Source organism: Peromyscus leucopus, chromosome 2, assembly GCF_004664715.2.
Source record: "Peromyscus leucopus breed LL Stock chromosome 2, UCI_PerLeu_2.1, whole genome shotgun sequence".
Taxonomy (NCBI): Eukaryota; Metazoa; Chordata; class Mammalia; order Rodentia; family Cricetidae; genus Peromyscus; species Peromyscus leucopus.
The window spans coordinates 89,963,699-90,252,056 of NC_051064.1; the positions used below are offsets into that span (position 1 = coordinate 89,963,699).

General features: G+C 43.0%; 1 protein-coding gene and 1 pseudogene across 1 annotated transcript; one reads left to right on the forward strand and one right to left on the reverse strand.

Moving 5' to 3' along the window:
* Window positions 1-14,125: 14,125 nt before the first annotated feature.
* Frem1 (FRAS1 related extracellular matrix 1) lies at window positions 14,126-164,882 on the reverse strand. Its single transcript, XM_028873292.2, is given in 40 exon segments — window positions 14,126-16,438; window positions 16,441-16,518; window positions 19,683-19,768; window positions 27,592-27,707; window positions 28,120-28,248; window positions 28,447-28,611; window positions 28,869-28,916; window positions 29,528-29,751; window positions 31,572-31,721; window positions 37,822-37,894; window positions 40,307-40,436; window positions 49,649-49,793; window positions 50,693-50,894; window positions 55,920-56,331; window positions 66,742-67,006; window positions 72,606-72,801; window positions 76,396-76,537; window positions 80,368-80,512; window positions 83,099-83,124; window positions 83,126-83,304; window positions 86,702-86,898; window positions 88,742-88,927; window positions 90,116-90,310; window positions 95,585-95,837; window positions 98,557-98,650; window positions 101,020-101,228; window positions 104,433-104,600; window positions 105,856-105,946; window positions 107,507-107,703; window positions 112,379-112,521; window positions 113,144-113,488; window positions 116,510-116,641; window positions 118,879-118,987; window positions 120,301-120,624; window positions 127,137-127,333; window positions 128,901-129,202; window positions 131,741-131,835; window positions 135,830-136,331; window positions 137,454-137,599; window positions 164,125-164,882. Coding segments are annotated over 38 exon segments (6,516 nt in total). The 5' UTR covers window positions 136,073-136,331; window positions 137,454-137,599; window positions 164,125-164,882; the 3' UTR covers window positions 14,126-16,313.
* Window positions 164,883-246,796: 81,914 nt separating this feature from the next.
* Window positions 246,797-247,186, forward strand: LOC114695831 (annotated as a pseudogene).
* The last annotated feature ends 41,172 nt before the right edge of the window (window positions 247,187-288,358 follow it).

Genomic DNA, 288,358 nt, shown 5'->3' on the forward strand with positions numbered 1-288,358 from the left:
GGTAGGTGGCAAATGTGAGATTAGCCCAGGATACAAGAAACATATAGCACCCCAGCTGGGAAACAACACATTTGCTTATCTCCCATGGCCCTTTAATTTAGCCACCACAGGCCTTTCATTTGCTGGCAGAGGTAATCCGGAATGTACTCTCTTTTTGTTTAGTATGCGGCTTTCTCTCCACAAGTCCCCCACTGAGATGTCTTTCCAGGCATTTGTGTTCATGATAGTCATGGCTGAGTTCTACAAGGCAGAGCCTCCCATAAGCTATTTATAAACTATGTGTAAATGGATTATCATTTTACTAGACTTCTAAAAGATGTATATTTTACTTGTTCCAGACACCCCTGGTACTTTTCCTGGTATTCACTGAAGGCCTGTTGATCCATACCACAAGAACATTCACCATTTATTTTAAATAGTCTTTTTAAAAACTTGCATGACACTTGAATTTCTTAGCTCTCCTCAGCCGTCCAATGCGCTGAGCATTCCAGAGCAGCCATTAGATCTTCTGGTAATAAATATGGTGCAAAAGCCAACTAGGATACATTTCCTGGTTCCTTTTTAACTTCATTGTTCTGTGACTTAAATTCCACCGGTCAGTCAGTCATGCAGTGTCTAGCATGACCCAAACTAAGCACTAATCCAGGGATTCTACCTGGGGTCTCATCTTACCTGGTTCTGGAATTACTGGCTATTGGATACAGTTGGAACACTTTCTGTTGAACAGACATCTGTAGAAGTCTTACTTTGTGGATGAAAAGTCAGGATCGATTCTAGAAAATGACTAAAATGATTAGAATCTGGCTCCTGCCTTAAGCGGTTTAGGTATTCAGGGGGCACCGGTTCTCTAATTTTATTACCTATGGGGATGTCAGTCACTCATTTTTAATTTTCTTTTGGTCTTAACTTCCCCTCTTCTGGGCCTAAATTTTGGTACTTATAAATGCCAATTACAAATCACTCTCGGAGAATTTCCTTTTGCTCTTCTGTCCCTTCCTGCTGCTGAAGCATGCAAATATCCTGACTGACACGAAGCCTCCTGTGGGAGAAGCATGGAATGAAAGGCCAACTCCAGACCATCTCTTACAGCTAAGGACAGGGAGGCTCATCTTTCTCAGAGCTGTATATTCTCATCAGTTCTAAAGTTCTGGATGTGACATGCTACCACTTAACCTTAAACATATAAATGACTATTTTTGCTGCTTTCAGAGGGAACGGGTGACCTCTGTTGGTCTTCAGTTGGCATAGGCATCTCCTCTGTCCATTTGGATGAGTCAACTGCAGGCAGCTCTGGAGACTTCTAAACACAGCAGGAAGCTGTCATGGAGAAAGTCTTACAAACTCCTAGTGCACTCCGAACCAGCTGTTACAAGAAAAGAAGCCTGAGCCACGTTGGGTACACCCGAGAAGCTAAATCCATTTCATGGGCCCAGGTAATTGAGGGAGCCACAGCAGCCAGGCTCAGAAATCACTCACTTCATCTGGCCACAGATGCTCTGATTCTGCTTTTAATTTGATCTTGTGTTCAGGGAAGTCACGTGTCTTTTGCAGCCCTAGAGCCCTTTCTGAAGATACCTGTGTGAACTGTTTCCTGTACCAGTGGCATTTCTACGGCACATCAGGGAAAGGTAGCCGTGAAAGTCAACCTCTCCAACAACAACAACAAAAAAGTGTTAAGGGCCTCACAACTGCCTATGAGAGAATTCTGTTCCCACAGCGTCTCCGAAGGATGCTGGAAAGGCATGGAGTATTCTCTCGGGTTAAGCAGAGGCCAATTCTTCCCTGAAAGTCCTTTTCTCAAATCAACAAAGGGTGAGAGGCCACTGTTGATACAGAGATAGGTGTGTGAGCTCAAGAGGACAATTGAGAGATAGAAAAGGAAATTCAGTGTGACGGCTTTGTTCGAGAACTCTGTTAGGGTACATGTCATCCCCTCATTTCTACTTTTCCTCAAAACACAGGATAGCATAGAATCATAGGAACATCAGTTTTTTTAAATGCAAATTAAAGCAGAATCTGTTTTAATATTTAATTTAATTTTTGTTACATTGTGTGTGTGTGTGTGTGTGTGTGTGTGTGTGTGCGTGTGTGTGTACATAGCTTCAACATATATAGAAGTCTATTTTTTCCTAACATATTGGTCCTGGCATGAAACTCTGGTCATGAGGCTTATCTGCAAGTGCCTTTACCCACTGAGCCATTTTGCCAGCCCCTTTTCCTTATTTTTCGAACAAGGAGAAAGGTAGAGTAAATGGTTTCTCGTTAAACCATTTTCTCAGTAATTTACTTTAGTAAGTTACTTAAAATATAGAACTATTTCTAATATTATTCCCTGGCCCATTTATGGAAAGCACATATTCAGAAGCACCCCCTTCCCCAATTCTGTTCTATTCCCTGGACTCATTCATTCATTCATTTATTCATTCATTCATTCATTTATTCATTCATCCATTCATACAATGTATATGTGAGTACCAACACTGTAGAATTGTAGGGACTAATGATAAGGATGTCCTTGTCCATGACTAGAGATGATTTAATTTGTAGTGTTATTTAATTTAATAAAAGTGCTATTTAATCAAAATGTAAGAAAACTTTATATAATCAGACTCTATCAACTATTCCCAAATGTCAAAACACATTGGATTGTACACTGCTTTTCTTCATTTTATTCAATAAGTATTCACTGAGCACAAGAAAATATAGTAGACGTTATACAACAGCTTTCCTTTCTTTTTGAGTAGGTCAGAAGTAACCAGATTCAATAATACAAAAAGGTTCCACAATAAATTGCGAGCCTTTCCCTGATCCCTTCTCCCTCCCAGACTGCTGTCCTTGCCACCATCACCTGCTACCTGAGCTTGTTTGCTTTGGGGCACTGTAGGTCTCTCAACTTCACCAAGGACAACACTGCCTCTTGGTTTGGTCATTCTGGGTGACTTCTGTGTCCACAGGGATGGCTTGTGACCATGTCATACTAATAACACATCATTGGTATCAGATGGATGCCCACTCAGCCCTGTCTGAAATGGGATAACCTCCACTTCCATCGGCCTCCTCACCCACGATATTCTGACCTGACCCCTGTTGGACCCAAGAGCCACAGCCCTCTGAACTGTGACTTGATGTTTCATACTCACATCGTGTTTGTGGCTTCAGTTCTTACACTTCCTTGTTTCTACATCATGGTCCTTCTTTATCACCCTACTACCACAATTCTAATCTAGTAATGGTTATGTGAACATTTATTTAATATTTGTCTCTACTCTAGATTTTAAATTCTAAAAACGATCAGCTAGATGGTTCTTGTCACCATCTTAGGATGTAAGTCAGTTCTTTTCACAGTGTAAATGCTCAAAGGTACTAGTTTAATGAATGGATGAGGTCATTGATCAATGTGCATCTGTGAATCTTCTGGTCTTCACTTACTGTACTATTCAGCTTGAATTCCATGGTTCACAACTTTGGATTTCTTTCTCTGTTCCCTGCCCTTTACACATTCCAACCCTGGAGACATGAAGCTATTCACCTGGGCCCATGGCTACAATACAGCCACACTGCTGCCAGAGACAACAGCAAGATGGACAAATCGGCTCTGTACAAAGTCCTTCTCCCAACCCTGCCCAGCACTCTGTTATTACTCTAGGCCTCTCTTTATTTTCCTTATGAACTAGAACTCCAGTTATCTCAGCCTTTGATTGCTCTGTCCTGTCCTCTTTTTCAGCAACTGACCTTACCTCTTCTTATACAGAGAAAGACGGAAGTCACCAGATAAGAGTTTCTCACATGTGACCTCAAACCCTGCCAGCTCAATGTCTCCTTGCCCGTCCCCCAGAATCACATCCTCTCCACACTTCACTGAATAGCCCCACAGCAAGCTCTCCTGGTCACCTCCCTTAGCATTTTCATAATGTCGGACAGGCCCAGACTTCCAAAATGTCTCCTGAAGCCCTAAAAAGCTTCCATGTCCTGCCCTCCAGTGTTCTCATCTGCATTCACAGCTCAGTAATGGGATTGCTTGTTCAAACCTAACCTCTAATTTCTTATCTGCTTTCACACTTACCAGATGAACTCCAGCCTCCACTTCTTTAAAACGCCCTCCCTCCTTCGAGGACCATCTCCGCCTTCCTGAACTCTTAGCAACATCGAATTCATTTTTCATGGAGTCAGTCCTCAGTAGACTAAGGACAGAAATGAGCATCAGAAAGAGGGTGAAAAGCCATGAGAATCTCAAATCTTTGAATTACAAGAGCAGCCTGTTGCCAGTATTGAGAAAAGTGTTTTCCCTTTTTTATTAATTTTTTTCTTTATTAAGAAATTTTTTTATTCATTTTACATACCAACCACAGATCTCCCTCTCTTCCCTCCCTCTCTTCCCTCCTCCCCCACCCCAGCCTTCCCCGGTCAACCCACTGCCCATTCCCTCATCTGACAAGATAAGGTCTCCCATGGAGAGTCAGCAGAGCCTGGTACATTCAGTTGAGACAGGTCCAAGCCCCTACCCCTGCATCATGGCTATGCAAGGTGTCCCACCATAGATAATGGGCTCCAAAAAGCCCGCTCATGCACCAGGGATGGATCCTGATCCTACTGCCAGGGGGACCCTTAAGCAGATCAAGCTACACAACTCACTTATGCAGAGGACCTAGTCCAGTGCCATGGAAGCTCCACAGCTGTTGGTCCAAAGTTTATGAGTTCCCACTAGCTTGGTTTGGTTGTCTCTGTAGGTTTCCCCATCATGATCTTGATGACCCCTTGCTCATAGAATCCCTCTTCTCTCTCTTCGACTGGTCTCTTGGAGCTCGGCCTGGTGCTTGGCTGTGGATCTCTGCATCTGCTTCCATCAGTTACTGGATGAAGACTTTATGATGATAGGGTATTCACCAATCTGATGACTGGGGTAGGCCAGCTCAGGCACCCTCTCCACTATTGCTAGTAGTCTAAGCTGGGGTCATCCTTGGGGACTCCTGAGAACTTCCCTAGCACCAGGTTTCTCCCTATCTCCATGATGTCTCCCCTCTATCAAGGTATCTCATTGCTCTCCCACTCTGTCTCTGTTCCAGCTTGACCATCCTATTCCCTGATGTTCTCATCCACCATCCCCTATCCTCTATTGCCCCCTTCACCCCCAGTTTACTCATGGAGATCTCATCTATTTCCCCTTCCCAGATCGATCCATTTGTCCCTCTTAGGGTCTTCCTTGTTTGCTAGCTTCTCTGGAGCTGTGGGTTTTAGTCTGGTTATCTTCTGCTTTACATCTAGTATCCACTTATGAGTGAGTGTACATAGTATGTTTTTCCTTCTGAGTCTGGGTTACCTCATTCAGGATGATATTTTCTAGTTCCATCCATTTGCCTGCATATTCCATAATGCCATTGTTTTTTGCTGCTAAGTAGTACTCCATTATGTACATGTACCACATTTTCTTTATCCATTCTTCAGTTGAAGGGCATCTAGGTTGTTTCCAGGTTCTGACTATTACAAATAATGCTGCTATGAACATAGTTGAGCAAGTGTCCTTGTGGTATGGTTGAGCATTCATTGTGTATATGCCCAAGAGTAGTATCATTGGATCTTGAGGTAGATTGATTCCCAAATTTCTGAGAAACCACAATGCTGATTTCCAAAGTGGCTGTACAAGTTTGCACTCCCACCAACAGTGGAGGAGTGTTCTCCTTGCTTCACATCCTCTCTAACATAAGCTGTCCTCAGTGTTTTTGATCTTAGCCATTCTGACAGGTGTAAGATGGTATCTCAGAGTCATTTTGATTTTGCATTTCCCTGATGACTAAGGATATTGAGCAATTCTTTAAATATCAAGAAAGGTGTTTTCTACATAGTCTAGGTAGATCTCCAACTCTGAGTGCTGGTACTAGAGTCACGTGCCCTGACTTGGGGTTAGCTCCTTCTTTATTCAGTCATTTAATGACAGATAGAGCTAGGCTTAACTAAGATCCATGTGTAGCTTCTTAAGCACAGAGAGATGACTATTCAGGGTAAGGACTACCATGTCTAGGGTTTGCAGGGTTCAAAACTCCAAGCACAGGCATTCTCTTGAACACATTTTCTGTTTCATTTCTTTTCCTGGCCTGGAGCTCTACAGTGAGCTTCGTGAATGTTTGTTTCAGCCTCCCAAACCTAATAGCAATGTGGATGGAAACTTCTGGCGAGAATCTGGCTGTACTGTGCTTTCTGAGAGGGGTCTCTGTCCTAGAGGACTTATCCTTAACTCTCCATGTTTAGACTCTATTTTAAAATCAAATTCCCACTAAATCTGGAAGGATTCAGAATAAACCATTCTTTATTTCCCAGGCTGGCTGCATCTCAGAGTGGGTATCTGAACTTTGTCATACTGCCGCTACAGCGCATAGATACCTCTCAGGAGAAGGATTTTGACACTCCTAAGAAAGGTAACTCGGGCAGGAGGAGGATGTTCCTGCCAGGTAACAGAGGCAGCTTGTCAGTTGTTATGCTCCAGTTGGAAGATGGAGGTGGTGTATCACCAACAGAGAGTGCAGGGGCATCTGTCTCAAAACTGTTCCCCTCCTGGCCGCCTTGCCAGTTTCTGCTTATACAATGCAGGCAGCTTGGGGGAGCCATATTGTCCCTCTAAGCTCATAACACATGGACAAATGATTAAAAACACATGGAAAACAGTTCTGCAGCTAAGCTGCAATTCAGATGGGACGGAAAATCAACTTGCAAAGCTTTCAGCTGACTCAGGGCCAAGTGTGGGACAGAATGCAGGAGGAGTTGCCAAAAGAAAGGAAAGTTGTGTGTATGTGGGGGGGTGGGGTGCAAATCATGGATCAGAAACCTAAAACAATGACGCCTTGTATTGACAGCCCTTCTCCAAGGCTTTCCAAGAGCAGGCACTAGAATCAACTCTTTGAAAATATTAAAACCTTCATTTCATGAAAGGTTTTGGACAGATTTATATTTTCTACCCTCTATAAATAAAAGTTGGCTTTACTATCTTGGCAACACCTATGCAGAAACATAATCTTAAGTATCTGTAACATAAATATTAAAGTATTACACATAATATTACCTCTAGGTGTGGGAATTAGGTAACAAGATGGCTGGAGACAAACTGGAAAAAAACAACAAAACCCAGTGATAATAAAATGGAAAAGTAGAGCAAACCTTCTGGCCAAGGTTTCCTTTAGGCTGCTTGCCTGAGTCTGGGCTCAGGTTGACCATAAACTCAGAAGGGCTGAGACACATTTACACAAAGTTCGGCTTAACTTAATGCAAAACCCTAAGAGGGCTTATTGTACCTGGTCACTAAAATGACCTGGATTCTACTGGGTAGGAAAGCAGTGAGCAAAGGTATTTACTGGGAGACTTTCCCTGCTGCCCTTCCTGTTTATTAGCTTCCACCCTGAGTCCTTCCTCACTCCCATACAGGCCCAACCACCATTCCTTCCATATGTAGTCCCGTTGAGATGATTATTGATTTGATGCATGATCTGTAAATACATCCTTTTCAGTACATGCAACAAATGTACGCTTAAATGCTGAATGCCAAAGGAAATGTCAATAATGTGGCTCCAGGAGCCATGCTCAGGAAACAGCTAATACCCAAGTTCAGCCCATTAGCACAGCAAACACCTGCCGTCAGGTGGGACATCATCCCTTCATTTAGTTCTTATTAGAATGGGATTTGTGCATTACAGTTCTTGTCTAAAAGAAAGGCATCATGGGGCTTTCAAAGAGGGCTTTCATAGTCATCTGGATGTCTCCTAAAAACAGTTCCACACTGAACACAAATGCCTTAACACATGGGAAAGTTATCACTTGTAATACAGAACCTTAAAACCCCAGTTCTCACCCCCTACTTCCTCCTCCTGGTTGCAGTTAGTCACTGGTGTGATTCTGAGAATAATTATGCTAAGTGAAAGAGAAGGGCAAAAATAGTAGAGTGCATATGTAGTCCATTTATAGAAAATTCTAGAAGTTATAAGCCAATCTATAGTGACAGAAAGTCAATCAGGTATTACCTTGGGATGAGGAAAACAATCTGGAAAAATCAAGAAATTGAAAAGGGACATGAGGAAGCCGGGCAGTGGTGGTGCATGCCTTTAATCCCAGCACTCAGGAGGCAGAACCAGGGGCATCTCTGTGAGTTCGAGACCAGCCTGGTCTACAGAGTGAGATCCAGGAAAGGCACCAAAACTACACAGAGAAAAAAAAGAAAAGGGACATGAGGAAAGTTTTGAGAGAGGTGGATGTATTTACTGTCTTAATTATAAGAAATGACATGAACACATTATGCCAAATGACACATGTTAAATGTATAGTTCATTATCTGTCAATTATAAACAGTGTCAATAAAGTTTCTTAAAGAAAAAGAGACCTGTGAGTGGTGGTGACACATACCTGAAATTCTAGCACTTGAGAGGCAGAAGCAGGAGGATTGAGAATTTGAGGTCATCCTTGGGTACACAAGGAGTTCTAGACCAGTCAGGGCTACATAGACCTTTTCTTAAAACACACACACACACACACACACACACACACACACACACACACACACACGAGTTCCTCATGAATGTAGACAAAAGTGTTTGGAAAAAACTCTTACCAACTCAAACCCAACAACATGCAAATGGCTAACCCATCTCAACCAAGGAAACAGCTGAGAGAATAAAAGAAGAAACCAAGGATTAGGAGAAAACTTTCTTATGCAGAGTAAAACTCAAGAACAAGAATTTTTGATAGGGCCAAGATTTGAAGAGATATTTCACTAAAGAAGATCTATGGATGGCAAACACACACATGAAAATATGACCATTAGTCACCAGGAAACATCAATTCAATCCACGGTGTGGTAGAACCACAGGCTTAGTAGTCACAGCTCATCCCCCTGCCCCACATAAGTGCTGCAGAGCATGTGGAGGGGCTGAAATAGTTGGGCTCTTCTGGTGGGAATGGAAAATAGAGTTACCACTTTGGAAAACAATTTTGTGGTTTCTTAGAAGCCGAAACACACTGCATGATCCACCATCGTACCTCTAGGTATTTACTTAAGGGAAAAGACAGCAAACTATCCATTCAGAGACTAACATGTGAATGTCATAGCAGTTTTATTTGTAACAGCCGCCACTCTGAAGAGCCTACACATCCTCTATTGTGTGAGCAAGTGAACAAGCTGTGTGGGTATCTCTACAAAAGAACAAAGCAGATGAGCTGTTGACGTAACAAAGATCAGACAGTTTCAAACTAGCCACTCAAATTCTTCAAGTTGTTCGTGCTTTTTATTGAGCTTTGATAGTTTGTGTTTTCAGAGAATTCGCCCATTTTGTTTAGATTGCTGGATTTATTCTACTAAACTATTCGTGATATTCCCCACTAGTGTAAGAATGGCTAGGGACTTTGGTGCTGCCACCCGCCTCTTTCCTGGTCTTGGTAATCAGTGTCTTTCCTTCCTGGTCAGTCTGGCTAGAACTTCCATACATTTTTTTTTTTTTCCAAAGCATCATTTTGGCTTCCTCAATATCATCTATTATTCTTCATTCCTTTTCTCATAGTGCTGGGATAGAACCCAAGGTCTTTCCCATGCTAGAGAATCCCTCAATAATAGAGCCTTTGGAGTTTTGAATCATGTTTTTATTATACAGCACAGGATTAGTGATAAACTTGGAATCCTCCTGCCTCTGCCTGTATACCACTGCTCTTGACATTCCTCGGTGTTCTAGTTTGACGTTTGTTAATTCCTTACTTTGGCCTTCTCCTTGTCCATTTTTCTTCTTTCTAGACAGGGTCTACTATGTAGTGTTGTTGGTTTTTTGTTTCTGCTCTTTTGGGGGCTTGCCATGCAGCTCCCAAATAAATCATATATGGAGGCTTATTCTCACTTATGAATGCCCGGCCTTAGCTTGGCTTGTTTCTTGCCAGCTTTCCTTAACTTAAATTATCCTGTCTACCTTTTGCCTCTGGGCTTTGCCCATTCTCTTACTTCTGTAAATCTTACTATTATTCTGTGGCTTGCTGTGTAGCTGAGTGGCTGGCCCCTGATACGTACCACTCCTTCTCCGGCTCATTCCTCCTTTCCTCTCAGATTTCTCTTTCTATATATTCTCTTTGCCTGCCAGCCTCGCCTGTCCTTTCTCCTGCCTCACTATTGGCTGTTCAGTTCTTCATTAGACCATCAGGTGTTTTAGACAGGCACAGTAACACACCTCCACAGAGTTAAACAAATGCAACATGAACAAAAGTAACACACCTTAATATTCTACAACAATGTTGTCCTTGCTGACCTGGGACTTGCTATGTAGATTAGTTGGCCTTGAAGTCACAGAGATTTGACTGCCTCTGACTCCCTAGCCCTGAGATGAAAGCATGTGCTGTCATACTTGGTCTGTTTCTTCTTACGAAGGTAGAAGGGGGGTTATTAAGTGAAGATCTATATACTTTTTAATATAAGATCTTACTATTATCAAGTTTTCTCTGAGCACTGCCTTAACAGTACCCCACAAATGTTTATATATTTTCACTTTTATCCATATCAAAATACTTTAAAATCTCTTTTATTTTATCCATAACATACACATTAGAGAAGTGTATAATGTAGTGAGTAACCATGTTGAAAATCTTCCAGAAACAGTTTTTGTTATTGATTCCTAATTTAATTCCATTATATCCAGGGAAGATATTTCTAGGCTTAAAAAACATACAGACACTTCATTTTTATACCCTAAAACATTGTCTGCCCTGGTAAATGTTTCACAAGCACTTAAAGACAGATTCTGATACTTCTGGATGGTTCTAGAAATCTCAGTTATGTTAATGTAGTTAGCGATATCCACGTTTCTGCATCCTCATTGATTTCCTCACTACTCATCCCATTGATTTTCAAGAAAGGAGCATTGACGAGTCTCACTGTGAGTATAGATTTATCCATTTCTCTCCTACCAGCTTTGACTTTACCTATTTTTAAACTTCGTTACCAAGTGCGTGTTTGTTTCAGATCACAACGTTCCCTTACGGATCGATCCCTTAGCATTATGAACCAATCTTCCTTCGGTATCCTTGGCAATATTCTTTGCTTTAAAATTTATGCTGTCTGACGTTAGCAAAGCCACTCCAACTTTGACCAGGTCTAAGGTGGCTTATCTTTTTCAGCTCTTCCACTTTCCATGGACTGAGTATTTACATTAAAAGCATGTTTCCTAAAGGCAGCATGTAGTTGGATCTGAACACGGTTTTGCTATACAGCATGTTGAGCCAGACTGCCTTTGGGAGGCAAAGACACAGGTGTAGAGAGGAAGGAAGGCGTATCACTTGACTCTCCTTGGAAAGTGTTACAGGTTACCCCGAGGCCACTAATGGAAGTGTTGGTTGATCTTTGTTCCTTTCTGTCTTAAGATAAACTGAGTTTTACTACCTAGCAGAGTTTAGGGCCTATAAAAACTGTTCAAAATGAACAGTTATGTGTAAGGTATGAGGATAGTATATTCATTTCCTGCACGATCCTACTCTAAAGGCTTGTAAAATTAATTTCACAAAAATCTTGGTGTTCTGGACATTACAGACATCCAGACACACTCTGCTGTTAGTAGCAGTTCTTTGCCACGGTTGATGGGGAGGAAAGAGGAGATCAGTAAGGCAACCTTGCCAATTTAAAACAATGTTGAATTTAGCATTCCTAGCCCACGGACCAATGGGACAAACAAGCGAACCAAATCTAGGTGAGCATCAGGCAATACAATGGAAGGTGTAGCTGAGTCAGTAAGATAAACACAGCAAATCCAGCATTCCATTTCCAGCTCCTGAAAATGAATTTTATGTGGAGACTTTCCATAGCACTTCAGTTTGGAATTCATTCTTAAGGTATTCTCTGTGGGGCTGGGGCTGTAGGTCAGTGACAGAGTGCTTACCTAATGTGTGCTGGTTTTAATTTCCAGCACCTCGAACAAATTATAAAATAAAGTACTCACTTCAATAGTTTGTAGTGTACTCCTGCATTGTGTAATCATCACCACTACCTAACCCCAGAGTATTTCCATCCCCTCAGAAGGAAATTTTATACCTATTGCTAGTCAGTTTCAACCCCTCAATTCCTCTACTCTCTGGCCCACTTTGGGTTTATAGATTTGCCTATTTTGGGCATTTCATATAAATAGGATCATACAATATATGATTTAGGGTGTGTCTTTCATAAATTTTATAAGACTTACTATTCAAAGACATTGTACTAGAATATAATAAAACCACCTGAATATTACTATTGGAAGAGAGTCTGCCTGCCATTTGTGTGTGTGTGTGTGTGTGTGTGTGTGTGTGTGTGAGAGAGAGAGAGAGAGAGAGAGAGAGAGAGAGAGAGAGAGAGAGAGAGAGGGAATGAGCATGCACACAGAGACCAGTATATGTATGGGAGAAGTGTGCATGTACATAGAGGCCAGTTTGTGTGTGTGTGTGTGTGTGTGTGTGTGTGTGAGAGAGAGAGAGAGAGAGAGAGAGAGAGAGAGAGAGAGAGAGAGAGAGAATGAGCATGCACATAGAGACCAGTGTGTGTGTGTGTGTGTGTGTGTGTACACATAGAGGCTAGAGTTGACCTCCTCCGATGTTGTTGCTTAGGAGCTGTTCACCTTATTTTGAGACAGTGCCTCTCACTGGGACCTGGTTGTACCCATTAGACTAGCCTGGCCAGAGAGCCTTAGGGACATTTCAGTCTCCACCGCCCAGCACTGGGATTGCAAGCACAAACCCCCACTCTGGCGTGTTACGTGGGTGCTGGTTAAGAACATGGTCCTCGGGCTTGTACAGCAAGCACATTACTCATTTACCTCCATCGCCATCCTGCTGCCTGTCATCTCTAAGATACCAGTCCTGATGCTGATTTCACATCGCGGCTTCAGAGGATCTCAGTGTCCTCCTCTGTAAAATGTGAGCAGCAGATAAGATGATATCAAAGATCTCTCTTTAATTTCTGTTGCTCCAGGAATCTATTTTAGAGACACAAACTGCCTATTGTTTAGGGGGGAGTTAGAAAATGAATTAACCGTATTTAAAACTCTTTGTTCCCGTCTCCTTAGTGGAGACATGAATTCGGAAGGACTGGTTTGTCTTAATGATACTTGGCCTTGATTATAAGCTTAGGAAGTGATTATTATTAGGATCACGTCTTAATCTGGAAAAAATGCAACAGAAATCACCCTGAACCGTTTGCCCCGAGTGTGCTTCTCCCCCCCCCCCCCCCCCCCGGTCTGAAAAGAGATGATGTAATTACCAAGCTCCACTGCAACTTTCTCTCTGGTCAAAAGCTCTCCAGGGAAACTGGGCAGTGATGGCACACACCTTTAATTCCAGCACTCAGGAGGCAGAGGCAGGTGGAACTCTGAGTTCAAGGCCAGCCTGGTCTACGAAGTGAGTTTCAGGACAGCCAGAGCTATACAGAAGAAACCCAGGCTTTAAAACTTTCAAAAATTTTTATATATGCTCTGTGCTTTTCTTTCTTTTCTTTTCTTCTTCTTTTTTTTTTTTTTTTTTTTTTTTTTGGTTTTTTGAGACAGGGTTTCTCTCTGTTGTTTTGGTGCCTGTCCTGGATCTCACTCTGTAGACCAGGCTAGCCTCAAACTCACAGAGATTTGAGCTCTGCCTCCCAAGTGCTGGGATTAAAGGCATGCGCCACCATCACCTGACTACTTCCTACCATCTTATTGATGTTTAAGACCATGTGAGGTATAGAGCTGATGATATCTATTCAATATCACTGAATAAATACTATATGGGTACACAGAAGCTAATAACTAACAGCCAGTCTAACCAATAAAAAAGAACAGGCATGTTGAGATTTCTCACCCATCCCTTCCCAAAGGGGGTAGACTCATTAAGACACAAACTGATTGTGGCACATGCCTGGCATCCTAGCACCTGGGAGGCTGAAGCAGAAGGGTCATGACATCAAGGCTAGCCTGGGCTACATAGTGAGAGACTGTCTTGAAAAAGCAAATAAAGTGATAGAAATAAAACAATACCTGTGAGGCTCCATTGAAAACGTAAAATATAGAAAACTAAAGGTACAACATCAGAGAAGGAGATGTTTATTTTATTAATTTTGACACAACACTAGATACAGTATGCTACCTCATTACAGAAATTAGTCAGCACCAGTTGATGGTTTAAATTACACAGAACCATAGTGTTTATTAAAATGCATACATATTTGGGTTGTTTTAAAAATAGAAATACAAATAAATGTTACCCAGTTTGCTTTTACCACTGCAGGGAAGGAGAGGAAATGATTAACTGTAGCTTTTAAGATTTCTCTTTAGTAAATATACAGTATGTGTTCTTTAAAGACCAAACTTTAGAAAATTTTAAAAAGTTATATACCATTGAGCTGCACTTATGTCCGTGCATGTGGGAAGTTCCTGGGTGAGCATTCAAGTTAGAGGGAAAAGGCTGGGGACAGTCAGATTGCACCTCCTTATGTCCTTCCTGGCTGCTCTCATCTCCAGACATTCCAACTCAACCCTGACGGTCATGTCATGGCCAGAATCTAAAATTGTCTGACTTGTATGTTCTTTCAATCATTTAGACCTGATTTATCAATTTGATAAAGCTTTCATGATCAGGAAAATTTCAAAATGGTCTATTTCTAATTGATTTTTTTTTTAAAACAACAGACCATACACAGTTTTAGAATGAATTTCTCACCCTCTGAACTGTGGGATCCATCCTCTTCCCTTCACCCAGGGTCCCACCTTTGCATAATACAAAAGCTAGTGAATCACAAGGAACTTGGCTGGAGCCAGAGCAGAGGAAGGGTTTGCCTATTTTGGTTAAATGCTAAAGGATCCTTATGTTCCACATATCTTTGCATTTTACTGTCTACAGAGGACTCCAGCCCTCTGAGGTAAGAGCGCCCAACTCTGCAATTACATCTGGATTTCAGTAAGAGACAGAATGTCTGAGTCTTGTCCTAACCTCTTTAGGTAAAATTTTCTATGAACTGAAACTTTGATAAATGAGCAGAAACGAAGCGAGCCTGTCATGTTTTATATCCAGAAACTGGAAAGACTTTCTTAAGCCATTTTTAGTTTCTATAACACTCGAGATATTATTATTCTATTTAAAAAGTCTGCCCTAAAGCTCTAGTCTACATGAACACCTCATTTAATTCTAAAGTTACACTGGTGCTCATATGACAAGTTATATTTGGCACAGCCATATTTTTCAGTGATCATGAAAAGAGAAATTTTAATAAACATTTCAAAAAGGACATTCTGACTTCCTATAATTAACCCGGGGTTCCAGAAGGGATTGTTGAGAGAGGCACAGCATGCTTCATTGCTACAAAAACATTTCACTCAACTGAGTTCATAAATTAATAAGGTACTTTCTATTAGAGAATCTAGTTAGCAGAGTATCTCTGCAAATATTACAGATTTAAAGGCTGGAAGTCACATCAAAACCCTTTCCAAGACTGTGGACTTTCAAAGGTTCTGTTTCCAGTATTGTTTTCCATTGTTCATCAGTACAGTTCATGGGGATGCTTCTGAGACAGTGGTATTTTTCTTCTGTATGTCAACCAGTATGCATATTTGCTCCTTATTCCCAAGGTCCTTTAAAAATATTAGTCAGCATAGTAAATGGAGAAGGAGATATTGCTACTTCAAAATTCACATGACCTTGGAAGGCAAGAAAACCCAATATTTAGCCAAGGAATGGCATAATGCCATGATTACATTGGAACAGAACATGGTTCATGAGTTGTATGGTTTGATCTCTTCAGTAGAGGCAGAACCCTGCCTCTACCTCACTAGATCTGTGCAGTTGAGCATTCTCCTGAAAGACTCTCCTATTCAAAAGAGAGCCCCTTTGTGTACCCACAGCCTCTAATTTTAAGTTTCACACTAAAGAGTGTAAGGATACAAACCAACCCTTGGCATTCAACCTTGGTTTAATGGATCTGAAGGGCTAGTTTCACTCAGATTCTGTGGTAGGAGCACCTGCAATACTGCTCTTTCTAGATGGACTCATTTGAGGTCTAGGAACAAAAATACCTAAGGTCCATGGAAACATATACTGCATCAGAGTTGGCATAGGAAAGAGTATGAATCATCTAGAAGAAACAAATATCACAGCCTATAATACTGCAGGTGTTTATTTAGAAAAATATTGAGATACGGAAATTGTATCTCATCTTGAAAGACGCATTCATGCATCCACTTTCCTAGGACTGTTGATCTAGCTTCCATGTTTACTTGATAGACTCACAAAGACATGCCCAGCCAGCCACAACAATACATTTCTACTGAGCAATATACGTAGGTCTTGGAAATAGATAGGTGAGAAGTCTCAGGTTATATTCGGAGTTTCCTTGAGCACACAAAATTGTGAGTCTTGCCTTTACTACAGTTCTTAGACTGCCATTGTCCTCTTTTGTGAACCAAAACACAGTTCTTCCCAGGCTTTGGGTGCTGAGGGTCCCTCTCCTCCAGTTGGTGAAAGCAACAGGTTCACCTCCAATCCACTCCCAGAGGCCAGTGTGTGCTTGATTCTTCAAGCCTAATGTGAGTCAAGAGAACATACCAAGTATTTTTATTACATTTAAACTTAGGTACCATGGCTATCCTTTTCCATTTTTTTCTACTCATTCTTTCAGTGCTGGTATTGAGTTTATTTCTTTATACATGCTAGGCAAGTGCTCTACTACTGAGCTAGGTCACCTTCTCTGTTATTCTTCACTTTTTGAGTATGGTCTCGTTAAGTTCCCCAGTTAGTCTTGAATATGTGGTCTTCCTACCTCAGACTTCCAAATAGTTGTAATTACGGTAGTGTACCAACAACTTGCCTTAGTCTATGGTACTAAGCATAGATATAAAGAACCATGAGTCCCAGTTCTAGATCAAAGAATAGGATTTGGGGATACAACATGACGTGCTTAGGAGTATCAGACTTTGGAGCCAAGCAGAGTCTGTTCTCTTTGGGTAGGTTACTCACCCTTTCTGAGTTTTAGTTTTCCCATCTAAAGAATGGGCATAGAAATAGGATCTGTAGTTTGTTGAAAGTTAAAGACGCTAGCCCATGTAAAACTCTTACCCTAAACAAAGAGCTACGGCAATCAAAGAATGCTGAGAGGGGAAGACGCGGCCTGGCCAGGGAAGAGGCCCCAGTTGGCTAGCTGACACCAACTGGTCAAACCTGAGTTTATGTGCATACAAGTTAATGTTGTATGGACTGAGCCGGTTGCGTTTATATATTTGAGAACATATAACTGTGTAATTATATAATTATTATAATAATGTATATAATTAAAGAAATAGAGGCCATGAATTTGAGAAAGAGTAAGTGCGGGGTAGGGAAGTGTTGTGCTGTGGTTTGAGAATCTTCCTAATGCTGCACCCCTTTAATATAATTCCCCATGTTGTGGTGACCCCCCATCATAAAATTATGTCATTCCTACTTCATAACTGTAATTTTGCTACTGTTATGAGTTGCAATGTAAATATCTGTTTTCTGATGGTCTTAGATGACCCCTGTGAAAGGATTATTCAATTCCTCAAGGGTTACGACCCACAGGCTGGGAATCACAGTGTTAGAAGGAAGAAAGGAAAAGGGGAAATCATGTAATTAGATTTTAATTTAAGATTTTAAAAAAATCTTTCAACATATCTGGTGTCTACTTAATGGCAGCCGTTATTACTTTTAGAATTTATGTTTATTTTTATTTTATGTGTATGAGTATTCTACCTACATGCAGGTCTGAGCATTATGTGTGTGCGGTACCAGAAGAGGGCATAAAGTCCTCTGGAAACGCAGTTACAGATGGCTGTGAGCTGCCATGTGGGTGCTGGGAACCAAGCCCAGCAACTCTGCAAGAGCAGCCAGTGTCCTTAACTTGTTGAGCCCTCCCTCCAGCCCCAGAAGCCCCTGGCACCTACCCGCAAAGCTCCTACTACAGGGAAACAGATATTTTGCTGCCCATTATTCCTCCTTCCTATTCTTTAAAAGCCTTTTTTGTCTTTGAATGAAAATGGCCCATAGGCTCACAGGGACGGGCACTATTGGGAGGTGTGGCCTTGTTGGAGTAGGTGTGGCATTGCTGGAGGAAGTGTGTCACTAGGGCCAGGCTTTGAGGTCTCAGATGCTCAAGCCATGCCCAGTGTGGCACTCTCTCTTCTTGCTGCCTGTGGATCCAGACATAGGACTCTCTGATCCTTCTCCAGTACCATGTCTGCCTGCACGCTGCCATGTCCCACCATGATGATAATGGACTAAACCTCTAAAACTGTAAGCCAGCCTCAATGAAATGTTTCCCTTTATAAGAATTGCCATGGTCATGATGTCTCTTCATAGCAGTATAACCCTAAGTAAGACAACCTTCATTTTCATCCAGAAGATGTTTCAATCTGCAATAATTCCAATAAAAATCAGTTTTCCTTGCCTTGCCTCTCTACTCCCACCTGTAATTTCTAAAAATTAGATTCTAATATTATAAGTATCTGTAATATTTGCTTAAAGAAGCACTTTCCCTAATTCTCATAATAGAAATTTTAAAAAGAAAGGGTGCGAGAAAGGAACTCTCTAATCGTAGCATAGTCTGAAATCTTGCCACTCAGACTTGACCTTGACAACAGTTCTAGCCACCAGCTGCCTTCCTCCACTGACACTTCAGTCAGGAACACCCTATTCTGCACTGGATTACCTCCTTGGATTATTCATCAGAGAACATGTGCCTTTGTAAACACAAAGCCTTAGAATCGTTACAGATTCACAGGAAAGTTAAGTTCCAGAATTGTTACAGATTTACAGTAAAGTTATGTTCCAGACTAAATCAACACTCTTAGACCATGTCTGAATTTAAAGGCCCAGTGAAGCTAACAGAAAAAGCTGAGAACCAAAGACTATCTTTATAATTATTACCCCAAATACAATGCCTCTCAAAGGAGCAGCAGGAACACGGACTCTGATGTGCCCTGAGAATTCTGCTTCTGAAGTAACTTGTAAAGATTTGTTATAACTGTCAAGATTAGAGAAAATATTAAAAATCTGAAAAATCAAGGAATAACATTCCAAGTACATAGAACTGTTGATTAGCGGTAAATCATTTCCAACTTTAGCATGTAACTTTATTTGTATATACATATTCTACCTGCACATAAATTTCTTGTTTATTCTAAATTATCCCATGTTTCATATATAATATATAGTTTATATAATACCTAATTGTTGAGTCAATTAATATACACACATAAGAAATTGTTACAGCCTTACAAGCTAATGTAAGAACAATAAATATTAACTACACCTTCACATAGTTATGTTGTAATCTAGCGTACTCTATTTATAGATATTTCTAAATTTTTAAACTTTAGAAATGCCATTGTATTGAATTTTTATATCTCTCAGTCTAACTACATCCCTCATTATGTCTTTGAAATGGATGTCCAAGAATGAAAGTCATCTTCCAAAAAGCCAAAAAGTCTAAAGTGGTCTTTCTTTTTTCTCTCTTGATACTAGGTATTGAACCCAGAGTCCTGCACATGCTCACAATATGCTCTGTCACTGGACCATACTCCTGGTCTTAAGATGGTTTTAGCTGACTGACCAGCTCACCCTTGCATGTCATCATAAGTTACAATCACTTGGCCAATGGATGGGTGTGGCAGGCATCAGTTCCTTTGCTGATTGTGTGCTTGCTCCCTGCTCAGCAGAATGCAGACACTTACCTATCCAGAAGGGCTTTCTTCCACTGATTTCCCATAGCCACTGCATGTGCCTCCTGGAGAGTACGGTCACAAGGTTGCCCTGGTGCCTGCACATACACAAATGAGAATGAGAGTCTCAGCACCAGGGAGTCTACATTGCTGCCCATATGATGTGCATGATAGAAATAAAAAAGAACATTAGTAAATGTGTAGAAAATGCTTTTCATTATCTCAGTACTCTGCTTTGATTAGTCTATGGAATGGGAGATGGGCAGCAGCAACGGAAGTGGTATCATACTACATAGCTCGATTTATATCACAGCTCATGTAATTAGAATATCTTTTTGGAAATTAGCAACTGTCTACTTGTAAAGATTAATTAGATTAATTACTTAACACGAAAATATTATAAAGATTATCATCATCCTCCTTCTTGGAGACAGGATCTCATGTAACCCAGGCTAGCCCCAAACTTCACACACAGTCAAAGATACCCTTGAACTTCTGATCCTCTTACAGGAATTTTTTTATAGCTAGTATAAATTTGACAATCACCCACTTAATTTGATCAATAAAGTACCCCAATTTTCTTCCCAGATTAAAATGATTTGAAGTCTAAATTTTGAGCTTGGTGTGTTTATTCAAATAACCCAATAGACACGACCCTTTCCATATCTCAGTGAAAGAGACTAGATCCATTATCAAACCTCCTCCGTTTTACAGACAGTTAGAGAAGCCCTTCCTGCTAGCACACACCATTTTCCCTCAAAATAGATTTCTCTATGAATTACATTGAAGCTAGCTAGCTGAGTTATTCCTATAAGCAGCAGTCCATTATCTGAATTTTCCAATGGGGCTTATTTAAAGCTCTTTAATAACACTCCCATAAAAGCCAGTAAGTTATGTTCTTCTTGAAAAGAGAAGAAATGGGTTCAAGGAAGAAACAATACATAATGAATGCACATAACATATCATTACAACACATTGTGACCTATAGATATACAGTTATTCCAACCAATAAAAATAAAGTAGGAATTAAAAATATTAAAAACTGGTGGGATTGCTCAGTGGGTAATGCAATGCCTGATGACTTCAGGCTTGGGACCCACATCATGGAAGGAGGGACCCGACTCCTGAGTTGTCCTCTGACTTCCATATGGGCACCAAAGCACTCATGCACCACATGCCCATAAATGAAGGAAAATGAAATGTAATCTAAAAAATTGTAAGCCAAATGACAAGAAAATAAAACCACACCGATTTTCTTGCCTGATCAACATTTGTTGACATGAAAACAAGTGGAACATAAAATAGCAATACATACAAAGTTAAATAACTGTGGAACTAAACTTCATTCATTTTGCCTATGTCTTTCCAAAAGTCAGTAACTACAATTTGTTTCTTAATGACTTTTCCTTCCACAATCACAGGATTTGCTGTTCTGTATTTCAATGGTGTCTTATAGGCCTCCTGAGATCTGTAAGACTGCGGGAGAGCTTCAAGCTGCTGGATTGGAGCTTTACGACTTGGTTTTGAACCCATTATTTACTGCTGGCTCCTGTCGGACAGTTACAGGCACTACAATGAGACACCTCCTCATATCCAGTGTGGCCATTCTTTGTGCTCTGGGCTCAGGACACACAATGTTCATCTGGTGCTAAATGGGCTTGGGCTATCCCATCACTGTGGAGTGCTGAGCTGAGAATCAGGGAGGCAGGATCCATTTCCTGTTTGGCGCCTCTGTCCCTTCCCCCATAATTTTCTTTCCAATTGCCACCAACCTCACAACCATTACCAGGATGGATATAGGTTTATTCCTGGATACTTAGCATCTCCCCTGCTTGAAAATTTTTGAAACTATCTTTAAAACAGACCTTGTAGAATGCATTTTAGCTGCTTAAATACAGTTCCAGTTTTCTGCTTAACTTTCCAAAAAACAAGAAGTTCCCCTACCAAAACAAACAAAAGATAGGCAGAAAAATAGCTATATCTCATCAATGCAAAATATTAAAGCAATGATTCACAAAACAAATGTTTTGGCACATATGTAGTGACTTTAAGCAAAAAATTTTTTTCCTGTTCATTTTGTTCAAAAACTTATAAAATATGATAAATAATATCTGTATAGACTTGTGTGTTTATAGATATAAAATTGAAATATGTAGGTAATATATATATAAGTAAAATCCTTTGGAAACTCTAAAACATGAAAGATTCAAAGTCCAGGAGTAGAAACAGAGGCTTTACTTTTTCTGGCTATGAAAACAAACATCTACTTATTCAAAAGATTTTGCAAAAGTACTGATATTTCAGGGCAACTCTTTAAGGACAGGCCAGCAGGGGTTCCAGACGCTCCTGTGGGATGGGGGAAATGGCATCATAGATAATGATCTATAATAATAGAATTACCAAATGTACAATGACTGCCTAAGGAAATGAGCAGATGAGATTACAATATGTAAATTCAAGAAATGCCTAATCTAGCAGTCTGGCTCCTTTGGGTTAGAAAAAATAATAAAACACCAATGGAAAGGCAAAGAGATGGGAGATAAAGATTGAGTTGAGTTAGTAATCTGATTAGGGACAAGGGATAACATACAATTTACTGTTCTCATTGAAACACAGGCATTTTAAATGACCCTCTGGAAATTAAAAAAAGGAAAAAAAAAAAAAAAAGCCAGACATATACCGGGAAGAGGCCAAGGAAACAGCCCAGTGTAAGGTAACAGTCCCTCAAGCCCAATCAAAACACATTCTGTATGTGTACTAATCCTAACGGTGGATTCTAAAGCCATTTTCTAAAATATCTACTGATAAAGTAAAGCTGCAAGTTACAAAATGTAAATGTGTGACTTTAACTTCAAAAAACGGGATTGACAAGCACTAGAGAAACGCCCGTTGTCAAGCCAACCAGACTGTGAACAAGGTAAAGGTGATCCAGAGAGAACCGGGTCAAGGAAGCAGGAGGCCCAGGGCATGACTAAAGCTGATGGCAGAGGGCGACTGGGGTGCAGAGACAACTCTTGCTGGAGAGGGGGCCTCACTACCCCCCAATGCTCCTCCTGAAATCATATGGTTTGTTTAAAGCTCCCAGTGGCGTTTTTAAAAGTGACTGAAGCCAGTATGTACATCTCTGATCATTCTCCTTGTCCTTCTGAAATCAAATGCATTCTGAAGTACCATGCAAATGCAATCAAATAAACTATTTAATATTTCAACTAAAATTGGAAGTGTAGAAGCTTTTAGTGACATCTGAAATGTCACATTACCTTACATGCCCTAGAATACCATCGAAGATGGTATTTGATGAGCTGTTTAGTTTCCTAGTCAACAAGGTGAATAGATAATGGGCAATTTGAGTTTATTTTATTGATAATAGGTTGTTTTCTTAAACTATGTTCCTAAAGCTATTCCCCAAGACTAAAGTGTACTAAATAACTTGGAAATAATTTGAACAACAGTGGTTCTGAAGCTCCTTTTGAAATCATGTTTGAGCTGAGAGTGCGAGTTTGAATCACCAGGGGAGATGGACATTTTTCAGGACAAAAATCTTCCATTTACAGTATTCCCAAATGTCAATCATGTTCTGCTACATATAATCAACAGATATTACTGGAAACTCATATTTATGGGCAGAGAAATTCTTAATTTGACTTATAGTAAGATATGAACTCAGTAAGTGCTAAATCTAGGAACTCGAATTCAGAAATATCTACATTCTTAATAGAGCTTTATGAGAAAGAGATGTGGGAAAGGAACAATCTGAAGTCTGTGACATTACCAATATAAAATGCATCTTGCCATGTAAGATAGCTATACTGAGCTATGGTGTCTATTCCCTAATGAATAAGGAATTATTTAGGTGTTGGTCTGTGAGACCAATACTAAAGAACAATATTTTAAGGTGTGTTCTAATCAAGACTCACTTTATTCCAGTACAAAAAGTTAAAACATGAATCTATAAATTCAAAACCTAATTACACTTTTGGTTTTCCTCAAAAGGGTCAGTTGGATTCAATTTTAAATTTTTACTTCTTTGCTGTGAGAGATATAAGACTTTAAAATATATGATTTTGAAGACTTGTGTTAGATATGCCTAACATAAAGTTAAAATAGACACACTTGTCAGTGCATATGTGGTGAGAAATCCCCTACACTTTGGAGAGCTTTCAGGGAGTGTAATGGAAAAGTACTTTCTCCTTACTTGCTTAGATGACAATGAGCAATTGATTTTGCTTCCTTAAACCTGTTTTAAAATCTGTAAATTGTGGGTATTGATACTGGCTTCCCTTGCAGAAGTGATGGACTTGAGATAAGTTACACATGTGACAGAATTCCGTAAATGACAAAATATGAAAGTAAGGTGTCATTGACAAGGCAGCACAGAGAACTAGGTCAGGCTAGTCTAGGTCAGGGTGATGGTGGTTAACACTAAATTGCAGATGAAGTCTGAGGTTAAGTGCATGAGGAAGCCGGCAGGCTTTTAAGTTAATTTCAGCCTTGTGTTTATGATGAGCATGAGTAAACCAGACAGTATTAACAGAACTATGATGGAACTCTCTGTAACTTGTAGGCTATTAACCATTAAAAGCCAGCTGTAATAAAATGTATCGATACAATCAAATATTTTAAAGGTATTGGGAGACCGAGTCAGTGTTACTAACAGGAAGTCCTACTCTAAATGTGTAGTATCTTATAAAAAGGATTTGTAACACTAAGAAATTAGAAGATCATGATTTCAGAATCAAGAATAGATATTTGAATAAAAAAAAAACCCACCAGCCTACCTTATACCAACATCTCTGTATGGATGAAAATACAATTCCCAGTGCATGTTACCTTATTTTCTCATCATAAGAACAATCCATGAGAGTCTGGGGTGTAGCTCAGTAGTAGAACATGTAACCAGAATTTATCAAGCCCTGGGTTTCTTCTCCAACACACACACATGCACACGCACACGCAGAGAGAGAGAGAGAGAGAGAGAGAGAGAGAGAGAGAGAGAGAGAGAGAGAGAGAGAGAGAGAGAGAGAGGTGAGTGAATAAGTAAATAAATAAGTAAATATTCAAAAAGAAAAGTAAGAAGTAACCGTGCATGTTTGGGAGACAGCACGATCTGAGTTTGGATTCCCAGGGTCCGCATGCACACTGGGCATGGTAGAGTGTGCCTCCAACCTCAGTGCCGGAAAGACAGAGAGACAGGTGGATCCTTGGCATCTCTGGGCCAGCAACGCTGAGTGAATCAGAGACCTCTGGGTTCAGTGACAGATCCTATCTACAAAAACTAAGACAATGACTGAGGAAGAAACCTGACGTTGAGTCTCGCCTCCAGAGGCATGCGCAAACAGCACCTCACTACCCCCAACCAATAGAGAAATTAATTTTTAGAAGTAATCCCCAAAGTTGACTGAGGACTGGCTTACCGAGGACTCGCTGCGTCCTCTGGGAGTCACGGGAAGTGAGTGATGTCACAGGTCAGCCTCTAACCATTGAGAGCCAGCCACAGTTAAATGAACCAATAAAGTGGCTTCAAGTGTGAACCTGGGAAATTCCATTCTGCTTGTCTACATTTTACCAAGAAATCCCCACACTATGATCTTGACAACCTCGACAGCAGGGTACATCCGCCACCCTCCCTTTGGTCAGTAAGATCCATGACCCTGTCCATTTGGTAGCATCTTTCTCCTGGTTAGCTGGACAGCTTCCAGGTTAACATCCCAGATCTCTCAAGAAGAGCAAGACAAGGATCGCTGCCCCACTCTGCCATCCCCTAGAAGAACTTCAAACAGACGCAGGATATCTGGGTTGTTTTAGTAAAAGGATACCTTATCTATTCTTCAGCATGCAGCATTGTGGCAACACAGAGAGTTAACTAATTTTTAAGAATTGTAAACACCTGGATTTATATCACATTACCAACTTACCAACAACTCCCCCGCACCACCACCAAAGGCCCTGATTACCTGTGCCATGACTCTATTTACAGTTAAGATATAAAATATACCAGTAACAAAAAATACAGTTGACTCTCTCAGGTTTTAAACACTTTATTAGCTTTAAAAATAATCTAGAAGGAAATCTGGGTGTGATAGCACACCCTGTAATCTCAATATTCAGGAAGCTGAGGCAGGAGAGTTGAGCCCATGATTTAGAGGCCAGCCTGGGCAACACAGAACTTTGTCTCAAGAAAAACAAAACAAAGCAAAAACCAAGCAGGTAAGTATACAAATAAGCAGAGATCTTTATTTATAATTTGATGGATTTTGACAAAATCCACATAATAACTATGCAGACGAACACACAGAACCTTTCCATCCCTTGTACTAGAAAAGTTCTTGGTGTTGTTCCTGATCCTCACAATCTGTGAGAACCCTTTATTATTGAAGCCTCATATATTAGATTCTCCTACACATATACATGGATTCATGGAATGTATATTCAGTTGTGTAAGGCTATATATACATTCTGTATGTTATTTATCCATAATGTGCCCACATTATTGGAGGTTTCAGAGGTTCAGTCATAATATATTACCTCAGTGATGGAGAAAACAGCCAGTACTTTCATAAATCAGTAATAAAATTGACCCAAATTATTATCACTATGAATAAACTTATAAATTTTTTTTGTATTTTCTAGCCTATATTTTAATCTCTTGGTGAAGTAGCTAGGTACAGAATTACTAAGTCACAGGGCACATAACTTTATTTAAAAACTGTCAGACAAGCCCACAAAGTGGATACTCCATTGTGTGGTTCCTTGTATAACAACCCATGAGAATTATCTTTGCTTTATATCCTCATCAACACTGGCCTGGTCAATTTATGATTTTTTTACATAATTTAATGACTGTAAAATGTTTTCATCTTTCCTTACCTAGTCTCTAATGATGCTGAGAATCTTTTACATTACTTAGGAACCTACTGTTTATTTTTTTCGTGTGAGGTCTCTAAGTCATTTATAAAACTTTGTTTTAGTTATATGTATGATATGTGTGCATTGATTCGCACACACTGCTACATGTGTGTGAATGGCAGAGGACCACTTTGTGGAGTTGGTTCTTTTTCCACCTTTCCATGTTACTAGTCACCTCATCTTCATTTGCTATTATCTCAGTGGTATTTTTGTTACTAATTTGTAGGAGCTTTGTCCCCTCTTTAAGAGCTCTACCAGATGTGTGGTTTAAGAACAGCTTTTCCTGAATATGGTTTACCCTTTCATTTTCCTAATGGTGTCTTTAGATGAGCATACCCTTTTAAATTTAATAAAGTATAAGATATGATCAATATTAACTAGAAATTACTGTAGTCTCAATTTCAACAAGAATGCATATTAGTGTAATTACATCGTTTGGATAATATCCAGGTTATCAAATAAAAAGGTTGGTCAAGGATTGCTACGTACACATTTTAAAAATCCCTCTGGATGAGATGAATTTCGCTGTCACTTTCTGACCACAAGTCATCTTTCATTGGATGTTACCCAATGAGCCTTTGTCCTACTTGCCTGGCTTTATGGGCATCAATGCCTCCCACACTGCCAGAGTCTGGATGTCAAGGCCTTTCATTAGCAGGTATTTTAAAAATCAGTGGGCATAGAAGTCTACCATCTGAAGGGTGGGAGGGAGAGAGAAAAATACCAGAGCCTCCAGTGCTGCTGACTCAGGGAAGTCCTTTGACCTTTTCTTTAAAAGATGGAGATAAAAGGAAAAAGAAAAGATCTTGGCACTAGTGAAGCCATAACAGAAAAGATCTTAGCAGACATGAAGTACTAAAGTCAGCCACAAATCCATTCTGAACTAAGAACTCCCCTCAGCCTTCTCCGACAAAGCTGGACAGACATTAGACAATACTCAGTCAATGACTGATGCAGTCACAGCTCCATGTGAAGATAAGGAAAGCATCAGGCAGATGTGACATAGGTTCCTTACTGTTCTCTGCAAGCCTGGGTCGCTGAGGTCCAGGTGCCTTTCCGCTGTGTGACCAGGGTGTGACAGTAGCCTGAGTGCAGATGCCATCCAGCTGGGCAGGATTTGTCCTCCAGCCCCTGTAAAACAGTTCTCGGTGTTCATATCTGAGTGGACTTGGTAATCCGGAGTCTACCTCACAGTAGCAACCTGTGAGTCTCCACACTTCAACCAGGCAGAGGCAACCCTCACTACAGCTTCCCGTCCCGAGAGACAGTGGACTTCTTGCAGAGAGCACCCCCACAGTCAGAAGCCGTTCAACTTTATACCACTGACATTCTGATAATTAATCAAAATTGACTGATGTAATACCATATTTTGGATCTTAAAAAGCCACTTGGTAGCATTTTTTTTTTCTCATGGCTTTCCAGGTGTAGTAAAAACAGACATAGCATGAGTTAAGAATTACATGTCCAATTACTTGTCTTCAGATAAGCTCATCACAGGGCATATTGCCACCAAAGATACTCCGCTACTCTGCCAGTGTCCCACCTTGGTTTGGGGGCTCCAGGCTTTCCAGGCAATCCCATCACATAGATACAATCTGTGGATGCTTTCTTCCAAATGAAACAGTCCCTTCAATTCCACAGAACAGTTCTTTGGAAACAAGGGCAGCTGACCCTGTAGTGAAGAGCAGTTGTTTAGAATAGATTTAATGGAAGTTGAAAATACACTTTCCTCTCTTGGATTTTCCTCTTCTGGGCAGCATCTGCGTTGAGTAAACTACCCCTGAACGTGGTCCATTTTGTGAATTAAGTGTTCATGGCCCAGGGAACAGTTTGCTGCAAGGCAAACAGGAAGGAAGAACGAATTCCGTACCTGTCTGGGGAAGTGTGAGTCAGTTGTGGATTCCACCTTATCAGCCGGAGGTAGTTCTGCCTCCTTGATTGTCTTTTGTGGCCTACTAATGACGGACATTCTGGCCTTCTGTTGGTGAGCTGAGGCACTGTCACTGTCTAGTTTCAAGGAGACTATGCCGTGATACTTGAGGAAACCAACAAACAAAAACAAGGAGAGAAAAAAAACAATCAAGACAGCAAACAAAAATTTCTGTTCTGATAATGAGCATATAACAGATTGTATCAACAAAAGAGAAGAAAAGGATTTTTCTTGATGACCCAATCTTCTAAAACAAATTTTGGAAAAACAAAAAACTTCAGATAAGTAGACCAAGAGAAAAGATATAATTGCACTACGTATTTTCATCCATGAACATGCATTCAGCAATTCTCTATGCTTACATTGTAGATGGTGTCTGTTCCATTTCTACAAACGGAAGATGGATGAACCTGAAATCAACAAAGCATAGTATGTACACAAAGCTGACTTAAAAAACTATTAGCCGGGTATTCTGGGAAGGCCCTGTAATCATTGAAAATTTAAAAGAACATTTCCTGAGATTTTTTTTTTTCATGTCAAGCTCAATAGAATTTTTTTAAACCATCATGTCTAACCAGAGCTTATAGTTGTGTTGATTTCAGCATCCACTATACTGGCTGGGCATCTATAGCACAGAAAGATTCAAAAGAACATACATACACATACACACACACACACACACACACACACACACACACACACACATAGGAGAGTGTGCCTTGTTAGGGTCGCTTCCACACCCAAGGATGTCAGTCACTTAAATGTGTTTTTATTCTACGATTGCTGATTACCCTATCTGCCTTGGTCTAAAAGGACCAAAGCAGGATTCATATGGCTGAATGAATGTACCTACCACTTCAGTTGGCACAGTTAGCGGAGTGGGTCAGCACAATGATATTTGCACACAAAAAGGCACTGAGTGACTCTGCAAAGAACTCACTACGAGAATCCAGTTTCTGCAGTGTCTCAGACACTTCTCGCTACGCACCCACACATCTTCCCAGAACGCCCCCATCCTTACTGATTGGCCATTCCCACGGGTCCTCATCTTCCTTTGAGAGAGGTCTGTGTGATCAAAGCCCCCAAGGGCATCTCCTTTGGTGGAAGATGGAGGAGGCCCTCTTTCCAGATGAGGAGAACCGGCAGTGGTGAGTGAGGATGACCCTGGGGGCGGCAGACGCCAAATGCCCTTCCCCCATGTGCTGTGCTTGCTTCGGTTGAAGGAATTTGAAGGATGGCACCGTCCTGGAGGCATGCAAGATGGCAGGCGATCAGTACACTACACAAACACATAAGTGATGGCATTGACACTGTTCCTGGAACAGCTTGTCATTAAACCTAGACGGATGAATCTCCCACCAGATGTTGCCTTTTGCCCGCTTGCCAGAAACTCCTTCTCTCTTCATCAGTTTCCACCTGGGAAAGCAGTATCCTTCTGCACATGGATGGGGTGATTATAAAGTCATGAAATCCATCCCACAAATCATAGATGAAAATCATCGTCATGGTTTTCTAATCATTCCAGACACTTAGGAAACCAGCTCACTTCCCTCCTTCTGCGATCCTCCTCAACACCGAGGGTTTATTCACTGATCAAGCGCCACCCCATACACCCTTTGAAAGTATTCAGTTTTCCTCCAGTCTTTTAGAGGTAGAAACTGGAATTGTTTAAAGATGTCATATGATCTTACAGCAGCTCCAAAAATTTGCAATCAACTATAATGGAACAAAACCCTAGCAAATCATAAGGGAGGCTTCGACTGGAAACCTGGGCAATCAGTATTTCTGGGAAGGTACCAAAAAAAAAAAAAAAAAAAAAAAAAAGAACCAAACAAACAAAGGAAAAAGAAACTAAGCTAGTGAAATGAATCAGCAGCTGAAGATGCTTGCCACCAAGCCTGACTACTAGAATTTGATCCTGGGAACCCAAATAATAAGAGAGAACAGATTCCCACAGGTTGTCCTCTGACCTCCCCTCAACACCATAAATAAAAAGTCATTAAAAATTAAAGTACAATAACAAACCTCAACCAAAAAGAAAACAAAAAACAACCTACAGACAGATGCTGTCCGGATATTTATCTTAGTTTTTAACTATACTGAGATTCGGGCCCGGAGCCTTTTACTAGCTAAACAAGCACTCTGCCACTGAGCTACATTCCCAGCCCGGGACATTTTTGTATTTAATGTGAGCAGACGTTTCTGCTGGGAAAAAGATAAATAAATAAATAAATAAAAGCACACGTGGTAAGGAGGAAGGTGGGATGAAAGAGGTCATGGAAATGTGGGTCTGCAAAGCAAGGGAGACAGCGCCCATTTTTATTACAGGGTGAGTGAGGAGGCAATAGATTACAAGTGAGAAAAAAACGCAGATCAGAGGGCATGAGAAGCGTGAAAATCAAGGCTTAAAATGGAATGTCACGCCGGACATAGCAAATGCCACATAGATAAGGAACCAGAAGCAGAAGGACTTTCGCAGGACAAAACCTCTGAGTGCCAAGGGCTTTGCTTTTTATTTTATTTGCCCGTTGCTCTCTAGCATACCCTTCCCAGGATGGCTTGGCTCGGCATCACCAAGCCATTCATTAGTATTCTCCAGCTTCCCCCAAATCCCCAGCCAGCTGCATCCTCGCGTCTATTTTTCTCCAATTCCTTCCCTTCTTAGAATTTCCCTGGTCACACTACCGTGGGGGGCTCCAGGGTTAGGCACTGAGAGCGCTCTTTAACAGAAGAAGATAATTACAGCCCTGCAAACTCTGGGGGAAAATAATTGTTGATAGGTTCTCACCAACATTGTTTCCCCCTTGGTGAGAACAACAAACGCTTAGAAAAAAGCACCCGGGCCACTGACTTGTTGCTTTCCTGCAGCCACGGCTCTTAGCAGGAGGAAAACCACATGAAGCACAAACCAGAATAAAGAAACCAGAGTCATGATGGAGGCGGCTTTCTTGACAAGAAATCACGCATTTTGATTTGAAGGTGTTATCAAGCATGTTGGCTGCTGCTAGCCGGCAGCCATGGCGCCAGGACCGCTCCTGATTTCAAGACGAGGATCAAAAGAATACCTCCTTTTGAGTCCAAAATTTTCACTGCAGCTTTTGTCTTTGTGCCAAGAACCGCATTCACAGGGGACTTCAGAATTACTTCAAAGACCTCATCATCTTCCTCTAATCCGTCATAGGTAATTGCTATATTCCACATCTTAGTTGACATTCCTACAAGAAGTAAACATTTTAATTACTCTTTAATTGCTATTTCAATCACCTAGGTGTCAGAGAAATATATTAATTAACATGTCTCCAGCTAGACTGCAGTAGTCCGAGGGAGCTATTGTACTGCCACCAACTCGCTGAGGCCCCGCTGTTCACCCAAATAATATAAAAAGACCGCATTTGTTCCTGGACAATGATGATCGGCCTCAATGCAAACACTGTAACAAAAAGTAAGCTGCATTATACAGGGCGAGAAAAAAAAAAAAGGTTAGTAGACAAAATCCCAGACATTCATTTTTATTTTTCTCCCAACCCATCGCCTCCATTCTTAAGAATAAATAGTTACTACAATCTGAAAAATCTTAATAGTTGCAAAACTCTTAAGATGTTGCAGCAGGCAGAAGTGATTATGGGATGGTACTCGAGGCACCTCTCAGGATCCTTGAGGTGGTTCATTTCTACCAACAGCTGCTTGCATCTGCTGCTCTCCCTCCCCAGGTCTTCTAGCCCACGGCTGCTTTTCCTGAGGATGCAATGCTCAGCAGTTGGCTACCCTCCTAGAGAGAATGTATGGGCAGAGGGTTATAGACAGAGCCTGCTCTAGCCTCTTTTTCTCCTCTCTGCCTCTATCATGGAGTATAAACAAGTTTATTCCATATAATCTTCTGAACTTAATGTAAGTTTTTATTCACTAAGATATCCCAGCCAATCTGTCCCATCGGGCTGGAAGGCAAGCCAAACTCAGACATGAAAGTATTCAGGCTGGAAGACACTTCTGAAATGGCCCAATCCTCAGCAGTTTCTCTGATGGGAACTGTAGGACAGCTTCCTGGGTTTGTTTAGAAGGGAAGGTGAGGGCAGAGATGAGCAAGCTATAGGGGACAAAAGGCAGTAGACTGCAGTTTGGCCTCTAGAGCAAAGCTTGCAGAGTCCGTCCTGCCTCCCCTGCCTCTGGGTGCCTCTAAAGAAAGCTCTGTAAGGCGGTCAAAGACTGTTTCCCAGCCTCCACTTCTGAAAATTGACTCTTCTGCTTGCAGACTGACATGTCTCTAACTCTGCCATCCACATGGCAACCACCTTCTTGAAGGTATGTCTCACAAACATTTTTCAACTGAATCAGCGTCTCATTAAGCATTCAATGAAAAGCTGCAATTGTTCACTTCTCCTGTATTTGGCTGTTTTTAGAGGGGAAATTGGGGCATCTGCAATAATTTTGGTAAATAGAATAAACTGATGGCCGATGTATGAAGCTTCCAGCATCAACGTGTTCTCAGATTAATTCATTTTATGGTCTTTGCAAAATCAGAAGTTGAACTATGTAATATAAAATACTAATTAATTCCCACCCCATGGATGAGTTAGTCTGTCCACCAAAATGTATGTTTTGTCCATAAGTTCTTACCTTTGCATTAGAAGATATGGGGAACACCACCAGTGCCCCATAAGCCAAACTCTGACCTAAAGGAGTTTGAAACTTCTTGGAGACAAGACAAATGCAGTTGTCTTAGGGTATCTAGGAGAATCGGTCCTGGGACTCCCATTGAATGAAAATACCTGCAGCAGATGCTTGAGGCCCTTGTAATAAAGAGACTACGCTATCCTATATAAACTTTAGGCTATCTCTAGATTGTTTATAATACCAGTATAATGAACACTGTGACTATTGTATTGTCCCAGGGGTAATGACAAGGAAATCAAAGGTTTGGCAGTCAGGACAGACAGAATGGTTTTTTTGATTAGTTTTTGATTTGTGCTTGGTTTGATAGATGGACTCTGAATACTTCTCTAGTCCTTCTACAGATAGACCGGAAAGTCAAATAACTATTAAAAGCTATGTGTGATTAGATGACAGGACATACAAAATGGAGTCTGTAGTGGATGCCTGTAGGACCCAAATACCCGGATTAGAGAAAGAAGCAATTTAGCAAAATTGAGGTTTGGGTCAGGGGAGTAGAAAGTAGATCAGCTGGATGGAAAAGTTACATCTGGGGAAAGGAGGCTACAGGCTGCAGGTAGATTCTGTAGCCACACTACAGAGAACCTGGGACCCAGGTGGCCAGATTTGGGCTTTAGACAATGGTTAATGAGAGAGGACGGACATTCTGAACGTGAACACCTTAGCAAACTGAATTTGAGTGTCTGTGTGAAGGCTGGGTACCTGAAGACTCGAGGGCTTTAGAAGCAGCTGTGGAAATGATACAAACATGAAAAGAGGTGGACAATGAAAACAGTTTGTGAACATTAAGATTATTAATATTCGGAGAATCGCTCTGACTACCAAGCCTCATAATGGTAAGTACAATTTGAATAAAAATCCAATACATAGAAACGTATTTCCAAGTCTCTGGCAGTTGCCCTCCTGTTTGAAGATTTATTTTAGAAAAATGATAGTATCACTTCCAAAGAAATCAACCAACCAACCAACTAACAAACAAAAACCCCAAAGGGCCTTAAAAGTTTTTTGCTGGATCTTATGGAACAGAACCGAAGAGTTGAAAGAGCTGCCTTCTGAGTTTCTTTTAAGGGCTTCTGATTTGGTGGAGTACATTTCAACCTCGTTTCCAGCCTCCCAGGTGTGGGAGTCACCATCTCAGGTTAAGGAGATTATGAGCAGCAGTCTCCTCGCCGTCTAGTCCCTGCTTCCTCCACTGTGTAGGTGCAGAGCTCCCTTAACCTCCTGAGATACACCTGAGCTTTGGAGGCTGGAACCGCCCCTACCCTGTTTCCTGAAAACAAAGGTACCAGGGTAGAGAAGAGGTGTCCTTTCATACAAAAGCCCCACTTTATGGAGTAAGTGAATCCCTGGATATTTTCCTACAAAGCAGATTTCTCTGTTGAGAGACAGTTTCTCAATATTTTTTTAGTAAATGCCACATTAGAGAGCTGTTCCTTTGGAAAACATGTTGACTTTTCAGAATGATGGAGATTTGATTAAGAAGGCATCACATTTTTCAGAGGCACACACTTTAAAGGAAAGCACTCGCTTTCTTAAGAGTATTTGCAGAGGCACGTACACACTTGAGGTTAGTCACAGCGGCTGAACACATTCTCAGGATTCCTGTCTGCAAAGTTTGGTGAACTGCTACAAGACAAGCCTTCACCCCAACCCGAGCCAGAGTGCTCCAACTCTCCAGAGTTTTCCAACACAGTAAGCCATGTACGAGATGGCCCGTTCTGTTTCTCTAGTGTCGGGAAAGCTGGTATTTCCAGAGAAATAAATAGATTGCTCTCAGCAAATAGGAAAGGATGGAGCTGGGGGCAGCTAAAAGAGGCACGGATTTGCAATATGAAAGTATATAAACATTTACAGGACCTGTGGATGTGAGGAATTTTTTAATTCTCTAAAGTAAGGCTTCATGATATGAAATTATTTCTGGCTTAATAAATTCCAAAATCATGAGCAGCCAAGCATGTGGCTTTTAAAACTCGTATAAAATATGCTTATACTATTTTTCAATGTATGAATAATCCCTAAAATTCCAAGACCATTTGGAGCCCCACCCCCACCCCCCAAGAAGTCATTAGTGGCTGACAAAACAGCATGTGAACTCTCCTAGACACATGGGCATTTATCTTATGCAGTGGACTCTCCAAGAGATACATTTCTGAGTCTCCCCTAGTGTGATACATTCTCGCTCTTCTCAACCCAAACAGAGTGCCTGGTGGGCTGCTGAAAACCTAACTTGCAACAAACGGCTACGGATAATACAAAGGACGTACAGCAAACATGACTGACTTTCAAACAAGTCCTTTAAAACGTGAGGACAATTGAACTCCAGGATCTTGGCCAAGTGCTTGGCTGTGGGTCTCTGCATCTGTTTCCATCAGTTACTGGATGTAGGGTCTATGATGACACTTAGGGTAGACACCAATCTGCGTGCAGGGGAAGGCTAGCTCAAGCACCCTCTCTACCATTGCTATGAGTCTTAGCTGGGGATAGACAATCTTGTGAGTTCCTGGGGGTTACCCTAGCTGCAGATTTCTCCCTATCCCCTTAATGGTACACTCTGTCAAGATGTCTCTTTCATTGCTCTCCCTCCCTGTCTCTCCCCCATGTTCCCACCTCCCATCCCCTCCCATCCCTCTCTCTCTGCTCTCTCAGTTTACCCAGGAGATCTTAACCCTTTCCCCTTCCCAGGGCGATCCATGGTTGTAAGAGCAAGGGGGGCGGGGCAGAAACATGATGGGGAAAATCACAGAAATAGCTGACCCAAGCTAATGGGAGCTTCATGGACTCTTGACTGACAGCTGGGGAGCCTGCATGGGAGCAAACTAGGCCCTCTGAATGTGGGTGACAGTTGTGTGGCTTGATGTGTTTGTTGGTCCCCTGGCAATGGGATCAGGACTTATCCTGGGTACACGAACTGGCCTTTTAGACCCCATTCTCTGTGGTGAGATGTCTTACTCAGCCTTGATGCAGGGGGGAGGGGCTAGGTCCGTCCCCAACATGGTATGACAGCCTGTGTTGACTACTCAAGGGAGGCCTTACCCTCTATGAGGAGGGGATGGGGGTGAGATGGGGGTAGGTGGGGGGCAGCGGGAGAAGAGGAGGGAGAGGGAACAGGGGTTGGTATGTAAAAGGAAAGAAAAAAATTAATAAAATATTATATAAAAAAATGAGGACAAAAAAACGTTAACCCTTTCAAGGTAGAGCTGAGGGCAAAAGCCTGAGGATAAACATCAAATTCAGAGCAATAATGTGGTCAGCCTAGAAAAACAACTCATCCACGTTAGAAAGCTAAATAACCTGAGAAGAAGGCTGACAACAGTATCTGAGTGGTAAATGGGGTAATGGCGCGTGTAGTGGGTTAGCATGAGGTCATTGTGGAGCAGGGTATCTCCTTAACCTAAGCTCACTTGTGTCTCATGACGAGGGAGAATTCATTTATCCCCAGGGCGAGCATCATGTGAAGGTGAAGACAAGGACCAGCAAACCACAAACAGCACAGAAAAAAGACAAGGGTAGACTTTCCCTCACAGATTCCCATGTTGGTCTCGGACTGAAACAGCCTCTGCAAGGCCGCAGCTATGGTTGAAACTACCCGGTTGGTGCCACTTTGCTATGGACCAACAACACCATCTTCGTGTTGTGAACAGCACAAAGACACTCCTCTCCTAATCTAAGATCACCAGTTTGGGGATGACGACATTCAGTCCTTTTAGTGTCAAGTGAGCTTGTTCTTGGTGGAGAGTCATCTCACAGTGCTGAACACCTCTTCAGCAAAGTGCAAAGTCACAAGCCTTGCTCCTTGTCTAGTGCTCTCCCATCTGTTCATAGATGAGAGATCCAGGTCTACTACAGACCTCGGGGAGTGAGGGAGAGCCATGAACGAGGCAGAGTTAAGCCCATCCGCGGGGGAGAGCCTGGAAGGGCAGGGTCCAGCCTTCTGACTTTGAGGCAGATTTCCCCAGGGAAGCAGAACTTTTGTATTAGTGTCTCAGCCTTCCTCTTCCTCTTCCTCCTGCTTCTGCCCACTAGAATGCTGCCTCCCCTAGGAAGTCTTCCAGCCTTTTCTTTATCCAGAACCACATCTTACACTTTGGGTTCCAAAGTACTGTGAGCAAATATTTTTATGTCTGTGTGTTGCATACAACAGAACATCTTCAGGAGAAGAAACCACACTTTCATATTTTACATTTTGTACCTAGAAAACTTTCCACAGATTTAAATCAAAGTAAGTACTATTCAATTAAATAATAATTTGCCCTGAAAGTACCTTGAATCAACTTATTTCAAAAGAGCTCATTTAGATCATTAGGAAACTATATAATCATAACATTTGAATTTTTTTTACTGAAATATGTGGTTATTAAACTACCATTTTATTTTAATAATATTTAAATTACCTTATTTTTCTGAATTGTTTTGGATACTTCCTTTGATTTTTTTTATGTTTATTATTTGCTATGATCTTTTTTCTGTTTAAATAAATATTCACTTGTAATAAGAAAACATATAGGGGCAGAAGTTCAGGCCAAACTCGTCTGTTGGGAATAGGGTGGTACGGCTCCCTGATGATCCTCTGCTCAGCTGAAATTGCATAACATCCTGCCTTCCCACCGTCTTGAGACTGCTTATAGAACATGCAAACACAAAACATACCTGGGTCAAACTGGATCAGTTTGGATGGCGTGACTGTAAAATCTTTCCCAACTACAGCTGACACTTGGTTGACCTTAGTGGAAAAAAAAAAAAATGTCATTTTAAAAAAATAAAAGCAAATATTCTACACTAGAGAAACATTTACTCTCCTGCCATAGCAGACTGAATTCATGGTCTCAAGTCTGTTTTTAATGTTAGGTAAGATTTTAAAAATCATAATAAACCATTTTGGGTCCAGGCTTTGTGGTATTTTTTTTTTTAAGTTAACTGGTTGCTTCTCCTTTTAAAAGTATCCAGTTATTGGAAAAAGTAGACTGAAGATTAAAACCTTATTGCTCTCTTTGTTATGAGTGCTGTTTTATTCCATTACCTCTCTGGGTTTTAAAATGGAGAAGGACCGGGGTTGAGTGGGGAGGGGAGGGGAAGCCCTGAGAGTCTGTGGTGCGCCCTTAGCTAGCTTTGAGGGCTCCTGCAAGCTCCCTGGCACTGAGAGCCCTTAGGCCAGATTAACCAAACAAGTCCTGAGCATTGTTTTCCTGCTGGGATGAAACCGTCACTCTGTGCCAACATGAACGAGGGCTTTGTGGGACCGACAGAAGACCCGGTAAGCAACTGTGTGAAGGCACTCCAGACCCAGGACCCACAGCCTTAGAGGCCTTGTCAGGAAAGCTGTAAAAATGGAAAACTTCCCTGGTCTAAAGCAACTACTGACAGACAGCTCCACTGGGTCCCTGATCCAGGACTAAAAATCTAAAGAGGCAAATTTAGGTTTCTGAAGTCATGGTCTTAGACCGGCAAGGGAAGCCGACATGTGTCTGTTAAAAAAATATCTGTGGTGAGTTCGGAAAAGGCCATTGAATGAATGAGACCTTGGGTGAACATCATAGGCAGTCGTCAATTTTGTACATTTTTAAGATGTTGCAGATGGTCAAGGCGGTGAAAGGAATGGGGTACACAATTTGAAGCTCTAAAATGCCCATTCCTATGGTCTCAGACAATGGCTCTATTTCCAACCAAGATGCTTATAGGTTAATCGTCTGTCTAGAAACATCTTGCTGAAGAAGGGATTACCTCCTAGGCTTCCATTTGCTCTTTGTCTGCAATGCCAAGGCTCCCCCCTAACCAGCTTTTGCTGGGAAAAGGCAGCCCATTGTACACCTGCATCCGCCATATGCTGGAAGTTACATTTGTCGGCATGGTTCTCACACATGCAATTACCTAGTGTTTACCACCACTGAGTTTACAGAATCCTAGGTCGGAAAAGCATGTCTGAGGCAAGGTATTTGGAAAGACGGGTCGGGTGAAGGGGACAGTTCAAAAAGGGCAAACAGCACAGGACAAAGTATGTCTTCTCAGTCAAGGAACTCATAAGAGCTTAGGCAAAATGGCAGGTTATACTCTCTATGGAGCTGTACTCCAAAAAGCCTCAGAATCTGTACCAAATGAAGACCTGCACACTTAGGTATCAGGTTCATAGAACTTATGTAGACTAAGGTCCCAGGTAGGCTCTTTTTACATGTTGGGGTGAGTGGTCGCACAGATCTGAATGCTTTGCTCAAGTATGCAACACTCTGTGAAGGACTAGAGGATGGATTGCTGAAAAGCTACACCAGGCTAACTCTCTTCTTCCCCATAGCTCTTCCCTGGGGTTATGGGAAATGCCAACTCTTCCATTTTGATGATAAAACCCCAGCAGGTCCAGGAGACAGAGACCTCTATCCACTAGAAAGGTAAACAGTGAGTCTGGATGTGGCCAGGTTTAGGTCCACAGGGTTTTAACTCTTTGTAACTGCAGCTAACAGAGATGCCATTGGTCCCGGGGGCTCCTCGCAGCAGACTGAGGAGTCTCTCTTGTTCTCCATTGAAGCACAGAAACTGCCAACCGTTCTGAAAAGCTGTTCTCAAACTCCTTCAGCTCTACAAGCCACAGGTTGAACTCCAACCTACGGAAAGGATGATAAATCTGGCCAGAAATGACAAAGTGGAGACTCCTTACACTTGGGGTGACTGTCCCAAAGTATCCTACTTTTGCATGGCATGGATACATCTCAAGACGGTTCATGTCTCTTGTTTCACCTCGTCCATGGAGGAATGGACAGTGATCCTATTCCATTCACAGGGGACAGCTGGTGACTGACGCTTGCTTTGGTCAATTCATAGGAATGATCGGTCTACACCTTTTACAGTGGAGTTTAATACAGATCCACTAAGCTGGATACAGCTCTCTGTGAAATCAGACTTGGAAAGCTAAAGAGTATGTAGAAATAGACAGATTTCAAAACCAAAAGCAGATCTTAAAAACTGTCTAGGAGTCCACTGAAGGGTCGGGAACAAAGATGCTATGTTCTTGGGACTCTCTGGCATATAGTGATCCCCCTGCAGTTGGAAGTTCCCTTGGCCAGGCTGAGTTTTTCTAAGAAAATCATCAGAAGCACTAACCAACACATCAAATTCTATCTTGACAATTTCATTTTAGAGTTGTTACCTCTATGCCCACAAAGGCTGAGTCCATGGAATATCCCCTTCTGGTAACTTCCAAGGGCAATAAGCCCACATTCTCACAGACCTCATATTCAGTCTGGAACCATTCAATATAAGACCACTTCAGCTCCAAGCTGTGCATGAAAAAACAAAGGAAAAAGGTGATCATAAGGGACCTATAAGACCATCCCTCAGTTTGGTCAGCTAGAGGGAGACTGAGCACCAAGTTCCATCAAGGCAGCAAAGGAGTTTGGTTAACTCATGTCAATGACAGAAATCGCTCACACTTATTTGGAGTGTTTGTTCATGACTAACTTCTGCATTATTTGATCCTTATAATGAACTTGTGAGGGAACAGAGAAAGTGCTAGGAATTCTATTTTATCAATGAAATAAGTAAGATTAAAAGAGTTCCAAAAGTCCAAGGTTGTTAGTGGGTAGGTAGAGGCTCAAATTTGAGTGTGAAGGCAAAGGAACCTGCAGGCATGCAGTTCAAGAGTCCGTTCATTTTAGGAAGATCTCTGAACTTGGGGTTATTTTCATGAAAAGTTAGCCTCAGGATGTGCTTAGGACTTAAAGTGTCTGCATGCTTTGTACCTAACACCGACTCCTCTTTCTGTGCGTGTGAAAGAGATAGGACAGTGTGCAGCTTGGGTGGAACCCCAGTCATCCCTCAGGGTCCACCACAGAGTGGGTCAGGGACCCATGGCTGACGCTGACATGTGTAGACATGCAAGTCACACACAGTCTGCACATATCCCTCTTTATACCTTACTTCATCTCTAGATGACTTTCAATACATTGGAAGTACAGTGAAAATAGCTGATTTACTATATTGTTTAGAGATTAATCACAAGAAAGGGGGTTATGTGTGTTCAGTATGACATAATTCTTTAATAAATCATTTTGAATTATGGTCAGTTATATCTGCAAAACCCCTGGGACACAGGGGGCCAACAATATACAGCCGAATGTGATTCATAAATACTTCTGATATATCACAAATAAATCTGACACCCATAGAAATTGTCATTCTTAATGGTTGTCATCTACAGAACTTAAAAAGAAAAAACAGACTAAAATCAGGAAGTTTCAACAACTAGTTTATCCTCCTTGCAGGGGTCACAGGTCACTATCACATCATACAAAGTTCACCAACAAAATAAATGCAGTGGCACTGGTTCTTACTTAAGGATGACAGGCTAGAGGTGGGGTGACCTGCAGCATAGACTTACTACAGGGTCTCATAATAAGACACAAATGTTGTACACATAATGTGTTGATTCAATAGTTACGAAACATTGTTGTTACTGCATCCTGGATTTCATTAAAAGGACTTGAAAAAAGCATCATTATATTTAAAAAAAATTGGTTCACTCGCTGGTATTTGATGCAACAGAATTTAAGTCTAGCATGAAATAGATCAAGAAATAAAAAAAAAAAACTATGCTTAAAGAGTAATAAAATTATAGTCAACAAGGACAATTCAAATGTCAGTAGAAATGACATGTTACAAAGAATTCCTAAAGGACCCAGGTAAACAAGGAAGCAAAAAAGTGACTCAGGGAGAAGGTAGAGGAATAAATGGGAAACTGATACATGTGGGTGACTTGAGCTAGGGCTCCTAAGAGTCAAGCAAGTTCCAAAGCTGAGTTCTGCAGATCCACCCATTGCTGATGCTAATCACTGTAAGCAGGAATCAATGCCACTGTACAGACCTATGACCTCAAGGCCAACACTAAGTGCAATTTGATTGCTGATTTAGATCAAGAAGGAAACAAGTGAGTGGACTGTTCACTCCAGAGCACAGAGGGTCTCGGTGTGGGGGAGGGTGTGTATGTGTTTTCTGGATGCACCTTCTTAATTAACTCGATGCCTGTAGGTTCAGGCGGTCACCAAACAATGTTCTATTTCTATTTTTCTTAAAGCTATTCACCATAAATAATAAATAATCTATTGAAAAGTCATGAAACTTAATTCAGGCTATAGATTTTTCCAGAAAAAAATTTTTTTAAAGGAAAGTCTCCTATACCCTGAGGATATGTGCAATATGTGCTGAATGTGATTTTTTTTGTTAGTTTGTTCTTTTACAGTAATGTATTTGCAAAGCTGCTTCTAGTCTTAAAGTCTATGCAAATACATGAAAAAAAAGAAAAGAAAAGAAAAGATGTAGCCAACCACTGTGGACTTTCCCTACAAGAACCCACATGACTATAGGTTTGATATTAGGTAGACACTCAGATGTAGGAGCCTATAAGAACAATCCAGAAGTTCTGTGTATGTAAGCATCGTGCAGATGAGGTTGGACTGATGTTTTCTAATGGAGGCAGAAATGAAGGTTAGCAATGTACCATGTGAGAAACACATCTGGGACTTCTCAAGCCGATTGGCAGGAGCCCCGAGGTCAGCCTTCTGTACCTCACACTGTGGACATTAGAGTCAGATCTTTTTCTTTCTTTCTTTTTTTTTAACTAAAATTTTTTTCTTTACTAGTTTTTCCTTTTCTTTTACAAGAGAATAGTCATTGTATTATTATACTACATGTCAACATGTCAACTCTATAATTAAAAACTTCAAGTGTCAAATATACAAGTAATGGCATTTTATCCAATAATTCACAATTTTTTTTAACAGTTTCTGCTATTTTGGAACAAACGTTAAAATTTCCACAATTTGAGTATCATTAAATAAGAATTGAAACACTTGGCATCTCAAAAAAATGGCAGAACTTGCAATTAACTCTGACCTCAGTGATCTGTCTCCCCTTCGTTATTTTATTCTTTAAATATAGATTTTGCTACTATGGCCTATTTTCAAGAGTTGTTCTTGTTTTAAAAAATAACCAAGTTGTGAAAAGTCTCTGTGTTGTACAATTTTGTTAAATGGTATAGTCTAGGAAAGTAGAACATCTAGTCAACTTAGAATACACATCTATTTCTGTCATAAAAGGTGACTTTAAATCTACATTAAAATGAGTGGAATTTAAACCAGTTTTACAAGGACTCTGCTTTTATAAGGTCTTTTTCTTTGTTTGTTTTCTGTTCTTTGAGTTTTTTGTTTGTTTGTTTGTTTTTGTTTGTTTTTCAAGACAAGGTTTCCAGGATTTCTCTGTATAACAGCCCTGGAATTCTCTCTGTAGACTAGGCTGGCCCTGAACTTACACAGATCCTCCTGCCTCTGCCTCCCGGGTGCTGGGATAAAAGGCGTGTGCCACCACCCCTGGTGAGTCAGGTCTTTTATGCTGTAGATGACAGCCTAGACTCTGAAAGGCCTAGCAGCACCTTTGATCTTTCCACAGCGATATTGTTCCATACTTTACCATGTTTTTACCATGCTCACAGCCATCAAAACTATTTCTAGACTTTGCAGATGTCCCCTGGGAGGAAAGACACCTTCAGCCGAGAGCTACCACTCTGAAGACACTCAGCACAGCAGAGGAGCTGATTCTAAATGAAAGCTAAATGTTGGTCTTCAACAACCACTTTTGGAAACAGAAGACACTGAAACTGGATCACATGCCTTGAGGCTGCTGGTGCCTCCGCCACTCGGTGACTCAAAGCAGTCAGACACAAGAAAAAGTATCTGGACACCTCATTTAACATCCCAGATTCTTTGCCAAAGTCTAATTTTCTTCAGTTGCCTTTATCCTGACTTATGTTTTCATGCATACACACTGTCTAGTTTATTTGATACTAAGCGCGCTCCCTGGGAGCAGCCTTTGCTTCCTTATCTATGACAACTCACTTGCAGGGTGTGGAAGACACAAAGTGTCACAGAGTCGTCGACAAGTATCTGTTCATTGTACTGTTGCCTGAGCTGAGAGACCGCCAGAAATGTCCTTTCCCAGCATCCTCGGCGTCTTTCATACACCTCGAAAATAATTCTGGGCCAGAACATTCTCACGTGTTCTTTCTAACCCCGACTCACTCTGTACTCTATGACCATGGTTCTGACCCTGTTAGAGAGAAGATGGCAGCAACAGGCATGTTCGGTGGCAAAGCGCGGTTCCTTAAACGGGCCCGTGTGGTATTCGCGGAGGCATATTGTAGTTCTCAACCCTGGGCAGATCTGGAGCCAGTGCTGGCTGTCACACGTGGCAGAGGGTGGTCCAGGCATTTGGTGGGTGGAACCCAGGGATGCTGCTTAGCAGCTGTGCACAGGACACTGGCCTATGACAAAGAATTACATTTCCCTACACATCAACGGTGCCAACGCTGAGAGAGCCTGCTTTACAGTTTCTTAAAACATGGTGCTTTTGGGTATTTTATTTTGTATCTATTTGGTTCGTGTATATGAAGGAATGCAAAGTGAAAGGCACGGGGTTAGAACATGAGTTTGGGATCTGGGCCATCAATCTGGGTTAATAAGAAGGCTTCAGCCTCTCCTTGCCTTCGGTTTCCTCACTTCGCAAAGCACACTAAAGACAAGTCGTACTTCAAAGGACTTAAATGAACACCCAGGAGTGCTCGTTAAGTATGGCGAGCTTCTCCGTAAAAAGGTTTCATAGGAGCTAAAATTATGATTAAGTCATTATTCCTATAACTAGATCTTCACTTATAATCAGGTGGCATATGACTTCAGAAAATTATGCTAAAAAGTATTTTTTTCCAAGCATTCTATCTCAGGTTTGTCAATTCAGAGATGATGCTATTAAGCCTGATAACCTTGTCCTCTGAACACCTGTGTTTCCCAGTTTCCTTTTCTCGTGTTAGTGGGGAGTGGTTAGCCGAGAGGCAGCGCGGGGAGAGTGGAGGAACCAGCACTTCGGAGTCCACCCTGCAACCGCTCATTAGTGTGGGAATGCGGTCAGTTCCTCTGCCTCTCTAGGCTTCGGTTTTCATTATCTTAAAATGAGAAGAATTACAGTCACGTCAAATCATTAAAATTGAAACGAGTTAATGTGCACAAAGCACCTGTACACAGTGGGTGCTTAATAAGTGCCATTTTCTCTCCCTTCCTCTGTGCTTTCCTTAGCTCTAGACGGGGATAAACATGTTAACTCGGGGCTGTAGACAACGTGCAGGTTTTAGTGAGCGAACGGGCCGCAACCTCCCCCTTCCGAGGTGTTTCATAAATGCTGTTTAAATGTTTTAAACTTCGCCTGATAGAAATTCCTTTCCTTTTACATTTCTTTTGACTTTTCTCTTTTGAGGCCAAGACTCAAACAGAACAGCTGGGTGCAGTTGCCAAAGAGGACAAGACCCAGTGTTAGGAGGAACCACTGAATGAGACAGTCCACAGGGACCAACGTTTCTTTTGAAGTTAATGCTTTTTCTTTTCCTTTTGCTTTTTTTTGTTTTGTTTTGGTGGTGGGGGGCAGGGAGGGCATGCATAATAAAGAGGTCCACATGGAACTTGTACTAAGAAAATTACATTGGGGTAAGTTGGCTTCATTTTCCGGTCTACAAAGATGTTTTCAATGAGCGCCGTGGGCCCTGTGTACCTGGCTTAGGTTCTGTGGTTCATCTGGACAGCCAACTTGAGCCAGAGAAGAGAGCAAGTTTGTGAGTGAGTCACGCCAAGGCCAGAGCCAATAAGAGATGAGCTTTCTGAGACCCAGAGGTCAGGGTTCACGTTCAGCTGCCACTCTTGCGCTGGCTTGGAGAGAATTACTTCAATGTTTTGAGTCTAATTTCCTTATTATCTTTGGAGGATTGTGTTTTAAGCACCTAACACATTGCCTAGACTTTAGGCACTTAGCCAAATCTAAATCTTGAGACAAACATCCATGGATGTTAAGCTTCTGTTTATGACAGTGTCTTCCATGCGTTCCATGACAAATTGTGGCCTGCACTAACATGGATGGGGGAGGGGAGCGAGTCAAGGTGGCTCTGTAGCCTGTTAAGGTGAGATATGCCGCACAACGGGCCCTCTCTCATAGACTCTCAATAACATGATCAGCTTGATGGCTTTTGACGTGATATTATTGAACACACTCACCAACTAGCCAGCTGCTGGTAACTTGATTAATCTCACCCAGACCACATTTTCCTATGTGTGATGAACTAGAACTTCTATTGATCCTTCAGGACTAGTAATGCATAGAAAGTTCAATAGCAAAACACAGAAAAGCTTATTGGAAATAAGTATATGGACTGTTGGCTTCGTGAATCACCCTAAAATCAATATCCAATTAGAGATGGACTTTAACCCACCAAATACTTCAGGATATTTCTTCAAACAGTCAATGGAATTAACATAAATGCTCAGGGGAATTAACACTAGCAGTAAAAACTGCAAGATGCACTTGCTAAGAACTTAAATACAAGGTTTTTCGTATGTTGGACCTCATTTGTTTAACTAAAGTAATTGTAGTACTTCCCCATTGTAAAGACCAGAAAGCTGTTGTAAACAATTGTAGTGGGTAGCCATTCCAGCTTTAATATCGAAGTTCCAACCCCCATTGAGGCTTCGGCAATTGTCACGCCTATAAGGCTGGGCCAAGGGAGGCGCCTGGAGACCCGAGATCTGGATGGGCCAGCCCTCTCTGTTCCTGAACCCTAGATGGTGGAGGTTGACCAAGCAGAGCTCCGGAGAACACTGTTGGACTGCGATACACCTTCCTCAGGTCCCACAATCTACCTATCCCTTCATTTGTAAGTTACCCACTAAATAAATCTTCCTTTTAACCACATGGAGTGGCCTTAATAAATTTACCAATAAACAATCACTAAATGGTGAGTCCCAAATGCAGACCTGTTCCACTCATGTCCAAAGGATAACTATCTATACTATAGTGCCCAGGGCATTAGATAGGGAGGCCACACTAATGTTGGCAGTTATTCACATTTTCACAAAAACCCAGGTAAACCTTAAGGTCTTGGATGGGTAAGTATTCCTTCTTCCTTGCAGCTTAGATGGGCAATGCCTACCGGGAAAGAAGAGCTTACCCAGGATTAAGGAAGGGCAAGGGGGATGGAGCAGGGTGGTGGGCTACCTGGGCTAGTGAGCCACCTGGGTTAGTGAGGATTGAACCCCAGCTCCCATACTAAGTCTCTTCCGGCTCTGCATCTGTTTCCTTGTCTGCAAATTCTAGATTATGATGGGACCCAACTATAGATGGTTTCAGTGATTAACTGAATAACATCAGACAGAACCCAAAGTAACAAAATTCCAAATGCCTACGGTTCATATTGTTAAGCAGGCTCTTGCTGGTTACTTTGTGAAGACACGTCACTATTTAGAATTATTTTCTTCTTTTTAAAAAAGTCTGTGTGTGTGCTTGTATGTGTGTATGTGCAGGCACAAGAATGCCACTGCCCTTGTGTAGAGGTCAGAAGACAACTCTTGAGAGTTGGATCCAAGGAATAAACTCAGGGGACCAGGACTAAACAATGACCTCTAAGTTGGGTTGCCTCTCTTGGTTTGTGATCAGAAAATGTGTGCTTAGTTTTAGGGGGAAAAAACACACCTACTTGGGCGTAACTATCCCACTCAAAAATGCTGAGATAAATGCTGAGCAATTTCTACGTCCCCGCCCACTCAAAAGAAAATAACATAAAGCCTGTTGGAACCAAATCTGAGTTATTTTTGTATTAGCTGTCTGCAGGCATTTTTTTTTTTCTTCACGGGTTCTAGCCATTTTGAGGCGATAGGAACATCTCCAGCATGAGCCTGTGAGAAGTGATCTCTGTGGAAGCAGGCATGCCAATCTAAAACAGCCTCCACAGAAGTGATAACTCCACTATCTACGTGATGTAAATTCTGCTGTGGCTTTCTTAAGTAACTGTCATGGTTACCTAGAAACATAAAGCATTTTCACTAAGCGACGTCCTTGCCAACAATAAGGCAGCAAAAGGGTATGTGTGCAAGAAAACCTAGTGTCACTGCTGGGGGCACAGGTTGTCACCCACATCATGCTGGCATGTGGAGGACCAAAGGTTTGTACAAGCTCAGGGACAAGTCTGATCAATACTATGTGTTTCAGTAGAACAACTTTTAAAAAGACTACAAAGCTGAGTGAAGTCAATTCGTTAATATTTTTAGAGCCTAAGTTTTAATTTTTTTTCTTGAAAATAAAGATATGTGTTTGAAAAAAGCAAGCCATTGCTAGCCAATCTTTAGACTGTGACCCCGCCCCACCCCCAGCCCCCAGGAATTGGTCCCCTTAGGCAGAGACAGTTTAATGGGTGGGGAACATTTGTTTTAGTTTATAATCTCGGGGTTTTAAGTGCAGGTGCCTAGTCTTCCGTGCTCCTAACTCCGGGTGCTGTGAGCCTGGCATGTGGCAACCACAGGACCAAAGTTTGTTGGGTTAGTTTATAGACACGGGTGAAGGAGTGCACTTAACAGGCAATGGGGCAGGGTCGGAACAGGTTTCAGCTACAGGATGCCAGTTTTTGCTATCAACGACTATAGCACCCTCTGCTGGCGAATGGTGAAACTACACCACAGGTTGGGGGAAGAAAAACAGTGGTACTGAGAGCATTTCCTCATCATGTTTCTCTTCCCGTCCACATTTCATCATAGAGGGAGCATCGTAGGGATGTGCTCATTTGTGCTATTTTTTTAAATATGCCTCGGATATGGCGAATGCAAAATTTAGAAGGAATGAGTCACTTTTCGCTGAGGTGTCTGGGAAAGGCAGTAAATAAAGAAAAACTAATGCAGCACAAGAAATGGACGGATGGGCCTTCACTATGACCATCTGCCAGCCAGTAAATTATTAAAGGTCTATACCCAAGAAGCATCTGGAAAGGAGGCGCAGACACTGAAATCATTCTGCTCTGTTAATCTCGTTAATATTGCGAATTTGTTCTCGTGATGCTGAGTCGTCTACATCACATATATTTATGTTTCTAAACATCACTCTGTATCCTCTCATATCTACTTCTGCTTACGTTATCCTCATCTTGCCTATAAGGCTAGCTAACAGGCAGAGGCATCAGCGTATTTTCTCTCTTTTTTCGCAGGAGAGAATATATTTGGCTGCTCCTTCTATTTCATGCCTCCCCCACCCACCCCGCAGTTCAGAAGCCAGTGGTGACTAACACGGTCCTAGAGTGACCTCTGGCTGCAGCATCCACACACCAGTTTTGAGCTCAGTCCTGAAAGCCCTCCAATAGCAACTTGCCAGTGTGTGAAAGGGGGTGCACTTAGAGGCATAATGTAAAAAGACACCTTTCTTTTAACCTTTTAGTGTCTTTGTCATCTGGAAAGCTACTGGCTTTTCCATCATCTAGAAATAATACAACAGAAATCCTTTCTCCAAAATAAGTTGTGTGAGCATATGAAAGAGTCCATCGATGTACCCTGTTAGGTCTGGTTTGGAAAAGATTATTTTACTTTCTTAATGGGGTACATTCTAAACATGACATGCAGAACAACCAGTGAATAATTGAAGTCACCTTTGAGGAGTGGCAGTGTTCCCTGCGGGGTCCATGATCTGAAATTCCAGGATATCGGAATTCACTTGCAAAGATGGGTTTATGACGTAAAGAATGGTCTTCCTGCTTAAGTCCTTCTGGCTAAATTGCTCATGGATAAATTCACCTAAAGCAAGAAATAAATGAATCTCACAGGTAATTGAATCAAACGTCACTTAAGAATTGATGGAACTACACAGCTGTTTGGTTTGGAAACACAGCTTTAAGGAACAGAGCAGGCCTGGAGATGTGGCTCACTTGGTAGAGTGCTTGCCTAGCATGCATGGAGCCCACCTAAAATCCCACATGATGACACACGTATAGGGAGAGTGATCAGAAGTTCAAGGTCATCCTCAGCTACATAACAAGATTGAGGCCAGCCTGGGCTGCCTGAGACCTTATTTCAAAACAAAACAGCAAAAGTCTGTTTGAAAAGGAAATTAACATTATTGCAACTATGTTAAAATTTAAATGCAATGGACTCAAATTCATCTTTAAATTTGCTTTGCTTCAGAGATACTTGCCTTAAAGAGAAAGGAAATAGGAAATGAATAAAACCCATCACCTCTGTGCTACCCCATTTAATAAGATGTTGTGATCATTGCCTTCCTGAAGTAGAAATAATATATAATCTACCAAACCATTAGAAAAAATAGACTTTTTAAAGAAGCTGATATCATTTAGAATTCATAGTAGAAGAAAGAAATTAGTCTCCAATATCAATCTGACCCTATCCCTGTTCTGAATATAAAACAACCTTGCAAAACAAACAAACAAAAATAAACAACATCAAAATGGTGAAGCTGAGCATCTGTGGGTCAGGATTTGTTTCTCCTTATGAAGATGAATGTAGAAAACCCAGCTTCAAAACCCCTCAGCAACAATATTGATTTAGAAAACTGAGTCTATCAGCAAGTCCTGGGGAGCACTCACCAAATGGGCCTGCCCTTAATTGAGTTATCCTCTCTCCCTGCCAGCAACTGGTAGTTTAAAATGAGAAATTACAGGGAATAAGATGGAGGGTACCTGTGGTTGTATTCTCCAGATGTCCATGCAATGGGCCTCGTAAAATCTTAAAGATGATCTGGTCATCCTCTGTGTCGGGGTCCGATGCCTTCAGCACATGGGAAGTGATGTAAATCCCGTAACAGCCATTTTTCAAGAACCCCACTTGAGAAGGGGAGTGCAAGCGTGTGATCCGGGGTGCCGCTTTGTCCAACTGGTCCACCTGAGTCATCAGGGTGACATTGCTCAAGGACCTTCTCTCCCTGTGCTCCTCTGTGCTCCCATAGTTCAACAATGGCTAACTCCTCAACTTACAGATTACTTAGAGTCCTCATCTGTTGCTTTCTGCTAACACCTGGCCTGTTCACCCTGTCCTAACAAATACAGAGACTAGGGCAGAGCCTGAGTTTGCACTGTAAACCTTCACCCAGCTTTAGGATTTGTCCGGTGTCTGACTCTCCTTACATATTAGCCTTATGAAGGGAAATACTGTATCTTCCCACCCCAATGCCCATTCTTGTACCTGGCAGCATGCTGGAACCATAACAGAAGCACATGGAATGTGCTAGAACTGACCCTAGAATTACATAGCAAATTTAATGTTAGCACCACAGAAAGATTTGCTGTGTTTAATGAACTATGTAAAAGAATCATAACTATTTGAAAATGCCATAGACCTTTTCCACATGCTTTTTTTGTTTGCTTGCTTTGTGGTTGTTTTTTTTCTTTCTTTCTTTCTTTCTTTTTTTTTTTTTTTTTTTTTTTTTTTTTTTTTTTTTTTTTGTTACTTCAGGACAGGATTTCTGTGTAGCCTTGGATGTCTTGGAACCTGCTCGTTTTTCTCTTTCTTTATTTCTTTCTTATTTTTTTTTGTTTTTTGCTTTGTTTTGCACATGCCTTTGCCCAAATGGCAAAAGTGTTGAATAGAAAAATGGAAACCGTTTATAACAAAAATCACAAAAGTGATTTTTTTAGACTGTGGGTTGTTTTACTGAAGCTGAAGACCACATGACTCAACAGGTGGACTAGATTTTTGAGGGTGGTAGAGGGACAGGTAACGTGTGGCAGAGATGCAACCCCCGGGACAAGCTGGGTAGCCAGATTAGCTGAATCATCAAGCTCCATGTTCAAGAAGAGAGACCCTGCCTTCATAAAATATAGTGATCAAGGAAGATACCCAAAGTCAGCCTCTAGCCACCAGAGGAACATGCATGTACACAGGAGCACACAAACATGATTCCACATTTATAAACATGCATGCACACACACCACACACATATGCATGCAAAAAAGGTATATTGATGTTTTCTGGATTAGTTCTAATTGATTGTAAAATATTTTAATTGATTTGGATCTGAAAATTGTATGCTGGAACTTTCAGCACTTTGGGGCTTGGCAGGAGGTGAAGTGTGAATGTCCTGATGATCACCCAGGGAGAGAAGAAGCTTTACAGCCATGGTGTTGTGGAAGAGGAAAAAAATGAAAATATACTAAGCCATATTAGGATCCTCCAGAACACGAGACAACTGACTATACGGCTGTTATTTTAATTTTTGATGTTATATTTTTCTTATAAACCCAAGTGTTACAAAAGTAGTAAGTGTCTGTTGTGGTCAATGTTTTTAAAAATGCATCACTTTATAAACTCTAGTCACTTTGGTCCCTGTTGTGTCTCTGGCCACACCTGTGTGCTCAGATATATTAAACATTCTGCTTCTACAAAAGCAGGTCTTTGACTTGGTATACCAGGAAGCTCTGTCTATCTCATGATAACTGGAGTTGAATTTAGTGATAATTCTCCCAGACATGCCAGTCCCATAGAAGCAACGGCAGGTCCTCTCATCTCCACACAACCTTGTCCCCTTCACAGGAGGACTACAGATTTCAGCAATCTTGGGAGTGTGTGGTTTCCCACAGGTCTTATGTGCCTGCTGGTGCCAGTCAAGTACATCCTTCATTTATTCATTTTTATTTTTCTACATCTAGTAGCTTCGCCCTCTCAGTTACTCCTATAACCACACAGAAACTGTTGATCCATGCTTGGGTCGTGTACATGGGTCAGTGTATATACGTGGCAGTCGATTAATACTGTATTGTCTTGACAAAAACAGCTCTTGGAAGCAGGACGCTGAGAGCATCTTTTCTCCTACATTGCTGGCAGGGCCAGTTGCTTCAGAAAAGCTGCTTGACCCATCTGCTCTAAGGGACCAGGGGGTCAAGGAAATCTTGGGACAAAAATCTCAGGCTTTCCCTGTAAGTTTGACACAATGTTTGCTTGTTGGCTTGTTTGTTTGTTTTTCAATGGATATATTGCATTTGTGATGAAAACAAAACTTTACCACACCCAGCAGACAGCTTCTACAGCTTCAGAGAAGGAACAGACTCTCAGAATAGCTTTGTTCTTAGAGGAAAGCTGTGTTTCAGTTCTAGCACATTCTCTGAAGTACAGAGTGCTGTGGGATAATGCTCTTGTACACTGTAAAGATTTGTCACTCGAATTGGTTTAATAAAACACTGACTGGCCTATAGCCAGGCAGGAAATATAGGCGGAGTAACCAGATTAGAAGAATTCTGGGAAGAGGAAGAGCAGAGAAAGGAGTCACCAGCCAGACACAGAGGAAGCAAGATGAGAACACTGCACTGAGAAAAGGTACCAAGCCATGTGGTTAAGCATAGATAAGAATTATGGATTACTTTAAGTATAAGAGCTAGTTAGTAAGAAGCCTGAGCTACCAGATGAGCATTTATAAGTAATATTAAGCCTCTCGGAGTCAATTGTTTAAGAAGCGGCTACTGGGTATTTGGGAACAGGTAGGTGGAAGAGAAACTGTCCACAGACTACAACAGGGAGCAGCTGGGTCTACATGTAGAATTTGTAGCTCTTAGAAACTTTCAGAAATGAATCAAGGAAAGTATTTTTCAGTAGACACTGCAGTGACTGTGCATCAGTGACATCAACAGCATCTCCCCAGTATTACGTTTTCTCAGCCTTCATAGTGCCAAAGACTTATCTACACCCAGAGACCCTAAAGCCAAATGTTCTAGGCCACAGGCCCAGATGGTCTAGAGAAGAGCGCTTCAGTCAATGTTTAGCTCCACAGTCTTGGTAATGTAGATTGGGTGAGCCTTACCCCGTCCATTGCCAGCCTAAAGAGAAGACTGGGGTCTCCCTAAAGAAATGAGAGCTTTGTCTCACCACTCCTTTGAGATTCACCACTATATCATCACCTTAGCTGCAAGTATTAGTCTACTGGCTTGCTCGAACAACGTATCTTGAGCCTAATAATATGAAGCAATTCCTAAATCAGTTTTCACACACATACTTTCTCTCACATTCTATCAATCTGTATTATCTATCTACACATATATATATGGATCCTGTACACAACAAAGGCTAAAGAGCAAGGAGAAAATATGATTATCTCACTAGTCAGAGAATATCCTGAAGTAGAATATCCCATCTTTGTTGCTGTTGGTTGAAGTCTGTGGAACACGGTGAACTCCATCCAAGAAGAGTAGATTTAAGAGTTCTGAGAGCCAGAACATACTTGATGTGTTTTGACTAAGAGACGAAAAACACTCTGCCCTCCAAGAATCACTGAGAGTCAACAAACGTGGCAGTATGGAGAAGGACACAGAATTTGGAATCAAACAGACTTGATGTCTTTGATCAAATTATTTAACTTATGATATTCAGTTTCTTCACGTATAAAATGTAGACAATAAAGCTTACCGCATAAAATGTTTATGAGAACCAAATGAGATTTATGCAAAGTAGGTCTGATCTTTAGATAACAATTTTCAAAAGTTCTTGGCTGTAAAGCATGTTGGAGTTAGAGGATGGGAAGCTGTACTATAAAAAAGACATCTAGACATGACACATGGCCAGGGCACTCACGAACACAGGGCAGCTGGCTATCTGCACAAGACTGAGACCGTATACATTTCATCATGGGTGGGGGAGGGAGCACAAGGCACCACCACCGCTCCCTGAGGGCCCATGGGCAGCTAATGGTTGCTGGAGGGAGAGAGAGAGAGAAGAGAGAGAGAGAGAGAAGAGAGAGAGAGAGAGAGAGAGAGAGAGAGAGAGCGAGCACGTGCACATCATTTTCTTCAGTGGTGTAGCTGTTAGTAAGTTCCGCATGCTCCCATGAACAACCTCCTACCCATGCTCATGCAAGCAACACTAATTAAACTCAGTGGGTCACACACACAAAGGAGATATGAAAGTGGGGGGCAGGCGCTTGCTGGGAAATGGTTTCAGTGGGGCGGAGGAGGGTGACAAAGAGGGCCAATGTGGAATGCAAATAATTAAGATGCATTATACAGGTGCATGAAACTGTCTAGGAATTAAAAGTGGAAAAAATGTTCATATCTGCTGCTGCTGTTATCGTTATCATCTGTTCCTGGGTGATACTGATGCAGCCGTCTAAGCTTCCGCCCTTACATGTTTATCTGAAAATCCTTAACATGCCAGTAGATGATATGCCCGGCTAAGCAGAATCCTTAATGGCGCAGCTGTAATTACAAATGTCTAGTATGTACCTTAGGTATGTTTCAGGCAGTGTATGAGTGCCTTGGATACCTAATCCTGTTTCATTGCCACCCCAGTTCTGCAGGCATACTTTTCAAAGATTAGGAAGTGTGGTAGTCCGAATGAGAACGGCCCCATAGGCTCATGTATTTGAATGCTGACTCCCTAGTTGGTAGTCTGTTTAGGAAGGATTAGGAGGTATGGCTTTGTTGAGGGGGTGGACTTGTAGGTTTCAAAAGTCCACGCCAGGCCCAGTCTCACTCTCTCTGCCTTGAGCTTGTGGATCAGGTTATAAGTTCTCGGCTACTGCTCTAATGCCATGCCTGCCTGCTGCCATGTTCCATATCATGATGGCCATGGACTAAGCAAGCCCCTAACCAAATGCTTTTCTCTATAAGCTGCCTCGATCATGGTGCCCCTTCACAGCAACAGAACAATAACTAAGACAGGAGGAGCCGAAGAGTTCATTTTAGGTTTCCCAGATAATAAGTGGCCACACGGAAATTCAAGCTTACGTCTGCCCGACTCTAAGGCCCGTGTTTTTGTTCCTGAACTTGTACCAGTTCTGAAGGCCAGCCCCTTGCACAGCCACACTGGTGGCCTGGCATGCTGCAGCCTGGGTCTTAATGCCAGAGGGATGGAAGTAAGGAAATACCGCCTCTGAAATGGCTCTCTCCTCATCTCTAGCACAAACCATGTGCCCGCCATACTTGCCTGGATAGTGAAGAGAACAGGCTCTTTCTGAACTTTCCCATTCACAACAAAGCCTTGGTTCTTCCTGTCTGTGGCCAGGAAAGTAAAGCAGTCCGCCCGGGAGCCGCCTCCGGAGTGCTGATAGGCCACACCCCTGCTGTCCACATCTTGCTGGGTAAAATTATGGTGAAGCACTTTTCCCCTCAGGTAGAGGTACCCATGGCGTGGGAGCTGGGCCAGAAGGAAGGTTAGGTTCTCTGGAGGTGTGTCAGGGTCGGTCAGCTGAAGGTGATCAGCGGACAGGAAGCCCTCCGCCCCTTCGGCCAGCTTCAGCCCTTTGTTCCTGGTCACCACAGGCAAAGCTCTGTCCACAGTCTCCAGTGTGATCTCAAACGCCCCACGCTGGGTCTGCAGTCCGTTGCTAATGGTAAATCTGGCAAAGAGAGGCAAGGCAGCCTTCAGCATGGGCTCTTGTCACCATCGACTGGAATGAAATGATAACATACACACCTTTACTAAAGGACACGCTGTATTGAGACTCATGGACGAAACAAGGACGGACTTGCAGAAGAATGCCCTTCCGCCATTGAACCAGTTGCTGGGTAATATACAAGTTGACCATTCTAAAGTCAAGAGCATTTTCCCAACTCCATTGACATCCCTCCTGTATGAAGCAGGCAAGCTGGTGCTGTCTTTTGACCGAAAAGGGATTTCCTGCCCACCTGGACTGATTGTGTGAGAAGCTAGTATGTACTCATATATTTTTAATTTTGCAATACTATTTTTTTCATGGAATGTGGAAAACTTAACTTTAAAGACTGATCGTTGGGACCCCAGTATAATGAGATACTGAATAGAATAACTCATTCTAATTTATATTATTTTCATGTTTTTTCTAGTACCAGGTATTTAACCTAAGGATTTACCTGTACTAGTCTGGTGATCTACCACTGTCCTGTATTCCCAAACATCTTTTTTACTTCTGTAAAAAAAAAAAAAAAAAAAAAAAATGTCTGTCTCTCTCTCTGTCTCTCTCTCTGTCTCTGTCTCTCTGTCTCTCTCTCTGTGCGTGTATGTATGCATGCATACCACAGTACACACGTGGAGTCAGCAGACAATCTCCATGTCAGTGTCAGCTCACGCCTTCCACTTTTTTTGAAACAAGGTCAGTTGTTTGTAGCTTGTATGCCTGGCTAGCAGCCCCATCCCCTAAACTTCTAGGGATTCCTCTGTCTCTCTCTCCTGTCTGACCACAGGAATGCTGGGATTGCAGATGTGTACTACTGGATCTGGCACTACATAGGTTCTGGGTATCTTGACTCAGAGGCTCCAGCTTGCACTTTACTCACTGACCACGCCGAACCTTTTTGGTTTTTAACTTTTTGTGACATGGACTCACTAATGTGCCCCAACTGGCCTTGAACTCATTGTGTAGCTTAGTTGAGCCATGAACTTTGAATCGTCTTGCCTTAGTCTTCTGAGCAGCAGGCATGACAGGCCTGCACCACCAGGGCCTGGCTAATGGTAACTGTAAAAACAGATCACAATATTCAGCAGTATTATATTCTGTCGGCACCAGTAAGTTTGCCGCCTTAATTTTAAATGCCCTTTTTTGTCCTGTCCCAGTTAAGTTGTTTGTGTGAAAAAATGTGCAGTTGGGTTCCGGAGGGTGCTGGGGATCAGTTCCCCTGTGGTTTTTCCTGTTTGGAAAACAGTGTCTGGCTTGCCTCCGGATACAGAGTAACCATTCCTTGACCCCTGCTGTTAGAGGGGTATATAAGCCCATGTTGGCACGAATAAAGAGAGCTGCTTCCCTGACGAACTGAAACTGGGTGTCTAGAGTGCTGTTTAACCTCGGCGTCCCTCGCCAGATTGCGTGCTCCAGCTGCGCGGGCCGCAGCAATATTCTAGCTGAGTCTCCTTTCTGGGCCTTCTTATCATGCTTTTGTAAAATCCCACCCAACACCACGGGATTATGGAGACTCTAACCTCCTAGAATCGACATATGCTTCTCTGCACCTGCTTCATTTGAGGTATGGAGGGTTGATGATAAACCAGGATCCGTTCCCTGCTGGAAAGAGCAGTTCAGACACATGGCGGAGGGCACAGAGAGGGACCAGGAGTTAGCGTCGGAACCCAGACCACTTGACTCTTACAGAGTTTTCAGTCAATAGCTCAACAACCCCCCCAACACACACACACAAATTGAGCTGTAGTCCCTAAGTACCAATGGCCAAATTTGAAAAGAAAGTTAAAATGACATGTGTTCTCTTACAATGACCGCTCTTACAATCGTGGGTATATGTTTTTTGCTTTACATCAATCACTAAGGCTATTCTGTTCTCTGCAGTCAGTCACACAGCAACAACAGATTCTGATATTTCAACATACTGTTTCTATTTTAAAGAAATGTAAGACTATCATGAACTGTACTAGTTAGCTTTAACTGTCAACTTGACATAGCCTAAAATCACCCGAGAAGGGAGTCCTCTCTGTTGAGGGGCTGTCCAGATCAGGTTGGCCTGTGAGCATGTTTGTGGGGGGTTGGCTCCACTGTAAATCGATGTAGGAGGGTCTAGCCCACTGTGGGCGGCATCATTCCGTGAGCAGGTGATCCCTAGGCTGTATAATAAAGCCAGTGAAACATGAGCCTGGGAAAGCAAGCCAGAAAAGGAAGCAGCAACCACATAAGGTCTCTGTTTCATGTTCCTGATCGACTTCCTGCCCTGACCTCCCTCAATTATGAGTCCAAGCCAAATAAGTCCTTTCCTCTTCTAAAGTGTGTTTGGTCATAGTGTTTGAAGGGAAAGGAGGTTATGAATTTATGTAAATAAAATACAACTTTAAAACTCCAAAAAGTTAGAAATGTACTATCTTCAAATGAGATTGACAAATTCACCACAGACCAAAGGAATGAATGTACTGAGAGTTATTCAGAGTTGCTTCTTAGCAGTTTCTCTCTATTAATGGTTTCTAGAATATATATGCAGGATGCATACTCTACTGAGGTAAAAACATATGGAGTATTATCATACCGATGTAAACATTTCTAATAGCATATTTTACTGGAACACAACATTAAATCACAAAGATCTCTTTGTTTTAATTAGAGAAAGCATGGCATTTAATTTGCAAGTCTGGTATATTTGACTAGGAAATTCTTTTTCCTCAGTGAACTGGCTCTTAGGCTTCAGGACTTGAGGGTAGATGCTTTATATTTGACCAGAAAGAAACCTGGAACCAGGTTGTGAAACCAGCCTTCCTGGGGCAGAGGACTCAGGAGAAAGCATACTTAGCAAAGTCAAGGGAGACAGGTTTGACTGAGTACAGATTTTGCTGTGAAGGTTACGCTCAAAGGTTTTGTTTGTTAGATTAAAATTGCTCACATACGATGTTTTGATCAAATCTACCCCTCCCCTCCAATTTTTCCACTCTTCCTCCACTACTTTTCTCTCCCAACTTCATGTGCTATTTTTTTTTTTTAAACTGAGTTCACTTAATGCTTCCTGTATGCTCGTGGATGTGGGACAATCTACTGGAGAATGGGTAGTGTCTTAGAGTTGACATCCCTGATAAAAAGTGACTGTCTATCCTTCAGCAGTCATCCACTCCTCATGGCTCCTTGGCTAGGGAAGGGACTTCTTGAGCCCCTCCCCCGCATGCTGGCATTACGGCTGGCTTGGTCTCGTGCCTGCCATCTCAGCTGCTGTGAGTGGCGTGTGCAATGGCCCTGCCATGCCCACCAAAGACTGTGCTGCCACGGTCCTCCACTACCTCGGGCTCTCACCATCCTTCTTCCCCATTCTGTGACAATGAAGCCTGAGCCATAGGGTGAGGGGGATGATGCAATGTCCTGTTTGGAACTGAGCACTCCACGGTCTTCTTTCCCACACATTGACCAGTTGTGGGTCTGAATTAATCACCGTCTACTGGGGGAAGAGTCGGGGGAGCTCTCTGATGAGGACTGAAAGATACAGTAGTTGTCCATTCCACCATTTCTCAAGCAAAAAGGCTCTCTTTTCCATAACAGATTGCATATAAAATGTGCTTTCTGAGGGAGTTTAAATCAGCTTTCAATAATAAGATGAGAACTTAGGTGGTGGTTTATGACTATGTCCATTTAGCAGCCATGAGTTCAGCTCCATTAATTGTACTGAGCATGAGTTTCATCTTGTGGAGCAGGATTGAAATCCAACCAGCAAACAAGTGGTTACTCCCATAACATTTGTGCCACTGTTGTACCTGCCAGGCTAGATGTTATTATAGCTCCCAGGGGCAGGGAAGGATAAAGACTCTGAGTTCTCTAATTAGCTGGTTGCAAAGACTGCCTACAAGGAAAATATGATGTGACACATAGAATAAGCAATCTATGTCCCTAACGTTAAAATAGCTAAATGAAATGAAGTAAATGTTTCATGCTCCTACCATCTAAGCTTATAAAGAGTGTGATTTTCCTTGGAGAATCAGTGTGAATGGTTTGAAGAAAGGCACTGAGTTACGCTGAGAATTATACATCAAAGAAATCAGCAGGGGCTGGAGAGATGGCTCAGTGGTTAAGAGCACTGACTGTTCTTCTATAGGTCCTGAGTTCAATCCCAGCAACCACATGGTGGCTCAGAACCATCTGTAATGAGATCTGGTGCCCTCTTCTGGCCTGCAAGTATATATGCAGACAGAATACTGCATACATAATAAATTAAATAGAAAAAAAGAAATCAGCAATCACATTTTCTTGGTAAATATAAACCTTTAGTTTATAAAAGTGCTACACAAATTAGACATTTTCCTTGGTTGAAAATGAAGTATTATTGAATAATTTTGGTGAACAAACAAGGGCACTTAGAAAAACATCTGTGCATTCTTTGGACTTATGCTGACAGCTTCAGAGGTCAAGGAAGATGCCCTCTGAGGTGGAAGCACTGAGCTCTGCCTCTCTGGCAAGGAGTCTCACAGGACCAACTTCATTCTCTTCTCTGTCAGGGCAGCCCATGCTCCCCTCTTCCCGTTCTAGCCAACAGCCCAAAGTGACAGGAGACAGGAGCAAGGCAGCCCCTCTGGGCCCCCAAGGCCTCTTTTCCCGCTTTACTCCTCTGAAATAAACTTCACACGTTTCATTCTGCCCACCCCTTTCTGAAATGAAATGACTCTCTGTTCCCTACCACATCCCAGCATCAAATGTGCTTTCTGGGGAGTTTCAATTAATCACCAATAACTTAGCACCAATATAGCCCAAAGGCATATAGTTTTATAATTTTCTTAAATTTTATTTCACGTATATATGTGTGTGTGTGTCCCCTGTGAGTATGTGCACTTGTGTATGTGGGTGCATGTGCATGTGTGCGCACATGTGTGTAGAGGCCAGAGGTTGACATCAGGCATCTTTTTCAATCATGCTCTACCCCCTTCTTTTTTTTTTTTTAAAATAAGGCCTTTTACTGAACCTGGAGCTCATGAATTTGGCAACACTGGGCGAACAGTGAGCTCCAGGGATCTGCCTTTCTCTACTCCTCAGCTCTGGGATTACAGATGTCCACCATCGTACTGGGCTTTTATTCAGGTCCTCATGCCTAATAACAAGCATTTGTACCAACTGAGCCATATCCTCAGCCTCAAGATGCGCATTCTTAACATTAGCATTACTTGTAGAGTTGAAGAGTTTGTGCCCCATTAAAGGCTGTTAAATATAAGCTAAAGAGGAAGAAGACAGCAAAAAGAAAAGGTGAAGCAAATTGGGGGCGGCAACACGATTCAGTGTGAGCCACAGTCAGTAACTCGCTCCTCCAAGGTGGCCATTTTTAATATCTGACTGGAGACTGGGTTCTGAAAAATGTCCTTTGAAGACAGGTTTTCAAAGTTCGGTGTCAAGGCCAAACATGACCTCTGTGAGGGCCCTGGAACTGTCTCCTGAGCCATGCCGTCCTTCTCACACACCTCCCCTCCTGATGCTGGGGAATCTGACCCCCTGGGGAATAGGCAATGTGCCATCTGACAGATGGGAATGAGGGTGAGCAGGTCAGGGACCACGGAAGAGTAAGAAATACATTTACTGAGGCCAGTGCTCCCAGCTGGGACGCCGAAGCAGCTGTCTGCATTGACCTAAAGCTAATAAGTCAGGGGTGAAAAAAGATGCAATTTCTAAACACGACTGAATCAGATACATCATTCCAGTTTTGTGAGTAATGATGGAAGCCGCTCACTGGCAAAGAAGCATCACCCGTCACCGGGTTAGAGAAAGAGGAAGCGGTTCTGCTTGGACGCCCATCAAAGTAAACCCAGCACAGCAGCGAAACAAGGTCAACACAGCCTCCTCCTGCAAAAGGCGAGCACAGAGGCTCGCCCAGGCCTCCCTTCAAAACCCTGCAAACACGTTCTGGATGTCAGTAGTGTCCATTCTGAGGTGAGGAGGCTGGCCGTATGGCGGCATTAGCTCCTTCTGCAGGTCCATTTTGTTTGATTTCCCTCGTTACCCACCTCCCAGGGAAAAGATGCCGCCAGGATGACCAGCATCCTCATGAAATTTGGGGAATGACTTCAGATTTGTCTGGGGGGGTGGTGGGGGGTGGTGTCTGCCTGGTCTGATTTTACCATTACCACAATACTGTCGAGCGTTATGCATTTCCTGGCAATAGAGTTGGCTGAAGAATCTGCCATCTGTCATGGCATTTAAAAGATAAAAATGGAATCATAAATAGCGCCAGCTCCTCAGGAAAAAAAAAAAAAAGTCCAGCCGGCATGTCAAAATGGAGGACATTAACATGTTCTTTCAGGACCCAGCCGCCAGCAGCTGAAGTCAGCTTGCTAATCGCTCCATGTCATCTGTCCTAGCGTGGGCTGCCAAATCTCTCTTCCAGGCCAGCAGCACCAAACAATGCAGGGGAAATTTATGATTCACAAAATATTTTTGCAGAAGGTAAAATCCAACCATTAAAGCCCATTTAATTAATGCTGCCACATCTTACATTAAAAAAGAGAAAGGGGGAAAATTCTCTACCATAGAATTCATCGCTTTTACCCAGCCAAATTCCTTGCCAAATTTAACGGCAGGCAACATAAATTTAGGTGATTAGATTGGTTGCATATATTTAATTTTTAAAAAGCACCATGATCGCACTTTCATTAAAACAGACGCTCGGCTTTGGTTTCAAGCCACCTGACAAACAACACAGCTGCCCGTGATTGGGTGAGTGAAATGACAAGATTAAAATGTGGATCCTGGGCAGATGCGAGGCTCTTCCATTAGAAATATGTAAAACTGCTGGCCTCACATCAGAAGGACACATTGAGAGGCTCCCTTTGCACAAACAGAGTCTCCACACATTTTTGATACAAGAAAGGTAGAGCGCAAAGAATACTTCATTTGAAATAAGCTCTCAGCCCCCAAGTGGGCTGTGAGGCACAATTGTTACGTCAATTGGGCGACTTCCTTTGCCTCTTTGGAATGTTAGGATTCTGTGCACAACCTAGTAACAAGTGTATCCTTCTCGAGATGGTGGTTGGAGGCCTACAGGAAAGACATACAGAAAGCGTCTGATGCCCTGCCCCAGGGGATGTGGGTGTTCAGACAAGAGGAGTATGCCCACAGGTAAATGAAGGCGCTGGAATACAGGAATGTTTTCTGCCCTGTGTGTCGGTAGCCCTGTTTTTCAATCCTGAGACACTCAAAGGCCATCTTGGTGAAGCCCACATGCCTATCCTACCTTCACTCTTGGAATTTGCTGTTTTGAAATGCTTTTTATTTATTTATTTTTGCTTACCCTATTTTTCTATTTAAGTAAATGTATTTAGAAGGAAAACGTTTAACTCTAAAGCCAGAAATATTTACATATTAAAAATGTCAATTCCATAAATGCTACAAAAATATATATACAAGAAATCAATTTCATAAATCCTGGGTAGATGTTCCTCAAGGGCACAGAGACTGGGGATAATATTCTTTGTTAAAGAAAGGAAACTAAATATGAAGAACTCTTAGGGGACAGCCACACAAACCCAGGACCTCCCCAGGAACTACTCTGAAGGGTGAGTGAGCCAGCGGGGTCCAGACTCTCACTCTCCAGTCCTGTGTTTCCATGACGTGTCTTCCTCCATCAGCCAACACAGTTTCAGATCTTTGTATCACTAAAGACCCAGCCACTGGCTCTAGGAAATCAGGCCACACATTTCTGCCCAAGAAAACCTTCAAAGACACCCAGGGTGCAAAACCAAGTAGAAAACAGAATGTCAAGAAACAAAACAACGTGAAGTCTAATTAGCTCCTTGAGGTGAAGACCCCGGAGCCCTGTGCGACCAGTCCCTAGTTCTCTTTGTCTCCAGGAGGGCCTGGCAGGGCTTCTGGAAATTCTCACAGAGGTTCAGAACACACTCAGAGCAACGGGCAGACGGCTCGGGGATGCTGGTCCTGAGGTATCAGATTCTTCAAGAGCCTCTTAAAGATAGATTCCAGCTAGGACTGGAGTTACCCAAACTGGTGCAAGGCCCAAGACTTTGAATTTTGCTCCCAGGTAACTCAGCGATGAGCTAAAGAAAGTAGATACTCCTAGGAGAACTAGCTTTAAAACGCCAGCTAAGGTGACTTTGGCTGGTAGGAGTCGAGCATTGCATTGGCTCACTGGTCCTCAAGTGAGGGACTTGGGTTTGGGTTTTCCCGTCTTAGCATCTCACCTTCACTTCCCTACATCTGTGTGCATTCGCTCACTGATCCCTCCGGCAGCCGTTAATGTCCGAAGCTGACAGTCCTGTGGGCATTGACTGGAGGAGCGGGAATGGAGAAGAGCAAGGGGCCCCGGAAATGCACATAAAGCCAAGGGTCCTGGTTCCGATGGGCATGCATTAGACCAAGGAGCACCCACGTCCCTTAGCAAACAGAGGCAATAGCAAGCACCACTTCTGTCTGAACCTCCCTTATTCCTCCATGATCATGCTCACTACTGCAAAGACGGGAGGTGAGACGGTGGCCATGGAAAGACTAGGGTAAAAATGGCAACGCCAGTATAACACCAATGACAGATAGTGCCAACGCATCCTATGTGCCCGATGTCGTATGCACCTCACAGGCCTAATTCATCTGAACCTCCCGATGACGAGGCTTGGCAAGTACAATGAGCACTATCCAGGCCCATAGACGGAGCAACAATACAAGTCACCGTGTAACCTGATGAAGTCCATGCAGCTGTGAGTCACACAGGCACTAGTGACCCCAAGCCTCTATTTTCACAATGGCAACCTACCACTTAAACACAAGTGCCAGCTAGAAGAAGAAGTCTCCCTTCTGATGGTTTCATTAACACCCAACACTGCACAAGCGCAGACTCAGGGAAGATATTGCTCAATTAAATAATCATCTTCCTGATTTAGGACCTCTATAAAGAGACCCGGGGCAGGAGGGATGGATCTGCGAGTAAAGGGCTTGATTCGAAAGCGTGAGGACTTAAATTTGAGCCCTAGAACCCACATAAAAGAAGCTGGGTGTACTGGTGGGCGCTGGTTATCCGGTGCTGGAGGCAGAGACAGGAAGCTTCCCGGGCTCACTGGCCAGCTAGCCTGGCCTGCAGGGTAAGATCAAGGCTGATAAGAGACCTTGTCTCAAAAACAAGATGGAGAGCATTTGAAGAATGACACCCCGTGGAGAGAGTGTGAAAAGAGGGAATATTAGTTCATAGCTGTTGGTATTTTTGTTGTTGTTTCACGCTGGACTTAATCTAGGCCATCCCTCAGAAATCACTTTTAAAGCCCAAATGACAAGCAGCAGCATCCTCACCGATGTTTAGACTGCTCACCGCAGCGGGAATCAGACAGGTAAAGTATGACAGAGAAGAGAGGGATTTGAATGTGGGTGCTGTTCTAGGCCACGGGAGTTTATGGGAGTTTATAACCCACCGGATAATACAAGAGTCTGCTCTGCTCATGTTACTTTACAGTGCACTCTGGAAGGTTAAATAGACGTGGTAAACATCTTCCTGGGGATCGGAAGTCCTGTTTATACCGCAGACAAGTTAATGCTCTCTAACTGGTTGAAAGCAAGGGGTTGATGGTATACCCACTAGCTAACCCAAGACTGCCTGGTCCTTACGCCTGGGCTGGGCTTCCAATTTTATCAAGGACCACAAGTCCAGCCAGCTTTCCTGTCACTAGACAGAGCCCTCCAAATTTCTCCCGTTTTGTGAGACTAGAAACACATTTCCACATTCTAAATGAAGGCAGATTTGCAGTAGTATTGTATCTCTGCCTTTGCACCCCAGATCATTATTCATCCCAATGATTTATTTGAAGCTGAATCCTTGAGCAGGTGCACAGTCCCCAATTATAACACGGTTTCTATGGGGAAATATGATCCACTTTGTGACAACGTGATTTATGATATAGTTACAGGAACATGTTGTGTCAAAAGGCAGAGGCTGCTCATGCCAAATTTATTATGCTAATATGTGCCTTTTTCTCTGATAGAAAAATGCACGCAGAAAAGGGAAATTACATTTCTATGTCTTTCTGGCATGGGGGTCTTCTCAGTTCTTTGTGTTCCTTTCAGAGAAGAGCTTGCACACAGATCTGCAGATCACACTTAGCTTTTAACCACGGCCCTGGTTATTTGCATCTATCATTTTTAATGGCGTGTTTTTACCTTTCCTACAGTCAGGAAACAGAAGGAAACACAGCTATAGGAGAGCTGGAAAAGGAGCTAATGTTCCTTCCTTTAAAGGGTCACACGGTTTCATGTATCCTTAAGCGATGTAAGATGTTAGAGAAACCTATAGTAAAATGGCCAGTGCTAATTTACTACCCTCACACATTTTCTCTTCCTAAGCATTCACTGAAGGATGGGTTCAGAAAAATGTCATGGGCTCACCTGAAGCTGTCACTGGGGATGGCTGCCTTGCTCTTGTGTACATAGCAGACTGTCTGTCCTGCTATGTCCATTTGGCTAAAGCTGGTAATGGGGACTCCGGGATAGTGGACGTACTCCACCTGGCCGTACTGTGGTGGGGAAGTGATGAGGTAGAGTAGTTCCTCAGGCTTGTCTGCTCCATCCACAGCCAGGAGAGTGGCAGTCGTCAGGAAACCTCTGTCACCTTTGGCCACCACGAGCGGTTTTGCATAAATGACAATATCACCTGTGTGGCAAGGAGATTCTGGTTAAGATTTGTATTTAAAAATACTCGATGCCCCCCTATTGCTGAAGATACCACACACTTCAGACTCAGGAGGAACTGAGGGAGGATCTGATCTGGATCCAGCTCCTCCAGCCTCCTCCCTGAGGACTGGCTCCCCAAATGTTAAAGGGACTACACAAGCTGCTGGGGAGAAAAGTAATCATTGGTGTTGCTCAGCGATAAAATCGTTCATTTCTCATCAAAGATGCTTCTTTTTGCCAGAAATGCAACCATTACAGAAATCCAAAACTGGTCAAAATGCAGAGAATAACTGCCTTTGGGGCACCCCACCCCAACCCCAATATATTTATATCACACCGCAAGGCTCAGGGAACATAATGGAAGAGGGGCCAGTAACACTGTAAGTTGGAGGAGCAGAATCTACTGAGATAGTGTCTTCTATATACAAGAGAGAAGCTGTACCCATGAAATCTTAGCACTATGGTTATCTAAACAAGACCTGCAAAACGACAATACCAGCTAACATGCCAATGTGTATGGAGAAAATATCACAAGGCTCAACCCTTGGAAGGAGAACTACAGACAATTAATGGCTGTCGGAAGTGGGAGAACCAGTCAGCTCCAGGAATGAGCCCTTGATAAGCTTATCCAGTCCCAAGTGGTCAGACCTAAACACACATACACATGAGCACCATTAAATGGACTGACTCAGCAGGTTGAGCGTGGACGTGTGTAGCAATAGCAATTACAGAAGAGGCCAATCATGTGAGAGGGAGCGGGAGGTGCAGGGCAGAAATGAAGGAGCTGGAGAGGAATGAAAGGGCAGATTATGCTGCAAATAGAGTGCTTATGTATGACGTTCTCAAAACTTCTTTAAAAATGTGATTCCTGTGATGATTAACCCTCATTGTTAACCTGTTTGGATTTAGGATCTTCATGGAAACACAACTCTGGGTACACCCATTAGAGTGTCCCTGGAAATTTTAACTGCTAAGAACTCACCTCCAACATATGCAGTATCATTAATGGGGTGAGGCCGGAATGAACAAAAAGAGAAATCAAGCCAATTGCCAACATTCAGTCTTCTATTTCCTGACTGTGGATGCAAAATGGGTAGCTAGCTGCCTCCAGTTCCTGCTACCAGGCCTTCCCCACCATAACGCACTGTCCCTTTAGTGTTATGAGCCAAGATAAGCCCCTTTCCCCGGTTGCTTCTTAGGATTTGATTACAGCAGCGGGGACTGTAACTAATATGGTGTCCAAAGCAAATAGAAAACACAAAGGCCAAACTGCACTCAAGTCAAAGCTAACCTGCTGTGGGAAGGCCTTTCAAACTAACAAGGACAGAACAGGTCAGGAGGACTGAGCCAACGCATCACAGAAGAAGCAAAGGGCACACTTTATAATAATACACCTATATTTTATAATGTTTAAGAAAATACATAGGTGAGTGCATGGCTGAGCGAGACAGGATGAGCACACGCTGATGACATTGCACAAACCAGGGGCTACACACCACTTCATTTACCGGAGATCCCTTAAAAATGATCCTATCTAAAATATGAAGCTTTGGGTTGGAGATGTAGCTTGCCTGGCATGCACAAGGACCAAGGCTCTATTCTTAACACCACTAAATAAGTAAACAATACAGATGAGCAGGGCTGCTTCCTGTCAGACACAGTAGTGGGGTGCTTCTGTGCTCTCAGCTATACTGAGGGGAGGAGCTTTCTGAAACCCACAGACCGCAGATAAGAAATTGGGGTGTGGAGGTGCTACTTACTGCTAGAGGCTATGTGTTAATAAAAGACAGAGCCAGAGTGGCTCTAAGTCACCAGCTAGAAGGACAACTCATAACCACTGCACCATGCCGGTCCCTTCTCAATAGTCAGCACTGAATGGGCGACTATGCAACAGGAAAGATAAAATATGTGAAAGAGATTAAAAACACACAAGCCTCTGGGTACCATGGCACACGCCTTTAATCTCAGCACTACAGAAGCAGAAGAGACAGGCGGATCTCTGAGTTTGAGGCCAGTCTGGTCTACAGAGTGAGTTGCAGGATGGACAGGGCTACACTGAGAAACCCTGTCTCAAAAAAAACCAACAAAACAAAACCACAAAACCCAGTTAGCTATTTCTCTCTGCCACCTGCTTGTGAATGAGATGTAAGCACTCAGCTACTTCTCTAGAGCTTACTTGCCTGCTGCCAGGCTCCCCATGATGATGGTTATGAGCTAACTGTGGTGATATTTTATTGGTGCTCTAGTAAATAAAGTTTATCTGGAGATCAGAGGAAAAAGCCAGCCACTGTATTAAGCAGAGAAGTCAGCCAGGGGTAGCACACACCTTTAATCCTAGCATCCGGGAGGCAGAGATCCATCCAGATCTCTGTGAGTTCAAGGCTACACTGGGAACAGAGCCAGGCATGGTGGCACATGCTTTTAATCCCAGCACTAACCATAGAGGTCTGGAGGTCTGTACAGAGAGACAGGAAGTGATGTAGCTGGGCGGAGAAAGGAAGTGAGATGGCAGAGCAGAGAAGGCATATGGGTGTGTGTACACAGGAAATGACTCTCTTGGCTGAGGAGTTCCTACTGGTAAGAACGTGGCTGGCTTCTTTCTGTTCTGTAATCTCTCGGTTTTCACCCCAAAACCTGGCTCCAGGTGTTTTATTAATAAGACTGTTTAGCAATTCGTCTTACAACGAACCCTCTGAAACCGAATGTCCCGAAGTAACTGACACCAACCTCTTGAGAAAACAAAAGTGAAAACAAAACATCAAGAAGTATATTTATTTCTGTTTATTTATTCAGTGTGTGTGTGTGTGTGTGTGAGAGAGAGAGAGAGAGAGAGAGAGAGAGACAGAGAGAGAGAGACAGAGAGACAGAGAGACAGAGAGAGAGAGACAGAGATAGAGATGACCCTTTGTATGGCACACTTGCTGTGTGGAGCAGGAAGCCATCTTCTGTGTGTGTGTGTGTGTGTGTGTGTGTGTGTGTGTGTGTGTGTGTGTGCTAGTCCCTGCAGAGCCCAGGGGAGGACATTAGGTCCTCTGGAACTTGAGTTACAGATCGCTATGAGCCATCATGTAGGTATTGGGAACGAAACCCAGGTCCTCTGCAAAAGCAGTAAACGCTCTGAACCATCGAGCCATCTGTCCAACCAAAATCCGGAAATATCTGTGGTTGTCATTAATTGAAGATCCTATCGGCTTCTACGGCAGAGGCCAGCTATGCCATTAAATATACCACAGTTCACAAGGAAATTCCCCACAACAGACATTATTCAAAATGTCAGGAAAATGGCAAGATTACAGAATTCTGTTTCAGATGGCAAAACCGGTATTTGGGGCATACTGAGCCTTTATCTCCAACTGAAAAGCAAGAATCGAAGACCATTCTGAATTCAAATGAAAATCTAAGTTGCAGATGCTCTGAGGCAATGGTGATAAACACACTAATGGCAGCAAGAGAAACAAACAAATGATTGCAGAGGAAGTCAAAATGTCACAGAGCACTTTCCCCAGGGGCAGAGACACCTCTGGGAGGAGGAAGAGCATCCAGCTCTTCAGTACCGGGAAGGCGGAGTACGAGTATAATTAAACTACAGACCTATGCACCCCAAACATCGCCTAAAGGCATCCTCTCTGCCACTGTGGACATCAGAACACACCATATCACAAGCGGAAGGGTGAAGATTTTTATAGGCCCAAGATAGAACAACTAAGCATATGTTCTGTATAAAGGAGATGGTATGAGCAGCTACTCAATATGGCTCTACTTAGGATAAGTTACTCTTGGACTGGAGAGATGGCTCAACAGTTAAGAGCACTGGCTCTTCTTTGCAGAGGACCTGGGTTCAGTCCCCAGTACCCACATAGCAGTTCACAACCATGTGAAACTCCAATTCCAGGGTATCTGCCACCCTCTTCTGGTCTCCACGGGCACCAGGCACACGTGTGATACACAGACATACGTGCAGACAAAGCTCATACACTTGCAATAAAAAATAAGAATAAAAAATATAAATAGATCCCTTAAAAAGTTATACTTGTGAAGTCATGAGACATATAATAAGCAACTAAGAAGTGTCATATGAAGTAACACAAATAAAAACAACAGGAAAACAACATACAGTGGTGTACAGTGATAAAACACCATACAAAGAAGCAAGAGAAACTCTGAGCTTCATAAATGTTAGTGGATAAATACACCTGTCTACTTACTACAGGTTTTCATAACTGCTTTTGAAAATAATTGCTCATCAGCTATGGTGGAGTGTGTGGAGTCATGCTGAAGTTTCCATTGCCCAGCTGCCCTGAGCACAGCCTGTTATTACTGAGCTTCAGCCACTGGAAGGCACATGAGAAAGGTGAGCTGCCTTCAAGCAGAGTTGATGAGACCCTGGTCCACAAGCTCTTCATCAGCCTCTCCCTTCCTAAGCGACTGCGGCTTCAGAGACAAGGAGGTGACTGGACAGCGGATGCTCCAGGTGCCTGTAGAACGGCTTCCCCTGCGCTCTGAAGCTACGTCAGTAAGAAGACAGCCTGCGCTGACCCCCGCCTGTTCCAAAATGTGCCTGAACACCGTACGTACACGATTGTCCTAGTTAGGTCTCTGTTGCGGTGATAGGACACTGGCCAAACCACGTCGAGTGGGGAAAGGGTTTCAGCTTGCAGGTCACAGTCCGTCACCATCGAGGGAACCCAAGGTAGGAACGGGAAGCAGGAAATGAAGCAGAGCCCGTGGAGGGACACTGGTTACTGGCTTGTCCCCATGGCTTGCTCAGCCTGCTTTCTTCTACAACCCAGGACCACCTGGCCAGGGGTGGTGCCATCCACAGTGGGCTGGGCCCTCCCACATCAATCATCAAGAAAATGCCCCGGACTGACCTACAGCCCAATCTGAGGGAGGTAGTTTCACAGTGGAGGCTCTCCCTCTTCCTGGATGTTATCAAAACCTGACCAGTGATATTTTTACAGAGAGAAGAATGAATGTATTCAGAATCATCTGGCTTATCTATCTGACTGTCCATAGTCACAAAAAACATTTTATAACTGGAAAACACGTAAATAAAATGTAAATATGTCCCAAAAGAAATATTAACTCATATGATGAAAATTTAATTCAGGACAATTGTAATTATGCTGCACACATAAAATAGGTTTTTTTAATTGCACTTAAATCACTGTATATAATTCTGAGCATCCTAGCAACCAAGACAAAACAAGAAAGCATTCAGTCAATAAAGGATCAAAGACTGTTTGATATGAAAATGTTGAGACCCTGGGATTGTGAACAAGATACGATTTTCAACCTCCCAGTGTAAGCTGCAGTTGTAAATTATAGCGCAGTGGCAGTTGCGTATCAGGAGCTTACATTCTCCTTTGTTAAACATTTTTCCTTTATGTCTTTGTTTTAGTTTGTTTTGTGTATGTTGCTATTTCACCTGAGTGTGTGTCTGTGCACCAGGTACATGCCTGACGCCTGTGGAAATCAGGAGAGTCTCTCGGCCTGTAGCACACACGTGTGTGTACTTATACCAGCTCATTTCTACTCACAGTCCTGGTCCCAGGAAGCATGGGTAAACACACTCTTACCTTTCCCAGTGTCTTCAATGATGATGTGACAGTCAAACGCGGGTGATCTGTTGTCCCCGTCCCAGAGGTAGAAGGTAAAACTGTCTCCATCCTGGGACTCCATCCTGGCGGTGTGTGTGTATCTCAGCAAGTTCAGGTCCACATGCTCCTGGGTGCACTGCATGCCAGCCGAGAGAGGGACCCAGTCTCTTCCTATCTGAAAAGTGCCGCAGTCAGCCGGGCACCCTGGCTTCCCCAGCTCTGTTAGAGGCTACTTCCCCCAGGCCCTGAAAACCTCTGACAGGAACTCTTGGGGGAAATTCTACACTTGTTTCTGCCATGGAACCTGATATTTTTTTCTTTTCAAAGAAATAAATTAAAATAATTCAAGACCTTGGATGAAAAACAGCTTTAAGCAGTGGACTTTTGACAAAGTCATTCAACAGCATTGGTGTTTCTGAGGTATTTATCATCAGTAATCATGGCTGATTAAATATCCCAATTAAAGAGAACAGGTGGGCAATCAGTTACTGGAATGGGCTGCTTAGAAATTAAATGTGTTTCTTTTGGAACTTCCTCTTTTTATTTATTTTAGTTTTTTTTTTTATTTGTGTACAACTAATAAAACCTCTTTTTTGTTTTGTTTTTGTTTTCAAAGTGGCTTATTTGTTTCCAAGCTCATAGGGAAACAAAAACAAAATAAAATAAAACAAAACAAAAAACAGAATGCACTGGCATTTTCACCCAGCCCAATGTCTAGACTTACTAAAACGTAAAGAAAGTTGTCAGATTCCCATCACACCCCCTACACACACACTCATACACACTTACACACACTCTCACACACACACTCACACACACACGGTCTCACAGCCACACACACTCTCACATACGCACACACTAACACACTCACACACTCGCTCATTCACATATAGTCACACATGGTCTCACAGTCACACTCTCTCTCTCTCTCTCTCTCTCTCTCTCTCTCTCACACACACACACACACACACACACACACACACACACAGAGTCAGTAGAAAGTATAAACTCTCAGTGCCTCCACAGTTTCCATCAGGATCTTCAAAGCCCAACTCAAGTCAACCTAGTTAGGCGTGTGTTTTGCATAGTTTGGGGCAGAAATTGTGACTATTGTCTTTGTTATTGTGAAAAAGAGGCTTTTATGGTAGCAGACAGGCTAACAACTGGGAAAGTATGAGGGAATAAAATATTAAGCCTATATTGTATTAATAATCCCACTTTAATTCTCCTAAGTTTGAGGCATAGCTTTTCCTAGGAATGGCTCACAAAAGTCATTCAGTATAACTGGAGGAAAATGTCATTTTCAGTGATTCACAACATAAATCACACTGCAGTTTACCTGTCTGGTTGACAGACTAAACCCCATTTAAGTCATTTGTGATTCCTTTCTTGTTGGCCATCCACCCCCAGTTCCCAGCGAGTCTTGGGCTCTCCTCCCACGACATCATCACTTTTCTTGAGCTGTTCTACTTGGTGGGATTTCTTCTTCTTTAATATTTTTGCCCACGTGACATTTGCAGCCCTATGTCTTCCTGAAGTCCCCTGGGGAAAGTTGCTTTTATCACAGTAGTTAAGCTAGGGTCCTTCTTTTATGGGTCTATTTGCAAACAGAGACTTTCAAATAGATTCTTTTTAAACCAGGCAGCATAGGATCCTATTTAACTTCTCCTCTTGGTAATATTGTCCTAGAAAATAAATACAGGGGAAGGCATCATTTGCTCACTTGTTTCTAATTCTTCATTTGCATTCCAAAATATGAATTTGACTTGACAGAATCATCTGATGCCAGAAAAAGGAAAAAAAAAAAAAAGAAGAAGAAACTAAAACATAACAACACCACCAACGAAGGGGAGGTAACAAGAAGACAAGAGGCCCTGAGAGTCCAGGAGGCCTGGCGGCCCAGTCCCCAGCCTCAGTCAGCCAGCCTCAGTGAGCCCGGGGGAGGTGTGAGAAAATGGTGTGCAGCCTGCTGGGACCCTGGACCCATCTGGATCTTCTTCTCATATCCGAAGCAACTCAGGCCCCAAGCCACCCAAACGTGTGCGCTCTCACTGTGTTTCTGCTTCATTACGCTTTGAAATGAAATAAGGACACAGCTGTACCTCAATTTAAATCAGTGATTGCTCTTCTCTCTGACTCTCTATGGTACCCGCACTCTGTGACAATCAAGCTGTTCCCCACAGAATGACTCCTCGGCTGCTGCTTTTCTATTCTAAACAGAGCCTGCCTTAGATTAAGACTCAAGCATTCAGGCAATCACACCGAGGCTGGCTAAGGGTTGCTGCTGGTCTCTCGCCACCATTCAAATACACATTTTGACCCATGAGTCAGCTGACCTTCTCAAGTGGCTGATCTATGATTCGAGTTGGACTAATCATTAAGCATCATGTCTGCAATCTGAATGGACTGCAAATTTGCTATTACAGGACTAAAAGGAACCAAGAGGGCGTGAGTAAACTGCTGGAAGAGTTAGCACCAGAACCGGAGTGGCTTAACCCTTCGTGTGCCTTCGTGTTTCCATGCTTCTCACTTTCTGTTGAAACAGACCCAGGCATGTTGACGGACCGCCATGCAGTTTGCCGGATTCCAATACTGCAGTTCCTAAGATATGACGGCCATCAGGGAGCGGGGTGGGAGAACCCGCACATGAACTACTTACTCCCTAGTGTAGATTTTGATTTAATCCTCTCACACATTCGAGTGAGGCCAGGGAGAGAGGCTCCAAAATAAAGACACTAATAAAGACAGATTTTAAATGTGGCCACGTTCCTGAGATTGGCATGGCAGAGAAAATGAGAGACGCAGAGAAAGCGGCACGGGGGTGGGGTGGGGTGGGGTAGCACATTAGGAAGGAAGGAAGGAGCAGAAAAGGGAGGGAAGGAGTGTTGGAGGGAGGAAAACGGGGAGGGGCGGTGACAGATTTCAAAGGTTTCTGATTATTGAGGAATGCTAAAAAAAGAAAAAAGCTAAGTTACGTGGATCAACATGAAAAAAGTCTGGTGGGGAGGTAGGTGCCTCAGAATATGCTGGATTCTCCTTAGAAGCCAGCTTGTTCCACCCAGCCAAGTCCTTCCTTTCAAATCTAGGGACAATTCTCAGGAGAAGGAAGCCATGAGGAGCCTTAGTGAGTATTGGTTGAATGTATTACAAGTTGGTAAAGAAAATTCAGAAGGGTATGAGTTCATCCTGGCAAAGGAAATGTTTTACTTTTGAGTGAAAAATATGCCTATTTGAGAATAACTTCAGTTGTATGAATGTATGTGTTGATAAAATTTACACCTAAAGGGCCAGTCTAAGGCTAGACAGATGGTTCAGTGGTTAGGAGCCCATCTACTCTGGCAGAGGATCAGGGTTTGGTTCCCAGCACCCACATCAGAGAGCTCACAACCATCTATAAATTCAGCTCCAGAAAACCTGACCTTCATGGGCACCTGCACACATGTGATGCTTATAAATTCACACAGGCACACATACATCTAAAAAATAATGAATTAGGGGTTAGCAAGGTGTCTCAGAGGTTAAGAGCACTGGTTACTCTTCAGAAGTTTTGAAGTTAAGAGCACTGGCTGCTCTTCAGAGGCTTTGCACTCAATTCCCAGCAGCCACATGGTGGCTCAAAACCATCTATAATAAGATCTGGTGCCCTCTTCTGGCCTTCAGGAGTACATGCAGGAGGAACACTACATAATAAACAAATCTTTTAAAAACGCAAAAGCACTGAAAATGATAATTATAAGTAATTCAACAATTGTGTTCAAGGGCCACTTACCTTAAGCTGAAGTTGCCCATTTTGGGGAAGTCTTTCAAATAAATAGTGGATCGTCTCCCTGGGTGAGTCTTTATCTATGGCTGACAGAACAGCACTAGATAGAACACGAGTTTCGCCTACGGCCATTGAGATTTCAGCCTTCCTGTAGAAAGGAAAATGCCTGTGTTGATATGAAAATGGAAGGCACAAGTTCAGCAGGGACACTTATATTGGTTTTCACAGGTCCCACCTTCAAGAATTAAGAAATAATAATTAACATCCAAAGCACTGGAAACTGTGAGTCATATACCAAAGTCTGCAAAGAGGGTGTGAGCCAGCAGCCATGACTAGGGTGCTAGAGGAGATGCTTACAGGAGAAGAACTTTACAATTTTTCCAAGTTATATGTAGTTTATATAATGATTTTGCTTCCAGCCTTTCATATAATGCTTGCAATGTCTCCATGAAGAAAGTAGGTCAGATACTATAGTTCTAACTAGACGGACAGAACCCTACTGAAAGCGACTCATATAGTGTCCTAACGCTCTTCCTGAACGCCCTCCTGACGCTGATACTCTTTGGTTATCTGTGGTCCTCTAATGTCCCCTTCCTCCTCCTGGAAAGGCCCTGGCATGTGATCTTTACAGGTTCTTCCTCCTGAAGAAGTGGAACTACCAGGCCGGCTCCTGGCATCTGGACAGCAAACTGGAAGCACAAGCAGATGGAGTGGCGGGTGGCTGCAGCTTCCATGAAGAATGGCACCCAAGCGAGGAAGGGATTTCTAGTGTCCACCAGTGTCTCAGCTCTCCACTGTGGTCATAGTGAGATCACATGTGACTACTGGCTGCCTCCACAGCTTTGGTTCTGGGACACAAGGGAGTGCTTGAAGTCCTTGGTCTTGGGACCAAGGACAGCAAGTCTCACTGAGTGATGTCAGCAGCCACCAGGTCTTCTGCAGAGAAGGCAACATCTGATACTTCGTTCCAGCCGCTCTTATTCAAAAAGGGATCCCTGCTAGCCCAGTACTGGCAACTTCCTGGATCAGAGCAGGAGACTTCAGCCACCTCTCCAATGGAGAGTGTGAACCGAGGATCCTAGAAGGCTGATGAGCCTGCTGACTGGTGCTTGTGGAGATTAGCAGTGCTTTTTTTAAGATGAAACAGCCGCGTGTCACCACAGGAAGATGAGGGTGGCAGGAAAAGGGTGTCAGCATTCCGTGTCAGGGGTGACAAGTATCACAGTCTGGGGAAAGGACTGTGTTAGAGATAATTTCTCTAGAGAGGATTCTGGAAGGAGAAAGATGGGAGCTACTGAGAATGGAAAGGGAAAGGCGCCAAGGTGTGTTGTTACTGCTGACCGCGGTTTAGACTCAATCCTAATAGACTCTTTTAAGTTTAACTTTTGTTTTTTGAAGAAAGGGGACCCAACTAAGTTGTTCAGGATGTCTCTAACCATTAGATTCAAGACATGCTCTTGCCTCAGCCTCCCAAGTGGCAGATGCACACCACAGTGCCCAGCCAGAATCTTCTGAGGAACCATACAGAGCATGACCCAGATTAAGCTTCTGGAGGACAGGAAGGTGGAACACTTGTCTTATCTAGTATTTCCCATGGTTATCAACTCTCTGCTCCCACAGTTGCCAACCATCTGATCCCATGGATCTGTGTGAGATGATGCAGCTTCCTAAGGAGGAAAGGGAGCCTCTGAAGTGGAACACTGACCTGAGTTGGGACTCAGGGACAGAAGCACCTACCACAACATCTGAAGGAACCATCAAGGAAATGGGGGCAAGAGCTGGCGAAGACCAAACTACTCTTGGCAGAAATGAACAGGGCGGGCATCAGATTGTCTTTGTGTTTCTGGAATAGTGGCAACTGCTTGTAATGATGACTGTGCCCAGCCTTTCAAGCACTTTTACACATCGCCCTTGTAACAATCCTATGAAAAGATGCTCGCTAGCATCATCCCGGTCCACTGAGAGGGCAAGGGAGAGCCGGAGAGAAGTGAAGTGGCATGTTGAAGGTCACACCTCTGCTAAGTGGCTGTCTGAGTCACCCAGACTCAAGATTTCTTAACCACTGGGCTACAGAAGAAAAGGTGGAGATGAAATACAGGAGGAGACAGAGAATGAAAAGGTTCTGGGAGGAAGTAAGAGTTCTACCAAACAACACAGATGGAAGGAAAAAGGGGAACCTCTGCTTCCCTCCTGGGGAGAAAAGGAACGAGGAAGAGAAAGGGAAGGTTAAGTGATCAATGTCTGACGTGACAAACAGGCCAGCCAAGCAGATCTGATCAATGCACTTCATGAACGTGTAATGAAATGTTGCACGGTGACCCACGAATGTGTTCAATAATTACGATATTTTGGTTTTTTTACAAAGGAGGGATTTTGAAGCAGGGTTGAGATTTGGGGATTTTGCAGCTGTCTCTGTCGCTGGGGTTTAGCAGTAAGGCTGTGACTTTGCAATGGGCAGACTCCTTTACTTCTCTGGTCTTGGTCAGTGGGTGGCTGAGGAATTAATAAAATCAAGTATATGAAGGATTTAGTAAGTGTCTGCCACCTAATAAGTACTTAATAAACATCAGCTTTCATCGTGCTCCCTTCTTCGAGTGATGATGACAAAGAGGTTTGTAACAATATAAAATCTCCCATCCCCACGGTCACAGGTCTTCTCACATAGTCAAGGCCAGATTCAAACTCACTGTGTCACCCAGGCTAGCCTTGAATTCATCCTGCTTCCTCCTGGGTTCCAGGATTACAGCATCTTTCACATTTATACATGAATGCCAAACCAATCTGAATCGTCAATTCCAGGACTGAAAACCAATCTGAATTGCCAGTTCTAGCACTGAAATAAGGAAACAGACATTTCCTATATATTCTTAGTTGAACTGGTGTCTGAGAAGCAGCCTTCCCAAACACTATCATCACCATCTTCCATAACACTTTCTACGGAGTGTTTGGCACGCAGAAGGACTGGTGAAGACCCGAGAGGGTGAGACAGGGCCTTGTCTACTCTCTTTTCCCTACAGAGTCCAGGAGATTTTGGGGGTTTAAAGGTTTCCAGGAAGGTATTCCTAGCCTGATGAAACTCACATAGTCTACTTAGTGCTTAATGGCTACACCATTAAATAATGGGGAGTCTCAGGAGAGACCTCAAGAGACATCCGCATGTCTACAGCTAGCCCTAAAGGCCTGCTGGGCCTCCTGAAGATCTCTGCAGGCTGTGAACTGTGACCCTTGACATCAGCAGAGGAAATTGCTGGCACTAGAGAAACGCAACCCTATGCAAGGGAGTTGCCAACAAGCTTTACAGCTCAGAACACTAGCATTCTAAGCAGCAGCATTTTGATACGAGATAGTGGGGTGTTGATCCACATGAGATGTACTACAGGTTGACCGAAAAGTACCCAGATGATGCATTTTCCTTGATCACTCTTAGTTAAAAGTTTGATGAAATCTATTAAGAGGACACTGTTGGACTGTGTTAACATCGTCACCCTTCAGTTGAGTTATGGACTGCACTTGGTGGGTGGGTGTGTACACATGTGTGTGCGAGCATGCATGCGTGCACACATGCATTGGAGTACGATATGTTCAGATATTTTTATTTTTACAATTAATTTGAACTTGTAGAAGCTCAAATCATTTAAGGACTAACTGTTCGGGTCACATTTCCTAGCATTTACACTGGAAATTCTCGATGTCTGAGTAGTAGGGCAGTTATGGAAGGATGGCCACAATGGAGGCCTTGCTTCTCCCCGGGTACCTAGTGCCCTGGAACTCTGTGGAAATCTTTTTTTTTTTTTTTTCAAGACAGGGTTTCTCTGTGTAGTTTTGCACCTCTCCTGGAACTCACTTTGTAGACCAGGCTGGCCTTGAACTCACAGAGATCCGCCTGCCTCTGCCTCCCGAGTGCTGGGATTAAAGGCGTGTGCCACCACCGCCCGGCTCCCTGTGGAAATCTGAAGTGATTCCCGTCAGGCAGCTTACTTGCTCAGCGTTGGTTTCTCATCATTCACTGGGGTGATATTTACTGAAACGGTTTTAAGTATTTTATGTTTCCCATCGGACAACTGGATCACAAAGTTATCAGCAAGGCTCTCCGAGTCGTCATGGACGTAGGCCAGTTTCATTCCTGGAAGAGAAAAAGGAGAGTCCTCCTTCCGGTTGAGCCCTACGAATGTCGCCGATACTCCTCTTTAACATCAGGCTTTGGGGTTCACACAACTCACTCGTCAGTGCTTTACACGACACCAACTCTGTTTTGTGGAGTCATGCAGAGCCCATTACATCCCCTTTTTTAAAATAAGGAAACCCCAGAAACCACAGAAGAACAAAGGTGTTGTAATATTTAAACAAATCTGAGAAAACGAATTACATGTGGAACATTAAAGTGTGATCTATCCAGTCACCCAAGAGAATCCTAAGTAGTTCAAAACTTCACTATAAAAACTGCCTTTAGCCATGCTTCTTTTAACCCTACCCAGTGGTCTTTGGATATATAATTGAAAACTTCAATTTATCACCTTCAAAACATACTATAAAGTTCTAGAAATACTAAGAGATAGATGTATGTGAAATGTTTGCTGACATATGACCATTAATGCCAAGAAATGAAAAATGTTTAAAATAGGACACACCTATGAATCATTGCAGCATAGGACGTCCATACAGTAAAACACTGTCATTGCCAAAGTATTCCAGGTAGTATTTAGAATGTAAATAACGTGATCATGAGTTGCCTAATATGGCAGGGATTTGGTCAATTCTGTATGTTTAGGGGTGGGGTGTTTGTGAGAATATATTCAAATTGTTTGGTTTTATTTTTAATATAGCCATAAATGAACCAAAAATAAGATGTAAGTAAAATCTAACTTTTGAAAATTTGTTATCAAAATATGTATTCATGTGAACAATTTTATTTTTTTGTTTGAATTGACTATGCTATTTAAACTTACCCAATGTGTACATGACACTTATTTAATCTGATAACATTAACCAATGCTATCACTTTTTAAAAAACTCTCCTGGGCCTTCAAATGACTCAGTAAAGGTTCTTATCTTCACACCTGAGTTTGAATCCCAGCATCCACATGGTGGAAAGAGTAAACCGAATCCCACAAGTTGTTCTCTGACCACCACATGTCAGCACGGCATACAGAAACCCCACAATTCCCCCCAAATGCACAAAATAAATAAATAAATGGAAAGAAAATTAAGCTGTCTTTTTTCCCCTTTAGATAAACTCTCCTTACGTAGCTAAGGGTGGCCTTGAAAGCCTTGTGCTCCCCCCGCCTCAGGCTCTTTAGGTGCTGGAATTACAGGCACGCATCATCTAACCCAGCTCAGAAAACAGGAATGAATGAATGAATGAATGAATGATCAGCAGAAATCAGACTTGTCTGAGAGTAGATTTTAAGCTATGATTCCCTTTCTTTCTGTTTGTGACAATATTACCTGCAGCACATGGGGACTGATTTGGTCCTATCAGCCTTGAAGTTCCAGGATTTATTTCTTTATAATTCACAAAAACTGAGACTATGAATTAATTGGCTTTTCAGATTCAAACATGAAATGACATCTGCAACTACTACAGAATAATCTTTGGAAGAAAGAGACTACATTCTAACTAGAGAAATAAATATTTGAAAGACAGTAGGGGGGGGAGCCAAAAAGCACTAGGACAAGTCTGGAGACTAGGTAGGCTTCCTGTGAAAGGAGAGAGCTGCATTCCGACGGCGCCATTTTGGCCAACCCAAGGTGAGGGAAGACCTTCCAGGTTGGGGAAACGAAATACATAGTGAAGGAAGGACTCTGGGAGTAGGCGCTAATTCTAGAACTGCATACTTGCTCAAATTTTGGAAAGTATTTTTATACATGGAAAATGGGATAAGGTCGTTTAAAAAGTAATTAAAAAACAATTCAGGCTGCTTCAGTGTGTCATTTCCCTAAAGAACACATTATCTCCACAGAGACTAATGAGTAGTTATTATATGTGGATCTATATTTGTTTCAACTGTGGAAATTTTGGCAGACAAGCCTCTTGAAATTTAGCCCCATGATCTTAATCGTTTGAAAAGGAAATTTTAAATTATGATTAAAATTCTGTGTTAAAGCATCGATAATCACAAAGATAATTGTTAATGGTATTTTAAAAGTCAAAGAAAACATCACACTACATCTTCAACTGTCTACAGTGTCTGGCTGAGGCTGTATGCCCCTCTTTCATCAAGAACCCATAACTCAGTCTGAAAAGATTAGCAAGTAAAGCAATACTCTGTCTCTCCCCCATTTCTATGATTTGTTGTTACCTTAGTGGAGTAAAACGGTTTTCAAATGTATGTTTTAATAACAAAAGTTTGTAAGCATGAAACACAACGTGACATTTTGATATATGTTCAACTTGTGGCATGCTTACATCACACTAATGTGCTTTACCTCACCTTGTTATTGTGTGCATGTGTGTACTATTAGTAATGTCCAGCTACGCTACGTATTACTAACTCTAGTCACCACAGTGCACAGATGGCTGAAACTTTGTCTTGTTGTGCTGAAATTTTGTACCTTTTGATCAACAGCTCATTTCCTCCCTCTCCTGCCAGCCTCTGGTATCCAGCGATCTAATTTCTGTTTCTACTATTATAACTTCAGAGTCTACACATGGGTGGGCTAAGTCATTACATCAGCAGCAGCAGGTGCGTAGAAGTGGAATATAGCCTACCAGTCTTGAGAACGTCCATGGAGAAGATTGTAAACTTCATGTTTCAGCTGCTTGATCTGAGGAGACTCTTTGCTGATCGCCACATTGATGAGGAGGCCATGCTGGGGCTTGTGAGTGATGCTGAAGAGCAGGAGGTCCTTGGGAACATCCCTGTCAGCAGCAGTGATGACGGAAGAATCCAGCTCTACCATCTGACCCTCACACACCTGAGCAGGAGCAAGCCAGCAGAGACAGCGGTATGAAATAGAACCTTTTTCCCTATGTCTTTTCAAAAGCTGCTAAAAAATAAATCCACCCCACTTATATGAAGATGTCCTATTTCAAATTTTCCATGACATTTTCAGATCCTGGGTTCTAGAAAAAGAAATTTCCAGTTAACAGGAATGTAAAAAGAAATCTATTCATCTTCCTCAGATCTTTTCAAAAGATTCAAAGTCCTCTTTAGTTCCATGCACAACAAAGGGTGCATGACAGAAACATCTCTGTGGGGCTGATGAGTTGACTTGGTAGGTGAAGGTCTTGGCGACAGGAGTTCACTTCCTGAAACTCACATGAAAGTGGAGAGGAATACGTGCACCAAGCTGCCCTCCAGCCTAAACCCTGGGCTATGGTATGCATGCCCCTCATCATTCACATCTATATTTGAGCACAAACAAATACAATCAAAAAACTGTAGTAAAATTAAGACGATTTATGCTGCTAATGATTCAAAGGTTGGTGCTGGGGGAAGCAAGCAGAAAGTATGCTTACTCTCTGGTAGTCAGGAAAGTTCAGTGTAAAAGTGAATCTGGAGTCTTTACTTCAGACACTAATTGGTTATTTAACTCACAAGCCCTTGTTTCTACAACTTTTAGGTTTCTGTCTGCTTTGGAAGTAGCAAATATCTACTGCATACACCAGAGCAAATTTGGTGTTTCTTTTGTTAATTTTTTTATTTTTTAAATTTCATACTTTTATGCAATGCATTTTGATCATATTCATCCATCACTACCCCTTCCTACTCCTCTTAGTGCCCCCATCTCCTCCCCAACTTCATGTCCTTTTTTATTGTCCAATATTTGGAGTTTTACATTTTTATTATCATAGTAGATATTTTTATTTCAAGTGCTGGGGAGGCGGCTCAGCAGGTACAAGTTCTTACTGTGAAACTTCAAGGAGCTGAGTTCAACTCCCAATAAGAAGCTGGGTGTGGCTGTGAGAGCTCCGACAGCCTCAGTGCGAGGGAGGGCTGAGAAAGCAAGCTCTCTGGGTCTTGCTGGCTACTAGCCTAGCTCCAGGTTCAGTGGGAGACCTTGTCTCAAGGGAATAAGGAAGAGAATGATAGAGCAGGATACCTGACATCCTCCTCCTACATACATAAACACACACACACACACACACACACACACACACACACACACACACACACTCACACCACAGTGAAGTGCTTATTGCCTCAAGAAAGCTTTAGTTATATAGAACTTGGCCATTTTGCCTTTTTTTCTTTTCCTTTCTCAGAGAGAAGATAAGACAAGGAAATTTTTGTTTTCTGTTCTGAAATACAGCAAGATTTAAGTAATAAAAGCACACAAATTCTACACCTGCTTCCTGGGGATCTGCAAGGCCACTTGCTACATTATGGAGGTAGTAGAGGTATTCTCAAGAATCAAAGGCAGGAGGGACTGAGAAGACCTGTCTACCAATAGTGTAGTAAAGGAAGGAGTACCAAGAGCCATTGAACACCAAGAAACAAGAACTATGAAAGGGTAGAGGCCAGCAGGCTATCTTCACAGCCGAGGGGATCACTTCATGAGAGCCTCTGCTTGCTTCCCAGCTCCCCGCACTGGCCCTGGAGGGGCTGTTCCTGCAGGTGCACTGTGGTATTGGGATAAGAACAATGCTGCTCTTACCTGACCTTTTTAATTAAAGACCAAAAAAGCATCTTGGATTAATTCCTAATGAGAGACCTATTGAATCACCTTAGCCAGTGTCTCACTTTCCCCACCCTGAAGAACTTGAGTAAAGCAGTGTAAAAACATGCTGTAATTCTCCATAGAATTATAGAGTTTAACTATGAAGCCTTTTCCCCTTGACTGTGTGATAATGTATATCATTTACAAAATGGTAAATTCATTCACAAGATTACCAGGGAATTTCCTAAAACAAAACCCAAAAAACTACAAGATTCTTTTTTTGGAAATTGAATTGTATCTTGACATTATGAAAATAAATAGTCTAAATGAATATACATAAAAAGCAGATATTTACCACTAAACAGGTTTACAAAGGGTTATAATAAACTAAAACATTTTGATGGTAGTCCAACTATCTGTACAATAAGGAAATTTTCCAACAGGAAAGCCCAATGTGTTATACGAAGAAGAAGAAAAAATCTTGAAGCTTAAAAGTTGTCTCTGCCAATGCTCAAGGGTCTGTGTCTGATTTGCATGTATGAGGAAGCATGGGAGAAAGACATGATTACTTCCACAAAGGAATAAGGGACAACTTCCCAGAGGCCTAATTATTCCAGAAGCTCTTGCTCCAGGCAGATAAAGACAGTAGAAATAGGTACAGAAGTGATCATTTATTGGTTTTTTTTTCCTTCACATAATCACTGAAGGGCTCTCCAGAGTAAACCTTGAGCCAAAAGAAGAGGGCAAGCAGGAGTTGGCTCTTAAATCTCATGCTGAGGTGACGCTCATGTGCTGTTAAGATTCAGTAGAAAATTAAAATCAAATAAAGACTTTCACATTTAGAATGTGATTATTTTTAGCAAAAAGAATGAGGAGAAATAATGGCTTTGGTCAACATTAGAAAAAAATGACACATTAAATAGTACTGAAAACACTTGTTCACTAAGGACCTACTATGCTTGGCCAACTCAAACATCATAACAGTCTCTCAAAGAAAATTACATGTGTATTTTTGAAGATGGGGAAACAGAAGCTTGAAGAGAAATAACCTGTCCAAGATGCAAAAATTATTCGACGCGATACACAAGTTCCTTTGAGGGCAAGCCTGTGTGTGTGTTCATTCAACTTGCTAGTGCATGTGTATGAATTAAATAATCATACATAGACATGCAGGACATTTAAAAGGAATTACATATTGATAAGAAAAGATTTCACATAAATACTTAAGTTTTGCTTTAAAAAGTAAAGCATAGAGTAGTGGGTATGATTCTCTTATTTGTAAGTAAAAACATACAGAAAAATTATAGTATACAGACATAATTCTGGCATGTCCATAAATCTCTTGGGTTACTTGGTTAACCTGTTTATGCCTCATTTCTTCAGTAATGAAATGGCAATAAAAAACACCATCACCCTAAAAGCCTATTGTGAGGATTAACTATGAATACCCAGAAAGGACTTGAAACCTAAAGCCCAGTAGGTACTCTATTACACACACACACACACACACACACACACCCCTTTACCGTTACCATTAGTACTAGGTTAATAATTCACAGTGATTAATTATATGGCATAAGATTCTGCTTTCCTCACTGTTCACCAAATTAACATATCAGGTGCACCTGGATCAACATAAAGGGGTTGTCTAGGGAAAAAAACATCAGAAATAGGTTAAAAAAAAAAAAGAACATTCTGGTATGCTTCTTACAGTGATATTCTGTACCACAAAGTCGGGAGCTTCATCATTTGTGGGGTTGATGTTAACATGAAATGTCGTCTCTAAGGAGCGTCGCTTCCCATCTGTGGCATACACCGTGAACTGGTCGGCAGTTGGTTCCACCCTCAGGTGCCTGGACTGCACGTAGTTAATGTGCAAAGCCTTCATGTCTCTCCACTGGAACGAAGCTAGCATACCCCAAGACAGAACAGGGAAATGATAAACAGCACTACCCAGGAATCTTCAGTCTCCAACAGCTGCTTCTCTGGAAAGCAGATACGCAATCATAGTGGGGACTGGTGTGGTCCCACCAGCCATCAGCAGAAAGGCGGGTACCACAGATCTGAAAGAAGGATGCAAATCTGCCTGAAGAACGAAATTGTGATGACCACTAATCAGGATGCGGGAGTGCTGTGGGACGGTCTGTATGTCAAATAAATAAATAAAACACTGGTTGGCCAGTGGCCAGGCAGGAAGTAGGTGGGACAAGGAGAGAGGAGAATTCTGGGAAGTGGAAGGCTGACGCGGAGAGACACTGCAGCTGCCGCCATGACCAGCAGCATGTGAAGATGCCAGTAAGCCACCAGCCACGTGGCAAGGTATAGATTTATGGAAATGGATTAATTTAAGCTATAAGAACAGTTAGCAAGAAGCCTGCCACGGCCATACAGTTTGTAAGCAATATAAGTCTCTGTGTTTACTTGGTTGGGTCTGAGCAGCTGTGGGACTGGCGGGTGACAAAGATTTGTCCTGACTGTGGGCAAGGCAGGAAAACTCAAGCTACACGGGAGACTTCATGGTCACTCTCCAGACACCTGAATTGAAAGTCACAGAGGACTGCCCTTGGCTAAACTGTCCTTCTGACATGTGGCTCTTCCCATACTGGGTTGAGAAGGTGCCACTTCGTTGACACAAAGGCAAAATGAGTGGAGATCCATGTCTATGTAACAGACATCAAGAAACTCACTGCGCTGAGGAGAATTAGTTGACTTGATGTTCAGCTAGCCTTAAATCAGAAGAGGAAAATTGCCATAGGGTATGAATTAAATCAAAAGAAAAGCTGCATGACCTTTAACTTGATTAATCTTAAATCTCATCTCACTCACATTTAAAATAAGAAATTTCTTTAAAGGAGCTTGAAAAATAACTTACTTAAAAAGTATTATCAAGCCGGGCGGTGGTGGCGCACGCCTTTAGTCCCAGCACTCGGGAGGCAGAGCCAGGCGGATCTCTGTGAGTTCGAGGCCAGCCTGGGCTACCAAGTGAGTTCCAGGAAAGGCGCAAAGCTACACAGAGAAACCCTGTCTCGAAAAACAAAAAAAAAACAAACAAACAAAAAAAAAAAAAAAAAAAAGTATTATCATCAGAAGATTTGAGTTTTGCTTTTTGTTTATGTTTTGTTTTATTAAGTGCTATTCTGGCTGCTGAGAAACATTAGCTTTCCAAATTAAGCTGGGCAGTGAAAACACACGCCTTTAATCCCAGCATTTGGGAAGCAGAGGCAGGAGGATCTCCAAGTTCGAGGCTAGCCTGATCTACAAAGTGATTTCTAGGACAGCAAATTCCAAGAGCATGCATACATATGCTTAATTTTTTCTGTGAGACAGGATATATACATAATGTCTATTTTAGAGATGACTTTCTGGAAAACAAGTAAGGTTAAATGTGTAAAATGGTCTCTGTGATAAATGCTACTCAGAGACACTCAGTCTCAGAAAACACAAACACAAACACAACAACAAAAGTTTGATGTAACCTACTTGAACATTTCAAGTTTTCTCTTTCAGTACCACTGATAGCATATTTCTCAGTATTTTCCAGGATTATCTATTAAAAATGCTAAAAGACTGTGAGAATGAGACCCTGTGGTTCCCACCAGATTCATTCTGTCACAGGACTGTGTTGCCAGGAGGGCCTTGGAAAAGGTAAGTACTTCAGCTTTTGAATCCATGCCCATTTCCTAAGCTTAGTCCAGCTAGTCACATCCATGAACCCTAGCAAGACACTGTGGGCCAGGAGACGAGGACTTACCTATGCTTATGCCCATGTTACTTTTCTCAAAACCTGCAGAAGGGAGTGTGTTTTCAAGATAGCCGAACTGGGGAGGAGAAACCAAAACAAATTCTAAGTCATCCGGTGCGGTGTCTGGGTCAGTGGCAGTCAAATGATGAGTGGTAAGGGCTGCCTGGAAGCCTTCATCCACCACGAACGTCCTACCTGGGTACCAAGAACAATAGTCACAGGCCAGTGAAATGGCTTAGTGGTAAAGGCGCCAGCTGCCGGGCCTGATGACCGGAGTTCAATCCCCAGAACACACACTCACAAAGCAAGTAAATGAACATGTAATAAAATGTAAAAACACACACTTCTGTCAGTCTGAACTCCTCCATCACAAGAGTGAGAACCAAAGGCAGTCATTGCAATTCCAGCTAGAGCGGCCTCCCACGGGCAAACACGCTTCCGTGGGAGACTCTCATTTTCTTGGGCATAAATTCTCCTTGCAGTAAAAAATTCAGGGGTAACGAGTGGGATTTAATTTGACTTATGGAATTGTATACTTCTTTCTCGTACAAGCCAGCCAGATGATAATGGAAAGGCGGCGGCGGCGGCGGCGATGCTGAACGCTCTGCTACAGCCCTCCAGTCATTCTCAAGGAACCTGATTTCCCTTGTGTCTCGATAGAAGTGACAAATGAAAATAAGAATTGCCAAACTGTTTTAATGATAAGCCACTAAATGGAGTTTATGTACTCCTCAAGATCAGTCGTTACCACTGTTTGTCAGAGTGCTAATTGCCGGAGAGCGATTATGAATTGCTCATAACGAACATTTTTTCATGCCTTGGTGCTTAATTATTCTGCTGGGATAATGCTTCCTTTCCAGAACATTGCTTGGGAGATAGTTAGCAAATTACAAGCGCGTTCATACATATGCTTATTTTTTCTGTGAGACAGGACATATACATAATGCCTACGAAGAGATGACTTTCTGGAAAACACGTAAGGTTAAATGTATATAAATGGTCTCTGTGGTAAACGCATTCTGTTCTAATAGAAATTTATTATGGATAAAATAAATTATTCTCTCTCCAGCTGGCAATGCTATTTTCCCATGTGAAATAAACCAGTATATTTGAGGATCTCAACATCCTTGTTGTAACATGTAACACAAAGATACAAATGCTGTTGTATTCTCTCTATATATGGAAATACATAAATTTTTAAGCAAGTAAATTCTTTTGCCCTGTGATTGTTTTTATTACTGATTTTGGATTTATTATATATTTCTGTTGAGATGATTCCTGGGTGACAATTGCATTTGGTGGTGTTCTAATCTAAGAGAATTATTTCACTGAGCCTTAGGTATGGCACTAAGACAATTATACTCATAGGAACAACATGGTCACCTATTATAATTGAAGGTGGCTGGTTGTCAACTGGATGCACTGTGATGTTGAGCTCATACATGGGAAAGGACTCATGACGAGGAACAGATGGATCAGGTCCATTGTAGCAACAGCCATTCACCGAAGGGCCGGCTTCATCATCCGAAACCACCAATATAACGGTGTCAAAACAAGGCGCTGGGCCAACCTCACCACCTGGAAAACAGGACACCAAGATTAGCTACACTCACACCTTTTCTGCCTGCATTGAGTGGAAGGAAAAGGAATTATGGGGATAAAATATGAAACGCAATTTTATCACTATAAAATTAAATATAGTCAGGAAAATAATACAAAAATATTTGTCCATCTGTTGCCTCTTGTGAAATCCCTGCCAGCCACAGACCACCACATGAAGGAGTAAAGCAGGCAGTTCCTAAATGAGCAAGGGGCAGGCACAGAGCTTGACCAGGGATCCTTTCATCTTCCCTCCCAACCCTTGGATGTTAGCAACAAGCTCAGGGAGAGGCAGAAGGTACCCTTGACCCCTTGATAATTATCTCTCCAAGTGCGTTGACCACCGGAAATGAACAAGCACCAACCACACAACAGTCATGAGACACAGAGGACACTGGGTAAGGGTAAAGAAAGGTAATCCACGTTCTGGTCCTTTCTTTCTTTCTTTCTTTCTTTCTTTCTTTCTTTCTTTCTTTTTTTTTTTTTTTTTTTTTTTTTTTTTTTTGGTTTTTCAAGACAGGGTTTTTCTGTGTAGCTTTGCGTCTTTCCTGGAACTCACTTTTACTACACACTATCCAATCATTCATCAGCCAACAGGACAATCTATACTAGCCAATCATTCATCAGCCAACAGGATAATCTATACTAGCCAATCATTCATCAGCCAACAGGACAATCTATACTAGCCAATCACTCATCAGCCAACAGGACAATCTATACAAGCCAATCATTCATCAGCCAACAGGACAATCTGTGCTCTCCAGGCAACAGAAAAGCCCTGAATGTGGGTTCTTGGCAATTCTTAAAGAGCCCAAAAGAAAAACAATGCTGGGAGCTCTGAAGAAAAGGGAAGGGGAAGCAGGAGGTGGGGGGAACAGAAGGGGAGGGGAAGGGAAAGGGGAGGAGAAGGGGGAGAGAAAGAACAAGATCAGTGACATCATCTCTTCTCACCAGATACACTGGCAAAAAAAAAAAAAAAAGGAAAATTCAGAAATTCAGAGATGGAATCACTTGAGCAAGAAAATGATTAAAGGCTCAAAAACTAGAAAATCCAAGTTGAAGTTTAGAGAGTTCAATAGAAACCGTTTGTTTGGTAGCTGCTGAGAGAGGAAGGGCCAGTTTTCTTTAAAAGTATGACCTCTGGTCGAAGAGGGTCCAGGGCAGGTGCCACACCCGGAGTATTTGGACAGCACAAATGGGATTTGGTGGGTTTAGATGGGTAGATAGATATAGGTAGATGGCATGGGCAAAACTGAAGAACACTGTGTAAAGTGAAACAAGCCAGATGTGGAAAGCAGTTTTTGTTGGGCAAAAAACGGAATTGTGGACAGTAGCCAGAGGAGAAGGGAAAGAAAAACAGAGACTTTTACAGCCAGAGAAGTGTGCTGGGGCAGGAGTGGGGAGAAGAAGGATCCTTTGTGGAAGAGGATGAAGGGATATGATAAATGCATGACTATAATACAATTACATCATTTTCCCTTCCCTTCCCTTGATCCAAACCTTCCTATATACCCTTCCTTGCTCTATTTCAAATTCATAACTTCTTTTCTCATGAATTATGTGTGTGTTCCTAAATACACACATACAATCTGCTCAGTCTGTATAATATTACTTGTATGTATATTTTTTTCAGAGCTGTCTATTTGATACTATATAACCAATTGGTGTGCTCGTCCCTGGGAAAGACCATTTTTCCCACTCAGAATTCCTTAGCTGTCTGTAGTACTTTGTCTAGAGTTCAGGCCTCATGAGCTTTCTCCTTTCCAAGTTAGCATGTCTATGGGCATTATCCTTGTTCACGTCCAGTTTAGGTAGCCATGCCGATGAGACTTCATAGGCGTAGCCTCTCTAACATTTCACAGCACACTCACTGATTTTCCGGCTGCTATAATGTTCCAGCTCCCTCTTCCACAATAATCCCCGAACCTTAGGGGCCAGGGTTGTGTTGTAGAGGTATGGGTTAGGACTGGGCTCTTCAACTCGGCATTTTGACTGGTTGTAGTTTTCTGTAATTGCCTCCATCTCTTACAAAGAGAAGTCTCCTCAATGAGAAGCGAGGACTGCACTTAGCTGTGGTTATAGGACAAATGTTTAGATTGTTGTTAGGGGTTGTGCTGTTTTAGTGAAGTTGTGGGTGTAAGCTCTCCTCTATGACCCATGACTTCACGAGTCATAGGTAGTGGGCTGGGTCTCCAGTACCAGGCATGGTTTTTCTCTTGTTGAGCAAGTCTTAAGTCTGATTAGAGAGCTGTTGGTTCCCACCAAAGCACGCATGCCGCTGCTACACCCTAAGGGTTATCACGTCACGTTGGTCATTGTTCTAGTTCACAGGACTCACAGCTGTTGATTACCTCCCTCCTTTGGAGGTGTGTATGGCACCTTCATGGCCTCTGAGAGGAGGCTTTCAGTTCAGCTCCAGTTCACGGGCCTCCGGGTCCTGTGTCTGAAGTACATGGTGTCTTCAGCAATGGGGACTTAACTTCTACCTCCAAGGGTGAACAATTCCCCATAAACATGCCTGGGGGGCCAACCCAGTATAGATAATTCCTCACAGAGACTCTTTTCCCAGGTGATTCTCAGTTGTGTCAAGTTGATAATTAAAACTAATAAGTACAGGTGATAAAATAAATCAGAAGACTAAAGCAAGGGTTGGAACAGATAAGCCACTGAGACACTGGGTCTTTAACGTCAGGATTCTTAATGTCAATCCAAACAGTGCTAAATGGATGCCCGTGGAGTAAATGAATGAACATTCTCAGGAAATATAACATTCAAAACATCCTTTGAGTCTATTATTCCTGCTAACGGAAAACAACTAAAACATGTATGTGAAATCATTTCCCCTAGGGTTCTTCTAAGCCTTAGTAATTAACAGTTCCTTACATGGCCATCACACTAGAAGAGATTTAGATGTTTGTAAATCTGCCTTTTAGGATTTGGAAGGCAGTGTAAGAGAACATGACTCATCTTACCGCAAGTTACCTGAGCTTCATGAGCCTGCTAAAGATGTTGGAATTATTCAATAAACAACCACTGGTCTTTGAGTCCCTTTCCTGTAAGACTATTGGTGACCTACAAAGTGGAGGGGGAATACATAAGCCTGAGGCCAGCCTGGGTCACACAGCAAATTTGTCTATGTTTTACCATGTCCTTAAAATCTGAGGCTGACCTCAGAAGTAATGGACTAATATCAATGGTGGAAGAAATTATAAGACTTCAGGCTGTGGCATGACTTTTACTAGCTGATTTTACCCAGGTTAACAATGAGAGTTAGGAGCAAAAATTAGAGGAGGAAGATGTGAAATGTATAGTTTGCCAAGGAAAAGAACATGCTGTACGCTGTGAACAAAGTTAAGTGTGGGTAAGTGGCTGTGGTTGTTAAAAAGTAGCAGCATACTTTTTGATGAGGAAGCCAGGAAGTGTGCTAGAGGACATCACATTTCAGGAAGCAATAAGACCTCATGGATGGAATGATCCAGAGCATAAAATGGCAAGCTCATTTGAAAGACTTTTCTTTAAAAAGAGAGAAGCATGGGAGTGCCATGCTTGAGTGGACTGTCAAGGAAGATGCTTTCTGAAACTGCTGTACAGACATTCAGGTTGCTGCCATCATGGTCCAGGACCATTAGGTTACTTAAGATGGTAGCAACACTTGGCTTTGTCTATATGGTGCTGGTTTTACAGGCACACACAATTCAAGAGTTAGGAGATCGTGGAGGCATACACCCAGATTTTAAAGGAAAGCATGTGAGGCATCTCCCAATATGTGGCAGTATTTGGGGGTCATTGGAGGCTTATGAGATGGGAGCTTGCTAGAGAAGTAGATACTAAAGTTGGGCTCTTGAAGGTGATAGCCTAGCCCCTAACTCCAGTCTTGTTCTTTGCTTCTTGGGCTGTCACCATGTGAAGGGACTCGCCTCATGCCTCTGCCATCAACTGAGATTCTCTGTCATGCCTTCATGGCTGGAAATGGCTGAAAACTCTCAGAAATAAATGCACAAAGTGTCTTCCTTCCCATTGATGGTTTCTGCCACAGTGACACAAAAGTCATGCGGTGTCCCATTCGCCTAGCCTTCTCATGTCCTCTTCCTTCCTCCAGTCCTCCAGGAATGGGTGTGTTAACAGGAAACTGTGATTAACTTCAGCAAGAGGAAATACATGATGCTGTTTCCGGGCAAATGCTACTAAGCTAGACCTAAGTCAATGACTTAGGATTTCTGTTGTGATGAAACACTGTGACCCAAAGCAACCCGAGGAAGAAAGGATTTATTTCTATCAAGCTCTCATACAACAGTCCATCATTAAAGTGAGGACAGGAACTCAAACAGGGCAGGAACCTGAAGGCAGGAGCTGATGCAGAGGCCATGGAGGGGAGCTGCTTACTGGCTTGCTCCCCATAGCTTGCTCAGCCCACCTTCTTAGAGAACCCAGGACCACCAGCCCAAAAGTGGCACCACCCACATCAATCACTAATTAAGAAAATGCCTTATAGACTTATCTTATGGAGGCATTTTCTTAATTGAGAATCCCTCTTCCCAAATGACTCTGCTTATGTCAAATTGACAAAAAAACTTGGCAGGAAAGAAGACATGCAAAGAAGAACAGTATGAAGTGCCAGCATGTCATGGCCATCCTTCCATGTGAGAGGGTTTTCTCTGCACACTTAGATAACAGTCCTTTAGCACAGTGTGGCTCATACTCCACTGTGGCCCATGGGCTCCATGCTGTGCCTTGCAAATATCAGATGCTGAGTTACTGTTTTCTCTAGTCGAACACTTCACACAGCAGGAAAAAATGCCAACTGAGAAACAATATATTGAGGTAACAACAATGGAAACCCAGTCCTTATAAACCTGCACTTTTGTTCTGACTGTCACATGCTATGAGCAGGTCATGCAAAGTGCAAGATATCATCTTGCTTTTCAGAAACTTAGAAAGGATACTAGTTACTTCTAGGAAGCTAACTGGTGGCCAGGAGACTTTTAAAAGTAATGGTGCCATTGTTTTAGGTGACCTGACTTGGTATTTGCATCATGGTTTATAAATCTGTAAGTAAAATGACCAAATTCTTCAAGTTGATTGAAAAAGGACTTGCAGACCTCTGTTCATGATGACCGTGTTTACAAACTGGGGTGCAGCCTGCATTATCTTTAGTGGAAGGAAATATTAATATTATAATGGGATGGGAGCCCATGACAAGGGGTGGAGATGAGACTCTTCGGAATGCCTTCACTACACAAGGCTGACACCTACCTGTGTGTTTGTATGTCACAGCTCCTGAGATGACATCTCCCTGAGAGAACCTGTCCACATGGTTTCCAGCCTTTCTCACCACCCCATGCTGCGGCTCTCGGGTAATCAGAAACAGCAGTTTCAAGTCATCACTGTCTGCATCAGTAGCAAAAATGTATTCAGGGGTGATGGTCACCTCTCCACCCTCTGAGCAATGCATCATGGGGATCAGGTCAGCCTTCAGAACAGGTGGCTCATCATTCACAGGGAATACCTAAGCAGGATAAAAAGAGCACATTTTTTAAGAAAAAGACAAAGTGACAAATGTCCCAGCTGGTAAACTACCGCTCACAGTCATGGTGACAGGCATTTTTCATCTTCTGGACACATGGAACAATAGCCATGAAATTTGGCCAAAGCAGTCTGAGTTTTTTGACTTTCTCAATTGGTTGAAGGATGCTCCACATGAATGAGAGTCTGTGGCTCTAGCTGGGAACTCAGAGCACTCATTGTTCTCAGAAGACAAAGAGAAAACACAATAGAAAGCATCCCTCACTTTAACACACAGCCTCTTTCATTAAATACACACATTGCACAGGGATTCTGGGCCCAGGAGTCCGATGCATGTACATCCACAGCATCAAAGTTAGTCTTATTTCAAATTATTTGGTGATTCAAAGCTTCCTGCCACCTTTGACGTCTGGCCACCCACAACGTTTCCATGGGTCCACAAGGAAACCATAGCAGCGTGTTATCAAATGGCCTGCATGATGGGGTATGGATTGTTTGTGTGTTTGGTTGGTTGGTTGGTTGTCTGGTTGGTTGATTTAATTTTGTGACTGTTTGTTTGGTTGTTTGGTTTGGTAAAGTCTGGCCTGCTGTGAGCCTGTGTACCCTTTCAGCCCTACACATACTTCAGCCAAAGTGATCTTAGTAAACATCAATTTCAAGTTGCTGGTCTGCAGGGACCTCCAGTGTCTCCTCTGCTCCCCCCATGATTCTCCTAGGAGTCTCTGGTGTAACGTTCCATGGGTGCCTTCACCACCCCACTCCATCTTCACCCACGCACACCCTCCTTCCCAACTCTCATGGCCGCTGACTCAACCCCGAGCCTGCCCCATATGTACGTACATTCTGTCTCACTCTCTCGGTACAACTAATTTCTGCCTCAGATCCCATGTATGTTTTTCAGGGAAGGTTTCCTGATCACTCAGGGTAATTGAGAAGCTTCTATTACTTACACTCCTGTTCATAAAACACATACACATTTTAATCAACTATCTTTGTGATTATCCAGTTAGTGGCTATCATCATCTGTGATCTGTAACTTCAAGAACAGGAACCTCCTTTATCTTGCTCAGAATTGTTCTACAAGCATCTGTCCAAGACCCCCAACACACATTACAGAAGGCACTTACTAAACGCTCGTTGAATGAATAAATGAATGGATTTCCTAGTTACTGTGCATTCAAGGGCTAATGGCTATAAGACAAATACACAGAGAACTATGCCGACACTTTCCTATCCTTGTTGGAATGAGTATATCCTTATAGGAATGATACAAAGATGAGTGCATAGATACTATAGCTTACTTATCAAAGGTGTAAAAATATAATTGTCTGCTTTCTTCTTTGCTACGAAGAAAAATAATTATCTTTGTTCCTATCTTCTGTGTGAATCCATTAAAGACATATCTTCTTGCTTGACTCTAAGAAATTTTACCAATTTGTTCACATGGATGATAACTGTGAATAGTCATTGTGAGGGGAAAAAACCATAAACAACATTGCCCCAAAACTGTTTTGTCTGACTTTCAAAAATTATCCCCTTTAACTTAAAAAGTAGCAATAAATGGTTTCTTTCACCAAGATGCGGTGCTTATTGCCAGACATAATAAGATGGTCATATATAACAAGTGGGAGTGGAGTCCTTAAAAAAAAAAAAAAAGTAACTCAGAGAATCTTCCTTTGTGTATAGACATTTGCCATAAAGAAAACATCCCCTCTTAAAGCCGAAATGGTCTCCCGCTTTTCACAGAGCCATCATCACAGACCTTTGTGAAGACTGAGGAGGAAAATGAGAGGCAGGCTCTGCATAGAACCTGGCACCTCAAGCAATTAGCCAGGGGGACGTATGGCCATATAATGAGGAAGAGTGCCTCACATTACACCATCGCAGTGATAGCTCTGAACCAGCTGTAGATTCTTCAGGAGCCCAAGTGTATTAACTAAAAAGAGATGATTCCTTCCTTGTCTGTTTTTTTTTTTTTTTAAAAAAAAAAAAAAAAAAACAATCTATAGATATCAACACTCTTTATCAGTGACCAGCTATAAAATATCTTACAAATACATATCAATTTTATATCACTAAAATCTAGCCCCTATTCAAACAGGAAGAGATAGAAGCTAGCACAATGAGAATACTTGGTAGCTCTTCAGGGAATGTGATAATTTTCTCTATCAACAACTATAAAAATGCTTGCAAATCACCCACAAGATGCCCATGGCCTTGGTTACCCACATAACAGGGAAACACCAAAGTTTTCAGAAGTCCTTTGAACATGCCTCAACTTTGTGAGCAGACTTTGTCAAAGGAAAGGGGAGATGACTTCAAACCAAACCCATGCCAGGCTTGTGGTATAGACATTCCAAATGGAGCCCCACATGCATGGCTTCTTCCATAAGCAAAGAGAAGTCCAGTGGTTCTGGACAGTCTTCCCAGCTGCTAAGTAAGCCTGTGTGCCCTTCAAAAATATTAGACATATTTTATATGCAAAATGAACTACTTTTAAAATTAAGTATCAGGATTTAAGCTTAGAATAATTCTAATATAACCTTTGTCTCTACTAACTGACTCCAGACACACACACACACAGGTGCTCTGGCAACCTTCTGCTTTGGAGTCTGTGTATTTTAAGTTGTTTGGGAACCTGAGAAGTTCCCAGAATAGAGACTTTACATTCAATTGATTCAGAGAGGAAACTCTCTACCTACCTCAATGTGTAGAACAAATTCTGCTGAATTTGTGCCATCTGTGACCTCCAAGAATATCTCATCTTGAAAAACCTCAGATCCGTCATGGTGATACCTGCAGGGAGAGTATGGAAGCTAATCTTTTAGAAACACATGGGTGTAGCCTAAGCTGCATGACGTAAGTACTCCTCCATCACCTTGGCCATAACTTCACTAAATAAAAAGTTATTTAAATAAGTAAATAAAGAAGAAGCAGTATAACTATAAATGCAAAGGTATGTAAGCACTCAATATCCCTAAATGTAAACTTGTTCTACCTGGGAAAACATTGTTGCATGCATTGGTAATTTTTCTCCCAAATCAAAAGAACAAAACAAAACCCAGCCTTTTGGAAGCTGGGGAGACAGCTTACAGTTAAAGCCCCATTCTGTTCTGTTCTTCCATAAGACCTGAGGTCACCTCCCAGCACCCATCTCAGGCAGCTCACAACCACCTAATAACTACAGCTCCAGGTTCTCTGATGTCTCTGGACTCCAAAGGCACCTGAATTCACATGAACATATCCACATATATGCATGTATATGTGCATATGTTCATAAAAATACACACACACATGTAATTAAAAATAATCTTGAGACTATATTTCAGAAAGCAGTCTTCGCATGGCCTCCGTGACAATGGGAAGTACTTGGCCTGGTACCTGTGTAACAGTGGAGCATGCTGGCTGGAGCCAGAGTGACGCTAAGATGAAGAAGAACACTCCGAGGACTCCAGGATCCCCATGCCTCCCAACATTCCTCCTGTGCTCTAACGCTGCTCCTCTCTGAGGCCTTCATCTAAGAATTAGGTATCGCCTCCCTCCACCATATTTCAAGTTCCATTTACATGTTCCTCATCTCTACCAGAAAAGACTCTCCCATCTCCCCAGGTTTAAAAATATCCTTCTTTGTTCTAACCTTGGCCCTGTATTCCTCCTAATTCTCAGCCAATTTTTTTTTTAAAGAAATTGTATAATTCTAGGCTTTTCACATACTTTCTAGCCCACTACAGTGACACTCAGTTAATTCTAAGTAGCTCTTGAATTAAATTGAGCCTTTTTTTAAAAAAAAATCACACCGGTGGTTTGTTCATACTAACAAATGGAATTATAACCTAGGAATCAAAAACAAAAGTGTCAATAAAATAGGACAGTATATTGAACCTATATGATTTTGTTATATGGATGAAAAGGACTATATTTTATTCAAGATGGGCCACCAGTAGGGTGATAATGGATTTAATCCTTATCTCTCATACACATTAACTGCTGTGCTCTGTTTCTCCATGCCTCTTACTGTTTTCACCAAAAATAATTATGAATAACAATGGGCTGATCCATTTCACAATGCTGCTGCCCCCCAAACAGCTAAGTGTGTCTGAGGACGCATGCATGTGAAGCGGGACAGAGGAGCCAAGCAGACTGGTAAAACCGGACTCCTGAAAATCCTCACAAGTGCGTCAGCATCGCTGTGCTTAGTTCTGCCTGAGAGCAGAATGATGTGCCTTGTCAGTCTTGATGACTCAGGTTAAATAACTGAAAAATACTTCACTGCAACTCTCCAGACAGGCAACTAGACATAGAATGCTAGCAAACGTTTCTACTTTTCTCTGTCCGCCATTTATCTCAGCACTGTCTAAACAAAAGCCTTTCCTTAACATGTAGATAGATAGGAGCTAAGATTTCAAATCCAAACTAGAAACAAAACAGAAAAAATATTTTTTCTTTTCTTTTTCTTTCTTTTTTCTTTCTTTCTCTCTTTCTCTGTCTCTCTTTCTCTCTTTCTTTCTTTTCTTTCTTTTTTCTTTTTTTTTTTTTAAGACAGGGTTTCTCTGTGTTAACAGCCTTGGCTATCCTAGAACTCTTTCTTAGACAATGCTGGCCTCGAACTCACAGAGATCTGCCAGCCTGTGCCTCCCTAGTGCTGGGATTAAAGGTGTACACCACCACCCCATTCCTCCCTCTGTTCTTACCAGGTTGGTCTTAAACTCCTAATCCTCCTGACTCAGCATTCAGAGTAGTGGGATTAAAGAGTAGGCTACCATATCTGGCTAATCAATAGTGTTCTACCCCTGCGTTTCCAAGGTTATGAAATTGCCTTTTCTTAGAGCCAACTTCAATTAGCTGCACAGATTATTTTAGTCTCTACTGAGTTTGTGTTATGTGCAGTTGTAGCAAAATTAATATTCATGGCCATTAATTTTTCTTGCACGAATATTCATAAGCTCATTCCCTCTGCTATAGTAAGCCAGAGAGAAAGAAAACATTTGAAAGAAATTTCTTTTTTACTTCTTTAATTTTCAATTGATCCTTAATAATATGAAGTGGCGTATTGTTTGAAAAGAATTACACAGGGTCCTTTTCCTTTGCTGGGCTTCACAACTGATCCAGATAGAGAGCCACTGCACAGGATGGGGAAAACACACACACACACAAAATCTTCTAACCTAACTTTTAAGGTATTGAGGTCTCTCCATGAAAATGTGCCTCTTGGGTTTAGAGGAAATCCATCCAGCTCTACCCTGCCATGGAGGGGCATCTCCTGAAGAGAGAGGCTGATGCTGTCCAGTGGGGTGTCCACGTCAGAAACCAAAATGGAGTCTGGACTGATGGTGCACTGACCACCCTCGACCACTCTCAGGGTGTTGGTGAATACCTAGAAAGAAGGAAGGAGACACTCAAAGCCTTGTTCCATCAGGTGTTACTGAATACGAGAGTTCAACAGGTCCCTAGAAAGCTTCTGGAACCATCCTCACATGTCAATTAACTTTTTAAGAATGTTTATAAGGAGGTAAGTCATAGCTAAATGATGTGGATACAAAATATTTTATTTGCATAGTTCCAGTTCCAAGCTCTGATACATTCAAAGACACAAAGACAGATCTCTGATTTGGAAGTACCTATGCTTCACGTGTCCCAGAGTCTCTGTAGCACAGCCAGCAAAGGAGAGCCTGCTGCAGCGCTGAACTGAGAGGAAAATCTCTCACCACCGACCACACAGCCTCAGACAAACCCCCATGAAGCAAAGGCTCCACCTCTTTTCTTAAACCCTAACACAGTGGTTCTCAACATGTGGGTCGCGACCCCTGTGGGGTTAAAATAACCTTTTCACGGGGGTCATATAGCAGACCTCCTGCATATCAGATATTTACATTATGATTCATAACAGTAGCAAAATTGCAGTTAGGAAGTAGCAGTGAAAATAATTTTATGGTTGGTGGTCACCATAATATGAAGAACTCTGTATTAAAGGGTCACAGCATTAGGAAGTTGAGAACCAATGCCCCCAAAATCCTTTAAGACTTGGAAGGTTGATGGAAACTCCGTTGTGTGTTTTGCAGACAGAGTGAGCGCAGGCAAGCTGAAGACAAGAGGGTTACAATTCCATGGGAAATAGATTTATTCAAACATTAGACTTAAATATTTAAAAGCCACAAGGGCAATTTCAATACAAAAAAAACCCAGTCTTTACCTGACTAACAATTCAATTATAGGCACAAAGCAAGTTAGAGCAGCTTGGTCTATTTTATGACCACACTACGAGTGGGCAGGATGTGTTCTGTGATTAAACAAGTCTAGAAGACTGTCATCTACAATGTAGTCACTACATTTGTAAGGAATGTGCATGTGCTCCAGGCTCTGAGACTACAGTAGAAAACCCAGCTGAGTTTATTTAGCACATCAGCTTCCAAAATGAATACTACTTTGTAGAAGAAAAAGGTAGCAAATACAGTTCGGACTTGTGGGCTCTGAGGGTTCTTCCCAGAAAGCCCGTGGCAAGCACACCACCAATACAAGGACACTTCTCACACAAAGAATCTTCTTTCTCAGCAAGATGAGGCCACAGCCTCCACCCCAGTGTGCATCATCTCTGCTCATCAACGGGGCACAGTGTGAGGGAAGTCATTCCACAGCCATCAGAGGCACTCATGCATATCTCCAGGGCAGCACCCTGGGTCATGGAAATAGGACTCTGACTAGGATGTGGCTGCCTTCGTTCCTTAGTAAACTACCACCAGCAGAGAAAAACGCAAGAAGAATCGACTTCTCTCTATACCAGCCACCCCGACAGTGCCTCCTAAATGCTTCCGTCTGACTTGTCACACCTCCATCTTCACTAAAGCAGAAGAAAGAAACGGAACCCTTTCCCTGGGGGCATATGCACCAGGGGCCATGCACACCAGCCCCATTTTCTTGGTGGGTCAAGCTAGTCTCCCAAATAGGAAACAGTGCATAAAACACACTTTGCTACGTAAGATGATTTTCAAAACTATTTCTTTGAGAGCAAGTTCAAACATGAAAATCCTGCGGGTTCATGAGTAGTGCTTAAGAGGCTCCAGGTTTGCCTGGTGTCACTTGGCCCTAATGACTGTCACCCAACTCAGTTTCGTATCATGAAGGCACCATCAATTTCTAATAGTCTCAGTTCTTGGAAATACTATTTCATTTGCCCCTGGTGCATAAACAAAAGAGAGAAATCAACATCCACCGTAGCCCCAAGTCTTCCTCACTATTCCATCTTCTTTCAAATGAAGACGACTCTTCCATCTGCCTCGTAATTACCTGCACAGATCAGCCTTCTCCAAGCTTAGACCTTTTCTCATAAAAGAAGATTTTTCAACAGGTTTTGTAGGGGATGCTTTGGTTCGGGATCTCAATCTCATATATGGACAAGGGTGGTCTAAGTGAAATCTAATCAACTTCATTCAATAGTTGTTCTGACTTATTTTCACAATAAGCATTAGGCCAGGTCTTCAGCAGGGAAGGGGTCCCAGATGGAGTTGGTGCAGATGCCTTCTAGTTAAAGAGTTCTCAACACTTCTTCAACCACGGATTGCAAGCTCGCCAGCTTGAGAGGTTGGGCCCCTGACATACGTGAGTGTAGTGTGTCGGTGGGGACTCTGAAAATGGACAGCGCATCCTGCCCTGCAGCCATGGTGCCTGTGGGCTCAGTGCTGTTAGAGCTCTTTATTTTCAAGAGAAACCCCAAGTCAGTCTTGTTAAGAAATCTTCAGGCCCTTAAAGGTTTGCAACTGAACAACTTAAATATTATTTAGAACCATCGGGCCATTTCTGCATGTGACTGAGTGCCTTCCCTGAGGCCTTCCAGTAAGAAATCTGTGCTGGCCTGAGGCAGGTGTAAGCTGTGATGAATCAGCTGGAAAGAAAACATCAGGGCTGGCCATATTCAGGTAGGTAGATGCCTGGGCAAGTCACCCTTTACCTTGGGAATGAAGCTGGGAAGGTCTAGAGCCTTCTGGTCTATAACAAATGGGGGATAATATTCCTTTGTCTTTCCACTTTTAAGGAGAAAAAAAATGATCCCAATAATAATCACACTAATCAAGTATAGTAGTGGGGGGGGCAGAAAAAACTCAAAACAAAACAGCCTCAGAGAGAAGACATGGCAGGTAGCAATGCCTTTGTAGTTTGGTTTTAAAGAAAAACTCAGGCCCCTTAAGACTTCCATAAACACTGAGCGGTGGCACCGAGGAGAACAAAAGGGTCCATCCTAATTCATTTTGGAAAATTAAAAAGCTTCTTTGGATCACACAGCAGCATAGCTGGCCTGTGGTGAGAGCAAATAGGTTCTTCCGGTTGCTAAGAGACCCATCATTTAATCTCCTTCCCCTGATCAACAAGGGGGGCTCAGCAGAATGAAAGAGATGTTGATAAGGCTTTGAAAACAATGCCAAATTCAACACTGAAAAATTCTCACCTTTCAGATAGGAAGTCCCATGGGTAGGGTCTCCCACCCACACCCACCCCTGCTTTTTTTCTAGACTGCAGCTGGGAAATGAAACCATTACTCTTTCCCTTCTCTCGCTCCTTTCCGGCCTCCATGTCAAACACGACATACCTCAGGAACCTGATTGTCCACTGGGAGAATGGTTATGTTGAAGCAGATTCCATGCACAGTGCCTCCATGCTGGTTACTGACAGACACCGTGAACTGCACGTGTCGAAGACTGGGACCTATATCTTGCATGGGTGGCATGTAGGCCACTTTCATATGGTTCACAGCATGCTGTAAAGTAAATTGAGATGGACATATGTGTTGGTTTGCAGAGACTGGAATGCTTTAGCAACTTTAAGTCTAAGACCACTGCAGCATTAATTGATAGGGAGCACAGTAAGTATTTCCATGGATGGAAAGATTCCCAAGGTTCTCCTTGGTAAACCACATTGCCTAAACATAAGAGGAAAACTGATGAAGTCAGGCAGTATGTCAAATGATGGGGTCCAACCAATTCTGCAAAAGGCAGACTCAGATTTCCCTCAGTCCCTCCCTGAAGTCACTGTACTAACGCAAGCTGGGTAAGCCTGCAAGGCCTCTGTTTCCTTATTAGTCAAGTTATTAAAACAGTAGCACTTAGCACATTACAACTTCTAACTATTAAGAAATCAGACATAATTAGCCCCAAACCACAGATGTCTGATGCCTGAGCTCTCATAAACCACACCCCCACACACACCACGAGGTCTTCAGAGGAGAGTTCACAAGAGTAAGCAGAGGGATACAGAAGGTTTTGGGAGAGTGCTAAGTATTATTGGATGAACTGCAAGCCCATAAAATGACATACTAAAGTTCATTGAAACTGTAGAATGTGCATTTATTTAGAAATAGGACCACTGCAGATGTATGTAGTAGAAATACTTGAGTAGCATAAGTCCTCAATCCAATAGAACTGGTCTCCTTGTAACAGGAAGAGACAGATGGGGGCAGGCATGACTGACAGAAGTCAAAGCTTGCATCTGCAAGCCAGGGAACATCAAAGGCTGTTAACCAAGCACTCGCTGCTAACATGCAGGGAGGAAGGGTTGTCTACAGGGTTCAGAAGATCGTAACCTGCCAATGCCATGTTTTCAACACCTCTAGCTTCAGGAAGTACAGAAAAAAAAAACGCCTTTTGTTTTGAACTACAAATGTGTGGTAGTTTGCTATGGTAATCGTGAGAAACTAAAATAGAAGAATGAGTGATCCATATTTGGTGGAATAAAAACATAGGCATGGGGCCTGAAATCAGTGTCCTGCTATGGGCAAAATGATGCCAAAGGCTGTGTGGCTTTATAACAAGGTTTGAAATTGAATCAGGTTTGATGAAGGCTTTTCAAGCAGAGTCACACGCTTACCAGAAGCAAACACACAAGCACAAGGATAAAGACATAAGGCCCTGTAACAGAAGTGACTGGCTAGCCTCTCAGACACAACACTGGGCATACCACACCTCAGGAGATGCATTAGACATTGTGTTAGCCAACGTTTTGACAAATTCTCATACCTGGGTAAATGATCTCAGCCCCAGGGCTGTAGGATTTTTGATCAGCTTTGGTATGCTGTCCACCATAAATAACTTCCCAGCATCCAAGTGTCTAGGAGAAATATAGACCACATCAGCTTATTTTCCAGCTAAGAAAAATTAAATCAAATCACTCACAATTGTGATCACAGAATAGTGATCTGTGTTATCTGAAGGGCCAGGCCATATCAAGCTCCCACGACCAGGACCAGAGATAGTTAATAATCCAAATGACCCCTGTGCTATCTATATGACCAGAACCAGGCCAGCTCCTTCCCTAGGCCCTTAAGTTAATACAGGCAGCCTATCTCCAGAACTCATCTTCTTGGAAGAGACGACATGTTGAGTTCCAATGTAATTATGCCGTTTAGTGCACCAGGGATTGCATTACACCAGGAAACTTTCCCCCAAGTTGTACTGTGCTAAAATACACTGGCAATAAACCACTTGGCATCAGACTCTCCAGAAGTTTGATCTGGGCTATGTCAGGCTGAACTGACTTTTCATTCTCACCTCTTCATGGCTTGTCTTCCCGCCTGCCTTGACACTTGCAGGGACCTCCGCACCACAATCAGCTTTTTTAAAACGCATCATTGTGGGCGAAAGCAGATGCCCCATCTTTTAGTCTCTTTATGTTGGGGGCTTGTAGCCTTCGGTCCAGCATCATCTAAGCCACCCTCATCATGACTGAAGAGAGTTTTTTGTTGTGTCATGGTGAAAAGGAACCATTTGTCTCATCCCAAGTGTTTTCTCGCTGCCATTTATATGATACTAGCCGAAGGGATATTTATGCTACTGTCTTGAATTGAGATTATAAAATATGAATACCAAGTGGTCTTCCATATCTAAAAATAATATTTTGCAGACTTCAATAAACATCATTAAAAAAAAATTAAGGATTTGCTTTAGAAAAATGGGATGTCGCCGGGCAGTGGTGGCGCACGCCTTTAATCCCAGCACTCGGAGCAGAGCCAGCGGATCTCTGTGAGTTCGAGCCAGCCTGGCTACCAAGTGAGTTCCAGGAAAGCGCAAAGCTACACAGAGAAACCCTGTCTCGAAAAAAAAAAAAAAAAAAAAAAAAAAAAAAAAAAAAAAAGGGATGTCAAATGTTTTGTTTAAGCCTCACTATGCTGAAAACTACAAGCTGCATGTAAGTCACTAGTTGTCACTCAATGAAGGTAAGGACAAATTCGTGACAAGAGTGAAAGCTGAACTGGATGTAAGTTCAAGTCTGACCAATGAAGCAACTGAACCACACTGCCACCCACTGCCACCCACTGCCCCCCACTGCTACCCACTGCCACCCACTGCCACCTACTGCCACCCACTGCCACCTACTGCCACCCACTGCCACCCACTGCCACCTACTGCCACCCACTGCCACCACTGCCACCCCCCCCACTGCCACCCACTGCCACCTACTGCCCCCCCCCCCACTGCCACCACTGCCACCCACTGCCACCCACTGCCACCCACTGCCACCTACTGCCACCTACTGCCACCCACTGCCACCTACTGCCACCCACTGCCACCCACTGCCACCCACTGCCACCCACTGCCACACACTGCCACACACTGCCACACATCAACACTCTTGGAACCAGTGGGACATACGGTAGCTTTGCAAAGACACCTGTGGCTGAAGGAGAAACACGGAGGACGTGTTATTGTGTAGACGAGCTCCCCGTTGTGTGTTTCTGTATCTAGGAAATGTAGGTGCTTTTTAGTGATGTAGGCCACCTCTGTTTCCTTGACAACCAAATGCCGGGAAATGCCAGGAGCTTCTTTTGGAAGCTGGTCATCTACTGGAGAGATATGGATCGTCACCATCTGGAATGAAAGCACACTGCTCTATTAAATTGAAATATAAGAAAACACCCAAGAGAATGGCCCAGGATGATCTATAAATAGTTAAGACCACTTCTTCAAACTGCCATTGACAATATACTTCTGTTAAATGATTTAGAAACTACTAAGGATTGACTTATCTGATTTATGTTTTAAAAAGATAGTCATCATGCCAGATGTGGTGACACACGCCTTTAATCCCAATACTCCAGAGGCAGAAGCAAAGGATCTCTGTGAGTTCAAGGCTAGTATGGTCTACATAGCAAGTTCCAGGACAGCCAGGAATATATAGAGAGAGTATCTCAATTATACATATATTATGTATATAGAGAGAGCATTCAATTATATATATATATATTTATTATTATACTTATTATATATATATATATATATATATATATATATATATATTCATTACAATTCTAGCTAATCCATTGGGAATGTTAGGAAATGGGCATATTGAACACCAAGCACAATCCTGATATTTTTTTCTATCTCCTTTCCAGTAATAACCTATGGGTCATTGCTCCCTCCCTCCATCAATAATTCTAGACACCTTGCTGTCACTCCTGGTTTCTCCTTTCCCACCCCCAGCCAACCCATTGCCAAGTTTCTACTTGCAAATTTCCTGTTTCACTCTTGTAATTTCTTCCTTATGTGGTTGCAACAGCCCAAGCTCCACTTGCTAGTCTACACTTTTTATTAGCTTGAACTAACTTTTAAAAACACAAGTCAAATTAGTTAGTTCATTTCCCTCCAACCTTAAAACAACCATCCAGGAAGTATCATTATTCAAGCTCCTTAGCATGACATTCAAGACCTCTCACAGTTCACACATACTGCACTTCTCAACTTGATGCTTTATTGCCTTTCAACATAAACCCAACACTCTAGTGCCACATGGTGGACCACCTTCCCCTCCCTCAGATCCACATCATATTGTTCCGTTCCTTCAATCTAATGCTTTGGTCTTGCTGCCTCTAGGAATCCGATCATTTTCACTCTTGCAAGATCTTCTAGATTCATCTCCAGTTTCTCAGTTGGAACTGCTTCTGAACTTGGCTTCTCCCTTGCCGTTCCACCGAGTGGTTGTGTTCCCCTCCAAGACTCGTCTTGGAACTTCACCAGCCGCGCAATGGTTTTGAGATGATTAGATCAGGAGAGTTATGCCCCCAGGAGTGGATTGGGTCCCTAGATATGCACGTGAGGGGAGAGCTTGTCCTTTCATCATGTAAGAGTTTGTCCTCTTAGGAGTACAGGGCAACAAGGTGCCATGTTGAAAACAAAGAATTACCTTCACCAGACAAAGAGCCTTCTGCTACCTTGATCCTGGATTTTCCAGTTTTCCGACAGTAAGAAATGTTTCTGTTGTCTATAAATTATTCAGTTATTTTATTAGAGTGATTAAAAACTAAAGCCTGTTATCAAAATAAGAATACAAAGATAATCATAATTCTAGTCCCCTAAATCTATGTCATGATTTTTTCTCCACTTACAATATTTTTCTAATCTACAAAGTTCAGAAATTCTCTATGGGCTTTGACAGCAATAGTGTGGATCAGCGAGTCTCTCCTTAATTGAAAAACTGGATTTAATAAGGAAACAATAGTTATTGTGCCTTCAAAGAGACCATTTTCCATGCTAATTTATTCTCCAATGTGTTCTTTATGAAAGAAGAATGGAAGAGCATGCTTTTTATCCCCTGTAGTAATTCTTGGTGGGCGCATTTTTCAACATGCTTTATGATCGCCTAAGTTGATGTGTCTTTACATATTTATGCATGCTCAAACAATTAGTGTGTGTGTCTGTGGGCAAGAGAAATTCCATTTCAGCAAACTCCACAGAGAAATAAAAGCATTCTCATTGTGCTGGAATCTGTTTATAACAAAGATATTATTAAGAACCCATTTCCAGGCAGAGTAGGAACCCATTTTCAAACCAGTCACCAGCCTCTGGACTCAAGCTTCCCTCACGTCCTCCAGTGTCCCTGTGGCCGCAAGCACACACAGACAGATTTACAATGAATCAGAATAACCAGTAAAGATCAGCATGTAAACTGACTGCGTCACAGTCTGACCCTCGGATACAGGCTCTGCAATTACACTTTGCCAGGTGGCATCTGACTTTCTTGTGGCCTGAATTATTGATCCTTCATGTGCCCTGAGCTCTGATTCTAGCCTGCTCTTGATTTTCCTTCATTTGAGAATACCCAGTGTTATTTCTCAGTGCCAAGAATTACTTCCATTTTTAGAGCTGCCCACTCTATTAACTACAGTAGTTTTATATAAGTTTTTAGGAAAATACATTAAATGTTTGTTGAACAAGATGGCTTTTAAATGCTGAAGACAGAGACAAGTAGAGGTGCTGGGTAAAGAGATGGGGTGAACACACAACCTGGGCTAGGGAAAGAGTCATCATTTGCAATATTCAATATAAATGCAAATGTGATGTAAATAGTGAGGTCCATATGGCTTAGGGAAAAATGACAAGTAAAATACTATGTGAGGAACAGAGGCAACTTATAAATATTATCTATCATCAGATTGTTGAATCATTGGATGGGACACCTACAGATATACGGAGGGGGCCAGCTGTGTTTAAGAGCCCCCCCCCCAAAAAAAAAAAAACTACATGCTGCATAAAGACAGGGCAATTTTGTAGCCTTCTCGCTCTGCCTTTCTTCCCTAGTCCATGAATATAAGAGCACAGAATCAGGAAAACATGTTATTGTGTCACTGGTTAAGAGCACTTACTGCTCTTGTAGAGGACTTAGTCTCCATTCCCAACATCTGCATGGCAGCTCACAACTGTCTATATCTCCAAGTCTAGGAGATCTAATACCCTCTTCTGGTCTCCCAAATCACCCAAACATACATGTACCTATTTGTGTATGTATTATACACAAATAAATAAAAACAAATAATAAAATAACACATCTATTATATGGAATAAATTTATAACCAGATATTTAGAATTTAGACTGATTTACTTGCTCAGATTTAGATAACTGTTTCAAGAGTTTTCATTAACTTGGTCTATATTATATATTTCTCTTCTTGTGTATAAAGAACATGATCTTAAAATGCTTAACAAGAAAAAAAGAAAGACGCCCTGAAATCTCAATGCACAAAAAGACATAGAGCCTTCTAAACATCCTATGATATTCTAGCAACAGCTTGAGCAGATGCACAGAACACTTAGAAATATATTCTGCTGACAGTTACCGTTCTGAGTTATTCAATCTAGCACAATCTCCTACAGAGGCTCAGCCCAGAAACGATGGGTCAACTACATCTATGAAACAAGGGGTGATTACTTTCCAAGGAGTTCACTTGCAAGTAAAAAAACAGATGAATTCAGAGTTCTCCTTACACTTCCCCACCCATCCTGTCCTAAAGACATCACTGAGTTCTTCCGGTTTCAGATCTCCTCCTTCAGTATGTCCATGTCAGCAAACAGATGCACAACTTGGTCTTTAGCCCACTGGCTGTTATCAGTGGCTGTAGCATTCTAAGAGTCCATGAGAGTAACAGGACACACTTTAAGCATTCTTTCTTGAGTAGGCTTGAGATTTTCTTGCATCCGCATATATGTTACCTTGGAAGGTAGCAGGTATAAAATGACCAGCAACAATATCTTACAGAGTCCATAATCACTTAATTTCAATTGCTCCTTTTGAAATTTAACCCCCACTCTCCACACTTTTACAATTGTCCATATGCTACACCAATACCATATTTTATGATTTCTATGTGATAATATTTGCTTCATCTTATTTCTGCTTACTGTAGACTCAAATTACATCCTCTAGCACTAGTCAGATCTGAGATCTTAAAAACAACAAATAAAATCTTTTTTCTTTTTTTTCTTTTCTTTTTCTTTTTTTTTTAAGTATTCACCAGGTGTCTGAAAGTTCAGTGTTTTCCCCATAATAATTCTGTTAGGAAGTTTCTATCACTTTCTTGAAAAACAAGTAAAGAGGAATGGGGTTGATTAGCTATTGTTGGGAACAGGAGGAAAACTCAGGAAGTTTAAATTAAAGATCATTTAAATACTATCTTTAAAAAAATGTTTTCTTGGGAGTTGAGAAATGAGCAAATTTATGAAGTTGTCTATGTATGTACTATGGCTAAGTAACCTTAGAAACAGTTACCATGTAGAAACTTGCAAAGTGCTTCAGAAAAGTGTGGGCACAGTACTAGGAGAGGGAAGCATACTTATTTTTGCCCAATCCATTGCTTCTCAGACTTTGTGTACCCTAATAAACTTGCCTGAGGATCAGAGGACAGAGCCAGCCACTAGATTAGACATAGAGGTCAGGCAGTGGTGGCACACACCTTTAATCCCTGCACTTTAGATCTCATGCCTTTGCTTGGGAAGCACACACACCTTTAATCCCAGGAAGTAATGCGGCAGGGCAGAGAAAGGTATATAAGGAATGAGGAAACAGGAACTCACTCTCTTTAGGCTGAGGATTTCATAGCTGATCTTTCAGCTTTCACCCTGATATCTGGCTCCAGGTTTTTTACTAAAAGACCATCTAAGATTCAAACATCTTGAACAACAAAACCCATTTTCATGTATTTTTTAATAACATCTCTTAGAGCAAACCTTGGTATTTAAAACTTTGGGAAGATGTTCTGAAATGGTCTCTCACCTGTGGCACTGAGAGATTTGGAGGGTCACAACTGTCCAATAGGACAAATTCAAAAGAGTCTTCAAAGATTTCTCCACCGAAGTGACGATAGTAAATGATTCCATTGAACAGGTCTCTCTGAAGGAAGCCAGGGACCGCATACCCTAAAGGCCCACAAAATACCACACAATTTTAGGCATTGGGGCCCAGTGAAACTGAACTCACCTCTAAACATCTTCTCTGCTAGTGTGTTGTACATAGCCAAAGATTTGCATTAAATATTTTTAACAAAATGCACAGCAATGGACTAAAATTGCCCTGCCTCAATGTGGAGATTAACAATGAAAAAAATATTTCCAAAGAATAGCTTTTATTTTAAATACGATAAAAATACTACATATTTGATCCACACTGTCAAATCCCTGACACCAAAATGTAAGCAAATATATTAATGAAATTATTTGAATAGCCATATAGAATGAACCAAATATCTCCCATCATACTTATTTATTCTACTGCCTTTCTTGGCTGACTTAACTTTTAATGTTAAGTGATGATGTTTAATGATAAAGTGATGATTATCTTGAGCTTCGTGCCAGAACTTTCTACTACCTTAGGTAGTAGGTTGACTTAATATGCGTCAAGTTTCTACTGTAGAAGATGGGAAAACAATAATACTTTGCTTCATAAATCTGGTATCTAATCTTACACAAATTTGACCACAATACAAAGTTCTTTAAGAAAGAATCAATTCCATTTCAACTGTCTTACCTGCCTAGAACTTACCTATCAGTCCTGGCCCTGGCTTCTTCATGATCTCCCCAGCCTGTGGGGACTTGGTGACATTAAAGAAGATGTAGTCATCACTGGAGTCCATGTCTGAAGCTCTCAGCATGGACCCTTGGATCAAGACGGTTTGGCCCTCTTCTAGCTCAATAACAACATTGGTTATGAGGAAGGGGGGGCTATCATCTTTAGGCAAGATGTTGATGGGGAACTTGTGCTGGCTGCTGTGCTGGCCATCGAATATCCTGAGAGCCACAAAGTCTTTAGTAGAGTCACTGTCGTCATGATGATAGCGAACAACTCCAGCCTGCAGGTCAGCCACGGTGAAGAGAAATCCTTTCCCCTCTGATGAAGAGAGCAGATACGGTACTGAGTAGGCGGTGGCTAAGCAAGGAACTACAAGACAGTGGGCTATGGGAAGCAGTGGCAATATAGATGCCCCCAAACTCACCGTGGGGTTGTGCCCTATAAACCATCGTAAACTGGAAATGTTCTAAGTCAAACACATAAAGAAGAGTCCCTATGACATCCGCAAAAAAATGTAAAAACAAAACAAAACAAAATATAAGTCAAGGACAGTCTGTAGACTGGGCAGTTTAGTGAGCAATAGGATGCCGCATCTGATATTGAACACTGGCTCTCCCACTTACTACCTGTGTGAACTTGCGACTAGTGTTTGAGACTCTGTGAAACAGGGAAAATAATAATATTAGAGTTATTTTAGGAGTCAACTAAGAGATACCAGACATTTATGGACTTAAAACAAAAATGCAGAGGAAGAATGATCACTCTATCATCTGACTGTCATCTATCTATCTATCTATCTATCTATCTATCTATCTATCTATCTATCATCTACTTCTCTCTCTCTCTCTCTCTCTCTCTCTCTCTCTCTCTCTCTCTCTCTCTCTTTCTCTCTCTCTCTCTCATGTTCTTCTCCCCACCCCACCCCTGGCTTTGTGGGCTTTTTGACCTTAGACTCATACCTCTCTGGCAGTCACCCACCTTGTTTTCTAGGGCTTTGACCTTGGACTGAACGAGAATTATCTCATCACTACCCTAGTTCTCAAGCCTTGGCCTAAGACTGAAAGACTGGATTGGCTTTTCTGAACATAAACAGTAGTTCTTTCCACAAACACATCATGAGCTTTCTCTGTCTCCATAGATGCACACACATACAAAAACAAATCCACATAATAAATCTCCCCTTATATATTTGTATGCCTCCTATTGGTTTCATTTCTCTGGCAAATCCTGCCAACCATAACTAGATACAAATAAAAATGGATGCAGATATGCCATGGCAACATCAGAGAAGTCAGACAGCAGCAAGCCTCTGATAAATATTGGCTAACCCTCAGGTCATTGTCACGATCTAGGGAAGCAGCATCAGCACCAAATGGGAAGCTATTAGAAATGCAATTCCTCAGGCTCTGCCCTGAGCCTACTTAATCAGAAACGCTGGAGATGGGACTCAACACCTATGTTTTACTAAGCCCCACCCCGAGGGTGGGTACATGCTAAAGTTTGAGAACCAGAGCTGGAGCCTGGTTCAAGCAGAGATATAGATTCACACGTTAGTCACCTCCTGGTTTTCAAAATTGCAGCTTGTCTATTTGTAAACTAGGAACAATAATAGCCTCTTACTTCGTAGAGGCAGGAAAATGAGAGACAGCACATAGAATGGTTGGCCCAGTACTGGCACAGAGAGAAGGGTTGATAGATGTTAGTACGACTTTCAACCCCTCTCTGATTCCAGAACACCACCGTACCATGGGTCACCACCTCAATTTCCACTTCTGCAGTATTAATAAACCCAGTTTTGTTTCCTGCGTAGACTATTACAACGGAAATGGAAGTCGTTGCACTAGGCTTCTGGAAAACTTGTCAAGGACTGCAAACTTAGATGATGTGACTTCTCTTTGGTCCCTTCTGTCTTTTCCTGGCTCGAAGACACACAGAAAATAACACTGTTCATGAAAGTGCTGCAGTAGCATGACTTTTGACCGACCCCTGGTCCTGACGGGCACACTCAGGTTTCAACTGTCTCCCACTGTCCTGGAAGTAGACAGAATTTACTGTAATCTGTTAGCTTTTCAATTCTGAATTCCCCAGTTACAAACGATGACAAATGAAAGTTCTCTCTTTTCTTTATCATTCAGCAAAGTAAGAGGATAATTGGACTAAATCCTCTTAGTATGTTATAAGGAACAGACTTTGACCATGACATGAACAGTGCTTTTATAAGGGTTATAACCTTCTTATCTATCATCCTTATCATTACAAATTCATGTCTTTTAAACTTTTAAATTGTGGCAACTAATAACAATATAATAACATCATTATTACTGAAGCATTTTTAAAAGTTTTTCTCCCTGTTTTACAATATATTTCTCTGAAATATTTTGTCCTCCAACTGGGAACACCCACAGAGCAAACCTGAAGTTTGAGTAACAAGCCAAGCATAAGACTTAGTTCATAAGGGATGTGAGCATCCTACAGAGTTGAGTTTCAATATCTCCACATCATCTAACTGGAGTGATTTCAGTTTGGAGAACATCCAAGGAGTGATACACATACCCTGTTAACTATGATTCGAGTGCATGCCTGCATGCATGCATGTGCGTGTGTGTGTGTGTGTGTGTATGTCGTGTTGTGTGTGTGTGTGTGTGTGTGTGTGTTGTGTGTGTGCTGTTGTGTGTGTGCGTGTGTGTCGTGTGTGTGTGTGTGTGTGTGTGTGTGTGTGTGTGTGTTCATGTGGATGAGCATCTACATGTATATGGGGGGAATGATTGCACATGCCAGAGATCAACCTCAACTCTCATTCCTCAGGGGCCCTACGCCTTTTTTTTTTTAAGTTTTTTTTTTTTTTAATGTAACATATATGTGTGTTTTACTTGCATATATGTCTATGTACCACATGCATGCCTGGTGCCTGTGGAAACCCAAAGAGGGGGTCAGAAGCCCCTGGAGCTGAAGTTAAAGATGGCTGTGAGCTGCCTGGTGGATGCTGAGAATTGAACTCAGATCTTCCGGCAGAGCAGCCAGTGCTCTTACCCACTGAGCCATCTCTCCAGCTCCTTCCACTTTGTTCTCTGAGAAGAACCTGTCACCGAGCTCTGGAGCTCATGGATCTGGTTGGGCTGGTTGACGAGGAAACCCCAGTGATGGGATTAAAAGCATGCACCCCCACACAGGTCTTTCATGCAGTGCTGAGGATTGAAGTTGGGAGCTCACACTTGAGAGCAAGAAGCATGTTACCAACTGAATTCTCTCTCTCTCTCCCTAGCCCCATGATGTGGTCTGCATTGGAAGAGAATAGTCCCCAGATTGGATTTTGGGTTGGAGAGGCGGTAAATCATTCACCTCTTACTGTAAGACGTCCATGCTGCAGGCCACCAATGGTGACCAACTGCACAGCACCAATGTCGTCATTGTCAACGATCTGAAACTGTTCCCAGGTGATGACCCGAGACTGCCCTTCCAGGAGATTCAGACCTACAAGGGAAAATACAGAAACATGTCCTACAACATACCTGTCTAAGGTTAATGTGTTTTCACTCCTAAATCTGTCTCAGAGTTGTATCTTCAAATGCTTTTCATGAAACTTGAATATGGCTTGTGTTTTTAGTAAACTTGGCTCTAATTGCAATCTGACAGCTGATTCCTTAAGAACCATGATGATACCAGAAACTAAATGCTGAAGGAAAGAGCAGAAGTTAGGCTCACAGAGGTCCCTAGTTTAAATGAGTGCACAGAGTTGTCAGAGATTATACCTATATGGTTTAGTGGACAAGAGTTAAAAGGGGTTTTACATATGACTTATGAGAACATACATATCCCATGGGGTAGGGAATGCATAGTACTTCAATATCCTTATCTAGAGCTACTGTACCTGACAATGTTTAAGTGCCTGGCACTTTGCAAAATAAAATGCACATTAATTTCAACAATAACTAGAGGTGGATTTATGCAGCTAAAGGAATGCCATAAAACCTTTGCTTAGACTCAGTATGGCATAGGAAGTCTGGAGAGTCTCCATCACTGGTAATGGAGAAACACAGACTCTGAATGAAGCCCTGCATTACCATCAGACAAGACACCCTGATCTCTCGGTAGACCTGGGAGTTGACAGCTCACTCTATGCTCACCCACCTCTAACTCTTCTCAGATACACTGGCTAGGTCTGTTTCAAGGAGACACCAGAACAACAGAATAATCCATATGTCTTTCTGAAAAGTTGTGGCCAGCTCAGCCATATCACCTGCTAGAGCTTGGACTGTGAGCAGCTTTGCTTCCCCACAAGCTCCTGCCATGATGTGCTACCTCATCCCAGCCCCAAAGCAACGGGCCCAACTAACCCTGGACTGGATTTCTAAACCTGTGCTAGCCTGTCCTCCTTGTAAGTTGGTTGTCAGGATCGGGTCGATACAGGATCTGCCTCAAAGTCTGTTTCCGGGGGAAATTGGGCTCAGGCAGCTATGACTGTAAGAACAACAGAAAGGAAGAAGTGAGAAGAGGAAGAAGGGAGGAAGAGGGAGAGGGGAACTAAAGAGGGAGGGAAAAAGCCAGGAAGAGAGGGAGGATGGGGATAAGTAAAGACAAGCAAATGTAAATAAGCCCCATGGCTGCTGAAAAGCCTCCCGGTTCTTGGGGCAGTACTGGGGATCCGATATAGGGTTTCTGAAGTAATGTGTGCACACACAGCACATGTGTGGCATCGTGGGATACATCAGAGGAGCATCCAAGAAGACTAAAAGTCAACTGACACATCAAAATGCTAACAGCGACAATATCCATATTATATATAGTGGGGAAATGATGTTATTCTTCTACTTAATATATTCTCTTAACTTTTCAATTGTAGCAGATACCAAGTTCATAATAAGCAAAAATTCATTTTAAAAAGGATTACAATGTCTGCAGCAGCCAGACCCAGACCTGGAGCTCCCTTCACGCATTTGAGCATCATGCATCATACATACAGATGATTCCATCACCTCACTAAAACACAGTAACCTACACAAAAATAGCTTTGCTATTCAACTTTGGCTGACCAGTTTTTTCATTTCTCTCATTATCCCTGGAATAGCCAGAATTATTAGCCTAAGCTTAGAACTGGAATCAGACATGGATATATTCCTCTTAACATGACCTACAGCGCCGCTTGAAAGCATGTTTTGAATGTCATTGATGGTATTAGTGAGAAAAAAAGCCATTTGCATTCCACATTTGCATCTGATCTAAATATATAAATCATATTCCCAGTCTACTTGGAATTGAGTGGCAGTGTAAAGCCCTCTTTTTTTTTTTTTTTTTTTTTTTTTTTAAGCTGCTTAAGCTCTTATTTACTTATTTTGGTTTCCATGCAACCCACAGAAAACAGAGTGAGTTCCAGGCTCCACCTTGCTCCGCTGCCCTGCAAACTCTGAGTCAGAGACCTCTTCTCTCTCAGTCCTACTCTCAGTCAGTGTCACAGGCAGCCACTTTCTGACTCCATTCGGCTGAGATGAGGACACTTTTATGGTGTCTCTCCCAGAGATGGAAGGTAGCCAAAGGACCCAAGGATGCTGGATTTCAGTTTCTCACCAGCTACTAGGAAGAAGCAGAAGCGAGATAACTGTCTGCTGGTTTGGGTCTGTCTGGGTTTCCATTACCTCATGGATGAAATGGAATAAAAGTATTTTTCTTGACCCATCCACTTCCTTGTATCTCCCTCGGGACTACACCCACACCTGTATTCCAGGACACCCGGGGCGCGTTTGTGTCTGCTGTTCTGATGGAGATGTGCACAGTGATGGGGGCACTCCTCTCAAAGAAGAAGTCGTACACCTCCAGCTCCACCTGGAAACAAATGAGTCAACAGTAGCCATACACAGACAAATTCAGGCTATAGTCCCATTAGTTCTGGATGGACGGACGGACGGGGACACACACACACACACACACACACACACACACACACACACACACATGGCAAAAATGGGTCCAGATTTGGTGTTGCTGTTCTCTCTTGCTTTAAATTTAATTCTATTTTTAAAATTAACTTTATAACAAATTGAGAAAAAAAATCATATCCTATAAATCACCCCTTTTAATACACATAAATTTACCAAGTTGCACAATCATCTCCTGAGTAACCTGCTTTTCCATTACACCAAAGGTCCTCATGTCCATTACAGTCCCCCCTCCACACCACTCAGCCTACCCAAGCACCACTCAGCCTACCCAAGGGCCAGTATCTGTTTTATGTCTCTACATAGTTGCCCTTTCTAGAAACTTCACTTAATCACACTGTTTCCATTGTGGAGCTACTATGAACAATTTCACTAAAACATTGAAAGAAAACAGAGTTACTTTAATATAGGAAGTAACTTATTTTGTTAGGTCACCCATTTCATTCCTACATACTATTTTTTGGGGTTCTGGTTTTTAATTCTTTAATTGACCATGATTGTACATATTTGGAGGTATACACAAAGACATGCATATCTACACACTGTGCCCTAATCAGATCAGGGTACCTGACATATCTATATTATCAACTCTTGCATGTATCATTTCCCAGTGTAGGGAACATACAAATCCTCTCTACTATTTTGAAACACACACTCTAGTGCTATTATTTATTATTTTATGTACTTAAGAATACAGTCTATATAGAATATGTATATTCAGGGGTAGAAGCCTGGGTATGCACAGAGACCAGAGGAGGAGAGTTTGTGTCCTACTTACTCTCTTTGTGGTCAAAGGGAACCTTGGAACAGGGTGTCTTACTGAGCCTGGAGCTAGGCTAACAGCCAGCAATCTCCCGTCTCCACCCTTTCCATGGCCCTCAGGACTCTAATGCCATTGTGGACTTCAGATTTCTCTGGACAACTGAGAGCTATGTCCACACGCAGTCTACCTGGATTTCACACCACCGACATGGGTTGGAACTAAAGCTGCTGCTCACCAAGACAAAAGACCTTCTTTCTTCAGCCTGTCAGACCACTGTCTCTTCAGGCAGCCCTGAACTGCACAGCACTGTGACTTGCAGAATCAGGTCTCCTCTGAGAAGCTGAGGATCCAGCAGACCCAAGGGCTAATGGAAGGCGTCTTTCCAATACTTATTTGAAATCCACCAGGCTGGACGCTTCCTCTCCCTTCCTTCTCACCTTGTAATGTCTCCTCTCCGGATAGCTGCTGTTTGGTGGCTGGTAGGCAACTTGCATGTGACTTAGATCCTTCCAGGTGAATGAAGAGATGGGTCTGGTGTGATCCAGCAGGTGGGTCACATAGCCCTGGAGCGGGGCTTTGGTGATGTTGAACACCAACAAGGGTTTGGGGGTCTCATCTTCCTCACAGTCCAGAACTGAGGTTGTCAGGGGGGTCAGGATGAATTGGTCCACCTCCAGGACAAACATGGCCATGAATGCAGCCCTCGGGGCCTGGTTAGGAATGCCGACTCTAATAGAGACGGGCAACCACACGCGCTCTGACTTTTGAAGGAGAGAAAAAAATAAAAAGGAGGGAAAGACATGAATGAAGTTGTAATGTGCATTGTTAATGTCACTCTATATAATGAAGCTGCAGCCCAGAGGATAGCTCAGCTGTGACCACCAGCTACATCTTGGCATCATCCGCTGACCATCAGAAACTACGTCCAGATGTTCATTGAATTATTGCAAGGAGGAAACCAGAAAACTGGCAATCTAGAGCTTCCTGATGACACCAGTGTGCAAAAAAGATTTGGAATGGGGCGCCTATTTGGTATCAGAAAGAACTATGTGTGTGATCTGTGTGTGTGTGTGTGTGTGTGTGTGTGTGTGTGTGTGTGTGTGCTCGTGCACATGCGCATGTGTGTGTATCACATTCATGCAGGAGCCCATGGAGGACAGAAGAGGGCATTGGATCCCCTGGAACTGGAGGTACAGGTGGTTGTGAGCCACAATGTGGGTGCAAGAACAGTGGGAGTTCTTCACTGCCGAGCTGTCTGGCCAGCCCTGTGCTTGGAGCTTTAGTACTTGTTATTTGTATGATGTTAGACTAGTTCCACAGTTCCCAAATCCCATGCTCCTCTCACCTATAAATGGAATATAAATGGAAACTCTAGACTCCCATGTATTAAATGAAACCATGAAAGTAAAGCACCAGGCTGTGCCTGGCACAGCCACCAGTGACCTCCACAGGCCACGTGGTTTCAAAGGTGGCAGAGGAAGGCAGGGGGTGGGGGAGAAGGGTTTTCGTCTTCATCCCTGTGCGCTTGTACAGCTCAAGGGGGTTGTCCAATTGCCTAACAGAACAAGGGAACTGCAAGGGACCACTGAAGCTGGAAATGTACCCTCCCCAAATGAGAGAGCCACACTCAGAAAAGGGCACCGTGACATGGAGGTCTCAATGAGGGGTATGGGAAGGAAGAAGCCTGGGAGCAGTAGACCTTTGCTGTCATGGGTCTGATGTGACCCACTGTTGCGAGAAGCAGGCTCGGTGATAGAAATCACAATTGTCCCATTACACTGGAGTTCTGAAGACTGGGCCTGGAGTAGGGCGAGAATGTTCAGGCAAGTTTTCTTCACTTGCTCTTAGCTGAAAGACTGACAGATGATATCCTGCATCAGTCTCAACTGAAGTCCACAAATTAAAAAAAAAAAAAATAGAGATAGAGAGAGATACATCGGATCTCAAAAGTAAGAAAGACTCTATATTCAAAATGTATGTGAGTCTGTTGGCTCCAGACTCTGGAACACTCTTTTTTTTTTTTTTTTTTTTTTTTTTTTTTGGTTTTTCGAGACAGGGTTTCTCTGTGTAGCTTTGCGCCTTTCCTGGGACTCGCTTTGTAGCCCAGGCTGGCCTCGAACTCACAGAGATCCACCTGACTCTGCCTCCCGAGTGCTGGGACTAAAGGCGTGCGCCACTACCGCCCGGCTCTGGAACACTCTTGACTACTCTAGGAAACAATAATATCAAGAAAGATAGAGAAGACTTATCTGGGGAGAGGGGTGCTGAGCTGACTTTCCAGCCAAGCTCCCCAACCCATGAAGGCCGAGGCTGGGGTAATGCCATGTCCTTTGCCTCAGGCATCAGGAGAGGATGTTCCTTGTAGAGCCTTACACTGTCCAGGCGCAGCAGGCAGAGGGCTCCTTCAAGGACCACCCCTGAGGAAGCTAACTTGCCAGAAATGGAATAATGGTGGCCCATCCTCATTTAATACTTGCGAGTCCAGATTTTCCATTTCTAAGTGGGGAGACCCAGAGACTTAAGAGTTAGAGATCTTGTTTAGATTCAACCTGTCCTTGTGTATGTCAGCAACTGACATGTGAATGTTCCCATGCCACATGGGGCAGAGGACTGGCTCTGGGGTCATTCTGGATCCTGACCTATGGAGACCATCCTTCAGAAGACAAAAGTCCAGCATCATGAACCTGGAGAGATAAGTCATACTCTACTGACTGCAGTAAGCATTGCAGGTGGTGGCTGAGGCTAGGGAGGAGTGAACCCTCCCTTCTGGGACAGAGGGAGAGGCTCTGAGATGGAGCTTTCCAGAGAAATCGGGAAATTACACGGAGACAACAAAGCAACCTGAAACATCTGACCAGCTCAGAGAGTGTGAAATCATTTTCAACTGGTTCCCAGGCAGGTGAGACCTCCCTCCCCTGTACCCTCCCTCTCAATCCCCAGCCTAAGCACCAGCAGAAGGTTCAGAAATTGGCCAGCAACATCTGGAAGAAGAGACACTCGAAAGAGAAGCAGAGGGGCCAGCCCCCTTTTCCCCACAGCAGAGCGACAAAAGGAGCGTTATCCTAAAGTACCTCAGGGACCGTATCTGCCCATGACATGTCACTGGAAAACAACAGTGAATAGAAATCTTGGTCTTAAAGAACTAGGACTCAACAGTGAGACCATTAAGTGTAGAGCTAAAATCTAAATACGCGCATTCTTCTTTTTTTCCCTCCGAGACAGGATTTCTCTGTGTAGCCCTGGCAGTCCTGGAACTCACTCTACAGTCCAGGCTAGTCTCAAACTCACAGAGATCCGCCTGTCTCTGCCTCCCGAGTGCTGAGACTAAAGACAGTGCCACCACATCCTGGGGCTCTAAATTCTTCCTTTGAAATGTGAAAAAAAGAAAAAGAAAGGACACAACTGTCAATAGTACGAACTTACTTAAAAGACAGATTGTGTAAGAAATAATGAGACACAATGGCCTTACATCCGAAATGAAATTTCCAGTGGTATTAATGGAGCCTGGGAACCGCCACAAGGAAAGATTAGAACAATCTTCAAGCATAGGTAGGAGTCAAAAGAGCCCTCTGCAATTCCTGATTTTAAATAAGATTAATATAAGTTAAAGAATATTTGTTTGCTTTCTTATTGTGCTGGGAATCAAACCCAGACCTTGTGCATGCTAGAAAAGCACCCTAACACTAAGTGACTATTCCCAGCCTTTAGAATACTTCTTAAATTTAAACAAAATATAAAGTGAAAGGAAGGACTTTCAAATGTGCAAAATTCGGTCAAATGAAATATACCACACTCTGTAAGACAAGTGTGCAGGGTGTGTGTGTGTGTGTGTGTGTGTGTGTGTGTGTGTGTGTGTGTGTTATACTGAGAATCAAATCCAAGACTTTGCACATGCTAGGAGATATTTTCTTTTTACTGACAAGAATACATAAATAAGTTGGCAGAAAAAGCCACATGTATCCCTTATTACTATAATATAGTTTATATTTCCTTAATCAAGAAGAAAAATTTAAAAAGTCAAGAAAATGCCCAGTCATGTGGACCTCCCATAAAAGACACTTGGGATTCATAGAAAGATTGAAAGTAAAAGTGTAACCCAGATTTATGAAGTAAAAAATGACCAGAGTGGCCGCATTCATTTCAAATAGATAGAATCAAGGCAAGAAGCATTAAAGAGGACAATGTGTCCCGCTGAAACAGATAGACCACCCGAGACAAAAACTGCCCACAAGCAACATTATATTTAGTATTGTTCTGACCACACGGGTGGAGAAGAGAGCAGAAGTAAAAGGAATAATTACAAGAAAAAAGGCCCAAATTATCATCATTAGTAAAGATATAATTACAGTCTTTTGAAGCCAGAGAATCGAAAATTTCTTAAAATAATTGAATTTAGGAAAGAAGCCAGATAAAGGAAAATTATACCAAAAAGTTGCATTCCTATTTACCATCAATAACCAATGAAAAGACACCATGAGAGGAAAAGATCCTGTTCCCGGTAATTTCACAAGAACTTCTCGGGACTGGACTTCAGAAATATGCTCGATCCACACAGAGGAAAGTCTCCTTTCCACAGACATGTACAAAGACGTTTGTCCAGCGGGAAGAGATGCTCTGTATGAGAAAACTCGGGTTGGCAAAGTTCTCACAGGCCAACTCCTCCTCAAAGAATTTCCAGTTTTAATCTAATGTTGATTTAAAACAAACAACTTAGAGGCTTTGAAAGTAACCTACTTAATAATTTATCTGGAACCAGAAATCAGGCAAGAATAGCTAAGGAAAGTCTAAAGATGAGCAAGTGCCAGGGCCTTCACGTCATGGATCAGATCACACAGCTGTGGCACTTAGGGGTGACATGGTACCATCAAAGAAAGAAGAGGGGGAATGGAATAAGAACTTAGCCTATGGGTCATTTCTACAACAGAAGGATTGTCTACTATCCCTGGGAAACAAGTACGTACTTCTAACAAACAGCTCTGCAGACTTGGCTACCTGGAGAAAAACAATTCCTTGCACTTCACTGTGCAATCAAACTTACCTTAGGTGTTATGAAGACAATTGTGAAGGGAACGGCCCTGAAAATCATAGAAGAAACTGGGCTGCAGGTGTCCCTCAGTGGGTAGGGCACTTGCCTAGCACTCATGAGAGCCTCCATGCAGTCCCCAGGACTGATAGTAATTAATTATTTAATTAACTAATTAATTAATGTAGAAGAGTAAAATTAAGTGTGAGTGGGCATTTAGTCTCTTGGCAAGAATGATCAGTATAGCCACAAAAGTAACCGAAGGACAAGATTCAAAGCTGTGCAGATAAATTGATGTCATGAATCAAAATGAGCTCCATGGTCTTCACAGTGTCTGGTTATCAATAACATCAGTTTTATTTCCTTCTTATTTTCCCATGTGTTTAATGTTTTTCTCAGTGTGCACACGGCCCTCACATTTATTTAGAAATGAACCTATTTCGTGACTTGTCAAAATGAAAAAAACTAAGAAGCTCATTTAGAAGGACAACCTCACCATGAAAATGACCCAAAAATACAAATAAAGCCTTTGACACAATGAGGGAACAATTATGAAAAAATCAATCAAAAAGAAAAATATCTAACATTTTTAATGGAGGGAAGAAGTCGTTGATAATGAAGGGAGTTTTGTAACAAAACAGACAATATGTGCTAGTGCAGTGGAATCCAGTTTTGATTCCACCAGCCATAAGACAACCATACATAAACAGCAAGGCCACCACTATGAACAGGAGGCTGCGCTACACTAGTACTTCAAACCTGGCTGGTCACAAGTTATTTCTGTTGGTGGCTGTTTAGCAATAGTATACACAAGCTCTGTAGCAAGCATTTTACAAGAATGGTCTCACTGAGCGTCTTCAGTTACTAAGAGTTAGGCTGTAGCATCCTCACTTAAGATGAAGAAAATGAAACATAAAGTCCCAAGCCAGATGGCTAGTTAAATATGTATATCTGAACCCAGGCGACTTGGGCACCAGCATTCATAACTACTAGCTACAGACAGGGAAACCTATTCTTTGAAAAGCTCCCTGGCTGATCTGGGTGATCAATTGGGCAAGATGCCCTCTAAGTTTTACTCTCAGATCTGAACTATAAAATTCTGCAGTCTTGTTTCATCATTTTCTAATCATTTATGGAATCACCAATTTCTTGGGTACTGATATTCACCACTAGACTGGGTTTATTTGGAGAAACGCTTGTGGAAGGCAGAGAGTAATGCTGGAGGTCTTTCCCAAAGTCGCCCTGGATCATCTCATAGTGGCATAAACCTGGGCCTCATCTGCAGGGGCACTGTTTCCCCCATTTCCAAAACAAACCGTAGAATATGTGAACGATGGAGTGGCATACTAAATATTTCATAAAGTTTCATCCATGTTGAATCATCATTTCAGTGTGAAAAAAAATTGAAAGGAGGAGGGCCAGGAAAATGAAGACTTAGAAAGCTGGAGGAGCCTTTGGAGACCTCTCCCCTCAGTGACCCAGGCCCCCGTCCTAAGGTGTGATCATGCACAAGTGATACACTCCACTGCAGATGTGAAATGGGACTAGGCCGTCTTGCCTCTCAGTGCCTTGTGGGCTTATAGAGAAGATGCCTTGATGTCAAGGAGGAAAACAGGAACACTGGAGAAAAGGCTTTACAAAGGGTCAACCCATAAACAACGTAGAAGAGGAGCTAGGGTAGGTGTGAGGCCAAGTCCGCTCTTACCATACACGGGGTTTCAAGTTCAATCTTCAGTGCGTGTGTGTGCTTGCATTCACACATGTACATCCTATACACACACACACACACACATATATGTATATACACATATATACATATATATGTGTATATACATATATATACACACATATATCAATATATATATATATACACACACATACACATATATATATATACAGATATGTATATATATACACACATATATCTATATATAGATATATATATAAGTACACACACACACACACACACACACACATTGGCTGTAGGTGGAAGATAGCTAACATGTGAACAGCCCAGTCCCTTCCTCATGGTGTAGAGCTACAGAAGAGACAAAGATGGAAACATCATGCTAATTTTACGTGCCTAAGCTGCTGGTTGAAGTGCCCAGGTACAACCCCCAAGCCTGAAGTCATGCCCTCAGTAACACAGGAACTCTTCTGCACAGACACCAGCATGGGCACCCCCATGGAACTAACTGCTTTCTTACAATGAACCAGCTAAGGACACCAACACATAACTCCAGACTCTACCTTGTACGTGGCTTTACTCCTTCGGTCCGTGAGATCCAGCTGGATGGCAATGTAATCAACGTTGGGCGAAGGGGGTTGTGTGTGTTGGTAGTGAAGCCCCATCAGCAGGAACTCCTCACAGCTCACTTTCAGACTTCCCACTTTCTCCAGGCCCAGGGCACAGCTTCCACCTGGACACTTCAGTCCTGCCCCCAGCTCTAGAATGCATAGCACTGAATTGAGACAGCCGCTTGAACACAATGACAGTACAAACCCAAAACCATTTTCCTGCCTTGGATATAACCTCACTCACTGGCCCAGGACACTTATACATGGACCTCCCACTTATTCACTGACTAAATTGTCATTGTTCTGAAAGGTCATAAATTCCTTTACTAGAAAAATAAAAATAGTTGACCAGTTGTCTCATCTGGCTTTGCCCACCAAAAGATTAGGCTCAGTAAAAAAAAATAATTAAAGAAGGGTTTTGTGGTATTTGAATATCTCTGACAAATATGCCAGTAGCTCACTGTGGAATTCACAGCCCAGTCACTGTCACATTACATTTTACATTACACACACTTCATGTGGGCGTCTCCCCACAGAAATCCCACCTCCCCAGCCCTGGTTGGTCTTTTTAACAAACCCTTCCTTAACCCTTCTCGACCCCTTGAACCAGCCTGTTTTTGAACCCATGGCTATCTCTAAAGGACTCTGTCTCTCCCAGCTGTATTTTCACTCTTGTTCAGGGACTGGTATTTCCATAACATAAGAAGCAGATACTCTACTTCTTAGTCCAGTGATTGTGATAACAAAACGACATGCCTGATGCTCAACTTCAGCTGTAAGCTTCTGCCCAAAATCCCAGGTAACACTGCTTATCTCTAGGTCTTCACATGGTTGCCAGAATACCACTATGCAGATAGAAAGCGTTCAAAATGTACTGACTGTCTGACTAACACAAGGAGCACTGTAAAATATAGTAACCGAATGAATTCCACAGGGGGAATTCAGTCAACATCCTGGATTTCAGTCCTGGATGCTACCTACAGTCTTCACTAGAACGCAACCTCGTAATGCTCGGTAAAGAACAACCTCCTCTCACCACTGCTGTGTTAATATGCTGTAATCATAGCTGGAAACTCACAAGCACTGTAATGGGCCAGACCTGTGCTAAGTACACTGTGTCCTTACTCCATCTTTATACAGCCTTGTGGAATGGCTCTTCTCTTTTCCCATCTAACGGAGGCTTAAACCCATTGATAAGTAAATTAATAACAAAAAAAACAAACAGCAAACCCAGGTATTTCTGATTCTGACTCCAAATTCACAGCCTTAACTCACCTACATTTTTCTTCTGTTTTTTGAATGTGTTTTTAGTTACACTTTAATTTTATTTATTTTGTGGAACTCAGTTTTCTCCCTCTGCCATGTAGGCCTGATGATCAAATTTAGGCCAGCAGCTTGAAGGTCCCACTGGTGTGCACGTGCGTGTGTGTGTGTGTGCGTGTGTGTGTGTGTGTGTTGTGTCCAAAAGAACAAGGTCAGAGGACAATTTGGAAGAGTAGGTTCTCTCCTTACCCCATGTGGTTTACAGGCATTGACCTCAGATCAGGCTTGGTGACAAGTACCTTTATCCACTGAGCCATCTCCCTAACCCTAACTTACATTTTCAACAAGCTAAAAACTATATTTGTTAAGCAGAACTCTTCATCATAGTGAAAGATGAGCATTTACAGACAGTTTGGTCAGTTTGGGTAACCTTAACTATTAAGAGGTACATACGGGTCTCAGGGAAAAAGCTGTGGGGCTGATCTCCACGAGGTCCCTCTGGCTTACGATTCAGCACAACCAGCTTGCCATGGGCTGGCAGCTGAGTGACCACTGGGTCCAGTCTGATGGTGCAGTCCAGGTTGGCTGTCCTATCATAATCAAACTGGAGCAGGTTCTTATCAATGGCTTGGGATAAGCCATAGAATTCAGTCACTTCCAGCATATTCCTGCTTAGACGGATGATGTTACAGTCTGGCTCCACAAGATGGACTCGAAAGAGAAAGGTTTCCATGAAGGTGTCAGTTTCAGTAAATCTGGAGAGAGAACAGGGTCAAGGGCACAGATTATTCTGAGACTTGTACAGTCATCTTAAACATTGCCCTTCATGAGCAGGGTATGGTGATGTATGCCTCTAATCCCAGCTGAGGCATTTCCTCCCAGAGTATCAGCTTGCACTCCAGGAGGCAAGACCAGGGGTGCCAATAGCATGCCCAAGATCCTTTCAGGCAATCCAGGCTTTTAAATAAAATTCGCTGATCAGTTTTATTACCAGTTTGAGGACAGCCTGGGATAAAGACTGCATTTGAGGCTAGCCTGGGCAATTTAGTGAGCCCCTAATTCAAAGAGAATCAAGGCCAAAGCAAAATAACAACAAAAATTGTCCTTCACAAAATGTGTACTTCGGTGGAGTTTGGTTCCATCTCTTCCTTGACTTTTGGCCCCCTGTTTCCATGGCTTTGTCTCTACCTTTGGGCCAATGCTTTTTCCTGCCACTTTCCTCCTGAACCATCTCTCTTCCAAATCCTGCTCTCAAACTCACCATCCATCCTAATATCTAATGACTGCCGAGACCCCAGAGTCCTAGTTCTAGCACGCGCATTATCTAAGAGCTTAAGGGCTGTAGAGTTTATGGATTTTGAGTTTCGATTTAGGAGTGAAGAAGTGTTGAGTATCAAGAACTTTTGTCCTTCAGAAACGCCACTGAACGGATGGTTCTTTACTTCTAATTTGGATGTTCAGCTCAGCACTTGCCAGGTAAACTAAATGAGTAATGGCTACTGCCACAGTGATTCTGTTCTGGGGCATCTGGAGAGGCAACTGGGGATGGATTGTCATGCTGTCAAAGTGAGAGAGGTGTTGCTGGAGGGCTTCTCTCCAGGCTCCACCAAGCCCCGCAGTCCCACAATCCACGTATAAAATAATCACTCAGATGCTTATATTATTTATAAACTGTATGGCCATGGCAGGCTTCTTGCTAACTGTTCTTTTATCTTAAATTAACCCATTTCTATAAATCTATACCTTGCCATGTGGCTGGTGGCTTACCGGCGTCTTTACATGCTGCTTCTCCTGGCGGTGGCTGCAGTGTCTCTCCCCCCTTCTTCCTGTTTCCCCAATTCTCTCTCTCCTTGTCCCGCCTATACTTCCTGCCTGGTCATTGGCCATCAGTGTTTTATTTATATAGAGTGATATCCACAGCAGAGAGGCAGAAAATGATGAGTGCTCCCTGACAATGCAACTCTGACCTGATGCATTTGTAATGTGGCCAGGTGTTTTAATACGGCCTTCACGCCAACTGCATAGGACCCTGCAATAGGCAATGTCCATCCCCTTTCACCAAAGAGGAAACAAAGGCAGAGAGAAGTCAAAAAGCTTGACAAAGAGGCTGACGAGGAGATTAAGGGGGAGTAAACTGCTCCCTGGCCCCTTGTCTCTACCCCTTCTGAAAGCTCTACTTCAAATGTCCTCAAGACCAAGTGCATGGCAGCTCCTCTAACCCTCATTGCATGAGCCCTTTCTCAATCTTCCTACATGCTACAAAGTCAAAGGGTCTGAAGCACCAGCTCCCTAGCCTTTCCTGGCAAGTTGTTTGAAGTTGATTTGGTGTTGAGTCTAAAGTCTAGAAAGACCAAACACCCCTTCGTACTGATGTTGTAGCTTCCTAGGGAATCCTTGGTGTCATTTTGTTTGTGACTTTCTTTTGGTGGTTGCAACTCTAGTAGCCCCCTGATTGCCCCTCCTCCAGCTTCTGGCAACCACCAATCTGCTTTTTATTTCTATGGACTCACCTCTTAAGATATTTCTTGTAAATGGAACCGTATAATACTTGTTCTTTTGTGGCTGGCTGCTTTCACTTAGCATAATGTTTTTAGGGTTAATTCATGTTGTACAAATCAGGACTTCATTAGTTTGTGTGGCTAATATTCTATTGTGTGGTTATACCCTTCGTCAGTTCAATTTGTTCTGCATTTTTAGCTATTATGAATAAGGCTTCACTGATAACACTTCACATAAGCTTTTGTAAGCATGGGTTTTCTCTTGTGTATATAGGTTGGAGGTGTTTTACAGGATTATATGGTCGATCTATGTTTAATTTCACAATTGATTTTAAACACACTTGTATTATTTAATGTTTAGAAATGGAAGATACTGAACCTTCTATAACTAAGCAGCTGGCCATCAAACAGAAGAGTCTCATTCAATTTTGTAACACACGTCTGTCATATTCTCATAAGGAACTTGTACTTATCATTTTCACCACAGTAATAGGTTGGACTACCAGAGTTAAGTCATGGGACGGAGTAACGGAAATCTCTGCAAAGACTGGAGGAAACAGAAAGAAGTCAGTAGTCTGTAGAAAGGCCCTGAGGAGAAAAGACAAATGAATTGAAGATTGCCTGCAATTGCTGCCTCACTTCTCAGATCTCCAGTGTCTGCCGATTACTGTCTTACTGGATTCTAATGACTCCTCTCGGTAACATACAGTCATAGAAAATGCCCAAGAAGGACACAGCATGGCTGTCTGGCAAAAAATAAAATAAAATAATAAGAACACTTTCTATGGCACTTACCTGTAAAGTCTAAGCCTCACGGAGTCTTCATCGAGAATTGGGCATCCGTTGTGAACATACTGTACTTCGTTCGGAAGGAAATGGCAATCGAAGACCTAGTTCACATGAAGAAGGAAATTGTCTGAGAAAACCAGGACAAAGCTTTATTTCTCCAGCCCTGTAGCCCTGCCGGAAGAGCTGGTTGTGGGGACACACACTTGCAATCACAGCACTTGGGAAGCTGGCACAGGAAGATCATCACAAGTTCAAAGTCAGCTTGGGCTACATAGTGAGTTCAAGGCCAGTATCAACGTCAAACAGACAAACAAAACAGAGCTCCTGAAAGGGAATAAGAGGTCATTTATTCCGGAGCCATTTTGAGTGACCGTGGCCTGAGAGTGCAGGCTTGGGTTATCCTAAATCCCACGTTCTAACATGGCAGCAGTTTCATAGCTTCACACAACAAAAAACTCATCAAATCAGGACAAGTTTAAAATGCAGTGGGGGTGCATCAGAGAGGTGAGTACAGCAAGATGGGGAAGTTTTTGTTTCGTTTTGCCCCAGATGTTACCTGATGACAGCTTAGAAGTTAATAGATTTCAAAAGGTTTTTATCTACTAGACACAGGATGTTAGTTCTTACATGGAACTGGGCAAGAAATGGCTATTTAGTCTCTGGGCCGGCAACATTCCAACCTCTCCACATCACTGAAGCCTTAATCAGTCAACCAGCCTTTGCAGACTCAGCTTCTTTGCAAGATTCCTGTTCACACCAGCCTGGGCCACCTAGTGAGACTGTCTCCAAAAAAAAAGAGGAGGAGGAGGAGAAGGAGAAAGAGGAGAAGAAGGAGGAGGGGGGAGGGGAGAAGAGGAGGGAGCACCTTTGTTTGATTAATGGTGGGGTGCAGGCATCTTTTGACCAGCAGCCCCTTCTTCCCTACCCTACGGCCACACATCCTCTTACTTAGAGTTGTGCCTTGTTTTGTTGGTGTCTAAATTATGATAATCCAAACAGGTCAAACAAACAAACTAATGGATGTCACATCTCCAAATAACTACATGTCTATAAACTATAATGTTTTGTAAATATCTGCTTTTCATTAAAGGAATTATTTCTCCCCTTCAGAAGCTCATGGCAACTGAATTCGAGAGGTCTTTCTTTCTATGTGTCTGGGTAACCCATTTACCACAAACATGCTGTTCTGTGCGGCTTTTCTTTCTTTCTTTCTTTTTCATATAAAGTCTTTATGTTCAAAGATGGAGACCCTGGCTGTGTGTACGGCTGTGTTGCTGAGAGCCAAACAAGACCTACAGTTCTCACACTCTTGCGAATGACAGCTTTGATAGTTATGGGGATAAAAACAACTGGCTGATAAGAATCCAAAATAATTTACGCTCCTTCAATGAAGTCATAATTAACCACACCACCTCACTCAGAATCAGTAGAGAGATGACTATTCTACATTAGGACCCTGGTTTTTGTTCTTTTTTGTTTTTTAAGACTTCTGCCCAAGTCACAATCCTGCCCTGTCCTGACAGAGATGGCAAAGTTCTGAGAAACATCTTTGTGCTTACCCATACATCACTGTGAGGCGTTCTGAGAACCTTTTACAGCTTCAAACGTTTCCAGACAACATAACCCACCCCGGGAAGACATTCTCACTAGTAAGAATGAGTTTCTAGTCCTCTTCTGAATTGACAACCAGGAAGATAAAGGGAAGCCCTTCCCATATCATTGACAAATAGCCACGGTAATAAAGAGACAATCTGCTTTGTTAAAAGAAACATCTGTTCCGTGTTTCCTAATATGTTTTCCTTTTATAAAAGGCGACAACCATGATTGACCATAAATTTACTAACTAAAACAAAGGAGAGCTAAATCCTTTTCTAATTACTGTCTAGCTTTGTTTTTTTCCACTTCAACTGCTTTTCAATTACAATTTATAATTAAATTGTCACACATTCCTGACTCATTACTCACTTTAATGACAGTGAAGTGGTTCAAACTAGAGATGTTTTCTTAATGCTGTGTTTCAGATTCAAAAACAGCAAGCTCAGCACTAGACCAAGGTGATTTTTCCACCCAGTGAACGTTTTCCTCTGGTCCAGGTGCGGAGTGCTGGGGTAGGCGGGGAAGTCTTGCCCTGGAATCTGAGAGCACACTGCCATTGATCTGTCTAAACTGGCTATCCAGGAGGAAATGGAGACAGACGGCGCTCACACAAACCCATGCAAGTGGCTTTGCAAATATGCAATGGGAATGAACCTGTTGGTTCTAAGACAAACTTCAGTAATGAAATGAAAACACTAATTGAACAGATGTTAAACAAAGCAGTTCTGTGCAAATCCCACAAAACTGTTCATTACGCAGCAGGGTGTTGTTAATACAATAGTCTTGCTAGGAATGGGTTCACATAAGCCTAGCTCGAAGCTTACTGTTAAGCTCTATTAAGGAATAATGTTTGTTTAGCTCTCTCTCTCTCTCTCTCTCTGTGTGTGTGTGTGTGTGTGTGTGTGTGTTACATGTATACTTACACACTTAGCCATGCTTAATTCAAAAATTCAAAAATAATAAATAAATCCCTGGGCATGGCTGAACCACTTTGGATTTAAAGCAAACATAAAATTTCCTCAAACCAGACTTTACCTGGGAATCTTACCTTTGCTGAAATTATCAGAACTTAAAATTAGAAAAAAAAAGATGGAGAGAAACAATGCTTCTACACACATATCTATGGCACATGGTAAACTGGTAATGAAGCTTGGGGTTTTAATGGGCTACCATGAAATAGATTTTAGAATGTGCAGATCACATGTCCACTTGAGATGCTGCAAAGCCTTCTGCTATGTCATATTTACTTCTAGAAACACACACACACACACACACACACACACACACACACACACACACACATACACACACACCTCCAGTACCAGACTGGACTCTTTTCCAAATGACCAGCAGACACTAGATGACAGGGCACTTGGAGGTGTTCCCGAATAGTCAAGAATTTCCTAATCTAGTTGGGTATTTTGTTGTGTCTGATGCACATTATCTTCCTGATAACTGGATCTTTGCCTTAAAATCAGAGAAAGTTTGCCAGAGATGACTGGAAGGTCTTACTTACTCTGTGAGACTCATATTTGCATGATGGAAATGTCATCATGATTTACCTATGTCATTGTGGGGTCTGAGTATGACTTAAAAATGTCTCAAAATTAACAGGATCAAACTAAGAAATCAGTCTAGGAAACTCGTTGTCCTCTCCAAAGATGCTTCACTTGCAATGAGTGAGAGAATTGAGAGCCAGAATAACCCTGTAAGGGTGGTCACAGCATACCCTCCAAGTGACCGCTCACTACTGTCTGTCTCTCTTTCTCTTTCTCTCTCAATCTCCTTCTTTCTCAATATCTTTCTCTCAACATCTCTCTTTCCCTGCTTCTTTCTCCCCTCTCTCTCCCTCTGCCCTAAAATAAGAGACCAAGAAACCGGTAATTTTCTTACATTCTCTTTTTTCCCACTGGATTAATAGCTACTCTCTAGGGTCAAGCACCTGTATGACCCGGAATTTCTCTGCAATGAGAAGAGACACCGGGAAGGTTTATTGGTCACAGTGCATTGCTAAGGAAAAGATGGACACACATCTGTATGAGTTTAACCCTTACTTCCTGCAATATGCTAGATTCAGATAAAACCACGTCAGGGGCAGGCTTATCATATGGATCCGGTTGAGAATATTCAAAACTAGGGCTGGTGAGATAATGCAGAGGGTAAAGGCATTTGCCACCAAGCCCGATGACCTGCTCAATCCCCATGGTTCAAGGAGAGAACTCCTGAACATTCTTCTTTAGCTTCCACAAGCATGCTGTGGCATGCCCGTGTCCACACACACATAAATAAATAATTACAATTTTCAAAGTTGTCAAAAATATGCTCCACCTCTTTGAGAAAAGCAATAGGATCCCATGCCTATGCCTTTCAATGCCTTGTTTCAAAGACTATACAATGCTCATAATGATGGCTTGAGAGACTCTTTACCTATGCCTTCCAACTTACACACACACACACACACACACACACACACACACACACACATGGCATGTGACCTACCTGTGGAGTGAGTTTCCCAACCCTCTGGGTTATCGGCTCATTCATCACCACCTCCACTCGACAGGCATCCTTCTCTTTGGGGATGGCAAACTTCAGATGATCTTCAGACAGGAAGGCAGAACTGCCCTTCATCACCCTCAGGCCCCGGTTGATGCTGATGAAGGTGGAATTGGCCAGGTCCAGAAGCAGTGGGAAGAGCAAGAACAGCAGGGCCTTGGGCCCAATACAACCCGGAGAGTTCATGATGCCCTGGCCGGGTCTGTCTGCAGGCACAATCTGCTCAACAAAGCAGGACTCCTGTACTTCCTCCCAGAGTGTCAGCTCGCAGTCCACGGGGTGAGACCAGGGGTGCCGATAGCATGCCCCAAGATCTTACCATGCCCCTTCCATTCAGACTCAGACAAGGAGGCCTTTGAGGCGATCTGGGCTTTTTAATAAAACTCGCTGATCACTCCTGACAACGCTGGCAAGATTAATGTGCCTCCCAAGTGCTTTCCTAATCCTGCAAACAGGAGAAGAGGTTTGGAGGAAACGGAGAGAGACCAAAGGTTTGTGTAGCTATTTAAAGAACCGTTCCCAACAAAGGGATCTTTCAGCTGGCCTATAATTTCAGCTAAATTAAAAGCAAATAAACTAACTTGACCTTCAGGCCCACCCGAAAGACAAGGAAGCCATTTCATTACTCCGCTTGTAGCTGTTGTTTCCGGATGCAGAGGACCTCATGGGATGTCAACTGTGTGGTCCAGCAGGATCCCCTGCCTGGTCGCTGGAGCGCAGCAGCAGGCCCTGGAACTCAGTGCAAGCGGAGTGCTCTTTCTTCCCGTCCCCTATTTGTTAAGTGAGGGCCACTCTGATTTGTGTCAGAAACCTGATAGCGCGATCTGTACATTGTTTGAGAACATGGGTAATTCAAAATCAATGGAACCCAGCTAAGAAGTATGCCCAACAATGGTCCAGTGAACTGAGATGGGCAATGAGGTCACCTAAGAGACTCTTCAGTGGAAACTGGTGAAGATGATTCTTTTTTTTTTCTAAACAAGCATTCAAGCTCTTGCTTATACACAGTGGGACTTTGAAGAGAGAGTGCCTTGGCTCAAAGTACACAGCGAATGGCATGTTTGGGCACGCACTGACATCATCATCTACAGGGCCAATTCTGTCATAACACACTTGATTTGCTCAGATGGACTTGTGTTCCTCTCCAAAATACCATGATTATATTTTCTGTTCTTTAAGAACTGAAAAGACTTTAAAATAAATGTATTCTAGCATGTCCCTAAATCCACTTAGAGGACTCGAGGCAGTTTGCTATGTCTGTGGAGAAGCTTAGTGGTAGAGTGCTTGCCTTAGAAACTTACACCTTCCTAATTTCAACCTTTCCCTACAGAGGAACTGTAGAATAAATAAGTGAAAACGAGGTGAGTGTCAGCGAGTGTTCACAAGAACCCTGCGGCACTCCTTTCCCCCACACGGCTCCCTGTCCTGCCTGCTCGGCACACCCTCTCATGCCCTCCAAGGCCACCAGCACCCAGCAGCTCTCGAAGCACAGCAGTTAGTAGCAGCGAAGACTTTGATGAGCACCACAAGAAAGTCCAAAGAAAGATGGCCAAGAAGTTAAGCTCACCTCTCGTGACAGCCAAAAGCTCATCGTAAAAATGCAGACCACTTTGACAAGTAGTCTCCTTATCATCTGTGAGAGAAGTCTGAAGAAACTACAGCCAATGGCAGGAGAAGTCAGCCCGTTGACGATTTTGCAGATGGTGCACAGTTCTGCATAAGGAACGGAAGGGGTGGTCATACGCAGCAGGGAAGTTAGGAAAAGCGTGGGGGTTGGTGGGAAGCGTGGGCAACAACGTCTCCTGTGTGCAGGGCTGTGGAAAAGAGGAATGAAAGCCCCATCATCATCTTGGGACAGGACTCACTAAGACAGTGAGCGCCAGCTGGGCCCAAGGAACATTTCTTCAAACCACAGCTTTTTTCTTTGCTTTTTTAAAATCACGGTGTTTCTCATTACCTTTACCACAAACAGTTTAAATGAAATGGTTTCAAAGCATTGGTTTCATTAGATCATGCCTTTGATTGATAAAGAAATGTGTTTGTGCTGCTTTTACAAATGCCTTGTAGGGTCCACCTCTAGTACATTAAAGGGAAATTTGTCCCATGTCATTGTTTGAAACCTTTCACAGATGGCATTGGCCTGTGTCACCTGAGGGGGTGTAAGCTTTACAGATCGGCCTGTTTTTTAATGATGTCAGTCCTAAAATAAAGCTGTTCACAGACTCCCACTGACCATGCTGTCCACACTCAAGCTATATTGGCTTATTTGTGTAAAAATGCAAATTTGGTTGTGGAATTTTTCACAACAAAGTCAAATCATCTTACCATTTCCATTTGTCGTCCAAGATCACACAGAGAAGCAAGCCCTTCAGGAGGAGGAGTGAGGACAGAGGAGAAAAGAACTTTCTGAGGTTTGGGCTAGCTGACTCAACAGGCGAAGGCCGCCGCAAGGGGCCCCTCCCCCGGCACCCCTGCTCAGCCCCTTCCATTGCTTCTCTCTACCCCACTCTGCTTTTTTAAACCACCCTCATTTAGTTGCATATATGTGAGCATATATGTGGGTGTGTAGTCAGAGGACGCCCTATGGGACTTGGTCTGTCCTTCCACCGTGGAGTTCCCTGGGTCAAACTCGGGTTCTGAGGCTGGCCTTTGCTCTCTGAGCCATCTCACCAGGCCCCAACGTTAGTTGGGCACTAGGGTCCGTTCTTTGGGCCTGTTTGTGTCTTTCCTCAATTGCCAGGTCTAGTTCTTGGAATTGAATACCATTTGCATCTAATGAGCCCCACCCCCAAGCCCTTACTTCAGAGTCATTTGTGTTTTTCCACTTGTCATGTCCTGTCCTGTCTGGGCCCCACCCCATCCACCCACTCCACCCACCCACCCCCTCCCCTAAGTGTGCATCAAGCATCTCCTTCCCTAAGTAGCCAAATGAAGTTCTGGTTGCCTTCTTTCTGGCTAAGTTAATGGCAACTCCAACTTTTTGGCTGCTTCCTTTTTTGTCTGCTAATATCCAGGCAAAAGACCATTGGTTCCTGTTTGTTTTTCAGGCTAGATGGGTCCCAGGGCAAATACGATGATTCTAGCCTTCTAGTATCTGAAAGGCCTTTCCCCTGAGTGCCAAAAACCAAAAAAAAGCCTGTGACATTTTCAGTGATAGGATTGGATGAAGTTGATGGGTGATTGATTACATGACCTGGTACTGCATTTTAGGACACAGAAGACTGTCTTAACCGCAGCATCAGGCTCTCCTGCCACAGGGGAATAAATTCTGCTGATGATCAGAATGAGCATCAAAGTGGATTCATCCTAAGTCAGTCTCCTCACTCTATTGGCGCCCATTGAGCTGAACCCATAGTACAGAAGTCAGCAAAGCCATGAGTGGATCCCGGACTAACAGAAACTGTGAAGTTAGACCCTGAAGTTGACTCAAGCGGCAAAGGTTGTTCATAGAAAATGAATGGTCTTTCTTTCAAATGAACCCACAATCCAAGCACTGCTTCCCACTTCTGTTGTATCAGCCTGACCCAGTGCCCAACTCTGCTAAGCACAGCAACAGCCTCGTGATTGAGCCTCTCTTTGAAGCATTTCTCAGGACCATGGCTGAGATTCCTTAAAAAAAAAAAAAAAAAAAAAGTTGTTTATGTCATGTCACTTCTCTGCTCAAAATGCCCCACAGTTTCTCATCTTGAGCAGAACACTTGAGGATGATGGCCTGCACGGGCAGAACACTGTCTATTCCTCAGCCATGCTAGCCTCTTTGCAATTCCTCGACAAATCAGATGAGCCTCTCTCCTTTGTCCCCCATGAAGGCTTCCCTGATTGCTGGTTACTCTGTGGTGACCTCCACACCAACCCACACCCACCCCACTCGCCCCGTCTCCCTCACCACTTCCAAGCTTTCTGTCAAACATTAAAACTGCAATGTGGCTACACTCAATTGTCCCATAAGAAGAGCATCCTACATGTTTCTCCGATTTGTCTTTAACCTTAGAACTCATGACCATCTAAGCAGGCCACTCACTTGTTTATGTTAGCCCTTGCCATTTCCAGAGTCAGGAATTTTTTAATTACTTATGGATTTTTTTCCCCAGTTCCTAGACAAGGTCTGATACAGCCATAACTGTTTCTTAAGTGAGTGAATAAGTTGGAGAAATAATTCCTTATATTTATTCATACAGACTAGAGTTTAACTGGTAATGTTGCTGTCAACTTTTGCTGATGGTGGTGGAACAAGTCAGGCCCCAGAAGCAGGTAGAGTTCTGTGATTTCAAGGACAGCCTGGTCTACAAAGTGAGACATCGTTTCAAAGAAGAGGAAAGAACTGCCATCATGAAAAACACTGCCAATCAATCAAAATGTCAAGAATGCTTGCTATTTGTTTTGTCAGCCTGCCACAGACTAGAATCAGGAGACTCTCAGTTGAGAAGATGCCTCCATCACATTGGCCTCTAAGCAAGTCTGCCTGGCATTTTTTTGATTAATGATTGATGTGGAGGGCCCAGCTCACTGTGGACAGTGCCATCCCTGGGCAGGTGGTCCTGCATTGTATAAGAAAACAGACTGAGCAAGCCAGAGGGAGCAAGACAGTATGCAGCATTACTCTATGGCCTGTGCAGCAGTTCCTGCCTACAGGTTCCTGCCTTGCGTTCCTGCCCTGACTGCCCTGGATGATGAACTGCAGACTATAAGATGAAATAAACCCTTTCCTCCTCAAGTTGCTTCTGGTTAGGATGTTTTATCAGGGATAGAAACCCTAACTAACTAAGATACCAAATAAACTCAGCTACTGAAAGTTATCAGTAAAGGATAAACATATCAACTTGGGGTCAACTACACACACTCAACACTGGGGTTTCTAACTCTGGAAAATGCCATTTTCCAAGGCTTTGGATAAGTAGCTATGCAGCCAACCAGCCTTTCCCAGTCAGCACCTTATGCAAACACACGAAGAACTGTAAATCTTTCTGTCCTGTGATCCCTAAGCAAATTGGGACTCTCTCCCACAGAGACCAAAGCAGCCTTCAACTAGAGTGACGAAACTCCAGACAAAGCAAATGCCCAGCATCAAGGAAATGGCTGAACAGAATCAACCTGCTTATACCATGGTCTGTGATGTGTCCATACACTGAAATTGAGGGTGCACTACTCAGTTTGAAATCATTTCCATAAAATGCCATGAATTAGATGAAATGGAGATGAGAATGTATGTTTTGTTCCATTTGGTAAAACAATAAAAGCTGTATCTCCATATATTCATACACGTATACAGAAAGAAAGCTTTCTTAGGGGCTTTCTATTGCTGCGATAAACACCATGACCAAAAACAGCTTGTGGGCGAAGGGTTTATTTGGCTTATATGTCTCAATCAGTCTCTATCATCATGTCGCTATAATCAGAGGAAGCCAAGGCAGGAACTGACACAGAGGAGTGCTGCTCACTGGCTTGCTCCCCCAGACTTGCCCAGTTTGCTTTCATACACCACCCAGGACCACTTGCCCAGGGGTGGTACTGCCCTCACTGGGCTCAGCCTCCCACATCAAGTGACAGTCAGGAAAATGAAGGCACAGACTTGCCTAGAGGTCAAGTCTTATGGAGGCAACTTCTCTTTTGAAGTTCCCCCAGCACTGGGGTGTTGCCAATTTGTGCTTGATGGCTTTACATTTTGGTTAGTAATGTGTTAATAAGAAAGGAACATGGACCAAAATAAGCCAAAGTTTTATTTCATGCCCACAACTTTAAAAAGCCAAATAAACTCCTCTCTGATATAGTTTAAGATGCCAGAGCAAATACCTCTTCCATTCTCTTATGATAACTTACTACCATGTGTCCACTCTCTCCCTGAGATGAGAATGTCTGTTTGTGGCCTGGGAAGTTAAATGTCTGCCAGCAACTCCAGCAGTGACTACAGGCCCGGAAGGAGGGTCAGCCCTGAAGCTGGGTTGGCAAAGCTCTTAGACCTCATCAGAGAAGTGTGTGTGTGTGTGTGTGTGTGTGTGTGTGTGTGTGTGTGTGTGTGTGTGTGTGTGTGTGTTGGACAGTGGTTAATGCAGAAACTCATAACTCATCAAAGTGCAGAGAACTAGTGACTGGAGGTCTCAGCCACAAATGAGACACCTAGAGCACATTCCTCCCCAGCGCTCAGGGACCTTCAGGGAAGCTGGGGTAGAAAGACTGTAAGAGGCAGAAGATGAGAAGGATTGGAGCAAAACACTGTCTCTGGACATGACAGGACCACGGTACTCAGGAGCTCACAGCAGCTGTGGTTGCCAGCATAAGACCTGCACAAGATCAAGCCAGTCAGCAGTCTAGCAAGAAATGGAATGGGGCTCACGAGCCCCGACTACTAATTAAGATGATACTAGTTGATGGCTTTTAGAGGAGGGATGATCAGTTTTCTCCAAGGGTGTGGCTCCTAGTAGGTCAACCACACTCCAGTGGATGGCCCCATATCCAGAAGTATATGGGCAGCACAAACTAAAGTCAATGGGTAGGACTGAAAAAAAAAAAAAGAAAAGAAAAGAAAGACACTGGGGCTGGATGGATGTTTCAGTGGTTAAGAGCATTGGCTGCTTTTACAGAGGACCAGAGTTCAATTCTCAGCACCTACTTGTAGTTCACAACTGTCTATGACTCTGCTTCCAGGAGATCTGATTCCCTCTGCTGGCTTTCATAGTGCATAGACATACATGCAGGCAAAAAATAAAAATAAAAAAGCCATATTATAAAAAACTAAAACAAGACATGAAGTTGGGGATAGGGAAGTTGGGGGAGGAGGTTGGAGGTAAATATGATCAAAATACATTGTATGAAATTCTCAAAATTGATAAAAATCTTTTTTTAAGTCCCTTTACTTCACAGTATCCATCCTTATCTCCTTTTATAGAAATAGAAACTTCAACTAAGTACATAGTCACATAGAATACAGTCTCTCTTGCAGTCACATAGAACATAGTCTGTCTTGCAGTTAGATATGGCTATGTGACCAGATTCCAGCCAATGGGATAAAAGAAGTGTCACAAGATATCCTGAGACACTTTCTTTAAGAAGTCCCATCCTTGCTTGCTGTTGTTTGCTGTGATAAAAAACCATGTCCAACAGTAGCGGGGAGTGGGGGGCGTGGGGGGTGTATTTTAACTTGCAGTTTTCAGCCCACCATCAAGAGAACTCAGGACAGGAACCTCCTAGGGGCAGGAGCTGGAGCAGAATCCAGGAGGAATGCTGATTAATGGCTTACTCACCTAGCTTGTTCAAATACCTTTTTTCTTTCTTTTTTTTTTTTTTTTTTTTCTTTTTTAATTTTTTTCCCCAAGACAGGGTTTCTCTGTGTGACCCTGGCTGTCCTGGAACTCTCTCTGTAGACCAGGCTGGCCTTGAACTCAGGGATCCACCTGCTTCTGCCTCTTGAGTGCTTAGGATTAAAGGCATATGCCACAAATGCCCAGCCTCAAATACCTTTCTTATGCTGCCCAGGCTCCCCTACCCAGGATTGGTACTGCTCACAGTGTTCTGGGCCCTCCTACATTAATAAGAAAATGCTCCACAGACATGCCCACAGGCCAGTCTGATGGAGACGATTCCTTATTTGAGATTTCCTTTTCCCAGGCAACTCTGAGTTGTGTCAAATTGACAGCTGAAGCTAACTATGACAGTCCCTTGTCATTTTTCTTCCTGCCTCCATCTGACCTGTTAGCCAACTTGGGAAGATTTTCAAGTACATCATGCCCCAGGATGACAGAACAGTGAGTGAGGAGAAGGCCCTGCGGCATCTCCAAAGCAGTCAACACGCTACAACATCTTCACAGAATTTTATAAGACAAGGTCAGTGGCTCATTCTCCAATTATATCATAGTAGGTCCTTAAATGGGAAATAAGATCTAGTCCAAGTCCTAATATACCATAGTTGGTGCTTAAATGGGGAATGTGGTCGAGTACAAGTCCTAATGTACCATAGTAGGACCTCAAATGGAGAATATGGTTCAGTGCAAGCCCTGATGTCCACCTACCAGGAATAGACAAGAAAAGAAAGAGAAAAAGAGAAAACTCATCTCATTCCTGAAGCTTCCTTGCCAATGTTGTGCAAGGCTCAGATCACAGCTCTGAAGGTCTGGATTCCAAACCTGACCCTGCTGGTATCAGCTTCCTCTTTTGAAATGGGATCATCCACTCTGTTTCCCCATGAGACCAAATGACAGTTGGTATGGAAGAACTTCTGTCATGAGCTCACATGAATGTAAGTTATCAACGGTCCGAGTTTACTTTCTACTGTTATGATAAACACCACGGCATGGCCAAAAGCAACTTGGAAAGGACAGGGTTTTTCACAATACAGTTTACCTCCATCATGAATGAAAGCTAGGAGGCCAGGAATCTGGAGCATGTCTATTTGGAGCTTTTGTGTCTTGTTTACATTTCAGTTAACTTCTGTATGAAAAACAGTCTCTGTTGTTTTTGTTTTTTTTCCACTTCAAGACATGGATATAGCAGGAATCTTAAAAGTTCTTATTAATAAAATCAAACCCGAGGTCAGTTATTGGGGTCCATGCTGGTAGATCAGAGAGACAGAACAAGCCACAGCTATCTCACCTCGCCGGATCCTCAGCTGGTCTTGTCTCCTCAGACTGGAGGCCTCTGAGTCCTCATCCAGAATGGGTCTCAGCTGAATTACTGCTCAAAAGCCTGAATGAATGCTTAACCAGCCAAAATGTTCTAGTTTCTGGTCCTCACACCTTATATATCTTTTTGCTACCACCACTCCCTGGGATTAAAGGCTGGCTTTCTGGGATTAAAGGTGTGTGTCACCATGCTTGGCTATTTCCAATGTGGCCTTGAACTCACAGAGATCCAGAGGGATTTCTATCTCTGGAATGTGAGGATTAAAGGTGTGAGTGCCACCATTTTCTAGCCTTTGTATCTAGTGGCTATCTGTTCTCTGACCCCAGATAAATTTATTAGAGTACACAATATTTTGGGGAACACAATACCGCCACACATGGCAAAATGGAGAAGGGAAAAGACAGGAACAGGACAAAAAGAAAAACAGAAAAACAGCTAAGACGCTCAAACAGTAAGATTTCATGGGCGATGAGGGAGGATCTTTTATCTTGCCAGGTAAGATGATGGTGATTGTCCTGTCTCTGGTGCAGTGATAGGGTCTGAATGCAGCCAATACTGCTTACCAACACTGGAATGGAAGGAAGCCCAGCACACCTTAAGAATTTCATTTTCTTGGTCTCCACATAGGGCCAACTCAGCTCCTCAGAATCCACCTGCCAACAGCTTGCTCAGGTCACTGTTATGGGACCTATGGGTCAAAGAGTCCCCAGGCTATACCCCTTGGGGGAACTTAGAGCATGGCTCTGAGCCACATCAGACTTAACTTGGCTTTTGCAAAAAAAGCAAATTCCACCAGCTTGCTTTCAACGTTCAGCTGTTTCACAGTATTTCAAACTTCTCGTGTCTTGCCTGCAAATCATTTCTGCTTTTCCTGACCACTCCCACCATCGCTTGTCCTTCATGTGAAAATCATGTACTCTAAATATTCCTATACAAGCTGATTCAAATGTGTAGAAATGTTCTGAAAGCATAAAATCACCCTGTGTTGGACTCCTTCTTATAAAAATCCACAAAGGTTTCCGTATCGTGAACTGTCCCGAACAGAAGAAAGTAATTTACTATCATTTCATTGATAGGAGAGACCTGTGTGCTTGTATTTCTTTCCTAATTGTGTGTAGCTCAGCTCTAAGAGCAGGTAGTCTCTGTGTTGATGTAAATACTTCTACAATCACCTTGGCACACCAGGAGCAGCAGTGGATTCTCTGCCCTCCAGCTTCTCATAGAGATGAAAATTCCCAGTGGCCAATAGCAATGATGCTCCCTGATGAGACCAGCACTCACTGGCCCTCATCTCTGGTTTCACAGAGACATGGTAACCAACTGCCCTCCTGTGCCTGGGCCCAGCACAGACACCAAGCCATCGCAGGTCTATCATATGGCCTTCTTAATTTGGTTTGTACTTTGCAGAATTTGTGCTTAGTTCACTATTCTTCTCAGCAGCACGCCAAGTAGTTGTTACCCCTTGATCGACTATGATGAGTAGTTCTTCTTATCTTCCATGTGGGTGAGGCTGCAAGGGTCACAGCTTTATCGATCTATGGTGAGCCTACCTATCATCTATCTATATCTATCAGACACATCTGTCTATTATCTATTTATTTATTGGCTTATTTTGATGTAGAGTCTCACGATGCTGTACAGCCTGTCCTCAAACACACAGCAAACATCTGCCTCACCTTCCCAGTGACTGAGATGAGGACCATGTGCCACTGTGTGCCACCACGCCTGGCTCTGACTCACAGCTAAGTTATTACAAGTGCCCTACAAATCCCCCAAGAAAGAAAATAAACCAATGAGAAAATAGAATTTTGTGTAAAACATAGCCGGTTCATCATCAACCCATCCCACCCACCCAAACATCCAGCGGCCATTAGAGCCTTGGCGAGAACAGGAAGGAAGTCAACACAACTTTTTTACTCTTTTCCACATTAAAATCTAGCAAGTTCCAATTAGAGTAAACTTCAAAGCCGCCTTGAGGGTTTTATGATGTGTTTTTTAAATGACCAAAATTTTTATGCATATATTTTCCAAAATAATATAAATCAAATTTCAAAGGTGTATAAACCTACGGCTGACTATAATTGTCCATGGGACAACTGAATTGAATTCAAATCACATATGGCATGAACTGGCCACCAAGGGCATTGACATGTAAATCAGAAAGAGTCCTGGGAAGAAATCAGAGGGGGCCATGTGGTCAGTGGACAAAGTCCTTCTCTGTGTAGCAGACCTTTACCAAGGACTTTAGATCCTCTGTGCCGTTTTCCCTGAGGTAGGAAAGTCTAATCGCCCCTGGTTACAAGCCACCAGGAGTGAGCATCCTAAATCTCCAAAGGTCTAAAGGTCAGAGCAGCAGCAGCAGCAGCAGCAGCACTGTGGGAGAAGGGTCCGGGCTCTTTATCCAGGGACCTCACTCAGGGCTGTGTCTTCCTGTATTCAGGAGACCTCACTCAGGGCTGTGTCTTTCTGTATCCCAGGGAACTCACTCAGCGCTGTGTCTTCCTGTATTCGGGGACCTCACTCAGCGCTGTGTCTTCCTTCATCCCAGCACCTCACTGCACTCCCACCCAGCCTTGAGCCGTATTCTAAAAAGACAACATGAAGCAGGCTCTTCAGCTCCTATGGAGCCTCAGCTGCTGCCGGAGCCCCAGGGGTGGAGAAGCCCTACAATCTCACCAAACATGAGATTTCCTTAGAGAGACTAGAATAATGAAGAAAAAAAATAGCCTGAAAATTCTAAGGGTTTTTTTTTTCTCTCCTTTAAAGATTTTCTTAGTATGCCAATGTACATATTTGTGTGCTTTTTGCTAATAGCATTTTCTTGCTACTTTGATCCCTAAGATCCTTAAATTATATGTTCTGTGCGTTTACTTAAAAAAAATTTCATAGAGGAAGCAATGTTATATGGAATGAACCAACCTGCATTTGATTCATTTAAGAGTCTGCAATTATGAGAGGGTTTGTTGGCTTCGAGGCCTTTAAACCTTGCTTAGTGTCAGGGGTCAGACACTACACTGTGATGGGGGTAGGCAGGCCCCTTTGTTAATAATGCTCTTAAAGGGACAGCCAGTTCCTTCCGACATCACTGCCTCCAATGAAACTCACTAAGCACAGTCACCCATGGCCGTTTGGAAGCGTAAGAGAGATCGTTAAAGGTTTAAATACTGTAGATAAAAGACCCGGGGGCTGTGAAGCAAACTGGTAGGGGTCAAAAGGGTCGGTACCGTGAGAGTCACTGTAACCCAGACGCCAAGTACCAAACAGTGCAAAACAGACCCCACTAGCAAGTGCAAGGTCAGAATGAGGACCCTGGATAAGTTACCTACTCTGTGTTCCTCACATACACAACAATCGCCATCTACTTCCTAAAACAGATGGAGAGAAGTCTGAACAACTCCAGTTTTAAAGCATGGGCTTAATAAGTGTTTTTTTTTTTTTAACTGCTTAATAAGTGCTAGGTTTATTATGATTATGAGGTCACTTTTTAAAGTCATAGTTTATAAAACCAGAATAATAATAGAGACTATTTTATAGGCATGTTAGGGGAAATCAATGAAAAGATGCATATAAGCAAATAGCTCAGCCACTTTAAAGGCCCCGAAACCAACGAGCCCTTTCATAATTGCAGACTCCTAAATGAATCAAGTACAGGTTGGCTCATTCTATAACATTGCTTCCTCTATGAAATTTTTTAAAGTAAATTAATTAAAACACACAGAATACATAATTTGAGGATCTTAGAAATCAACTAGCCCACATATTTGATTTTATGTGTCAATTTATTTGTTTCCTCTGAAAATAAGTTTTTGTTTTAAATATAAGATACATATGCTCATTCATTAAAGATATAAAGGAAAAATACACTCCCTAACATCCACAGAAAATACTCAGGTTTCTTTGGGGACCTGTGTGTGGATGGGCATGTTGGGAGGGGCATCTGTGTGTATATGCACACACTGTTTCATCTTTAATTGGAGCCATACGCTACAGAGAGGCCATCATTCTTTTCCATCAGTGTGCGTTCTATAACAAGCATTTCCCTGAATATTAAACATCCCTTGCTGTCTTACTTTTAACCTGTGTGCTATGTGCACTACCAGGATGCTTTGCGGGTCCTGCGTTCACTCCGCTGCTGCACGCACACGGGTACTATAACAGACACTCAGAAACTGAGTCTGTTAAAGGCACTGGCTCCTGGCCTGGGCCCACAAGGTAACTATAACCAGGATATAAACACATCACCCCTGCCTTTCCTTTGTATTTCTCCTTCACTTCTGTCAGAGCCTATTTGACTTGACATTAAGTATGTACTCACTCCAGGAGTGTGTCTAGAAGCTGACGGCACCGAAACAATCTCTTCCGCCTTCAAGGCTGAAGACACAGAGGTGTCGTTCTCTTAACGGTGCAGTCAGAACAAAACCTGGAAGGCCAGGCTGGCCACCCCCATCCATGACAGCTGGGCTGCACCCTGGAGTAGAAGAGTGACCGCACCATGCCACGGTGCAGAGCAGATGTGAGACCAGTGCAGAGCAGATGTGAGACGATAGTCAAGATGACCCAAGATGACCACATCTTGACCAGGACTACTTGATTACGCATACCTCTTGACCTTGGCCCCATCTTTGAAACCTAAAGTTCATGTTAGCACCCCACAGACAAACTCGGGGTCCCTGGACTCCTTTATTTGTTCCAATTTCCAATGTATGGATTAAATCTCCTTCTCCTGCTTTCCACTGACACTCGTCCCTTCAGTTGGTGTAAGAGGATGGGTGGCCATGTCTGGCTTATCGGGGCCACCTGAGCCAGGCCTCTACCTAAAACTCTGGCTGCGTTGCCAGCTACTCTAACAATAGACAATGAAAATCCTTTAATTATAAATTAGTCCCTTTCTCTAAGGTTCTTCCTTGTAATGGACTCCAGGGGTGGAATTATATGATTAATGGGTGTGGACTTATGACTATAATGCCCATGCTTTTTGCAAAGAAGACCCGTGGGTGCCCTCAGCAGTCCTTCTCACAGGTGGCAGTACCATACCTTTCCTGACACTGCTTCATTTGCATTTCCGGGCTTGAGCTGGGGAGCTCACTTCCTTTCTAGTGCGTGGTCACCAGTATTTCCTCTCCTAGAAGTCCCTTGACCCTACAGAAGAACAGAGGTGGCATTTACGAGGCTGCCAACGCCACACACGGCTACCTGAACCCAATCTTAGACTGAGACCTCTGACACTCTGCCCATGCTCTCCCTATCACCCTCTGCAGCTTCCACATCCAAGTGCTGGTCCAGAATGTGCCTCTCATCATAGCCCCTGGAATCTCCCTGGGAAGCACTCAACTCAGAACTGCGGGGATGGAGGCTATGCTTGAAGACCAAGAATACAGAAGAATCCACAAGCAGATGTCTTTGTGTGAAAGAGTATGGAGATGTGAGGCAAATCAAAAGAAACGAGAGTTAACCTGGCTTCTGGAGAGTTGGAGGCTTCACAAGAAAAGCTGGACCATCGGGTACTTGATACTATAAAATGGAATCTGTTGTACTGACGTGAGAGCGAATCACACAAGCCATCAGAATACATTTAAAGCACCTTCTACTTCACTGGAAAAAGATTGCTCACATAGGCAGACAACTGTCCAGCGCGTCTTCAGCTGTGCTGTGCAAAATGCAATGTCTTACTTCCATGTCATCAATGATAACACTCACGCTCCCAGATGCCACCACGAAGACCTTCCCGGAAGAGATCTGGGATAAAGGAAATGCTTCTGGTAACTTAAGAAACCTGTTTGTAAGTGGCAGAAACTCTCATGTGGTTTGATCCCTGGTCACAGTACGACAAAAATGACAAGAGATTGGCTGGATTGGGGGTTTGCATCACAGCAAGGAATTCACATCTTTCTGTGAGCGCAATCGACAGCCTATGGTTAGCATGGTCATCCGCCCGACAGGGAACATCACTGTTGTTCTGCTAATGACATGCTACGCCTGTCAAGTTGCCTTCTAAGCAACTGTTGATGGCCATAGACGACTCAGATTTGCTCAGAGAGGCCCCTTTTTGCAGCAGTCAGTGGTAACTGTAGAAATGCATAACCGATCACAGTGCATGGAATAAGTGACTGCTGAATGCTTAGATGTAAGTGGGACATTCATATCACCTCTCTCAAGACTCATGGAATATAACAGGGTGGAAAGAGTGTGAGATGCTGAGAAAGGGGTGGAGTGTCCTGAAACCCTGACTTCCAGGCATGAGGTGGCTATCCCAGGCTTCAGCTCATGGCAGCTGTGATTACCAGCCCAGCATCTGCACATGAGGCTACCAACATCCTGTCATGGAAGGAGGAGGGATTCCCAGGGTCCATTCTTCCTTAAAGATCTATGTGCATTAATGATGGATGGGGGAAGAAGAGACATTTCCTTCAGTGGAATAACCACTGGTAAGGTGACCGTACTCTTCCAGGTTCTTATAAGCAATTCTCATGAAGCTCATGGGGGCAACAAAAATTTGAATACAAAAGTAGAGGAGAAAGTTTATTGTAGATAAAAGGGAGAGCTTAGGTAGAGGGAAGGACATCTAAGAGAGTCCAGAATAGACATGACCAGGCTGAGCTGGGCCATGTGGGAAGAGGGGAAAGGAAAGGGAGAGAGAGAGGAGAAGCAGCAGCCAGAAGGCCAAAGGTCCAAAAGGGGTCAGGTAACCAAAATGTCTGGGTTATATAGAGAAGAGCCTCTGGGGGAAGGGCCGTCCAGTCCCTGGGCTGGAGAGTCCAGGGTAGAGGGTGTGTTATGACAGCCATAACCAGTAACAAGTAGGGACTAAGAAATGCTGGGAGAACCTGGCAGCCAGGTCTGCTTTGATACATTAAATAAGCACCTCAGCCTTTGTTTGGGTTTGAAACTTAACAAAAACAAAACAAAACATAGGTGCTAGTTAGAAAGGGGAAGAGGGTCAGCAGGCAGGGAGGAGGACAAGACAGGGGTATGAACATGATTGAAATCATTATGTGTATGTATATAAATATCATAGGAAGTCTATTATGGAGGGTAATTAACATATGCTAATAAAAATTTTAAAATAACAGAACTGTAGAACTAGAAGAAACTTCTCCAAATTTTGCACATAATCATCATCATATTAATAAGCATGTATTATTCATGCGTACCTGGCTCTGTTTAAATACACTTAATCTTTATAACAACATATGGACAGAGTCTGTGATTATTTCCACGTTGCAGTTAAGGGAACAGAGAAGCAATTTGTTGAGCAAATACTCATAGTGTGGCTGAGATTCCAATGCCAGCGGAAAGGCCGACAGCCCCGAAGCCTGCAATCCTGGGGCTCTGTGCTCCAGCACACAGTGGTCTGTACAAGGACGTGGGGGCCGAAGGAGGCTCCGGCCTCGGCCAGGGTGGGAGAGTCGGTCCTACTGTATGTTCACTGGTGCGATGCAGTGTGGAATGAGGCCAGTGCCCCCCCCCCCCCCCCCCCCCGAGATGATGGGGAGCCAAGGAGCCACCGCTCCTAGAAGGACAAACTCAACAGAACTCCGCTGGGATGGTTTTCCCTGCCGAAGGTCTGAACAAAGTTTTGAAGATGTCTTCAGTGATAACTTCCTTTTTTTATTTCTTTCTCCCCTGCTCCCCAGTCAGTATGTAGCCCAAACTGGCCTCAAACTTACGACTCCCATGCCGTGGGCTCGTGAGAGCTGAGACTACATGTGTGCCACCATGCTGCACTATTTTTAATAATTAAGAAAACTAAATACATTTCTGATTGGACATTACTAAAATCAAGGAATGCGAGGATTTTTTCCCCCTGATATAACAAATTGAAGGGAAAGAGAAAACGGAAGCCAACCAAAGACGTGCGAGTCTTTGATAAGGCCACCATTTCTTTAACCAAAGCCTTATTCTTCATTGGAGTTTGTTCCACATTATCAAATTAAGACACAATCAGTACCTTTCACGGCTATAAAATAGTTAAGTGTGATAATATCTATACGCGTCATTCAAAGCCTGTATGGCCCACATGCATACACACACACACACACACACACACACACACACACACACACACACACACAATGTTGAAAATACATGAAGGCTCAATCAAGATAATTTTCCTTTCGTCTCCTTTTTATCGCAAATCCCTAGAGAAAATTTTTCTAAAAGTCACTTTTAAAATTAGCACCTTATGGTAGAATGTGGCTCAGTTGGCAGGGTGCTTGCTTAACGTGAAGGAAGCCCTGGGGTCGATTCCCAGCAATCCATAAGTTGGGTGTGATGATGCACCTTTAATTCCAGCATTGGAGAAGTTGATCCAAGAGTAAAGCAAATCATGCAGCACAGTGAATAGAAGCCAGCTAGCCCTGACACCCCCCCCCAAAAAATTGTTTTAAGCACTGTGTTGTGATGGATACATGTCATTGAACATTTATCAGCATTCATTGAATGTACATTAAGAATGAGCCCAAATGTAAACTATGGGCTTGGCTCATAATAATGGTCCATTGTGACAAACATCTACTCACACTCACCCAAGAAGTTAATAATATGGAAATCTAGGTGAGGGGTCAGAAGGTATAAGTGAACTTCATATTTTCCATTCACTTTTCCTTAACATTCTTCACAACCTAACATTTATTAATTTAATAGATTTTTCATTATGTGTATGAGTGTTTTTCCTGCTTGTGTGTATGTAGACGCTGTGTGGCCTGCTGTCCATGGAGAGCGACAGACCCCCTGGAACTGGAGTTAGGAATGGTTGTGAGCTACCATGTGGGTAATGGGAAATGAACCCTGGTCCTCTGGAAGAGCAAAGAACATTCTTAGCCACTAAGCTATCTATCTAATCCTTTAAAGTTTTTTAGCTTTTAAGACTTATCCATTGATCCACCCTTTAACATGTCTCATGGGTTAGAATGAATGGATTCTCCTCTGGTTCCGCGTAGAGCCAGAATACAGTCCATGTTGTAACGCTGGACCCTCAGCAACAGAAAAAGATCAAGGCAAGATGCAGGAGGCTGGCCCATCTCACTCCGGGGGTGTGGGCGCCAGCTCTCATCTTAGCAGGTTTTCTAGTCCCCTCTGTCCCAGGGATCTGCACCCAAGTGCCTGATGAACACCATCAGGTCTCACTGGCCCTCAGTTTGTGCCCCCGTGTTGACCCCACGGGAATGCACAGCTGGGCCAGTGTCCATTAATGCAGACCCCGCTGCAGTGTTCAGTGTGGCTCACCGAGCCTAATGGCATTAGGAAATGTGAAACCTAATCTGCCTGCCTGCACAGAATCCGGCTGTAGAGAGCACGGGGTGTAGAGAGCAGTGTGTTGGGCAGCATAGTTAAAAACAGCTCAATTTCTTGCTCAAAAACAAAACCTCCAACGTCAGTCTCCCAAATGTCACAGGCCTAAAATAATCCAAATGTCTGAATTGATGTCTGATTGAATAAAGATGCGCAGGAGGAAGGTGTAACTTATAAGAATGGTGTATGATAACTGCAAATCAGACAGAAATATTTTAAGAGTAAATACGGAACATTTTTGGTTCAACACATTTTGGGCATCTTTAAACAGACTATATTCAAAATGCTGGTTTGGAACTGGAAAGATGACTCAGTGAGTCAGGCACCTGCCACACAAGCATGAGGATCCAAACTTTGCTCCTCAAACCCCACGTAAAGCTCAACATGGTGATGTCTGTAGTGCCAGCTCTCTTACAGTGAGACACCAGACAGAGACAGAAAAATGCCCAGAATCATGTGGACCAGAGAGTCTGGGCTGAGTCAGCTCTGAAGAAGAGGCTGTCTCCAATACAGCGGAAGGTTAGAACTAACACCTAACATTGTCCTCTGACCACCACATATGTGCCTGCATGTACACACACACACACACACACACACACACACACACACACACACACTAGAATAAAATAAAACGGGCTGGAGAGGTGGCTCACTGATTAAGAGTGCACACAGGCTTCTCTTCCCAGGGACCCAAGTTGAGTTCCCAGAACCTACGTTGGGCTGCTCACAATCACCTGTCACTCCAGTTCCAAAAGATCCAATGATTTCTTCTGGCCTCCACAGACAATGGCACTCACATGTACATTCTTCCACACAGCTGTACATCCATACATATAAGTTAATTTTTTTTAAAAAAAAAATCACTAAATAAAATGAGTGTCGTCTTGCAGTTTGTCTAGCAAGTGGAGCATATTCACTCTGGGCACAAGGTACACAAAGGCAATTCACACTGTGGCATCACTGAGCACCTGATGAAGGACTCTTCATGGAAAGCACACTGCCATGCCTGTTTCAGCAAAAGTTGCCAGTGAGGCTGAGGTTCCTTTGCTGGGATTTGCTTTGTTCTGCTCAGCCAATGCCAGGACACCATTCACGTCATCATGAGCCAGAAGGCACCATGTAAGCAGACCACACTGCGACTAGGCATCACTGTCCCAGCCTCAGCCCCATTCCTCTGCCCAGTAGAAAGAGAACAGTTCTGTGAAAGTTATGTGAGCCTGCATTATTAGAAACAGCAGGAACACACTAAGATAAAAAAGCACTTCAAATGCCTACCCCAGATTAGAGGGTCCCATCTCTAGCTTCATATTACAAATGACCCAAGCATCATTTGTCAGTGTTTCTGATTTAATTTCTGCAGGTGGAACTCAGTCATCTTAATTTAAAAGACCTCCAAGTGACTCTAATGAAGAAAGGATGCTGGAAAACCATGGCTACAAACGACTGGAAACAGTGTCTCCCTCTCCTGTGAGTCTAGGAAGAGGGAAAAGAGACTTTAGCATCCACAGACTGAAGTTAGGTTCTTGGGTCTGAGAAAGCTCTCAGAATTAGGGAGTCGCTGGACCGGAGCAAAGAAAGCAGGCGGGATTGGAGCTGAGGATGCTACCTCGAGGATCAGTGCCAGCAACAGACCCAGTGTGAGGTGACTGGGCAGGGCTGCTGCAAAGGAGATAAGGAGATGAAGGGCTTAGACAGGGAGTAGAGAAGGCAAGACGTCCCAGGTCTGCCATCACCAGGGTTACCTTTCACTGAGCATAATGCCGAGTCATTCCCTGTGGAAGATGTGCATGCAAAGTTGGTAGCTTCTGGAATTAGAGAATTGATAGAAAGGAATTTAAGTGAAAAATCAGTCTAAAGTTTAACTAGAATCTTACGTCACCACTGGTTTACTTAACTCACTGTGAATCTTGAAAGACAAAGGATATAGGAGGATATATGTACACACACACACATACACACAAACACACACATTGAGACACACATGCACACAGACACACATGCATGCAGACACACACACAAACTAACAATAAGCTTAATTAATCACAAGGCTAATGTTTTTCCTTGTTTCGTGTTCCCACAGTACATGGGATGATACATATGAGGTGATAAACCATGATGATAATGTGTAACATACCACACTCTAGCTGTCTGTCTCTGCAGACAGATTTCGTGTACCGTAAGAATAAGGCGTTAGCCATGCCCCTTACTTTTTGTCTGGGGAAAATATATAAAATAATGTGTTGTCTGAGCTTTCTCAGCCTCAATGAACAGCTTTTGTAGAAGTTGCTATTGTTTTAATTCATAGAATTCTCAACTGTCCACACTTCCAGCACCTGCACTTATCACTACGGCACTGTCCTGAAGCCTTATGGTCACAGGGCTCTCCATTCAGCCATGCACAATGTCTCTACACACCGGGTAGCCTGTGAGTGCCAATCTGCTATAAAATTCAGTGTCTCCGAGTCATGGACTCACGTCATTGTCATCATTTGCTATGCTCACTGAAGGCAAATACTGAAGTGCACAGGAGTTAGGACCCGGAATCCTCCTAACCATATTTCCCACAGGCTGTGTGTGATTCCCACACATATGGGACCTAACACCAAAGGAACTTACACAGCCACGGATCAGGACGTGTCTCTTCATCCAGAGTAAATGAAGACCACGGTTCCTAGTGGATTCATCAACCATCAGTGAGCGCGGCCACAGGCCATCTGCAACATGAAATGATGCCCAGGCCACCACACACTGTGGTACCACAAGCTGCTCCCTCCTAGGTGGAGCCATCAAATCAGCACCACGTGGGTTTTATGGCCAAATGAGAAAGACAAAATGGGCTCCATCTGGGACTTTTGAAAGATAATACTGAAGTACAAAGCTAGTCAGACGTCCTGCTTGAGGAAATTTCCCTGCGACCCTCGCCTGCAGCCAAACACCAAGTCCAGAACACGCTCTGGGCTGGTTTTGTAAATGGAGCTTTGTATGTAGCTCTGGGTTCCATTTTAGTTTATTTCTCCACAGTGTCTTAATAATCCGGGAGACCAGCTAACACCAACAGGTGGTGGTGCTGGTGCGGCTACACGGCTGACAAGGTGTGACCAGGAGATACGACGCCATGTCTCTTTGTTTGCTATTTAAAACAGTCACGTGGCCACGCAACTCATCTCTCTGGCGCGGCACCCACCCTCCAGTTAATCTTTAATTGCCAATCAGTCCCTCTGGCGGCAGCTGTTCTTCTCATCCCATGAAGCCTAAAGGCTTAGGGCACCAGCTACTCTCATATTTAAGTAAAATCATTTCAATAAACACTGTGTGGTTTCGTTCAGAGCTATTGTATAAAAACAGACACTAAGTCAGCAGAAGCCACAGCCAGCAGACCCAAGTCACACTCCGTGACATGTGGTGAGCAGTTGTCCAATTCCCCACGATGAGGGAATACTCAAAGAAAAGAAGGCCAAGTGAATGAACGCAAAGGAAGCAAGGGAAGAGGTCTGCAATTTGAAATGGGTTGTTAAAGCTTTAACTGCTGGGGGGCTGGTCGTCAGGACACACAGCCTGGAATGATGTTCAGTTCCTGCTCAGGGGCCACTTTTACACAGCTTGTAGTGTTAGTGTTTCCACTCTCCCTGAAATCCTCCACATTTGTTAACACCAGTGAAAAGCCTCCCCCAAGACGCTCTAAAACCCAACTGTCCCCCTCGGAAAGATTTTCTCTCTGCCGTTGTAGAAGACCACATTTTTATTTAAACCCATCACAAGGTATTTGTTCCCTGCTGTCTGTCTATATTTGTCTATGAGCTTTGAAGGCAGGGGGACTGAGCTGTCTGTGGCAGGTAGCAAGCTTTCAATGAATGAATTAGAAAATGAAATCAATAGTTCAATAGTTATTGTGTCTTAAGATTTTTGTTAAAACAAGAAAACATGCTGGGTAGTGGTGGCGCACACCTTTAATCCCAACACTAAGGAGGCAGAGGCAGGCGGATCTCTGTGAGTTCGAGGCCAGCCTGGTCTACAGAGGGAGTTCTAGGACAGGCAGGGCTACACAGAGAAACACGTGATACAACTTAGATCCTGCATGATTACAGGTTACAAAGACACTGTAACTAGTTTCTCTTTAAAGAAAAAGAGAGAAAGAGGGAGGGAGTGGAGAGAGAGATCATTTCTCTTGAGAGACATCTGGAACTTATCTCATAGTGCTGTTTTAAGTCCCCAAACAAAGCTGTAGAAGACAAACTTATCCAGCTCACAGGCAGCACAAATCCTTGAGGGCTGAATGCTGTCACTAAGGACATAATCTAGATCCACAGCCTTGATAATCTGAGGTTGGAAGGATGGACTCAAGCCAGTGCATTAGCTTTCAATAAGCAAAGATGTGTAACTCTATATCTCCAAAATTAACTGCATATGTATGAGAAAAAGCAGACCTGTTTTGGAAGTAATTAGGGGGGGGGAGGTGCCTTCAGTTATTTGAGGAAGGCAACCTTACACGGCTGTAGGACAGAGAAGCAGGGACAGTCAGGGGATGGCTCCACTTCCATCAGCCTTCCAGCAACGAGAAGGCCTCGGCTCCTTGTCGGAGGGAAGAAGTGAGGATTGTGAGCTTTCTGGATTCCCTTTTGAGTGTGAGATTGAATTTCCCCTGCCCCTTCTCCAGGCTCTTCCAATGCCACCGTTTCCTGGCCACTGGTCTGCTGGTCAAGTGGGACTTTTGTCCTTCCTTAAATGCACCATGTCAGCCCCTGAGCCTGTCTGCTCTGGGCAGCCTCTCTTCCCAACAGCCTCAGTCACCAACTCCTCAGTCACCAACTCCTCAGTCACTCACCAACTCCTCATTCACTCACCAACTCCTCATTCACTCACCAACTCCTCACTCACTCACCAACTCCTCACTCACTCACCCACTCCTCACTCACTCACCCACTCCTCACTCACTCACCCACTCCTCACTCACTCACCCACTCCTCACTCACTCACCCACTCCTCACTCACTCACCCACTCACTCACCCACTCCTCACTCACTCACCCACTCCTCACTCACTCACCAACTCCTCACTCACTCACCCACTCCTCACTCACTCACCCTCACCTCACCCACTCCTCACTCACTCACCCACTCCTCACTCACTCACCAACTCCTCACTCACTCACTCCTCACTCACCCACTCCTCACTCACTCACCAACTCCTCAGTCACCAACTCCTCACTCACTCACCCACTCCTCACTTACTCACCCACTCCTCACTCACTCACCCACTCCTCACTCACTCACCCACTCCTCACTCACTCACCCACTCCTCACTCACTCACTCACTCCTCACTCACTCACCCACTCCTCACTCACTCACCCACTCCTCACTCATCTGGCTAAATTCTACTGACTCCTTCCAGCTCTCGCTCTCCCAGACGAGCTTTCTCTGCTCCTGTGGAATCAGCAGTGCTGGACCACCGCAGACATTTCAGCACTATTTGAAGCTTTTAAAAAGGTTTCTGTCTTGTCCCCTGACCTGTAAGTCGCTTCAAGATAAATACCATGAGTCTTCTGCTCACTTGAGTTTCTCTAGTGCTGGGCTGGTGCTGTATGGAGAAACTCTACAATGTGTGTCAGTTGAATAACTGACCCCAGTGAAACATCAGAGCTGTAGAAAAAAGTGCCGGCGGAGGAAGAGGCAGGGAGTGGGCACACGTGGGGGCAGGGGGGGGGGGGAGCCCATGCTCTGCATGCTTCCATGGCTCTGTCTTTTCATTTGCTGACAGTTCAGACTTAAGATGATGCAACCCCAGAGTTTCAAGTTCTCAAACATTCCTCCCTGAAATGGAAGCAGTTGCTACAATAAAGCAAAATGCAAAGTATCAAGATGATCTACCTCCTTATACATTTATCTGAAACTACAAATCCACTTTCTCCAATTCTGGAGCCAGAAGGGTCACAAATATGAAATGACAGTCCAGTTGCCTTTAGTCTTCAGTACTAATCACTTCAGTCTTATTTGTTCATGGACCTGTTTCGGGCAACTTAAGCCATGAGTAAGAACAAAGAGACAGCCAGGCTCTTGGCCTAAGATAGAATCCAGAGCAATGGAGGGCTAGTGTCTGTTCTACCCAGTCAGAGGGTGGTGGTAGACTAGTGTCTGCTCACCCAGTCAAGAGGGGGCAGTGGTGGGCTAGAGACTGCTCTACCCAGTCAGAGAGGGCAATGGTGGGCTAGAGTCTGCTCTACCCAGTCAAGAGGGGGCAGTGGAGGGCTAGAGTCTGCTCTACCCAGTCAAGAGGGGCAATGGTGGGCTAGGGTCTGCTCTACCCAGTCAAGAGGGGGCAGTGGAGGGCTAGAGTCTGCTCTACCCAGTCAAGAGGGGGCAGTGGTGGGCTAGAGTCTGCTCTACCCAGTCAAGAGGGGGCAGTGGTGGGCTAGAGTCTGCTCTACCCAGTCAAGAGGGCAGTGGTGGGCTAGAGTCTGCTCTACTCAGTCAAGAGGGGGCAGTGGTGGGCTGGTGTCCACTCTACCCAGTCAGAGGGATCTGGAAGAAAATTGCACCACCTGTTTCTCTTTTCGTTTCCAGTATTTTATGTAATTTGCTACATTTTTACTTCTTTCTAACCTTCACACCTATGTGAGCCCTCTCTCAAAGAAGAATTCATCACTGAAAATAGGCAGGCCACGTACCACGTGCACACGTCCAGTATTAATACCCTCTATTTTACTCTCCAGGCCGCTGGTTGGCCTGACTAAAGTTTAAGGTCCAGGAACACTGCAGCCTGGGTTGGAACTTACTTGTAACATGTACAGATGGCTGTTGTATGAGTGCTATCTTTTGGTTTACAGAATGAAACAGAAACATCTACCATGTTATCACAGAGGGAACAGCCACATGAGACAGAATTAAAGCATTGTGGCTGCTCTGTCCAGGGAGTAGGGCCTTCATGTTCACGGGAAAGATGAACCAGGCTTCTAGGGTCTGGTAGGAAGTAGGGAATGTTCAACAGCTTTTCCACATTTGGGCCAAACTTCTCCTGGGGATTTCTACCCTTTCTGAAGTCTTCTTCCTCACTTTACTATGCCGCCAATCTATTGTTAACAACGGGAGAATTGTTGTGCTTCCGAGGAAGGCAGACCCTTGCATGAGATGCCAGGGCTTGCGCCTCAGGAGACAAAGGTGTGTGTGATTCCTTAAGTGAAGACAGCAGAGCATCTGCAAGCACTGAGCAGCCATAGCCTTTGACGGAAAGCAGAGCTGAGTCTCAGGGCGCAGGCCCGGTGTTAAGGTGTTAGTCCTCCTGTTTATCTACTCCCTGTCTCTAGGGGCCAAACAGAAAAATGAAGCTGAGAGCGCAAAGTGACTTGCAACCTGAGCAGCCTTCGAATGATGCCCCAAAGGAGCGTTTCTAAGGATCTTTTCATGCACATTCCCAAATATCACCAACCCTATGAAAACAGGCAGGCTTAAGGGAAAAAACAAACAAAACAGCCAACTATGTTTGCCCTCTGCAAAAACTTACCATCGAGGGGCAGGAACGCCGTGCTAAGTGTGTGCTTACTTTGCAAGATCCCAGTCCTCGGCCCGCAGTCAATCATCTGCTACACAGAGCGTCTCGGCCGCTGGAGGCTACATTTATCGGAAAAGACAAGGCCCTCTGCTATCTTGATGGCCAAGTTTTAAAGTCCTTTGAAACAGTGCTGCAGTCCCAGAGGCAAAAGGAGCTATGTCACAGACGAAATACAGCCGACCAAGATTCCACCTGGGAGCAGGGTTTTTGTTGGCCTTTTGTTTTCCCCAGCACCTCAAAGGTCTCTGTTTGAGCCTCTCATCACATGGCACAAAGCTGGGGTGTCTCTTGAATGGAAGGGTCAGGTTGCAAGCTGTGTGCTATGGAAGCCACAAGCCCTGTCCAGACCACCCAGCTCTCCGAAGAGGGAGCTACATCAGATTCAGACAAGATAAGAGAGTGCCCTCCTGTGTGACCTGGCCCGGAGAGACAGCCTTTCTAGGGAGTTTCTAAATCCCCTTGTGAGGGCAGACATTTGTCTAACTCAACACACTTGTGGTCCCGGTCCTTGTGAGAGTAAAATTTAGAAGATACAATTAAGATTTTTGAAGAAAATTGATAAAATAAATCTTTGAGCCTACCCCGCAGACAAATGATTAAGGATTTCATGCTCCGTGTCTGTATTTGGAAGACGGAGCCAATGTTAGAATAATATCCATTCTTGGGGCTGGGATGTGCAGCTTGTAAGCAAGGTTGGCTCTTGACCCCAGCACGGGAGAGAAAGAAGGAAACTCGGTGGACCTACCTCCTTTTAAATGTTTAGAGCATTTGGTGGCTAATCTAAGAGGGTTGGCAACATCGGAAACTGGAAACACAGTGAGGACAAGGACCCTGACCATGCCACCTGTATTGACCATTTTGGAATCCTTAGAAACTAGCACTGTGCCTGGAATGAGGAGAGAGCAGGAAAGGCCCTTGATAAGCACACACTGACTACTTTCTACTGTAAATACTGAATGCCATAAAAGTCGGGGATGGGGTTGCGGGCTGCTCTGGCTTTCATTTGTTGTCACATAAGGGCTGCAGCACGAAGAAGCACTTCCTGTTCAGTCACCGAGGGTTGGCCGCAGAGAAACTCAGTTTCTAGGAAGAAGCTCCTGCTCTCTTCCAAGACATCCAGATTCATTCAACCCAACTCAGTCCAGCCCAGCCCCAGCATCACATCATCCCCAGAGAGTGAATAATACCCCCAGAGATAAAGTGTCCAGGACCTTACTTAGCTCTGAGGGGCAGGCAGGCTGTCTAGACCAACATCTGACAACGTGCCATCCCAGTACCTACACACCAATCGCTGTCACTCCTGGCAACAGAAAGGCAGATCTGGGGAAGTCAGGTGAGAACCATGGGTAGAAAGCCCTGGTTCAGCAGTCAAGAATGCAAATTTACATTGTACCTGAGTCATGCTCAGGCTTACTACTTAGACATGAAGTTTGATATTAACCAAAGACATGACGAGAATTTAACTGCCAAGAACAGTGTACGGCAATGTTTGCTCAAATGCAGCATCAGATTGACCTGGGAAGGTTCCTGTCCCAACACTGGGTAAAAACCTGTCTTTTCACCAAAACCCAAAGGTCGGTCTCTCTCTCTCTCTCTCTCTCTCTCTCTCTCTCTCTCTCTCTCTCTCTCTCTCTCTCTCTCCCCTCCCTCCTTCCCTCCCTCCCTCCTCCCCCCTTTCTGCTCTTTCTCACTCCTCTATCTCCTCAGACAGTCTTGCTATGCTGCCCAAGCTGCCCTTGAACTTGTGATCCTCCTGCTGCAGCCTCCTGAGTGCAGAGATTACAGATGTATGACCCAACGGGCTTCGATTCTTATCTACATTAAGTTTTGAGCATCTAGAAAGGAAAGAAAGCGCAGATGCGGCTAGAAGTCACACAAAACGCTTTTTACCAAGTGGACAGACCCATGGGGATGCCAGCGTGAAACTTCTCCAGTTTTGGAAGAGCCAGGAAGGGCCATAATTTTCCAGAGCAGAAGGCTAAAGAGCTGCCGGGTCCTTCCTTGGGTCTGCAAAGCAGCCCTGAAGAGGTTAATCTCTCCAGCAACACTGGCACCTATAAACACTAGCTAGCCCTTGAAATGCTCTTTCTAAGTCACATCACTCATCAAGACTGAATGCCACAGTAAACAAAGCAAAAACAAAGCAAAACCCAGAAACTAAAATTAAATGCCTTAAAAGTGATTTCTGTGCCCCAGATGCAAACTCTCAGAAATTATTTACTTACTTACTACAGCACTGAAGTCTCTGGACCAAATCTCATTCATGAGCTGAAAGCCTAAACGCCAGCCACACTTCAGAACAATGATTACCTTGACTCCCTCACACTGCCTTTCATCACTACCAAACAAGACTCATACTTTAAAACAACATATCCAAATGCAATTAAGCTATTCAAAGGTTCCCAGAGACCACCCATGCTCTAGATTCTGAGACCCTGGGGATATTATTTGTCCTGTTAATTTCGAATCTTTTCTCTTTGCCATTCCCTGTAGCTGAGAGAAAATACTCTAACTTCAGGGAAATTCTCACAAAAAAGTAAAACAGTTATTTCCTTTTTAGTGCCCCTGGGGGTGGAATCGGAAGAGTTACGCAGAGGTGGAGAGGCCAATTCATCTTTGGCATTTGGTTTGGTAACACGCAAGTGCCCGCCTTCTGAGTTAACAGAATTAAAGTTTTGCAAGCTGCCAGCAGCCTTCGCTCACTGCTGCTCACAGCTGCCCACCTCTGGGGCACTCTGCTAACAGAACAGTCACAGTCAAGAGCAGACAAGCAAGGGAAGCAGGTACTTACAGGTGGTGGTTTTCTTTCCAAGCCAAGAGCTAGGCACTCCTGGAAGTGGAGGGCTGGTCACTGACCTGGTAATCGAGTTTAAAATGTTTTCAGAGGAAGAGGGAGAAAAAACATCCCAGCAAAAGAAGAGAGCTGAAATTCCAGTCTTTCAAGTCAGCTGGGTTTAGGTTTTCTTTGTACTAAAAATCCATTAACCCACACCACACAAATAGGGAGAGACTTGGAGATCGCAAACGCACACTGTTTGCCGGTCTCCTCCACAGCCGCTGCTGTGGCTCTGGAAACTTACTTCCCCAGCGCCAAGTTTCTGGCCTCCCCAGAGAAGGGCGTGTTAAGGAAGGCGTGGTAAGGATGCCTGCAACTGTTTGCAGGGAGCCCGACCCCCCTGGCGGGGAGCCTCAGCTCTGGTCCCTTCTGCTTGCTAGTTGGTCAGCAGGGACAGAACTGAGCTTTTGTTAATAGGTCGGATGCTTCTCTTCCCAGCTTTCTTCCTCACTAATACCGCTGGCTGAGCTGAAACAGTCTCTCCTGTCACACACACACACACACACACACACACACACACACACACTCACACACTCACACAGGCAGGGATTCACTCTGACACACGTGCATGCAGGCTCAGGCTGCACACACACACACTCACACAGACTGTTCAAGCACACTTCTTCCTGCTCCTCTTTTCCTGGGGGCAGCCCCTGCTCTGAAAGGTCTGTATTTAAATTCCCAGGCCATGCTCAGCTTTGGGAAGGGGTGGGGGAGGGGGACTGGCCCTTTTGAACTTTTGTCATGGTTCTGAAAGGAAAAGATGCCAGAGTGGATCTAGATCCTGGATTCTAATTTGAAGAACACTTAGCTCTTCATTTATAAAGTATTTCACGCGTCTGCCAATTCAGGTCCATGACACACCAAGAGGCGCCCTCTCAAAAGTGACTCCTGCAGCTCATCTCCGGATCCAGTGGGTAAAGGGCTTACAACTATGTAAGAAACTGCCTCCCTGGAGTGTATGTAGTCCCACCAGAAGGAAAAGCAGCCCGCTTTCTGGCTGAACTTCCCAAGGAACCAGAATTGAGAAGTTGGGGCAGGACCTCCCTTTGGGAAACAGCATGTGGAGACTTGTTCAAACCTTAGCCCCAGGTAAAAGCTGCTGCAAACCCAAGACACACACACACACACACACACACACACACACACACACACACACACACACACGGCTGGTTTGAGGACTGGGGTGTGGGAAGGAGTAAACACAAAGTACATGGTGTACAAGTAGGACAATGGAATCATGAACCCCATTGTTTATGATGATAAATTGTGCAGATTTAAAAACAGATACAGCCAATTCCATGTGAATGTGCCGACAATATTGCCATGCCCCTTCTCAATTAGGAAAGCAGGGGTGGAAAAGAAGCGGGGGCACAGATACAAGAGCAGAGGCGTGAAGGAAAGAAAGGGAGAGCAATAAACAAAAAACTGAAAAAAAAAAAACGATACAAAAGAAGAGAGAGAAACAATTCCTTTGATTTTTAAAGCACGCTTTGTGGAAACTTCCTTAATCAAGGCACACTGCGCACTTACTCAGAGTCATTGGAGATTTAGCGTCTCCAAGCAGCCTTTGCTTCCTGGCAGTGCTGTGAGAGTAAGTGGGTAAAACTTGAGTGAGCAGGCTCTTTATAAGGTAAACAAACACTATAAACAAGCACAGCGGCAATGGAGCAAGCATGTGTTATCTGAAAGGGCAAGAGAGCAAGCCACCACGATGATGGAAAAGAAACATGGCAAGCTAATTGTGCTTTCAAATGGAGTTCAAAGTTTTCCAGGTTGTGACTCTCTCTCCACTAAAGAAATGGAGACAGTTTTAGATGCTATTAGTTGAAATGAAAAAATCCACTTGGTAAATGCTAGCCTGTGTGTGTGTGTATGTGTGTGTGTGTGTGTTGTGTGTGTGTGTGTGTGTGTATATGTGTGTGTGTGTTTCTCCTAATATCAGGGCTAAACCAGGTTTGTGGATTAGCCTAGAAACACAAGCAAATACCATGAGAAAAGTCCTCCAGTATCCTAAGGTAAAAGTGAACATAGACTGCAGCACACACCAAGGTGCCTGCAGTAAAGGCAATCCCTGCAATGCTGATTATACAGGTCAGGCTTGCTGCAACTGAGCTGGACATAGTCCAGAACAGACAGTAGAGATGGCCAAAACATCCTGAAATCTGAAGTATTATTTATGTAAATAATTCTCTTATATCATCTACAAAAGAATTGGGGCCTGTAGAAATAATAACATCTTAATCAGTTGGTATTCTTTGAATGAATTCTTTAAAATGCAAAGCACAGATGTTTACTAAAATAGGCAAAGAAACAACAAAGAGCTCCTCTGAAAGACAGGCTCCCAATTTAGTGTCAGGGGGAAAAAATGCATTTTATTTCTAGCCTTGGCTAGAATGATAAGAAAAATAGAAAATGACACTCACAGGACAGTGGCCTGTCAGTGGTGAGGGACAGAGGCACAGCTCCACACTGCCACCCTCAGCACTGTGAAGAGTTCTAGACTTCTAAGGACGCCAGGTCAAGCCTAACCAGGACTCTTGGTTTCAACACTAGAAAGAACTTTAGGACTAGCCAGTCTATGGAGCTAGAGTGGGAGACTTTGCTGAAGATATTTTAATATAGGCTGAGCAGGTGTTCTAGTTTGCTTTCTATTGTTTTGATAAACATCAGGATCAAAAGCAACTTGGGGAAGAAAGGGTTTATTTCATCTTACAGCTTCCAGACCTTCATGAAGAAGTTAGGGCAGGAACCTGGAGGCAGGAAATCTAATGCATCAGAAACCCGGGAGGAATGATGCTTTCTGGCTTATCTTCAGGCTCATGTTAGCTGCCTTCTTATACCTCCCAAGAATCACCTACCCAGATGTGTTACCACCAACAGTGCACTGGCTCCTCCCCCACAATCATTAATCAAGAAAATGCCACATAGATGTGCCTACAGGCCAGTCTGGTGGAAGCATTTTCTCAGATGAGGTTCCCTCTTTCCAGATAATTCTATCTTGTGTCAAATTGACAATGCACAAAACAGTACAACTGACCCCTTGCAACTTGACATCCAAACTCATCACTAGTCAGTCATAACCTCCTCTCCTTTGTTCCCTAGATCTTACATTAATATTAATATAGAACATATTATAATTTTTAAAAATCCCAGTCTTTGAATTTTTCAACATTTTAAAAGTCTAATTCTCTTTAAAAACGCAATGTCTCTTTAAGGGCCCCAAGTCTGTGGGCTCCTAAAAAAATAAAAAATAATAAAAACAAGGAAGAACCAGGGCACTGTGACAAATAAAATCAAATCTAAACTCTAACAGTGTATAAATAATTCAGTGTCCAACTTTTTGGACTATCTCATGATCTTCTGGGCTCCAAAGAGCTTGGGCGGCTTCACTTCTCAGGCCCTACTACCCACAGTGTATAGAGTTTTCAAGGCTCAGGCAGGCTGCATTTCACACCTGCCCCCGTCCTTGATGGTCAGCCCATCCAGTTCTGGCACCTCTGATACGCTCTGCTCTCGGCTTCGACTAAAGCTGTACCTTCACCAATGGCCTTTCAGGGCTATCTTTGGGGACTCTGACCCTGTCATATGGTACCAAGTCTCAGCTGTTCTCCTTGGCCTCTTCAGTCCTCCAGCTTTCATGCCACCAAAACTATTTGGGAGACCCTTACACATCATCAAATTAGCTGCCAGCTTGAGACACAGCCTTAATCCCTTCTAGACCACAGCTCTGTGTGTTGACCACAAGGAAATACTTCCCAGATCCCACATGTAAAAGGCCTGGTGGCCAGCATATGGCGTTATTGGGGGGCACTGGAACCTTTCAGGGTGGGTGCTAATTGGAGGAAGTTAGATCTGTGGGGGAATGTTCTCAAAGTGGATATTGAGACCATGTCTGCTCACCCTTTCTCTTTATTCCTCTGCCCCACCACGATACTCTCTGCCGGGCCACGGCCTAAAATCAATGGAGCCCAACAGCCCTGGGCTGAAACCTCTGAGATTTGGAGCCTCTTCTGTTACGCTGTTTATCCTGGGCATTTTGTCATCAGCAAAATGCTAACACATTAATAATGAAAAGAGACACACAACAAAAATCAACAGCTATTCGTTTGAAAGTCACCAAAGCCCAGAAAACCATCAACCAAGCAAGAATCCCAGAAGAGTTTGTATACCTTATCAAGAATATACTGCTACAACTTCTACAGTTCAACACAGGCTAGAAAAACCCAAATAGCGTAAGAAAAAAATGATGCCTAAGGATAGCAGGGAAAAAAATAAACCTTTTGTCATTTCTGAAATAAGTGTTTATGTAAAATCGTTTAAAATTACTGACTGACTTACTAAAGTATTTATCTGCTCTAAGATCAACAAGCAAAAGTTCATGGTACTAATATATACCTGTACCAACTAACTCCTACAGAAATAATCCTAAATATTAATGTTTTACATGACAAGAATTTTTAGTAAATAAGAAATTATGGAATTGGCACTGGCAGGAAAAAAAGCAAAGAAAATGGACAGCAGAGCATGGAAGACACTCATTCATACATACGGGCCATCAAAACTGCAAGTCAAATAGGCCATGCATTTTTCTCATTAGTAATTAACTCAAACAAAGCTTCAAATGCTAGCATTGAACTGATCTTATTTAGAAATATAAAAACCCCATCTGTCACTAGACAAAGGCTCTATGATGACAGCTAGGTTATTTGCTAGGCTGGTCACTAGAGTAGACTGGTCCAGGCACCCTCTGGACCACTGCCAGCAGACCAAGGTGGGGTCAACCTTGTGGATTACTGAAAGCCTCCCTAGCACCCTGCCTCTTCCTATTCCCATGATGTCCTCATCTATCATGGTATCTTCTCCCTGCCCTCCCACTCTGTCCCTGATACAGAGATCCACGGCCAGGCACCAGACTAAGCTCCGGGAATTCAACTGATGGGAGAGAGGATAGATACTGCAGGCAAGGGACGTTGAGATCATGATGGGAGGACATGCAGAGATGACCAGCCACACTAGTGGGAGCCCATGAACTGTGGATTGGTGACTGTGGAGCCCCATGGGACTGGACTAGGCCCTCTGAATATGGAAAATGGTTGTTTGACTCGAACTGTTTGGGTAGCACCCAGGCAGGGGGATCGGGATCTGTCCCTGGTCTATGGGCAGGCTTCTGGAATCCAGTGCCTGTGGTGTGACACCTTGCACAGCCTTGGTGCAGTGGGAAGGGGCTTGGACCTGCCTAGGCTCAGTGTGCTGGGCTCTGCTGGCTCCCCTTGGGAAACCTAGATTTGGAATGTGGATGTGGGCATGTGGGGTGGGTTGGGTGAGAGGTCTGGGGGTGGGAGGACAGAGGAAGGGGGATCTGTGGATAGTATGTGGAGTGAGTAGAAAATTTCTTAATAAAGAAAAATGAAAGAAAAACAAATAAATAAATCTATTTCAGAAACAACAAATAAATAAATAAATAAATATAAAATCCCCATCAGGAATCTGATGGGGGAATGTCTTTCCGTATGCTACAAATATGTGTTGCTCTGATTGGTTAATAAATAAAGCCATTTGACCTATGGCAAGGCAGCTTAGAGGCAGGTGGGAAACTCAAAGAGAGAGATAGGAAGGAGGCAGCCGCCCAAGGAGCAACATGTAATGAGACGCAGGTAAAGCCATAGAACATGTAACGATACATAGATTAATAGTTATGGGCTAATTTAAGATATAAGAGCTAGCTAGCAAAAGGCTAAGCCATGGCCATGCAGTTATAGTTAATATAAGCCCCTGTGTGTTTACTTGGGGGATGAGAGTGGGAGAGATTTGTCCCAACCACCAGGACCCAGGAAATTTTCCGACTACAGGAATCCTTTTTATTTGCATTTTTACAGGAAAATGTACCAAAGACCACATGAAGTGTTTATTATGAAGTTGTGTTTCATTTTAACCATGCGTGTGTGGTATGGAGAGATTAGAACCAGGAGTTGTGTTGTTTCCCAACATACCTTAGCATTCCTCACGAAGTGGAAAGTCTGCTTACTGGCTGTTTTAGGGTTGCTGTTGCTTTCAAGAGACACAATGACCACAGCAACTCTTACAAAAGAAAACTTTTAATTGGGGTGGCTTACAGTTTCAGATATTTAGTCCATTATCATCATGGCAGGACATGGCAGCATGTAGCAGACATGGGGCTGGAGAAGGAGCTGAGAGTACTACATCTTGATCCACAGGCAATAGGAAGTGAACTATAACACTGGGCATGACTTGAGCATAGGAGACCTCAAAGTTTACCCCCACAGTGACACACTTCCTCCAACAAGGCCACAGCTACTCCAATAAAGCCACACCTCCTAATAGTGCCACTCCCTATGGGGGCCACATTCTTTCAAACCACCACACTGGCTCTCCATACTTTCTAATGTGGTTCCAGGAAAACATCTTAATTCAGGTTCTCTCAATAGACAATGCCTCTCATGAGCAAAGTCTCAGATTGGATCCCTAGCAGTGAAAAAGAAAAATCACAGCAGCTTAGAGCTAACCAAAATGTAACTACAAACAAAAGATGCTTTTATATCTTAGACATGAATGGTGTGAGTCTATTAACAAAGCCATGGATTTATCTGAAGAAGAAATGAGGCTGAAGCCAGATACTGGCTGTGCCTCCCAAAACCGGAATGTGCTGACCCCCTCCCTAGGGGTTAATGAGCCTTAAGCCAGGGACTGCTGATAGCTGGAGCAGCAGGGATGATTGAGACCAGTGCCTGCTCTCAAGAATCTTATGATCCAGGCAAGAATTAGGATAAGACTACAGAGCAGATTGGGAAGGGACAGGAGTAGATTGGTGGTAAAGCATGTGGTCCAAGGGATCTGATACCCTACCTGCTTCTGGCCTCCATGGGCAACTGCACTCACATGCACTCCCCACTCCCATCCCCCATCCCCCACCCCCCACCAATATATGCACATGTGCAACTTAAAAACTGAAACCAGCCGGGCGGTGGTGGCGCACGCCTTTAATCCCAGCACTCGGAAGGCAGAGCCAGGTGGATCTCTGTGAGTTCGAGGCCAGCCTGGACTACCAAGTGAGTCCCAGGAAAGGTGCAAAGCTACACAGAGAAACCCTGTCTCGAAAAACCAAAAAAAAAAACAAACAAACAAACAAAAAAAAAAAACTGAAAACAAATCTGTAGTTTAAAAACTACCCACCCCAAACTCCAAACAACTCAATCAACAAATGGACTAATAAAAGAGCAGACAGTTGCCAAAGGATGAAGGGCAAATGGCTAACAAGCCTACTAAAACTGTTGACCTCATTAGCCATCAGAGAATGTAAAATAAAACTACAGCGAGTTCCGTTTTCACTCCAGCCAGACTGGCAGACATCAAGGAAACAAACAAGGACAATTGCGGGTAAGAAAGCAGACAAAGGGGAACACTCACATGGCTGGTGGGAATGCAAAATAGTCCAGCCTCTATGGAAATCAGTATAGAGGTTCTACACAAAAGCTAACAATAGATCTCCCACATGATCCAGCTACCCAGCTGTGTGACTCCTGGGTATTTACCTAAAAGACTCCAAGTCAGCATATCAAAGATACTTGCCTATCAATGATTACAATTATGTAACCAACCTAGGTGTCCAACAACAGAGCAATGCATAAGGAAATTGTGGTATAGAAACACATTGGAATTTTTCTTCAGACAAAGAAAAATGAAGATATGTTATTTGCAGGAAAATGGATTCAACTGGAAATAATCATGTTAAGTGTGTTGTATCAGTCACAGAAAGACAAATGTCACACGTTTTCTCCCCTTTGAGGGTCCTAGACTTTATAGATAGATAAATGTTCTTGGGTTCTTTGTCTTATTAATAAAATATTTTAGAAATGCACTCACAAAGGAGTTGAATACAATTGTATTAAGTTTGAGAGAACAACAGAGCAGACAAGCTGTAATTTTCAGCAGCAAGGAGGATGGTTTAGGCAGAAGAGAGAAAGCCATGTCTTTTTAGTTATTGTTCAAGAAATCCAGAAAGCTCAGCAATGAAGGTTGGTGAGCAGACACATGGTGGAAGTGGGGGTGGTCTAGAGAAAGCCCAGAGTGTCAGGGAAAACATACTTAGGTTTTGGCCAGTATCCAAAAGAAAAAGAGACTTAGAAAGAAAGGAAGAAAGAAAGAACGAAAGAAGGAAGGAAGGAAGGAAGGGAGGAGGGAGAGAAAGAAAAAAGAGAGGGAAAGAGAGAGAGAGAGAGAGAGAGAGAGAGAGAGAGAGAGAGAGAGAGAGAGAGAGAGAGAAAGAGGGAAAAGTACATTTTTTTTCTAAGTACTTCTGATGTGCTAAGATCTGTAGTACTCTGTCCTGACTATTCTTATGTCAACTTGACACACAAACTAGAGTTATCTGAAAAAAGGGAACCTCAATTGAGAAGATGCTTCCATAAGATCCAGCTGTAAGGCATTTTCTTAATTAGTGATTGATGGGGAAGGGCCCAGCCCATTATGGGTGGTGCCATCCCTGGTCTGGTGGTCCTGGGTTCTATAAGAAAGCAGGCTGAGCAAGCCATAAGAAGGAAGGAAGTTCAGTAAGCAGCACCCTTCCATGGCCTCAGCATCAGCTTCTGGCTCCAGGATTCTGCCCTGTCTGAGTTCCTGTCCTGACTTCCTTACATGATAAACAGCAATGTGGAAGTGTAAGCCAAATAAACCCTTTCCTCCCCAGCTTGCTTTTTGGTCATGTTGTTTCCTTGCAACAATAGAAACCCTAGCTGAGATGAAAATTCTACAAGACTCTGCAGGCATGTGAGGGAGTAGTTTGGAAAAGGATGAGTACATTATCTCATCAAAGGGATAATTATTCCTCCCATATCCATAGCATGGCATTAGATAAATTCGCCTTCCTGAGGGTAGTCTTCTTTACTGGGAATTGCCAGGCCCAGTTGGATTAACTCTTAATGGAGGAGACAATAGTATAGAATGTTCTAATCTTTGGAACAGATCATAATGACCATTCAACCAGGAGGCCCAAGGAGGAGCAAAGCTGGTGTCTACTTTTTTAGTATTAGCAGAGAAGTGAGGCATCTCACGGCATCTACAGCTACTGTAACATTCCCCTCTCAGTAACTGAGATCCTCACATTATTTAGGAACCATAGCAAGGATCAGAGCCGCCAATATTTCTGGCATTCTGGTCTCCAGTCAGGACAGCACCAATGCTTGTGGCCAAGGACAAAAACTGAGGCCCTTATCCCTAAATTGCTTGCTTAGTTTCTATCTCATCTTCACTGAGAAACAAGGGGCACTAGTGGGAGGAGGAGAGGAAAGAAAGAGAAATGTAATGGAGTATTGGGGGGGAGCTATGCTCAAAGTATATCTCAAACCTGCCAGAAAACGGCCTGATGTAATTGGTGGGACTGTTTGGGTTTAGGAAGTGTGGCCTAAAATGATAGTGTTACTAAATGATAGTGTGTGAACAGAGAGCTTAGGAGGAACAAAGATGGACTCCAGCCCAAACGAAGCACTGAAAGGAGAACACCCAGAGATGACTTTCCAAAGGACCCAACTGCCAGGGCTCATTCAGAAACAAAGACTAGGACGGGGGAAAGGTTATTTAACTCGGAGTCCCTGCAAAGTTGAAAGAGTTGAGATGCCTGCAGTTTGCTGCCAGCAGAAAACAAGGAACTATGTGTCATTGGAGCTTAAAGCAAAAAGTCAGGCAAACGTTAGATTTGGGGAGTGTGTTAGCTACTTTCCCATTGTTGTGTTCTGCTGCAATCTCTGATGACTACAGCCTGGGTGTCCCTGCAGTCAACCATCCTTACCTGTGCTTCCCTGGCAATGCTTAGGGCTGCTTGCTCTTCTCTCTCCGTCCTGATGAACACTCACTCTCTCAGTCAAACTCAGTCTCCCACAAGGCACCATATCTGTGCTTCTTCCAGCACACTCATGCACCCCACTGTTTTCTGAGTAGCTTGGTCTTTTCTTTCTGGGGTTTTACAGTCATGATAATGACAACCAACTCAGCATTTTCATAGCATCCAGTTTCCTCCTCTAACAAACACTATCACTGAAAAAACAATGGAGCTTTCCTCACACCTTCTGCTTCCCTTATTCTAGTGCCTCGGGGCATTTCGGCACGTGTTGGTGATGGGCTCACTGGATGCCTGGGAAGTGTGCTGACACCAGAGCATCCTGCCATGAGTCATCCATTTACGAGGAAGGGAACATAAGCCTCTTTAGAGTTTTTGGACTTGGATCCAATGGGACATTTAGCTACGTATCACCTGAAGTTGTTTGGATAAAATATGCTATAGACCCTTCCTCATCAACAACTATGATTGCCCATGGAATTACCAGGGAATCTAGAAGACAACACTGGATCCAAGAAACTCCACCTCCCTAGAATTTCAAGACAGAAATTACTTGACAAGGTATTCTTTCTATGCCCATTAGAACACTGTCATCCTAGGTCTTTTTGTTTTGTTTTTGTTTTTAATATCCACTATCATAGTGTATGGAATAAGGATTTATTACTGGTCTACCCCATGTTTTTCTGCCAAACTATTATTTCTCTCAATTTCTGTTACAGTATATTTAAACAAATGAGGGTTTGTCCTGTTTTTATATCCTTAAGTAGCCACATCTCTATAATTGATTCCTCACTATTGTTGGTAGACTACCAAATGTTTTGTTAAGTCTTGGTTCTTATAATGGCCCTCACTTAGGGTTTTGTTTATATATTTATTTATATTTTGAGACAGAATCCCAAGCTGGCTTCAAACATTTAATCTTACTACCACATCTTCGAAGTACTGGGGTTACAGGTATATACATCACCACATCTGACTCCTGAGGCACAGCATCCAGTGAGCAATGCTGTTGATTCCATATATGACACCAAGGATGTAAGGGGTCTAATGAACTCCTATATGCCCTGTCTCAGGTGGGCACTTGTGCTCGTCTGTAACAAATGCTCAAACTGCTTGCTATAAATTGTATACATAAAACAATAGTATATATAGCTGTGGGATGTTCTGTATGGCAAATGTGTTGCTCTGATTGGTTAGTAAATAAAACACTGATTGGCCAGTAGTCAGGCAGGAGGAAGTACAGGTGGGACAAGGAGTAGAAGAATTCTGGGAAGTAGAAGGCTGAGTCAGAGACACTGCCAGCCGCCACCATGACAAGCCACATATAAAGATGCCAGTAAGCCATGAGCCACATGGCAAGGTATAGATTTATAGAAATGGGTTAATTTAAGATATAAGAACAGTTAGCAAAAGCCTGCCACGGCCATACAGTTTGTAAGCAATATAAGTCTCTATGTTTACTTTGTTGGGTCTGAGCAGCTGTGGGACTGGCGGGTGAGAGAGATTTGTCCTGACTATGGGCCAGGCCGGAAAACTCTAGCTACAATATATAATGTAGCTTATTGTAAATAGTGTACATAATGAGGCTTGTTGCAAATAGTATACAGAAAGTTTTCCATTTCTGTGTCCATTTCCAATGCTATTTCATTGACATTGGTTTGTTTGATCTTTATAAAACACTTCAGCTTTTGGTTTTATTGAAAACAGGAAAATCAAAGAGATACCTGTATTACTACAAGGGGCTGCCTTTGAGGCTTCTTTTCGACTGCATTCAGAATCTCAGGGGCCATTAGCGATGAACTGGTCACATGGGTGTTCATTTTAAAGAAGAGAAATTCAAACTCCAGAACTATGCTCATATTCTCAGCACTGGTGACAGGACTGAAATATAAATTCCGGTCCGTTCATCTGAGGCAGGATCCCAGTGAGCTGATACTTGTGGAATGCACCTTTGCAATGTGTCCCACGCATTTCAATTCTCCTGTGGTAGGACAAGAGGAAGAGCTGTCCAACTTTGGCATTCCCATCCGGAGTGATGTCAAGGAGCCTTCCATGGGTCTGAGACCACGAGTCCTCTAATCTGCGGAGCCACAGAGCAGCTGTCCCAGAGATAACAAGCTCTCTGAGGTTGGTTCTCATGTTTAGGTCTATCTTCAACATAAAATATAATTTGCTCATAATTGAGGAGCTGATGTGAATGTCAACAGTTTGAGCAGCTTCACCATGCATGGTAGTGGAAATGGCACAGGTCAGAGGGTCAGGAGCTGAGGGAAAACTCTGGCATTTGAAAATCACGTTTCTATCTTTCAGAAACTCGATTCCCTGGTATATACAACAGAGTTATGCCTTTGTACATCTCCAGACCTTGACATGAATTGAAAATAGAACAATATAACTAAAGAGTCCTTTGTAACCACTGAACTGAGGATTAAATGCTATTAGATTAGTCAATGTGAGTAAAGTAATCATAGATGCAACAGAATAGACACTTTATGAACTATCAACAGTAGTCACACTCTTTAGGAGAGAAATAAATGGGACACTTAATATTCTGAGGAGCAGAACTTCCTACACACTGGAAGTTTAAATGTTCTATGGAATTTCTAATATTGTCTGATATTCAATGTGTATAAAGCAAAATCACACTGATCTCGATTGCAGAGACTGATGCATTTACACACTGCTCTGTACTCATGTAACTACCATCTAGGTCAGATCTAGGACATTTCCAGCAACCCAGAAGGTTTCCTCATTCCCTCATCTAGTTGATACCTTCAGACATACCCACAGGGGTGGAAACTCTTCTAGCTTTAAGCACAGTAAATGCTTCTTGTCCAGTCTTAAACTTTGTATCCATGCAACCATGCAGTAGGGATTGCCTAAATCTGGCTTCTTTCAGTTAACACAGGCTCTGTGAGAGTCATCCAAGTTTTTTACATACAAATAGTTTCTTATTACCATGCCGAACATTACTGTATGAATTCTCAGTAGTTTATTATACATTTTCTATTGATGGACATTTGAGTTGCTCCAGTTCATAATGCTGAGTACACTGATTATGAACAATTTTTTTAGCTTTATGTATTAATTTCTCCTAGGTGTATTTTCAGGACTAAAACTGCTTTGTCATAAGCTAGGTACAAATTTGAGATTTAACTTGTTGAAAGAGGATGAAAAAAAAGTACTTTCAAGTTCAACCCATCTTAGTCTGACTCTAATTCTGTAGATTTGTTATGTCCCACGCCCAGGGTCTTCCAAGGCCTTCAGGGGTCCACGAGGACAACATTATTTTCATTTTAAAACTAAGATATTCTCGCCCTTGTTCATTCCCATTCTCTCAGGAGTATAGAATGTGATTTTCCAGAGTCTATGTGACATGTGATACCATGAGAGATTGAAAGCAGAAGCAGATGTGAGCATCCAGCTGTTTCTAATTAAGTCAAACATTAAAGAGATTGGCAGAAATATAAAATGCCACTTCTAATAGTTTCATTCAAAAAGTTATTGTTCATTAAAACATTTATATTTACAAGCAATCAATGTGTTGCCCCTTTGGAATTAATGCATACTTTAAACTTTATTTGTTTCCTAATACAGCAGCTACGCATTGATGTAACTGAATAAACAAAAGGTCCTTAGAGACTTGGCTAATTGTTTAGAGTAAAGAGCAACACTGAGGTCAACGTGCTTGAGGACTTGCTGGTTTAAGGAAGTATCTTGCAGTTTTCTCCTGTGTCAGCAGCTCCTAGACCAACAGCCTACCTTTAGTCAAAAATGAGCAAGTCAAGTCAGAATAAAAACAAAAATACTGTGTGCACAGACCAAGAGGTAAGGCTTCTTACTTTCCATTGGGAAGTATTGACCATATCGTTATTTATTGTCACACATTATATCATGCTTCATGATTCCATATTTGTATACGTGAATTTACTGAATTCTCAGAACTCTAAGGTAGACAGAAAGGGCATTACTTTTCTAATATTTACAGATAAGAAAATTGATCTAGAAAAGTTGAGTGGCAATTGTTCCGTGGCCACACAGCTAACTGGCTGGACTGAGATTGGGGTGCAGATATGTGTGCACCCCTTTCTAGTGTTCTCTCTGTGTGGCGAAATGGAGGAGTATTGTCTAAATATCCCCTAAGTTGAGTTTGGAGTTCAATATTTCATAACTGTGTACATCTTAATTGATGCTCTCCCCTTGACAATTCTTTCTGACATCCTCTTCTCTATAAAACTTGCTTTCAGCCTGGGTGGTGGGTGGGTGCATGCCTTTAATCGCACCATGTGGAAGGCAGAGGCAGATGAATCTCTGTGAGTTCGAGGCCAGCCTGGGCTACAGAGTGAGTTCTAGGACAGGCGCCAAAGCTGCACAGAGAAACTCTGTCTCGAAAAACCACAAACAAACAAACTTGCTTTCACCAAAGCATTCTTCAAGACTGAAAAACCCAATACTCAGGGCTTGGTGAGACGGCACCAGCCTAGCCACCTAAGTTTGATCACCAGAACCCAGGTAAAGGTAGAAGGAGAGACCAACACCACAAAATAGCACATACCCAAGTGGTTCCTAAGGGAGAGTGGGGGAGAGTAAGGCACACTCAAGTGTGCGTATGACTTCCTCATGGGAGAGTCTCAAAGAATAGGGCATACCCGTAGATAGGAGCCCCTCAAAGAAGAGTCACAACTAATTGTGTTAGCATTGGCCATAGGGAGCATTTTGTTGGCTCTCAAGTCATAGATAGAGCCCTCACTTTTGATGAGATGACTCAGGAGGTGCCTTGGATGGGATTACACCCATCCAACCAAGAGCCACTGGAGTCGCACAGGGGTTTGGTGTGTGTTTTTGCTCTGTCCATGGGTTTTCTGGTAAGATTCCTAGAAAACTGAAGGTTTACAGTTAGGGAAGAAGAAAGGCCTGAAGCATTTGCAAACTGTGTTGGAAGTTTTGCTTCTCTGTTGGTGGGAGACTTCAACTGGATATTAGGATTAGTGACTCCCTTTCTTTCTCATGCCCCCAAATTTTACCTGCCTTTCTATCCTGTGTCAACCCAGCCACCACAATCACTGGTTTGGCCCTGTGGTCTCCAGGTCCTTGGGAAATAAAGCCAGCTTTGAAAGTGTAACCTCCCATGCTTCTCCGCAGTCCCCAGACTGCACCACTCTCAAGCTCTCCTGGATGGTGGTCCCATGAGGGGAAGCAGGTCCCCAGAAGGGTTCAGGAAGCTCTCCATCACTTGTTCAGGGTAGCAGAGCAATCACTGAATCACTCTCTCCATTATAAAGACGGAATCAAGAAGGGCCTGGTGCTCCATGCTTGGAAACTAAGAGAAACTGTTGCAACTTTGAGACTAAGCTCGGCTTTTTAGTGAGTTCCAGAGTGGCCTGGGCTCCAGAATGAGACCTTGCCTCCAAAAGAAAAGGAAGAAAAAAAAAAGGAAGGAAGGAAGGAGAGAGAAAAGAAAAAAGTATGTCAGTGAATGTTGAATGTTCCCCAGTTCACAAAATAAAACCTAAGAATTAAGGAAAGAATCTTTGTACTATCCAAAGAGGGCTGGAATTTCTTTTTCTTTAAACCATGCCTGATCTCTGTCTAGGAACCAGTGTGACGACACAGAGTCTTCCATTCCATATTAGAAATGTCAGGTTATTTACGAGTATGCATAAATACTGATTAAACGGTGAGTGCTTTGAAATCAGGCTTAATTTCACTGTAACATAAATCTTGGCTGAGTAAACACTGCAGGCGTTTATGGCAGAGCCTGCCCCACAGGCTGACGCTTCCTGAGTATGTTTTGGGGGGGAGCATAGCATCTGCTCTCTATCAGGACAGAGAGTATTTCAAGGCGACTGCTTCCTGGACAGATAAATAGACACCCCCTAAAAAAAGTCTTAATGTTTCAATCGCCATTCTTTGAAGCTTAACATTACTAGCACGTTTACAATGAAGAGTTAGAGCTGGGGGAAAGGCTTGCCATTACAACCCCTTAAAGGTGCACTATTGAGCTCCCGAGTGCTTGCTGTGCTAGAAGGCTTTGCAACACAGGAAGAGTGGGTTCAGAGAAACTCGAAACTGCCACATCTTTCCAGACATCGAAGTTCTGGCTGGCAGCAGAACTGACCAGCTTGTTATTTCAGAATCTAAGCACGCTCAGCCTAACGCTAACGGCTGGGAGCTGCTCTTTGGTGGCCTCTGGGCACGCACGTACAGGGAGGCAGTCAGGCATCAGGGATGTAGTCAGATGGCAAGCAGACCTTGCCTTCAGTTCCTTAGGAACCTACAATCGCTGAGGTCCGTGGATTCCAGTCCCAGGACAATGTACAACCTCCCAGGAAACTGACTTTCTGAACATGAACAATAGTCTCCCGATTTACATGAAGGGATATTATGTGTAACCAGACACACCTTGTTTTATATATCATATAATTGTCGCTTTTGGAAGTACTGTTAGTTGCATATTTCTTAAGCATTTAGTATATCAAGTTTTGTATGCACTAAAAAGATAACCTGAGAGAGAGTAAGATTTTTTTTTTTTTAAGAGATTACCCGAGCAAACAGTGATTCATCAATCAGGCAAGTCCAAGAGAAGGAAGAGAGAGGTGGAAGGGGCCTCTGTAAGGTGAGCAGAGAAGAAAGAAAAGCCAGTGTTGATGGCTTCCTTCCGCCGCTGTGTCTGCTTTAGGACCCCGTTATATACGGACGCTTATTGGTTGCTGCTTACTGGCTGACCTTAAATTCCGCTTTTCTTTGTTTTAGGCTTTTACAAAATTCTTCTACTTAGGGACTGTTTAATTTCTGAAAAACCATATTCTTCAGAAGAGTGCACTAGCTGACAGATACAGTGTTGGAGTGAGAGATGACAGACAGACAGACCACTGTCCTGAGAGATAAGAGCAAACTAGAAATCCTTCAGGGGAGACTCTTGACTGTGGTACCGACTGATCATTTCAAGGACCTTGTCTTATACCACTGTAAAAAGGGACAGAAATGTATAAATTTTTGTATAAAGTTTACATATAGTATTATCATAAGGGCATTATTCATTTATTAAAACAAAAATTACAAATAACACAAACAGTAAAAATAGGGAGAAATGTATGATATATACAAATAATAAACTGTCATACTTTCTTTTTTAATAAAGTATGTTTACTTATTTATGTTGTATGTATGTAGATGCATGGGCATGAATGCCCTAATGATTGTGGGAAGGTCAGAAGACAACTTGTGGCAGTCAGTTCATTCCTCCTACCATGTGGATTTGGAAGACAGAACTCAGCCATGTGGGGGGGGGGGTGTCAAATAGAGTTGCCCTCTAATACACAGACAATGCCTCTCCCAGACTCTGATGGGATATCACAAAAAAACCCTGTGCTAGGTCTGAGTTACCTCTTTTTGCGTTGTTGGCCTGTGGGGGGGGGGGTCCCCTAGAACTCTCAAACATCGTAGGCTGTTACCATTGCTCTTGGATACTCTCCAAAACTGAATTGCAAGACACTTTTGCCGAAGACATCACAGACTTGCGTCATAGGACATGGAGAAATCAAGCTGGTACCAACTGGAAGCTTCATCTCTACTGGTTAGATTTCATAATGCTAGAACATTCTATGCACACTACTGGAGTAGAAGAGAAATCAATAGTCTTACTCGGCTGTGGGCCCTGAGAATCACAGCACAACTGGCTTGGCAAGATGTGCGCCCTGGTACAACAGTGGTACAAATGCTATGGGAGGAACCAGCCACTTTCTGATTAGATAAAAGGCCCATTGTTGCGCTTTGTTTTGCTTGTTTGTGTTTTGAGGGTTTTGTTTGTTTTTTCCTAGAGCTGAGGACCGAACCCAGGGCCTTGCCCTTGCTAGGCAAGCGCTCTACCACTGAGCTACATCCCCAACGCCTGCTTTTGCTTTTGGTGTTGTTTTGAGACAAGGTTTTTCCGTGTACTAGTCAGAACTGGAACTCGCTTTGCAGACAAAATTCTATTCATATTTTTTGTATGATTGCTCTGCATGTATACCTGCATGCCAAAAGAGGGCATCAGATCCTATTATAGATGGTTGTGAGCCACCATACGGTTGATTGGAATTAAACTCAGGACGTCTGGAAAAGCAGCTAGTGCTCTTAACCCCTGAGCCATCTCTCCAGCATAAGGCCCATTTCATAAGATAAAACTAATGCCCGGTGTCGTTTACTGAGCCCAAAACTGTGGCTGGCTAAGTCATAGGCCCTAGATGAAAACAAATACTATACCTCTGCTAAAATAGACCTAGTAACAAACTGTACCCCCTAAGTTCTCATCTTTATATCCATAGATCAGTGCAATTTCAACTTTCATTAGAAAGTTCCATTTTGCAGTAGATGAAGATTAACATGGATATGCACAACCTCTCAACATGCAGAGAATAAGAGACTTTTGACATCTCAGCTCTAAATGAGACATTTATATCTTAACTTTTTCCCTTCAAGGCTCAGGGATTATGGTGGAAGTGGAGCAGAAATACTACAGGAGACTGAGGTAGTGAAGGACTAGAGCAAAACAGTATTTGCCAGATATAAAGCCACTGTGCTCCTGAACTCATAGCAGCCCTGACTTCATGCACAAGGTCTGTACAAGACCAGCCAGCCAAAGGAACAGCATGGATGTGGAGGGGCTCAGGAAGTTCCACTCCTTCCTAAGGAACTATTAGCAACTGACAATTGTTGAGTAGGGACAGTAGTTTTCTTCAGGGATGTGGCCCCTGAGAGGCTTTCCCTGTGCAAAAGTTGGTCTCCACTCATGCACACATAGGCAATATTAAATGGACTAGTGGAGGGGTACAGGAGAAGGACTGGGGAAGATTAGGGGTTTACTGAATAGTCTTATGTCAATTTGACACAAGCTAAAGTCATCTGAGAGGAGGAGACATCAATTAAGACAATGCCTCCATAAGATCAGGTTGTAGGCAACCCTGTAGAGCATTTTCTTAATTAGTGATTGACGGGAGAGGGCCCAGCCCATTGTGGATGGAGCTATCCCTGGACTGGTGATCCTGGATTCTATTAAAAAAAAAAAAAAAAAACCAGGCTGGGCAAGCCATGGGAAGCAAGCCAGTAAGCAGCACCCCTCCATGGACTCTGCATCAGCACCTGCCTTCAGGTTCCTGCCCTGTTTGAGTTCCTGTCCTGGCTTCTTTCAATGATGACCAATGATGTAGAAGTGTAACCTAAATAAACCCTTTCCTCCCCAAGTTACTTTGATCATGGTTTTCATCACAGCAATAGCAACCCTAACTAAGACAACTAAATTTGATCAAAATACATTGCATGTATGTATGAAGTTCTCAAACAATAAAAAATTTAAATACATTTTAATAAAATAATTTGCTGCAGTAAATATTATTATATAATTAATAATATATATAATTTAGAGATTATTTTTATATATTATATGACATGTATAACTAATAATTAATTATATAACAATTAATATGTGGTGGTATTCTAATTGAACTGAAATGTGATTTTGATTGTATGTTAATAAATAAAGTTGCCCGGGGGTCAGAGCTATTAGAGCCATAGCAAGAGTGTGATCTCTGTGTGTTCAGGGATACAGCCAACATTGGAGACATATGCCTTTAAGACCTGGGGGGCTGTACATACAGACAGTGACGAGGCAGTCACGTGTTTGGGTTTACAACCAATGAGAAGGCAGAACAAAAGACTATGAAACGACTTACACACAGGAAATAGCTCTCTTTAGGGAAGCTAAGAGCTCACAGGAGGAAGGGTAAGATTTTAGCTCTGAGCTCTGACCTCTCAGCTTTCTCTTTTACATTGGTTCTGTGTTTCTTATTTAATAAGATGGTTGGTTACATCTACATTAATACGTTGATATGGTTTAATATGAGTATATCAATAATATTGATATTATCGACATAGATCTATATGATATAGATTAAATAACATTGTCTATGTTGGTAGTAATATATTTATGTTATCAATTAATATACTAACCAAATATTAACATGTTTCTACTAATATCAGTATTAATAGTGGATACCAATTAATTAAATCATTCCCTTTGTGTTGGGCTCTGTTCTAACCCTTTTTAAAGGATTATTTCATCTGTTCTTTATAACCATACTGTGAGTAATCACTATTTCTTTTTTAAAACTATAGAAACTATTTTGAAATAGCATCTTATAGAAAACTGGCATGGCCACTACAAATGACTCCTATATCCTCCACTAGGGTTTACCAGGTAGCAATTTGTGGCATTTGTGTGCCGACTCTGTCTCTGTCTTTTCTCTCTTATTTTCTGAGTCTTAGGTGAACTGAACACATCCTGTTCCTCATACCTGAAGACTTCCTTATGTTTCCTTAGAACAACAGCATTTTGTAATGCAGTCATGCTACAATCAAAATCATGATACTTTCCGTTTTTCAAGATAATACTTTATATCATATTGTCCCATTAATTTCCTTTATAGCATTTTTTTTAGATCCAGAACTCAATCATAACATTCAGAATCACCACTGCATCCAGATATCATCTGTATTTCAGTCCCCTTTAATCTAAAATACTTGCTTGGCCTTTGCTTTTAGTAATATCAAGATTGTTGAAGTATTTAGACTCCACATTTGTAGGTTGCTCCTCAATTCTGGTCCTGGTTCTGGAAAGAATAGAGAATGTGCTACTGTGTCTCCAGCACAGCACAGCACAGCAGGCAGGCAGGGTATTAGTAACACTGGTAGCGTTAGGGTGGCCCAGGCACCTGTTGTCCAGCAGGTTTCTCTGTTGCTAAGCTACCTTTCCAACCCTTTATCCCTCACCTCTACTTTCAGAGGGTGTATAGAGTCTATTGCCTCGTCAAACTTTCGCTGACAGATATGCATCCAAATCAGTTACAAAATGGCATTTTCAAATTGTTGAAGTCTATCACTCCTGGATTTCACGTAAGGAAGAGCTGAGTCATCTTGACTAGAACAAAGGATGCCAACCTATTTGGTAAAATATTATTCTGGATATTTTTATAAGGGTGTATGATGTGGAATTAACACTGAAATGAGTATAACAAGTAAAGCATATTTCCTTCAGAGTTGTGGGTAGACCACATCCAAACCGCGGAAGGCCTGAACAGAACTCCAAATGACCTTCTCCATGTAAGAGTGCTCTTCCTGTTTGCTGGCCTTTGAGGTAGGACAGCAGTGATTCCTGCTCCTACACTTGTGATTGAAATAAGACCGTCCCTTCATCTGTTTGGAGCTTTAAGGAGGCGGAGTTTTGCTGGAGGAAGTCAGTCCCTGGGAGCAGGCTTTGAAGTTTTATAGCCTGGCCCCAGCTCTTCTCTCCCTGCTTCCAGTGTGCAGATGGAATGTGTTCTCTCTGCTTCTTGACTGTCAGGGTGGCCCTGTGCTCCTCCTGTCCCGCTTTCCCCACTATGATGGACTGCAACCCCTCTGAAACTGTAGAGCGACATAAACTCTCTTCCCTTCAAAGTTGCATTTTTGCCAAGGTATTCTATCACAAGAACAGAAAAATAACTAATGACAGGCCCTATCAAAAGCCTTTCCTGGCTCTCAAGCACACTGGCCCTACTCCTTCCAGAGTTATTTGGTTCTCAGACTTTCAGATTCAGACTGGAACTCCACTACCAGCTCACTTGAGAACTGATCAACTTGTCAGCACTGCTGATCTAGGACTTACCATCCTACCTTATTACATAAGCCAGGTCCTCATAAGCACCTTTACATATTCCCATCTGTCCCATTGGTCCTGTATCTCTGGAGAACCCTAATATTGGTTCCCAATCTCTTTAAGTATGACATCACTATTTTCAGTGAAGATATTCCAGGATCATCATGGTTTTATCTTCCCTGATGCTGGGTTCAGTCCTAATTCAAGTATTACTTTCCATTTTTAATGGGGCACAATGTTTGAAGAATGTCTATTGTTTGTTGTAGAACATTATTTTAAGGTGTGTTACTTTTGTTTATGTTGCATTTGTTTAACTCTATGAAGCTGTGTTACTGTGCCTGTCCAAAATACCTGATGGTCTAATAAAGAGCTGAATGGCCAATAGCAAGGCAGGAGAAAGGATGAGCAGGGCTAGCAGGCAGAGAAAAAATAAATAGGAGAAATTTGGGAGAAAGAAGGAAAGGAGTAGCCAGAGAAGGAGGAGGACATCAGGGTCCAGCCACACAGCTATACAGCAAGCCACAGAGTAAGAAACTAAGAAAGGTATACAGAAGTAAGAAAAGGAAAAGGCCCAGAGGCAAATGGTAGATGGGATCATTTAAAGTTAAGACAAGCTGGCAAGAAACAAGCCAAGCTAAGCCTAGACATTTATAATTAAGAATAAGCCTCCATGTGTGTATTTGGGAGTCAGGTGACAGGCCTCCCAAAGAGAAAAAGAGTAGAAAAATCAAACAACAGTTGTTATTGTTCTCATTGTTTTTTCCTTTTCAGTGGGCAGTTAAGAAGTGTGGGTACCTATTCACATATTTGTATACAGACATATCTGAATATGTGTGTGTGTATGTCTATCTATCTGCATGCATAGTGTGAGTGAGTATACATACAGTGTATATAGTGATATGTTGGTATTGATATTCACACCAATATCTCCAAATGCAGCCCAACTCCAAACACAGCTTTCCTTCTTGGCCCTTGCCTCCTCCACCTCTTAATTGAATTAATTTTGTGAAAATAAATAAAAATGTTATCATGATACCAAAAGTCAAAACTATCCAGAAGAATAAACTCAGTGAAGCATCATTCATTCTGATACTTTCCATATTCTTCATATTGACACCTTAGGATAGCCAATCTCATCGTCTTCTGATTTACCTTTCTTTAATGTTTTTATTATGTAACATATATGTATATATGTATGTAACATACTTATGCATTTCTTTGCATGTTACTTTTTTCCAAGGAAATTACTAACCTCTACCAATAAGAAGATATTTTTCTTTTTTTTTTATAGTAATAAAGCTCTTCAACATAGATGGAAAAATTAATGATAAGGATCTGTGTTCCAAGATTTATATGTTTGGATATTTCCAATATTTCATACTTGTGAATAATGTCACAATGAATAACCTCATGCACATATGTCTTCTCATTGCTAAGATAAATCTTTAAATCCCTTGCAGTGGGGTTATTGTTTAGACTCTGGACACATCTGCAGTGTGTCTAGGCATCTCCAGATTCCATCTGTACAGTATGCCATTTCATGCTTTCATTAGGAATGTAGAGCAGGCCTGTTGTCATTCCTCTCTCTCTCTGGGAAAGCATGTTTCCAAGCCTTTTAATTGCTTGTTTACATTATTAAGCCTTTATTTGCATTTTCCTTATTTACAAAATTGAACAATTTTATATGTCCAATGGCCATTTTTACTTTTTTGCCTATTTTTTAAAATCAGGTTTTGATCATGCTTCTTTAACACATGTGCAACAGACTTCAAAAGCAGAGAAACCAGGGTCATTCTTATAGGAATTGTTGGTGCTAAAAAATTATATTGTCTATGTAAAGAGAGAATTGTACATACATAAACAAGTGTTGCTGTCTTGGGTCATTAGATATGCCTCTTCAAACTTTCCACATTAGTATACGCATAGTACATTGATTACTAATAGGGAAGATAAAATTTGGAGAGAGAGAGAGAGAGAGAGAGAGAGAGAAGAAAAACCAGCTGCTCCTTAAGTCACAACTCTCAACAGTCTGCCAACATGGTCTGCACCTTGAAGGTAAGACTAGCCAAGCTTGCTAGCACCAGCTGCCAGAGGCTATAGGAGACTGCCATATTTGTGTTGATTTTGAATGAAAAAGTAAAAACAAAGGAGAAAATATTGATAAGGTAACAGTTGAAAAAACTTGATACTGTGTGCTGAAATCAGGCAGCAGTTTGGTGACATAGACACATCACTAAGTGACTAGACTAGGATTTAGAAGATAAACATGAGGGAAGAGAAGACCCAACCAAACACACCAACATTAGAGTGTTACAGAATACTATTTTAAGGTGTGTTACATTTGATAATGTTGCATTTGTTTAACTCTGTGTGTTACTTTGCCTGTCTAAAACACCTGATGATCTAATAAAGAGCTGAACAGCCAATAGCAAGGCAGGAGAGAGGATAGGTGGGGCTGGCAGGCAGAGAGAATAAATAGAAGGAGAAATCTGGAAGGGGAGGAAGAAAGAGTAAGAGAAAAGGAGGAAGATATCAGGGGCTAGCCACCCAGCTGCACAGCCAGCCATGGAATAAGACTGGCAGTCAAATTACAGAAGTAAGAAAAAGTAAAACGCCCAGAGGCAAAAGACAGATGGGATAATTTAAAGTATAGAAAAGCTGACTAGAAACAAGGCAAGCTAAGGCCAGGCATTTACAATTAATAGTAAGACTCCATGTGTGATTTATTGTGAGCTGGGTGGTGAGCCCCCCAAAAGAGTAAACAAACAACTACATTAGAGTCCAAGAGGTGGGATGATCAGCACAGTGAAAGATCAAGAGGTCACCCGACAGACCTGACCCCTTGGAATACTGGGAAGTGGCAGTATCTGTGGCATGAGCTGTAAAACAGCTGGTCAGTGGCTCTCAGTTAATATCATGGGAAAGGCTAGAGAAAAATACATGCTCAGGTCCATCTTAGAAAGTTAAATCAGAATCTCTGGGGTGGGAATCTGAAATTCTGTTGAGAACCACAAGTCCAGATGATGCAAAAAGGAGGCCCCTGTGGACATTTTGACTTTCTTTCAAAGATGGAAGGGAAACTTGCATTTTTATGTAGCAGGTCCACCCATCCATGTATATGGAGATTCTATCCCTGTCTGCTCATCTTCATCATCAGGGTTCCTATGCAGTAAACGTTTGTCTGTGTCTCAGGTCCTATGCTCTTTACTTTCTTTGATCTTTATATAGTCTATGCTTTTTCTCTTCATACATTTTACTCATCAAAGCAAACGTGCAAGGTATGTGTTATCTGCAGGTTCAGAGCAATTAAAATATTTACCCAAGTCAACAAGTAGCATGTTTTCCAGCCCATTCACAATGTTGATTGTTCACATTTGTTAGCTTCTCCAATAACACTTCCTCTATAAAGAGCAATTTTACTCCTAGATATACAAGCAGGAGAATTGAGTACATATGCAGCCACAGAAAAGACTTGTACAAAAACGGCCCTGGCAATGGCTCAGAAAGCCCTAATAGAAACAAAGCAGATGTCCATTATCAGGAGAAAGGACAAGCCAATTGCAGTACAACCATACAGTACAGCACTACATAGACATATAAAATACAGGCTTCCAAACTGATACACTAGATTTCAAAAAAATTTCACTGAACCAAAGACAGACAAAAGCGAATATACTTAATGGTTCCATTTTTACCAATTTTACTAGTTTACAATGATTGAACTTGGAATTCTGGCTATGTTTGAAATGTGCATTCATGGCCACACAGGTATATAGTACATAAAAACATATTGTTATACTTTTGATATCTGTGCATCTTACCCTATGTAAATGAGACCTCAATCAAGTACTGCAATTAAAAAAATAAATTTAAAGCAATTTATCCAAGGCCACAAAGCTAGCGGTCAACAGAGAATAAAATTAGGTTTGTCTGAGATAAAAGCCTATGATTCCTATGATCTATAATTAAGGCCATTTCCTCTAAATATGTATTAATTGCCCATATTCAATTATCACAATTACTCAACATAACTAAAAACAACCTTAGGAGAATTATTAAGTAAAGCACGGTCGGTACATATAATGAAATGTAATTTGGCCTCTAGATAGCAATTGTGAAGCTTTTAGAGCAATAAAATTAAATGTTTATGATACAATATAAGTGAAATAAAGCATAATATTACAATGTACCTATCTAATGATTATAATTATTCAAACATTAGAAATGTAAATACATAAGGACTCATAGGACCATTTAAAAACTCACAATTTGTCATAATCAAGAGATTGTAGATGATATTTTATATTTGTTACGATGTTGTCTTGGTGAATTAGAAAGGACTTAATAAATATGAAACCTTCAAAATCATTGTAGGCAGTATTCCAATGACATGGACCAAGTCGTGTCTGTCTAGAACTCATTCTTACTACGCCATCCACATTTATGCTGGAGGCTGAGTGAGTTGCTCACCCACAGTCCCACAACTTCCAGTGGCTAAAGCACTTGAATAGGGTAAGTTTTAGAGACAATCCTTTCTCATTTCTGTTAATAACAAATGATAATTTCAAATTAATAGGTAAAAGAAAGTAAGTGAGTCAAATAGTTTAAATTATCATTTCAGGTTATTAAAGACTGTAGAGACACATACAATTTAGATAAGTGGTATCAGTGTAAGCCATTGTTTATTGCTTTGGATTATGGTCTATTACAGAGAAAGGTCAAATTTTTGTATTGTATAAACTCAAGTATGTATGCACTTGTCAAGCACAAATACAATGTACTCATATTATTTATTTTAAAACTGTGCATGTACTATGTGTTAAATGCAGCAATTGAATGGGTATTTCTATTTCCTAGCTTCCCAAATCTTACAGAAAATGCCTTTAAAGGAAAACAACCATGGACGTCTACAGAAAGATTACAGCAGATAAGCCTCAACTGGTGAATGAACAAGCAAGACATGTTTGCACAATAGAACATCTTTCAGCTATGAAAAGAAATGAAATGTTAGTGGGTGCTACCACACGTATGAACTTTGAAGGGAACTGAAAGAAGCCATACTCAAAGGTCATTGTTCTGAATAGTTTTGTGTCAACTTGACACAATCTGGAGTCATTTAGGAAAAGGGAACCTCCATTGAGAAAATTTCCCCCTCCCCCTGTCCCCACGCCACCATCAGATTGGCCTGTGGACAACATATGGTACCTTATCTTCATTGACAATTGATTAGGGAGAGCCCAGCTCACCTGGCAGTGCTGTCCCTGGGCAGGTGGGCCTGGTAGAAGAAGGTAGGTGATTCTGGAGCAACAAGCAATGGCCTATGCATCCCTGCATGCCTTCAGACTCCTGCCTTGAGTCCCTGCCCTGACTTCCCTGGAGATGGATTGCAAGTATAACTGAAACTCTTTCTTTCCCAGTTGCTTTTGGTTTATCACAACAATAGAAACCCTACTTGGACAGTCATGTTTTTGGATTCGGCATATAGGAAGCAGCCAGCATAGGTAAATCCACAAAGAGATAACACAGATGAGTGGTTCTTAAAAGCTAGCTGCGGGTGGAAGAATCTGGAAAATGAATACTTAAAAGGTCCAGGAGTCTTGCTTATGGGGCAGGCAAAGGCTGTATCAAACTAAACAGAAGTAGCGTTTATACGTCATTATAAATGTAGTAAAAAAGCAAGTACATTGCATTTTGTAAGATGAATTTACTATTATATAAATTTTATCTCAGCTTTTCATGACCTATCAGCAGATGAGAGATAAACATGTTTAGAAGAGGAATATAAATGTACACAGGATAATTGACTTACAAGAACCAAGAGCGGAAACTTGCACATGGGATGTTAGACATTTCTTCCTGGGGAGAACCAGCAGCCAAGGAAAACGGAACTGCCCACACAGTCATTCCAGACTCCTGCTTGCTGATGACCCTGCATAACATGGAGCTCGCAGCCCTCACCGCTCTGTGCAAGTGCAACTGCAGGCCAGGAGCACTAGACATAAAGACATACTGCGCCTCTAAGAAGAGCAAGAAGGCAGACCCAAAGCTGCGGGATCTCCATGACACAGGGCAACAATAGGATATCCAAGAGGAGTCCCAGTGTGGCTCCAGTATGGAGAGTGTAGCAGAAGCCAGCGGCCTCAAACCAGACCAATGACTCATTGCAATGAACATTTGCAAGCAAAGCTGTTTGGACAAAAGGGTGAACTGGGTGACACACCGCGACATACCACAGCTTCCACTGGGAGGTGCTTTCTGTTTGTTTGTTTGTTTGTTTGTTCGTTTGTTGTTGTTTTCCATAATTTGCATTTTAATTTTTAATTATTTTTTTTTCCTTTGGGAGGGAAGTTGCAAGGGCAGATAAGGAGGGATGGGGAGCAGAGGAGGATTGGGGTGCATGATATGAAATCCACAAAGAATCCATTAAAAAAAAGAGCAAGCAGGAATGTGAGGAGATACAAAGTATGACAACTTAGTAAACTTTCAAAAGAAGGTCCGGAAACTATACTTAAGAGGAAGAAACCAAGAAAGCAGAAGAACAAGTGGAGACAGAAGATACAACCAGAGTCACTCCAACCAGCTGAACCTGTGAGACTGACCAGTCAGAAGGACAGAAGCGTAATGAGTCACATCTGACCACTGTAGGGTAAGGCGAAATACTATCAAGGAGAGCTGAGCAGCAGCCGGGGCACACAGGCTCCAGGTACGACCAAGCTAGCACCCCTCGGCAGCGCTGCAGACTCGGGAGGCTGGGAGCCAGCAAGGACTATACACCGAGTGCCCGCGACCATCCGCCCGTCCGCTCTCTAGAGTTGTGACTGCCCTTTATGTAAAGAAGTCTTGGGGTCCAGTGTTGATTCATCCCCTTTGGATTGGAGCCATCGGTAGCAATTTTTTTGTTTCTTTTATTATTTTTGTTTTGTTTTTTTTCTTTAGGGAACTTTTTTTCCCACATATTTTCTAAACACACAGAGAAAAATCCCTGAAAGAGCTAACACAATTTTTGTGGGTTCATCAGAGCCCTGCTGGCTTTTTGACATCTTGTTCTTTATGTTACTGCTGCACAGAATTTTTAAAAATCTGAGAATTTCACACATGCATACAATGAAATATGATCATGTATAAATCCCATATCCCCTCTCCAGCTCTTCCCTATGTCTCCTCTAATAAGCCCCATCCCAACTTCATGATGGTTTTCATTTTCATAACCCACTAAATCCACAATGTTGCCCATGTGTGCATTGTGGGGGGCCGTCCATGGAGCACAGGAAACCTGTCAGCGGCTGCGTTCAAACTGACTTGTTAAAGCTTTCATCCGTAAGAGAGGATAGACAGTATTTGCCTTTTGGTATCCGGATTATTTCTTTTAGCATGTCCCTCAGCAGACCCACAGCACCTTCTGGGAAGTTCCCTGGTCAGTTTGAGGTGGCTTTCTCTATGTCCCATAGTCAAAGTGTGTGATGTCTTTCACAGTGGGCTCTTACCACGGAGTTAGTAGGAAACCAAGGCTGATGCCCATATTCTGTGTTGTTCTGGAGACTGCTGGGGCCGCTAAACTTGTAGGGAGTTTATCCGTGGAGTACCCCATGCATTGTATACTTCAATTTCCACTTCAGAGTCTTCTAGATATGACACTGACCACCCACGAGTAATTCTGAGTAATTCTATTCAAACCCTTTTTTTTAAAAAAAGCTATCTTTTGAAATCAGTTTACTAAGTATTGGATTTCCATAAGGCTTTTTTCCCCCCATAGATCCTTAGTTTTGGTCAAGCTACCCAGTAGCCCTTCCTCTCCTCCATTCCCGTCTCCTCACCTGCTTCATCCCTTAGTAGTCAATTTCCTCCCTCTTTCATCTAATGGGAGTTCTGCCTTTCTTTCTTTCTTTCTCTCTCTCTTTCTTTCTTTCTTTCTCTCTTTCTTTCTTTCTTTCTCTCTTTCTTTCTTTCTTTCTTTCTCTCTTTCTTTCTTTCTTTCTCTCTTTCTTTCTTTCTTTCTTTCTCTCTTTCTTTCTTTCTTTTTTTATTTTTGAGACAGGGTTTCTCTGTGTAGCCTTGGCTGTCCTAGAACTCACTCTGTAGACCATGCTGGCCTCGAACTCACAGAGATCCGCCTACCTCTGCCTCTCAAGTGCTGGGATTAAAGGCCTGTGCCACCACCACCTGGCTGAATTCTATCTTCCAATTAACTTGTTTTTAAAATGGATTGTGAGGTATGAGGCTTCCATCTGGCTTTCCATACCCTTTCCTTTGGGTTAAGCGTCCCTACCCACTTCACCCTCTGATGTTCCCCATATTCCTATGTCCCCTCCTGCTCAGCCTTTCTGAACCAGTATTCCGCGTCACCGCTTTTGTTTTCCCTGTGATCTACTGTCTCCTCCGCCTTAACGAGCCACCCAAAGGCCCCTTTCTAGACCCCTCGCTTCCACTTGCCTCATACGTTTTGTAAAAGCTCCTTCACAGCCCAAGTCCACTCTCACAGCGGTGGATACATCCTGGTTTTACAGAGAGATCTAGCAGTACAGCCTACAGACTTGCTCATTGAAGTGAAGACACCCCTGCTTAATGGCAGTCTTCGCTATTTTCTGTTTGCTGAATGAGCACTGACAAGAGCCATCTATTTATTTTCATAACTTTGTACTGAAAAATAAGCTGCCACGAAATTATGGAGCAGTGAGTGTTGTTCCTGCAATATGGATGAAACTATTTCTCCCTAAAAGTACTGACAATTGTCTACTTGACGAATAGGAAGGAAAACAAGTTTCACCTGTTCAATCTAGGCAGCCCTGAACACGCCGACCTGAAATAACTATTGGTATGGTTGATGGAGTTGGCCGTCCTCAAGTCACAGACTTTGAATCTCATTTCTGATGAAGATACGGCCAGCACTCAGACAACAATTCTAATGTGATGTTCACATAACATATATGTTGTGGGACATTTGGACACTGTGTGAAGATGTACTGCTGTGAAAGATCACTACACATAAAGTCATGGAGGTCATTCCTGGAAATTATCAGATGACACCAAAGAAGAATTTTCACCACAATGACAGATGCGAACTTGGCTCAGCGTCCCCGTCACAGGGTTTTGATGTTTGAAGGGCCTCCACCTCTTCAGGTTATTTTGCTGTTCAGTAAAGAAGGAACCATCTCTAAAAAAATAAATAAATAAACAGCACACCAGCTGAACACTGTGTAAAGAGAGGCATCTACTGTCTTTTCCATCTTATCCAGTTTCCTTTAACAAAAGGAAACATGGGCACCCGGGACTGTGTTTGATAGAATCTGGATGGATACTTTTCATTACAAAACAGCGTCTGTGCACTGTCTCAGTGAGTCAGAAAACACACAGAAAACAAAACGCAGGCTTGCCAGAAATCCCCGCTTCTTCGCTCAGTATGGAAGTATGTTTGCATGTGCATATGCATGTCCATCCTCCTCCATCGAGAATTTAACGCATCCATGACATTTCTCCATCTGGACAAAGCAACTCTGTTTTAGCTCTTTTCACAACCTGCAAATATTTACTTCCATTCCCATCTCAGGGCACTGTAATAACCATACCTACATCTTCTAGAAGTTACCATCTTGGAAGAAAATGTTTGTCTTTCTAAGAAAAAATGCATAGAAAGTTGGAGAGGTGAGAAGTATTGGCATGCTGACTACTGAAGAAGAAAAGACAACTTTTGAAGAAACCGGGAAATTTGGAAGAATCATTATCATAGTAGCCACGACATGGAGTTGGACAAATTGACCATCAGTGAATGAAGAAAAGGTGGTATTTGGGGGAGGGATTGATTTATTGATAAAGGAAAATGAAATCCTGCCATTTGCAGCAAAATTAATAGAACTGAAAGACACGCACAATGAAATAATCCAGACATCAAAAGGCAGCTACTTTATGCTCTCTCTCATGAATGAAAGCTTCAAAAGTTCATTTCAATGTAGAATGAAGGTCTCTGAGGGCTTGAGAAGGGGGAGGAGGGGGAAATAAGAATAAAGGGAGGTTGGACAATGAGCACTAAATCACAGCAGAGGGAATGGGCCAGGCTGGGAGGCCGAGGAAGCTGACCTCTGACGTCAGAGGATGGCAACTACAACAGAAACAGGAGCGAGCTCGGCAGTGAGGAAGGAGACAGACAGGCAAGCAACACAGCATTCCCTCAGACCCATCTCCATCGGGCTTAATGCTAGAAAGTGGCACCCACTCTGGCTGAAGGGTCTCCCCCAAACGCTAGTTCACTCTTCCTAGACCCATGGAGAAGCACACTTCTTAGCTGATTTCAGATCCAATCAAGCTGACAGTCAAGCTTTACTATCCTAGAGTGTGAAATCCAGAGAAGAGTGGACAGCCTGGCCGGCCAAGGGGAGCCAGGAGTTCCACTCAAACTTGCATAATATCTTTTTAGGTGTGGAACTGGAAAACATATCAAATACCGATTCAGGGACTTTCCCGGACCAATTAAAAAGGCTCAGGACACCTAAGGAGAAGAGATCCTTAATAACCATCATTAGATGTCTCCCTTTCTGAGGTGTCTCTAAGATGAGTCTCCTCCTTTTGCCTTGTCAGGGGCAAACTGGAGAGCAATGCAGAGTCCTGGTAGACTCTGGGGAGCTACAACTCTATATGCTGAGGGAACAGATCACAACAGAACAGAGCAGTGGTGTCCCAGAAGACCCAACATAAAAAGATTGAGAGCCACATGCAGAAAGCCCTTCTTTGGCTTTCCAGGAAAGGTCAGTAGAAAAGACTTTATCTCCCTTATCCATGGCGGAGAATATTTCCCAGTTTCCCTCAAACCTTACCATTCCTACAGAGGCTAGCAGATGAGCTCAGTTCTAAGGACAGAATTAGGGTTTCCTCTCTCCAGGACTCAGCCACTGAAGTCAACATGACAAAGTCTACAGATGAGTCTGCATCCTTCTCCAAACATGTTGCTTAGGGCACCACCATTAAAGGACCAAGGGGAGGAGCTCCTAGGGGAAAAAGTAGCCACAGATAAGTGGAAGAGCCAAGGAAGAGAGGAATGCTGTCGTTATCATCGAAAATGAACATGAAGGAGCTACTGTATCCACGGTGTGTCCTTACCAGTCTTCAGGCCTGGAGGAGTAGAGAGGCAGGAGGAATGAATGCCAGTCATTTTGGCCCCAGTGCAGTCTCTTTACCCAGCTTGGCACCCAGATTCGGGGCCTAGGGGAGCAACTTTTATCCCTTACAGCTGGCCTACAAAAAGCAAGTCCTAGGAGAAGAATTTCTGTTTTGTTTATGTATCTGTCTAATAAACTTTACATTCTTCTTGTATATAAATCTCTGAACTTGGAGATCAGAGAGGACTGACAGTCTTGTCATGTCTGCCAGAGTCAAACAAAAGCTCACAGCCCTGTAACAAGTTAAAGCCTGATTATCTTCGAAGAGGATTCCAGAAAAGTCTTTGATTCAGAGGAGGTACTATCTGCACTGACAATAGCTCCTTGATAACCAGAGCTTTCGGTTCTTTGTGTTAAAGGAAAGTCTCAGTGGATGGTCACAGGAAGCTCCTATCCATGCTCTTCAAAGAAAGGTTTGGGGTTGGGAGGAGGCATCCGAAAGAGCAGTTAGAACTATTAGAGTACATTTAAAAAGAACAAAGCAATGGCACTTCAGTGACTGTTTCTCTAATTCCTGTGACTAGACCCCCAAAACCTAAGGGAAGAAGGATTATTTTGTTAATGGTCTAAAGGTAAAGTTCATCCCTTCAGGGAGGTGTCAGACATTAGAAGGGCTTTTGGCTATGATGATGGGCACACGAGGCTGCTTGTGATAGAACAGAAAACACTTTCTGGTCAAGAGAAAAGAATCTCGGGCTTGGGTAGATTCTAGTTGGGCAGGCCATCAACTAGGCAAGGGATCACCCCTATGAAAGCAAAATAATTAATCCTATAATGAAACACTGTGTTTTTCTGTTGTGGGTATCCACCAGGGAAGACTACTCAGACTCAGATTTAAGCCAATAGAAAGCCATTATTAGCCAGCCTGTGACTACACTGGTTCAGGATCCCAGTGTAGCCCTGAGCCTTTCTCAGGGTGAGCTTTTAAACACAAAAACCATATTCTGTCTTGATTCACCACAGTTAGGAAGAACAGTTAGCCAGAAGCCGAACTACCAAAGCCAAAAGTAAAGTTGGAACATTTAGAGACTTTCCTGAAACTGTGGCTATTGATGGATTGGGTCTTTGTTTCTGTTTTGGCAGGCAATGCTGTCTACATGCTGAATTCTATGTCCTGAATGGTACTTCCATCATGGAGCGGTTGTGCTAAGGTCTGGGGGCCTATTACATTTCCTCCCCAGAACCCCCACCTTACTGCAGTAGCTTACAGGGGCCATAGCCATGCAGCTTGAAAGTCTGTCCATTTTACTGAATTATTCACAAAAGCATAACCTCTTCTGCTTTTCATCCTTTATCTAAGCATGTTTCCCCCAATACTTTGGGCTTGCCCAGCATTTTTGCTTCTGTATTCTTTCTCTAAAAACCCCCTTTCCTGCTCATCCACCATGTATGTGTCCAACATACATGCCCACTTAAAGGGCATAACTTTTATTTCCCTTTCTTTCCTCCATCCTCATCCAGGAAGTTACTGAGATTTACAGCATGCTTGTAAGCTTGTAAGCTCCCAAGAGCATTTTCTTTTAAATGCTAATAAAATCACCCTTGACTTTCAGTTAGAGTCCATTATTAAATTCTTTTTTTAAAAAATAACTCATTTTATTTGATGTGCATTGGTGTTTTGTCTGCATGTATGTCTGTGTGAGGGTGTCAGATCTTGGAGTGAGCTGCCATGTAGGTGCTGGGAATTGAAGCCAGATTCTCTGGAAGAGCAGCCAGTGCTCTTAACCGCCGAGCCAGGCTACTGAACATATGAATTATATATTAATCTAGTCTATGTGACAGAGCTTGCCACATTACCAGATGAAGATGTCCAGACCTCATGTCATTTAAACCCTATCACTCTGTGACTAGATTGTCACCCCTTGACTGCAGGAACTTTTGCTTCTATCTCTAGAGTACCCTGAATACAAATTTTGAATATTAATTAATGGGTGAGCAATAAACAAGGAAAGAAAGTCACAGACAGGAAGTCCAAAGGATTCCAGGAACCCAATCCTACTTTAATTTCAGAAAGAATTCTGTGTGGGGATCCAAAGAAAAACCAAAGGCACTCTCTCAGCTTTTCAAAACATGTTCAGACTAAAAACCCAAACAGTTCTGAGTGTGTGGGAAGTGAGCACTGTGGGGAATAGACCATCGGATCACCTCCAACAACAGTTGTGGGTTTGTTGACATCAGACTGACCTGGTCAGGCCATCATGGAGCCTGTATGACCCTGTCACAGGGAACTCTGTGAAGTGAGAAGGACAGATGGCAATAATTAGAAGACCATGTGATGGGTGAATCCTGAGGTCCTCGTTTTTGGCACCCTCTAGATACTATCGGCTACAACCTCAAATACATATGCAGACAAAGGAATGGTGAGCAATCCCGGGTCCTTCCCTGGGGTCATGACATCAACATATTGCTATCCATAAATAATAAGGATCTCTGATTTTAATCTTATGAACTGACCACATTGTTTCCTGTTTGTGAAGAAGCTGAACACTGGATAAGGATCAAAACACTGAATGCCAGCAACAGTAAGTCTCATGTTTTGACAAATTACTGATGGAGGAGGGTGACAGCCATTTTTACTGTGACAAATAGAAATCTCTCACAGCAAAAAGCCTGAGAGATGTCGGGCGGTGGTGGCGCACGCCTTTAATCCCAGCACTCGGGAGGTGGAGGCAGGTGGATCTCTATGAGTTTGAGGCCAGCCTGGGCTACAGAGTAAGTTCCAGGACAGGATCAAAAGCTACACAGAGAAACCCTGTCTCGTAAAACAACAAAACAAAACAAAAAAGCCTGAGAGACAATCCTAAACGGTAATGGGTTTGTGGACAAACTGGAGGTGAAGAGAAATCAGACTTTTGTAACTTTATGTGACCTTTGAATTGTTCCTTCAGATCTTGTTTTAGTCATAAAATTATACCCATTGCTCTGCTGGGAAAACAGATGTGTCTTCAGATAACAGTAGTTCATGTTTGTTTTATACCATTTGCCAATAATAGTGCAAGGTTTCCACAAAATTAACCCCAATGTTCATCACAAGCCAGTGAGACAAGTCCCGTTATCTCCTCTTCTTTTTGGAGTCATTATTTAGGAAAATACGTTAAACTCAGTCAGCCCAGCTGCAACACCTCCTTACCATCCCCTTCAGAGGTCAACTTGGAAATTTCCTACGTTAGGATTTTCCTTGCTCTGCTGTTGCTTTGCGTTTCTCCGGGAACACCTGCACACTCAACAGCTCTGCTTCCCAGCACCACTTAGAGCATCTAAGCTCTCCCTGTGAGCTCAGGTGGGGGGGTGGGCAAAAATCTGCCCTTTTATTGGTTTACCTTATATCACGTGACCAAAATACCTGCCAGAGCAATTTAAGGAAGGAACGGTTTATCTGAGTTCATAATTCTAGAGCGTTCAGGCTGTCAGGCCAGGAGGCAGCTCACATCACCATGGCAGGCAAATAGCGTGGGGCCGAGGACTAGACAGGAAGGAGAGAGGGGTACTCACAAGGACCCACCTCAAGTGACCCACTTCCTCCAGCTCAGTCCCTTCCGTTTCCACAACCTCCCTCCCAAAATATTGCCACCATCTGAAGACCAGGCATTTAGCCCATAAAGAGCAAAGCACAAATCGTCCAGTTCAAAGGATCCTAGGAGATAAAATGTCTCATAAGCACACAAGGCATGTCTGTGAGACATTTGGATTCATTAAGAAAGATGACACTCTACCACACTCAGAGTAATTAATTGTATGTGCCAACTCGAGGGCCTAGGAGATGACCAAACAGCCGCTAAGTCATTATTTCTGGGGGTGTGTATACAAGGCTGTTTCCAGAAATGACTGACACTTTAATCAGTAGACTTGCGTGAAGAAGATCCAGTCACCAGTGTGAGCAGACAATATCCAACCCCCTGAGGACGTAAAGAGGATAAAAACGCAGAGGAAGGGGCACTGGTCTCTAGTCTCATCGCTGCAACAGAAATACCTGATGAGAAGTCACTCAGGAGAAGGACTTGCCTCAGCCCGTGGTGTCATGTGGGAGAGGCCTGCTGCCTGCTCCTGCAGCATAGCTTGTTCATGTCTCTCTGGACCAGGAAGCCTGACAGACCCACTTCCTCCAGTGAGGCCCCGCCTCCTCAGGTTCTACAACCTCCCAAAGCAGTGCCATAAGCCGAGGACCATGTGCTAAATGTATACGCTGTGAGGACGTCACACATTTAAACGTGAAGGGTGGGCTTCCTTTTTACTTGAGTGGGATGGACATTTGCTTTCTCCCCTGCTCAGACATCAGCACTCCTGGTTCTCTGACCTTTGGAGGTGGAACTGGTTTTAAACTACTGCTCCCCAGTTCAGGGGCCTCTAGGGATGTGCTAGAGCTGCCTGCCTGACTTTTCCTACCCACAAGCTTAAGATAGCACATCAGGACCTCTCATCCTGCATCATCATTTGAGCCAATCTCTCTCAATCAACCCCTTCATATGTACTCTGTGATTGTCTTAGTGAGGGTTTCTATTGCTGTGAAGAGACACCATGACCACGGCAACTCTTATAAAGGAAAACATTTAATTAGAGCTGGCTTATGGTTTCAGAGTTTTAGTCCATTATCATCATGGCAGGAAGCATGGTGGCATGCAGATAGGCATGGTGCTGGAAAAGGAGCCGAGAGTTCTACATCTGAATCCACAGGCAACAGGAAGGAAGACGGAGACACACTTCCTCCAACAAGGCCACACCTCCTGATAGTGCCACTCCCTATGGGCCTGTGGGGGCCATTTTTATTCAGACCACCACAATGATGATATATATGCATATGTACACGCACAATACACAAGTACATGCTGTAGTTCTGCTTCTCTGGAGACTAACATACGATGGTTCTTTCTATACTGCCAGGGCAAGGTTATTACTGCTTCGTGTTGGGAATCAGAGGAGCAAGTAAAATTGGGCATCCTTCTCAAAATGCTATTAACCCTCCAGTGACACTGATTCTTTGACTTTAAAGGGACTTGGATTTCTTTGTGCTGTGTGAGAGACAGCTGTGCCTGAAACGTGCCACATGTGAAGTGTTCTTTAGGTCTCTTGCAACGGCACTAGATAGATATGATGTGAACAAGGAGTGTGCACAAGCTCCCACTGCCAAAGCCAGGCCTCTCCCACCATGACACACTGCCAGGCCCCTCCAGTCTTGGCACACAGTTGGGCCTCTCCCACCAGGACCAGGTGAGCTGAAGTCCTTGCCCCAGTGGCTTCTTGTCAGGCATTTTGTTGTTATGAAAAAGTGACGCATGCTCCTTCTTTGTTCTCATTCTGTTCAGCTGCGCAGGGGTCTGGATGAAGCCTGTCCACGGTGGTAAGTGGGTCTTAGTTACTCAGCCTGCTGGGTAAAGATGGTGCCTGAAAGGACACGTACAAAGAGCAGTCTTAATAATGACTGTCATGCTGTGTCAGCAGCAGTACTAGCTACAGGCATGGCCTTGCCTTTTTTCACTTACCAAGATGTGCTACACTTAAGCAGCAAGAACCCCATATGGGGTTGTGGAACTGAATGTTGGAGTCATAAAATGTTTGACAACAGTGAAAGATTTCTGAGCATGTAAAGACTAAAAATCCATTCAGAATGAAGCCTGTGATGAAGTCTGAGCTGCCTGCCTTGTGTTGCATTCCACAACTTCACCACAGCCTTGGTTCTGAACACACAATATGGACACTTGGCTCTATGCATGCCTTCATGCATGCTGTACCAACCAGAACCTCTCAGGCTCAGATTCAAGACTATTGTCTGCTACAAATTGCAGTGTTTTACTGGACATGCAAAGTTTTCTGCTCTTATAAAAACACATATACATTCTCAGTATGTATCAAATAGTAGTTTTGGATTGTATTAGGTTAGAATGTTTGAAAACATTTACATTGATTTATTTTGTGTCGGGGGTGCACTGTGGTACATGTGTGGAGGTCAGAGGACAACACACAGGATTTGGTTCTCTCCTCCTACCACTGTGGGTCCAGAGGATCCAACTCAGGCCATCAGATTGGTGGCATCTTACTGAATACTGCAATTATCAAATTGCTTGGAGAACCAGACATGGTGACATACTCCAGAAATCCTAGTGCTCTAGAGACAGAGGCAGGAGAAATGGCGTGAGTTCAAGGCCAGCCTGGTGACAATCAAGGCTAAGTCAGGCAGGGCTACAACGAGAGACATTATCTCAAAGAACAAAACAAAAACAGATGAGTAAAAGTCAATTGTGGTTTGAGTTGATGACTTGTCCATTTTTTTTAATTGTTAAATGAGTTTGTCTGGGATTAGGACAGAATTTCCAATGATTTCTGAAATAGCCTTATGCATACTTTTTCCAGTTTCTATCATATTTGTGTGAAGCAGAATTTTTGGCATTGATGATCATAAGTCAAAATATTGATGAACTGTAAACCTGCTGTATCAAATATTAGGCCAAGATTTAATTCTTTACATAAAAATAAATAGTATTCCATCTTATTAATATGCAATTTTCCTTTGTCTTTAATAAATCATAAATTTTATAAATATATGTACCAAAGATTATTTTAAATAAAGTACTTTATTGTAGCTGGAGTTTTTTCCAGTCCCGCCTGGGCCTGTGGTCAGGACAAATCTCTCTCACTCGCCAGTCCTGAAGCCGCTTGGACCCAAATAAACACACAGAGGCTTATATTAATTAAACTGTATGGCCTAATGGTTCAGGCTTCTTGTTAGCTAGATCTTCCATCTTAAATTAACCCATTTCTATTAATCTAAAAGTTGCCACGTGGCTTGAGGCTTACCAGTACTTCACATCTTGCTTTTCCTGGCAGCAGCGGCTGGCAGCATCTCCTGACTCAGCCTTGCTGTTCCCAGCATTCTCCTCTCTCTTTGTCCCATCTATACTTCCTGCCCAGCTACTGGCCAATCAGCATTTTATTTATCAGTCAATCAGAGCAACAAATTCACAGCATACAGAAAAATATCCCTGGCACTTTATGATTTTTTTATGAGTAAAATTTTGGTTTGTATAATTATTTTGTGTGCCTATATATCAGAACAAGATGAAAATTTCTCAGGAATAAAGGGGTTATGGGTGGAAGAAATTTAAGTCTGGGCTCCAGGATTTGCAAAACCCAAATCAAAGGGAAAATGTGGATCCCTTTTCAAAAATTATTAGGAATTTCGAGTGAGTGATGGCAAAGCATCAAAGCCAGTGTGAGTATTGCTAAGCCAGGGCCTGTCCAGTCATCTTGGGCATCAGCATAGAGACTCGGGCATACAGGTGGTCCTTGTGGAGCCCATAATAGTATATTTGTTATACATTAGTATCATTACTTATGTGATTTTGTCCTCACAGCAGTTACCTAAGGAAGACATTTGCACAAATGAAACATTTTAGTGTCAAATGAAAAGAAGTTCCATCGTAGGGGGATGGTGAAAACGGACTGAGCAGAGCAGAAGCGAGAAGGACAAACTAGGGGAAGCCAAGCCTCCGACCATGCCCAAATGAAGGTGCAGGTACATCTCTCCTCCATTTGATTTGGAAAGGATGAAGGAAGGAAGGACTTGGATGCAGTAGATGGTTTCAGATGGCTTACCTCGGGGGAATAACGATCTTTTCATTGAGAATAATAAATACTATTTGCGGTACCTTCTTCTGTAGTTGTTAGTCTGGAAGCAGGACCACTGACAAGTGACAGCTGTTCTCTCTGATGCCAGTGCCAAACCAGTCTCTTTCCGCGAGACTTTCAGGACCTGAGTAACCCTCAGCATCTGGCAGCACTCTGTCCCCCATAGCGTGGCCTGGGTGTGAGAAAGAGAGAAACTCAAGGAGACAGACTAATCCACTCTGCCTGCTGTGCTACAGCAGCAGCTTCTCGGGTTCACAGTCCAGGGGAACCACAGCAAATTGGATCAGGGCTGGGGAGAGGGTAAATAGTAGGCGTCAGCAGGATTGGGGAGAGGGTAAACAGTAGGCGCCAGCAGGACTGGGCAGAGTGCCCCTCCCTCCAGCAATGCACTTCTAAGGTCATCTTCTTTTTCACGTGTGTGGGCGTTCTGCCTGCATGTGTATGTCTGTGCACCACATGTGTCTGGTGCCTGTGGAGGACAGAGCAGGCGGTGGATCCTTTAGAATTGAAGTTACAGGCTGCTGTGAGCCACCACATGGATGCTAGGAACTGAACCTGGGTCCTCTGCATGAGTAGCAAGTGCTCTTACCACTGAGCCATCTCTCCACATGTTGCTCTGATTGGTTGATAAATGAAATGCTGATTGGCCAGTAGCCAGGCAGGAAATACAGGCAGGATAATCAGACAAGGAGAATTCTGGGAAGAGGAAGGCTGAGTCAGGAGACACCAGCCTGCCGTCCAGAGAGCAGCAAGTAATGGCACACAGGTAAAGCCACGGAACACGTGATGACATATAGATGAACAGAAATGGGCTGAGTTGAAATACAAGAGCTAGTCAGTAGGAAGCCTGAGCTAATGGCCGAGCAGTTTTAATTAATATAAGCTTCTGTATGTTCATTTGGGTCTGAGTGGCTGCGGGTCTGAGAGGCCACGGGAGCCAGGTAGGCACAGGAAAACTTCCAGCTACATTTAGGTGCTTGTAGAGAAACATTCAAAACGAGCCTCTGTGACATTTACAGTAATAATTACAAACTCATAACATCTAATTAAAAACTATCATTAGGCGGATCTCTGTGAGTTCGAGGCCAGCCTGGTCTCCAAAGCGAGTTCCAGGAAAGGCACAAAGCTACACAGAGAAACCCTGTCTTGAAAAAAACTAAAAAAAAAAAAAAAAAAACTATCATTAATAAAAAGATACATGCTGCTACCCAGTATCTCTAAACACAGTCATCGGCCTGAGTGAAAATCCAAGACAGATCAGTGGGTAAAGGCGGTGCCACCCCCTGCCCCACCCATCACCTGAACTCCATCCTGGGAGCCCACAAGGTGAAAAGAGAAAACATCCTGCTAATGTCCTCTGAACTCCACATGTGCACCGTGGCACGCTTGTGCACACCAACATACACACAATAAAAAGCAAATATAATTTCTAAATTTTGCAAAGCATTAGTATGAACTTCTAAGGTAAAAACCTACTAGCCATGGGAGAGTATCAAAAATTAAAACTCCCACTTCTCTGCTTTCTCATTTAAACTTAGACAAGGTACGTCACCTCCCGAAGCCTAAGCTTCCTCAACAGTAAAAATGAGATTATAATGTAAGTACTACCACATAAGAGCAAAGTGAGTATTCAGTATATAACGGCATAAAACGTAAGTATGTAGCATGATCCACATTGTGACAAATTTCAAGGTACCATTTCAATGTACCAATAATAGCTCGAAAGCCAGAATTTCTCTCCTTGTTATCATAATCTTGTTGCCTAAAATCCAGTAAAGCACCTATTCTGGCTAGTTTTATGTCAACTTGACACAAGCTGAAGTCATTGGAGAGGAAGAAGCCCCAACTGAGAAAAATGCCTCCATAAGATCAGGCTCTGGGCTGTAGGGCATTGTCTTAATCAGTGATTGATGTAGTAAGGCCTAGTCTACTGTGGGTGAAGCCAATTCTGGGCTGGTGGTCCTGTGTTCTATAAGAAAGCAGGCTGAGCAAACCATAAAAAAGCAAGCTAGTAAGCAATACCCCTCAATGGCCTCTGCATAAGTTCCTGCTTCCAGGTTCCTGCTCTGCTTGAGTTCCTGTCCTGACTTCCTTGGATGATGAACAGTGATGTGAAAGTGTAAGCTATACAAACTCTTTCCTCCCCTAAGTTGCTCTCTGGTCATGATGTTTCATCACAGCAATAGTAACCCTAACTAGGACAACATCTGTCAGTAGTGGGCGCTTTATAAATATCTGTGGGAAAAAAAAAACAAGTTACTGAGCTTCAGCGAGCATGGAGCAAGAGTGAATTTCTCATTTCCTTTTCAAAAGCATACTTCTGAACTAGCTTTCTATGGTTTCCAAGCACTGTGCCCTGCCGAGATTATTTCAGATAAGGCAGATGCTTTGTTTAAAATAAAAATGCTTGACTCCTTAATCTCCAACTCAACTGTAACCTGATGCTAGTTCAAGAACCTTTAGGAAGTGCCTGGGGCTGGACACATAGCCTGAGGTTTTCCAGACTCCCCCATTCCAGAGAAAATAAGTCAGTGAAGAAGCCAAGGAAGTAATTAGTTTTCCAGAGAACACAGACCTGGGTCAGGAAATACTGGCAGAAGCAGTGAGTGGTCCTTGGTAGCAGGAATATTTTGCTTTAGTTGTTAGATTTGGGGGGGGGGGTTAAATACACAAATAAACACCTATCTTCACACTTATGCTCATATGTGTATACATGCTCACAGATCCTACTGGCTGTATGCGATTACAGCTCTATCGCTCATTACTCTGAACTCTAAACATGTAATAGAACTTCCTGCCTTACAGGGCGGGGTGAGTAATTCTTCCCAGCCTCAGCAGAGAAGGAACTATGAGTGTCTCCAAACCTCAAGAATCCCAGTGAGACAAACCCATCCAACATCGCTAACCTCCACTTTAACGTTGCCCTGCCCATGAGATGCCACTGGTCCGGGTACCAGAGCCAGAAGCATGGCTCCAAGGAAGCTCCAATTATCCAAAGGGCAGAAAGAAAGAATTTCATGGTGAGTGCACGCTATGAGGACAACGTAAGGACTGACCCACGCTGGTTTCCTCCACGTGGTAAATACTGCCTGGCCTTGGTTGGCTGTCCCTGCCCTGCCCTGTCCTCGGGGAGCCTTGACGGTCACCTGGCACCGCCTCCATTTTCAGTGGAGCTCTCCCGGAGCCCGCAATCTTCCTTCACTTTTCCTTCCTTCTCTTCTTCTGCCTTTCTTTTCTTTGGTAACAAATTAAACTGTTTTGCATGAATCGTGTGTTCGGGCAATGTGGACTGGGAGGATGAGAATTTGGATGTTAAGAAAGAAGCCTCCCTTAGCCAGGCTGAGGGGCAGCTGGACACAGCTGAGTGGGCCGAGCTCAGGGAGGCACTGGGGGCTCCAGCTGGTCAGACTCTCGGAGCTCCTGAGTGGGAGATCTCACAGAGAAGGTCAGGGCCTCCATTTAACCAGGTCAGACTAATAATCTTTCCAGACTGTTCTCAGGAAAATTTGTTTTTGTTTGTTTTTTTTTTGTTGTTTTATAAACACACTGGCTATATTTTATATTAGATTTGCAAAGCTTATTGTTTTAACGAATTCCAGAAAGTAACATGTCATGGGAAAAAAAAAAAAAAAAGGCTATATGGTAATTGTGAATATGGGTAACTTCTGGCTTGCTTTAAGATACTCATATTCAGAATGTCAAATGGACCCTCAGAGTGCAACTGTGCCCCCTTTCCTACTGGTTTTGTTCTCTCTCCAGTCCCCAGAATGGAAAGCACATAGTAGGCATTTCCCCCTGTGATGTCGACCAGGAACTTGTGCCTCCCTTGGAGCAGACAAAGTTGCACTTTCAAATATAGTAAGAAAGCAAGCTTTCTCTCCTTTTTAAAGATTTGTTTTTATTATTTTTACGCATGTGTGTGTGTGTATGTGTGTGTGTGTGTGTGTGTGTAAATGTATGCCACTGTGTGTTCACTTACAGAAGCTGGAAGAGGGCATCAGATCTGCTGAAGCTGGAGTTCTAGTGAACACAAGGCACCTGATTTAGGCACTGGGAACAGAACTCGGGTCCTCTGGAAGAGCAGCAAGTGCTCAGGACCCTGAGCCATCTCTCCAGCTCACACCAGATTGTTCTGTGTGTATCAAGCACTCAGGAAGAAGCCTGTCATGCTGATCCACAAAGGAGAGGCACACAAGGGTTTGTACTTTTCATGCCAGTGTATGTTTTCCTTGTCTCAGGATTGGTCCAGCCAACAGTTTTATGGCCTCTGAAAGGCTGAGAGTGCTGAGCGAAACAGCGGGCATGAGTCCTGAGAAAGGAAAGGATAGACAGCACCAACTCCCGCATTCAGACTCCAGATAGAAATCCACGTGCAGACACTTCCTGGATGTGTGATGTTATGTTTGCATATTCCTGGAATCTTTATATACACTGGGGAACAACTTAAAAATACAGAGCAATGATTTTCAAAGATGCAATTAGCAACTACACCTTAGGGAGTTATGACATCTGTTAATTGAGTTATAGCCAACCTTGCAACAAAATGAGAGCACACAAGAGGAAGTATCCAGAGACATCACACATGGTGAAAAGGGAGAACTCACTCCTGAAAGTTGTCCTCTGACTTCCATACGTGTGCCATGGCACACAAATGCCACCCTCCAACACACAAACACACACATACAAAAAAAACCCCAAATACATTAAAATATAAGTGGAAAATGCTTTTTAAGAATGCACATGCATACATATACATGCTTTTCCTGCAGTATTTGGTTATTGGTAGTTCCTGAGGAAGTGCCTTATAACACATCTTTGCCCAGTAAAATAATATTCCACAACAATTTAGGAGCAGGTCTCCAGAATCAGTCCCCTTGGTGTCTAAAAACAGTCCCATCTCATTGTACATCTTCTCCAAATTTGGAAGGAGGTAATATTTTTCAAAAACTAACATATACCCTAGCAAATGCTGGTGGTAAGACCCACTTCGCCCTGACTATAGCCCAGGCTGCAGACGAGCATCTTTTCCAACCTGTGAGGTAGGTACTAGCATGTCTTTGTACTCGTGAGGAAACCGGAGCTGTGTAGGGAAGGCCCAAGTCATTCGCTAGTGTGCAAAGAGCCTGGACTGGAAGGCACGGCCACCACAAAAACCAGGCTTTTGCTGTCTGTCCACCACGAAAGACAGTGCACTCTCCTCCATTTCCTGAAGCAATGCATTGTTCACCTTCACTCCAAGAGGAGGGTGCCATCGCCCACCAGTGTGTCAGGAGTGCTGGGGGTCGGACCTCCATCTGTCCTCTGCAGCAGTGCTGGGACCTTGTGCTCTTTGTTGGGGACGTCATGTGTCTCACCGACTATCTCCCTTTCCAGTGAGTGAAACAGGAAGTGTGGTGTCCATTCCCCCAAGAGAGATATCATGAGATTTAAGGAAATGTAGGGGCCAGAGATCTTGTAAACACATACAATGTCCCCTCCTCACCCAAGTGTTTCTTGATGTACTTCCTCCCAGGGGCATCAAATCAGTCACACTTCCCTCTCAGCTGGCAAAGGCTGGAGTGAGCTGTCAGCTCTAGACAAAAGCCAGGCCGGGCTGTGTACAGAATGGAGAGGTCTGTTGAGGGGGGGAGTCTTAGGAAAAGTAGTCTTTTTTAAAACTTTCTTTTCGTTTATTCTTTGTGTCTTTCACATCATGCCTCCCAATCCCACCCATCTCCCCCCCAAATAAAATTTAAGAGAAAAGGTGGGGGGGGGGAGAAAGGGAAAAATATCATAATGAGAGCTGCAGTGTGTTACAGCGATTCACGCAGTAAACCCCTAAGGAAACATATTCTTATCAGTGGTATGTCAGGAGATGAAAAAAATCCTGATTATCTTAAAATACCAGAAAAAAAAAAAAAACAGAATATAGTACTATCCTTAGTAAATTACCAAATAAGGCTGGTCCTGTGCTGCTTCTGAGTTCAAGATGAAAAGAAAGATTTGAACAGCACGGTTGAGTTCAGCATCTCACTAAGAAAGATATTAATTTCATTTCCACAAACTGTACCTTTCTTAGTCTTAGATACATTAGCCCTCAAATTTATTTGCCCCTCATTCTGTCAAAAACAAGGTAAACACTGTCAATATACTGCCTCTAGGAGATTTTTACCTTTTAGCCAGAAACAGCATGACAAATCTGAACGTTATCCTAAATCCAATAACTTCCTCGTTTTACTCCTTTATGGAAGCTGGTTTACACTGATTGCCCTTTTCCATGAAGTCTAAGTGAGAAATGGGGCTGGAATGAGGAGCAGGAGACAGGGGTGAAGTCCTGGCCACATGGGTAGGAGAGCATAAAATATTTGCTTTTCCTGGATCAAAGACGAGTTAGAATATGGAGGGAAACTGCGGTAAAGTAAGGAGATTGAGTTCTAGAAACCTCTTCTTCTTCCATTAACTGCCTCAAAGGTGAAGTAACTTCAGAAACATCCAGAAAAGTGGGGTTGATAGTTCTCCTTACTGAGATACAGTATTGAGGAGGCTGTCAGTCCAAAAGGAAAGAGAGGAGAGAGGGAGAGAGGAAGAGAGGGAGAGAGAGAGGGAGAGAGAGAGAGAGAGAGGAGAGAGAGAGAGAGAGAGAGAGAGAGAGGAGAGAGGAGAGAGAGAGGGAGAGAGAGAGAGAAGAGGAGAGGAGAGAGGAGAGAGAGGAGAGAGAGAGAGAGAGAGAGAGAGAGAGAGAGAGAGAGAGAAAGATTCAACACAGTGTAACAATAAGCAGGGTTGGCCTCAACATCTGGCTGACATGACCAAGAATAAAAGTTAAAAAAAGTATTTTAATGATCATATCAGGTTGAATTTACTATTGAACAAACCATGAAAACAATAACAGCATTCAAAATTTCTTAACCTACAAAATAGCAAAATTTTGTAGGTACCAAAAAGAAAAGCAAAAAATAACCAACATATAAGGGTGAAAGGTTTGCTTTAGCTCAGAGACTTGGCAGCTCTGTTCTATGATGGCCTCTCTCTGACCCAGTAGTGACACAGTGCGTCAAAGCAGGACTCTGCAATGGGACAAGGCAGTCGTATCGCTAGCCAGGAAGCAAAAAGGGAAGAGGGGACCAGGATCCTCTTCAAGGGCCTCCAGCAACCTAAGACCCCTCGACTAGGCCCCACTTCCTGAAGGTTCCACCAGCCACCACCCAGTAGCTCAACCCTGCTGACCAAGTCTTTAGCACAGGGATGTGACTGAGAGACAACCAGAATCCCACTTTAGTGGGGCTTGTTAAGAAGACGAGCTGAGTAAAATTCCCCTCTCTCCCTCTCTGTCTCTCTCTGTCTCTGTCTCTCTGTCTCTTTCCCTCTCTTTCTCTGTCTCTCTGTCTCTGTTTCTGTCTCTCTCTCTCTGTCACGTATGTGTATGTGGGGTGTGTGTGTGTGGTGTGGTATGTGTGAACAGGCCTGGAGATTTGTCCACCTTCTAAAACCCATTTTCCTTTTTTTTCCCTCCTGCTCTGTAGTCTAGCAAACTGTGAATCCTGTGTCACCCAGTGAATCCTGGTCCTCAAGGTTTCTGCTCCAAACCCTGGCAGAAGGAAAAGAATAATCATGGTATGCATACTCATTGTCTTAGTTAGGGTTCTATTGCTGTAAAGAGACCATGACCATAGAAACTTAATACTTTCTCTTCCTTCCTTCCTTCCTTCCTTCCTTCCTTCCTTCCTTCCTTCCTTCCTTTCTCTCTCTCTCTCTCTCTCTCTCTCTCTCTCTCTCTCTCTCTCTCTCTCTCTCTTTCTTTTTGTCTGGTTTTGGTTTGGGGCTTTGTTGAGACAGGGTTTCTCTGTGTAACAGTCTTGGCTGTCCTGGAACTCGCTTTGTCTTGCCTTGAACTCAGAGAGATCTGTCTGCCTCTGCCTCCCCAGTGCTGGGATTAAAAGTGTGTGCCACCCTGCCTGGCTTCACAGCAACTCTTACGAAGGAAAACATTTAACTGGGGCTGGCTTACAGGTTCAGAGGTTTAGTCCATTATTGTCATGGCAGGAAGCATGTAGGTACACAGGCAGACATGGTGCTGAAGAAGGACCAGAGAGTTCCACAAGTTCCACATCTGTATCAGCAGGCAGCAGGAAGATTGAGAGACACTGGGCCTGGCTTGAGCATTTGAAACCTCAAAGCCCACCCCCACAGTGACACACTTCCTCCAACAAGGCCATGCCTCCTGATAGTACCACTCCCCAATGACCAAGCATTCGAATCTCTGAGCCTGTGGGGGCCATTCCTATTCAAACCACCACATCCACTCAATTCCCACCAGGTAGCTTAACTGTGCACCTCCACTGTAGATCAGTATTCTTCTCAAAGCATCCCTGGTCAACTGACTATGAACCAGAGGCCCCCACCATGCCCTCCTCGGGTTCCATAATGGCCCACGGAACTCCGAAAGACATGTGAGTCCTATTTGACAAATATTCTAAAGAATAAAATTCAGAAACAGATAAATGAAGGAGATGCACAGGGCAAGGTGTGAGGAGGACACAACTCCCGTGGGCTTTCTAAGCATGCCACCCTCCTAGCACCTGTGTGCCCCAAACCAGAAGCTGAAGTCCAAGGGTTTTCACAGGGCTTCACCCCCAGATCACTGCCCACCTCCCTTCTCAGGGAAAGCCAATGATGTCACTGAAAGCTCCAACCCTCTGATCACTTTGTCTTTCTCACAAAAAGAACCACCCTGAGCTAGCTAGGAACCCCACCTCAAGTGACCTCATTAGCATAAATTTGGATTTGATAAAATTAACAAGAGACACCTACCAATCCAGAAATGTCAAGGGTTTTAGAAGCTCTGTGCCAAGGATTGGAATCTGGAACAAAAATGAAAAATATTTCTTATTATGTCACATATAAAATAAGTGTTAATTATTATGTTACTACTTCATTATTGTTAAATGAATTAATGAACAGGACTTCTGGGAGACAGGAATAAATGTCACTCAGAATCCAGAATAAGAACTAAGAGACAGGCTGTCTAGGGGAGGACCACTCATAAACAAGTTCCAACCTCTTTTCAGGTTTGTGTTACTTCTCTCGATCCAGTTCCCTTAAGAGAGTTTAGCCTGTCACAGTCCCTGGTTTGGACAGGTCTCTGCCTTAACTCACAGCTCTACTACTGAGTGGATAGGGGGGAGGGGGCATCAGCCAGGGCAAGAGTGTGGTGATATTGTGTTCCCCAAAATATTGTGCACCCAAATAAACTTATTTGGGGTCAGAGAACAGAACAGCCGCTAGATATAGAGGCCAGAAAATGGTGGCACACACACCTTTAATCCTAGCATTCCAGAGGCAGAGATCCGCCTGGATCTCTGTGAGTTCAAGGCCACATTGGAAACAGCCAGGCATGGTAACAAGAACCTTTAATCCCAGGAAGTGATGGCAGAAAGCATAAAGGTTTATAAGGCGTGAAGACCAGAAACTAGAGGCTTTTGGTCTGGTTAAGCTTTTAGGTTTTAGCAGCACAGTTCAGCTGAGACCCATTTGGATGAGGACTCAGAAGCTCCCAGTCTGAGGAAACAGGATCAGCTGAGGAACTGGAGAGGTGAGGAAGCTGTGGCTTGTTCTGCTTCTCTGATCTTCCAGCATTGACCCCAATACCTGGCATCAGGTTTGATTTTATTAATAAGACCATTTAAGATTCATGCTACACAAGAGTAAGGACTTGTTTCCAGAAAGGGAAGGAATGCTCCACAACACTCATGAAGACACCACTATTGCCAATTCCAGCTGGCTCTTAAGGAGTCTGGGTTTAGCATTCAGACCCGCCCCTTGGGGACCTGACCAATAAGTAGGCAATACCTTGACCCCCCCAACACACACACACCCCAGGATCCTGACAAGTCATCCTAAGTAGTCAGTAGCCCACTTTTTTTGCTAGCACACAGGAAGTCCCCTCATAAAAGGCTGGGTCCCACCTGCCTTCTCTCTCTTCTTCTCTCCTCAGCGCCCCCTCCACCTGCTTGCTCTCTCCCTTCCTCTCTCTCTCTCCCCCTCTCTCCCTCTCCCTTCCCACGGGGCAGCTCTGTGCACTCCCTTCCCCTCTCCCCTCTCCCTTTTCTCCCCTCCCCCCACTAATAAAACTCTCCCTGTGAGTGCTGCCTGCAGGACATGTCTCTGTCTCTTACCCATCGTGGGGCACCTTGGCTCCGACCCACCAAGATCTCTGTCCCACCGTTTTTAAAATACAACCCTGGGTCCTTTGACAAGGAAGTTAGTCATTTCCGTTAGTTGACCCTAGTTGAGTTGAGCGCCTACCTCTTTTTCATTCGCTAACAGGTCTCTCAGTGACCTCTTGGACACTTTCCCATCTTCCCCTTCAGTTATGAGAACTTAATTTCAATGTTTAAGACTCGGTCTCATTTGCTTGAGTGGCCTTGATCTCAAACGCACGCCGGTTTGAATTGAACAGAAAGACTATTCAGGTGTAGTCCACTGGTGGGGAACGCTGATGGTGAATTCTGAGACAGCTAAGCACCCGTGGTCAGCCTCGTGTTAACTCAAGGTGGCGCAGAAGAAGAAAGGGCAGGAAACAGCAAGCATCATAGCCGCAGCCAGGTCTAAAAAGCCAAACACTAGGAGGAAACAGGGTGATTAGAAGGGGGGCAGAAGTGAGACAGGATGCAGAGGGCTTCCGGAAGGGGTTATGGCCAAGCTCAGTGAGCAGGGGCTGTGGGCATTCAAAGGTGGAGGCACTCCAGGTAGAGTTGGTCAGAAGAAAGCTGCTCTGCAGAGATCTGGACAGCTCTTCACATGCCTCCAGGGAAAGGAGCAACCCCTCATACCCTGCTGGAGAGGATGCAGGATGGTCTTTGGGTATTTATGATGTCTGTATGCTCCATTAAAACCTGGGAGAGGGGCTAGAGAGTTGGCTCAGCGGTCAAGAGCACTGGCTGTTCTTCCAGAGGTCCTGAGTTCAATTCCCAGCAACCACATGGTGCCTCACAACCATCTGTAATGAGATCTGATGCCCTCTTCTGGCCTGCTGTCATACATGCAGGCAGAACACTGTATACATAATAAGTAAATAAATAAATTAAAAAAAAAAAAAAAAACCTGGGAGAGATAGTTCACGAAGTGCGGTCTGTGTGAAGGAAGTGTTAGGACAGTGTTTCCAGTGACCACACAAAGTTCAAGGAAAGATGTGGAGAGTCTAGAAGCCTTGGCTTCTCCAGCCCTCCGTCATTCATCTTCCTTGGCTTTTAGGAGAAGCTCAGTTCAACACATGATAAGCCTTGGATTTGTGTGGCTCAGGGACTACTCCAAGAGCAGAGAGAACTATTTCTTCTCTTTAAAAAAAAAAAAAAAGTCTCCATTTATCTGAAAGTCAAGAAAGGAATTTTGCCTAACATGTCCCATGGTTGAGTGCTTGAAAATATTTTCCAATCTGACTAGCTAACATTAGAGTCATGAAGACTGGTAATCTCTCATAGTTGTATAATAAGAACTGGGAGAACGTGTTCTTCCGAAGCTGGCTATGGGGGCATTGGCTACTCTCCCAGTATCCAGTAGGCTTCGGCAGGAAGATCAGGAATTCTAGGCTAGCCTGGGCTTCACAGTGAGACTCCCATCTCCAAAGATAAAAATAAAAACAAGTAAATAAAATGAAGAACCCTAACATGAAAGGACAGACTAGATAAATACCAGTTAAATTGAAACTTTAAACAGATCTAAATCATTATTGCCCAGAGAATGCCTGGGATGTCAGCCTAGAAATTTAATAGCCTAACAATTTGACATCACATTCCTTACTTCTTATTGTCCTATTGCAGCACAAGCCTGGGAGCTGCACTTGTACCACTATGAACCCAAAGGCAGCACCAAAACCCATCCAGATTATGAGCTTGACTTCTCCCTAGTCTGTTCCACCTAAACCACAAAGAGCCACCATTTGAGGTAGATGGAAGACGGAGGAGAGGTCTCACCAGTGTCCCAACTGTAGAGTTTAAGGATCCGATGGTGTGGAAAGATTGTTCGGAGAATGAGGCCATATGTACTGCTAAGGCTCCAGCGATTTGGGCATGTTTCTAATTGTTCTGATGTTAGAAGGCTCTGAAATGGATTTTTCTGCACCGCCCCCAGCTACCACTACTGCAGACGCCCTTGGAGCAATGTTTATTTCAAAACCAAATCGAATCCATATGCCTGTCTTACTTAGACCTGAGTCAAAACTGTTTAGCTTTAATTTATAAGGAAAAGAAAACTTTTTTCATGGAGAAGGAAAAATGACTTTCTAAAACTTTAGTAAACATATTTAAACAACAAATATTCAGGACTGAGGAATCACCATTTAAAATGGGGAGGAACTGGGAAAAGGAACAAGGAAAACAAAAGCAATCAGGAAAAAGTTTTCCAAGGATGCTTAACGCCTCCTTCCATTAACTGAACATTCCCAACTGCTTTGAACTCTTAATTGACTGCTCTGGTGTAACCATCTTTCATTGGCATAAGAAAAGGGCACAGTTTAGCCAAGTGTAAATTAGTTTTGATACCTCATCATGATTGTTGGATTGCTTTGAGATATTTTTGAAATAAACTTTTTCATGCAAGGGACCAGCTTTTGATCACTAATCAGTTATAATGCTGTATGTGTTTATCTCTTGAAGACGAGCCAAATGCATTCAAGAAATGGGACAGCTGTGCTGTCTGTAGGTCCAACTTGAGACTGCTTTTCCAAGGCTCCCTTCTGTCCTCGGGGCAATGAGTTACTCAAGACAGTTTTCAAACAGGAATGTAATCACAGGGTAGTTTAGGAAGTCCTCGCTAGGGAGGTAAATGAGAGGATATGGGGGGGGGGGCACGACATTCAGAGGGTGTTGAATCACTCAAGGTGAAAACTGATGAGACTCTGTACTAAGGAAGAGGCAGCAAGGATGGAGGAAAATGAGAGAGACAGCCATTCAAGGTGTAGAATGGGTAGACCTTGCTGATGAATTAGAAGGTGAGGGTTGCAGAGGAGAAATCTGAGAGAAAGGCATCAAATTTTTTATGTGGGAACTCAAGGGATGGGAATATTCTGCACGATAGACATATGTATATATATATATCCTATATAAAAGATAGGTTTGAGACAAAATTCAGGGTAGACAATTGGGTTTAAGGAAGAGAAATGTTTCATTGATGTTACAGATTGCAGATTGACATTGTTTTCCAGATGAACTTGGTATGCAATGTATACCAAGAGGAGAGACAAGGCCACGAAGATAGCCAGACATGCTGTGCTGGCCATTGTGGTTTGGACTATTTCTTTACTAACACTTGACATATTAATAGTTTTGTTTGCTTATGTATTTACTTATTTGTTTGTCAAATAAAGGGAAAAAAGAAAAAAGAAAGTTCCTGCTAAATGCCTACTGCGCAGGGTTTTGGTGACCTCTCAGAGCTTTCTCGAAGACTGGCTTTGCATCGCTTCTCTTACCTCGCTGTCACTACCAAACTGGAAATCCTGTATTAGAGAAATGTTACTAAAGAACTAAAGGGGCGAATACATGGCAAATAATTCTATATTTAGTTACCGTGTTCGCCAGATAATTAATCACGTCTGATTACACAAGCCAAGTCTAAGCCAACACCTTTGAGTGGTAAGTGAATGGTTGAGGAGGAAGAAAAACTATGACCCATGTTGGGGCACAACTTGAAATGTTAAAGGAACAGGACATGACAGAGCATTTTGGTAGTTCTCTATCACACGGTGATTGGAAGTCAACATAAAGGAGACCGTATGTATACAACACTTTTCTGACCACGAGATAGACTGTTTTCTTAATTGTAGGATAGTAGTGGATCTATTAAGAGTTGAAGGACAAGTGAAGACATTTTTAAAGGATGAAGCTTATGGGACCGATGGCCTCTCTTACAGAGGTGCAGAGTCTGTTAGATGTCATGTTAGTACTGATGATGGTACTGCCAAGTAATTCAGAGCAACTTGGAATGGAGTGGGATATGACATCGTGATATCCACATAGAGACACAGAGCTGGGGCTACTTGATTGCCAAGTAACACAGGTCAAACTCGCTGACTTCTGCAATAGGCACATGAAGGACACTATGAGAACATGGATGCCTTTTGCTTGGTACCAAATCCCTGCTGTCTGAAGAAGTCGGCATGCAACTCTTGCCTTTAAGGCAACACTTAAGTCAGTCCAGTGTTCAAACATCTTCAAAGAGTGATTTTAGCTATATTCCTTTGTTAGCTCAGCATAATATTTATTCTTCTCCTCTTTAGGAGATTGTGGGGGACCATCACTCACCCCCACATTTCACCAGAGTACTCTTGAGTAGGAGCAGCAGAAAAGAGGGAAGAGAAACAGATAGAAAATACAGGATAGCCTTGAGAGGGCCTGGATCCTAATCTATCAGGCGTCGACTGTCTCTGCCCAAGGGTATTTAAAGGAATGCCAAGGGGTGGAGCAAAAGACCTCCCCCAGCACAGCCAAGTGCACACCATCTCAGACACCTGTACTCAGGCCCATGGTCCAATCATTCTCTCAATGCAGACCTGCTGGGTAAAGCCACTAGGAACCTGAAAATGGACTCCAACGGGAGATTTTTTGTTTTGTTTTGTCATTTAAATAGTTAAAAAGTTCAATAAGTTAGCTGTTCCTGTTTTGTGCACAGGGGACTTCTGGTTTTGAGGGCAAAGATTTACTTTATTGCTCACAGCACAGCAGACAGCACAAACATTGTAAGGTTTGCCTCAGCTCAGTGTGCCCTCCAAGACCCAAAGGGATAACATGGAAGACCCACATGGATGCCTGCATACAGGACCTCACACTAGGAGAGGGACACTGTGCTCAGGAGACTCGTCATCTTATGGAAAACATAGGCAAGCTGTTTAAAGAGGAAAACGTAAGGACTGCATAGTTGCCTACTGCAAATAAAGACTTGAAAATATGGCCTGGGCATAAAGCAAAGGTGGCCATGTATATGGCATAGGAAGCCAACTGTGTAGGTGGACAGGATACCCATGCAAGGCTGTCTCTCAGCCCTTTCTCTCATGATCCCATTCTCTTATCTAACTCCCCCTCCTCTCCTGAAACCACGAGGAGAGGAAATTCCAGGAATGGGACAGACCCCTCCCACGGCCTAGCCCATTCCATCTCTGAGTTCTGGAGCCTGAGAAGAACCCCCAAATTCAGAAGACTGTCTTGTTTCAGGTCCCCCTGACAACATTGCCATCCCATCTGATTCCTTCCACTGGCGCCCAGGAGGGGACTTGTTACCATCTCGGCCAGATCTACCTCTCCTGGCCTCAGGGGCCAACTCCCACACCCCCCACACACACACAGAGATTTCTTCTTTGAAAGACTGCTCTCTCTTGGTGTCCTGAAGTCCCACCAAGTACTTGGAGCTATGCCACTTGCCAGCAACCTCTACGTTGGCATCCTAAGGCCTGCCAAGGGTTTGCCACTTCTCTTGGCTGGTACCCAGCTGCCACCAAAAGTTCAGACTTGCTATTTTCCTGTTTCAGTTATCACTCCTGCGTGGTGATCACTTTCCTGTTATTCGGCATAGCAAATAAAAGTCTTTATGTGCTCACCATTCTCCCACTGCCTACTTCATTCTTGGAGGAGGGACAAGGTGAGGACTCAAGAAAACAGTCTTATTAGGATATTAAAAAGTATACTTGAGGGCCATGGAGGTGGCTTACCAGTAAAGGAGCCAAGCATGGTGAATTTGATTCCTAGGACCCACATAGTGGGGGGGGGAAACTAACTCCCAAAGGTCCTCTGGCCTTTACACATCCACACAAAATGAATGAATAAATAACTGTAATAAAAAATTTAAGTATGTTTGAAAAGAAAATGTGGTCTTTTAATGACAGCAGATCTGGGAAGTGAAACTCCTTTTGTTTTACCAGTCTGTCCAGACTCTTACGTTGATATTTATGGTTCTTCCTTTGAATAAATATGAGCCTAATGCATCCCATTATCATCTCAGTTATAAGCAATTTCGTACAAGGGTAGCCGTGGCTGTAACCTCAGTACTTGAGAGACTGAGGCAGGAGGATTGTATTTTGAGGCCTACCTAGGTGCATAGTGAATTCCAGGTCAGTCTACGATACATAGTGAAACAAATGCAACACATCTTCACATAATTAAACAATTACAGCATAAACAAAAGTAACACATCTTTGCCTAGTTAAAATAATATTCCACAACAATTCCCTGCCAAATTTGGCAGGCAATCACAGGAGGCCAGGTGGCGCACACCTTTAATCCCAGCACTAGGGAGGCGGAGCCAGGTGGATCTTTGTGAGTTCAAGGCCAGCCTGGTCTACAGAGCAAGATCCAGGACAGGCACCAAAACTACAGAGAGAAACCCTGTCTTAAAAAAAAAAATCACAGGTGGTTCTTAAATTCAAGGTCATCTTTGACAGAATACCGAAACAGTCTCTAATTAATCTGGAAAATGTACTAAGAAAGTGTAACTCAACTATTTACAGTTGCCATCAAGAGCAGAAGAGGTGGTCCAATGGTTATAGCACTTGCCTCTCCCACAGAGGACTGAGATGAGTTCCCAGCACCTGTGTAGTATGGCTCACAACTTTAACTCCAGAAGACACAGACACAGACACAGACACACAGACACACAGACACACACACACACACACACACACACACACACACACACACACATTTTCTTAGGTACTTTGCAATATTTGCTATCAGCTTATTTAAAAGAAATGCATGCACACAGGCAATCTTGTGCAATTCTTATTTTGAAACACTTCACTACCAAAAAAGACCTTATGGGGGATGAAGGAAGGGTAGCCCCAGTGTGGGAGTCCAGTCCCACCTTTTAAAGGGTTCTTAGGTGGAGAAGAGAGGAATGAGGAAATTTTAGATAGAAAGAGAGGCCTAAACGATGAGGAGAAAGACAGAAACACAGGACAGCTTCGGGAGGGCCTGGATCAATACCCAACAGCCACTTTCGTTTATTCAAAAGGATTTTTATAACAATGCCAAGGGGCAGAGCAAAAGACCTCCCCCTTGCAAGATTGAAGCACACTGTACAGCCAAGTGTAGACACTTCCAAATGCCTGGTAACCACACCCATGGTCAAATCATCTCTTTACACAGCCCTGCTGGATAAAGCAAGCTCAGATTCTCTGACCCTGAGGAATTTCTCACTAGGAAGCCTGTGTGGGTCTCCACACCCCAGGGGCAGGCCCTCTTATACTATGTTCTGAAAAAAATGTTAACTTGGCCAAGAAGAGACTCACTATTTCTCTTAGTTCAATATTGGGAAACACAACTATGAAAGAGTAACATGTTCTTTGTGTCATCCTGTATTTCATATCAGATACTCTTTTTTATTAATTTTAATTAACATCCAAAATAATGAGCTTCATTGTGACATTTTTATATATGTGTGTCATTGTTCTTTGTGCATATTCACCTCCATTATCCTCTCTGTGCCCTGCCTGCTGGTCCTATCTTTCCTGAAGTAGTTTTCCTTCTTGCAATCCTCCAGTGCCTTTGGTTGTTCTAATTTTAGTGTATACACTGAAAACATTAAGATGGGTGTCCCGAAGAACCTGAAACAATACTGGCTGTTACCATGGTTCTTAGTTTCCACCAGAACCTGAGGACAAAATCCTATTATTGAAAACATATACTATTGTCAAAGGACATGAAAAAAAAAAAATCAAGCGGGCACTGACTGGAGAGTTTCCTCTCTGCTGGCTAACTCTCGGGGCACAGGAAGGTCTATGCAGAATGCCCGTAGAGAAAAGTAACCAACAGTCTTATCCAACTGTGAACTTATGAGCTACAATAATAACGGGTGTGGCAAGATGTGTCCGTGGCTGCAAGAGGCACAAATGCTTTGTGGGTAACCAGCTCCTTTGTGATTGGATTTAAGACTCTTTCCACGGGGAGGAGGAGGGATGCATGCCTACTACTGTAAAGCTAGCAAAGAACCCATAGCTGTGGGTCTCACAGTACCCAGGGGTAAACCTACTAAAATTACTCTACTAAATGGGCATAGTATCAAATTGCCTCCAAATCCATATCTCTCTGGATGGATGCAGCTCTCAGACCTCATCAGAGAGGTTTCTTTGTGCAGTAGATGGTGGTTAATGAAGAAACTCGCATCCAATCAAAGTGCAGAAAATAACCATCTATAGCGTGCTCATCATATCCCTGCCCCCACCAGACTCAGGGATGACCTGCAAAGAGGGGGACAAAAAATATTATATAAGCCGGGAGTTGGAGGAGATAGATGCTAGTATCTTCTAAACATATCCACTACAGTCATGAATTCGCAGCAATTGTGATTGCCTGCTTCATGAGCCCTGACCTCTGACCTTCCCAATATACCCACCCCAACACACACAATAAATAAATAAAACCATTGAAGTCATCTGACTCCCTGTTTTCCAACTTCATAGTGATAATGTTGAGAGTGATATGAACTGGGCAGAAACCAGACTTTGAATTTTAAATGTTGATCTTTTTGTAAGCTAGTAATATATAATAAAATACTCTCCTGAGATTTCCAACATAGGCTAATGTAAGTGTTCTGGATCTCATTTACAGCTGAGTCAGCTAAGCTGCAATGCTCAGTGGGTTATGCATTTTCAAGTGACCATTTTTTTTTATTTAAGATGAATTTATGATCTGTAATACCATCATAAATCAAGGAAACTTTGAAGTTATTTGGGGAAATTCGTTAAGTTTTAAATAACTGAACATCAAAGACAGTTTCTTAATTTATGAGTAAAACAGATAAGTCAAACTTAGAAACAAGAAAATAAACTTAGTTTATAATTTTTGTAACTGGGTTGTTAATTTTTAAAGATTACTGTCTAAATTGCTGTCTTGCTACAAGCCACAAAAATATATGAAGTAGGATTTCAGCTGATTATGACAAGCTGATACCTGGAAAAAGCCAAGGGCCTTCCAGAGGTGAAGCTGAGCCTCAAAGAGTCTTGGTGATATTGGCTTTTGATTATTAGCCGTTTCTAGCTATGAATTTCTCGTGTGCTATTGTAGCTTTTCCATCATTTATTGGGCACCATATCCCCTCTACTAATGGAATATTTAACTAACCTTCTGTGCTGACAGCTGTGCAAAGCCAGAACCCCAGTTCAAGCCTCCTAGACATTATCATCATTGGCAGCATCTGGCCAGAACTATCCCTGAATAGACGAAAGTATCTTATCAGAGATACCACTGTACTCTCTAAGAACAGACTTAAGCATCCAGACTATCTGTTTGAGAAGGCCTGGTAGATGTACAAATTAAGCTTAATTTTCTCCTTTCCAAAGTCTTATCTCTAGTTTTTGACCCACCCTTAACAATTAACTCAGAACTGAAGGGTTCCTACTTACAGGTACATCTAGCTTTGACAGAAGTTGCTTATCCAAGTTGCCTAGCAACTGAGCATACTCCCCCCCCCATCCCTGCCCTGCCGGAAACTGTGGAGCAGAGAGCTTGGAGAGATAAGGTCCAAAGGGATAAAAGGCAGTTTTTATTTTCAGAGACTACTAGAGGGAGAAGAGAAAAGAGAATAGAAAAACTAGATGGGTAAGAACTGGAGAGGAATGAACTGAGATGGGAAGAACTAGACTGAATGGCTAGAAGAGAGTACTAGAGAAATGAGATGGAAGATGAGGAAGAGCCAGATGGAGAAGAACAAGATGAGAGAGAAGGAGATAGGAGAGGAGCTACGATTGGAAAGAACTAGATGGACAAGAACCTAGAAGGGGCAGAACTAAGATAAAGGAATTAAAGTAGAACTTAGAGGACAGCAGATAAATGTAGAGAGAAATCAGGCAAGAAAGGAGCTAGGCACGAGAGCAGAATAGAAGCTGTGTAGAAAAAGAACTGACTCAGAAAAATAAAGTGTATGGACTAAAGAGTATCATGTATGCAGATTCATTTACTATCATTTACTATCGTCAAAGATTAGATTATCAGCTGGTTGTAGATTCTTCTCGGACCCTGAAGAGGACTGTCAAGGAGCAGGAACCTAGTAGTCCTCTTTACCAACTTGGGTTTCACTTAAAGAAAAAAATCATTAAATGGAGCTGAGAGGTGACCCAGGCAGCTAAATAAGCAAGCACATCTGCCTTGTTAGTATGCAAATTTACTTTCAACTCTAATAAATGAAAAAAATTGTACATATCCAAGATTTGTTTTAAAATAAATTTGTTTGGGGGATGTTTTTTGTTTTCATTTGTCTCTTTGTTTAGATGAGGTCCCACTATGTAGCCCTGGCTGGCCTGGAACTTGATATATAGGCCAGATTGGCCCTAAACTCATAGAGATTCACTTGTCTCTGCCCCCTAAGTACTGGAATTAAAGGCCACACCTGGATTAAATAAATTTATTTTTACGAATAAATTATATATAGCCAGAGTTGCCTACATGTTTTTCAGACAAGAAGGGCTGTGAATGGAAAAACTTAAGAAGGCAAGGATCTATGGCTAGGATGTAGTTTAATGGGCAGAGTGCTTGTCTGGCATGTACAAAGACAAGCCTGGCTTCGGTGACCAGCATAGCATAAGACCAATGAGAGTTCTAGCACCTGGGAGGAGGAAACAGAAAGATGATTGTGGTGGTTTGAACAGGAATGGCCCCCACATATTCATGTGTTTGAATGCTTGGTCATAGGGAGTGGCACTATCAGGAGGTGTGGCCTTGTTGGAGTGGGTGTGGCCTTGTTGGAGGAGGCGTGTTAGTGGGGGTGGGCTTTGAAGTCTCAGAAGCTCAAGTCAGGCCTAGTGGCTCCACAGTCTCTTCCTGCTGCCTGCCGATTCAGATGTAGAACTCTCAGCTCCCTCTCCAGCACCATGTCTGCCTGCATGCCACCATGCTTCCCTCCATGAGAACAATGAACTAGACCTCCGGAACTGTAAGCCAGTCCCAACTTAATGTTTTCCTTTATAAGAGTTGCCGTGGTCATGGTGTCTCTTCACAGCAATAGAAATTCGATGAGGTTCAGAAGTCCAAGGTCATACTTGTTTGCAGTGACTTCAAGAGTTCAAGGTCAGCCTGAGATACAGGAAACCCTGTCTTAAAAAAAAAAGAAGTCTTCTATGTGGTTTATATTTCAGTTCAATGATTTAAAACAAACACACAATCCAATCGGAAGCTTAATACCGTGACACAGATCCAGTGAAAGCCGCCAGTCTTGACAGGACTCTAGACACGCCGGCTGTGTGGAGAAACCCTGGCTCCTCGTGCTGGTCAGTGCAATGTCATTCTAGTCAGTGGTGTCTGCTGGCCAGTGTCGGGGCCTCCTTAAAGAATTTTCCAAGGTAAGCCCACAGGAATGCCACGTATGTGAGGAGCTCTCCCAGCCTCAGTTTCCATTCATTACTGGCTTTCCATTCATTACTATTTCCCACCTAACTCCAGGAATCTAGTGAGAGTAGCATATTTTTCAAGTCAGTTTGAAATTCTTCCAACTTCACGAAGTCTCCAAAGCAACTGGACAGATTTGTATGGGACAAAATAGAATTTTGAAAGCAGAGTGAAGCTGTTGTGGATCAGTCAGAAAGCCACCAGATGTTGCTGTTATATAGAATATAAAATGTTTTTCTCTAAACGTGCATGTGATTAAATGTTAGGGAACTACTATATCATTATAGTAATGGAGATTCTTTTTTCTTACAAAGTTACAGTTTTCCTACCCAAAGTCTCTATGACTAAATGAATTTCGTATGTGTAATCAAAACATGTGTGTCATTGGACTTCAAGTTAATTTGAGCAATTTTTGTTAAAAGAAACCCTTGTGGTAAAACACTCTTTGAAAACAATTTCATAAAAGGGACATTTAAAAGTTATTATTCTAAATGGAACCATGCCCCTTCCCTTTTTCTTTTATGTGAAATGGCTGTCCTCAGATGCAGCATATGTCTGTATCAGCGAAGGAATTAAATTTTGGTTCTTGAATGATGGCGAGGCTTTATATTACTGGGCAGGCAAATTCCAAAACTTTCTAAAAGTAAGACATTTTTTTCCTAAAAATATAGAGAGTGAGAAATTGGAAATAACTTCAATTATGCTCCTTCTTCCTTCATTTATAAGTGTTTATTGAGCACCTTGTGTTAACTTTGTTCTCAACACAGGGGGTCTCAGCAGCTCGATTTATCCACATTTCTATAATCCATGTTACACCAAAGAACAAAATACCATGTGGTCCTAAGTGACATGGCACATACATTTACCAACAAAAAATATATTCACAATATAGAAATGAAAAAGACATGTTACAAAGAAAATTGTAGCAGAAAAAAAATTTTATTGAAGATGTAGATAGTGATGTAAGAACTAACAATTATTGAAGGTTTACCCTAAGTAGGCATTATTCTCTATACTTCATATAAATTTTATCCTCATTACAGCTCTGTACAGTTTGGGGTCCATTTCATTGTAACCCTGTTTTAGAGACCATAGAGTGGAAATTAAGGTTCTGGAAGATTATTATGCTTAAAGTCACATAACTTCTAAGTTAAGGAACTCGAGTTTAAATTCAGGCAGTTTGGCTCTGGAGCTGTGTACTTGACTGATGTGCTATTCTGACTCATGAGTAGGATTAAAACACAAACCTCCCTGGAGACCTGGGCAACATCTGCCTTCCACAGCCCTCCACCCAGCTGCCACTAATGAACACTTTGTGCAGAAGAATTATTAAAAGAAAACAGCTAATGAATTCATATTAGTACATTGCTAGTAGTTACACAGTATATCCACTAACCACTTTTTCTCTTCTGAAATCCAACCCAACGCCCCACATTTCATTAATTTTCATGTCTCTGTGAAAATTCCTCAGCATTTGTCACTAGTGACCCTGACTTTCATGAAGAGTGTTATTTGTAGAATGTCTGTTAACTTGATTTCACTTGAGGTTCATCATGACAGGACACGGGCTTTCCTGTATTTTGAGCAGTGATGGCACGAAGAGAGGCACCTGTATCTCACCAGGAGGAGCACTGTGCCCATGTCCCCTTACTACAGATGTAGACCTTCTAACTAACATGCTCTCTGTTTGGGTTTTCCCACAGCAAACTTACTTATTTTCACTTCGTAAATCTTCTGAGGATCTTACAGAGAAAATTTGAGACCAAGAAGTATATCCAAACTTTACCCACCGCATTCAGCATATATCCGTTGGTTGATCTTGCTCTATGGTATTCTAATGATGACTCTCCTAGACATCTTTGTTTCTTCTATATTTGCTCATTTTTTATCTTTTTTTAAAGAGTCCCTTCTTCCCTGTTTATTTCCTTAATTATCTATTATAGCAGTGTAGATTCACAGATACTTATCTCCATGTTCTAATTGAATAGCAGGTTAGTGTTATCGGCTTGACAGAATTTAAATTGATATCTGAATTCTCATCTTATAAATTCTAGCCTCCCTTTTTAGATAATCAAAACATGGCTGGCATGAAAATCATGTTCTCTTCAAAAAAAATTAATTTTTATTATCTGGATTTTATTATCTACTATTTACTTATTTATTCAATGCTAACATCCACACAAATTAAGCCGTATCTCTGTAAAGAGTGAACTTACTAACTGAAGTACAGCATTTATCCACAATTCTTTTGTTATCAATCTCCCAGCTCCGGTAAGAATGCTGTCAAATAGCAGAAACAGGTCTTCCCTCCGCATTCAGTGTCCTTATTCTTCAACAGCAGAACTGAACTGTTGCTGTTGGTAGCCTGTGTTGATTAGTTTCACATTGCTCTGACAGAGCAGCTGATGGAACTGAGGAGATTTCTTTTGGCTCAGGTTTCAGAGGGTTTCAGTCCATCATGGAGAAAAAGCCACAAAGAGTTTGTGGCAGCAGGCATGCATGGCGAAGGCCTACCCATAACAGTGTCCAGAAAGCAGAGAGAGTGTCCAGAAACAGGGTCCCAGATTTAACCTTCAAAGGCATGCCCCTAGCCACCCACATTCACCAGCTAGATCCCACCACACAAGAGCTGTGTAGTTCCCCCCAAATAGCACCAATGTCTGTAGACCAAATATTCAGAACATGAGGCTGGGAGGGACATTTCCAATCCAAGCCTTCTATGTTGGGTTCTCATTGTTTTCTGGCTGCTTTTTGTTACAAACTTACATGTAGAAAGCTTTACCCTTTGAGGTGTGCGATCCTGTGGGTTTGACAGATGAGCAATTACGACTCAGTCATAGAATTATGTGACAGAGCAGTCTGTCAGTGACTGTAACACATCCCACCTGCTACCCCCTTGAGTCAGCCCTCACCCATTCACTTCTCATGGCAATCACTTTCATTTCTCATCTTTACAGTACTGCTGTTTTCAGAATGTCATGTGAATGGAATCATGCATCGTGTGGCCTTTAGGAACTGCCTTTTTTTCAATTAGGAAAATGGATCTATGATTCATTCATCTTGTGGATCATTAGTTCCTCCTTTATTTCTAAGTAGTGTTCTGGTGTACAGTCTGCCAGTAGCAGTCCGTTGAAGGGCATCTGGGTTATATATAGGTTTTTGTCAAATATAAATAAAAATATCAAAGCCATTAGCCCTCTCTGTGAACTTAAGGTTTCATTTCTTCTTGGCAAATACCCAGGAATTAGGTTGCTCGGTCATGGAGGAAGATTTTGTTTAAGTAAGTGACAAATTGCCACTGCTTTCCATAATGACTAAACCACTCTCTATTGCAACAGGAATAATCTGTTATGTATCCCTCTAAGAGGAAATTATACAGCCACAACAATTTTGTAGATGAATATTCATAGGCAGACGTTTACAAATTTTAAAAGCAAGTTATGAAACATTACAATACAAAAGACTGAACATGGCTGGCACATTTTTATTGAATATGAAATAATGTTTTCTTCAAAAACCATGATTTTTTTATTATAATGTTATACTAAAAGGCCATATGCTATTTATTTGACTCATCCTTTGCTGTTGAATGATCACATTATTTCTAACTTTTTAGTGATATAAATAATATTTTATATGTTAATTCTTATACACATTTGTGGGTTTTGTCTTTATTATTGTTGTTTTGTGCGTGTGTGTTCATTGAGTCGGTTCTGTCCTTCCACCTTTCTGTGGTTCTGAGAATCCAAGTCAAGTCATTGGACTTGCATTTTCAGCTGGCAAGTGCCTTTACTGCTGAGCCATCCTGCCAGCCTCTAAATATATTTTCTGAGACATGTGGTTACTGGCTCAAGGTGAAAACACTGTGAACATTCTGAAGACACATTTGCCAAAGGGTCCCTAGAATTTTCCAACACCAACATGCCACAGAACTTTCCTCATTATGGCTTGATACTGAAATGTCCCCATAGGCTCATGTTCTGACTGCTCTCCCCCAGATAAGGTGCTGTCCTTGGGAGGTCATGGAGTCCTTTGAAGTAGATCATTGGGGATGGGCATTTGAAGGTCATACCCAGCCTGACTTCCTGTAGTAAACATTCTGCTTTCTAATGTGTGAGGGGTCTGTGCCACAGGCTTGCTCCAACATGAATCCTACCACGCCTTCCCCACCATGACAGACTGAAAGCCTCTGAAATCATAGGGTAAAATTAACCATTCCTCCATCAAATTGTGTCTGTCAGCTACTGCAATCACAGCAGAAAAAAAGCAACTGATCCAGTTCCAATGTTTTGTCTGACTTTAATTCCTAGCCTCAAATCTCCCTACGAATTAGTCAGTTCTTGCTCTGGGCTGACCATTTGTGTCACCCCAAAACTCAAACCTCGAAGCCCAGTCACTAATGTGCTGGTATTGGGAGGTAGAGCTTCTGAACAGGATTCTAGTCTTTATAATTAGACCCCAGAGACTCCCTAGTCCTTCCAACAAAAGACTATGTAACAAGCAGGCACCATCTACAAACCAGGAAGCCAGGAAATGGGTCCTCACCAGACATGCTGTCTACCAGCTCCTCAAGCCTCCAGAGGCTAGAACTGAGAGAAATCACTTTCTGGGTATAGGCTGATGGTGTTTTCTTTACACACCCCCACCAGGACAAAATAGCCCCCTTTTCCTTTCCTGCGCAGATCCCCTGGGAACAGGGCCTTCCTGCACCATCTGTGTGGCCTGAAGATAAAGGGAAGACTCTCATCCTGGAGTGGTGTTCCCGTACAGTGAGCAGACGTGCTCAAGCTGATCCTCTAGTTCCTGTTTGTGCTAGCTGGTCCACATCTGTTGAGTGTCAACATGTCACTCTTTCTCCCTGCTCCCTTTTTCAGTCACTTTTTATTACTTAAAGATGTTTTGAAGAGTCGGAAATGGAGCCTACTCTGCAATTTTTGGATGCTGTACTGAGCCAACAGACATGTGGTTCACTTCCATCTAATCTGAAAGTTTTTAAGTATCACATTTAAAATCATCAGGAAGTTGTGAAGTCCCGGACTAGCAACGTGGCTCAGTGGGCAGAAGCATTGACTGTGCAACCCTGACACCCTGAGTTCAACCCCAAGATCCCACTGGGGAAAGAAGGAACTGACTCCTGAAGGCTGACTTCTGACCTCCACACATCTGTGTCATGTGTATACCCACACTCACACCAGCCATGTGCACACACATTAAGAATAAGTAATTGAAAGGGAGAAAAAGAAAGGTATGACACTAACAGTGTAGAGAATCTCCACTGGCATCACGGATGGATCCTTCCAGAAAGTTTCACATGAACAGCAGAACTCTATGCATTCACATATCTAATGATAAAAGGTTGGACAGTCTTCTGTTCACATTATTTTACTAGAAAGAATAAAAAACAAGCAAAGACTTACCTTGAATTTATCCACGAAACACACATTCCTCACCTTTTGAATACTAACCGTCATTCTTTTCTTAATATCTTTATTATTTCCGTGTGTGTGTGTGTGTGTGTGTGTGTGTGTGTGTGTGTGTTTGTGTTTCTGTGTGTATGGATGGATATGGGCATATTGGTGTTGATGCCTGAGGAAGTCAAAGACTTCAGACTTCCCTAAAACTAGAGTTACAGGTGGTTGTGAACAGCCCAACAGAGGTGCTGGGAACAAAACTCAGGTCCTGTGCAGGAGCAAGGTATGTTCTTAGCCACTGAGCCATCTCTCCAGGCCCTGAAGGTTATTCCAAGGCAAGCAATGTGCACAGCCTGGTAGAAACCAAAGCATGCCCTCATAAAAGCATGACAAAATACTCTTCAATATGAAGTAGAGGTAGAGTCAAAAGAAACACTCACTGAAATCTAGACATGAACCAAACACTAATTTAGAGAATCCTGTGCTTTTCTGTGAGAAATCTTGGAATTACTATCCTAGAAAAATGATAAAGGGGAAAATATTAGTTTATAATCAGCAAATGCCTTATATAAATGTTTGAAATACACACAGACCGAACTTACAGAACCTAGAAAGCTAGAGAAACATAAATAATCAACTATTGTTCATGCAGAGACATGGCAGTGAATTTGACAATGAATAGGGAAATTCTCAAACTGACTACTCCTCAAAATTTAAAAAGGCTTTGGAAGAGATTTGCATTACCAGGAGACACAAAATGTGGTCAGAAATGGAGAGAGCAGGCAGGAAGGGGCTCGGAAGCTTCCTCCTTGCTGGCCAGCTGGCATACCCCAGGAGTGTGCCATGCAGGCTGCTGGGGGAGAATCGTCATCCAAGGTCTTGAAACTGTGGACCCTATGTGCTACACTACCAAGCAGCCAGGCAAGGAGTGCCCATGGACGTAGCCGATCCTTTCTGGTTGGATCTGAGGTCTGCCTCATGGGAGGGACTGCAAAACCTGATCAAAAGTCAGCAGCTGGGAAGTCGGGGTGCGTGGTGGGGAAGCTGGCGGTTGCTTCACTGAATGGACAAGTGAGCCCATCAGACTTCCTCTGGATTACTATGTTTATGTGCATAGATTACTGCTGACATCAGAGAAGCTCCCTTTCCAATAGGTGATGCTAACTGCAGGGACTGGCCGTCCACGTGGTGGCAGGGGACTACTGGATACTCAGCCCTAAGTGAGATATCAACGTCATCTCTGCCAAGGCCCAGAGGACATCTTGGAAGAGGAGGCAGAAAGAATGGAAAGAGGAACAGAGTGAGGAGGAATGCTGTCTTTCTTCAAAGCACAGCAACAGCCTTGCCTTTTTTTTTTTTTTTTTTTTTTTTTTTTATCTAAACAACCCAAATATCTTTATTTTTTTAAACGATTTATTTCACCCTTGCATTCTTGACCTCACAGCAGTTTTGCTCACTGGCAGGAGACTGGACAAGATTAGGCCTGTCAGCATGTTGCCATGGGGGAGGAGGGAAGGGCTTACAGAATCCATAGGCAGTTAATGGGTCACTGGGGGAGGCAGAGACATTTTCTGTCCCCACTGTGGGAGCCCATGTCCTGTTAATAATCCCTCCAGACTTTATAAGGAACCTAATGAAACATGGTCACAGGAAAGAAAGGAGAGAAGGAAGGGGAGAGGGGAGAAGGGAGGGAGGGGGGAGGGAGAGGAGGAGGGGAGGAAACATGAAAACAGAAAGGAGACTAGCTCAGAGAAGAAAAGGAATCAGTGGGGGCCAGGAGGGGACAAGAGGGAAATAGGGAGCGAATATGAGAAAAAAATGTATTATATACATGTGTAAAATGCTACAGTGAAACCAGTATTATATATAATTAATATATGTGAGTAAAAACCTTAAAAAGTAAATGAGTAAGAACAGGCTTCTTTGGCTTTTTTCTAAAGCGTCTCCAGACTCACAGAAGAAGAAATATTCACAGACTAAATCCAGAGCTCACAAAGGTAAGTCATGTCGTTTTCGATGTCTGTGACCAATTCTGTCCATGCGTCTATTAAAGCACTTAATTTTTATTAAGTATATTTGTATCTGTATCTTTAGCTCTCAACAAGGCCCCCACATGGTAAGAACTCAACAAATTTTTTTGAATTGGTGGATAAATAATGCTATGCCTCAATTTTTTACTTACTTATTTAAGATGCTAGAAAACTTTTTTATGTAAATTTAACTTTTAGAGAACAGTCCCTACACATAACAAAGGACCCTGATTTCCTGTAGCAGAGGACAGGCAAGTAGATGCTGCCTCTTATCTTCAGAGACAGGGAAGGGATCCATCTGTTGGTAATTACAAGACAATACTCAGCATTCCACTAGATTCCACTTTGTGCTTATTTTAGTGGTAAAGTTAGGTTTGTCCTATTGATGTTTGTTCCTGGGGTCAGGTCTCATCTGTGTGTGCCTTGTTCTGCTTTCTCAGCCTTCTTTTCGCAGCCCTGGGGACTAAACTCTGCCATGCTAGGAAACCATTCTCCCACTGGGCTGTGTCTCAGCCTTGCTGAACTCTGGAGAGGAGAAAGGCCATCCACGCCTGTCCACAGCTACACTACAACCCTACTCTGACCCCAAGCCCAAGTGGTTTTAACCGACCTCATTCCTTAACGTCCTGGGAAGCCCATTTTTCATAATAATAATATTTAGCGTGATTTGCAGCAGGAAAACAAAAAATGAAATAAAAAAGAAATGTGGATCATGATACTCAGATCCGAAGTAAAAATGCTGCGGTCGTTTAGATGGCGGGGTGACTTTAGTTTGCCTTATCTGCCTGTGCTCTTTAGGTTGAATGTGGTATGTGTTCACATTCTGATGCACCCTCTTCAGAGATCCCAAGTGTGTGTAGAGGGAGTTCTGTTTTCCAACTGCTGTCCTGATGCTTAAAATGTTTGGAGGAGCTGGACCTTTGAAACAAAGGAAAAGAGAGAATGACTACAGATCAGTACAGAGAAACAGAGACACAGCTAATCTCCCTAAACCGTTATGTTAGAGGATAAATTACAGGTGACTCCCACCATAAACACAGCTGCATTATCTCCCTGCCTGACATTAAAGACAAACACTCTTCCCTCAGGGTCTCAAGAAAAGCAACAGGAGTCTGCCTTTGTGGGGAGCAAATTAAAACAGTCCTGCTGGCATCCCCAAAACGCTGTGTGTTTGAAGATGTGGGCAAACGGACTCCACCTTTCCACCCCCCTCCCCGCCTTTGAGATGAGTGGAGTGTTTCCTTTAAGCAGCAACTGCTAGATGAAAGGCGAGTCTTTCCAGCTGCAAGGGGAGCCTGTGTGTGGACCCCAAACACAGGCACGGAATGTCAACAACACAACACTGGAACACAACAGGAAATGCCTTGTTGTCCATGCTGTGGAGACGTAATTATCAGTGGCCCACAGGCTCATCGCCAGGCCCCATGCCCTGAGAAACCTGGCTGAGATCGTGGGAGGAGGCAATAGGCAAAGTCAGTCACTGAAGCACTCAGACACTTCCCACACCAAGGAGGTTGTTCAAAGCAACTAAGGGGAATTCTCATGAAATTAAAGAGAAAAGATGTTATACTTTTGTTTGTGGATTGTGTATGTCTGTGTTTATATGTTCCTCTGTGTGTGTATGTGTGCATGAATACACACACACACATAAATGTGGAGACCAGAGGTTGACATGGGGCATCTTCAATTCGCCTCCACCTTAGTTTTTGAGGCAGGGGCTCTCACTGAACCTGGAGCTCACTGACTCAACTGGACTGGCTGGCCAGGAAGCCCTAAGAATCCTCCTGTCTCAACTGCCATGTCCTAGAATTGCAGGTGTGCATGCCTGCACCCAACTTTTCACATGGGAGCTAAGAATCAAACTCAGGTCCTCATGATTTACCAGCTGAGCCATGTCCCCTGTACTTATTCTTTAATAGCAAAACTAAGTCGTGGGATTTATGAGGCTGATCAATGGGTAAAGGTGATCTTGCTACATACACTAGGCAACCTGACTTCAATCCCTGGAACCTGTGTAAAGACAGGAGAGAATAAATTTCATGAAGTTGTCCTCCGGCTTCCACATGTGCACTGTGTGCACTCCCCATAATAATATAATAAAAAAAATGTTTCTAGTGATTCATGCACATCCCATTTAAAAAATATAAAGTGATTTTCCCCTAATTATTATTATGTGACCGGTTTTGTCTTTCTGTGATGGTCTCTGTCTTCTGGGGGTGAGGAAGCATTTTTGACAAGGGGGGGGAGCCACACTTACCTGTTGGTATAAGTATTTAGAATGCAGTTAGAAATTATACTGGTTTAGGGAAGTGACAGTGGTAGACCCTTCTCTGTGTCCCACGGCCTCATCCTCCACAGCAGTTGGCTAGGTGTGCAGTACCAGGCATAAACTCCCTTCTCTTGAGCAAGTCTGAAGTCCACTTAAACAATTGGTGGTAACCCCAAGACTGTAGCTAGAGTTTTTCTCTCTGGGTCCCGCCAAGCCCCAGCAGTCCCATAACCCACGTATAAAATAAACACACAGACGCTTCTATTATTTAAACTGCTCGGCCATTAGCTCAGACCTACCATTGTCTAGCTCTTACTCTTCTACTCAGCCCATTTCTGTTCATCTATATGTCGCCACGTGTTCCGTGGCTTTACCTGCTGCCTTTACATGCTGCTACCTGGACGGCAGGCTGGTGTCTCCTCCAGACTTTCACCTTCCAGCCTCTCCTCTCTGTTTGTCCTGCCTATCCCATACTTCCTGCCTGGCTACTGGCCAATCAGCATTTTATTTATTCATAACATACAGGACATCCCACAGCACAAGATAGGAGTGCCACTATTGTACTTTAGGGATATCTTGCTACATATGTCATTCTTTCAGCTGGGTAGAACTATTGATTGCTTTTTTCCCCTGACAGCTTGCAGAATCCTTCCAACACCATGAGAGATAGTCTGCAGTGGGGAGACCTCTGGGTCAGTTCTAGCTCACTTCCTCCAAGACTTTGTCCAGAGTGTGTGGTGTCCTCAGCACTAGGGACTTACCTTCAAAATCTTGGGAGCAGCTAAGGGCAACTGTAATAACCTATATTGTTTTAGGATTCTCTTGGAGATCCCTGACCAACAACTCAAAAAGAGGTTTCTCATGTTAGACAGTCTATGACTCTTGGGGAGAGCACTGCCAGTCCCACAGAACAGAACTTCATTTAAACTAAATTTAAACTACCCACACACACAATGTGTGCACATACACTTATGTGATGTAGGTCTATGTACACATAAAACAATGTGGCTCTCTATGGCATTTTCAGACATCCTTATTTACCACTCCTCTGTCCACCTCCCTCTGTATTTCTCTTCCCTTCCCCGCCACAGTTTAAGCCCCTCCCCCGTTCCCGCTTCACAGTACCTATGTCCTGCTATTTCCCTCTCCAGAGTTCCTTCTCCCCCCACCTCCCTCTTTAGTCTCTTTTTACTGTCATGGTTTCTATGGTGACTCAGGTTATATTCTCACATCTGAAGATTTGAAGCTTGGAACCACAAACAAGAGAGAACATGCAGTGTTTGTCTTTCTGGGTCTGGATTGTCTCACTCGGTATAATCTTTTCTAGTCTTATCCATTTACATTCAGATTTCATGGTTTTTGTGAGATCGAAACAGGAAAAATATACCTTGCAGGTTAAGAATTGTGTGTGCAGTTAAGAATGAGTTCCTGCTTTTCTGATGTTTGTTTGACCCATCTGCCCCAGATGTGCTTGATCACAGGTGGGTGGGAGGTATGTGAGCAGGAAATATGTCAGGATGTACGTTTGCCCCTGATTGACCTGATGGGAAATAGACTGGACTTATGGGATTGCCTTTTTAAGCCTCTGCAAGATGTGACTTGTGGCCATTTTCTGGAAACCCAGAGATGGACCTGGCCAAAGCCCATCCACCTGGCCAGTATTTAATTAAAACTTCCTTCAAATTTGGCTTTAAATGGTGGTAGTGGTCTTGCTCTCAACTAGTGGGATTAACGCTTTTGTTTTCTTAACATGCCATGCAATGCACGCATTTTATTTATAATAAGTATAATCCCTACTAGAAGTTCTAATTTAAGTAGTTATCCTGTATTTGTTTTACAAATTATTGCTATGATGTGTTCATCTGGAATGAGTAGAAGAAACATTATATGGACTGTTTGTATCAACACAATTTGATTTTGTAAACTAAATTGTGCTCCTTGAGCTGGATGTTGAAGAACTAATTCCATGTGACTATATGTGCAAACTGTGCTTAAAATGTTAGCTAAGGCAAGGGAGACCAGAGAAGAGGGTCTGACAGGACTGATGAGGAGATGGAGTGCTAGGTATCTTTGTCCTTATGTCTCACACTCTTACCCTCTGTTCTCTAGCTCCATTGCCAACAATCAAGGAAAAGATCTTATGAGGACCCAGGAAATCCACTCCCAGAATGCTGGGAGAAAAGGCTAACCTGGACATGATAGCAGCTTGACCTTGGGCTTCCAGTGTGCAGAACTGTGATCAAATCAACTTCAGTTCTCGAAGCTACCCTGTTCTTCTTCACAGATGAATAGAACTCCATTGTGCATATGGACCATATTTAGGTTATTTCAACTTCCTGGCTATTATGAATAGGGCAGCAATGACCATGCATATCTATGTTTAAATTTTAATAACTTAAGAAAGGTCAAATTGTCCTGACCCCACACCTCCTCCCTTTGGGAGCCACAGTTGCCTGTAAACAAATGGCTTCTCAGTCTCCTTGATATTTTACAAGACCAAAAGGGTCCCCCTTCCCTTCCAAGAAAGGCTCCTGATTCGGAAAAATAATTTGGTTCTTCTAGAGGCATGGTCTGGTGTGATGTTTTATAAGATCAGAGGCAACATTGTAAAGACTCCCTATCCTACCCAAGGTGCAATGTGATTGCAGCCTTTGACTTAAAAACCCCTACCCTTCTTTGTCTCAGGACTGGAGTCCTCTCCTAGACATGAGCCCACTCAGTCAACTGACTAGTAGACTTTCTCTGCTCTTACTTGGCTTTAAAGGCATAGTAGACTTGCTATGCTCTTACTTGGCTTTAAAAGCATGCTCATCTGTAACTTTCTCATGTGGGTTATTTCAAAATGAATTTTCTAACAGAAAACTAATGGATAGAGACATTGAGAATTCAGCATAAAAAGGTCAACTTGATATGAAAACTAAAAAAATTCTTGCAGCAGTAAAGTTTGCTTCAGTGAGACACAATTATATCTAGGTACTGTATGGATTAAATGAATCCCTGATTAACTCTGAGTCACCAATAACACATTGGTGTCCCATTAAAGAAAGGAATGAAATAAAAGCACTTCCCCTTGAAGTAATTTAACCAAAAGGGAGTTAAAATTTGAACTCTTTACTTCATGCTCTCTGTTCTCTGTGTATCTATGTAGAGTCTGAATATGTGTCTACTTGATGGCTGCCTTGTGAATCTGTTCCTGTGTTTGTGTCTGTCCCTAACAAAGGGCTTCACTCTGTATTTACTGAACGACCCAGAAAGTATCCCATGGAGAAGGAATGGTGTAGCTGAGGTTTTCCTGTGTCTGACCCCGTCCATAGCTGCTCAGACCCAAGTAAACACACAGAGGCTTATTATATTAATTAAAACTGTTCAGCCATTAGCTCAGGCTAACTACTGACTAGCTCTTACACTTAAACTCAGCTCATTTCTGTTAACCTATATGTTGCCATATGTTCCGTGGCTTTACCCTGTGTGCCATTACATGCTGTTTCCTGGACGGTAAGCTGTCATTTCCTAACTCAGCCTTCCTCTCCCAGAATTCTCCTCCTCTGCTTATCCCACCTATACTTCCTGCCTAGCTACTGGCCAATCAGCATTTTATTTATCAACCAATCAGAACAACACATTCACAGCATACAGAGCAACATCACCCATCAACCACAGTTCCTCCTTTTTGTTTTATTAAAGAAGAAACATGCATGGATGTACTCATTGGTGAAGGGCTGGTCAAGGCATGGTGCACTGTAGGAACAGACTGAATCAATATCACCTCATTCTAGGTCCCTTTGAAATGCTGGCAAAGGCACAATAGGGCTGTAAGGAGGAAGCAGATGAACAGAATAGCTAATCCTGTAAAAGGTCACATTTTAAGATTTAATCCTGATCCTATATGATAAAGCAACCCTTGGAGGCATCACCATCCCGGACCTCAAACTCTACTATAGAGCCATAGTAATAAAAACAGCTTGGTACTGGTATAAAAACAGACATACGGACCAATGGAATCGAATTGAAGACCCTGACATTAATCCATGCACATATGAACACCTGGTTTTTGACAAAGGAGCCAAAACTATACAATGGAACAAAGAAAGTATCTTCAACAAATGGTGCTGGCATAACTGGATGTCAATATGTAAAAGATTACAAATAGATCCATATCTGTCACCATGCACAAAACTCAAGTCCAAGTGGATCAAAGACCTAAACATAAATCCAGTTACACTAAACTTAATAGAAAAGAAAATAGGAAGCACTCTTGAACGCATTGGCACTGGAGACCATTTCCTAAATAAAACACCGACAGCACAGACCCTGAGCACAACCATTAATAAATGGGACCTCTCAAAACTGAGAAGCTTTTGCAGGGCAAAAGACACAGTCAATAAGACAAAAAGACAGCCAACAGATTGGGAAAAGATCTTCACCAATCCCACATCTGACAGAGGATTGATCTCCACAATATATAAAGAACTCAAGAAACTAGACATCAAAGCACTGAACAGTCCAATTAAAAAATGGGCTAAAGAGCTAAACAGAGAATTCACAAAACAAGAACTACAAATGGCTGAAAGACATTTAAAGAAATGCTCAACATCCTTAATCATCAGAGAAATGCAAATCAAAACGACTCTGAGATACCACCTTACACCTGTTAGAATGGCTAAGATCAAAAACACCAATGACAACCAATGTTGGAGAGGATGTGGAGCAAAGGGAACACTCCTCCACTGTTGGTGGGAATGTAAACTTGTACAACCACTGTGGAAATCAGTATGGCGGTTTCTCAGAAAATTAGGAATCGAACTACCTCAAGACCCAGCCATACCACTCTTGGGCATATACCCAAAGAATGCTGATACATACCATAAAGATACATGCTCATCTATGTTCATAGCAGCACTATTTGTAATAGCCAGAACCTGGAAACAGCCTAGATGCCCATCAACGGAAGAATGGATGAAAAAAATGTGGTACATATACACAATGGAGTACTACTCAGCAGAGAAAAACAATGAAAGCATGAAATTTGCAGGCAAATGGATGGAACTAGAAAAAATCATCCTGAGTGAGGTAACCCAAACCCAGAAAGACAGTTATGGTATGTACTCACTCATTGGTGGATTCTAGATATAAAATGAACAATCAGACCACAACCCATAGAACCATAAAGGCTATATATATATATAGCATGGAGGTCCCTAGGACGACTGTGGCTTATAATAAATTTCAGTTTTACTCAATTATTGAAAAAAAAATAGCCAAATGAATAGAAACACATGAACTATGAACCAAAGGCTGAGGGGCTCCCAGCTGGATCAGGCCCTCTGAATAGGTGAGACAGTTGATTGGCTTGATCAGTTTGGGAGGCATCTAGGCAGTGGGACCAAGTCCTGTGCTCAATGCATGAATTGGCTGTTTGAAACCAGGAACTTATGCTGGGACACTTGGCTTAGTCTGGGAGGAAGGGACTGGACCTCCCTGGACTGAGTCTACCAAGTTGATCACAGTCCTCGGGGAGGACTTGTCCTGGAGGAGGTGGGAATGGAGGGTGGGTTGGGGGTAAGGGGAGGGTGTGGGAGGGGGGAGAATAGGGGAACCCATGGCTGATATGTAGAATTGAATGGTATTGTAAAATAAAAAATATATATCACAAAAAAAAAAAAAAAAAGATTTAATCCTGGCCCTCTACATGGTGAGACAATTGTATAGCTTGATTTGCTGGAGTCAGGGGAGCTGGCTGAAGAGAGCAGGACCCAGGCATCAGGTCCTTGACAGAATCTATACAAAACTGTGAGTCTGAATAAAATGCCTTGCTTCTTGGTGGTAGTGGTCTTGCTAATGTTTTTCTGTAGGTGTCAGGATAAAATTGAGGGAAATAATTTTTAAGATTTAAAGTATAAATTGTTCCTCAATAGTTAATCCCATATTCCCCCTTTTTGTTTATATATTTGATTTTTTTCTAGTAATAAATGATTCCATTTGATTATGGCTTGTTCTTGGGAGATATACAATTTTTTTAAGTTGACATAAAGAGATAAAGTTTTAGCTACATCAGCAGGACCATTGTTTTAGTCTATATTGAAATCCTCATTGTGGAAAAAGCAGCCATTAGGTGGCTGCAAACAGCTCCAGCAGACTCACATGCTTGAGCCATAGGAAAAGTAAAGCCTGAAAAGTCATCAGGAAAAGCATGAACAAACTTAAAACCACCCAAAGGAAATTTAAATTTATTGAGCCTATGACTATGACAATTTTCATTATTTTTGCAAAGCTTTAGTAACCAGTGCTAAGAAAAGTTACGAAGAATAGACTAGGAACTTGTGAGAACACCACTGACTCAATAGAAGCTTAATATCATCAATGTGATCAACTTTGAAGTTTTAATAACATTTGTACCATTGTGAGGTCTAGTCTTTCTTTTTTTTTTTTTATTCTTCACTCATACATTACATCCTGACCACAGTTTTTCCTCCCTCTACTCCTCCTAGTCCCTCCTCCTACTTTTCCTTTCCCCCAAGGCCATTCTTCCTCTGTTTCCCTTCAGAAAAGAACAGGCCTCACAGGGATATCAACCGAACACAGCATAACAAGTTACACTAAGGCTCAGCATAAACCCTCATATGAAAGTTGGACAAGGCAATTCAGTAGGAGGAAAAGGGTCCCAAGAGCAGGCAAGAGAGTCAGATACCCACCACCCCCCACTGTTGAGAACACCAAGCTATACAACCACAATGTCTATGCAGAGGACCTAGCTCAGACCTATACAGGGTCTATATTTGTCATTTCAATTCCTGTGAGCCCCTAGGAGCCCTGCTTAGTTGATTCTGTGGGTCATATTCTTGTGTTGTCCTCCACCTCTCTGGCTCATACAATCCTTCCTTCCCCTCTTCTTCGGGGTTCCCCTGGCTCTGCCTAATGTTTGACTGTGGGTCTCTGCATCTGTTCCCATCAGTTGCTGGATGATACCTCTCTGACTTAATACCATGACAACTAGGTGTTTGATTATTGATAGAAGTCACTGAAAATAGCAAGTTTTTTTAATCATTAGAGAATAAAGGAACTGTAAAAAGCAATTTTTAAGTCATTAATAACTAAATATTGTTTGTGAGTTTACCTACTAAGTAGGAAGATGTTAGCTTTAGAAAAAGGCAAGTCCTGGTTTTTACAGTTGAAACTTTTAGAGGCCTAGTCAGAATTTGTATTTTCATAAGTCAATAAGAAAACTAAAGTGGTCACAACTCCTTTATTATTTTTTTATAGCTTGTTATGGATGACTAACAAAGTCCATGAAGGTCTTCACAGGTTTTTGTCTTTTAGTAGAAGAAAAACAAAAAGCAAACACCTGGAGTGTGTAAGACCAGGGACATTTGCTTATTTACTAACTTGCTTTAAGCCCTTGTGGCAGGGTCTGACAGCCTGTTAGACTTCCATTTAGTTTTTATTAACTGACTGAGGGCTGACAGAAAATTGAGCTTCGGTTTTCTTAAGAGACTCACGTAATTTATCTTCCTTTTAAAAGCCTCTAATTTGAATCATCAGCAAGCAATGTGTCCATCTTTTGCATCTAAAGGTGAAAGCAGACTTTTCAGCTATGGATGGCCAGCCAGCCAGCCTGGGGAGGAGCTGGTGGAGGCCCCATTGCCGCTGTAGCCGCAGCTCACAGGACTGCTGAATTGTCTGATGAAGACAGGACTGTAGCTGGTTACTTTTGCTCTTTTGGGGAGCCCACCACCCAGTTCCCAAATAAATCACACATGGAGGCTTATTCTTAATTACAAATGCCCGGCCTTAGCTTAGCTTGTTTCTATCTTAAATTATCCTGTCACCCTTATGCCTTGGGCTTTTCCCATTCTCTTACTTCTGTAAATCTTACTCTTATTCCATGGCTTGCCCATGTAGCTGGGTGGCTAGACCCTGATGTCTTCTTCCTTTTCTGGCTACTTCTTTTTCTCCCAGATTTCTCCTTCTAGTTATTCTCTCTGCCTGCCAGCCCTGTCTATCCTTTCTCCTGCCTTGCTTTTGGCTGTTCAGTTCTTTATGACCATCTGGTGTTTTAGACAGGCACAGTAACACAGCTTCACAGAGTTAAACAAATGCAACATAAACAAAAGTAACACACCTTAAAATAATATTCTACATCACAGGACCTGGGACAAGAAGGCTCTACAGGAATTGTACATGCATGGTACGCCCAGAAGTGAACATTTTCAAGCTTGTTTTAATAATGTCTTGGTTCCACCCTCTTTAAGTAACATTCTGTTTTGTTTTGTTTTGGTTTGGTTTGTTTTGGTTTGGTTTGGTTTGGTTTGGTTTGGTTTGGTTTGGTTTGGTTTTTTGAGACAGGGTTTCCCTGTGTAGTTTTGGTGCCTGTCCTGGATCTCGCTGTATAGACCAGGCTGGCCTCAAACTCACAGAGATCCACCTGGCTCTGCCTCCCGAGTGCTGGGATTAAAGGTGTGCGCCACCACCGCCCAGCTAAGTAACATTCTTAACTGCTGTGTGTGCACATGACACATAGGAGACAGTGAAAGCAGATAGAGAAGGTACTGCATGGACGTACTTCAGGGAAAATCACACTCTTTCCTTGTACTGGAAGTTGAAGGAGAATCACTGGACTTGATAGGGAGAAATAAGGCAATGGAAGTGAACATTCAAGGGGAGCTTTCAAGGCACAGAACCCCAGCTCCTGAGATGGACTTGCAGGTTCGACCAATCTGAGATGCCCAAGTTGCCCTTTTCCTGGGGACCTCTCTGCCACCCTAGCCAGGTGAGGTGGGAGCTTTTGGACGACTTCCAGGCTCCTGTCACTTTGGGCTGCTGAGATGCCCAGAATCCACATCCCAACAAGGGGTCTTCCCTATGAGCTCCTGTGAGTTCAGGCCTTCCTTCTCTCACATAGTGTACTCCAGAAGCTTCACTAAGGCATTAAAGGCTCATGTGATTTCACATGTTCCTCACATAGTCTCACATGGTCTTACATGTTCCTTCACATGGTCCCACATGTTTCTCATGTGTTCTTCACCTGGGGCACCAAAATGCACAGATTCTATGCATTAGTGATAAACTCAGAGTTACTAATACTGCACTGGGGTCACATGAAGGAAAGAAACAAATGCACTTCCCTCTGAGTTGTTGAATCAAGAGCAGATTCAGATTTGAATTCTTTACTTCATGCTCCCCATGTCTCTCATCTTCTGTCTGTCTGTCTGTCTGTCTGTTGTAGGAGTCTAAATCTGTCTATTGCACTGTTCCCTTTAAAAGCAGGTTAAACCAACAAGAGAGCAGTCACGTCCTAAGTGACCTCAAGGTGTATAATTAACTCAGCGGTGAGGTCCAGCAAAAGTTCTAGGCTCTTAGAATATAAGTGTTGCTTTTATAATATTGCATTCTCATAAGCGATGGTTAGAAAACAAACACAATAATTAAGGGAGGCTCACAGGAGACCCAAGAACATAGTCTAACTAACAAGCTCCTTAAGCTAGACAGCACTCAGGGAAGTGGGGGCAAAGGCAGACAGCATGCACGGTGTCTGTTGGTAGGAAATGATTTCTTTAATGCATGCTAGTTCATCTTTATCAGCAGCTCGTGATCCACATAGAACGCTGGATGTGATCTAAGTAGGAAAATAATGAGCAAAGTTATCCATATCTTTTCAAGTTCATGTCCCATGCACCACTTCTTTGAGCACCGCCAGCCAATCACTGGATGCATGAGAGAGCCTTCACAACCTGTGAAAGTATGTCATAAAGTATCGATGTATTACAAAATCAGAGCCACGGAAGCAAACCTGACAAGGAAAACCCTGAATTCTAGCTAAACCCCGTCAAGTTGTCCACATAAACAGACACTTCTTTTAATTCAACATAAAATGATTAAGGAATCAGAATCCTTCACCAAATTCACAAAACTCAGATCCAGGTACCTGTAACTCAAACTAGTCCAGTGGCCTTTCTGAAGGAGTCCTCCTAAATCTTGCCCAGCTGACTTCTCTATCTGTCTCCATTGAAACACTCCTAAAATGGGAGCCTTTACCACCCATATTACAATCTATGGTGCCAACATTCTCCCGCAGAGGCAGCTCTCTCTTTGAAAACAGCATGCAGATTAGCTGGGCCCTTTCCTAGGGTCAGGTTTCCCTTTCATCTGATTTCAAGCACAGGCAAGACCACTAGCTGACTTGGAAATCACTGACACTGTTACAGTTTTCTAAGCAGACATCAAGGAAGCAAGAGAGCAGTAAAGATCTGGAAGATCCTAGAGCACTGGTTCTCCACCTTTCTAACGCTGTGGCTCTTGAATACAGCTCCTCATGCTGTGGTGACCCCCAACTGTAAAACTATTTCCTTGCTGCTTCATAACTGTAATTTTGCTACTGTTATGAATTGTAATGTAAATATCTGTGTTTTCCAATGGTCTTAGGTGACCCCTGTGAAAGGGTCATCTGATCACCTAAGGGGTCACGACCCCCATGTTGAGAACCACTGTCCTAGAATCTTCAACAGGGCCGACTGGTGAAGGACTTGTGCATGAAATCAGGATGCAAAGCCCTAAAGAGGTGGCTGTTTTTTTTCAAATGTTCACATTTCAGTCCTTCCACCCACAGTATAAAATATACAAAGAAACAGAGAAGCATGACCCAGTCAAAAGAACAAAATCAATTAAGCCTAAAATAAATGCAGATCTCTGAGCTACCTGCTACAGAATTTAAAATAACTATCATAAAGCTGCTCAATGAACTAAGAGAGAATAGAGACATAAAAACAAATGAATCTGGAAAACGCTGTTTATAAATGAGAATATCATCAATGAGATGTAAATTTATAAAAAGAATTGAGCAGGAATTCTGAAGTTATATATATCATTAAGTTAGACAGTGTGAAAGAAATGGATAGATTCCTAGAAATGTATAACCATCAATACTGAAGCATGAAGACCTAGAAATTCTGAATAAGTCAATCTTTAATAAGTCATTAAATAAATAATCAAAAACCTCTGTACCAAGAAAAGCCTATGATGGGGCCAGTGAGACAACCCTGAATAAATTTCCTACTGTGCAAGTCTGACAGTCTGAGGTAGACCCCCAGATCTCAAGGTACCAGCTCCCAAAAGTTGTCCACAGACCTCCACACATGCACTATAGCATGTGCACACTTACCCATAACACACACACATACATACACATACACACACACACACACACACACACACACACAACCACAGTAATAAGAAGTGGTGTGGAACGAGGCAGCCGTGCGGCAGATGCCAACATGGGCCAAGCGGCAGACGCCAACATGCAGATCTTTGTGAAGACCCTGACGGGCAAGACCATCACTCTTGAGGTCGAGCCTGGTGACACCATTGAGAATGTCAAGGCCAAGATCCAAGACAAGGAAGGTACCCCACCAGACCAGCAGAAGCTGATATTTGCTGGCAAGCAGCTGGAGGATCGCCTCACCCTGTCAGATTAAAACATCCAGAAAGAGTCCACCTTGCACCTGGTGCTGCGCCTGCATGGGAGCATCATCGAGCTGTCCCTTCGTCAGCTTGCCCAGAAATACAACTGTGACAAGATGATCCCCAACAAGTGCTATGCTCACCTGCACCCCCTTGTGGTCAACTGCTGAAAGAAGTACGGCCATACCAACAACCTACACCCCAAGAAGAAGGCCAAATAAAGATGGGACCATACCTGGCCTATGACCCTGGGACCAAGTAAAATCCCCTACCATCGACTGGAGCAGTTAAAAAAAAAAGAAAAGAAAAAGAAGGAAGGAAGGAAGGAAGGAAGGAAGGAAGGAAGGAAGGAAGGAAGGAAGGAAGGAAGGAAAGAAGGAAGGAAGGAAGGAAGGAAGGAGAGAGAAAGAATGAGAGAGAAAAAGAAAGAAAGAGAGAGAGAGAAAGAGAGAGAGAGAGAAAGAAAGAAAGAAAGAAAGAAAGAAAGAAAGAAAGAAAGAAAGAAAGAAAGAAAGAAAGAGAAAAAGAAAAAAGAAAGAAAGAAAGGTGTGGGGAAGAAGGGAGAACAGATAGTTTCTACCAAACATTTATTTTTTTCAAATGAAGATCTTTTTAAAAAAAATTAAAGAGGATTAAATGTTCAAACACTTTCAAGCTTATTTGGTGTGACCAGAATTATTCTGGCACAAAAACATCACAAGAAAAGCAAACTATAGATCAATACCCCCAATGAACAATGACAAAAACCTCAACAAAAAATCAGCAGAGTGAAGTAGGCATGGAGGATATGCCCTTAATCCCAGTACTTGGAAGGCAGAGGCAGGCCAATCCCTATAAATTCAAGACCATCCTGATCTACACAGTGAATTCTAGGACAGCCAAGGCAATGTAGGCAATGTAGAAAGAGCCTGTCTCAACAACAACAGAAAATTAACATGGTGAATTCAAGTCTATGCAAAGGATTACAGTCAGGTGACACCCACCTATACTTGATAGGTAGAACCAGATAAGTAGTTCAAGGCTAGCTTTAGCTAAATATCAGGACCTTATCAAGGTCCAAGTCTTTAAACTAGTACTTGGGATGCTGAAACAGGAGAATCACAAGTTTGAATGGCCAGCCTGGGTAACTGAGCAAGATCCTATCTCATACACTAAGACTGTCTAGAAATATTAGCTCAATGGTAGAACATGTATAAGGCCCTGGGTTCTGTCTCTATACTGCAAAGAGATTCTCTACCTCCACAGAATGAGAATGAGTCTTAGTATGGTGCTGTGGTCTAAATAAGAAATGTCCCTACAACCTCAGGTACTTACCACTTGGTCCCCAGGTGTTAGTGCTTCATGTTTGTGGTGGAATGTGTGAGCTCCCTGCTCCATCTGCCTGCTGCTATCCCTACCCACAACTATAGACTCACCTTCTGGAAGCATAAGCCAAAATAAACTCTTTCTTCATTAAGTCTTTTGGTCTTGGTATTTTATCATAGCAATAGAAAGGCAACTGATGACAGGAAGGTTCAACATTAAAAAAATTAATCAGTGCAAACACAATGAAGGACAAAATGACAGGATCATCTCAATGCAGAAGAGCATTTGATAATAGTTGATGCCCCTTCATGATAAAAATCACTCAAAATGCTAAGATTTTTTTAAGTACCTCAATTTTTTAAAGCCATTTTGAAATACCACAATGATAGAAGAATGAAACATATTACTTTAAGATTAAGAAAAAATGTTGTGTAGCTGGAGCTTTTTCTCTCCAGGTCCTGCCAAACCCCGGCAGTCTGACAGCCCACTTATAAAATAAACACACAGACGCTTATATTATTTACAAACTGTATGGCCATGGCAGGCTTCTTGTAAACTGTTCTTATATCTTAAATTAACCCAATTCTATTAATCTGTAAGTTGCCTTGTGGCTCATGGCTTACTGGTACCTTACATCTTGCTTGTCATGGCAGCGGCTGGCAGCAGCTCTCTGACTCAGCCTTCCGCTTCCCAGAATTCTCCTCTCTCCTTGTCCTGCCTATACTTTCTGCCTGGCCACTGGCCAATCAATGTTTTATTTATTGACCAATCAGAGCAATTTGACATACAGACCATCCCACAGCAGGTTACTAATGAAGTTATTAAAAATGTGAGTCTTTTGAAAACCCAGTCTTCCCGTGGTACACACACATCAAGGCTCTCAAAATCCCTCTACGTTTTGCTTCCTCTAAAGCAGGAGTAACCTAACTACATCTTCAAGATGTTTAGCCACAAAGGGATGTTTTTAACTGTCATTAGTTTTCTTGGCGGTCCCATGTCTAACTTCATGACTAATCAACCTCAATACTCACCAAAGAGATCTAGAGATTCAGTGCAATTTTACCAAAATCCATGATAATATACACAGAAATATAAGAAGAAAAAATACTCCTAAAACTTATGTGGAATTGCAAAGGACCCTGAATAGGCAAAGAAACCCTGGGCAAAAAGAAAAAAAAACTGGAAGCTTTATAACAACTGACTTCAAAACGTATTATAAAACCACATTAACTAAAACAGCATGTCACTAGCATGAAAACAGGTATACAGGTCCACAGAGCACACTAGAGAATTGAGAAATCAGTCCACTCATCTGTGACAAGGCAGCAAAAGCACACATTAGGAAAGTCTTTATTAAATGGTGTTCATCAAATTCACTGCAAGAAAGAACTTCCATGATGTCTAAACCATAAACAAAAACCAACAACTCAAAGTGAGTTAATAATTTAAATATAAGATATGAAACTATCAGAAGAAAACAAAAGAAATATTTCAGAACATGAGTCTGGGCAAAAGTGTTTTGGGCTGTGGTTCCAATGATGCAGGGTAAAAAGTGAACAGTTGACAAACTGATTTCCATCACACTCGAAAGAAATAATCCAACTTAGTGGCCCCTGAAATGCCAGAATGCAGTAGAGGCAGGAGGATCATGAATTTGTGACCAGCCTGGCCTATGTTAGCAAGACCCTGTCTCAAGAAAATCAACGGCTATAGGAATGTAGTTTCACAATAAACCATTTGCCTAACCTGAGCAAAGCCCTGGATTCAATCCCAAGCACTGTGAAGAAGAAAAAGAAATTGTCCATACAGCGAAGAAACACCTACAGAATAGAAAAATTGCAAACCATTGATCTGACAAAGGATAAAAATCCAGAGGATACAAGGAAAACAAGAGAGTACGTGAAAAAACATTCAATATCACTAATTGTTCAGAGAAATGCAAATCAAAATCACAACAAGATTCGCCACACTCAGTTAGATTGACTTATCAAATCAATAAAATAAATACTAGTGAGGATGCAGAGGAGAGAGACTCCTTCACTGTTGATGGGAATATAAAGCAGTTCAGCCATTATGGAAAATGAACTACCATGTGATCCCCTAGCATATCCCCCACACACTCGGGTATGTGACCATCAACATGTCAGAGAGACATCTGCACTCATATACTTATCGTAACACTACTTACAGTGGTCAAGATATGGAATCCACCTAGGCATAGACACACAGTGGAATATTTTTCAGCCATAAAAAGGATGAAATTCAGGCATTAACAGTCACGTGGGTGGGACTACAGGACATTGTGTTGCATGACATAATCAGTCACAGAAAGCTATGTTTGCGCTTATGTGTGAAAACTGAAAAAATGAATCTCACCGATGTACTGTATGGCCTGGGAAAGACGAGGAAGTGAGGACAGGATGGCGAAGCAGCACAAGAGTGAAACTGGACGGAATGGATAACTTCTACATTCTGTCAAACCACGGGATAACTGTGACCGACAGCAATTCACTGAATATTGCAGAAGAAGCTGTGCGTAATGGCTTTATAACCATTTCCTTACTAACACATCCCTTCCTGGAAGAACAAGGGGGTACCTGAGACTCAGGGAGTAAAGGAAACCTACAAATTTCAGAAAATAGAACAGTCCTAGCTTCACAAGGCAGGGAGCTCCAGGGATGCAGTTGCTGTGAGCCATCGCCATGCTGAGATGGGCCTGTGGACCATGCAGCTGCCTTTGAGTCATCTCTATTCTGGAAAGAAACCCAACACATTCATTCATCTGCCATTAGGCTCCGGTAGAACCGTCACTTTGTCCTCCTCTAGCTGGGGTAAATAAATGCTTGTTCCAATGTCTCCAGAGAGTCACACTAGAGCGGTGCACATCTGTAATCCTAGCACCAGGGTGGTGGAGTCAGGAAGATCAGGAATTCAAGGCCAGCCTCATATATCAAGTTTGAGGCTACATGTGGCTTAGACTCAACAAAACAGTATCATAAGAAAGCCAAATCGTTAGGGGAGAGGTTTTCCAATGTCCCAACACAAAAAAATAACAAATGTGTAGGGGATGGCATGCCAAGTACATTGATATGATCTTACTTATTGTTATATGGATTTACATGTCACTTTGTATTCCAAAAATATGTAAAATTACTATGTGCCTATTAAATGTAGTACATTCATTTTTTTTTTTTTTTTTTTTTTTTTTTTTTTTTTTTTTTGAGACAGAGCTTTACTATTTAGTCCAGGCTGGCTTTGAACTGATGATCCTCCTGCCTCAGCTTCTCAAGTGCTAGTATTACAGGTGTGGGAGTCAACACCTGAAGTGACAAAGACAGCACCATCTTGTCCAGACTTCGTTTTGTGTCTGCTGAGACAATCCTCAGACTTCTACCTCTAATAGCCACATCTGCCTTAGCAATGGTTTGGGGACCACCCATGACCCTGATCATGGTCCAGATGTGTTAACCAAAATAATTAGTGTTTGTGCAAGCAAAACCTAGAACTAAAATAACTAGAGGACGTGTAAACAAGAAGTAATTGTTGTGTTGTGTCTGGAAATACTGCTAAGCTCTGCAAAAGGACAGATGCTGCAAGGTTACTCCGACCCCCTCTAAAACTGATACCATGGTGGTTTTTGTCTTTAAAACTGCTGTGCTCCTGAGCTTCGGGACCAAGGTACATTTAGAAGGCATGAGCCTGCTCTTGGTCTGGTCATTATTAAAGGACTCCTACATTCTTAACTGGCTTAATTGATGTGGTTGTCAGGAACTATCTCTCATAGATCATTTCACACCAAAAAAACTTTATTTGAAAAAGAATCTGTGGAGCCCTTTAAGAACCTGATGAAAATTGTGGTCCCTCTTGCCAAAAAAAAAAAAAAAAAAAAAATGTATAGATACTGCATCAAAGGGATGTCCTTGGGAGGAAATTCATAGGTAAGAATCAAGAGATGAGAACAATAAAGAGCAGAGCAGACAAATAATAATGGTATCTGTCAGCACTCAATCCTGCAAGACTTGTATTACTTAGGTCTTCCGATTTTCAGATTTTTTGGTTTGGGCCTAGTGCCTGCTCTTCCTCTTCATATTGTTGTTTCTCAGATTGAGAAGTCAACTATTATTAAAATGTAGGCCAAGGGCTCGGTGCTGGAGTGGTTATCTAGCAAGAATGTGAGGCCCTCGATTCAATCCCCAATGTCACAAAAATAAATGAATGAATAACTGAGCAGAAAGCTGGACAGCAATTCGGTGGCAACAAAGGTGCTGTCAGTTCCACGAGGTTTTCTGGAGCTGGGGCGACCATTCTCAGCTGCCCTGAGTTTTGTGGAGGGTAGAATGAAAGGGTGGACCTTCATTCTCCTGTACCAACTAGTCAATGGGCATAGCTGCTCAGAAGGTGTGTGACCTTGGGCAAGAAAATATCCCCAGGGTCTGGGCTAAAAGCCACCATCAGCTATACTTAGAGCAAGTAGCAGGAAATGCAGCTTCCACAGCAGTGGGTGTGGGAACACTTGTGACCAGTCTCTTATTCCCGCTCAGAAAAGCCCAATATTTTTACGTGTGTATGAGTGTCCTGCCTTCGTGTATGTCTGTGCACTACACGCATGACTGATGTCCCTGGAGTCCAGAAGAGAGCATGGAATCCTCTAGAACAGGAGTTATAGATGGTTGAGCAAACACATGGGTTCTGGGAATCAAACCCAGGCCCTCTGGAAGAACAGCCAGCACTCTTAACCACTAAGTCCCCAGACCCCCAAATTTTAAAGTAATGTTTTCCTGTCTGCATCTAATACTTCTTGAGGAACTGAGCTCAGTCCGTAGATCATCCAGGCCAGAGACAGAGCTGCCCAACAGAACCTTTAAATAACGGCCTGACAGCTGACCTTCTCAAAATTGGGAAGTCCATTTCTGAAAATAGTCTCTCGAGACCCCCAGGAGCAATGGGGTGAAAGCAATCAAGCAGTATACTGTGTCACTGTATGGCCTTTCCATTTGTCATACAAATTGTAATGAAGACTTATTTCTTAATTTCCATTCCGGCCGTCACACAATTTGCAGCCTCTGCCATGTTTACATGCGCCATCTGGAGGGGCTAATGAGACAGTGAACACCAGAAATCACAACTTGCTTTGACTAAACTAAAAGATTGTTACTGGCAAGAAAATGATCTGGTTTTTTTTTTTTTCCTGGAATTTCGAAGAGATTAAAATGAGTCTTCCTGAGGCTAGGGTAGAAATATGCAAAGCTAATTTTAATAGAATGAACCTGGAGGCAGCTGGCCATCTGAATCAATTCAGAATAATTCAGTCATTACTGCAATGGTCTCATGATGGAGAGTCTCTTCTGACATTGGAATTCTGAAAAATGATTACCTAGACTATACATGAAAGTCACAGAGGGTCCCAGCAGACCAGAGAGGGAACACACAGGAATGCTGAATGAGATAGAGTTTAAATACTCAGGCTTTACCCTCCCATGACCTGGGCCCTTCTTTGGAAATGACTTTGATGACTCTGGGCGAGTTACATACCATATTTAGAGAGCAGATGCCTTGTGCATAAAACAGGAACTGAATGATAAAATTATCCTCAGAATTAAAAGAGATATGCAAGTGAATAATAGTGAAGTATTTGAGTATGTCACCAAGAAACACTTCAATGTTTGCTCAATTTCCTGTCCTTGGAAAGTGTGCCTAAATAAATAGAATATGTGCACATGAGCATGCACACACACACACACACACACACACGCACGCACGCACGCACGCACGCACGCGCACACACGCGCACACACACAAAGTGCAGGCTAGTCTGGGTCAGAGTTATTCTGGTGACAGTAACCGAGGACAACATGGGTGAACTGCATATGTTCACAGTAAATCAAGGTGTTTGTCTTTATCCTACGGTGGAGTGTGAAGTTAGTTCTTCAGGTTAGCTCTGATGCTGCAAGCTAAGTCTAATCACCTTCAGAAATGTAAAGTAGTGTACCAGTGGTTGTCAACTACTTGGCAAATATTTCATACTGCAATCCTAAATTATGTGTTTGTTTGTTTGTTTATTGTTTGTGGTACTAGGGATTGGGTCTAAGATCTCATTTCCAGGAAACACCATCACTGAACTATACTCCCAACTCTCATTCTCTTTTTACCTTTTTCTGGAGACTAATCTCATGTAATCCATTGTAGCTAGAGTTTTCCTGCCTTACCCACAGTCAGGACAAATCTTTGTCACCAGCCAGTCCCACAGCCGCTCAGACCCAACCAAGTAAACACAGAGACTTATATTGCTTACTAACTGTATGGCCATGGCAGGCTTCTTGCTAACTGTTCTTATATCTTAAATTAATCCATTTCTATAAATCTATACCTTGCCACGTGGCTCATGACTTGCCGGCATCTTTACATGCTGCTTGTCCTGGCGGTGGCTGGCAGTGTATCCTTCTGACTTCCTGTTCTTTCTTTTCTCCTCTCTGTTAGTCCCGCCTATACTTCCTGCCTAGCCACTGGCCAATCAGTGTTTTATTTATTGACCAATCAGAGCAATTTGACATACAGACCATCCCACAGCAGTCCATCCTGGCCTTGAATTCTGCAGCCTTGAACTCCTTGATCTTCCTGTATCCACCATCTTGAATGTTGGGATTACAGGTATGTACCCCCACACCCTACTTCTCATCCTTTTTAAAGTTAAAATTAGGAGCAGGGCACTGCTGGTGCACGCCTTTAGTCCCAGCACTCAGGAGGCAGAGGCAAGTGGATCCCTGTGAGTTAGAGGCCAGCCTGGTCTACAGAGTGAGTTCGAGGCCAGCCAGGGCTGTTACACAGAGAAATCCTATCTCAAGAGGGTAAAAAAAAGTTAAAATTAAGAAAGAAATCAAGTAACAGCATCATTTCTGTCTCCATCCCTCCATGCACCGGCAAATAACTGGGGAAAGGGTATATATTAGAACACGTAATAACCTGAAAAAGGACATAATGATCATTCTTCACCACACATCAAGATCCTCGCTCAAATAAAACAAAAGATTGCTAACTGTCTCCTTGTGCATCACAGTTTGAAAATCAATTTGTGGTGATTGACTCAGTTAATCATTACATATCCTTTATTGTGGTCAGCCGACAGTCAGATTGACTCCTTTGCATGTGGCCTTGTCACTAGTGGACTTTTCAGTTTCATATTAGTTTCCTTTTTAAATTAGTATACAAAATAATGGGCTTCCTCATGTGACTGTCCTACACTCTTGTTTTTGCCAATTCTCTTCCTCCATACCAGTCCCCACCTTCTTCCTGGTCCCCATCTTCCTTTCATGAGCACCCCGTCAGTTTTCATGGCACACTCATGGGTTATATTCTTTTTTCCTTATTTCCCTGCCCCCAACACATTCTTAAGACCTTGTCTTCCTCTGTCATGGTTTCCCACATAGACCTATATACACAAATATGTAAAAATTAAAATCTAAGATACTTATATGGAAAAAACATGGTATTTTTCTTCCTTTAGCCTGAGATACTTTGCTTAAGATGTTTATTTCCATTTTCCTGAAAATGTCATGATTCCATTTCTTTTATAGCTAAATAAAATTCTATTGTTATGTATCACACTTCCCTTTTCTGTTCATGTTGATAGACGTGTGGCCAGTGCACTTTCTAGCTATTATGAAAGGTCCTGAAGTAAACACATATGTGCAAGCATCTCTGTGGTAGGACTGAAGAGTCCTCTGGGTTTATACCCAAGAGCCTTGTCACTCAGTTTTCTGGAAAGCAGCAGAGGGTCTTGTACACCCCTGTGACCACCTTGCACAGTATCATGCATACAGTTCATGTTCAGCAGTTACCTGGGAGAAGAACTGACTACACCATCCAACCTGGGGTGGGATAACCCATCTTGTAGAAGAGGGAGATGTGGATCACAAAGCCCAGTCTCTTAGTCACCACGGCCTTAAGCAAAGGAAGGAAAAATGCAGACAGATCTCAGATGAACGTCTTGGCAGTGACAACATTGAGACACATAGACTAGACCATGAGCTCTCACACTTCTTTTGACCATGACCCACAGGAAGAGAAGCATTTACATCATACCTCAGTACAACACACACACACACACACACACACACACACACACACACACACACTCATAGGCAGAAGTTGAGACAGAGTCTTATACTGTAGCCCAAGCTGGCCTGGAACTTATTCTTTAGCCCAGGCTGGCCTCAGATTCACAGCAATCCTCCAGCTTCAGCCTCCTGAGTGCTGGGATTAGAGCGATGAGCAACAATACCTAGCTTGGTGTTTTCTGTTTTGATTTTTCAGCGAAGCTCACTTTCACTCATTACATCATGTCACTAAATGTGGGTTGGGAAACAACTCAGAAAAGGAAGGTTATACTGTCATGCAGAAATTCAGTGGCAGCCTTAGAGCCCTGCAGCTTGCATGCCAGTCTGAGATGAGAGACCTTCTAGGACCTTCCTTGGCCTTTTTCACACTCAAGTAAATCAAGTCTGTTGGTGCTGTCTTGACCCTGTGTGGTCTACTTCCCCTTGCTTTCCTATTGGCACCACATGTCTATGTGAATAGTTCAACATCTGAATTGGGACCGGGGTCAGCAATCAACCCGCAGGAGCCATCCAGCCAGGTCCTCTCTTCTTGACCATAGCTAGGATGTGGACTTGGTTGTGGGAGTTGAAGCAGCCATCTTGGGCCATGAAACAGTAGCTATAGGATAAAGATAAGAGAATGAGAAACTAGATGATGTAAAGTTGCCACACTCACCTGAGTGTGCATTCCACTGTGTAGCAGACGATTAAACCATCCCATTGAAACCACTGGGCTTTGGCCTTTGCTACAACAGCTGAATCCAAACCACAATTGATTCATTATCTAGCTCACACTGCTGATAAAGAAGAAGGAGGAGGAGGAGGAGGAGGAGGAGGAGGAGGAGGAGGAGGAGGAGGAGGAGAAGAAGAAGAAGAAGAAGAAGAAGAAGAAGAAGAAAAGAAAGAAAAAAAAAAAAAAAAAAAAAAAAAAAAAAAAAAAAAAAAAAAAAAAAAAAAAAAAAAAAAAAAAAAAAAAAAAAAAAAAAAAAAAAAAAAAAAAAAAAAAAAAAAAAAAAAAAAAAAAAAAAAAAGAAGAAGAAGAAGAAGAAGAAACAGACACGCAGTGAACCTTGGCTCGTCTCTTCCTGACCTTATAGCATTGTCTACAACCCCCCAAACAGAAGGTATAGCACACCTGTCAGCAGTGAGGCTATTTGTACATTAATTTTAACTCTAAGGCAGGTGAACCCTGTGCGGCATTATATAGGTTCAGATTTGCTGTGGAAACAAGGACCATAAGCAGCTGTTGTGACAATACCCAATCAGTGACCCATCAGGCATCAAGCATCTTTGACTGTGGACACCCCTCACCTGGCTCATCAAGGACACTGGGAAAGCCTAGTAGCTTCAAGGACTTAAGCAAGCACTGTTCCCTCTCAGCAAGAAAACCTCACTTTCCAGCACAAAGCTTCTCGGGTGATATTCATTCACTTTTGGTGAAACAAAACTGAGGTCAGGAGTGATTGCTCGGCAAGTAAGTGTATTTGCTATGCAAGCCTGAGGACCTGAGTTCGAATCCCAGGCACTCACATAAAAAGCCAGGCATGGCCACACAGGCCTTCACCTGCACCCACAGCATGGTTGGGCTTGAGGGCAAGAAGACTGTGGGAGCTTGCTAGTACCTGCCTGGCTTCAGATTTAGTGAGAAACCTGTCTCAGATGAATACAGCAAACAGCAATGGAGCAAGGCACTGGATGGCCTCCTCTGGCCTCTGTGTGCAGGAACCTACAGTACATAAACTGCCAAATTCTTGTTGGGCTTGGGTCCGAGAACCTTGGCTTGGGGTATGAGGGAATAAAGAAAAGACAGTGAAAAAAAAAAAAACCAGACATACAGACACAGAAAAGTTCAGATAGAGAAGTTACACCATTCTGGAAGCCCAGTGAGCTTATTGTATATAGCTGAACCAGGAGGCAGGGTATTATATACAGCTCTGAACAAGGAGGCGGGGTATTATATACAGCTGAACAAGGAGGTGGGTATTATATACAGCTGAACCAGGAGGTGGGGTATTATATACAGCTCTGAACAAGGAGGCGGGGTATTATAGACAGCTGAACAAGGAGGCGGGGTATTATATACAGCTGAACAGGAGGCGGGGTATTATAGACAGCTGAACAAGGAGGTGGGTTTAGCTAATCTTGGTAGGAGCAGTCTCTGTGGGGGAGCAGTCTTGGGGCCATAAACACGGTGGTAGGGGACCAGGGGAGACCTTTTCTGCACTATCAACATTCACACTGAGGCACTGGGGTCCTTGACACGCCCATGCCCAAGGCAACAACGCACATTCAATGTTCTCCACAATATATGCACATAAAAATTAAAAACAAATCTGAGTCATTTGGTTTTAGACTTGAAATGTTTTCCAGTCCAGCAAGTAAGCTCATCACAGGCTCCCCAGTGTTTCCTATCTACGTTTCAGCACACGCCCTCACCACCCCTTCTCTGCCATGGTATAATACCCAATTCCGTGAGGATGCCCTTTCAATAAACATGAAGATATGATAAGCTCTGCTTCTCTTTCTGCCGATCTGAGTGGATTCCAGAATCAGTTCTGGCCCAGGGATAGAGCTAGGGCCACATCACAGCCGAGCCACAGTCTCCAGGCTACATCAACTCCAGCTTTCCGTCCCTGTGGAAGGGTGCAGGCCAGGAACTGTTTCCAGCCTGCCTGGAAGCAGAAACAGAAACCCGGTACCACAGAGAAAGCCCCAACCCCCCCAGTAACACAAAGAAGAACTGCTCATTACAGCCCCTGCCGGCTCCAACGTGAGGCTCCAAGTGTGTCGAGCACACCAAACAAATTTAGCTTCACCACCTGTTCCGGAAAAGGAACGCCCATGCCAAAATCCCCCCAAAAGTGCATAAATATTCTCAGTGTGGATTAGCTGGGAGTCTTTTCAAATATGTTCTATATTAGAGTTTGTAAACTGGGCACTTGATGTACACCACATGGCCACTGTGTAAGACGTGAAGTTTTGTCCCTCTGCCTCAAAAATAAAAGAAATCATATTCTTTTTCTCCATATTTCTTAGACACACTTGAACAAAACGGTTTCAGGGCCTAAAACAAACAAACAAAAAGCCTGTAGTTCTAATAGAAGTAAAATATATACTTGAAATTTTCCAGTTTTCAAGAGATGTGTCAAGAGAGTATGGTTAATTACCCTAAGGACAGGCTGGAGGATAATTGATAAATCCCAGGGGTGTGTGCGTGTGCGTGTGCATGTGCGTGTGCATGAGAAAACCAAGAGCTATAAAATGACATGCTGTCTTAGTTAGGGTTTCTATTGCTATAAAGAGACACCATGACCATGGCAAGTCTTATTATAAAGAAAACATTTATTGGGAGTGACTGGAGAGGGAGCTGAGAGTTCTTCATCTGGATGGGCAGGCAGCAGGAAGGAAATACTGGACCTGGCTTGAGCTTCTGAGACCTCAAAGCCCACCCCCAATGACACTTCCTCCAACAAGGCCACACCTACTCCAACAAGGCCACACCCCCAACAATGCCACTCCCTGTGAGTCTATGGGGCCATTTTCATTCATACCACCACACAAGCTATAGGTAGTTAAACCAAATAAAAAGGTCAAAAAACTAAACTTGGAGCAGGTGCCAAAATATAGGTCTATTTGTCATTTATGAACAAAGCATCTTCTAAATTATTTAGAAAAGTTCTAGACACTATTAAATTCCTATGAATGTTTGTTAATGCAGTTGCTGTTGAGATGAAACTCCTCAAAGGATGTTGTCCCACCTGTGAAACTGTCCCGTCCTAGCCTGGCTTCAAGACTCAGCTCAGAGCTGCTTTCTGAAGTTTCCTTGGCGCCCCCTTCTCTCCCCAAGCCATGATGTGAGCCATGTCTGTGGTCCCACACAGTCCCCTGAACTCTCCCACTCAGCTGCCAACATCTTTGACACACTTGGCGAGGGAATGGACCCTAAGTACACAAAGGCAAATAAAGGGGAGACAGCGGGCCAGGGACAAAAAGCTGAACGTGTCCCTCTGCCACCAACCAATGGAAACACCCAAGTCTCACCCATATTAGGACTTCCCTGTGAGAGCCACAGGCCTGTGGAATCCAGGCCTTAGAAAGTACTCCAAAGATGTTCTCATGTGAACTCACTATCAATGAATCTTAAAAGGTCTTACTAATGAAACAAACCTGAAGCCAGGTATGGGGTGAACACTGAAAGATCAGAGAAACAGAGCAAGCCACAGATAACCTCACCTCAGCTGATCCTGTTTCCTCAAACTGGAAGCCTCTGTTTCCTCATCTGAATAGATCTCAGCTGAACTGCTGCTATAAGCCTAAATGCTTAACCAGCCTAGTTCCTGGTCTTCACGCCTTATATACCTTTCTGCTTTCTGCCATCATTTCCTGGGATTAAAGGTATGAGTCACCATGCCTGACTGTTTTCAGTGTGGCTTTGAACTCACAGAGATCCAGATGGATCTCTGCCTCCAGAAAGCTAGGATAAAAGGTATGAGTGCCACCATTTTCTGGCCTCTATGTCTGTCTAGTGGTTCTTCTGTTCTCTGACCCCAGATACATTTATTAGGGTGCATGATATATTGGGGAACACAGTATCACCAGAGCTGACCGTCACTTCTCTTGGTCTTCAGTAAGCCTGAGCCCCCCACTTTCCCAGCCCGGATCTCTGCATACTTACTCAACACCTCAGGCTTTCCACTCTAGCTCTCTCATAGCGGCGGGGTCATGCTGTGAGAGGTAGAAAGGCAAAGGCAGGCAGGCTCCTCTCAACCATCCAGCTCTAGGCTGCAGGTGGCAGTCGCCGTAAGGCTCAGATGGGTGGTGTGGGGTGGAAGAAACCAATCACAGCAGCACCTCTGACCAGCCTCTCTAAGTAGTAGAGAAGAATGGGTACAAGTGACAGCCCCAGGACCTGGAGCCCTTCTGCTGAGTCTAATCCAAGGCTGTAGCTCCTTGTCCTGCAGGAAACACTCAGACACCCTCCATCCAAGTTTGCTTTGGTGAGCAGGCACTCTAAGTCCAGTGCCTGTAGCCTTCTGGCCTGTACCCTACCATACCTTGCATCAGCTCAGTATTTCCACATCCAGAGGGTTTATCCATAAGGATGCGCTTTCGTTTGTTGGAATGATACAGGATGGTGTTTGCACAAAAAAAAAGTGCTGAGAGGCTCTGAAGGTCAAGCCAATCCCTTCGAAGGTTGAAACAGGCCAGCCCTTCTTCAGCTTGATTACTCAGACCATATCCAGCCTCCTTATTCTGCTAGGCCTCTAGGAAAAGATTGAAACTAAGTTGTAGGTACACTCCAATCCTTTGAAAACAAAAGACCTCTCGTGTAGAAACTGCTAAAGGACTAACCCTCCATATGTAACCATCACCCAGCCACACCACCACCACCTATAGCAACTCTGGACCACCTTCCTCTTCCCCAGTGAATTCTTAATAATGTATCATTGCATAATTAGTATTTGATATGAAGATGTATCTTTAAAGCCTTTTATCATACTATATATAGTATGATAAAAATAGATAAAAATCATTCACAGTAATTCTAAACACCGGTTTATAGACTCTAACTTGTGTTCCCTTCCGCAGCCTTCAAGTCAATGTGAGCAGGAGTGATCTGGTTTGGGGAGAGGGCTGTTTTTACTTTACCCGCCAAATACATCCTGGAACTATTTCCAGCCCAGAAGAAAATCTAATAGATAGGGCTGAGGAAGAAGAGTAAAGACAGATGGGACAGAGGGCGGTGTCTCTAATATTAGACCAGGAGTGGGTTTTACAGCAGAGAGAAGTTGAAATCTGGGGAGATGAGGGATCTGGAAAGAAGAATGGAAAGAGATGGGGCAGGGATGCCAAACACAGGCACGCCTGCATCCTGAGCATCTGTTGCCTCTCATTCATCAGATTTTTCTGAACCATATGCAATCCTCCTGCTACAGCAACACAAGAGAGGCTTCCTTCCTTCTCATTGATGGTGGCCTCTGACGCCACCAGCACTGTCGTGGCAACTTCCTCCATCAACCACGAGAGCACTGCTCCTCCTAAGATGTCCTTAGGTAATATGGCACCATAAGCAATAAACTGAGAAGTCTCTTCTTAAAGAGGAAATATTCCAGGTGGGTTTTATTTCATAAAAGACTGGCATCTCACCAGAAACAAACGTTAGCATTAATAACCAGTTTAATTTTAATCCTTATTATACAAAATAAAATAATCTCAAGTACTTACTTTTTTTCCTCCTTCATAGCAGCATCATTGGAAATGTAAAACTTTTCGCTGTTAGGAAGCTTCCTGTCAGTGCGATGAAACACCCAATAAAATCAACTTTGAAGGAAGAAAAGCTTACTGTGCCTCAGCTTCAGAAGTTTCTGTCCATGTCATGTGGTCCTGTGGTGGCACAACATACCGTGTCCAGAGGCATGGCAGCAGAAAGCAAAGACAAGAAACAGAAAGAGGCTGGCGGGGGATGGGGGGACTCCAATGTCCCCTTCGAGATAGCACCTCAATGACTCACTTCCTTTCCTAGAATCCACCTCTTAAAGATCACATTGCCTCTGAATATCATCACAGTCTCAACAAACTGGACTTTGGGAGATATTACAAATCCAGCTACAGCAGTTCCCCATCCTGTTTCCATGGAGAACAAACCACAAGCATATGGGAGCAAAGGTCACTCTGCAACAAGGTGAAATATATTCATATTTAGACAATTCTGTCTTCTGTTCTCCATGGATAACCATGTCTAGGAAGTTTCTGTCTGCCTAGGAGACTAAGTGTAATCTTTTAAGCCTAGAAGTCAAATCTAAGTCACCCTAGCTCACTAACTCAAATACATCAAGACATGCTCCTCAAGACAGACATGGGGGTCCATGATCGTAGCCTCTGCCCATTAGGGGAACTGGGGGAGAAATATTACATGTTCAGGGCCAGCCTTAGCTATATAGCAAGACCTTAGAGGGAGGGAGGGAGAAAGAGGGAGATTGTCTACCAGAGAATCTCATCTTACTATTCCTCTCCCCATCCAATCCGTCTCCATCCACTACCCAGAGCTTCCCAAACCCTTCTCCTGCCTGCCTCCGCTATGTCCGACACTTCTTTCTCAAGTGCAGATGGAATTCAGGCTGCTCCACAGGCTTCAGTGTGACAGATTATAACACACCTGCCTTGCCCGAAGCTTAACGATATGGAGCTTTATCCCACGATTCAGTCCTCAACTATGTTCTTTCTTGTAACCCAAATGCTGTTTCTGTTCTTATTTCTGTCAGATTCTACTAATAAGGCTCTCAACTTCCTGAAGAAAAGGCTACAACTTATGAATCTTTTATAGCTAGTACTTAATAAAAAATCAAGTGCCTATTTGTAGTTGTTATTTTTTTTTTAACTCTTTTTGCTCTTGGAAGGCCCACCACCCAGCTCCCAAATGATCACATGGAGACTTGTTCTTACTTATGAATGCCCAGCTGTAGCTTGGCTTATTTCTAGCCAGTGTTTCTTAACTTAAATTATCCTGTCTACCTTTTGCATCTGGGCTTTTACCTTTCTCTGTTCCATATACATTTCTTCACTTCTTATTCTATGGCTGGCTGTGTGGCCGTGTGGCCTTGTGGCTGTGTAGCCATGTGGCCTTGTGGCTGTGTGGCCATATGACTAGGTGGCTGGGCAGCTGGTTCCTGCTGTCTTCTCTCCTTCTCCTTCTCACCCCTCCTTCTCCTCATTCTTCTCCTATTTTTTCTCGCTGGCTGCCAGCCCTGCCTGTCCTCTCTCTCCTGCCTTGCTATTGGCTGTTGAGCTCTTTATTAGACCATCAGTGCTTTAGACAGGCACAGTACCACTGCTTCACAGAGTTAAACAAATGCAACATAAAAGAATGCAATGCATCTTTGTCTCATTAAAAAAATATTCCACAGCATAAAAGAATATAATGCATCTTTAACTAATATCCCACAATGCCTATTACCTTTTGAAAATTAGGCCCAATGTCATTTTGCCTACTTGAATGTTCACCAAACAAAATTTGGTAATTTTTAAAGTCTGTATGTAGAGATTTTTGACCAGTTGTTTTTAGCATAGTAGTATATTTTCATCATGGTCAATTTGACATCCTTCTATTAAAGGAAACTGTCATTGCCACTTTGATCAAATAACTTATCAGAATTATAAGACTTTATAAAAGCACAATTACAGCCGGGCGGTGGTGGTGCACGCCTTTAATCCCAGCACTCGGGAGGCAGAGCCAGGCGGATCTCTGTGAGTTCGAGGCCAGCCTGGTCTACCAAGTGAGTTCAAGGAAAGGCGCAAAGCTACACAAAGAAACCCTGTCTTGAAAAACCAAAAAAAAAAAAAAAAAAAGCACAATTACAACAGTCTCCCTTATCCTTGGGGTCCACAGTCCAAGAGTCTCAGCACATGCCGGAACCAGACCCCATAAAGCACTTTCCCCCCTGTGCATGCACTGCATGCAGGCAGCACAGGACAGTAACACATAAACAAGACAAAGGGGTCCTCATGTCCTAGGCAGGGAGGATCCCGGACAGAATCAACACACTCCACAGAACAGCGGGCAATGGGAAACTTAGAAGTATTAGCACAAGGCCTTGGGCTCAATCTCTAGCACCACCTAAATAAATAAAGAAATAAAGAAATGCACTAAAAATCATGACATTTATTCTTAGAATAATTTAAAAAAAAAAAAAAAAAAAAAAAAAAAAAAAAAAAAAAAAAAAAAAATCATGACATTTATTCTTAGAATTTTTCCATCAATTGACTTCAAGTAACTCAACTGCAGAAAATGAGACTACTACTGTCTATCTTAGCATTTTCCAATGAATGAGCAATGAGTTTTCTGCTTTATTCTTCCCGACGGTATACACTAAAAGTTCTGGTGATCTGGCCAATGCACTGCAAGCAGAAAGAAGAAAGAAAAGCACTTCATAAGTTACTAGCCCCACTAAGCTCATTCAATAGGGAAAAGTGTATTGTCTTAGCAGTTTTTCCCATACCTTCCTAAGATGAGTAACCTCTAGAACAGTAGTTCTCAACCTGTGAGTCACAACCCCCAAAGACCATCAGGAAACATAGATATTTCTATTATGATTCACAACAGTAGCAAAATTACAGTTACGAAGTAGCAACGAAATCATTTTATGGTTGGGGGTCACCATAACAAAAGGAACTGTGTTAAAGGGTCTCGGCATTAGGGAGCTTGAGAACCGCTGCTCTAGAACAGACTTGATGAGCTCTCAGGGTTTATGTTGAGCAGTGAGGGTATGTCAACTCAACAGGCAACAGAATCATCTGAGGGCCCCTGGGCATGCCTGTTATGGGCGACTATGTTCATGGATGTGGAACTAACCATCCTGTGGGTGGGACCAGTCTCTGGGCAGAGGATCCGGATGGTATAAAATGGAGAGCGCCAGCTGACCATGCGTTCATCCCTCACTATTTCCTGACTATCGATGCAGAACGACCAGCTGCTTCAGGCTCCCGCTGCCTTGATTTCACCGCCATGATGGACTAACCCTGAACTAGGAGCTAAAATAAGCCTTCTCTCCCGTAGATAGTGTTTGTCTGGATAGTTTATCACAGCAACAGCAAGGAAGCTAAGACTGCTGGGCTGTCAAGGAAGCATTGGAAACTTCTCTGATCTGAGGAAAGAAGGGAAACCGATTTCTTTGGGGTTTTAAAATGAATAGGGAAGCCAGGCGGTGGTGGTGCACGCCTTTAATCCCAGCACTTAGGAGGCAGAGGCAGGCGGATCTCTGAGTTTGGGGCCAGCCTGATCTACAGAGTGAGTTCCAGGACCGACAGGGCTACACAGAGAAACCCTATTTCAAATCCCACCCCCCAAAAAAAGAAGAATGGGGGAAGAAAAGACAAAGAAGAGAAAGAGGGCAACCCAAGCAGGAGGCCTTGGGGATGAGTCCTGGCATCCTTTCCACCTAGAAAAGGCCAGGAGATGACCCAAACGGACATGCTGAAGAGGCTTTTGGAGTGGTTAACATGGACTCTATTTAATGTGTCAGGGGGCTCTACTCCCTGTACAGCCAGTCCCTACCGAGCTACTCAGTTCTTCCTCTGCACAGCTCTGTCTTTATAAAACCCAACTCTGCATAGTTCATTCTCTACTCAAATTCTTTTCTACTCAGTTACAGCCCTTTCTGATTCAATACTTGAACAACTCAAATTCAATCTAATTCTGACTCGACTTCAACTAAATTCTATTCTACTGAGTTCTCCAAACTAAATTTAACTCTACTTACAGATGATCTATGTGGGTGCGGGGTTTTTTTAGAATTTAAAGAGGTCTTATTTGGAATTCAAAGATCTGTATCTTCTAGGCTGTAGCAGCATGGACTGAAGAGAAATGTGAATCCATTTGTTAGAGATGACTATCACCATGATTTTTCTGTAACTGCAAAAGTCCTGTGATGATTTGTATAACAGAGGAACAAAAGTTACCAATTGATGTGCATATATTGCTCAAAGCTCTGACCAGGAGAGTGGAAAAAAGTCCTTGTGAATTGTTCAAGTTCAAAGTTATCCGTGCTAGTGGAAAGCTCATTTCCACCTCAACTGCCAATTCTTCATATCAGAAGAGATAGAAACTACATTGGTGCTAGAACTGCAAACCTGCAGAGGAACCCAAAGGATTCAAGCCAGAATCAGAGGCTAAAGAGTCACCTATGGCACTAAGCAAGTAGAAGGACAAATGAATGCCAAACAGAACTGATGGAGGAAGACAGAAATCACTTTTCATTGAGTCCCCAGCAGACCAAACCAAAAAAAAATGGAGTTCAAGAAATTTCCTATTCTGTAAAGACACAGATTAAAAGTTTAAAAATACAGAAATCAACTTATCTAGTAATGGAACCTAAGGACAAATTACAGTAACTATTCAGATATCTGATAAAAACAGACTTCAAACCAAAATCACTCAGAAGAGATAAGTATAGCCATCACATGTTAACAAAAGGAACAGTTCATGCCTGGTGGTGGTGGTGGTGGTGGTGCATGCCTTTAATCTCAGAACTGAGGAGGCAGAAGCAGGTGGATCTCTGTGAGTTCGAGGCCAACTTGGTCTAAAGAGCGAGTTCCAGGACAATCAAGGCTACAGAGAGAAACCCTGTCTTCAAAGACAAAAAAAAACTTTTAAGGGACAATTCCTTAAGAATATATAATAACTGTAAGCGTATATGCAGTAAACACAAGGCTTCCAATTTCATATAACAAACCCTAAAGGTCATAAAAGGTCAGATAGGTATAATAAGAGTAGATGACTTCAATACTCCATTGTCATCCAAACTAAAATATCAACAAAGAAACTTCATAGTTAATCTGTAGCCTAGATCAAATGCACTTACAGGTGTCTATAAAATAACCCATCTAATAAATATGGAACACACAATCTTTTCTGCATCCCATGGATCTTTCTCTAAAACAGACCACATTCTAGGCCACAAAGTCTTAACAATTATCAAAGAATGGAAATAATTTATCATATCTTATCAGGTCATAATACTATAAAAGTAGGAATCAATAGTGAGAGAAACCACTGAAACTACAGTACTATTTTGAGACTGAACAATACTCTTTGGAATGACCAATGAGTCATTAAGATCAGGAATAATTTGTATAATCATCAAATGAAAATCAAAGCACAACTTATCTGAACCTATGGGGTACAGAAAAAGTGGTTGTTCTGAGAGGGATCCATAGATATGACTTTTCATTAAAAACTCAGAAAGAGCTCCAAGAAATAACCTAATGATGCACCTCAAGGTCTTAGAAAAGCAACAACTCAAACCCTAAAGGAATCAATAGCAAAAACTAACAAAGGTCAGCACAGAAATGAACGAGACAGAGCCTCAGTGTATAAAACAGAGAATCAATGAAACAAAGAGGTGATTCTTTAAACAGAGAGAGAGAAAGAGAGAGAGAGAGAGATCCTGGCTTTTATCTTACAGACTGTGTGCTGTTACTTTTCCTTTCTTTTTATTTTGGTCGTTGGCTAGAGAGATGGCTCAGTGGTTAAAACCATGTACCTCATGAAGAGGACCTGAGTTTGGTTCCTGGCACCCAAATGTGTTGACTCACAACTGTCTGTAACTCCAGCTTCATGAGGTGTGTCCAACACACTCCTCTGGCCTCTCTGGGCAATGCACTTATACACACAAACCCACACATACATACATAATTTTAAAATCTTTCTTAAAGGTTTTACTTTTTTCCACATCAGTTTTAATAGCTTCCCCCAACCAAATTTGGAAGAAAGCACAAAGATCTTCCCTTGCAGCCCTTGCCCCAGACACAGTCTCCCCACAAAGGTAATTCTGAACCCAAGTGTTACATTAGCTACAACTGACAATAATATACACATTACAGAGGATTTTCAGCACCCCAGAAGTCTGGGTGCATTGCTTTCTATTGGCCATTCAGTTTCATCTTAAGAAGAAAACAGGTTTCTAGTCCTGAGGTCTGATGTTGCAGATGGATGAGCCCAACAGAAATCAGAACCGTCAGGGCATACACTGGGTGTACAGAGACCACTGGAATTGCTCATTCTCAGGTCAGACACAAACATTCTCAGGCATAAACTCTCTTTGATTCAAGACACAAATGAGAGAACAGTCTAAACCTGTCTTGAAAGACATTAGATGGGGGGGGGCAGGGTAACATACTTGTTACTTCTACAATAATGCAAGATTCACATGCTAGACAGTGCATGAGAAACACAGGAAGAAAAATCACACACAGAACCAAAGATTCATGGCCCCAGAACAGATCACTCTATTGCCAAAAGCTCTGAGATAAGACCAAGAAAGGAATTTTAAAATGTCTGGGGTCATCAAAAGATCATTCAAACGAGTCAGTGATTTCCCACAGTTCTCCCTGAAGAACGCAGTCTACACTTAGAAGCAGACATTTCCATTGGCTGACACCCAGTCTCCTTTCTCGATAGTGCTCTGGGATCTGTTGTCGAAGACAATGGAAGAAGTGGAACATGATTCGGATGACCCAGGGAAAACTGACCCCTGGAGGTAAAACTGATACCAGTGGCCCAAAGTTCTGGAGGGGCACAGTAAGAAAAGGAAGTGCACCCACTTTCCTACCCAGATACTTTCAGTGTGTGTCAACAGATGGGGACGATATGGAATTGAAGAGCCTGAAGGTGTGGGATCAGGGTGGCCTGACGGCGTGGGCTCAGCATGGCCTGACGGCGTGGGATCAGAGTGGCCTGACGGCGTGGGATCAGAGTGGCCTGACGGTGTGGGCTCAGCGTGGCCTGACGGTGTGGGCTCAGCGTGGCCTGACGGTGTGGGCTCAGAGTGGCCTGACGGTGTGGGCTCAGGGTGGCCTGACGGTGTGGGATCAGAGGTGGCCTGACGGTGTGGGATCAGAGTGCCTGACGGTGTGGGATCAGCGTGGCCTGACGGCGTGGGATCAGAGTGGCCTGACGGTGTGGGCTCAGCGTGGCCTGACGGTGTGGGATCAGCGTGGCCTGACGGTGTGGCATCAGAGTAGCCTAAGGCACAATGCCTTTGATTGCTCCAGAAGATTCCCAGGTACCAAATGTCTCCACTAACTTTCCCGTTTTATAGCCACCAACTCTGATGTTCTTGTTAACTGACAGAATCCTCAATAATGTGTGTGGGTTGTTCGTCCCCCCCCCCCCCGTGTCTTTGCTTACAATTAGCAGTGTAGCCTTGTGTTTTAAAAAATATTTTCTCCTTTCCAGTATTTCAATGATAAAGATCATTCTCACCCTTCAAAAGGAAAATTCAGCACCCAGACTGAAAACACTGCACGGAGGAGGCCCTTCCTGGTTCTTGGGCGCAAACAGTGAAGTGCATTGTTTCCCCCTTTCCTGGTCTAAGCACAGGAGGATGGAAAATGGAGTCACTCAAATAACTCAGATCGTTTCCCGCACAGGACAATAATAGCGGGAACGTTTCTGCGGCTCCAAGGAAGCAAGTGTTTCTAATTAGCGAGCAAGAGCAGATGAGGTAACTATTCTGGGCAGAAAAGCAAAGCGGAGAAATTGCCTGAATTCCGCTTGTGAAGGTTGCCACCTACTGGGGAGCATGCAACACTGCAGCGGGCTGGAAGGGACGGGCATGGGCTAAGGAAAGAGCAGGAATAGCACACTTCACAGAAAGAAGGGACGTGGGGGATGGCGCCCACCATGGAGTCACGGTTATGAGAAGGCTCAGATAGGAATGTGCATCTGGGAGAGATCTACCTGGGCCTACAGGACCCTTGGGGCTTGGCCAAAGGATTGAGGAGAGTATGTGAAATAGAAGTCAATGGGCACCAATGCAGAGATAAGGAAAACCACCATAACGGCAGGGCCCAGGCAGTGGTGGCTCTAACCACAGAAGATTGTTTGCCCTAGGAATTTGTATTAAATGAGATTTGATCCAGAGGTCTTTGGGAGGATAAATTAGGGGTTTTCCCCAAATTAAAAAAAAAAAAAAAGAAAGAAAGAAAGAAAGAAAGAAAGAAAGAAAGAAAGAAAGAAATGGTTGAAAGCTCATTGAGGCCTTATGGAACAAGTGCCCAGCAATTAAGAACCAATGAGCAGGTAAAGATTCCCCAGTAGGAGGCACAGAGGTCTTTGGACTCCTAGATAGGGAGCCTGGAATGTTAAGACACAGGATTGTTCCATTAAAGTGAGGAATGCATAACCTGCCATCTGCCCAGGAGGCTGGCAGCAGACTAGTTAATAACCTGGTGACCTTTGTGCTGTCTGTGAGCTGGAGACCACACTGGATCCTCCCCAAGACCCTCACCGTGAGCTTGTTTTTCTCGATCTACAGAACCCATCTCTATGGAAGATATCACATGTCCTTTACAAAGAGTTTCAATGCAGTTACGTCCGATCTTTATTTAGCTTACTTTGTTCTTCAAGGAGATTTATGTGTGCGTTATTGTGCACATGGTATTAAATTTTCACCAAATTGTGCTGTGATTAAATATGCCTAAAATAAACTATTCGGGGTCAGGCTCCCAAAGTTTGGACCAATACCAGCTACTGAGCCATGTTGAACCGAACTGCTTTCTTACCTCCTACAGATCAATACCCTGCTGGCCGAGGTGGTCACAGAGATTCCCACATTCCCTAATCAGAAATCTGTGAACAAAGCTGGGTATGATGACTCACACCTGTGATCCCATGTGTTCAGGACACTGAGGCAGAACCCTGAAGTAAATCTCAAGGCCATTCTGTGGTTCATAGTAAATTCCAGGTCAGCCTGGTTAGAGAGTGAGAATCTGTCCTTTAAAAAAGGAAAAGAAGTGGAAACTCTCTGGGCAGATGGCAAACCTCTTGGCTCCTTGGGAACGGCCTTTAAAAAGACAAGCCAGACTGAAGACTGATGTACGGATCTGGCAGATAGAACAGTGCTCACCCAACACCAGTCCTGGCCATCATTCTCCACTAAGGCCAGGGAGCCAGCAGCCGGGGTTCCCTCAAGATCTGTCAACACTGAAACCCAACCCTGCCCCCTAAGACATGAAAGCCTGCATCTGGCCCATGGGCCCTTCTCTCTGGCCCACAGAAGAAGGGCCCCACGTTGCTTCATCATCTGCTTCTTTTAAATATACTGAGTCCCAAGTTACAGGCACTGCCGTTCAGGAGCGGTGGGGGTGGGGAGACATGTAATTCCTGGGACTGGCAAAGCAGAGCGGTAGTAACTAGGTAAGCATGAATGTGCTAACAAGAACTCCACACTCCAGGAAGAGACTGAGGAAGACAAACAAGTTCGCCTGGGTGAAAAGGGACAGGCGAGGAGCGTTTCACCGAGGAAGCCATTTTGGCCAGCACACTGACTGCAGGAAAGTGGTGTGTTTAGAAACCTCAGACTCTGCTCCACCTTGAACAGTCACATTCATCTGAGGGTCCCTTCGATCCTCGGTCTCTCGGCTCATCACAAAACAGGGGAAACAGTGGAGACTGAATAAGGAGGCCTTGAGCACAATGGTGAGAAACCCATGTACCTGTCGTCAGTCAGTGCTGTGTCTTTATACCCTGACCCATCTTGAGCTTTGTGCTAGGGAGTGCACAGTGGGGGGCAAAGGAAGATGACCCCTATCTAAGCACTGGAGCTTCTGTGTGCTGTTTGCACATCTAGCATTGAACTTTCATATCCCAGACTGGTCACCGGATCCACTGTGACATGGACCCAAGTAAAGACTGGAATGCTTTTAAAACTCTTGGCCAACTTACTGGAAATTGAACCATTATTTTTAGCATTATTTATGGAAGAAGATGTGCTCCGAGGCAAACTGAATTAAGAAAACAATTCTCTAGGACACATGCTAGTGCACTGGAGACTGTCATTTTTCACACAGACTCCTACAAAGACCACCGCTGCTTCATACACAGAACGAAAACAGTCAGAATGCCAATATTCTGGGGCTTGCCTTTTGTGTTTTGTCAACTTGACACAAGCTCGAGTTCTCTAGGAAGAGAAAGCTCAGCTGAGAAAATGATTCCATCAAATTGCCTGTAAGCAAGTCTGTGGGGCATTTTCTTGCTTAGCGATTGGTGTGGGAAGCCCAGTTCACGGTGGTCAGTGGTCAGTCACCTAGGCAGGTGGTCCTGGAGTGTGTAAAAAAGCACAGGGGGGAAGCCGCAGAGTATGAGTCAGTAAGCAGCATCCTTCCGTAGCCTGTGCATCAGTGCCTGCCTCCAGGTTCCTGCTCCGAGTTCCTGCCCTGACTGCCCTCCTTGCAGACCTACAAGCTGCACACTGAAACGAACCCTTTCCTCACCAAGCTGCTTTCGAGTGTGGTGTTTTATCCCAACAACAATAAGCAAACTAGGACGCTCATGCTTGTAGGTGATGGTGGCTATCCTGCCTGGAAGGGGCCAGAGATGTGCAGGTCTAGCCTTCCTTATAACCCAGGAGACGAGCAGCAAAATGTTAACACTTCCCCAGGGAAGGATAAATGCACCTGAGGGCCAGAGGCTCTTAGTCTCCGTTTCCTTTCTCAAATCCCGCCGCAGAGCTGCCCCAGAGTAGACAGTCTTTCTCCGGCACACTTCTGCTAAGGATTCACAAGTCATTCACGAGTGTCTGTTGATCCAGCTTGTTTGCATAATTAGGCGGCACAGGTGGGTTTCTGCCTTGGTTTTCCCAACAAGTGTAAATGAATTGCCTACCTCAGATGAAACCTGGAACAGAAGATGATTCAGCTCCGCACAGAATGACTTGTAAACATAAGGGGGAAACTCACGCAGCCAGAGAAAAGATCTGAGGGAAAGCATGGTATGCATTGTGTTCACTTTTTTTCTTCCCAGCCACCAAGAACTAAATTTGTTTCTTCCATTAAAAGCCTCTTATTTCAAACAAACAAAAAAAAAAAATGTGTCAAAACATATAGAGAAGCACAATAGGAAGATTGAGGTCAAGCTGGGCATATAGCTTGGTAGAGCGCTTCTCTAGCATATGTGAGCCTGGGTTCGATCCCCACACAGGGAAAGAAATTCATCAACACAAGGCACAGCCCCGGGAAAGTGATAGCACCCCAGTGGCTCTGGAGCATCTGGATTGTCAGGAGAAAGGGCACTGAGCTTTGGAACAGCGCCTCAAGGGCCTCTGCAAACCTTCTCCCCAGGAAAATAACTACAGCTGGCAAAATCTGTGTTCAATTTAATGTTCAACAAACGTCTAAGTGCATACAACAAGTAGAGAAATGTTTACTCAAGAAAACCCACTAAGTCTCTGTAAGAATGGAAACTGGTGGCATTCCATGTCTACCCACACTCTGCTCAGAACTGGGGAAGCACTGGTGAGGACTGGGGAGGACTGGGAAGGCAGGGCTCCACCCTTATCCAGCTCTCAGTCTGGAAGTACAGAATCCCAAGGAGGGCCAGGCCACCGTGTATATTTCCCAGTTTGGGACTAGGAATCTCTATTCCAGAAAATAGCATCTGAATGGTCTAGGGCTACCTTCCTCCACCCTCATCTCATACAGCAGAAGCTGCATGAAAGACAGGACAGGATAAGGGCAACTAACTGTTCCTAAATGCTTTTATACCAGTGTGATCAAATCCCTCACAGATGCAAATTAAGGAAGGAGAAGTTACTTAAGCCTGTGGCTTCAAGGAATATAGTGCACCACAATGAGGAACGTAATGACCACTGAGACAACCATGTTCGTGGTGATGGTGGTGGTGGTGGTGGTGGTGGTGGTGGTGGTGGTGGTGGTCGCATGATGAATCAAGAGGTGGAAAGAGAGTTCAGAAGTGAGAATGGACTGTAACATTCAAGTCTGCTTCTAGTGTCCTACATCTAACATCTACAACTAGACATGTCCCTGAGTTTCCAGGACCTTCCAAAAGCTGAGACCTAAGTATTTAAGTGCATGCGCCTGTGAAGAACGTTTCACACTGTGAAGAACGTTTCACATTGAAGCCACGACAGAAGCCATGCCAGGAGAGGCAAGCTGAGGAGAACACAGGCTGCTCTCCTGTTCAGTACCCTGGCCTCCTAGCAAAAACGGTCACTCTAAGAAAAAAGGGCCCATGTCCCTGTCCTAAGTTCTAATCAGAACCTATAGGATGGATGGTGCTTTTCTCCAGAGGGGTGAGATAAGATGAGAACAGAAGCCTTAGACTCCCTCTTCAAAGAATGATCTTATTTGGGATGAATTGTGGGCATGTTCAAACATAAAGACACTTCTGGACACAGCAGAGATTTTATCAGTAAGCAATTCAGAGGAGCAGGTACTCCATGGATCAATTAGCTAAACCATTGGCCAGGGAATAGACGTTTAAGAGAAGAAACGAGCAGGAAAGCTGACTAACCACGGACATTTTGATAGCAGCTATTAGAAGAGGAAAGCGATGGAAGTCTTTAGTTTGACACAAAATCTTTACAATACGAAATGGGACTTCATAAGGCAGAAGAGGGGGAATAAATCCAGAGTCCATCGAAGAGGAACTGACCATTACAAGCAACTCTCTACTCTCGGTGAGAGCCACACTTGAGACTGAGAGCCTCAGAAAACCAGCATCATATTCTCAGGAACAGACATTTTAAAAAGAAAAAAAAGAGAGAGAGGAAATAAGATAAAAGTTATATGTGTTGTGGCAGAGGAAGGCGGGGAGCCAGGAAAACCTCTTCTTGGCACCATCTTAAAAAGGACAAAGCAACAGAAGGACAGCCTTTTTTGAAGAGTCTGCTGAATCTTCCAGGGTAAACATACCTGCTTTTGCCACACTGTCCTCAAATTCAAATCTGTATCCCAGCAGATTTTTGCAGCTTTCAGACCTCATCAGAAACATTTCTCATGCAGTATCCTGTGGTTGTTTTTGTTGTTGTTTTGTTTTGTTTTTAACTCTTTACACTCTTTGGGGGACGTGGCACCCAGCTCCCAAATAATCACACGGAGATTATTCTTACTTATGAGTTCCCGGCCTTAGCTTGGCTCATTCCTAGCCAGCTTTTCTTAAATTATCCCATCTACCTTTTGCCTCTGGGCTTTTACCTATCTCTATTTCTGTACATCTTTTCTTTCCTTATTACTCTGTGTCTGGCTGTGTGGCTGTGTGGCTGGCCCCCGGCATCCTCCTCACCTTCCCCTTTTCTCACACCTCCTTTTTCTCTTTTTCTCCTTCTATTTGTTCTCTCTGCCTGCTTAGTTATTGGCCATTCAGTTCTTTATTAGACCAATCAGGTGTTTTGGACAGGCACAGTAACACAGCTTCACAGAATTAAACAAATATTAACTTCACAGAGTTAAACAAACATAAAAGAATGTAACACATCTTGGCATCATTAAACAAATGTTCTACAGTATAAACAAATGTAACACATCTTCAACTATTATTCCAGATGGTAGTCAATGCAGAAACTCACAACTGGTCAAAGCTCAGAGAAAGGTGTCTGTGGAGGGCTCAGCCACAAATGGGACATTGATGTCACCACCATCCCGAGGTTCAGAAACCATTGCAGAAGAGAGATCAGAAAGATTGTAGTCAGAGGCTGGGAAAGTCTTAAACCTGAGAATCTTGAGGAGAACAGACCAAATCCATGATTGTCCAATTAAAGCAAGCTGTATTTTAGGGCTCACCCAAGACTGGCCAGCCCGCTGTCTCAACCTAAGTCAGGATTTGAGAGAGCAGCCCCTGTCAGCCCCTTGAGGTCCTTTCTGTAGGAGAGATAAGGTGTTCCCAGGGGTGAGAGAGGTGTCTGTTATACAGAAATATACAGAAAAAGGGAAGGAACAAGGATGACGATATACATCGCATGAATGAGGTTGCAAGTTTAGTGTAGGTCGAGAAACATGTTGTGCAGTTTACATCTGATCTAAGAAACAGAAACTTATTCTTACAAATAGAAACCTTAACTTACAAGGACTTAACACAGGACAAACAGGAACTTGTTCTTAACTGTCTTAACTGCAAACAGAAACCTTAACCTGCAAGGTATATTGTTCCCGATTTGGCCTCACAAAGGACTAAGGTGAAACTGTGTCTTCTGGATACAACAGGACCACTGTTCTCATGAACTCACAGCAGCCATGGTTACCTACACAAGACCTGCATAAGGTCAACCTAGTCAATAGTCTAACATGAAGTGGAGAGCCACTAAAGGAGGAGCTACTGACAATTGGTGGCTTCTGGGAAGGCCAGGCAATATCATGACAGGCTCCAAAGAGCTCAGTAAGAATTAGGCCTTACACACTAGTGGAAGCCCATGAACTGTGGACTGGTGGCTGTGGAGCCCCCATGGGAATGGACTAGGCCCTCTGGACACGGAAGATGGTTGTTTGGCTCAAACTGTTTGGGGGGCACCAAGGCAGGAGGATCGGGATCTGATCCTGGTCTATGGGCAGGCTTCTGGAACCAGTGCCTGTGGTGTGACACCTTGCACAGTCTTGGTGCAGTGGGAAGGGGGTTGGACCTGCCTAGGCTCAGTGTGCTGGGCTCTGCTGACTCCCCATGGGAGACCTCGATTTGGGGGATGTGGGGTTGCAGGGTGGCTTGAGAAAGAGGGCTGGGGGTGGGAGGAGGTAGGGGGTTTGTGGATAGCATGAGGAGTGAGTAGAAAATTTCTTAATAAAGAAAAATGGAAAGAAAAAAAAAGAATTAGGCCTTAGTTCCTGCTTCTTGAAACTGAGCAGGCCATTTCTGAGGAAGCCCCAAACAAAGGACAATCAATCTTTAATGCCCCTGACAGCAGCTCAAGGTATACTAGGTAGGCCTGAGCCAGCACCCCCTCCCACAGCCTCACAGCAGCTCAAGGTAATAACTAAACAAGGACAAAGCCTGGAACATGTCCAGGCCTGCCCCCAAATGGAAAAGGCTATAGCCTTAGCCAGCCCTTGCTAGCCCTAGCCAATTAGGAATGTACTAACATAATTACCACTCACTTAAGCCAATCGATTATAAAATGACCTAACTGCCCTAGAAACTCCCCTTAGCTATGCTTAAAAGGAGCTTACACATCCCCCTCGGGGGCATCACCATTTTGTACAGGGTGAGAGACCCCACAATGCATGCGGTATAACAAACACTCTTGTTGATTGCATATGTGGGTGGTGGTCTTTTGTGGGATTTTTCCAGGACCCTAACAGCTTCTAGGGAAGGGGAAAGTTGGTTTTATTTAAGGATGTGGCCTCTGGTAGATGACCACACTCAACTAGGTGATCCAGCATGAATATAGAGACAGCACAAAGCTGGAAGGGAATGGGAAGGTATGCAGTGGATCTGGGAGGCATTAACGTGTGAATGTGATCAATATACACTGTATAAGATTCTCAAAGAATAAAAATACTATGTATTTTTAAAAGACTCTTGTACAGTCAGCAGCTCAGCCTCCACCCCACCCTATCCCTACCCCACCCCACCTCACCCTCTGAAACTCACACATAGGAAACCCAGAGTGATGATGTCAGGACTACTGATTGAAACCTGGCTGACAGAATAACTCTCCACTGCAAATAACAAACTCTGAATAGGCACCTTGTAGAAACATGGTTGGAGCTAGCATCTTCAGACTGTTGACCACAGCACGATAATAATTAAGCAAATAAGGAATTACTGGGGGGCCTTGCTGCTAAGAGGCTGCAGTCTATCATGGCCTGGGAACTCTCTCCAAAAACTCGTCAACAAGGAGACTCTCTCCCCAGTGAGACTTTCTACACTCTACTATTGTGTGATGTGTTTGTGTTCTGACAAAAAAAAAAAAAAGCTTGCCTGGAGATCAGAGGGTAGAAATAGCCACTAGTTAACCATAGAGGCCAGGTAGTGGTGGCTCATACCTTTGACCCCAGCACTTAGGAGCCTCATGCCTTTAATCCCAGCACTTGGGAGGCTCATGCCTTTGATCCCAGCACTTGGGAGGCTCATACCTTTGATCCCAGCACTAGGAAGGTGGAGACAGGAATATAAGGCAGGTGGAGACAGGATCTCAACCCCCTTTCCGTCTGAGGATTTGTAGAGGTAAGGAGTCTCTAGTGGCTGCTTTGCTTCTCTGATCTTTCAGATTATTACCCCCCCCATCTGACTCCTGGTTTTTATTAATAAACTAATTAGGTTCAGCTTCACTCTACCCACCTTTATCCCTGGGCCCAGAGGACTGACCTTATCTGAAAGCTGTCTCTGAGCCTGGATGCCTGATTTATCTCTAGGGTAACCCTTGACACAGTTTCCTCCTAGAAACCTTCCCCCTGCTGCACATATGGTAACTAAGACTTGTACTAGGAGCTCTACTATAGGACCCTGCTGCCACATACAAAGCTTTGTGATAGGAGTGTGCCACTTAATGCAAACTAGAGTTTGTCCCCAGGCTTCCCAATCCTATGTATTTCCTATACTCTGGAATAAAGCTAAGCTAATTCACTGAAGCCATATCCCAGAGGGCTGTCTCCATCATACCCACACCATCCAATCCTTGTTCCCCTACTTCTGCTCCCTCCACCCTCATGGACCAATGCACCCAAAGAGGAAAGCAAAACCACGAGGAATGTTGTCTTACCTTCATTCCAGGTGCTGCACTTTAAACTACTAGTGGCCCAGCCAATAAGGCCATAGCCTGGGGGAGTTCTGTTCCCCCAAACAATGGCTCTGTTGCTGCCACTAAAGGTAGTTCTAACTAAATCTCTATAGTTCTAATAAAACTCAAGATTCAAAGGCTAGGGTGAAAACCTGTGATCCCAGAGAGTTAGAATAGTAACTGGCTAACTTCTCTCTCCGCAGGTATCCCAGAAACCACTCCCTTCCCCACCTCCCCAACTAAAAAACCCAAGCTAAGCTCCTCCCTGCTGCTTCCTGTCAACCAGCTGCTAACCCCACCTCTCTGAGCCCAGGTTAATTTTATTTAATTAAGGCAAATACAACACATCTTTACATAGTTAACAAATGCAGCATGAACAAATGTAACACATCTTTGCCTGGTTAAACAAATGTTCCACAACATTACAAAATTTACAAAAGACATGAATCAATATACACCTTTCAGTTAAAACTCTAAATATTATTGGTCTCAATTTCTCCATCAAAAGACACAGGCAAGCAGATTAGATTTTAAAATAGGACCCAGCAATTTATTGTCATGAAGGAAACCACCTCAGTGTGAAGAAGGGGTATTACCACGAGGAAAGGGAACCAGGAAATAAGCAAGGTCACTGTTCCAATATCTGACACAATGGACATCAACCCCAAACCAGTCAGAAGAGACAAGGACTAACTCACTTAAGGAAACTCTCTCTATTGAGAGGACATTCTAATTTAAAACATAAGCGCACCCAATTTACAAAAGAACTACCTCCATATGTAAAGACACAGATTAATCCCAACACAATAGTAGGTGGCTGCAATACCCCACTTTCACCGATGGACAGGTCGGTCATCCTGACAGAAAAGTAAACAGGTACATCTGAGCTAACTCACATCACAGACCAAATGGATCTACTAGATACTTACAGAACATCTCATCTGAACACTACAGAACACATCTTCTCTTTAGCAGCCTATGAGACTTTCTCTAAAATAGATCATATACCAGCACACAAGGCGAATCTTAGCAGACACAGGAAACTTGAAATAATTTTTGAATTCTATTAATAGAATAGCACTACAAATCTACAGCAAGAGGAATTACAGAACATACACAAAATAGAGATGAACACCACACCACTGAATGATGAATGGATCACTGAGGACATCAAGAAAGAATTACTTTTAATTCCTCGAATCAAATTAACACAACACACTCTAACCTATGGGTACAAATGAAGGCACAAATGCCTGTGTTTAAAAGAAAAGAAAATGAGAGTGCTCAAAACTTAATAACAATGATGTAACTTAGGGCCTCAGAAAAATGAGAACCAGCCAAGCCCCAAATCACTAGTCAGAAATAAATAAAGGCAGAAATTAATGATGTGGAAGTGAAAAGAGCCACACAAAGAATCAATGAAACAAAGAGTTGGTTCTTTGAAAAGATAAACAAGATCAACACACCTTAAGCCAACTAACCAAAGTTAGACAAGTCTGAAATCAATGAGATTAGAGCTGAGAAGTGAAGCAATATGACCCATTTTAGTGGAATCCAAACAAAATCATTAAATATACCCTAAAGACTTACAGTCCACCAAACTGGAAAATCTAAAAGAAATGGGTATATTTCCAGATGTTCACGGCCACTCAAAATTTAACAAAGATGAGATAAATCATTTAAATGAAGCCATAATAAGAATAGAGATTGAATCAGTAAAATGTTTGAAATCTCAAGCAGGACAAGTCCAGGCTTATGATTCACTACTGAACTCTACCAGCCTTCGAGGAAGGGTCAACGCCGTGCTTTGTAAATCATTCCATAAAATAAAAGGGAAACAAGAGGAGGGATGAGAGGGGGATCTGTGGTTGGGATGTAAAACGAATAAAAATTTCTTAATAAAGATAAATAAATAAACAACTAAAATAAAAAAGGAAGGAACACTACCAAACTTTGTCTACAAGGCTCATGTTATCCTGATATCAAAACCAGACAAAGGAGTTGGAGAGATGGCTCCGCCATTGAGAGAACTTCCTACTCTCCAGAGAACTGTAGCTTGGTTCTCAGCACCTACACAGGCCAGCAGACAACTGTCTGCTGCAGCTCCAGCTCCAGGGGAGCTGTATCCAATGGCTCTGGCCCCTGAAGTGTACACACACACACACACACACACACACACACACACACACACACACACTTAATTAAAAGTAAAATAAGTAATTTTAAAGATACACATAAATGAAAAGAAAATTATAGACCATTCTCTCTGATAAACATAGATACAAAAATTCTCAATAAAACACTTGCAGACTAAATTCAAGAACACATCAAAAATATCATTCCTCATGATCAAGTTGACTTCATTTCAGAGATTCAATGATGGTTCGATATAGGCAAATCAATAAATGTAATACATTCCATAAATAGACCCAAGGATACAAAGCACATGATTATCTTAATAGATGCAGTCAGAGCTTTTGAGGCCCGGCTGCAAGCACTCCCCGATCAGCACCAATTAGACAGGGGAGGGGATTGGCAACCTGCAAGGGAGGTAACTTCCTCATACACGCAAGGCCAGACCTGCTGCACTAAGAAGCCACACTGGAGTGCAGGGCTCCGGGAACTACCAGGAAAGGACTTACAACCTCCCCTCCCCCACAGAACTTCAGAGAACACGGAGGCTGCAGAAACCAAAGGCTCCCACTTGCCTCTACCCTGCACAGCACCTAATAGAGCCTCCTAGAGCGAGGGGTGATCTGAGAACATCATCTTTTCATCTGCAGCTGTACCAGTAAGTCTCTCTGTAAGTGTTCTTTTTATTTCTTAGTTTCTATTATTTTGATTTGGTTTTGGTTTCTCTGTGTAGCTCCCGCTGTCCTGGAACTTACCCTGTAGACCAGGCTGGCCTTGAACTCAGAGATCTGCCTGCCTCTGCCTCCCAAGTGCTGGGATCAAAGGCGTGCGCTGCCACTGCCCAGAGAGTTTCTATTATCTCATCTCTACTATGTGTGTCTATGAAGATTTTCCTGTCGGAATATTGCTTGGTCAGGCTTTAGGATTGCTGTGTTTCTTCACCCAGGTCACTACAGGACGGCCTTTACTGTACCTCTCACCCATATCTCTTTTACTTCTTATCCCATGTCTCCTCCTCATTATCTCCTCCACATCCTCTCCTCTTTACTTCCTACTTGTACCAACCTCTAAAATCCATGGATCCGAACAATGTCCCAATTTCCCCTTCCCAGCTACTTTACTCACTTGGAATTTATTTTCCTTTTCAAAATTGATCTAATGCTTCTCCTTATCCTTCCCTACCTTACTTCCCTCCCAGTCCTAATCTTACTAACCAGAATCCAAATAAATTCCACACGATCCTTGGTTGCTTTTCCTCCAACAGTTCTGGAAGTCAAAGGGGCCGGTGTTGTCCGTTCTGACATGGCGTGTGTGGAGTGGTCCTATTGAGCCGGAACTGCCATTCTCCCGGGTTTCTCCTCAGGGAACAATGTGAAGTGTACAGCAGGCCCCCTGAGCTCCTGGACGGAGAAATCATGTTCTGAACTACTTCCTTCGTCTGTACCCATCCAAGTCCCACTTGAACACTGCAAATACTCCAACCGAAAGTATATGGTTGATTTTTTTAAAAAGCAACAAAATAACCTCAGATGTGTAAATTCCAATGCAGCAACATAAGAAACATGAAGAACCAGGGCAACATAGAAACGCTGAAGAAAAATCATATGGAACGAAAAATGACTCATCGAAGTCATGGAGAGTCTCACGATAGAACAGATCGAGGAGAGGACATGCCCATGAAGAGACTGGAGGAACTGAGACAAACAAGGACAAAGATAAAACACTCTAGAAACAAAAACGACAAAAATTCATGTAGAAGTGTAAAAGCCCGAGATAATCAAAGCCATCCTGAGCAAAAGGAATAGTGTGGAAATGTCACTATGCCTGATTTCAGCTTTCCCTGAAGAGCCGCAGGCTGGAGAGATGCCCCAGCAAGGGAGAGCATCTATGCTGCCCCAGCCTGAGCCGCAGCACCAGCCACAGGGGGCTGGAGAGATGTCCCAGCAAGGGAGAGCATCTTTCCTGCACCAGCCTGAGCTGCAGCACCAGCCACAGGGGGCTACAGAGATGCTCCAGCAAGGGAGAGCATTTATGTTGCACCAGCCTGGTGTAGGCCCCAAAGCAAACACTTACATTATTAATGGAACAGAATAAGGACCCAGTTAAAAACCCACACAGCTACCGTCACCTGGTAGAGCAAACATGCCAAAAACATACATTAGAGGAGACCAACTCCTCAACACGCGGTGCCAGGAAAACTGGGTGTCCACGTGCAGAAAAACGAAACTAGATCCGTATGTTTCACCTCACACAAAAACCGACTCCAGATGGATTGAAGACTTCAATGTGAGACTGGGAACTCTCAAGTTGTTAAAGGAAAACCATTCAAGATCCAGGCACAGGCAAGCCCTGACTAGGACTTGTCACTCGGAAATGCAGACAACAACCGTGAAGTTGAGCCTTAAGAAAGTAAAAGGCTTCTGCACAGCAAGGGAAACAGTTATTAAGGGAACAGACAATCTTCAGGATGGGGAAAATCTTCGCTAGCTCTGCCTCTGGCAGAGGAGTATTATCTAGACTACAGAAAGAGCTTCAAAATCTAAACAAACAGGCAAACAACCCAGTCAATAAATGGGCTAATGAAATGAAGAGACACTTCCCAAAAGCTAAAATACAAATGGCCAGTAAACATGGGGGAAAAAAAAGTTCAACATCATGAGCCATCAGAGAAATGCAAATTAAAACTGCTCCTTTCCAGCATGAGAGTATGGTGTTTCATACAATGCAGTGGACATAATCCACTTGTTACCTAAAAAAAGAATTGACTTTTTGAAAAAAAAAAAAATTGATATTCTATCTCAAACCCAGTCAGAATGTGGGAGGCCTGCTCTTTTCTGAAGGGAAACGGAGGAGCAGTGGATCTGGGAGAGGGGAAGTGGAGGTCTGGGAACAGTGGAGGGAGAGGAAACTGTGGCCGGGATGTATGGTATGAGAGAAGAATAAATAAAAAGAAGAAAAAAAAAAAAAAAAAAAAAAAAAAAAAAAAGAAAAAAACGTGTGATGTATAGACGACGAAATACTATCATTTCTTTTTACATGTCTGAAAGGAGAGATCACACACACAGTTCTTAGGCTCTAGTTCACAGAATCAAAGGCATCGTGCGGTTTAGTCTTCAACAGTAGCCACTCTGCTATGTGATTGATCACTAAAGGACTCAAAGTAAGAGATCCAGCTGGCTTTCGAGCTTGATCCGTCCAGCAGTCAATCCAGAGGTGTCTCGGCATCCCTGTCTGGTGCAGAATCTGGAGGATTTCTGGAGAGTGCTGTTCTTCAGCCTGCACTGGAAGGCCAAAGCGACAGACTCTGACGTCAGCAGTGGGGCAACAGCAGCAATAGATGCTCTCACCACAAGAAGCAAAGGCAGAGGGACAAGACCGATGTGCCCCCCCTCCCCACCCCACCCCGACCTTCTCACATCTGGGCCAGCTGGCTGAAGGTGCCACCCAGTCTTCTCCTCCTGTTAGTCCCTTCCTGAAAGGCCTTCACAGATCCACCCAGAGGTGTGTTTGTTCCTTAGTGGGTTCCAGATCCCGTGACATAGACAGTCAAGATTAACCAGCTTCAGATGCTTAGCCCTGAAAATGTTCCTGGGTTGGCAAATGGACCAGCATTTGGGAGAGACAGAAAACGAACTGCATCTCTCCGGTCAGACAAGGCAGCTCTGGGTTTCCCTAAGTATGGTGGCTCTAGTGACTGGAAGGTGACCCAGGAAGGTTATTGTTATGAGAGATATGAGGCTGAAGCCACAGCATCTCTTGCCCTCCCCTGTGTGGGGGGGTCCTCTTCTGGCACCTGCTCTGCACAACTCTAAGAAAGGACTCAAAGGCATTGCCCAGCAGAAAATCTGTGGTTCCTGTCCTGCACCCACCACAGAAACCTACGTCAAATGTATCCTCAGAGGGTCTTTAGTCTCGGTATTTAATTGACTCTAACAAAGCTCCCTGCTGAGCACTGCAGACACACAAACACACATTACATAGCAAAAAGTGAGTCATCCCATAGACAAGACCCACCCCACCACCACCGCCGCCATGTCTTTTAAGATAGTTTCTCTATGAAACCCCAGCTAGCCACAAATTCACAATCCTCCTGCCTCTACCTCCTGAGCACCAAGATTGCAGGTGTGTACCCCCTCACCTGCTTTGGAACCCGATTTCACTACTGAAACACTGAGGCCATCTTTTTTTAGTTAAATGATCTAAATTATTTGCGATGGTTATATAATAGCTATTCCATGAACAGTTCATAATTTACTAAACCTGGTATTGGACATCAAAAGTGAGTCATAGGGATGTTTTGTTGTGTTTTGTTTTTGCTATCCCAAACACACTTTGAGAAGTATGGAGGATATCAAATAGCTTTCACATATCTGTAACTATTCCAAGAATATGCAGAAATGAAAAAGTCAAATAAATTGTGCCTGGATTCCAGCTAGTCTCAAAATCTAAAGCAAAACAAAACCTTCGGCGATTATTTCTTTGAGAAGAATGCTTTCTCAGCCTTTTGATTTACTAGGGGGAGACTTTATCCATACTTATTTCTCAAAGATCTGGCACAGTATTTGTAATATTAATAATGTATTATTGATAATGTAATATTAATAATGATAAATAACCTATGGGAAACCTCTTTTAAATAAACACACTTGGAAAGGTAAATACTGCTTAGTAGTTTATTAAGTCTAATAGTCACAATTTTGGGTTAAAATTTAAAAACACCAAGTGAGTTCACAGCCTACACATTTCTTTTTCTTGCCAACGCAATTGGAAACAGGGGCATTCCTGCAGTTCCTGGACCCTGTTTATAAACCCCACTAAAGTCAGAAGTAATTTATAACTCTAAGTTCTGTGCAATACAGCTGTGTATCCATCTGGCCCTGGTGCTTTATTACCTGAAATGTCATTCGGGGTACTTTTCAAACACTCCTTTTCATACTCCGAGCTTATTTAATTTCCCTCTGCGTCTGGGCACAATAATTCCCAACCCACAAAATAAATCCCATAATCCTACACACTGTCTCCATTCCAGGAATTATCTGTATATGCCTATGAGTCAATGAGGACATTTCAAAAGGATTTTTCTTAAATTCTACTTAGAAATTATTTATCGTCTATGAACCCAACTTTCACAAATATTAAAAATTGGCTTTTTATCTCAGACAAAAATATGCCTTTTTGAATCATAGATCTATCTACAAAGAAGTTGTTGGTGTCCTCCAAAGGAGACTGTTTCTAGGGAGTTACTCATCCCTCTCACGGGGGAACACGAATACATCAATTTGGTAAGCACGTGGTGTGAAGGTCTAGACTTGACTTTACAGGCTCCATCTCAGGGAAAGGGCCACCATCTCAGACCACCTGCTGTACTCAGTTCCAGGAAGGACCTCAGGGATGTGCCATAACAACTCGAAGGGATACAGAGTAGCATCCTACTGCAGACATTTTGTCTGCAGTTTATGGCCCTTGAAGATATCTAGATAATCCTGCTGAGCAGCCCAGATAATCCTGCTCAGCGGGTTGTGGTTCCCTGACAACAGTCTAACCCAATGGTTTCAAATGTGGTTTTGTGCCCAAAGTCTAGACCAATAGTTTCAAAAACTCACCTTGCCCCATATCCCTTCTACCCAATCCCAAGTTGCCAATTCCCAGTTTGCGGTTTTTCCCTATAAAAACTCTACACCTGGGCTCTGGGCCGCCACATTTCCTTCCATCTGCCGTGTGGTGGCCCAGGTTGACCTGACAATCAAAGGACCCTTGTATGTGCTTGTATCAGAAGCCAGCTTCTTGGTGGTCTCTAGGGGTTTCGAGAAATGGGTACAACAGTGGCTGGCGTCCTTTGACTTTGGGCCTCTGGATAAAAAGGAAATAGTGGTTGCCTATGCTGGAGTCCAACAATGCCGCTAGCTCCTGGAAAGACTACAAGTTCCCAGCCACAGCCTTCAGGTACCTGGTGCAGTTAATTGTCACAGTAGCCGGGCATGGCGGCCTTTGGTCCAGGGTTAGCTCTTTAAGACTCTTTGGACGGCTCTCACCACCCCCACACTCCACTGTGTCTGAGACATGAGGGGGACAACTGTGAGAGAGGCCAGGGGAGAAATGACTTTTAACGACTTGTGTAAGTTGAAGATAACCTCATGGTCACTATGAGTGTCAAAAGGCGTACTCGAAACATATCATTAGCCGGACATTGAACCCAAGTAAAGTCTGAGCCGAGAGCACTAATGACCTTGGAGATGCATCAGGACTGAATGAAAGGAAAGTTTGTGATCAGGCCGCTCTACCCTTCGTATCTCCAGCAAGCAAAGCAAGGACGCATAACTTCTCCTGGGGAGACACGAACACACACAGTGAACATCTCACCAGTGCCCTTTATAAGGCCTGAGTGACAGGTTATTTACAAAAGCATGGTGACACACAGCAGCTGCATCACCCCAGCATGGATGACGCTCAGGAAAGCTGCACCCTTGGAGTTCCAGGACAACTTGCTCAGCCAGAGTCTCTGTTTGCATCTTATCTACCTGGAGGGCGGGCCTGGTGAGGCTGGTAGCTCTCTCAGTTTCGGGAACCTGCTGAGTTTTGTTAGCTTCCGGAATCCTGTGAGCCTCCTCCCTCCAGGAGGCAATGCTCCAGGTCAGAGACTTGGCTACACTATGCCAAGTTACCATTTTTCATGATACCTAGGAAATGGATAACCAGAATAATCACCACATAAAAGCCTAGAGGAGACAAAGGTGTGAATGGGGTGCTTCCTATTGCTGTAGGGTAACATATAGCTCACCCTAGAGTAAACCTTTGCTGCAAATTAGAGCCACCTACTTAAGATTTGTGATAGTTTTCTTTCTTTTCTTTATTTCCTGAA